General features: G+C 38.0%; 4 protein-coding genes across 7 annotated transcripts; 1 reads left to right on the top strand and 3 right to left on the bottom strand.

Annotated features, from left to right (window-relative positions):
• The first annotated feature begins 93,902 nt into the window (after nucleotides 1-93,902).
• On the top strand, nucleotides 93,903-106,043 carry IRAK1BP1 (interleukin 1 receptor associated kinase 1 binding protein 1). Of its 2 annotated transcripts, XM_056486912.1 has the most exons (4): nucleotides 93,903-94,238; nucleotides 100,755-100,820; nucleotides 104,647-104,777; nucleotides 105,709-106,043. In XM_056486912.1, the coding sequence occupies exons 1-4, from the start codon at nucleotides 93,978-93,980 to the stop codon at nucleotides 105,977-105,979; spliced, it is 729 nt and encodes a 242-aa protein (XP_056342887.1). In that variant the 5' UTR covers nucleotides 93,903-93,977; the 3' UTR covers nucleotides 105,980-106,043. The 2 variants fall into 2 exon arrangements, with proteins under 2 accessions (XP_056342887.1, XP_056342888.1); XM_056486913.1 differs by lacking the exon at nucleotides 100,755-100,820.
• Nucleotides 106,044-106,073: 30 nt separating this feature from the next.
• LOC130250819 (F-box only protein 21-like) lies at nucleotides 106,074-117,192 on the bottom strand. Of its 2 annotated transcripts, none has more exons than XM_056486915.1 (7): nucleotides 116,881-117,187; nucleotides 114,521-114,688; nucleotides 113,229-113,318; nucleotides 111,292-111,362; nucleotides 110,387-110,550; nucleotides 108,410-108,520; nucleotides 106,074-106,531 (listed from the first exon to the last, which is right to left on the bottom strand). In XM_056486915.1, the coding sequence occupies exons 2-7, from the start codon at nucleotides 114,643-114,645 to the stop codon at nucleotides 106,436-106,438; spliced, it is 657 nt and encodes a 218-aa protein (XP_056342890.1). In that variant the 5' UTR covers nucleotides 114,646-114,688; nucleotides 116,881-117,187; the 3' UTR covers nucleotides 106,074-106,435. The 2 variants fall into 2 exon arrangements, with proteins under 2 accessions (XP_056342890.1, XP_056342889.1); XM_056486914.1 differs by having other exon boundaries at nucleotides 106,435-106,531; nucleotides 114,487-114,688; nucleotides 116,881-117,192.
• Nucleotides 117,193-121,666: 4,474 nt separating this feature from the next.
• On the bottom strand, nucleotides 121,667-228,720 carry PHIP (pleckstrin homology domain interacting protein). Of its 2 annotated transcripts, none has more exons than XM_056486917.1 (40): nucleotides 228,036-228,720; nucleotides 227,868-227,926; nucleotides 227,661-227,690; nucleotides 227,447-227,506; nucleotides 217,234-217,384; nucleotides 217,022-217,120; nucleotides 206,405-206,565; nucleotides 201,126-201,347; nucleotides 200,447-200,547; nucleotides 194,279-194,349; nucleotides 193,406-193,506; nucleotides 193,249-193,289; nucleotides 192,077-192,175; nucleotides 190,005-190,158; nucleotides 188,910-189,044; nucleotides 173,672-173,800; nucleotides 168,473-168,698; nucleotides 165,407-165,544; nucleotides 164,201-164,384; nucleotides 163,424-163,547; nucleotides 155,486-155,626; nucleotides 154,605-154,681; nucleotides 153,706-153,937; nucleotides 150,937-151,056; nucleotides 147,291-147,398; nucleotides 146,733-146,857; nucleotides 146,439-146,521; nucleotides 143,344-143,455; nucleotides 143,068-143,129; nucleotides 141,334-141,489; nucleotides 139,215-139,335; nucleotides 137,403-137,528; nucleotides 135,372-135,444; nucleotides 134,932-134,982; nucleotides 134,499-134,648; nucleotides 132,953-133,105; nucleotides 130,732-130,895; nucleotides 129,975-130,255; nucleotides 129,476-129,637; nucleotides 121,667-127,804 (listed from the first exon to the last, which is right to left on the bottom strand). In XM_056486917.1, the coding sequence occupies exons 1-40, from the start codon at nucleotides 228,079-228,081 to the stop codon at nucleotides 127,161-127,163; spliced, it is 5,472 nt and encodes a 1,823-aa protein (XP_056342892.1). In that variant the 5' UTR covers nucleotides 228,082-228,720; the 3' UTR covers nucleotides 121,667-127,160. The 2 variants fall into 2 exon arrangements, with proteins under 2 accessions (XP_056342892.1, XP_056342891.1); XM_056486916.1 differs by having other exon boundaries at nucleotides 121,667-127,807.
• Nucleotides 228,721-244,519: 15,799 nt separating this feature from the next.
• Nucleotides 244,520-267,318, bottom strand: HMGN3 (high mobility group nucleosomal binding domain 3). Its single transcript, XM_056486918.1, has 6 exons — nucleotides 266,954-267,318; nucleotides 252,608-252,658; nucleotides 248,602-248,631; nucleotides 247,900-247,947; nucleotides 245,522-245,635; nucleotides 244,520-245,014 (listed from the first exon to the last, which is right to left on the bottom strand). The coding sequence occupies exons 1-6, from the start codon at nucleotides 267,275-267,277 to the stop codon at nucleotides 244,976-244,978; spliced, it is 606 nt and encodes a 201-aa protein (XP_056342893.1). The 5' UTR covers nucleotides 267,278-267,318; the 3' UTR covers nucleotides 244,520-244,975.
• Nucleotides 267,319-288,358: the final 21,040 nt, after the last annotated feature.

Below are 288,358 nucleotides of genomic sequence, written 5' to 3' on the forward strand. Positions count from 1 at the left end.
CACAGGAAGAAGAGGGAAAGAAATGCATACACCCAGTCCTAGTTGCACTAGGCAGAGGTGCCCAAGTCTGCCACACAATTGCACAGATCCCCTTCTCTGCCACACCACCAAGAGCATCTTGAACAATGTTTATGCTGCTGCCATAAGAGACCAAAGCCTGCCTTCCTGACAGTAATGTCACCAGCAACCACTTATGGTGAGCACTCCCGCTACTTTTATTTGTCCTGCACTTCAGAGCAACGTGAGTTAGGGATGCTGGGTTGGACCTCCCAGGTGTGGTAGTGATAGAAGTAATACCTTATATTTTATACTGATTTCAGATCAGCTGTATATGGCAACTCTTCTCTCTCCTTTGGAGAAATATCATAGAATCATGGAATGTGAAGTGGTTGGAAGGGACCTTAAAGATCATCTAGTCCCAGCCTCCCCTGCCCCTAGAGCACGTTGCTCAAGGTGTTAACCCAGCCTGGCTTTGAACACTGCCAGGGCTGGGGCATCCTCCACTTCTCTGGGAAACCTGTTCCAGTGTCTCACCACTCCAACAGCAAAAAATTACTTCTTAATATTTAACCTAAAGTTCTCCTTTTTCACTTGATATTGATTACTTACTCCTTGTCCTATCACTGCAGATCCTGACAAAGTCTCTTGTTTCCCTGCAGGCCCCCTCCACACACTGGGAAGTTCCTGTGACATCTCCACACAATCTCTTCTCCAGGGCAACAGTCCCTACTTTCACAGCCTTCCTAGGGAGGTGCTCTACTCATCTTATCTGCTTCATGGCCCTCCTCTGGACTGGCTCCAGCAGTTCTATGTCCTTTTTATGCTGGGGCACCAGAAATGGATACAGTAAAATCAGTTACATAGCAGCTAATTGTGTCCAGAGTTGCAAACAGCCTAATAGGCTCCTCAAATCTGTTTGACTAGCACTTGCTCACACTAATTGTCCAACAGAAGCAGGAAATTACAATTAATGTGCAATAAATATGATTTCTACATATACTTCATCACTGTAGAAAAAAAATGGGTTAGAAAAATCTGAAGAGTAGTTATAAGACAGTAAGACAACTACAGTGAAAAGAAATCCAGATATATCCTGATTGCATAAAAACTGTCAGATTTATCCCATGGCAAATCATGGGAAAAGAATTGCCAATCAAGAGCTACTTTCTTCTCCAGACAGCAGGGAAGAGGGGGATAAATGTGTAGAACTGATAAGAATTTTCACTGGTCAGGAAAAATACAGAAAGCAGAAAAGCCCATTTAATTCATATTCTTCAGGATAATGCAGGCCTCCTCTATACCTTTCTTTTGCTTATCTCTTTCTGGTCTCTCTTTTTTCCTTCTTTACACAGCTGTCAATTTGAGAGTGAAAGAGTCAAGATGCTCTTCAAAAAATTAGATCCCACAGAAGATATAGAAAACAGTCAAAAAGTCTTGGTTAAAGAAGCTCTGTTTCCCACTCCTCCTGTCCATATCTTCACTTTCCACTAGACAATGTGGAAAAGGTATGCTGTTGGAGGCAGAGGTATCTGCACCACTCAGGAAAACTCAAAGCCCAACTTAAAATACAGTCACAGATTTTTTCTTTGTTTTTAGTTAGCTCATAAAGCTGTGTTTTATAACATGCATTAAGTCAAACAGAAAACAAATCATGGGTTCTTGCAGGAAATAGAATATTATCATGGGCCTATAACAGAATTTCACTTTTAAAATATTTTTCTGTGACTGTAACAGAAATCTCTTTCCATCTCAGCTACAATTCATATATTCACATTGCTGGGAAAGCCATTCTCCTGGCTGTAGAATAGTCAGGAGCTGAGTGAAAAGTAACATTATGAGATTCATTAGCAGAGAGCAGAGACTGGGCAGAATACCAGCTAATATTGTTTGGCTTTTGGAGTGTGCATACACCATTGCATGTGTCCAGCCAAATTGTTCTTAGAAACAAGTAGATGTGACACAATAAATAACACCATTCTGTTCTGTCCAAAACTATCCACACCTAAATTGTCTGAGAAGCACAAACAGAAGGAACAGAGCTGACTAACTTCTGCCATTAAGGTAAACATGCCACCATCCTCAGCACCTCCATTTCAGCTTGGTTAACTGCAGTAGGGTTCCTAAGCTACACCACTGTGCAGGATTTTGCATTTCTATTAACATTCCTCTGGCAGGCAGAGATCTTGTTAAGGTTCGTTAATCTTTAATTATGTTTTTAAAACCCTGTAGCAGCAGTAAATACCAGTAGTTTATAGTCAGCTGTGAGAAGTAATATTAACTTGCAGTCTGCACACACCAGTCTGCTCCTGTGTGTTAAGCACCTAGCACTGTTCACCTTCTCTACCATTTTGCCTTGCACACAGTTTACATCAGCTGAGCACTGTAAATTGGTATTTATACATAGCACTCACAGCCTGCATACACACAAAATCAGGGCTAGAGGGTAATAGGGTAAGGAATAGTAAAGATTGGAATAAGAAATGGAGGCAAATGAAGAAGGAAGACAGACAACATGACATAGAGCAGCCCTGGGGAGCTAAGGGAGAAGAGATGATGCTTAAGTCGATTCCCTTCATATAACCCACACTCATTTATAACTTGAATGGATGAATAAGTGAGCATTTTTCCTTTCAGCTATCCTACTAGCTGTAAGTGTGAAAATATGGTAAATATCCTCTCCAAAATGCCTTCCTTGTTTTGTACAGAAACTAGTTACATTCATTTCAAAATACTTCTTGGTTGTGTTCTTTACCTTCCTCAGATATGGGAGCAGAGACTTAATCACTGTTTAACTTCCAAGATGGTTTTGTCACTTGTTTTAAACATAACTCTCAGAAAGCTTAGTCACTGTAAGATCCAAATTTATGAGACATCCTCACTGTTTTTGAGCCTTAATGCCCTCAGCTGCCTTTGTCTTCTGAAGTGGCTTAGGTTAAAGTCCTGAAAAGCAATCACCAAGAAGTCATGCCTAAATACTCTTTCAATTAGGGCTTGATCCCACAGGTAGTTATGTGCTGAAGTGCAGAAACCAAGAGCTGGCGCTGAATATTTAGTGTTTGTTTAGTGCCTGAGCAGTGTAGCTTGATAACAGAGTGAGCAAATGCAAAGAGAGGAGGGAAAAAAACATGGAATATAGCCAAATTTGTGCAGCCCCACGCTGAGTCCTGCAGAGGAGGAGCATGTGGGCATGCCCAGCATGAGCTGCTCAGACTGAGACAGTCATGACACTGAACTCAAGTGAGGAATTTCATGTGCTGCCTGTGTGACAGAACCAGCAAATCGCTCAAACGTGACCACATCCAGAGCAATGACACAGTAAAGAAATGAGGGGCCATTTTTTTGCTAATATTCAGCCACCTGCTGCCCCCATTCATGCACATGGCAGCTTTTATTCTTCTCCAGATCACAGCCTGTACTGGGCTGCAGCAACAAAGTCTCCCCAGCAGCCCTGCAAGCAACTCAATGCTGCTCTCCCACCAGTCAAGATCCTGTGTTGCTTCCTCATAGATTGACCTGGGAGGGTGAAACAAATACAAATACCATCAGAAAAAAATAGTTTTTATCCTCTTTGGCTATTTTCACTCTCATTTTACCTTCATTTTCTGTGTCTGTTTAGCCTGCACGTTTATGGAGGAGCATTTGCTGAAACAGCAAATTCTTGTGCAAGCTATAGACTAAGAACTTGTAGAAATTATTCAGTGCATAAGGAATAAATTAAAAGGAATCAGATAATTAGCAAACAGAAAACAGAACCAAATTACATTAGTCATCAGCTCTCCCTGGCAGTTCTGACCTTGGAATGGCTGGTGGCTGTTTCCCACACATTAACTCAATTTCCCACTTGTTCCAGAGACCTCACCACAGAAAATGTGATATCCCTTGGAGCTCTTTCACTGCCATCAGACCCCATTAGCTACTATGGACAGTCAGTGCCCCAGCTGCCCACAAGGAGCAGTAGTGACAGTGGGACCAGCAGGGTTTCACTGGCAAGCCCCAACCAATAAGGCCACCAGAACCTCCATAAGACCATCAGGCCCAAGCTGGGGTAGCAGCAAGGCTAGCCCAAACCCTATGGCCACCACATCAGTTAACAGACATGGGTTGAAAGTTCTCTGTTTTGCAGATTTCTCACAAACTCGTTGAGAAATACAGGTAAAATTCATTTGTGCTACTTAGCTCAGATGGAGATTTGGTCAGCATGATCTTCTTGCCAATCTCAGGCTGTGAGAGCTACTAATTGCCCTCCTTGTAGTCACATGAGAAAAGCTGTCTTTGGTCAGATTAGCCACAATATTGAATAAAGAAAGCTTGTCTGTGATCCTTGTCTGAAGGTCAGCCTACAGTTAACCTCTTTGGGCGTCCCTAATAAAGCTGACTTACTATACTCAACGTTTATACCAATTTATATCACTGGAAAGGGAGTTCAGTTTTCCTTCAAACTCCAGTACCTCCTCTAGGAGTTAATGACTAATATGTTCAACATCCTCTTTTTGAGCTACATAATTTCTCTTTTTTCCACACTAGATATCTCTTTTGCTTTCAGAGACAGCTTTTGTCTCTCAGAGCTGCCCTTGGTGGAACTCACCTATGCCTTCAGATGCCCTCTCTGTCACCTGCCAAACTGCCCTTCTCTGCCTCTGAAATTTTCTCCTGGGCATTTAATTTGCAAGACACAGCAAGAGGGGAAAGTAGCCACTGTGGTGCCAGCAGGAGAGATTTGATCTCTACAAGACTTTGGTACCTGAGGAAATCCAGGTACTCTGAGGATATCCATGGACTTGGCACATATCTTCAAACATCAGGTATAGAAAACAAAATATATGCAAATTTCAGCTTGGATTTTTTTCCCTTTAGGGGATTGTTCTAATCCATTCAAACCACTACTGGTGCCATCAAGGCTAGAGACCAGTAGGCATTTCCTGGTGGTCATCTTTATCCTGCATTCATCCTAGCACTTTCACCCTGTATGTACATTGTACCACATAAAAGCAACCATTGTCCTCCAAATGAGCTGACATCTTCACTCCAACTGCCCTGGGAATCTCTTTAGCCCACTGAAAATGGAATAGAAAATGAAAATGTCATCACCTGGCAGGATGAAGAACAGCAGTCCAAAAATACTTACTAGTCTGGTGGCTACCAGTGTCATCTAGAAGGTTCTAAGCCTGGCTTTCAGGGCAAACACCCAAAGCTTCTCATGAAAGGAAATTGGAGGAAGGACCATCAATTTTCAGAACACTCTCATTTGGGTGACCCATTCTGGCAAGTGTTTCAGGTTGCAAAACACAGTGAGATACAAATATTTCCCAACCACTGCACCCAGGGCTTTTTGTTGGCCAACCAAGGAGACTCAACTCAGCATGCTCACTGTTTTCACATACCTTGCTTTATCATGTGTTATGGCAAGGTGCCCAGGCATCCCAATGGATGTCAGCACATCTAAAAGTCAGGAATTGCCCTGCCCTACACAGCACACTCTGGGGAAATTACATACCACAGAACACCATGCCCAGTATATAAACTGGGGGAGTTTATACACTGTGAGGAGCCAATTGCTACTCAGGGACAAGCTGTGCATTAGTCAGCGGGTGGTGAGCAATTGTTTTGTGCACCACTTTCCTTTCTTGGGTTTTAGCTGCTCTGTATTTTAATCTCCTTTTTATTATTATTAATTAGTGTTGTATTTCACATTATTTCAGTTATTAAACCAAAATAATCTTATTTCAAACTAAATAAACTTATTTCAACCCATGGGTTTTACATTTTTTCCAATTCTCCTTCCCCTCCCACTTGGGGGGAGAGGCAGTGAGGAGTGTCTGTGTGGTACTTGTTTGCTGGCTGTTATTAAACCCTGACAGCAGTCAGCATGCCTGCTGTGCCCTGGCACACAGCCTCAACATGCCAGGGCTCAGGAGCTGCTATGGAGCTGAGGATCTGCCTTTGTTTGCCTGAGCAGCACACATACACTGGAGCTGCATTAGCCTGCACCTCGCTGTGTGCTGATAAATATCAGGATGAATTATCCAGTTCATCTTGGCTCTGTGTAGAGCTATCAAGACTCTCAATATGCAGATGGGTCTTGTTTATCATGTGATAGATACTGTGTAATGTAGCACCTAAATTACACTGAGTTTGCAATACCATCTGGTTTCATCTTTCATTATATTAGAGGATCACTGTGTTATATTTGACCTGAAAATTGGTGCAGGAATAAAGCCATGGATGCAGTTTGAAGTGGTGAGAAGCTCTGCTCGCTCACATGAGGCAAGCAAGTTTCAGACAAAATTCTCTATTTTCCTCTTCAGATCTGGAAAACAGCAATTACCAAGTAAGCCACAGCAAAAATCTAGTGGTCTGCACAGGTTTACCTGGAAGTAGAGTCAGATGACACTGCCAAAGAAGGAGCAGCCAGTCAAATTTTCTCATGTGACAGAAAAAGACTGACATGGTGGAAGGAAAGCCAGTGAACGTTCAGAGGATCAGTCCATAGATATTAAGCTACTTTTGGTTTGATAGGATCTTAAGACAGAGTGAAGAAAATATTTACATTAAGTTTTAGAAAACTCCAAGTCTTCCCATTGATGCCAAACTGATTTTTGCTTTTAAATATTCTTCATATATACTTGTAGCTCTCTAGATTATCGGTATAATATGCCAATATTATATGGTATAATTACATAGATTTGTAGCTAGCATTTTACCCACTCTGTTAGACAGAAAGACAAAGCAAATTCCTAAAGGCCCCTATCCCATCCTTCTTCCTCTGGAGGCTAAGGGCAAGCCACTCTCCCAAGACACTTTCTCATGAACAACTAGCAAAAGGGAGGCTTCAGAAAAGGGTTGAATGAAAAAGGGAAATTACCTCATCACCCGTGCTTCTAATTGGGGATTCTTGGCAATTATGCTCATTTGCTAAACTTATAAAACTGTGTTCAGCCAATATCACGTGAGCATTTTTCCATACTTGCCCCTGGAGGCCTCCAATTAAAGACAAGATTTTATATTACTGCCTCTATTAACAGTGTTAACAGAGGCAATCTTAAAAGTGTGTTGTTTTACATTTAGATCTTTAAGGTGTCATCATGACTTCAAGGAAATGGGATAATGTATTTTCTTTATTGGTAGTGAAAAGATGCTCAAGGAAGTTGACCATTGCTCCTTGTTGTCTACATTTGACTCAACCAGCCAAAGCACTTTCTTGAGTGCAAACTCTTCTTGCAGATCAGCTCTCTGCCTGTCTGATTAAACTACAGAATAATAATTTGTCATTGTCTGTCCATTCCCACTTTACTGTCTAATTAAAATTATTTTTATGCCCAAAGATAATTGCTTTCTTCTATTATTACTCTGAAATGTTAATATAATCTAGCTCACCAGTCTCTGTGTCTACCACTAGAGACAATAAATAAATTAGATACAGAAAAATGATGTTTAAATAATATTATGATTGAGTCATAAAACTATAATAGCACAGAAATTCCAGTTAAGGCCACAGAGTGTTGCCAAAGACATTTGCTGTACATATGGGTGGTTGTTTCTCAGAGTCCCAGAAAAGGCCATGCTATACACCCTGGCTGCTTCATTAGCACACATTACTGGCCTTACAGAGTCAAGAGAAAAATAAAATTGTTTTACAATGGTCATTATTTTTAGTGTCAGTACTTACTGACAGACCTTATTCTGCAGCATCTGAAATATGTGGATCAGAAGATGTTGACAAATGTTGGCTCTTCAGTGGAATCTTCTTGCCTTAATTATCTTGTTAGTTTATAAATTGTTTAAAAATGCTTTTTGTTGTGGTCTGTCTTTGTCTAATGGCCTTTTGATAAGGGTAGTTGCACCATATTAATGCCCTCAGAAGACAGAAGTAGCAATCAAAAATAAAATTGCCACAATTGAGCTATTTCTGTAAAGAGCAATCAAGTCAATATAAACATTGGATATTTTAATTTTAAATACCCATAATATTTTTTCTCTTCCATATTGGTTTTTAGATACTATCACCACCAGCCCATACTCAGTATGCCACTATTGCCTACCTTCAGCACTTTTCCTTCTTCTGTGGTATGTTTATTCTGGTCCCTAATCAGTCCCAGGCACATGTGTGAGTACGTACACACATGGGCACACACAGTGACTGTAAATTAATTTGGGGCTGGTCCCATGCATCCCATTCAGCCTTTAAAGCTACAGTGTGCAGGTCAGCAGGCCCAGCTGAACAGTATCCATGCAAAAGTATCCATGGACTTTCTCTCTTTTCCTAATCAGAAATTTTACCCTATGTTTTTTAATGATGATTGCATCAGCTGCCTGATTTCAGCAGGCCTTTTCAGAGAAAAGTGTAGAAAAGAAGGGCAATAAACACATTGGCATTACCAGCAACACATGCTGAAAATTTTCCATCCTTGCAGACTGAACTGCAGAACATTGTAATAATCAATATTACTATCACCTGAATCCCTCCCTCACCTCCTTCCAGCCCATGTTTTGGGGTTTGCTGTAAATTTCCATGACATCAAAAACCTTCAGACTTTGCTTTATATCTCATCCAAGCTGGTCCCACAAGCAGAGATTTTATTTTGTTAAGACCTCTCGAGATATCAGAATAAACCATGAGAAGTTTTAGGTCTATAATAATTTTGTCTCCTAAGAGACCTGGGTGTCCCATTCTTGTTTCTTGACTCCTTGTCCCTCAAATGGCCACAGCAAGTTGTAGGCTCAGCCAATTCAAAATCATTTGACACATTTCCCAGTAAAAGGTTCAGGGGGTCCTTAGCATCAAAAAAACAGTGAAAATGTAGGAAGCAGCAATTGTAATCTGTCTTTTATAACACAGACTTTTTTTCCCTAAGTAGGGCTATGTTTAGCTTGCATGAGGGGAAAGGAAGAGATCTCTTGGGGAATTTTGTACCATATTTCTGTTTCATCCCAGCATTACCAGCCTCTAAATCTAAAGGTTTTGGGAAAAGGTTTCTGACTTTTTAAAAAAAAGGGAAAGTCCCCTTAAGGGTTACCTGACCTTTTTCCTCTCACATGGTTGTATACATGTGCCTTCCAGGGACTCCAGTTCATTTCCCACTGCTGGAATCATCTGTCTGGACATTCCACTTAGCTCATCTGCTCCTGTGCTGCTTCATGAATGAACTATAATAATCTTTAATTAATATGGATTACAGCTAGGTATTCCTGGTATCCAGTATAGCCTAAAGTATATACACTATTTTAAGCTCCCTCTCAGAACTAAGAATCTGATGTGTTCATTGCTAAAAACCTTCACAGGCAAAAGCATCAGCAAAACAAAAAACATAAACAAAAGAACTGAGACAAAGAAATTGGTATGAGAATTCAGATTCAAGTTTTCAACTCCTTGCTCAAGACCTCCGGTAGTAATAACTGAAGACAAAAAAAAAAAAATATAGATCACATAAAAATTTATCTATCTGCCTCAGTAATTGGAGAGGAAATCAATGCCTTATTCTCAAAAAAAAAAAAAAAAAAAAAAAAAAAAAAAAAAAAAAAAAAAATTGGAAGAGCTGAAGAACTCTACAGCAGTTTGTAGTCCAAGGCTTGATTTTCATAGTAGACCAGCTATTAGCTAGGAGAAAGTTATGTGATTTCATCTATATAATAGTCATCATAGAACAGATGCTTACAATGTCTTTATTAAATCTTTACCATGATAGTATACGAGACAGGGAGTCATTCAAACAGTAATTAAGGCACAAAGAAAGAAAATCTTGCAAATTTACATGGAAAGTTTATCAGATTACAACCTTTAAACTACAACCCAAACCACAGTTCTTTCCCTTCCTCCCTGCTTTGCATGAATACCTGATTAAGACAACCTTTGGAACTGCCTTGAAAAATCATGGCAGACATGAAATCTAATGTTGAAATGGGATTTTAATTTTTAGTTTTTTCAATTCTAATCTGCAGTTTCTTTGTTTACAGTTTAAGCCTCTCTGTTGTATAGGGCAGGTTATCCTTAATAGCCACTGACTGTAGAAGAATGTCTAGATGGAATATACATGCATACACACGCCTAGGACAGGTGGGATTATATTTCTTCTTGAACATCTTTCCTCAAATCTAGGATGAAGCATTCTCCCATGATACCAGAGCAAAATCTGGAGCTTACACAAACAAACGCTGGACAGTTTGCAGAAAAGAAAATTCTGATACATTGCTCCAAGTCTGTGGAATTCCTTCTAGATTTAGCCTGTAAAATACTGCTACTTTGAGGTTATAGCACCTACTTTGTGTACTACTCAAAAAAAAATCTGTAAGATTCCATTATCAAAAGCAGGACCATAAATATGCAGGAAAGTAAACTTTAGGAAGTGCAGTGTATCCTTTGAACTCTAAAGGAGATGGGTGGTGAAAGCGGGAGAAAAACAATCAATTTAACTTGACTCATTGACTATTATTGCAACTGTTTTTTTATTCCCTCCTCTAAAAATATCAGTTTTCTCCTAAATTTGTCCTAAATTAGACATATTAAGACAAAATGTTCCAAGTCAAGCTTTCAGAATTTCCTAAGCATCCCTCTGTCTTTAATCAACATTGATCAAAATGGAGTGCAGAACTACCTTCTGCAGGGCATAGCCAAAATAGGTGATTTAGATTGCATTGGATTGGGTTGAGTTATAAGCTTCATTGACAGGTAAAAATGCTTTAGATTTTCTAAATATTTGTTTTCATTGTTTTTCTTTACTTTGAATTTTTATTCTTTTATTCAGAATCACAAAAATAGCATGTAACATCTTTTCAAACAGCAGCAACTAATATCAACATCTGAATATTGAATGAATTAGCTGAGAAAGACTAAATTAATTTGTTCTGGTCACGGTCTGAAATTTTTTCATTTGTCAAAAGCATTACCTTGGGGAACAGGAGAGAACTGCTTGACACATCTCCTTCATGCAGGATTGAGTAGAAGTTGCTATTTTGCTTGCAGGAGGAGATAGCAGTCCAAAACAAGGCTGCACAAGGCTGCTCAGAAATTGTGCTGCATGAGATGGGTTCTGTTAGAGAGCAATGTGTGCATCTGCAAAGAGACAGCAGCAGGAAAGCTTACAGAAAATAAAACAAAACACCAAATAACAAGAAAAGGAAATGGTGTCCTCAAAGAAAAGAAGCATTTTGATAGTGTTGCCTCTAGAGAAGCTTGAAATTGTGAATGGATAAATTATTTCTTAAATTATTCTTATTTTATTTCTTCCCTGTTCAGGTGAGATGTGGTGACTATTTTTTCTCAAGAAAGAGGGCTGAGCAATTCCTCTTTCCAGACAGAGCTGCCCACAAACCCTGGACACTAGCTACCTGCAGGAGTCACAGGGAGCACCTGCAACAGAACATGAAAAATGTTCTTATGCTCCTAGCAGGGCAATCCAAAGCACTACATTTCACAAGCAGCCAGCAAACAAGGATATAGATTGGCAGTTGTGAGCCCTCCTGCTGGAAGTGCTTGTATGGATCTCGAGAGAAGCAGAGAAAGTTCCATTCAGTTCACCAACAGGTCGTGAGTCAATAGCATGTCCCAGCTGCAGCCTCTCTGCCAGGCCTAGGCATAGATCCCAGGCAGATCAACTGAACTAAATTTACAGTGGAACTGTTTGGAATAGCAAATTAAGGGAAAGAAATCAGGATATGCTCAAAATTATGTTCCATGAACGAAAAGGGAGGTCATGTGTTGCATATGGTATTTTTTGCAGAAAGTCATTCTATCCCAGCTCTAAATTAATCATGTTTCATCAGAATGGTTTTGCATATCAATAAAGCTGGATTGCTTAGGAATTCAGGTATTTCATAAGATTTTCATAAGAAAGTGCAAATTTTTAGCATCTAGACTTCCACATCAGAATAAAATCTTCTTACTCTGTTTCATAAGGCAAGATTAAATTTATAATTGCAAGTTGCAATCACTGTGCTGAAAAGAATATCAAGCTTAAAGCCTACCTGCCCTGCAATATTGCAGGAAGGATTTCTTAGCCTGGAGCTGAAGTGCTGAAGTGATTGATCTGTTGTTTAAATGCCAGGGAGAGCTTTTAGGACTGGAGAGAGAACAATAATGCAGGGTGGTGTTCCTTTGAAATGGGGCTGCTCAACAGAGATAATTCAAAATGCTTATCCTTTTGCAACTTTACTTACATCTCACTCTAAACTTTTATTTTTCTGGTACAGTACATCCTGAGAGGAAAAATAAAAAACAGAAAGAATAAAGTTCCCATTTCATCCTTTTAAAGTGTTTTTAGGGAATGCTCATAACCTTTTTACTGCTTGGAGCTTGCTTTCCTGCATTAATGTAAACATGAAACTTTAGGGTCAAATTATAAACACCAGCCAGAACATGCTAGTCAGACCTAACAAAACACCCTGATACAAAGATAGATCACATAGAAAAAGTAGACCAATGACATGATCTTGTTGGATCAATTATCAAAAATATTGAGCTGCCCCAGCTCCCTTTCCAGAAGATACAGATGGAGCAGTCCTAAATAAGCAGTCTGCCACACCCCACTCTACTTTTCAAGTTTCATTCCTGGCAGGTTTTTGGAGCATAGTGAGCTCAGACCAGGCACTTTCATATATCAGTCTGCTTCACTTTTTATTGAGGAGATGGCTTTCCTCCCAAAAGAGAGTCATGTTGTAAAGTGAAGAAAATGTCAGGTGCCTTTGGCCTCCTAAAGCCTGTTAATGGTGTCCAAACAGCCCTAACTTTTGTAGCCCTGCTGACCTAAAGCAATGGGTCCCATTAGAGGAGCACATGGGTTATAAGCTGAGACATAGGAGGATGGTGGGAATGCTGGCTGTGTGTATCCTGCACAGCATATAAAGGATGGATATTCTTCTGTACTGGCAGGCAGCTGACTGGCAGGTCAAAGAACACGTGAATGTACTCCTTACAGTCACAAATTACAAAGAGCAAACTCGTCTCCAAAAGCAGCCAACAGCATTCAGCAAGGAACAGAGAAATGTCTCACACTCTAGTGAGAGCATGGAAAAGCCAGAGGAGGAAAATGCAGAGACCCTGGAAAAGGAAAATTCAAAGGACCACAGAGGGTAGGCTGGGGTATCATAGCATGAATGAGAAACAACAGAAAAAAATACAGCAATTTTACAGGAAGACATTACAAGAGGAAATGGATCAAGGAGGATCACTGGCATCAGTGATCTGGAGGTGTGATGGTGAAGGCTGCTTAAGACATGGCAGCATTGAAAGCATATTGGTGGAGGGAACAGGAACAGAGGGGGGGAAAACAGGGGTAAAAAAAACTGACTGGGCAGCACAGGGAACTGAAGGCAGAAGGAAAATAGGAGGAAGAGACATTGTGATCCATTTTCATTTGGAACTCAAGCTCCTCTTTGCTTAAATTACGATTTAATCAGTAAGATGTGAGCACTGATCTCAACTAAAAATGAGCAGTGCTGCCGGTTGCAGTGACATTCCTCACACTAACTATGGAGAGTGTTTCCAAACTAGCAAGCTCTGTCAAAAGAGAGGCTGTTTGTTTACGCCTGCAGCATCATCTGCTTTTGCAAAATAGCAAAAAGAAATGCCTAATTAATTATATTTGTTAGCTACTCCTTGGAAAAGGAAAAGAGTAGAGGAGAAATAGTGCTTACCTTGAATGACCACCTTCTGTTTAGCTCAGCAAGAGGAACTTATTTATGTTCAACCATTCCAATCTTTGGAAGTTGGAAAAATGAGTTATATGTGTATCTCAGCAGCTGTTTCTCTGTGGGCTAAACAAGGATCTCACCTTAGTCTCCAGGTACAAGGCTAAGCTCAATCCTCTATGGAGCAATGGCATGGGGAAAGAAGGTCTAGCCTTAAAACCAACTTGCAAATACATCTCTCACAAATAGGAAGAAGTCCACCCAAAATTGCACACAAAGTTAACTACATAAGAGACATAACACAAAGAATTCAGAAAATAAGCATTTAAAATTTAAAGAAAGCCTTGTTCCCAGTGCTATCTAATAATAAATTAATACATAAATGCCACTAGAAATTTAAAAATTAAAGATTAATCTGAAATCTTAGTTAAATCTGGCCAGAATTTTAATTTGGTGTCAAAACTATCCAAAAGCTGCTGAACAAACATTCTGTAATGTATGTTTGTTTAATCAGTCCAAAACTAAAACTAAGATTATGATTATTTTAGGTAGCACATTTTCCCCTAACAATTTCAAGTAAAAATTTGTGGCCACAATATTTACTGAAAAGCAATATAGATTGGTTTATTTAATGATCAGAGACAAGCTGAAGTCCCCAGTGAAGCAGGGATATCTAAATTAATGCTTCCCTGTGCAGCATCACTCCATAATAAACGTTTTCATTGAGGCTGGGACTGCAGAAACAAAAAGGCAGAGGTAGTTTAGCACTCATTACAGAAATGGTACTCAACAGCTGCAAGCCTATAAGGTTTAGTTAAAATATGGTAAAAGAGAGTGTAACATTGCACACAGATAAAAATGTTCAGATGTTTATTGACAGCCCATACAGATTTCTTTGATATGCATTCAGATTATAAAACCTCACGTGAAATACCCGTGTTTCCAATACAGTGTCCTAGCAATGCACAGTGAGTCGGGATTAGTTCTCCAGTGCCCTCTACTGGGAATAAAACCAGTATCCTCAATCGCATTTTACCCGTGGGCACTTTACTGAAATTTTGTAAAATGGGTCATTTTCTCGTGTAACAATTTAACAAAAACCTAAAGAGATTTGCTTTCCTGTCAATATATTCATAATCAAGACACGGCCTTGGAATCGATTAGGTTTTTCAGAGTGAAAATTGAAAATGTTTTCTTACTTTTTCTTTGCACTTTTTCTTCTTATTTTTCTTTCCTCTTCTTTTCCTTTCTTTTTTTTTTTTTTTTTTTTTTTTTTTTTTTTTTTTTTTTTGCTACTTCTCTTTTCTGTTTCATTGTTGTGCAAACAATACACAGTATTTCAACTTTAACAGAGAAGAAGATACTCAACAGATTGAGTCTGTTGAGTCTGCAATCATTCTTCTAATTGTTACAACCAAAGGAGAATATTTATTGGTTCTGCTGGAGATAGTGATAATAATAACAGTATTAACAATAATAATCATCATAAGAAAGAGAAGGCAGGTGGTTACTAACAGATCATTTAAACTGTCTCCTGACAAGACAAACAATTCACTTTTCAGTGTAAAACAACATAGGAGGGTAGGGTTTTGAAGGCAATTTCAACTTCATCCTTAGTCTCAAAGCACAAATAAAATAGAGGAGATTCACTATGAGTACTTGATCTTCTAAAATTTATTTTTAAATTTTATTTTTAAAGGCATATTACAAAGGTCAACATGTATTTTTTATTACTTAGCAGACTGAAGTCTTATATGATCTAGTCAATTTAGTATTGCCTAAATAGAATGAATGTGGAGCCTACACAGAGATGTCATGAAGGGAAATTCTACCTCACCCTCCTGGCAGTCTGGCCTGGCACAGTTTGGGTGGTTTTTTTATTCAAAATATTCTTCTTAGTCATGGCTTCAGATTTTAGATAGTATTTTTCATTTCTTGGCCAGCTTCCTGGCTACAGTGCTATTATTCCCAGGTACAAAGCAAAGTGGTGCTGTGATGACAATCAAAGCGTGAATTATTAAAGAAAATTAACTGGACACCAAAAACAAAATCAAAAAAATCACTAATGTAAATGCTATTAGGCACCAGTGGAACTAATATAATTACCATTCTAATGATTCAAGAGAAATTGAAGCTAGCTTTTGCTTTGCTTGTTTGAGAAAATTAGTATTACTAGTGAAAGTCCAGAAACATTTTGAGAAACATTTTCTACTGAACAATAGAATTTCACAACTGTGTAGAGATGGAAAACTAATTACAGAACAATCCTTGGCTGTCAAAAACATGGAGGTACTAAGAAGGTGTGACATGCCAGCTTACTCAGATTCAGCAAATCTGATATATTTTCAAGGTCTCAGTGGATAAAGCTGGAAAAACCTTTCCAAGCCAGCAACTGCCAACAACAAACCCACCCTTCTGGAGCTGAGAGTTTTGTTGCCTGTTGGCACTCTGCAAGACAAAGACAAAAATACTAATGATGAATATTTACATTTATTCTTTGTGTTCTGCCAGTTTTCTCTCTTTCCTTAAATGTTCCTGAAATAAACCCCCAACTACTCCCCAAAATAAAACACACAAAAAAAAATATAGATAAAAGAAAACTCTGAATAGAATTCAGTGAAACCCTTTCTGTTTACCTGTAGTCCCTACAGCTGTCACAGACAGCAGCTGTTTTCTGATCTCAGTGTGGCCTGACCCACTGGGATGTGATCCCAGTAACTTACACTTTTTTGTGTAAGTTACTGGAGGCCAGCACACCCAGCATGGAGTGTGCACAGATAGATACATCCATCCTGCTCTCTTTCTATTTACCTGCCCTCAGAGGCCACCTGCTGTAAATTTAATCCCTCAGCTCCTGCCCAAGGCCAGGGGACACCCTAGAGCCTGTGGGTTCTATGGCTGCTCTTTGGGGCACAAGCAGTGCTGAATCCCAAATGGAATGGCTTGTAATAACCCAAGTTTGTCCATCAGTGAGCATTTTGCAGTTCCTAATAATTCAGTTATCAGATAAGGAAAGTACTGGGCAAAACATGAGCTCCCCCTTCACTGCAAGAGAACTGGTGTAAACAGCTAATTTTGGGAGAGTGGCTGCCTTCACAAACTACAAGCAGAAGAGCATTGACTTGCAGTCCCCAGTGTCCACAGGAATGTGGAGTTAAAACACAGCCTGTCCTATTTCTCACAGGTGAGACAACCTGGGGCTTGTAGGGCTTATTCTATTAAAAAAAAAAAAAAAAAAAAGGTGCAAAATATTAATCCTCTGTTCTGAATTTCTAAAAAGAAGATACTGATGGTGGGATGATGAGGATCTCATAGCAGGTGTCTCAGAGTGGCAAACCATCAGCTTGTAGAGGTGTGACCTGGGAGGCTGTGAGCCTGGGGAAGGGGCTGCCATGCCTGTAGGGCACTGGCACAGCAGGACTTGCAGGGGATGTGCTCCCTCCTGGTGAGGCAGTAGGTAAAATACAGTGGGCATCTGTCAGCCTTGCTGAAATGGGATAAAAAAAATGGAGACAAGCATTGGCAATGCACACATCCAACCACAGCATCATCCCTGCAAGGATGTCCCATTTTCTTTGCAGGAAATGCCACACAAGAAACACCAGAAATGTAAGATCAAAGTTCTCTGAGTGGGAAAGGCAAAGGCAAGGCAAAACCTCACTTCTGCTCACCCCCAAGAGCAAACAAGTTCCTTTCCCCAGAGATTTCCCACCTTTCTTTAGAGCTTTGAGCATCCATCATTTGTAGAAACCAACATGACCTGCAAGTAACAGCTCCTTTCCTGAGCTAAGGCCAGGCAGAGTATTTATAAAGGTTTCCCACAACACAAAGAGCCACATCTAGAGGGAGAGTTATGTCCACAGCAGAGTATGAACTGTACAATGGTGAGAAAGAAGACACTGAATATAGAGATTGAAGCAGCTCTGGTTGCAGTTTTCCCAGCTTAGACTAGGCTCCTTAATATTTCAATGTGATTTTTTTAATGTATGAATAAATACTGCTTTAATAAAAGGAGTAATATGCCTGTAACCATAGATTTTTTGTTTGTTTGTACAGCTTCTCTCATGCAATATTCATAAACTTGTTCCTATTTATTTTCTGATAATTTCACTAGCACATTGAAAGAGTGCCTGGCAAATCATAAATGCAATTGCTGGTTTCACAGCATATTGTGCACTTGCTAAAGAAACTTTTAGCTTCAAATGAATGCTACTCATTGTTTTGTAACAAATTACAGTATGCTGGGAGCACACTGGGAAACCAAATGTCAGCCTCCAAAGTATGAGTCTTCTATTTAAAGGTCACATCTTATCTTAATGGGGTAACTGGAATGTCTGCTATGATTTCATATCCCTAAAATCAGTCGTCTTTGCTCCTGCGAGTGTTCCCTTCTGATAGTCCCTCTCCAGTAATACAAACATAGAAATGAATGGTTCTGCTGGGTAAGAAGAGAGCTTCATTGATTTCAGGAAATCAACTGCTTTTTTTCTGTTTGTTTTATTTTTTTTTCATTTTAGGAACAAAATAATACTACACTATAAGGAAGAATGCCTTACCAGTGATGGTTTGGGGCATAATATTGTATTAGTGTAGTGTGATGTGGTGCCTTGTAATGAACTGTGATGGCTAGAGTATAGGTATAAAATCTATAGTGGTATAATGTAAATAATTCAGATCATCTTCTGAAGGCTTTTAACAATTTTCAGTATTTTAAAAATACAGCAGAAACAATTCAGTTCAAAGTACTGCTGAGCCTTTGAAGTGTATGAATGAAAATTGTCATAATTTGGTTTTCTTCTGTTTGAAGACATGGAGTTTCTGTCATCCTGCCTATTTCTGTCCAATCAATATAGTCAATATGTTTTGAAATATCATCTCCTATTTGACTACTTATTGTTTGGGGAGTTTTTAATTCACAGTTGTGGTAGCATGCCATAATCTGGCTTTTCAACAGAATTGATAATGTTTTAATAAAAATTTCTCATTTACATATAACATTTGAAACAGGTATAATTTAATTTCAGTCCAATGCAACTAAATCACCAGTAATTTTATTACTAACTTAATGGCAGTAGAACACAGCCCCATATAATCTCTGCTTACTACAGACTTCATCCATTGCCTCTGTACATGGAATTTCTAAAAGCTTTATGAAGAGGGCCATAGAATAGTTCTGCCACAGAGCCTAGATCCAGCCTCAGAAGATTTTACTTCATAGAAGCACTGTCAAAAATAAAATCACGAGAAGAAGTATATATTTGGTGGCATTGGAGTCCTGCAAGCTGCTACAGTGCTGTAGTTTTACATGCCAAAGCCACCACTTGTTAATGTTCTGGTAGATTTTGGCTTCAGTTCTCCATTTCATTTATGGCCTTGGGCAAAAATATGGATGTTGGCTCTATTGTCCTCTGGCAAATCTAAAAATAAACACTTTCCAGTGGATAATTACATATTGACTGCAGAAGCTAGGCCAAGGAAAGAAAAGATGTACTGAAGATAGGTGGATCAACAGATGGAACAAGTTCAGCTCAGTCTCTATCAAAAACTGAGACATATCTTCATAACATTATGGAAATAAAAGAAGTTTGCCATTCTCTGTGTGTATGTGCACCACACAGGAGTTAGGTGCCAATATTTGATATAAAAATTCTTGCTAAACAAAGAATAACCAGTGCAGTCTGGACGATAATCAATCCCAAAAAATCCCACAGGTCATCTTCAGACGACTAAGTTCTAATGCTGACATGGAGATTCAGTTAAGAGCTGAATTGCTCTTCCTTAAATCAATATTTCCTGTACCTGGGTTTTAATTCTCCTTTTCAGAAGTAATGCAATTTAATTGCAATTTAAATATCTATTCCAAATTCAACAGAATACATAGGAAGCCTCTTATCTTCAAGGAACATTCACAGAACCTCCAGTGTCCCAAGGCTTCCTTGACTGTACATATCCTCACACTCAACATCCACCATGATAAATATTTTTGATAGCCCTCCCTCTAGTGCCATACCAAACAGAGGGACTCCAGTTCCCATACTGGAACCACTACTGCTCACAAAAACTTAACAGCTTCTAAGAGTGGACAGAACTTTTTTAGACTCCCACTTCTCTTCCTAATCTAGCAGAGCTCTAGATTAATTACTAACAACACCAGTCCAGTGCTGAGTGGGATGAAGAGCAGATCCATTAGTGCATTGCAGAAACAATTCCAAGTTTTCACTTTGTTACTGATAATGTGAGCTGGAAAAAAAAAAAGAAAAAAAAAAAAGAAAAAAAAAAATCAATCTCTGTGTGTTAACGTACAGATGAGTACAGCTAGCAATTTGTTTCTCTGTAGTGCTTTTGTAATAAGAGAGATTTGTAGGAGCAAGAGTTTTAAAGTGGACAAGAAATTAACAGATCATTCACCAAGGGGCAACTGGGTGAAAATAAATACCCTACCTCTGACCTGGTCATAAACATGCAAACCATACCATCTAAGAAGGTCTTAATACTTCTAAGCTTGCAGCTTTACATGCAGATGTTCTGGGTGAAGACCAGGATCAAACAATATCATTTGATTTTGTCTTTCAACTCTTCAGCCAGAGAAATTTCTCTCTTTCTTCTTGTAATGGCAGCCTAAGAAACCACTATTGGAAAACAAGTTAATCATGAAAGACAACACAGAACAACCCATAAAGTTTGCTTGATTTCAGCAGCTGAGAGTATTGATTTGTGTTCACTCTTTGAACTGGCTGCAGCATGAATGGCAATGGGGGAAGGGAGTGAAAACTCTCTTGCACGGGCTTGAAGAAGCTCCAGCTACTGGATTTATCCAAGTGGGTGGGTGGCCTGACTAAGCAGGGAAAGGCAAGGCAGGACGTGGGGAAAAACACAGTTCAGAGACAGCATCAGCCATACAGATGGGACTGTAACTCAGCCTGGGGAGATTGGTGAAGAAGCTTGAATGATGAATGCTTCTTTTTTAGGATCCTCTTGAAGATTCATTTCTTCTTTGCAAGTGATTAATTGTTTTCCTCCTTGATTCTCAAGTTGTCTTAATAAGTATATGAAATACCTTTATTCAGTAATAACAGGAAATAAGACTGGAAGCCTCATTTCATAAATCATATCTGATATTCAAAATATGCTGACATACCAGGCTTGTTTTTCAGCAGCTTTTGGAAGAAAGTGTGTCCTGTGGATCATGAAAACTCGGTTTACATGCTCTTGGAGCTCATCTCAACAAAATACTTGAGGCTCTGACAATGGAGTCTGGTGGCTCTCTCAGACCTTATGGCCTTTTCCATACCTTATCCACTTCCTTCTCTTCTGCTGCTCTATCCACATCCCTGCCTTGTGACAAAGGAAGTGAATTCATTCTTCTCTGTTACTTATTTGGCCACAAATGTCAGTATCACAAACCACAGATGGATTAAGCGTATTTGATCGACCCTCTATGCAAATAAATCCTGAATAATTTGAATTTAATTAAAACAATAATTCAAATTATATAGAATTTAAACTCCTTTTTAATTAAGCCTAGGCCAGAGCTGTAACATAGTTCCCTACAGGCAAATGGAAAGGGAGTTACTTTAATCTATGCACATTACAGCCCAGCATATCCTCTCCTTTTGCAGGACAGTCATTCAAAAATAACCACATAATCTGACAAAATAACATAAGTACAGCCTGGACCAAAGCCCACTTTTGTTGTCCAGATAAGCCCCAGAAAATCCCAGAGAAAAATAAAGCACCTCAGTAGCTGCTGTTTCCAATCCAGTCACACCACAACATCAGCAGTATTTCCAGACATTCCCTTGCTCTGGTGCAAGTTCCCATGGCAAAAAGAAAATTTTAAAGGACTATAAAGATAGTTATGATTCATCTGCATGAATATGACTTGCTTGCTAAGAATGAAATATCTACATTGAAGCTACTGTTTATACAAGGGCTGTGAGAACATTTCCAGCTGAGAAAGATCTCTCACAACCTCCACTTGCCCAAGACATTTCATACCTCAGAAAACCCATATGTTGTTATTTGCAATAATGTCTGTATGGCATAGTAGGCATTTGGGTTATTCCACCCACACCCCTCTCCTTCCCCATCCACTTTGGTACCTTGAGGCATTCCTGCATCAACTTCTGCTCATGACACTACACAGGCAGCATTTCTATCATCCATGGTTAGGCAAATGACCACAAAAAAAATGCTCAGTGGCAAGACAGGTAAGTGAGGGAGTTTGATAAGGCTGCAATTTCTGATGAATCCAATTACCCGGATGGAGCTGTCATAATAATTACCAAGGTCTGGAATTCTTATACAATTCCCTGCCAGTGGTTTGGGATGGGGGAGAGCTTAAACATGTTAGCAGATATTTATAAGGAGAAGTTGTTGCTAATGAAATGAAAAGTTGTCCTTCTTTAAATGAAAGCCCAGTTACTTGTAGAAAATATAATTTTGCTTTTTTTCCTTCAAGAGTCAGCATTTGATTGATAATCAAAAATTTTTTCTGTCAAGGCCAAAATAAAAAAAGCATCATTAGCATCTCAGTTATATGAAAAGGTCCAATTGCAGTGAGCTATGATTTAGGGAGTCCACTTCTGCTGTGATAACCCAACAGTGATGTTAAACTCATGGGCCAGCAAAGAGGAAAGTCTTGAGGTTGCAAGCACCAGGTCCAAAATCAGTCTAGCACAACTGGTCCTCTCAGAGAGAATGAGAAGGTTGAAAATATTAATGCATCTTTCACACAACAAAAAACAGTTCTTAGCATGTCCAGGCAAGCACACATCTTCTGCAGGACTGGGCTGCACACAGTCTTATGCACCTCCCATTTTGCCCTCTATACTACAGCCCAAGTCCAGTCATTTTTAACAGTTTAAAGTCTGCTAACTCCAGTTTTAAGCAGGTAAAATTAATCCAAGCTGGAACTTCACCAATTTTTTTTTCAAAGTGGATCTTTGCATTAAGTAATAAAAATTGTCTTTTAGATCCATTTCTTTGGTACTACAGTCCTACCAAGCTTATAAAAATATAACTATTATAAACACTACTACAACATCATCTTCCTCTTCTGCCACTGCACAGATGTTTCTGCCAATGGCCAAAATTTAGGAAATGTTTTCTTATTGGTAGTCAGAGACGCAAAAATAACACACAAAATATAGCTTCAGATCTCTTAAACAATCTAAAGTGTACAACTGTGAATATTTCTTCTGAGATTCCAACTGGATGTCTTTCTCAGATAAATATGCAGATGCCCTCGTCACTTTTTAGTACCTTTCTGAGAATATCCAGAGCCAGAGGAACCTTTATTTTAATAATCTTTTGAGATGAAGTTCCAGATAAACAGTGACCAAGAAGGGGAAAGGAGAAGGAGTTTTGTCAGTCAGGGGTCTCCAAAGGAATGATGGAGACTGGTTGTGCCAACTCAGCTCCATATTTGGGAAGTTACATCAAGTTCATCAGACAGTCAACTATAATTTTAAGGTCTATGCCCACCAAAGCCCACCAGAGAGACTCCCAGTACAAGAGAACACATGCACCAATGGGAGGGGAAATGGGCCAATTTTTCTGGGGAAATTGTTATCATACATAAGTTCCTTTTGGGGAAAAGCCAATGAATATATATATATGCAAAATATAGTGTGTATATATATAGGAATTTTTCTATATCCACATGCATTAAATTTTGGTGGAAATACCCCCTCAGGTATCCAGCATTGCAATAAAGAATGCCAGTTTTCTAATATGAGAATTATATTCTTTGACAGTTTACTTTCTTGCCATTTTCAGTAGGACTATGAGCATAGAATATCAAACACCAAGATTCCCTGTGATGCTGCTTACTCTTAAAAAAAGTAGAGGGTTGAAATTTACTTTTTTTAGAAGAATTGCATGGGGTTTTGTTTTTTAACAAATATCTGAAATTATTACCTTCCACAGGCCCTATAAATATTTTTCTTCATGGATTTGTGGTAGGAATTTAAAATGCATCCTGTATTGCAGGAGCCAGAAAAATGACTATGAAACCATAGACAAGAGTAACTCTTCAGCAGCAAAGCCAGCATCCACAATGATTTTGAGAATCCATGGGATTTGATATTCTTTCCATTAGGTCATACTTGCATCACATTAATGCTACCAATTAAAGTCAAGGAAGATATAGTCTTTCATAGCTTGTTGATACATTGTGGTGGTAAGCTGCATTTTAGTAGAAGTGCTCTCAGACATCTGAGTTGCAGACCACATCCTGAGAACAATGCCAGGCTCCTCTCACCAGACTCAGGATGAACAGGATTGAACTCTAAATGTTGAGGTATTTTAAGATTAAAAAAATTAGCAGGGAAGATAGTTGTATGAACTTGTGATTTCTTAAAACTGGCCCACCACTTCTCATGACAAAATTAATTGGGACACAGCAATAGAGTGGCAGAGGAGGGCCAGGTTGGAGGAGAGGGCTCAGAGCATTTTGGTGGTAAGAAAAGTCAAGGGCAGGGATCTCTCTCCTCTCATCAACTGGAAAGTCTCATCTAGAGTACAGATTCCTTTTTCCTAGCAGAGGTTTTTGCTCCTTAGCTCTCATACCTCTTTTCAAGAGCAAGCCTGGTTCTCCAAGGCACCAGCACTGGCAAAATCAGAGACAGGATCCTGGATTTCCCTTACAGACTGTTACCACAGATAGCTGCCTCTCTGCCCACACTTAAATTGGTCCCACTATTTTTGTTTATTGTGTATATTGGGACTAGCAAATATCAGAGTGGAAATGGGTGGCCAGGGAATAAGAGAAAAAACAATATACCTTATTGTTAGCATGAATCAGAGGTAAAAATAATTCAGCATGTAGTTATCTGTGTTTATAAAAAGAAAATCCAGACCCAAAGGTACAAACCTGTGTGGGTATAAGCCAGGTTTGGCATCTAGTCAGCTTTCTCATTAGAAATTAGTTTCTCTGAAGTAATCACAGTGAACTAAAAAGGATATAAGACAGTAGTGAGGGACTGGCACAGATTTTCCAAAGTACTTCTGGATGCTCCCTCCCTGGAAGGCTGAATGAGGCTCTGAGCAACCTGGTCTAGTAGAAGGAATCTGGCAGGGAGGTTGGAACAAGATTACCTTTAAGGTCCCTTCCAACCCGAATCATTCTGTGATTCTATGATCCTGAGTCAGCTGGACAAAATCCAGTCAGAACATCCACCAGAAAGACTGAGGCACAGAAGCAAGCAGTGTAAACAAGTCTCCACGCTGATGGTGCCCAAGTAACAGCTGGCAGATCTTATTCCCTTTTGGTGAAAGAAAAGTCAGAAACATGAAACAGCCAATGCATGAAAAGCTGCATAAAAAGCTAAATTAATCAGTCAGCCCCAATCAAAATCCCAGGACACAGAAACTGTTAGTACATAAAAACTGCAGAGCAAAACCATGAGCTCTGTCCACCTCTTGCTGAAACAAGCTCTGTGTGAAGCCCAAGAGTTTTCTGGCACTTTCAAATAGGTCAGATCTCCTGGCTGCTGCTTCTGGGATCAGTTTTAGGGGCATCTGAACTCTGAACAGCAGCTGGGCTGACACTGCTAGCCAGCCATTTGCTGTTGAGACAGCAGTGCCAAGGTAGTTGGCTCTATGGCTTGCATCTCAATCACTCAAGCACTCTGTTTTGCTGTTGTTTACCCCAGTTTTCAGACCAAAAGCCTCTCACATAGGTCATATTCAGTCACCTCCCATTCTCTTATGCCATGAGACTTGCCAGTAAACTCTGTTTGTTAAATAAAGCTGAGTGACATTTCTGAAAACCTTTCTTAATGGACCAGACTCATCATCATAACCTCAGCAGCTGCATGTACAAAGCTCTGAGGGATTTGGGAGCAGTGATCAGCCGCTCATTCTCTTCTGCAGAAATCCCTGCAGCTTTATCATTCCCAGAACGTCAGTATCCCTTCTGCTACTGCATTAAGCAACACAGTGTTTGATGTTAGCTCACTCTCACTTCAGACAAAAGGCAAAATTGTCTGCCTAGTGTAATAATTAGCTGTGCTTGTAGGGCAAATAATGGACCTGGATGAGGATGGAGGAAGGTGGCAAAAGAAAAGGACAAGCCCCCTCCACAACCATAATGCTAAAGGAGCTGTTTACAACTACCTTCTGTCTTTAATGTTCACACAACCTTTCAGATCAGCCTAAGTCCAAGCTTCAAAGAAGCATTTTTAAGATGAGACCTAAGATTTTAACCAAGATTCAATAAATGGAAGAAGTCACTGTGAAGATATAGGACCTCCCCACTATTCTTGTATTAAACCAGCATGTTTGTTATGTCACTTGAGTCTGCAGTCTGCAGGAATGGGAAAAAAAAAAAAAAAAAAAGCACATATTTTGGTCAATAAGAATGTTCTTCTGCTGTCAAGTTCAAATTTAGTTCCTCAAATGAGACAGATGCCAGTATCATTTTGACTGAGATTAGACAATAAGGATATATCTGAGACACTCTAGACTTACTGTAACTCTTCCAGTTCCACCCTAGTAAATAAATAAATAATGCATGTTTTTCTTACTTTGATAACTCTGTGCTATAGCCATTTATGTTCCTCTGGGACCTGAATCTACAGCCATAAGATGCACATCATCATGAGGCACTTGAGACTATTGTCAGCAAACTGAGAGCTATCCCACAGCCCTGACTGCTGAAATACCTGGGAGCTTCAGCATTGCATTTAATGGGAAGCATTTTAGATATTGCAACACAGAAAACTTGTACCAGAACCAATACACATGGGCCATTGGCAAACCACAATAAACAAAACACAAGTGAAGTCAATAAACAATCATTACAAGAAGGAAAAAAAAAACATAGCTCAGCCATTAAGAAAAAAAATAGATAAAATGATGAGTTTTTTGGTTTATATATTTTTAATTAACCAGTCATATGAAAGTCCAAGAAGTAAATAGTATGCTGGCTAAACTACTTCATCATTGATTTTTTTAATAGGCTCTGGTCACGGCCTTCTTCCTCTTTGAATCACGTATTGAAATAACTTATGTGCCAAGCATGAGGACTTATCAGTCCAAACTCAGAATTATGCCTGTCTTAGCATTTAAATCATATTTTTTTCTGGTTTTGAGATGCTTGATTTTACTCTGTGCTTCACTTTAGACAGATGATACTGAATTTGCTCAGAGTGGCACCAAAAGGAGTAAAAGATGACATTGCACAGATATCTCTTTATTACCATGCTTCTGAAATATATCAAAACATTAAGCACATGATTGAACAGAATACCACTGGGAAATGAACTATATAGCCCTGCTGACTTATGTTTGATTGCACTTAATACTTCAGGGCTGACTCTGCCAGAGAAAACCGTCTGCACAAAGCTGTGTTGGCTTCTGCCTCTACAGAACCGAGCCAGCCCCAGGTCAGGGCTGCAAAGCAGAAAGATCTCTTCCCCAATGTCTCTCCCCAAGGCATTTGGTCTTCCATTGTCCATCAAAGCCAACTGATGGCAATTTGGAGGCACTTTCTGGTGCCAAATGCTTACTTTATCCTAGCTGAGGAGAAAAGTAATTGAATGAGCAGAGTACCAGGGCAGAGGGAAGAATGAGAGTATTGATGTCAAAGAATAATCCTGCTTTCTTGTGAAAAGAGCTCCCAGCAAGCTCCCAGACAATTTGGAAGTTTTAAAGACTCCTCAGGAGTAAAAGGGAAGCTGAGCTGAAGTTTTGGGTGATTCTCACCAGGAAGTTTTGATGTACATATGTCATAGGTGTATAAAAAAAAAAATGTGGGATGATCAGACTTTAATGATGAGTTAAAAACTCCAAGAGAATGAACTGCAAGAGTTCAGTCCACAAGCTTCAAAGGATGGAAAAACCAACTAGAAAATTTTCAGTTAATTCTTTCTGATTCTCAGGTGTTTTATCCTCTCTTCTTTTACAGGATGAGAGGCTGTGGATGCTACATTATTTGTGATCTCTAGCCTTATGATTTAAACTCTGTGAGAAAGAGTTTGCTCATCCCATACAGATATAGCTGTCACCAGCTACCACCTGACTCAGTAGGTTTCCAGCTTAGTCAGCTTCTGATTTTAGCTAATGTTTTCAGTTAGAAGAATTAACACCAAAGAAGGTTTGCTTGCCACTATTTACTAAGTGCACAACTCACCTGCTTGTCTAGAATATTCACCACATTTCACTAAAGTTATGAAAAAGCTCCTGTTTTGTAAGGAATGTACAGGTCACAGCTGGGGTTCACAGACAGCATTACTCATTTCAGGACATTGCATAACCAGGCAGGGAGCTGCCATCTAAAAGAACCTGAAAGTACCTTTGAAATAAATGTATCAAATAATACTTCTGCACATTTACTGCAGCTATGTACATGCAAGAGGATTCAGCTATGTTTCCAGCAGTATCTTGTGCTCTATCTTTTGAACAAAAAACCTTCCTTTCCACCTATATTAGCACTTCTTTATTCCAAGGGGAAAAAAAAAAAATCTGAGTCAGGTTGTTTTGAACTATTCACCATGAATAAATCTGGCATATTTAGCCATTAACCTCTTGGCAAACAATCCTGACTTGTCAGTTTTTCTTGAGAACAAGAGGAGAAATTTAATGCATAAATAAATGCCTGTTTCAGGTAATCCATATATAGGCAGTTAATCTCTGTTTGGCATGTAACTGGCTGCATTTCACATATCACTTCTGCTGCCCCCCTGGCAAATCATTTTAGAGATTCAAGCACAACAACACTGGACAAATAACATCCATCTTAAACCAGCCAGCATTCTTCCTCTGCAGCTATGACTATTTTGACATGAATATAGGTATTTAGACATTTAAAAGGCACTGCTTGGCAAGCACCCCTTCACTGAAATGCTTGGTAAAAAAAACACTTTGCATGAGGAACCATTTGAAATTTTAAGGGATGTTCAGAGTATTTCTTCCCTCTGTTTCCAGTGCTATCATATTTGCTTATGCATTTTCATCTCTGCTTTTTTGTAATAACATAGGAAAGGGTGTCAGGTGTGTTTTCAGTCTAGCCCGTTAGATTAAAAGGCTGCAAGTGCTGTCAAATGAAAAGGGAGCAAGTACATGCAGTGTCTGAGGAGAATGCTGCACTCCCCAAATTCCTACACCCTTATCCTGATGAAGTAAATTAATCCCTATAGAAACATATACTTAGGATGCCCAAAACCCTTACATGTGGGGCTTGCTTTGCCAAGACCTCCCAGTGCATCCAGGTTTTTAAACACTACAGAAAATGCACCTTGACCTCAAGAATGAGAGATGACTTAGCTTTTCTAGCACATTATTTTCTAGGCTAGAACACAACCTCCTAAAAATTTGGGATGTTTAATTTAGGGTGCTATAAAAAACATGCTGAACTGAATACTATCAGCCACTTACCAGTCTGAGTAATGTCAAATGACCTTTATTATATTCTACTGCCCTCTATGTTCAAGCACCATGTTCTTTTATGGCCCTTCTATTACTCTATAAAGTAAAGGAAGACAATATTTTTGCATAACTTTTCCCAGAACACAAGACTCAGGTCCCTTTAGCACAGTCCTACATTTTTTTAAACAACTGATTTTAGAAAGTATATGCAATTCTCCACTTTTTAAGTGATTTGACATTTTCAATTTTACTTACAGGCACACGAACTTTGATAAGCATTATAATTTAATAACAGTTTCCCACATTTCAGCAGCACTTTCACTTGGGAATAAATGCAGACTAAAGTACCAATAATTACTCTGTACCTAAAAGGTAAGCAGCATTAATACCTGATATAGCATTTCTGCTGCCTGTTATTGGACAGCTACTTAACCACTGTTCTGTTTGACAACTACAGAGTGTAATTATGTCTTACTATTAAATGTTTATTTTGGAAAGTGCCACTACAAAAATAATTTTTAAAATTTTAGAAATACTAAAGCACAAAAAAAAAGCTTTGATGAGCTGAATGCTGCATTACAATCAAAAAGCAAATGTGCACACTAACTGAATGAACATACAGGGATTGAACCTGGAGAGGAGACAAAGTCTTCATCATTCTCCAGGTGGATGTGGTAGGATAAAGAAAAGAGGAAATGAAGAAAGCAGCATGCTCTGCAGGGCTGCACTCAGGGCTAGGGGCAGAAAAGAAGGTTCTAATCCAAACCTTCTCACCAAATCCTTTGGAGAAAGTGTAACCTCACTGATGCAACTTCACCAGTTCTGCAGTGGAAAGTTCTCTTTTGGGAGGGTTTTAGAAGGAAGATCTGGCTAATCCTGTGCCAACATCCACTTTTCCCAGTTTCAGTCTAAATGGCAATTTGGGAATCATTTGAGCCAGGACTGCCTGCAGGATCTACCCTTAGCTTTGAGAACCAGCTTATTCTCATGAGCTTTTGCCCAGGGCCAAGCTTGGCCTGCCTCCCTTCCCCATGAGGGAAGTGGAGACCAGCTGTGCCTCAAGGCACCGTGCTGTCCTCCCTCAGCCTGAGCACAGAGCCCTAGAGACAGAGCTCCTCTGCATTCAGCACTTGGTAATGGGGAACATGAGCAGAAACAGAGGAGACATTCCAGATGCAATGCAAACCCACTGGTAAAGGTCAGAAAAAGAGGTGAATATGGTTATTGAGAGTTTCCCTGATCTCTCAGCCTTTGCTGCAGGCTATTTGCAGTTTTTTCTTCACCATCTGGTACTAACTGCTGTGTCCACTGGCTTCCAGAATCTCAGGCTCTCACTGATTTGAAGCTTTTTCTGATGGTGACTGAGAATGTTGGACAAAGTACCCTGGTCTGATCCAGAAAGAATTCTTATGATCCATCCTATAATTAAAATGATAGCAATAGCTAAATTCTAAAGTGAAAACACTGAATTACCAACTTGCTTACAGACACATTTAAGCTAGAGCCCAAGAACTACACTACCTTGAACAAAGTTTGCCAGTCTCACATTTATTTGATTGGGAAGGCCCCTCCAAGAATTCAAGGCAATAAACTTCAGGTCTTGGAAATCAAATGATTATGTGACAGCACCCCTCTTATTGTATATCCTAACCAAATTTAACATCACATTGCATCTCTATAGAGAAAGACAATGATAAATTTTATTTTGCTGCAGAATTCTCAGAAATATCTTTGCTAGATCGCAACTAGATTACTCTCTTGACAGCAATGATAAATGGTTGTCATTTCCATGTGTAAAAGAACTTTTAAAGTAATAAACTAGTGATCCTGGTGCTCCAGTAAATAAGTGCACATATTGTTAGCCCCCTGTCAAAGCTAACAAAATGGCCACATTGTGATTGTCTTTACCAGAGGCAAAGCCAAGTGGGAAACACATCTGCATTGGTTGTCACTTTAGATTCATTGACAGGACACATCTATCCTAGGAAATTTAAAGTTACATGTTTTCTGGATGCTTAAACACTGAAGACAACTTGTATGGAATGGCTTGTTAACATGCTTTAAAACTCTTTTTCCCCTATAAACAAGGTACTATCACTTAAACTGCATTAGGGATGGCTTAGGCTAATTCCCAAGTGATGCCTGGGCACGGTTCAGGACACTGATACTAGTCCCAGGCCAAACATATTCAGAGGACCATTCCAATAATTTAAGAGCATGGACAATCACAAAAAACAGAAATATTGCTTGAAGATGGCTTAATTAAACTTCCTCTTTGAAACTGGACCATCACCCTCACTTGTTCAGGGCTGTCATTCCTTTGTTGAGACATCTTGAAAAGACCCAAGGTTGAGGTCTGAGAGCCCCTATGAGCTGCTTCACTAAGCTTCCAGTGTTGTCATTTTCCTTATAGTTTTACCTGCACCTCTGAATCCCAGTCTACAGCTATTAACACATGCTGGACTGTCTGGAATTACTGTGAACAGTTTTCTGGCAACTGAACACAATTTCACTCACCAATCTATTTGCTTTAAGAGATGAGCAGAAGCTCTGGGGCTGGGGTCCAGAAGATAGAGCCATGGCAGAAATAAATTGGGTGTGGTTTTGCAGCAGTTAGGCATGATATCAGGAAAACACCAGCCCTGCCAGGAACAATACCAGTGTCCACAGGAAGACAAGTCAGGATGTGCAGGATTGCCAGGTTTAGGGGACAGACAGCGATCACAGCTCTTCCATCAGCCACAGATTTTGGCATTAACCCTCCTAGCTTGGGGATTTTCAATTCACGTGAGCTAATGCAGCAAATTGACATGGTGAAGAGAAGAGAGGTCAGGCAGAGCATGCAGCTGTGGGTACCCAGCCCTGCACCATGTGCCAGCACTGCTGAGAGCAAGGAATAAACCCCAGTGCTGTCTGGCATGGAGCCTGCTGCTGTAGAAGCTGTGCTGAGCAGTGAGTACTAAGAACTTTGAGACATGGGCTTAGCTCCTGGTCATCACACTCCACATTTAGGCTTGAAGCCATTGCAGAGCGTGCATCTTCATGCTGAGGACTCTCACATGTGCATGCATCCCTGCCCCCATGCTGGCCAGGGAGTCCTCATGGCCTGCAGGGACCAGGTGTGCCACCACTTCTCACCTCTGCAGCTATGACAAGCAAACCCAATACATCTCAAACTGCACCATCTCCTCTGAGCCTGTTCAGGAACCAGGCACAATCTCCAAGATTTGGACACCTCTTTAAAAAAAAAAAAAACCTCTTCTATCTGCACTTTGACTGAAAGTTAGTTCTACACACCAGCCAGTTGGGCATCAGAAATAATGCCACATGATCTGCAGAATTAGACACAATAGTACATTTCATTTTGACAATACTTCCAAAGCACTCATCAAATATTTCAGATCTAGTGGACACACAGAAGTAATCTTTGACAAATACAGAGGAAAGGTTCACAGGGCTTTTTCCCAGCCCTTTGGGAGCATAAGGAAGAGACAGCCATTAGCTGTTAGCCTGAAATAATTTATCCCATTCTGCCTGGCCACATCAATTATCTGTATGATTTCAATACACTGCTAGTATGAATGATGTGAACCTCAGATCTTGGAATAATCATATTCACCCACAGAAAACTAAGCTCAGATGAAAAATACTCACAGCCATGCCTTCATCTAAAGCTATTCATTTGGTCTCCTCTTATTTCTGGGAAATCTGTCCATCAAATTTCAGCTGCTGCTCAGTTCCATCTTTACCAGGAGATGAGGAGCACAACATGGGAGCTGTCATTTGTCTTTCATTTCTAGACTGTTTTACAGATGTGTGATTACAGAACAAGTGGGTGAACTCCTGTTTCACTTCCCTGGAGGATGCAGATATCTTTACATAAGCTGTCCCAGCTCCTAAGAGCTCCTCCTGCTGCTGGCTTTCCTCCAATGCTGTAAATGGACCTCTCTTGTCCCTAGAATGAGGCTGCCCAGGGATATCCTGTGCCAGCACACATCTCCTGCAGCCACAAAGCACAGGGGGAAGACTTCCCATTTTGTTCCCTGATTCAGATTTTAGATATCTTGCACAGGGCTTCCAGCATTGCACAAATTTTGATTATGAGAGGGACTGTAAGCTTTTAAGCCTATTTTTAAAACATCTGTGAGCAACATAAATCTGAGCCAAGGGAAGACAAAAGCCAAACAAACAGAAAAACTCTTTCTCTCTTCATAACCTCTCATGGGGAGGAGCAGTTTCAGGTGCTCCTAAAGTTGTCCCATCATGAAGACAGAGAAAACCAAGTTTTGGAGAGTGGTCCAGCTCATCATCTGAATCCCAGATGCAGCTTGCCTGGCTCCTGGCCCTGCTCCTCAGCTCACTTTATTCTCCCAGTTGCACTGTGCAAGCCAATGACAACTTAAATCAGGATAGCTGCAGATAGACAGTGTGTCCCCCCAACACACCCATACATGGCTGTCACACAGACCAAAATGTCCCACAGCAAGGAGCAGCGCTGTGACCTTTTGGGACAGTTCTGTCATGAATGGGTCGTTTGGAAGGCTTAGAGAACCACCATCAAAAGCAGAATGGTGAAAAGCAGATTTTAATACAAATTTGTGAAAGTGCAACATAACAGAATTCAATGGCAAGGTTCACTCTATTATTTATCACATAGATGAAGCACACAAAAGGAAATAAATGCAAAATTATTTACACAGATCAGGAAGGGTGCAAATGATATGGATGAAACAAGATAAGGGTACAAAAGGGTTTAGCAAGGACTTAATCATGGACTACTTTGACACTCAAAGTGATTCAATAGGATTTGCTACAATTAAAACAGTGACTTAATTATAGATTCAAGATAACATTTGTGCCATAATCAATTCAGCCACATGCACACAGACAGAAGTGTACACATCTGTATCTATGGATGCAAAGGTACCTGCTGCTGTACCTGCTCTGAGCCCAGCCAGCCCTGGGAGCAGGTCACTGGAACCCTTTGGGTCCCTCCATCTGGGTATAAGTCAATGCACACTACTGACACCTGCCCAGTTTGAACTAACCAAGCACAATTACACGTGTGCAAAACCAGAATGAAATCATTTCCACAGGAGTTATTTGAATTTGGATCTGAAATGCAACACGACCTACCTACCAAACATGAAGATTTATGACAAATGACTCTTTCCTTTTTATACAGACATATAAACGTGCCTATTTAGTAGTTAATGTAGCACTGCAGAGGCAGTCTCAAGTAGAATGTAATTATTTTTAATTAATTCCTGGAGAATTTCCTTTCTGCAGACTATGAAGAAAACTGGGACCATGAAAAGACAAGGAAAGTGAACCCTCCATATTCCTTCACCAATAAGTTACAGGATAACACTGTCCATTCCCTTTAGTATCTGTCCATGGACCTGTAACTGCATTCCTTTTTGTCTAGTCCCTTTTTGAAGCTGCTGACACCTTCTGCCTCTATTCATCTCCAAGGCTATCAGTTCCAGGTTATGCCCACTATATAGACATAATTTATCTTACATTCTTTAAAATAGTTTCTCACTAGTTTCAGTGACATCCCCAAGTTTTTGTATTTAAGGAAAATAGCAGTTCTGCAGCCACCTTAACCACATCTCCATGATTTTGTAAGTCTTAGTCATACACTCCAAAGCCTTCCCAAATTGAAGTTCCAAGGTAATCTGCAGCTCTTTCATCCCCCTTACACATTTTAGTAATCTTCTCTGTGCTGCCCTGAATCAAACAGATGTCTGAAATTTGTAAATGAAGTCTGTCTTCTTGTCCCATGTTTTCGGTCCTTTAGGCTAATATGTTTGGCTTCGCAAATTAGCTGAACTAAGAGACATGGCTCAGCAGGCAAATGGTAGCTCAGCAGGCTTCCACAATAAGCCAGTCCAAATGGTTCTGGCTCCAAATCTGCCCAGAATTCAAAAGCCAGTCAGTGAGAGAGAAAAGAATTAGCCTCTTGCTACACTTTACACAGCATCCATTTCTCCCAGAAGCAATGACCTTCTATATTTTTGGCTTTAAAGTGTTCACCATCTTGTCAGCTAAATCCAAGATCAACTGAATAAGCATTTGTAGCTGATGCCTTCAGAATATTTGTTGCCAGGAAGAAAAATTCAAGAAGAAACTTAAGTGTCTCAAAAAGGATTTAGGGGTTTGCATGTATGTTGCAATTATGTCAAGATAGACATGGCTGATATCACCTCCAGCCCTTTAAACAGCATCCCCACCAGTCCTTTATTAAAAAACTCCACATTCCTTCTTTCACAGACCTCTCTCTGATGCAACTCTGACTCCTTCTCTTATAGCAGCTTCACACAGTACTGACTCCTTGTCTTACAGGCAGCTCCACACAGTTCTGACTCCTTCTTTCATTCCACATGACTGGTTAAACCCAAGTTGCCCCTTTTCCAACCACCCAACCCTGTCTGTCCCTCACACATCATCTCACCATATCTGTCCCTTACCTCCTCCCAGCACAGCCAGCAGCCTCCTTCTCTTCCTCCAGCAGAATCTCAGTCTCACGCTCCAACCCAAACTGCAGCCAGCTAACCCACTCCTTTATACCCCCAAACTGATTGGGCAGGCACAGGTGTTTCACTCCTTGGTAATAAGTACAGCTGCAAGTCATTGGAAAAGATTCCCTCCTGCATTATCCTGTCAGCCCAGCTGTACACACATGTGTGCAGAGATGCATGCATGTGCAAACTGAAGAGGGTGCAAAACTTTGAAAATTAAAGATGCAGTTTATCTTGGCAGCAGAGATATTTGTGTTTACTGGTCTTAAGGGATACACATTGCTGAAAGTCACTGTGGTAATAGGAAACCTAGGAGTAACAAAGGATAAGCCTTGAAGGAAAATAAAATTGTTTTCAAGCAAGGGAAACATTTAAGCTAACATTTCCTATACAAATATTTGAAGGTGTTGAGGTTTTTTTCCTAAAGATTTCACCATAATTGGCAAACTAGGCTCTAAGATCCACAATATACATTGCTATTTCTATCTGTTTTTTGGAGAAGTAAGTTAGTCATGACAGCTTTTCACTAGAGAGGGCTTCTGGAGTGCTACATTAATTATTAACTACACGTAGGCATTGATCATTCCTCCCCATCCTAATCAATATTGATATTGAATTTAGGTTCAAAAAAATTGTCAGTCTGTGACTTGTGTTTCATAAGCAAATGCACCAACACCTACTTCAGGATTCATGTTTTGTACTCTGTGGCAGAAGGCCAGGTATAAGTAAATTAATCAGGTTATTAATTTGGCCTGCACTACGAATTCCAATCCTGCACATGGAGAGCAGAACACCTGAAACTTGCCCTTCTGATCTGCACAACAGCTAGAGAACTGGCACAGGAACATTTTCCAAGAGCTTTGAAAGTCAGCCAGCACAGCAGCACAGAGCACATGCCTGAATCCAGTCAAGTAAAAACATTTTATCAGAAATCCATCAGTAAAAGCGTTTTGACATTCCTCCCTCTCACAAGAACTGTGTCCTATCACTGATCTCTCTAATCCATACAAAAAAGCACAACTGACCATGAATATTATCATGTCAATAATGGAAGTATCTTTTGATGAAAGTAAAATAAAGGGGGGACATCTGGGGCAATTATGCATTGTCAAAACATAATGAATATATTTGAAAAGCAGAGCTGAAAATAAGCTGCTTGAAAGAAACCTGCCAAAAGAGTCAAAGGCTCCACATTAATTAACATGGCATTCAGCACACTATATGGCACATTTGGCATTCCAGCAGCAAGGCCACTACATGGACTCACCCAGCCTGTTATTCTGGTCTTGGGAGTAACTCATGATTAACAGCCAGAAGAGGTTAGTCTGAGAGTGACTCCTCTACCATCGGGAGAGAAAATGCAACAAGTGTCTGAAAATTAGAGCAAAATGGTCATGATAAAACATCACCTATTTATCAGGTGGGGAATATATAAAATGGAGATCTGGGAAGTGCAGAGCATTTCATCTCTGCACTTTGTCACTGGCCAGCACTCAAGGGGACTTTGCTATAGGGTCTTCTGCATCCCCTCTCCTTCTTCCTTGCTGCAGGTGAGTGCTTGAGGAAGTCACTGCACAGCAGGTGCTCAGGGCACAGCTCACCACTTCCTTTGCCAGTGGACACGAAAGTTACAATTTGGTCAACACTGCGGAAGTCTTTATTTGCAAAGAGGAGCAAGAGCTAAAATTGGGGTCCAGCAGCAGCTCATGGATTCCAAAGGCACTGAAGTGAGAGGAAAGATAAAAGCTGTGACACATAATGGAGCTTAACAACAGAATATTTCTGCTTATTTTTGCTTTTCTTTCTCTGTGCAAGTTCAGAAATGCTTCACACTCTCTGCTAGTTGAAATCAAGAACCTTGAAACTCTGATTTACTGTGGGGCCAAAATACAAGTTCAGTTGTTTTAAATGACAACTTTTAATTAGTTTGAAACTGAAGTAGGTGAGACTCTAGCTTTAAATAGGCTGTCATATACAAGCAAATATATATGATTTATTGTGTATTGTTTTATGATATAGTGCAAGAGTCGCACATAGCATTATGATATATTAAATGAATGGTTTCTGCCTTATAATTTCATGCTGTAAAATGAAATATGTGTGTGTATATATATATATATATATATATATAAATAAATATATGTATGCATATACTTTTAAGCACATAGACTCCAGTGCTGACAGCACAGAAGCAATAACCTGGTTTCAAACCTCTCTAAAGCAGCTGTCAGCTTTTGCTGGTTTTAAAAAAATCAGGCAGGATGCTGAAAAAATGAGAAGCAAATTGGTAAAACATTGAAATCTACACTGGGGGAAAGCAAATATGTCAACTAAAAAACACAGTTTCTGAATTCTTTAAATGAGTTGTTAAATAAAACCACAGTCAATTAACAAGCCATTCTTCAGTTGCACAACAGAGAGTTCAGCACAGTCACAGCTCACCTTGGCCCTCACACTACAGCACAGGCTGTGTCCCAGGACATTGCTTGTGCAAACACGTGTCCCACCAGCTGCCTTCACTACATGACTGCAAACAGACAACCACTGTAAAGGCCAAGGGAATCATGAAAAATCATTAGCCTACCGTCTATATTTCCAGCCAAAGTGAAATACAGGAAATTTGTGCATTCCCTCTCAAAGATTGCCTACGATGGGAGAAATACACTCTGCCTTTTCTGATTCAGCATCAATTACCATGTGATTTGGTTTTGGTTGATTACCTCCTAGCCAGACTCTTATTGAGACACTGTGAGGAACACCCCAGTCCTGGCTCTTCCTGTATGGTCCTTTGCACCAGAAATGTCCATTAGCAGGTCTTGCAAACTCCCTGCCCAGCTGCTCCTCCAGCTCCATGAAATGGGCAGAAATACAATCACTATTTCATATGGGATGGGAAAAACTTCAGTAATCCATGTCCTTCTTCCAACACTACTTACCCTGACCACTCCTTCAGGGACAGCTCAGGATTACAACAACTTGCTCCAGGTTACAAAACCTCAAGATGTGACTGCTACTCCATCCTGGCATGTTCCAAGGAATTAGCTTCCCGAGCCCACTGCAAAGGCAGGGGAGAGTGGAACTTCTCTTGGAAGCCTTCCCAGAGTTTTCAGGTCAGGGGTAGGACCCTGTGCTGTTAACAACCTGACAAAAGAGATGAGAGATCAAAATAAGGCAGATTCCCTCTTGATCAACTTCCAGACTTTTCAACATCTCCAAGCTATGCAGCAGCTGGGCAGAAGTTTTCAGAAGGCTATTTAGGATGCAAAATCTAATGATGATGAGCAATTCTGAGCACTTCAGCTTTCCATCCTTAGCTCACTTTCTTACCTCAGAGAGGTACATGCAAATAAACAAATAAGCAAACTGATATCTAGTTGGAATGTCTCTTTTAAAACCACAAACTCACAAGAAAAGTACCTGGCATAAATAGTTTAGTACCAACAAAGGAAAAGAAAGAATAAAAATCAAAAGCTCTTATAAGGTTCTTCTCATCCTTCTCTTGTACAAATATAAACATCAAGAATCTTGAACCAAAATTATTTCCAGACCTGTTGAAGACTGGTATCTAAGATTTCCTTGGAAGGTGCTGTTTAGAGAGAAATATAGTTTTGAGGGAAATTTAGGTTCCTCAAAGGAAGATTTCATCTCTCAACTAGCCCACCATTAATTTTACTTCCATAATGAGATCATAGTACATGGACACCTTGGGAAGGAGTTTTGCATTGCAGAATGGAAAATAAATACAACTTCTGTGAGATGCCCTTATTATGAGTAAAAATAAATATACTGTTGAAGATCAGAGGAATTCTCTGTTCCTTGGATACCTAAGTACAGAAGGTTTTTATTAACCAGTAATCTTGCCCTATTCTACTCAGCTGCATAATGATTCCTGTGACTAGCAGTACAAATGGAGTATTCATACAAACAGCACAAGCAGCAGGCTCATAAGCCCACAGGACTGGTCATGACTTCTAGATCCCTATCATTATATAAAAAGATGCTGAAGTGACTCTGCACACTTGTCATAATTTCTTATTCAGCAACTATTGTGAAGTACATTAAATTATTTATTTCTAGTAACTCATTCCCCTCTGATTCCTGAGTTTTTCAAACCAGCATTTTCAACAGGTTTTTCTCAGCAGCAAATCTGAATTTAATCTTAGAAGATTAATTTAGGCCCAAATTGTGACTTTCAATGCCAAGAATCACTGCATTATCAGCAGATTTAGAAGACAGTCTACATATAGAGAGCCTTCTATGTTTGCATGAAAGGGACAAGGGAAATAGGCACAGCTCCTAACCTGCAGCTTCCCACTGAGGCTGAAGACCAGCCAAAGTAAGGTTTGGGCTAAGTCTCTTGTACAGGTTCTTCTGGCTGGTGATTCAGGGATCCAAATTAGGCTCCAGCTGTGAATTACCTTCAGAGGATCCCCATGTCACCACCAACCACAGCTGGAGGTCTGGGAGACTATCCTAAATCTCATACCTAGGCATGCCTCATACCTTTGGTAGTTTCAGACAGTGTCTACATGTGCTATTCTTAGGTCTGTGGCCAACTTACACACAGTAAGACATCTTACAGACATCTTGGGGGAGGAAACTACTCTTTGTCTCAGTGATTTGGACCTTTTTATTTCAACACTCTTCATCATCACTCCTGTGATCCAGGAAAACGTGGAATTCCAAAGAAAGTGAACTTCACTAATGAAACCAGAGGTATTTTTTCCCCAGAACTATTATTGGAGCACATGTAATAGAAATTTGCAAGTTATATGTCTTACATGTCAGGAGATCTTGCCAAATATTTTCAAAAATATTAATTTTATATGCCTGATTAAGTAACACAGTTTGAACATCCTTTTCCAAGCACATGCTGTGCCTTTTTAGATATGTTGTTTCAGCTGAAATAACAGCTTCTCTGTCACAAGCTCCATAGTTCTTCTAAGAAACTTCTCTGCATAAAATTATCTCATCTGTCTTCATTGGGCACATATACTTATTAGGCATATATTAATCAACCAATATGTCTACTTGACAAAATGCAGTGCTGCACAGAGAACCCCAAAGCAGTTCCAAAGAAATTAGAGCAATACCTGGAGCTCCATCAGCTTGTTCTTTCCACAGACTAAGGTATCCAGCCTTGCTCAAAGTCCTCACCACTCTGCACTAGGGCTGCTGCTCTGGCTCTGGTTCCCAAAGCAGGTCATTCATCAAACCATGCTTCACACATATGTTCTCCCACCTGATTTCAAAGCAAAGTTTTTTGTGTACAGAGATAGGTGGGAGTGACCATAATTCCCAATAAAACCAAAGCTACAAATAGTTTAGAGAATGTGGTGAGTAGGAGACAGAAAATCCTGTGGAAACAGTCTCTAGCCAAAACATGGCATCCAGTGTTTCTGTGCCCTAAGGTGGCAAAGGCTTCTTTCTCTTCCATCTCAGAGGCTTGGATGAGGCAGACAGTAGCAACATGATACTTGCAGCGTGCTGCAAGAAGGAAATGTGACAGTGAGGCATAAATTAATACTAAAGTGAATAATATCATATTATACTGAAAAACACTAACTGTAGCAGGCTGAAAGTTTAAGGCTGATTTTTAGTTTGAGTTAGGAAGCATCCTCTTTCATGGGAACAACTGGGTTCTTTAGAGACTAATGCTCATCCCAAGGTGAGTTTCTAAAGTAAATTAAATGAATCATTATTCCTTTATTTTTCCCTGGCAAGGACTGCCACCCCATTTTTCAGATCCTTAACACATGGATTTTCCTCTAAGACCAAGACATTAAAAAGTCTGCCTACAGGTTCCCTTCCACACCAGGAAGCATCACACACAAAGTCACTTATTCAAAAGCCTTTCACTGAAGCCTCCTTCAGTCTTCTCTCAAGATGTGAACTGAAGAAAGATTACCTTTTTTGTTTCCATTTGCTGATTTCTATTCATCTGTGATAAAATTCTATAACAATGTCATTAATCAAAACTACATTTAAATAAAAATCTTATTTCATTATCTTTTATTGTTGGTACTATTGCTCTCATAATGCTGAATAATGTTAATGATGTGCCTATGTGGCACCAAATGATAAATTTAAAAGCATCTCATGAGTGGGACTTCTTGTTTCACATTGAGCCCTGTAAAGATTTTGCTGGATTAGGTATGGTATGGTCTATTTTATTACAAAATACTTCAGATTTTCTTTTTTTTTTTTTTTTTTTTTGCTAAAGGGCTACTGAGAAACAATTACTTTATGCAGAACACCAAAGAGTTATAGCCATATACATATCTATATAACCCAGTTATTAATATAGTAATGAGGCAGGTAGAACACTTATGCACATCAATCCTTTTGAAGTATCTTATACATTTTGGACAACACTGTTGCATTTTTTGCAAAGCCTAATTCTAAGAACTGCCATCCTTTTGTATCATTGCAGGCCATCTTGCCAATCTTGCTCTTTTTTCCACTTTGCTTTTATCCACTTCTGCATGCCTTTTGTATTTCTGTTTGATCCTATTAGCACTGAGATCAATCACAACATTCCTGCTGGGAGCAGAATGGGATGCTATCTTTGTGATGTCTAAATCCAATATTTGACACCGTTTTTCTTTACACACCAGCTGCAAACTGGTATCTGCTCTTCTAACTCTTCACTTTAAGCCTTCCATTGTGAGCTCTTTTTACCATTTAAAACAAATAAGAATTTAAATAGGCAAAACTTTTTGAATAATGTTACCTTTTCTTAATATCCTAGAATTTTTGTACAGTTACTTTTCTAATCCCAGCTCATACATACTCAAGCACAGTACTGGTTTATTTACAGAAACTCTGCTGAATAGAAGGTCAATTTCTCAAGGTTTTTCACAAAACCTGAGCTTGTAATCTACATGTTCCCTGGATGTCTGTGGGTTTTCAGAGGAAATAAAGTACATCCACTTAGAAAAAGGTATCAATATGGATAGAAAAAATATCCAAAATCAGCCCCTCAGATGAGGAAAAAAACTTAAAGACTTGCAGATTGTAAATAGGTCTTTCTTGAAAATTACTTATTGACAAACAGCTCCTTTGCCACGATACTGTGAATTGTCTTGAGAAATGGAGTCATAGTCTTTACACAGGGCAGAAGAGAAAATGATACTTTTTCCCTTTAATACCAGCTCACTATAAAAATGAAAGTAATTAACAACTAAGCATAGTCTCATATCATTTTTCTGTCAAAGAGGGCATGGTGCACACACAGCTGCTCATCTCACTGAACATACCAGGAAAATCATTTTAATAATGAATACTTACACTGCATTGGTTTTAATCCAGTTAAGATTGATAGTCAGTGAAAGTGCAGCAAGGTAAATGCCACTTTAATAAAAACAACTGTTATAACTGATTTCTGCTATTTCACTACTGCAATCCCCTTCAGCAATACAGAATATGAAAGCTGTTTCTCTGGTACTGTCACAGTCACATTTCAAGACCATCACTTCTCTAAAACAAAACAGAAATATTGGCATTTGCTGTTTTCTGGAAAAGAGTAACTTTTGTTGTAAAAAAGATGTCACAAGAAATTTTAAGCTGTCTTTTCTCTTGGACTGGTATATAAGTACACAATTCCCTGAAGTCTTAAGTTCCTATGTTACCAAAGAAAGAAAGATACTTCTAACCATGGCATTTCATTTGTGTGCATACAAACACCTCATCTTTCAGGTGTGCCATCTCACTTTTCCAAGAATTAAACTCAGGATTTCTACAGATTCCATTAGGTTTACTTAGAACAAAGCTGTTGCATCCAAACACTTAGAAAACAAGCCATGAAGCCTATCTGGGGATATGAATATGATATAATTTGGATCACTTAAGGACTTTTCAGAAGATTGGAAAATCGCTAATTGTACACCATTATCCCAAGGAGCAACCAGAAATACAGAAATAAAATTATGCTCAGCAAAGTGACAGGGTCATTTAGGAAGGTATGAAGCAATCAAAAACCAGATGCAGAAGTAATGTCCATCAAGCTGGCTTTATGAAAAACAACTTGCTGTCAAAATCAGTTTTATATCTCTAATACATGATTTGTAGTTTAAAGTAATAACATCAACATAGTATGTAAAAATGTTATGATTGTCTTTGATTTAATATTATCTTCAGAGGGGAAAAACCCCAGATTCAGAGGGTTCCCTCAAAACTCTTTCACAAAGTCAAAAAAGAGAAAATAAAGAGAGAACTGGAAAATATATTAAGACATCACTTAGTCCATCTCTCCTGAAATGCTTCACTGTCCCAATGTCTTTCCTGCAAAGGGTTTGCCAGACTTGTTAAAATCTTTCATGATGGGGACTCCTTCAGATCTTCCATGTCATTTCTATCCAAGTTTTCTGAATTTTCCTGCACAAGAACATATCACTGCATTTAGCCTCAGGTATCTTCTCAGTCTATACATTTCTTTTTCTTGAATCTGGAGCTTCAGCACTATTAAATGAAACCACAGGGTTACCCAAGACACAGTGTGTTTCCCTAGGAGGGACAGACAGATGAGAGGGTTAAAAATGAAGATCACCCTCTACAAAGAGTATGTGGTCCTGCACAGCACTATCCTATCAACATCAGCCTATCAGGAAGACAAAACACCTTCATATATATATGTGTGTATATATATATATATGCACACATATATATATATAATTCTGTTAGAATTTGAAAAAAAAATAAATACTGCATATTTTTTACTTACATTCTAATTTGCCATTGGGGTTATCTGAGTCACGACTTTTGGGTTTTTCACTGCAACCACTACAAATAATAACTGATTGTGATTTGGATTTTCTTTCCAAAGTAAGTGAATAATCTCCTGTAATGACTTGTTTCCAGGAGCAAAGCCTTTGACTGACAAACAAACCATTGCATAATTTGAAAACTACTGTTCTTTACAAATGAGCTAGCAATTTTGAAATGCAGTGCAGCTTTCCAGAAATAAGTGGGAAGTACACAGACATTTTATCAGACAAGACAGAAGAAAACAAAAACCATCTCACACTTGTTAGCAGGCAGAGAGGAGAGCAGGCATCACTTGGCAGATGAGGGACTGAAGCAACTTCCTTCCAGCTGTCCAGCATCTGGAACTGCACCAAGTGTCACTGCTGGTCACCAGCAGGGCTGAGCATGTTCTAATATAACTTGACCATGAGAAATTTGGGAACAAAGATGTGTATAGAAAGAGTCAACATCCAGGAAACAAGACTTGCTCTGTGCCTGGGGATCATAGAAAGGGTTGGATTAAAAAGAAATGGGAAGGTGTCAGGAGCTCTATGGCACTGAATTTCATACAAAGTCACCCCCTGGGATGGTGGGGAAGCAGGTAGTTGCTGAGATATCACACTGTGTCTGTGCATGGTTTAATTCAGTTTGACTGCCACATCAAAAATGCAGCTTGTGTGAGATGCTAATGACAGCCTTCTGCAATGTAATGCTTTCAACAACAATTTATTAGCTTGGATAGGATCTAGAAGGGAATAAGGCACTATATTCCTGAGAATAATTGAAATAAAGGTTAAATACTGTCAAAATGCAACCATGCTGTTCTCACAACAAATCTGTGGGGGCTTCCATCTATTTAAAATTTTAATACATTTTTAGGGCTCTCAGCAATGCTTGTGACTAAAAAGTTGGAAAATGGCTCCTGGGAGGGTAAGGTAGACTGGTTTATATATTATTCCAGTGCTGTGGGCATTAAGCAGCCTCCTGAAGTAATCAGTTATGATAGGGAACTACTTCAGTGATTCCATGCTGTAAGACTTGGCAGAAAATCTTAAACATGTAAATGATTAACCAGGTCTCATCAGGCCCCCTTAGAGTGCCAGGCTTCTCACAAGTTTTCTGATGGAGCTCCACTCTCCAGTGTGCAAATACACACACACACCATGCTGTTAGTGTAATGTGGTTGTCACAGAATTTATTTTAAAAAGCAACATGCAACACAACCCATTAGAAAATACTAGGAGATGGTGGGTGATAAAATCAACCCTGGTTCAATTCCACTCATGTTAGTGAGTTCTTGATGCAACACATTTACTAAAACCATCCACAATCAATTACTGAGACAGAAATAGCAGCGTGGAAGCAGCTGCCTTTAAATAACAGACTGTTGATGCACTTAAAACAGTTTCTTTTTTTTTTTTCCATAGGACAGAACTTCCTATGGCTTTTCCTTTGAAGTCCTGGGAGCTTCTCTAAGAACAAGCATTGAACACCTTTCACACCATGGCAGAGTCCTAGTTAAATAAAAGGTGTAGGAAGGTTGCTATGGAACATGCTTAACATCTCCCCCCTTCAAGGAAAAGCTTGTGTAAACAAACTCAGACAATGCCAGGTTGCTCAGGCACTAACTCATGTTTGTTGCAGTTCTAGCCTCAGGTAAAAATCCTTAATATTTAGGACTGTAACTTAGATGCTTTGGAAATGCTGTGTTAGCCTTTCCTGTCAGTCTCACTTCTCACTATTTCCCCAATCTCACTTTCTGTAGCTAAAGCAGAAGAGGTGGTGGAAGAGCAGATCTACCCTGGCCATTCATGATGCTGCCTGCTTCCCCTGTCTGCCTCCGTGCAGGGCTGGCATCCGCCCCACCCCACATTTCAGCCCCTCCCAGAGCTTTGCCTTGGCACTACTGAGCACTGCACAAACCAGACTGACACATTTGCCTTCCCATCACACAGCTCCTGCCACGCATCTGGAAAAAAACTTATGGCTTAAATTTAAATCTGTAAACAATTACAGATTTAAAGAAGAAATCAAATTCACTATACAGGATGGATAACCTTAGAAATAATGATGCTTGTGTTCACTTCTTTGAATTACATATTGCTGTAATAAAATGGTAAACCAAAATATAAAATAGATACTGGCAAATTAACCGATTATTTAATACAAAATCGACTGAATATTAATATGATTACTGCTTGTTTTCAAGCACTACTTCTTTTTATAAGTGAGGTTTTAGAATTTTCAGAGTATATGATATTTCCAACCCTAAACAGTTCTCTTTCATCATTTAACAGAAAGGCAAAGTGCCTGGGAGCACAAGAGCAGCAAACCAGCACTACAGAATCCCCTCTCAGAAGGCATTTAAATTTTATGTAGTAAGCCAGGTCTATGACAAAAGTGTGTGTAATGTAATGTAATTGTATCATTTCTCAAAGTTTTACATAATGACTTTCTGTTTCTAAATAATACTTCATTATTGGGAGCAGGAGAATGTAATTGTTCTCTGGGTGCTGCTGTTAGTTCCTAAGGGCATGATCAATCCTGCCAAGACACATAATTCATGCACTGTTTGCTTCTGATACAGCCACATTTACGAAAGCAATGCAGTGATTAGATTCCTCCAGAATAAATGTGTCTATAAATCCCTGTGTTGTAAATATTATTAACAGCTACATTCAGTAAAGGACTTGAGCAACTGACATGAGGCTGAGCCAAAACTCACAGACCTGCAAAAAAACCATAATTTTAAAAATAAAATTTAAAAATCTCCTCTCTTCTGTGGCTTAACCCTGGACACATTTACAATCACAAGGCACCCTCCTATCCACTGTAGTCTCCTCAGTGCCTGAGGTGCTGCTCCAGCTTCTGCTCAGCAGGAGCTTCTCAAACCCTTTTCCCACGAGGGAAACCTGAGTCATGGCATTGAGCAGGCTTCTGCCTCCTTTTTTTTTTTTTTTTTTTTTTTTTCTTTTTTTGAAATACTGAATCTGATAGGTATTTAACACAGCAGGAGCAGAATAAGGTGCCTTCAGAAAAGCAACCAAGAACACTCATAAAAAACAGTGGCTATTTTATCAGCCAGTGGGTGCTCATGAAGGGAGATCACTCCCTGCAGCACCTCATGCCACAAGAGAATAGTGCCTTCAGCTGCCTCAGCTAGACATGATTGTAAGTAATGATCCAGGTACTCACAGAAATTGCACTGTCTGAACAAAGGGTAAAATACATGTCTACAAATTAAGACATCTGCAAGAGATCTAGCTGGAGGAAGATGATTGTTTTAGGGCATAGTTATCTCATTTAAGCAATGAACCTAAAACTCATGATGTGCATCATTCCTTGGGATTGTTTTTCCCCACACTGAGTATAAAGGGCACCCTAAAAAGCTAAATCAGATATAAATGTATGCAGTGCAGACTGCTAAATTTAGCTGAAATCAGTTTTGCACCAAGTGATTATTAATAATTTAACTAACAAGAAACATGGATGAAAGTGAGTCAGTGCATTGTTTTAATATTATTTATGTTACCATTGGACTGTGCAGAGAGCAGAAAAATGAAACAGGGACTGAATAAATATAAATCTTTCTTAATCATGGACAAAGTCATATTTATGTATGTCTTTGTATCCAGAAATACCATATTGATTTTCCATCGTTTCCACATATGCCATTAATATACAGAAATTAAATTCTGAAGGCAGTCATTTTTAAAAGAAAGAGAGAGAGAGAGAGAGAGAAAGAGAGAAAGACTTTAATAAACCTATAGGATTCCTGTAATAGCCCAAGGAGATTGTATTGTATTTATTATTCTAACTCATGTTATTGGGTTCCATGGACAGTGTCAGGGAATCTTCTCAGGACATCAATATAATCAGTTTGTTTCAGCACATTTCCTGATCTTGAGGAAGACTGGTAGTATTTACTTTACAGTCTAGACAGGCTGATTCTTAGATCTTTCTTCCCATTTACAACTAACATGCATTGTGCTTACAACTGCACCGAGTTTTTGTTCCACAATGACCTGTTTCCAACGCATACAATTTAGGAAAAGACCACCCATAGGAAGGCATATTTCCAGGGTTCATGTAGCATCTAGTAGCATGGAATCTCAATCCCATCTTTGCATAAAGGAAACTTAAATTTCCCACCAGATGGTGTAGGAATTATTATATTTTAAAAGTAAATGAGAACTATACATTTACTGCAAAAAAGTCCAATGTAATTGAATTATACATCCCCTCTTGTTGACACTAGTCTCTAATTTGGAATACATCCTCACCAATCCCATGAATCTCACTAGTATATATTTTGCTTTCTTTGACCCATAGCCTGGATTTAAGAAGAGCATCACTTACTGTCTTCTGAGTGGTCAATTCACTGGTACTTCAGACAGGCATGTACTGTAATTTTCCTGCAAATGGCCCATTTAAGGAGAGAAAAAGATCTTAAATATTTCAATGCCATAGAGAAAAAAAAAAAAAAAAAAAAAAAAAAAAGACAAGAAAAACAACTAAAATGAAGGGAAACTGTTGGTAAATCCCCAATCGGGGTTTGCAATCCTCATTAGAAAAAATACAGATAAGAAATAATCCTTAATTGAAAGAAGGCAGGGCTGAGAGTTCAGTGCTCATAGTTCATCTGTTTCACCTTTGCTTTCTCCCTGAGCAAAACCAGTTGTGGTATAAATAATGTTGACTGTGTTGCCTGTGTTCTTTTTTAATTACTCATGTTTTACTTTCCTCTTTTTGTTACCTATTTCCCGTATTAGTCACAGTTTGCTACCTTCCTGTCTTTTTTTTTTTTTTTTTTTTGCTTTCATCTGCTATCTGCTCTAAAATTTAATTTTTTTAGTGTTTTTTTTTTCTTGCTTCAGCACCACCTCATTCTCATGCAAGCCCTCAGTCCAAGTGGTGTCTCCAGGGGGAGCAGAATTCAGCCTCACAGCAGAGGCACACCAGAGTGCCTTTTACTGTGGTGGATGAACAGGATGTGTCAGCAACAGGAATGAGCCTGGGAAGCCAGGGAAGAGCTTTACTCTCCAAAAGCAGAAGTGGATGGCTGTCCATGCAGGAGATGGGAAGCAGGTAACAGAGGCACCTGGAAAGGCACAGACAGAGCAGGCATCTTGGCTATCAGCCATCTGACAAGATCTCTCTCTTTGCCTTTCCAGCCACCTGAGTGTGCACTGCCAGCTGAAATGCAGAGGGTTTAATATATTTGATTCCAGTTTGACAGGTTGGGGAGCTGGAAGCTCTGAGCAGTCTGCAGTAGGTATGTAGACAGTGCCCAACCAGGAGCATAAACATAAACACATGCACCTGCATGGTCCTCACTTATCAAATGGAGATGATAACAATTTATCTCACCTGTGGATAATCAACGTGAAATACTTTGGAGGAGTACATGTGACCCCCACCCAAGTCATATTCAGTGGTGTACCCCCAACTCTTTCAAATCACAGGCACAGAAAAGCTAATTATGCTGTGCTAGTCCAGACTCATTTGTTGCAACCCCAGGTAGCACTCTGAAGATTTAGCTTCTGAGCTCTCAGGCAGTAATTCCCCTGAAGGAAATGAACAGCTGTGCCAGCTCCTGCAAGCCTTCCACTATCAGCAGCACACAGCAGCTGATACCATGCCAGAAGCAGTCAGGGTCTTTAACACAAGAAGGAACCCTAAGGGAACACAAAACCTTACTGACCTTCCCTTTCCCTCTGTACTGTGGGATGGCAGCCTGAAGGAAGCTGAGAGGTAACATGCTTGAAGGACACAGGAGTCATCCCAAGGTCTCTTCAAGCCCTGTTCCCTTTGATTGCTGACTGGTCAAATTAGAGCATTCCTAAATGCAGGTCTCACTTCTCACCTCTGACCAATTTAAATAAATAAGGAAATTGTCTTAGCCCTTACAGCTAACTGAAGGATGTCTCCCACTTTGAAAAGATCTATTTCCTTGGCACTTAGATGACATTCCTAAGTCAAGTTCAGACACTGTATGGATTGTACTGTTTCCTTAAAAAAGTTTTCACTTTCCACTAAAAATTGATATTACTTTTCATTTTCACAGGGAATTTTTTTCTGATTCTCAAGGCCCTTGGCAAAGGTAAATAACTGCAAGATAAACCTTTTGAAGAGCACAGTCCTAGCATCTATGTGCTCTATGAGAAATTGGTTATGAATGTATAATTTAGGGCTTCAAGGAAAATTTTAAAGCCAGGTATAAATTAAGGACTGAATACTGTACTCACTGAAGTCTGTTAGAACATGACTGGACTCTAAATGACCACTGGAGGTTACTGTTTCCCCACAGAAATTCAATGAGTCGAGCATTATGCTAATTCTCTTCAATTATTAAATACAGGCATCCTTAATATCAGTGGCTGCAAATTGCTCCCACACATGGCAAGCTTTGTTAAGTATGTTCCAGGCTGGCAGAAATCAGGGGCAGGAGAAGGGTATTTGAGCCCACAAGCATTGAGATGCAGTCAAAGAAAGATTTCTCAGTGCTTCTTATCATTATTACTATTTGTTATTATTGTTTGTATTACTTCAGGACCTAGAAAACCAACATTTACCAGGTTTCTGTTGTGTGAAGAGCTCTAAAGGTTGGAACTGCTGTTCTGGCCACCCACAGCCTTAGCAAGAGACAACAGGCACTTCCAGGCAGATAGGAACCCATCAGACTATCCATTGGTGAGACATCATCCACACACCAGAGGCACATCCTCATCAAGCCCTGGCAGAAATTACAGACACAGAGGGCTATTTTAAGGCAAGATCCAAGGGGGGGACAATAAAGCTGTTTTGCACATATTTACAGAAGTTACTTTGCAGAGCATTGGGCAGCATGAGCTTTATTGGTGTACCCCTGAAAAGAGGTGAGCTAGTCATAGTGATTTTTGGGGACCAGGGGCAGCAACCAACATCTTAAGAATGAAAGAAAGCTGCCAAGCTGGTTCATATGGCTGATTAACTGTTTGCACTTGTTAGCCACTGTGGGTACCTTATTTTATTTCCTTAACACATAATTTCACCCTAAAGGTTGTAAGAAGGTGGGTTTCTAGGATAGATGTAATATCATTCTCCTTTGCCCATATTACTTCTATCTGGAGCTTATAGTACAATTTTTATTTTTTTTTCTGTGCAGCAGTGGAAAACTTTCTGCTGTAAATTAGGGATAGTAATTCCCTTTTTTATGTCTCACTCATTCGAAGGCAAGTTCTGGGAGACAGGGGCTGCCTTTAAATTTCCATTTGTGCAATTCCAGCACAATAGATCTGGACAAGGGCCCCTAGAAACTCCTTCAGCACAAGTAGTAAAAACAGTAACAAGGTAATCCTAACCTCCCAAAATATCTTCAAAGAGTCAACACAAACTTTAATGTTTTAAGTTCTGTCAGGAAGAGCTTAATGGCAGTTTACCCACAAGAACCTGATGTTTCTCACTATTGGCAGCCAGAGGCACCTAACAGCATGTTAGAGGAGCACAACAAGAGAAGATCAATGTGACACAAAAAGGAAAAAAAAAAAAAAAAAAAAAAAACAAACAGCCCAGTGGTGTGTGGAGAAAGCATTGTGAGGCTCAGGGGAAGCAGCTGCTTTGTCATCTGTAAGGCTCTATAAAATGCCACAATCTGAAAAGAATTTTAAAAATAGTACTGCATTTTCCCTCCTTTAAAGATTTGTCACCCCCATCATTTTCTCTTCTGCAAAGTTCTGCTGTCTCTCAAAGTCTTTTTAACTTTAATATTAAAGTGACATATCACTTTTTTCCTCTTTCCTTTTATTTAGGGGCGTGTGGGGATTTGAATATTTTCCTTCATTGTTGGATTTATTTTTTCCAGTCCAAACATGATTTTGAAATCCTAAGCAGGGTTAGAAACGTTGGTAAAAATTCAACAACATTCTGTTTATTTAAAAAAAAATAAAATCTGTGATTTAAATCTCTGTCACACTGTGAAAGGGCATTAACATACTATTTGCAACTGTTTTATTAAAAGTCTTTCAGCAGATAAAGCATGACTAGGCACAAGAGAAGCCTCATCTTCAAAGGTGTTGGGTCTGGTTGTCTCTCAGATACGTTCCCCCAGCACAGACTGCCATCCTCAGTTTGGTAGAAGGGTGCAGAGTCTTTCTCCTTCCAGCTGTCCCTTCTAGTCTGGGTGAGTCTGGCAGTTCAACACTAACCACCACCTCTTAAACAGGTTCTGGATAAACACTGAGCATCAGACTGTGGCTGATATGAGCCATTTTTAACCATTCCACCAGGACCTGTGTGGAAATGGTAATAGGTGGGTTCACATCTAAATTAAATCACTGCTAGAGCAGCAAAAGTCCTCACCCAGAAACCAGGGGAAATTATCCTGGTGCAATGAGCAGAGCAAAGGAGTTGGGGAGCAAACTGTCCCCACTGGCAAACAGGAAACAAATGGCCTACCAAGGAATACTTTTATTACAGGCAGGGAAACAAAATGCCTTTAACAGGCAGAGAAACAGGGCAACAATAAGTCACTCTCAAAGCACAAGTGTAATTTAGTTTTTTCTTCCAGAAAGAGAGCAGCCATGGCAGCTGGATGCCTCTCCCTTCCTCTGCCAGCCTTCACTGACCGTGCAAGGCTTTACAGCCTTTCAAGAACTGTCTCAGCTGAGCAGGCTGGCAATGGGTGGCCCTGGGCTCTGCTTCATCACCCACCATCTCCCACCAGTCCTCCTCCACAGCCATGCACCTGTGCTATCCACACAGCCCTGGGACAGCTCCAGCCCTCCTGGAGCCAGTTCTGCTGCTGCTTTCTGACCAGCCCATAGAAGAAAGCAGATGTCACCCACCTCTGAGAGCAAAGACAGATTGCAATTGCCCTGGAAGCATGGGGACATGCTGATAGCTTTCCCATTTCTCAAGAAAGTGACTTCTGGATGGGGGCAAGAAGGAAACAGGGAGGAGTCCCCTGACAGAAGTGCAGTCAGGTCCAGATGCTCAAGCACAGTCACGATGCTGAAATTTGAAAGGAAACAAGAAAACTGAATTAGTGCAATGCTGTTTCTTTTTTTGCAGATCTGGGTGCTCCCAGGGAGTAAAAATGTAGCCTACACAAAGCCTAAAAAACATTTTGCTCTATCAAGGGCAGAATGAAAAAAACTAATTTAAGGCTTCCTTGTTTCCAATGGGAAAATCATTCCTCTCTTGTACTGCCAGTACATCTTGACAAAAAATAATGCTACTGAAAAAAGCTCATGCAAAATTTTGAACAAATGATTCCCAAGATCCTTAAATATTTACTTTATAGGACTCAGTTAACATCTTTGATGCAGAGAAACATAAGGTTGATGGAGACAAGACGAGCAAGTTCAGAACCAGCTCTTGTAAAAGTAGAATTCTCTAGAGCAAATAGCATCATTATCTGTAAAAATGACATTTCCTTTATTGTAGGTTTTGTAAGAATGCCTACTCTGTTCATGGAAATCTGCTGTTGATTGGAGAAGCCACTTTTCAAAGGAGTGACAGAAATCACCTGTCCTTCTCTTTACTTTTCTCCCTTCATTTAGCTGCCTTGATAGCAACACTAATTTAACTAAACTACTGCAGTCTGCTCAGGAAGAGACAGTTATATCAATAAAGAAGTGTTATATATATATATGTGGTATCAAGTAATACATCAACATGGTGGTCATGCAGATTTAATATTTTTTTATTTCTCTCCCAATCACTGAGTAAATTCTTCAGAATAGCCATAATAAGCACGTACAATAGTTAATAAACTTTCCTATTAGTTTAATATGATTGATAAAATTGAGAGGAAAAAAATCCTCTGGGCTAATAACAGCCAGAAAAGTTTTTAAGGTATAAGATGTTATTTTACTGATGGATTTATTTCAACTCTAAAGCTAGACAGCTTTCAGACAATGCACACTGACAAAGTGACACATTCAGTGGTTCCGCTTTGACTGTGACCATTACAATATTGCTTGATCCTGTCACTCCTATTCCAGAGATAATTCCTTTTTCTTTTTCTGAGGAGAACAAAACAAAGTGTGAGCCTGACTTTTTGTTCCATCTGTGGGCAGCACTAGGACAGGGGAAGTTGGCTCATGATGATATGAAATAACCAATAAGTAGATGGATACATGACAGCAAAGCTGGCAAGTGTCAGTTGGCAATGAGTATGTAAGAAGGAAATATGCCTGGCTGTGCAGAGTCCTGAGTAATCCATGATTTTTATTGCCTCATCTCCAAATAGTTTAACTTGTATTCAATATCATACAAACTATGTTCATAACAGAGAGGCCATGAGTCAAAGCATTCTTCAAAAATTTGGTGTTGAAATTTTTATAATACCTTGATAAATTATGCAGTTAATTTAGTTGTTTTTTCTTAAAAGTGACAGCACTGGCTGTTTGAAGCTCTGAGCATGCAGTAGCCATTCTCACAAAGATGAAAGGTGGAGCAGAGAGCACAACTGCTTGTTTCAGAGAATGCTATTCACAAATGCAGTCAAAGCCATCTAAGACTTCTTTGTGGAGCAGGGGAGGAATTTTTCAATTAACAATTCTCACCTTGACTTGCTAAAATTTTTGTTTATTTGAGGAAAAATGTTTAAATTTCTGTGTTCAAAGTACTTTGTTTCAAAAATTAACTAATACCATCATATTCTTTTATCTGAGCTGTGTGCTCTAAAGATTTTTAATCCCAAAAATTTTTGAAATTTTAATTTTGCACTGTAACCAAAAGAAACATTTTAAGACTTGAATATAGTCCCACTTACTGCTCAGGGCTTTCTTTTCCTCTAAGAACTGAGTTTTGAATAGTTTGGTTCAATGGACATAAAATTCACAGGTGGAATCAACTTGTAATGTGATATTTCAACATGGTGCCATCTTTCTTCTCCAAAATGAGGTTTCTGCAAAATAAATAAAATTCAAAAATTCAGGGAAAAAATTCCATCTATTTTTTTCTTACCAACATTAACCATGTTATTCATCTCTTCATCCACTCACATATTCCCTGTTTCCTACCTTAATTTTGATCTCTTGAAGTTTGCTAAAAAAAGGTTGTCTACAAAAATACTACATGAGAGAAGTCAAACATCTGAGTAAAAGATAAACTCAGCTCATTAATAAGTTGTTGTGCAGAAGTCACCCTTCCCTTGCTGAATCATTGCCATGTGCCACAAACTTACTGTGAATATCTCGAGACAGAAGAAATTACCATGGCATTTTAAAGCCTCAAAACTTTATGATAATTTTAGATATTAAATGTTATTGGTCCTACTGAGTCTGACACCATGAAAGCTGAAAGTTTGTCCAGTGAGAACCAAAGAAATATGTCCCCATAACTCTGATACAGTAAAGCTTTACTGCCACCTTTTTCCAAAGCACAAGTTAGGGAGCCTATTAAAGGAAGCATGTAAATTCATAGCCATCTTTGTTGACTTATAAAGGCATAAAACAAGTCTTACTCTTTAACATTCTTCCATGTGGAAGGCACTGTCAGACAGTGGATTTTAATCTGACTTTTCCAGAAACACAATATCTACTAGATCTCTTTTGCTAGAGCTCTCAGTGGAAAGAGACACTATGTCAACAAAATCACTTATTTTTATCTTCAAATGATGTTTTGAAAAAGATGTGATGTTAAAGGTTTATTTCTTAGCTGAGAGAAAACATAAGAAAGAATGGGACTATTATTCCATAGTCAATTTGAGTCTATATAATTTTACCTTCCTCTCTGGGTTATGACTTTCATTTCTGCTGCCAATAAATTTCATGTTTATTGTGGTTAGTGTTGGGTACCTCAGCCCTGTTATGGCTGGTTATCTCATTCTCACAATCCATTTGATACAACCAAACCCATTAGCAGTCATTTTCCCTCTTAGAAGCACAGCCATTATTTCCTCTCTGATACATGAACAGACACAAAAATAGCAGGGAAAAATCAGGTGACCGACTCCACATTGTAGATGCCACAGTCAGAAGTTTTCTATGCAACAAGCAGCATCAAATCCTAATTTAATTGTCAGTGATAGCTAAATAAATAAATGCATATTCAAATGCATCAATGACACTCTGAGAGTAAAGAATAACAGTTCAATGTTTTTGTCAGGAAAGAGAAATTAAATCCTTTGGTCTATAAGCAGAAGAGATGATGAAATGTGGTGTCCTGCAGATCTCCATATCAAGTCTCTGCTCTCTCTCTGGACTCTCTGACATCTAAACAATGATTTCACATCAGCTTCTCCCCCGATGGGGCATGAACCCTCTGCCTCCTCTACCTGACTAGCTATTTTCACATTGAAGTTTATTATTTTTGTAGAGGGTTTATTATTTTTCTTATATTTACATTTCTGACAAATTTGGATAAAATCAGCTCATGTGTCAAAATGTTTGGGGCCAGTGTCTGCAGAACTGTGGACAACTGATCACGAGACAAATGCAGCATGTTTTCATATTCCATATTTGCTCAAAAAAAAAAAAAAAAAAAAAAGAAAAGAAAAGAAAAGAAAGCTAAAATAAAACGTGTCTTTGAACCAAAAGTTGGACACACCTGTTACTTTCAGGAATAAATGGGTGGGGGAAGGGGGGGCAGACAAACAGTCAAGGGGGATGACACATTATGGGATGAAATTATTCAGAAAGGATTCAAAGAGATAGACTTTTGATAGAAATTAGGAAACAAAGAGAGAAAAGCCCTATATCTAATGGGGGGAAAAAACTACTGACATGTTATTTGGAAATGACAGCAGGACTCTGCTTTCCAGCAGCCTGAACACAAAACTCTGTGGCCTCCACCCCACAAATGATCTGAAACACATTTGCTGAGAGTAAGAATAGGAATCACAGGCACAATAGATGCCTTATGCATAAGTTCTCTTGTCACTCATCTGTTAGCACAATTTTCATCTAAGTGATTCTCAGGAAACTTCTGAAGCTCACAAAGGAGGGGCAAAAAAAAAAAAGAGAGAGACAAAGACACTTGCCATTTAAATAACATCTGTCTTTCAGCTGTTCCATGAAAGAAGACAGAGAGCTGTTGCTTTTATTTACCAATAAACTAATATGAGTAAAGAAATTAAAAAGCTTCTATGAACATGCATTCAGCTGAAGTAATGGACTTCCTTATACAGGATATGCACCAACCCTAAAAGTGTTCAAGGCCAGACTGGATGGGGCTTTGAGCAGCCTGGTCTAGTGGAGGGTATCCCTGCCCATGGCAGGGGGGTTGGGACAAGGTGGGCTTTAAGGATCCTTACAAGCCAAACCATTCCACGATTCTATGATAAATGTGTGTTTGCTACCACTGCTCACAGTGTGAGTAGAATCATTGCCTCCCTGGCTATGGTGCTCCAGAGTTTCTCTGGCTACTGTATACTCAGCTTGACTGTGGTTCTTGAATAATAGCAAAGAGGAAGACTTTGAAGGACTGGGAAATGACTGACTCAAATCTAGTTTCTGTTAGTGCCTGTCTGTATGAAATTAATATATCTACATAACATTTTATTATCAGTTTAATAATTAAGATCAATCTCATCTAGCTAGGTCTTTGAATAACATGTAAATCAGAGTACCACCCTAGCTAGAAATGGGCCAAAGTAGTGCCAAAATCTGTATCACATTAAACTTTCAGCAGGCTCAATTTCAAGGCACAAATCTAGATGGTCTTGTTAATATTTTACAGCAGAGGAGCAATTCTCTTTCACAGTGAGTCTTGCTAGGCCAAGCCCAAATGTAGGAGCCCTATTTCCATTTGGAAATGTTGAACTCAGTCTCTCCTTCCATGGAGGTGGGGAGGATAAGAAAAGGGCTCTACTTTCACTGCATGATTACTGTGGTGACAAAAAAGGTGTCCAGAAATCCTTCCTTCAACAGCATGAGCAGAGGATAAGGTATCAAAAGCTAGATGTGAGCCCAAAGGATCTCCTGCCTTTGTCCACAGAAAGGAAAGGATGTGTTACTTATAATTCATGTCATCAGTGGTAGGTAGGCACCTGCCTTATACATCATAACTTGCAAGCTATGTAGATATTTACCCGTAAAACTCTGATCTCTAAAGCTGTAGAGATGAGATCCTGCACATGAGATTAAAAACACAAGCCCTATTTAAAAGGAACAAATGAATTTTAAAAGAAACTCCTACCTGTTCCAACCATCTCTAACTAAAATTTACTACCTTGACATAAAAGTCAAAGTTTGAACAGGGATTTGAAGCGAATTAAATCAACTTCTCTTCTTGAGATATAATCCTGTAAAAACAGTGTCATTGGGTTCTGCGTAGCATATATGTTCTCTGAAAGGGTTTTTACAGATCTAGGAAATCAGGCTTAGCAAAATGGTGTTTTCCTTCCTGAAGTACTGAAAAGCTTTGCCAGGGATCCAGACCTGGTGATTTACTGCAGGACTCGCACCAGTTCAGCTCTGCTTGTCAGCACTGGCAGCACCATGACTGCAGCCTGCCTCTTGTTATCCTGAAAAACACTCCAAGAACATGCTGAGCAGGGGAATTGCACTGCATGGCCATGACTCATTTATGCATAACAGCTCTCCAGAAAACATGAGGCAACTATTGGAAGAGTGAGCCCTTGTGGGGTTGTGTGCATGGCAAATCTCTCAAGCTTTACTTTCATCCCACTTTCAGTGCTGTGGGTCTCTGAACTTCATCAGAAAAAAATGCTTATTAAAGATTCAGTTCTGGGAACCCCAACTGATGTAAAGGAGAAAATGTACTCTTTGAAAAAGATCTGAAAAAAATCTTCTCTTTCAAATCTCTCCTCAAGATCTACCTCTGCTGCAACATCTATCAGCAGCTAATGATCCTCACACAGTTAGCAGCAGTCAGGGACAGCCCACACCTCTATTAAAGGTGTTTTGCAATGACTCCTAAACACCATGCTGAGCCTACAGATAATTTATATCATCCTGTGCTTTCATTCCCACCTTCTTTCCTCCCTTATTGTCTCCTTCCTCTTTAAACTTATTTGTTATATTCTTTACAAGGTCCTATCCTATATGTACATGTGTGTATGTGTATATATATAGATAGATAGATATAGATATAAATTATATAGATATAGATATACAGATATAGATATATATATAGATGATATAGATATACACATACACACACACTCACATACTTGCCTTGCACCTCCACACATATCCTCTCCATTCTCAGAAAAATTACCTGGACCTTCCTACAACAGAGCTTCCACACATAAAATTATTCCCACTTTATTTACATTTCTAAGCTTTAGAAATCAAAAGTAAACAAGGCTAAATTCTCTTAAGAAAATTTTTAGTATCTGCTGAGGAGAATATTTTGGTTTTTTGTGATTTAAATTAGTTCCCTTAAATATATGGAATTACATTATTTGAAAAAGTAAAATAGCAGGATCAAATAAGAGTTTTCATCTGTCAGAGAAACTCTCCTTAAGGAAAATGTTCAAAAACAAAACTCTTAATGCTACTTTCCCCCTTGGAAGTCACACGAAATAAAACTTAAAGTGATATGTCATCATTCTAAATGAATTTTAGGAGTTACAGAATCACTGCTTGTTTTAGTACCCCTATATACATTGTAGACTTGCTTATAATATGAAAGATATTTGATAATAAAGTGGTAGGTAAAGCATGACAAGTTAAAATAATAGACTAAAAATGGTTTTAGTCTATTAGTGCTAGAGATAGTTTATTGCTATGGATGGAAGCCAGCCCTCTTTGAAATCAGATGGAATTTTGCCACCATGACTTTGTCTAGGCCACTGTTCTGGGACACACACCAGGGTCTCAGGTCTCAGTTTCATTATCTGGCTTGATTACTTCAACCAGTAACACTGGAAAAAATTAACATAATAATGAAATATCAGCTCATTATCACATTTGGGACAGAAATCTTTCACACAAGTGGCCCCATGTGGGACTCCAAAAAAGTCTTTGAGAGAACTTCTATTGATGACACAGCAAGCTCCCAGTTCACTCATAGGTGCAATGCAGTATTCCACAGGCTGCTCCCTACATGGAGCCTACTGCAGCCAAGACTACAAACTTCTCCTTTTGGATGTCCAGCTTCCCATGCTTCCTTAGGAGGCTGTCAGTGGCTTTTCTACAGTGCATGAACACATCTCCTTTAGGACAGACCTAGCACAGCCTCATCCCCATTAAGACTTCAGCCTCCCCACCTGAAAGCTCTTTAAAAGTGCCACATCCAGCTGAATGCTACATCAGTGGCAGTTTTTTAATAAAAGCAGCAAAGTGAAGCTGAAATGTGCATAGTCTAGGGGTTACAGTAGAGATTTAGAAAGTTTGGAACAGCCTTCTCCACCCCCATACACATCAGAGCAGCCTCCCTTCCAAAGCCACCCTGGTATATCCAGGGACTTCACCCACCTGTGGGACTGAGGGCCACAAACCAGAGCCAGGAGGCAGGTAAAACTGAGGCAATGCTTCATCCTGTGCAGAGGTTCCCTGAACAAACCTGAATTCTATAATGCCTGAAAAAAAACCCACACAAGTTTCACACTGTCCAGACAGCAGGAAGCTCTGTCCTAGAGGAGACACCTCTGTTTCTGCCCTCAGATTCCCAAACAGCATATCCCTTATCAGACACAAGAAGTACTCTTGAGATTCACCATTATCACAGTCCAGATGAGAGAGTTTCAAGGTCAGAGACAGTCAATTTGTAAAGATAAATTATGCTAAAGAGAGCTCCATACTGTATGTTAGATTGTGCTAAAACCTTTGCTGCTGGAAGGCCTCTCAGCATGTCTCAGAACTGATCTGAAGGTGAGGATTACTTGTCACCTTCTGTAAAATCAGGCAAATGCCTGAGACATTGTCATTCTCAGCTCCTGTTTCAAGCCATTTGTGGTGTTCTGGAAACCATTATCAAAACTAGGTGGCAGAAATCATTGCAATATACTCAGAGAAAAATTTAAAAAGGAACAGCTGCACCAGGTTGATGATCTAAAATATACAAAAAACATACAAATCAGTTTATTCTAGCTGTCTACCTGCTTCTTGGGTCATATGATGTATTTGCAGCCAAATCTCCTGGCTAAGTTGTGGATCTTCTTTAAAATGTGTCCCCCTAACTAAAATCTGAGCTGGTACCTTGGACACCTGAGCCATAAGCCACCCAAAAGCCCCTTTCTGTCCCTAGTGACACACAAAATTTAAACCAGTAAACTATTTACTACTGTTGCTGAACTGCAGACCAGCTCTAAGCTTTCACACACACACTAAATAATTTTGCATAACAGAAGAGTTCAAATACTCTGTTATAATACAGGAGAAAAACTCCAGACCAGAATTTAAACAAGCTCATTAAACCATATTTGACATGCCTCCAGAACAAATCAAATCGAGGAATATTCCAAAATACGTCCCAAAAAATCACTACAAACAACAGAAATTACTTCAAAATAACATTATCTGTGCATAAATCTATCCATCAGAGTGAATTAGGTCCCCATTGAGTATAATGGCATAGACTCACCACCTTCATCCTTTCTTTGCTAGAGTCTGGGGGTTTTTTAATAATCTACAGAAAGAGACAGATGTTAGTGCCCTTCTAATTAGCAGGCTTCCCATATATCCTTATGCCCACAATTCACCTTCAGCACATCTTAAGTATTGCTTTCACTGCCAAAAAAAAAAAAAAAACAAACAAATAAACTGCCTCTGTTCTATGAACAAATTTACCTGAGTGTGTCAGCTTCCATTTCTTTATACTATCAGAAGGAGAAAGGCCACCAGACCATTTCAGAGGTGGTGAGTGGCTAGCCAGGGCTGAGTTCCCCAAAGCCCCTGACACTGGGACAGAGATGAACTCAAAGTGTCCCAAGCAAAACCCTGGCGTTTACCAGTCACTATTCTGGCTATACTTCGTGCAGCCTATTTCACAAGGTATTCATTTGAGGGGGGAAAATATCTGTCAGCTTGCAAAAACTGATTAAAGAAATCTAAAGGAAACTGAAGCATCCACCTAGAAGAAAAAGAAAAGCAATAAACTCCTACCACTTGGTGCAATGCAGTGTATTCCAAGGGCAAGAACTTTTGTTCTTTAGAATTATTTTTATAATGTCACCTCTGCCAGGGATGATTTAAGAGCTTCTAGATAAGGGAATGAATTTCATCAGAGACAGACACATCACCTCAAGTCTCCTTTTAGCTTCTTGATGAATAAAACACCCTCCCCAGCCCTTTCTAACACCTCACTGCTACATTCAGGAGTGGAACTTTAAAGCAAAAGGAAATTATTAGTGTCTCAGTGTAAAAGCCATCTTTAAATAATTAAGAGAGCAACACAAGTGCAATGAGTACAGATGAGTTGACTGAGTTTTAAGGAGCTTTAAAACTACCTTAAACCAGGTGAATCCAATCTACTCCTCTGAAGGACACTACTACATAGCAATGCTGTGCCTGCTGCAAGTGAGAACAAGTAGTAGCTCACATTTTCAGAAAGTGAAGGCTGATGTAGCATTTCAGGTGTCTTACATGTAGCAATTGCTATTTGCCATTGCCTAATTGCCATTATTATTTGCATGTGAGAATCCTCTCTCTTAGACTGATACTACTTCCAACAATAGATATACCAGGTATCATGAAAATATAAATAAAGCTTCAATACAAATTCCCCTCTCCGTTCAGGGGAGGTTTTTGATTAGTCTCACCCACCAGGTTCTTCCTTCTCCAACATCCACCAGGTTCTCCATAGTGAATGCAAATGACCAGATAAAGGAATACAGGAGCTGGGAAATCATTTGCAATTCATCCTTCTGCCAACAAAAGCTGCTAGAAGAGGATGTCAATCTTTCCCTCTTGTAATCCTTCTTCACAGCTACAGTAAGGAAAAAGAATCCTGCACATTCCCAGTCACGAGTCACCCAAAAACAGCACTGTGCTGGGTGGCCACAGTCTGGGCTTGCATAATTCCTTGGACAGGAACAAGGATGAACCTGAATTGACCTCTATAGGTTCCTTCAGTTCATCTCTGGATATTCTACATGTAGTTTATTTTGAATATTGAAGTATTCCTTCCCATCCTATGTCCACCAGGATCTTTTTGGCAATGCTTGATCTGGAAAGATATTTTGTACAAGTCTTCATAATCTCCAGAGGATTCATAGTCACCCTACTTCTTATGTACAGACACTGGAGGAGCAGCATTCCTGATAAGGAATGTCCCAGTTCACACAACACATACATTACCTAACAGCTAATGTTAAAGAGAGGAACTCAGACTGTCCCATGTTCAGCGAATAGTGGTTAGAACACTGGAAAAATCGGGATTCATCTTATGAAGGGACACTATTACAAAATTACTTATTCAGCTCAAAAAGGCAAAGGTGCCACATCCAGATAGAGGGTGCAAGTGTGCTACAAATGCTTCAAGGAGAAAACACAAGAGAAGACCTTTCCAAATTCATGGACAGTGTTGACATATGAAGAAAATGGTTACTAAGAAATGAGATTTCCAGCCATCTGGAGACTGAAGTTCTGGAACAGATTTCCAGAAAAACATACTAGGAACAAAACAAAAACCCCCAATCAGTTTTCAAGATGGAGCTGGATTTGTTTGCAAAAGAAGGTTATTTGGAATGGTTTCTCACACAGAAATTCCACCTCAGCACTCTGCCTGCTCTTTCCAAGCTAGGGATAACTTAGAGAAATTTCTAGGGAACACACAAAGGCTATTCCAGCAAATCTTTTTCCACATCACCTTTCTGTGAGGTGCAATAAAGCAGTATATGCAAACAGTGCAATAAATTTAGGAAAAATTATATCTGAAATCTTTAGGCATGAAGAAGCAGAAAAAATTAAAGCTTTAAATGCTCATTTAGAGAAAAGAGCTATCTACAGTGCACAGCATATTGAAGGGCAAGGAATGCAATTAGTGCTTGCTGCTGTATTTCAGGAGTGCTTGATCATTTCTTCTTAGCATGCAATTTACATATTAATACTGGAAATGTCATTTGTTTGTTCCTTGCATTATCACTCTTTGATAAGCACATGTCATTATTGAATACAAATAAGGAGCTTCCACCTGCCTGACAGAAAACACAGCCAGAAGTTATTTACAAAGGAGCCCTAGTCAGTCTGTTTCATGCCATAATGAATCACCTGCCTCATTAGTGGGCACCTTTCCTTCAACCACAGCAAGCAGGCAGAGAAAGATCCTGACAGCAGAGCTTGTACTGCTCACTGCATGCCAGGAAGAAACACAAGGTATTTTGCAACGAGAGCAGCACACAGATCTGCTGGAGTCATGCTCGTTTGCCTCCTCAAGGCACCACCTTGTATTTATATTCCTTACAAAGATCAAAACTTAAGACCCATCTTTGAAGAAAACCAAGGCTTGAGAGGGAAGAAGAAAGTCCAGCAGAGTGACAGAGGGGAAGCCTGAAAGCAGGGCTCAGCTCAGCAGAGCCACAACCTCCTGCTAGCAGAAGGTTTTGAGTGACAGCAGCCACCAGAGTCCTCTGACACAGGCCAGCCCTTGATCACTCAGTCAATAGTGAAGAACAGCATTAGCTCCATGTATCTGATGGAATGGCTATAAGCATAAATATTTTCAGACACTTTGGTGAAACTAAAGGTCCACTCACTCCTGTAGGCAGGCTCTGGCTGTGGCTATCAGCAGATGCTCCTGCCAGGAAACATGGCTCACAGAGAGCCCTGCTGACCATGGCTGATATTCCCAGCAAGCAGGTGTTTGAGCCTGCTCTTTGCCAGAGTTTGTTCTCAATGGCCTTGATTTTCCAGATCCATACAATTTGCATTTCTGCTTTTACATCTGACACATCATACAGCAATGAGCTCCTGAGCTCTATTACTGCTGTGTGGAAAAGTACTTTTTCTTGTTTGTTTTGAGCCAGATGTCTAATAGCACCAACACACTGTCCATACTGCACAGCCTGGGAGACAGGGAATGATCACCTACAGCTGAACTGCACATATACATCTCAGTAGTCTCTTTCTCAGGCTAAAAGCCATAACTCATTTAATCTCCCCATGTGCAGAAACCATTTCAAATTTCTGGTTAACCTTGTTATCCTTCTCCGTCTTTTCTTCTTCTACTGCATCATCTTGAGACTAAGGGATCAGAAATGAGCTCTCTATTCAACACTCCATATATGTAATAGTGACTAAGAGATATTTTATCTTCTATTCCTTTCCTTATAACTTCTAACATCCCATTTACTTTTCATTTATCAATAATCATTATAATGACCTTTTTTAGAAAATTATGTATAATAACTTCAAATTCACATAGCTAATAGGGAAATTAAAATTTCATACATATATTTGAGACTGGTTTTCCCAGGTGCATTATTTAAAATATCTGGGCCCTATACTTCATCTGCCATTTCTATTTTACAATCAGTTAATAGCAAGAAATCCTTCTAATGCTCTTTGCAGTTGATCTGACTTTTGGTTATTCTGAAATATTTTGTCTGATCAAGCAGCAGTTGTCACCACATCACTTATCCCCTTTCTCAGATCATTAATGAATACACTAAACAGAACAGAGGCTGGAGCTCTGCATACTCCTCTCTATTGTGAAATAGAAATCATTTACTCCTGTGGCTTCTTTCATTTAACCAATTATTAATCTGTGATATCTTAATATCATCAAGACTCTATGGTCAAAAATATCACTGGAAGTCTTTTTAAAAAAAAATTTATTAACTGCATCACCCTTACACACATATTCTTCACAGAACTAGAATAGTTTTGTAAAGGATGGCTTCAGTCTATGAAATCTGCTTTGACCCTTCTCTTCTATGCTGTATTTCACCTCTCTACTCTTTTCTGTCATTTGTTACAGCTTCTACCAATTTGTCCAACACAAAAGTCAGAGGTACTGTTCTGTAGTTCCTTGAATTCTCTCTGCAACTCTTTGATAAAACTGGTGTTACATTAGTCACTCCCAAACCATCCAAAAGAAAAATTTTTTAGACAATTAGGTGGAAGCTACAACTAATTATTCAACAAATTCAACCCCAAATTCAACAGGTATATGCTTGGCTCATACTGCCTGATATTATCAGTTTGATTCCTCCTTTTCCAGTGAACTTTCTAAAACTCTTCTGATGTCTTTTTATATTGAGACAGTTCCTCAGACTTCCTCCTATAAAGGAAGGTTTTATGGTTGGGCATATTCCCCAATGAATGCCAATGAAAAGAATTTATTTTAAGCTTAGTTCCCTGCTTTCTCTGAGCTCCCTGTAATTCTTTCCTGCTGAATTTGAGATGTCAGTATCTTCATTCAAAATCAGTTACTCTAGTTCATACCTCTTCATTTTAGACTTTTATTACTGGTAGAAAAGTATTCATATTCATATGAGTTTTTACAGTACCCATGAACTTGATTGAGTTTTCTGTCTCATGCTTTATGAGATTTTTATTTTTAATATTGAGCAGTGGAAAAGGGACCTTATTTGCCTACACATGATCAGTTACACAATCTCATGTTTTATAGCATCCTATACCTAAGTGTAGGAATATTGCATCCCAGAAGATTTAAGCACCTCAAAGATAACAGTACAAATTAAAAATTCAAGACAGTTAGCTCTTTTACTCTACTGTAAATTAATTGTTCCCTCTCCTTCTCCTCAAAAATAAAACCAAAAAAAAATCATCCCCTGTACTTAGAAGATGAGACCACATAATTTAGGTATAGTCTTAAACAAAGAAAGAAGGTTTATGTTTCTGCTCTGGGTTTATTATGGGTCTCTGAACAACCAGCAAATGTTCAATGTCATATTTATACTGCCACATGCTGTGATTTTTCCTGCCTGAGAGATTCCATGGCATATGCCCTCTGCTCATCTGCAGTTGTGAAAGTATTTTAGCTGCTATTTGTAAAGTGAACCAATAGAAAGGAATGAAAGCACTAAAAAATTATTTTAAAACTACACAAAATACCCTGGCTGAATGTACCATCACCATTTCATGACTTACAAAAAAAGAAATACAGCATTATCTCTCTCCAATGATACTTTTTGTTTCACCAGATATCAACATTGGATATTGCTTTGATAATGAAGCTGACAATATTTTTTTTCACAATTCAGCATCCTCAAATATTTTTATATAAATAGCAGCATTTGCAACAATTTACTTTCAAGTAGGTACTTTCTAGAAGCATTATGTCTAGACCTATCAACTCTAATGGCCATTTTACACAGGCTCTTAAAAATAAGACGGTGATAATTTCAGACATTTTTAAATATTGAGAAACTTCTGGCTTTAAACAGATCTACATCGATACTTTTATTTGATATGTTGTTGCATAATACAAAGTATTTTTTGCTGGGGTCTCCCCTCAAGAGTCCACATGAGGTTGTGCTCACCCTCTGCTGCCTGAGGCACAAAATCACCAAGATGTTTAATCCCCTGGGTCACCACTCAGGTATACATACAGCTCAAAATTACAGCTCTTACCTCTTACCCTGAGCACACCCAAGTATCTGCAAATAGCAGTGGAGGGAAAAAGCTCATATAGACACACAAATATATACATAATATATGGGGAAACCAAAAAACAAAGCTCAGCAATGAGTGCATGCACTGGCTCTAGTTCACCAGTCCAAACTGCCTGCACACTTTAGAAGCAGGACCACTGAGGAAGTGGGTGTATCACACCAGGGGAGCCCTGAAACAAAGCACTGAGTGGCATGAAGGTGTTGCAGTCATGCTGTTAAAATCAATGCACATATGATGGAGCAGCACAGCAGTTATGCTCTGTTGAAAACAATGCTGCTAAGGGGAACTAAACCAAAGGAATTATCCAAATCATAATCAAAAGCTGAATTTCATTAACTCAAAAATATATATTACTTTTCATGCCCTGCTTAAGCTAATGAGTAAAGTCACTCAAACTTCACCTAAACATGAAATCATAACTTTACATTTTCTCCTCCCACAACAAAAATAATATAAATATAGACTAAGTAGGGGGAAGGTTAGAGAAGGCTCCATTGTAATTCTGGGATCCATCAATGGGCTGAACCCATCCTGTCCCCATGGGGATGCCAGTTGGATAAGAACCTTATTTTATGTTCACCAAATTATTATCCTGAGCAAGTTTTCATTGGTGATTAGAGTTTGTCTGGATATTGCTTCAGATTCATTTTTGTAGTCAGTATACTACTGATGGCAATCTCTGAACCTTAACCTGTCACAGTCTTCTACTACCGGTGTGTTTGACAATAAACTGTGCTATTCCACAAACTGTGAGTTTGAGTTCTTCAAGGGTGATGGCAGCTGCTGGCAGTGGATGACATGCTTGACAAAACAGATAATAAAGCAACAGAGTCAGACACTATCAGTGTGTGACCCCTGGATTATGGGTCAAACCACCCTCTGGCACAGTGACTGTTCAGTGGGGTCCCCATAACAGAGCCCTGACAGACTAGTCATGCACAGGGGTCTCATCTTCCCTGGGGACACTTAGATTGCTCAAATATAAAGATATAAAGGGTTCAAGGAAACATCTCCCTTTCATTCGACAGTATGTCACTCTTACAACCCAACAACTGGCATGCTGCTTGCAGGCTTGGTTTGAGCTAAAACCTGGAAGAAGATTTTCACAATTAATACAGAGAAAAGCTATCTTGAAAGCAAGTAGAGTCTGGCTACCACTAATAACTAGTGCGTACCTGCTAGCTTCTCAGACAGCTCACAGGAAAACCACAAAAAACAATGTGAGTGCCAGTGAATTTATAGAGAAAGCACATACTTGGCATCACAGAGCACCAGCTTAAGTGCTCACTTTCCTTGAGGTGGGTCAGAGGCATACCCCAGGCTGCATGCACTGAGAGGGTAGCTCTGCTATTTGGGATCAGGAATCCCATTTCCCTAATGAAGAGCAATGGCTGAGATAAGCCTCCAGAGAAAGAGTCTCCATTCTCAGTATCTTATGCCTCAGCAGCATGAGCAGACAACAGCTGAGCTTGGGAAATTCTGGGAGTTCACAGAACTACCAGCACTGGGGGAGCAGCACTGAGATGTCTCACCTAAGTAAATGCTCCTGCAGATGTGGGCACCTTTTTGTGACCCACCTCAGCACAAAATCCCGTAGCTGCCAAAATATATGGTTCTATCTCACTACTAACCTAAATAGGGCTACTCACACAATTAAGGACTAATTGCACGAGAAGGGATTGCTTGATGAGGTTCTTAGACTTGTGTGTTTCTGACCTAGTCCTCAATGGATGCAAATTAACACAGCTTCAAAGAAATTAGTTAAGTGATTCTGAAGGTGTGGCTTCCATTATTTGTGTGTTTTAGAGGGAAGGCAACAGGGTCAAAGCAATTTTGCATGAGAAAGTTATGTCTCTACTAAAATACAAGTAATATATAAAGAAGGTTGGTACAGTATAATTTATTTGGATTGTCATTATGCTCTTTTTAAGACTTGTAGGCAAACTAATTAATCATAGGTTAAATGTCAAACTTCTGTAGTGGGATTTGAAACTGACTAAAATATACAAAGGTAGAGAATTTAAGCACATAAATGGTAAGAATTTAAATGTAGCTGCAGAGGGCCATTACTATTTAGTATATTTAAGTTATTAGTAATCAGGAGATGATTGTGTGTGAGTCTTTGGAGGGCACAAAAGTGTTGAGATGCATCAAGTCTGAAAGAGGTTTGAGGAATTAAAAAAGATGTAAGCATATAAGCAGATAGTTACCATCTCTAAGACAAAATGATACTTCCATAGGAAACCTCAGTTTGCCTGGTCATTGCCAAAGCACAAGCCAACAGTGGAGGATCTCTCCTATGAGGAAAGGCTAGCAAAACTGGAGTTGCTCAGTGTGGGCAAGAGAAGGCTCCAGAGAAACCTTTCAGTACTTAAGGGGCTTATAAAGAAAGACAGAGACTTTTCAGTAGAGCCTGTAGGGATAGGGCAGTGGAGAATGGGTTTAAACTGAAAGAGGGCAGGTTTAGATTGGATATTAGGAAGAAATTCTTTATGGTGAGGGTGGTGAGGCACTGGAACAGGTGGCCCAGATAAGATGTGGATGCCCCATCCCTGGAAGTGTTCAAGGCCAGGTTGGATTGGAGACTCTGAGAAACCTGGTCTAGTGAAAAGTTGTAACTCCATGGCAGGGGAGATGAAACAAGGTGTTTTTTAATGCCTCTTTCAAAATAAGCCATTCTATGATTCCCTTTCTACTTCCCTCTACTAAAAAACTCTGTGGGCTGAACCACAACCATTTTGCACCTGATCACAGAAATCCTTTGCAGCTGCAAGTGTCATTCTGGGAGAAGCAGCTGAACAGCATTCTGAGAAGCAGCAAACAGTAGTTATTTCAGCAAATTTTCTCATGGCCATTTCACACTTCAGGCACAAGAGCTTCAGAAGATGAAGGACTTTTGCAGACCAGCATTTATACAAAAACTTTTGTTCCCCACTGACCTTGAGTCTTGTATATCTGTAGGAGATGTATGGTGTATAATAACAGCAGTGCTGGGGGAAGCTCAGTCAGTCACAGCTTACACACACAGGTAAATGCATTTTATTAAGTGAAAGCTTTCATTTTCTCTTGTGGGGTCACATGAGCCCCTTATTTAAAAAAAAAAAAAAAAACAAACAGAAAGCATAAGGCTTATAATTAATTCAGCTCTCTAAAATGCCAAATACAGGTTCAAAAGCCAATTTAAAATCTTTAACATAAGATCAAAAAATACTACAAAAGGATGTAAGTATTTTTTAAACAGGAATATTCCCTTCAGAAGTCAAACCACTTCACAAGTTGGCAACTTTCTGTATGCATAACCAGCAGCTTTCTTTTGAAGCCACTTTCACATTGAGATCTGATGGAATAACTCAACATTACAAAACACGAAAGTACTATAAATTATGCTTATTATTTTGAGTGCTACAAAAATAAAGTCACAGATAAAAATCTCAAGACGTGCACAGCCTAAAAAAATTTACCAGTCCCTGCCTTACAGAGATCCTAGCTGATAAGTGGGCAAAAATATACAGGAAAGCAATGCAATAAATAAAATGAAATCCATTAATTAGCAGCCTGTTTTGTGGGGTCATGTATAAACAAATAGCAGGTCAAATAAGTATTTGTAACAGCTCCCCCTTAAACCAAATTATGGTTACATTTGGGCATATTTAAAATAAAACACATTCTATCAGCCCCTGCCAAATGCAACCATCATCATCTGAGAACAGCACAAGGTAGACAAGGAAGTAAAATTCTAAATTTAATCAATGTTGTCCATGAAAAAAAATTGTTAAGTCAAATGGCTGAACCATATGGGTATAAACATACATTCAGAAAGTGATGGATATCAGCAGAAGAAAATTCCCAGCATTTTAACATTCCTGTGATAAAGCATGCAGTAGTTAATTAATTTAGCTAAACTTAAAATTGCAAGCACACAGTAGACACAAAGTTCAAGTTCTCTGTAACATCAGACAAGAAATGGTATTTAGGCTTAGATACAAGTGAATTTGATATACAAAATTTGTATTATATCCATATATCCATTTCGCTTCCAAGTTTGTACCTACTGCAGAGAATACTGTAAATTATAGAGCTTTCCAAGCATAGTAAGCACTTTGCAACTAACTCACAAAATACATTCCTAAGTTTGTGCAGAATGTGTGCTGAAATTGTGGTGTTACTTCTTTGTCATTAGTTAATAACTCTCTGCAGCAAAACACAGTAATGGCTGCTTATGACACCTGTCATACCACTAAGCTCAGATCTGTGGAAAAGTCAAAAGACCCATAGCAGCTATTTAAGCATTAAACAAGAAAATTGTCATAGATGTTCATTAAAAATATAAAGACAAAGGTATAAAGTAATAAAAATTAAAACAACAGTTGTGAATTCTACTTTGTTTCTAGGACCTCTTTATTTTCATGTTGGACTTGCAAAATTTTTTTTTTAATAAAAGAGTACTGGTGTTTCAGAAAAAAATTAATTAACTGGGGCTATTTCCATGACTCCTAGAATTTGCCTTAGGAGATTAGCTGCCCAGAAATGACACTGGAAATATGGGTCCTGCAAGAGAGAACATACTTTTATCTAAGTCCAACAGCATGAAATATTTTCTGCTTGGAAGTAAGGATTTGTTCAGTGAGGCTATTGCATCTGATTATGTGACACTGCATGGTACCAGGAATAAACAGACATCAAAGACAGCACTGTGAATGGAAGAACAGGTAAAAGCTTTAGCAGAGACAAAAACAGGGAGAAAGGACATGGAAGAGACCCAAGCAGCATGTATCTCCAAGTAAGGTGTGCCACAAAAATGGAATCACTGTAAAAGAAGAGGTTTAAGTCTTACAACCTTTTAACTGTGAAGAAGTGGATATGTTTCAAAAGTTTTCACTTCATTTGGGCAGATGGAACTACAGTGTGAAAGAACATTGCCTTTCATGCAAAAGTGTGACTCCTGGCTGGCTGGCCCCAGGCTGGGCAAGCTGTTTTGCTCATTCCCTGGACCCTTACCTACAGAAATATCTTAATTTTAAGTCGCTTCCACTTTTAGGTAATGATTTAAAAAATGTAACTAGCAGCCCTTTTCCTTCTATTCTTCTCCCTTCTCTTTACTTTAATATCTGTCAGAGCATCTATACCTTGCTGGCTGGGACATTCACCTAGGTGATGGGAGACTACAGGAACTCTTTCAGGTGGAGAAGGGAACAGAATTGTATCCCATATAGAGTATTCTGCCCAGAATTATATTATACAGACTACATGTAAGGAAGTCATTGATACTTCCTCTGATTATGTCTTACAGATGACTACTGTTCCATTTCTAAAGATAATTTCTGGGACAATCTACTTACTTCAGTGTGTCTGGAAGGAAGAATCTTTCAGGAGGCACAGGTAGGATGACTCTGAGTCCAAGCAAGGATGAGGATTGAGATGTAAGCTTATCCACTTCAAAGTGAGGAGAAAACTTTCCCCTCCAAGTGCTGACTGTGAATTCCTCATGAGGCATACAGTCCTTTGAGGGGGCAGAAAGGACAGGCATTGTGAGGCTCTCGATTCCTGTATGGCAGTAGGAATCTTAAAGCTGGACTATGCACAGACACACACAGTTTTCCAGCACCCAAATCTGTTAGTGGACCCAGACCAATTCTCACTTCACTGTGTTGTGTCTCCTGGAGAGCCCGAGGTTGGCACTGACACACTATGAGTAGAATATACAGAAATCTACATTGCTGCTCATGTCACATGGGAATTAAAAGGATGTCACCACTGGGACCAGGAAGTTTAACATTCTTTGTAAGCTCTGTGGTTTTCTTTCCCTTAAAAAATACTAGGATACTGACATTTAATGCTGCCTGATTTGCAGACAACTAAGCTATACATTATGGTAATTTTTGCTTTGTTTTTTTACACATTATTTCTATTGTTGTCATAGTCTTTTGAGATTGGCCATTTATGCCCTTAACACTAAACAATGCACTAGGATGCCACTTACCTTAATCTCTTTTGGACATTTCTCATATACAACATTCCCTGCATAATGACAGGTTCAGTACTGTTAAAAAAACAGCAGGAGAAATACCCAATTAAACTTGCAATTTTCCACCAAGCAAGGCACATATGCAGTGTGCCCACCAGATGACTTGCTCTGTCCTTGCCTGTACAGGACATACCTACAGGAGGATTTTCCCCTGGGGGCACAGCATGTCTCATTTCCTAAAACTGCTACCTTTCTGCAGAAGATAAATATGAATAAAACATAACCATAATGGCTTTCTTCACCTCAAATACATATACTGAATTTACATGAAGGGCTAACATTTCAAAAGGCTCTCCAGACCTCTGAAAGCTGCCTGGGTTTTCGGTTGCAGCCTCGTTGTACACACCAGAATTGCTTCCCGTGTTGTTCAGGATATTTTGGTGAGCAACTCCTCCCATACATGGGCAATCATTTAATTTTCACATATGCAGGAGGAGGACTGGACAGTTTTATGTTCACAAAACTGGACTCCCCCTTTGACACCCCATCTGCTCTTTAAAATCAATCACATTAAGGCACCCTTGGTGTGATTCACAGCATACCCAAACCTTGATTTACAGTAAACCTAGGATGCAATTTGCCTCCCACCACTTCATCTGTCCTCAAGATAAATAATTTTAGCAAGCAAGTCTTCTCCATTTCCTCCATACTCAAAGGAGCATTTTTTGATATAGGTATCTTTCTGCTCAGTGATTCATCAGCACCTCCCATTTCAGGATGGGCTGAGTCATTAGTCTCTCTGTCCAACACTTAAGAGCCTAGATCACTTTCGTACTCAACAATTAACCTCAAAGCAATTAACATTGAAAGAGTTGAATCTTGCCTATAATTGAATGATTGTTCTTCAGTTGCTATTTTTATGTCAATAATGATGACACTGTGACATAAATCCCAGGGAACTTGGGTAAAGTAACACTCCTCTGAGAGTGTTCTGGTTTTGGCTGTGATAGAGTTCATTCTCTTGGTTGCTTAGTCAGTGCTGTGGTTTGGGATCTAGTATGAGAATAATATTGATAACACATTGATGTCTGCTTGTTGCTAAGTAGTTCTTACCCTAGGTCAAGGACATTTTGCAGAACAGATTTTCTGCATTTACAAACAGTCAAAATATTGCTGATGGCTATAAAGATGAAGAGACTCTTGCCTGTGAATGGAAATTTGGGAATCTTCAGGACAATGGATAGTTTCATCTTACTCACCAATGAAAGAAAAGCTGAATGTCTCAGACTTCTCAGATTTCTCCCCAGAACAGTTCCATCTGGAGCATTATGACTGCAGAGCAAACAGTAACACTCAGAATTCTGTGTAAATTCTGTCCAACAGAATGGACAATGGAAAAATCAGCTGCCTCAGCTGAAAGCTTTAAATGCATTTACAAAAGCAGCTGTGCCATCTGAATTAAAGAACAGAATCACTCAACTCTTGCCGTCCTTTATATCTGGAGGACTTCAAGCATCAAGCTTTGGGCTGCCAAGCTCTCCCATGAACAGCAATAGCAACAGTGCTACCAGTTTCTTTTTTACAATGATTGCCAGTGCATCAGCATCTGGAAACTCTGATGTTTTTGAGAGCATTTATGCTGGTTGTAATCCTCCTGCTTTTGAGGCTACATCCTTGCCTAGCAATTCTGCTGTGGACTCTTCAAGAACCACTGTGCTTACAGCCCTTGGAACATTTGATGCAGCAGTAGCAACTTCTGCCTCACAGTCCAGCAGTATTTTATTTGGATAGACTGCCAGTGTCTCTCAACATAACATCACATTAGCAGCTTCTGCACTCACAAACCAGAATACATGAAAAGTTATTTACACCAAAGAGTGGCTGAAGGATTGAAACAAAAAAATTTGCAATGGGAAGAATTCTTCTTAAACCACCACTACTGCAACTTTCAAATGTTTAGGACTTTATAAGTTTTTTTTTAAATAATACATTTTCTCTGATAGCCCAACTACACATTTTTATGGTTGAGTAATGAAACAAAATGTTTACATTTCAGTTTCATCTTTGAGTCTTCTGCAGTAACAAACTCACAGGTTTAAAAAAAAAAAAAAAATTATCAAAGCCGGGTTAAATGAGGCTTTGAGTAAGCTGGTCTAGTAGAACTCCCTGTCCATGGCAAGGGAGTTGGAACAAGATTATCTTTAAGGGTTTTCACCCTTTCACCCCAAACTATTCTATGGTTGTGTCTTTTCAGTTTCCCCATGATCTATCAGTGAGCAGGTGCACAAGAAGTCAGGAGACAGCAAGGCCAGGACAGCTGATCTTATCTGTCCACAGGGATATTTCACACCATAGAATGTCATACCTAGTACCTAAACTGGGGAGAATGGGCAAGGAGGGGAAGGTCACTGCTTGGGAATGGGTGGGCAGCAGTCAGTGGGTAGAGAGCAATTGTGTTGGGCATCACTTGTTTCTCTTGGGGTTTATTGATAACTCTTTTCCTTTTCAGTAAAATTCTGTTCTTATTCTTTTTATTACCCTGTTTTTTATTATTAGTAGTATTCTATCATACTGTATTTGAAGTCTTAAACTGTTCTTATCTCAACCCATGGGTTTCTCCTGTTTTTCAGGTTCTCCTCCCCACCACACCAGGAATGCATGGGGGAGTGAGCGAGCACTTGTGTGGTTGATGCTTGGAGTTAAACGAGAACAGAGTCAAGAGTCCTAGGTAATAATCTCTATTCAGATACTATTTATGCACATACAACCAGAAAGCAATTAGATGAAATGCATGAGTAGTGATAGAAATGACACCTTTCTGTCAAACTGTGGCTCTTAACCTTTACCCAGCAGCGTCACATCCCTTTTCCCCATGTCCCTGGAAGCTTACATATCCAGTGGTCTGTCTGCAATGGGGCAACTGCAGAGAGCATTTGCTTAGAGTGGTTCCTGGCCCAGCTGAAGGGTGCTTTCCATTTTGCCTGGCTAGGAGTTGAATTTTGATAAAAAGGAAATACACCTCTATTCCCACCCCAGTAAGAACATACATGTCACAGCTAAGGCAAGACAGATAGGGCTAGCAACACCATCAGCCCTTTCACTTCTATTTCTTACCAGTCTTAACTCTACACATTTTCATCTTTAGTCCTTATTCTCTGAACTCAACTCATTTTCTTCTACAGACCTTTTCCTTATACAAAACTGACTCTTTTTCTTAGAAGCCTCTCCATTAATTCTGTACAACTGTCTCCCTATCTTATAGACATCTTTGTTAGCTCTGACTCTATTCTCTTATTAGCAGCTTGTACTGATTCCTTTACCAATGAGCAATTTCACATAGCTCTGGCTCCTTCTTTCAATTTGCATGGCTGGCTGACCCCAAGCCATCCCTTTCCCAGCAGCCTGATGCTGGACTATCCCTCATACAACATATCCTTACCTTATCTGGCCCTTATGCCACCACATTTCCCTCAGCTCCTCACAGCAAAACCAGCAACCTTCTGATCTCTCCCCACCTCCAACCACAAGTGCCCCTGACTGTTAGGGAGCTGGCCTACTCCTTTATAGCCTGAAAAAATTGATTGGCCAGGCACAGATGTTTCCTCTTTGGTAATCAGTACAGCTGTGAGTTACTGGGGAAAATTCCCTCCTGCATTACCCTAGCTCTCCACACGTATGTTTGTTATCCAATGGTTCATCCACCACCTGAGCTCATGAAATAGTTCTAGGATGCAAATCCCACTCCAAGCACCAAGAGGATGGGGAGGTAGTGAGACAGTTCAGTTTCCACAATATTTCAATGTATTCCTGTGGGCTGTCTATTGCAAATACCAACCCTACATATGCAAGGGAAAATTAAGTACAGAAGGAAATTAAGTACAGAGCAGGGGCTTAAAAATTATATTTCCAGGACAGGTACTTAACGCTGGGTCCATTGTAAAACATGATACAGGATTTGGGTACTCAGCCTGTTCATGAACTGCTGACTATCACTTCCCTGGGAGTCTGGAGACACCTTGTGTGGAGATCCCAGATAGGTACTGAGTCTTGCAGACATTAAGTGCAAAATCTATGAAAGAAGCCATAACAACCACAATCTCAATGGATTAACTTTCATACTTAAGATAGAACATTTATTTAAATGCATTATTGTGTGAACAACTTACTGATGCTTGGATTTTTAAACAGGAATTTTCTTCAGCTGTTTTGAAAAGCAAAAGAATAAGCATACAAATTAAGATGGATACATTACCCAAATTATCAGCCTAGCTTGGTCACTGGGAACAGTGAGATCATTACCATACATTACCATAGCCTAGATATTCTGCTCCTCATCAAGAGCAGCTCCCACATCATCCCAGCTATTCTGCCCAAGGAACTGCAGCCCTTCACCTGGGCTATCTGGCATAAAAGGGCTTTGTTCCCTGTGCACTGATCCTAACTATTGTGGGAAGTGCAGTCATAAGGACAGGGAAAGCAATGCCATCCCAGACCAAGGTGCCACAAACTCAGAAAATAAGAGATCCTAAAAAATTATACACACCAGGAGAAATCTTCCTGGAGGTATCTCTTGGATGAGCAAGGACAGAATCAGCCAGGATCCCTTGATATAAAGGACACTCCCTTACCAAGTTCTCCTTGCTTGACCTTTCTCTTGCTCCTGGAAACTTGATATAACATTACTTTTATTAACCCAGGGCACAGAAAAGGAATAGCTGAAATTCAGCAGCTACATGGGCATCAAGAAATGCCCACAGAGGAGCACTCCTCAACTTACAGTCTAAAGGTAAAATATACATCACCAAAGACAAAGGGACACTTTTCCTATTATGCATTCAAAAGATGAAAATTGCATTTCAAAGGCCTGAATGTGCTCCTAGAAGGGAACACAGTTCCTTTCACCTTCAGGAAGTCAAGCAGTCATTTATGCCAAAACCTTCCAGCTGGGAAGCTACTGCTGGAATTAAATCAATCATTTGACTAAGGACACAAAAGTACATAAAGCCCCATTCAATATATGGGTGACAATGCTTGCTCATGCAAATTACATCCACCATACTCACTCCCAGCTTTTGTAAACATCAAAGAAAATTGTGGTTTGTGGAGTTTACAACTTCAATATTAAGACACCTTGTTCTGTGACTTTTACTCCTAATTGTTATCTCTTATGAACCAGGGTTGTTTGTATCAGTATGAAATCCAAAACCAAGCTAGCAAGCTATCCCCCTCACCAGAATATTGCACTGGCATTAAAATAATGGCTCAGCATGAGAGTCTAAAATTCTTAACAGATCAAAATTATATGTATAATGGGGGGGTTTTTACGTATTCCTGTTTAATAGCTTAGTTCATCTACTGAGACTAATGAACAGAACAATTTATCTAACGTTTGCTGAGTTACTGGAGTTTACAAAGCCATCTGGAATCAGTTTTACTTTCTGTGTTTGCATTATTAATAAACTATTCAATTGCATTTTTCTCTGTGCAGGAGATATGTGCCAGGTTTATGTTTGAATCAAATGTATTTGTTGTCCAAATCCATCAAGACAGAGACAACCACAGTCTGCAAACTCTAAATTTTCTCACTGAACATGGCATGGACTACATGCTCCAGCGTTACCAGAGGTAAAGTGTGGCAAATCAACACAGGAATGGCTATAACTGTTTTACATAAAAATATTTCCAGCTTTCAGTTCAAACCCAAGGAGGAAAATGTGTATGTAATTTTCAAAGTTAAATTAGTAAATTATGCTTTTCCTTGCTCTGTATTTCTCAGTTTCAGAAACTGCATGGATTATAGGGAAGAGTGTGTTCACCAGGGAGAATTGTTAGCACTTTTTCAAGACAGCCTCAAAACCAACTTCAGAGAGAAAGCAAAATATTGTTTCTTCTTGATAAAATATGAGAAAGGATTTTAATTTTCCTCTGGGTTTCTTGCTTTTGGCTGATTCATTGTTGTCGACAGATAGGTTTATAAGCAATGAAGAACAATGTTAAGTTTATTCAGAACTGAGTTTATTAGTCAAGCTAATCCTGAAGCTTTGGAGGAATTAATGTAGGGATTCAGAAAGGATATTAAAAGACTCTTTTGATGAGCACCAATCAAAATAATTCCGAAGACCAGAAATCTAGGCATTTTCTTAAGACAATGAAACAGATAAAGAAAAACTTACCTTCATATATTTTAGCACTGAAGCATTCCCAGAAGAGCTTAAAATTCTGGCTAACCCAAAAGAGAATTGCACTGAGAAGAAACTAACTTAATTTTATATTAGGCAAATGTTTTTACTAATAAGCATTTTAATTAATTATAATAATATTTTTAAATGTTTTAAAATACAGAGTGGATTGTTTTATAATTTTACATATTTTGCTTTCACATTTTGAAGACTGCTCATATTAATTTCAGGAAGAAGCATGTCTTCACAATCATACTAAATGTCTTATTCTATTTTTTTATGTATCCATAGGTTCAGAATCAAACAATAAACATATAACTAAAAATAAAAGTAATATTTCTATTTGTTCTAGAGTTGACCTTTTCTTAATAGATAGCATAGGTAAGATCTAACCCTCACTTGCTACAGAAACAGTTACTTTAATTTACATATCTGATTCTGGAGAAACTGGATCCATATAAATTTTAGCAATTGTCAAATTCAAACTACATATGGTCCCACCACAATGTTCACAGTATTTCGTTATCAGATCCATTTAATTTCAAGTAATTTCTTCTCTTGCCTTGCCATAACAAACACTTTGTTTTCTCTCTCTCGGTGATTAAAAAGAAATGGGAAAAAAGTAGAGAAACCAAAGTCTGTTTCTCAAGTGATAATCATTTCCAAAACAGCTCATGATTGTCTTATAAGAGATGTCTCTATTTGCACTAATAATTTCCTGAAAATATTTGTTTGCAATGAACCAAAATGTAACATTTTAATTAAGAATTATGGTCCTCTTAAAAAAAATAGTATTTCTAACCAAATACCTTTCAAAACAGAGTACAAAAACATTAATTGATTCAATATACAAACTTAAATTTTCAAAAGCATCTAAAATTTAACTCCCTTTAAAGCCTAAATAAATTTTAAATTAAATTTAGAAGTTTAAATATCATTTAAATCAATTACCAAAGATTTTGGTCCTTAAAAAGGCAGTATGAGTTTAAAAAAACCCACTGTGGAGCAACACATATATTTTGAAACTAAATACCTTTAAGAATCAAGCTACTTTTAAAACATCTCCTTTAAAATGTGAAAAAAAGTGAACTCAGCCCAACCCAGTAAACAAATGGTCTGAAGAAATTAGGTGTCAGTTTTTCTCCTCTATGGCATTAAACAGAGGTACATTCTGTTTTGAAGTGCTTTTCTTCTCTGTGAAGGACACAGCTATACTCTGTTCTATATAACAATATAAGGAAAGAAACATTATTTCTGCATGTATTCTCCTGAATAAATGTTGGGCCAGATTTGTAAAGACACACATGAAATAAAAAAAACAACTTATTGAGTCTTTGAGTTCAACAAGAATGTGTTACCTCTAGTGCAGTAGTTACAACACCAGCTGGGACATAGGAAAACCTTATTTAAATTCATGCTAATGTATTGTTAGAAGGGATGGAAGGAATACTAGGGGATATTTATACTATTTAGGAAGAGAACAGAGGTGCAGTTGAATTTTGAGCTCTATTCTCACTTTAAGTAATCTAAGAAATTTATTCAATTGTAATTGTTACTCTTGAACTGGAAAAATCCTGATTTTCAGAGAAAGGAAAACTTACTTCATGTCAAATGATGAGATTTCTGTTTCTTAGCTGAGATTTTTCTAGAGAAAAGCATAGTCTCCAGGCATACCAAAGGTTCAGGAGGGTGCCTTTTCAAGCCTGCAGACTTACCTGTAATACTGTCTTAAAGGCTAGGAGGAAGCAAAGAAGAGAGAGCAAAAGAGAGATACTTCCAGAGATTCCTTTGACAGGAATTTCCTAACTTTATCACCTAAAAGTCAGCTCCCTAAATGTCCCCTGGGCTCCTTTATAGTCGAAGGAGAGAAAGAGGCACCTCCAGAAGGCAGTTCATCTCAACCCAAAGTAGATATCTAAGACAGGTTCGATGAATCACTAGCTCAGTTCTTTCTTATCCTATGGCTATGAAGGAAATATGACAAGTAACTTTTTGATGTCTGACTTTGCCAGGATGAATTCTGACTTACTGTCATTTTCCACTCCACTCTGAAATGTAACTTGTGGATTTTCTTTGCCTTTGTGGCCTTCATGACCTGGTTCCCTTTCTTACCAAGCTTTGTGATGCCTGACCTACCCTCACTCACTGACATGAGCCAAAGCCCACTGGAAGATCCTCTCTCCTGTGAACCATCTTTGGATCAGACCTTAAAGGAAAATCAATATGAGGGCAAAGGTACTCATCAAGATTATGACAGAACAGCAAAACAGTTTAGTTCAGTCATTGCAGGGCCAATGTATTGCTTATCCCATTTCAGTCCAGAAGGTTTAGCAGTTTTTGACTTCATATCTTGTGCTGTCATGCATAACCTGATAAACTGCATCAGAATTGCTCCACATGGCTGTCATTCACTTCTGGCCAGTGGAAAGGCCAAAGAAATGTGCAATACTCTCTCAGAAACCTGTAATGCAAGAGTGCAATAGTCTGATGAAAAATTAATTTCAACCTGAATTCTAGAATTCCTTCTATTCTGGAATTCATCAGAAGTGAATAGTTTTGCGTAATACATAAAAAAGTTGTTAAAACGTGTTCATGCTCATCATTGAGGTGAAATTACATTACTAATTTAGTGATTTTTTGCCCTCTCCTGACAAGAGGACCAGTTTACCACAGTCAACTATTTCCAAAATTATACAATAAAATACACAGTACAGCAGTACACAAGAAAGCAATCATTGTGAGCCTGCATTCAGTGAAAATGTATGTAAACTCCCAAATTTTCCATTGTAAGAGCAATGGCAAGGATTTCTTACTGAAATCAGAAAAAGATCTTGACTTGAGAGTATCCATTCTTTCTTCACATATGATAAAAAGTTGTCACACAGATAACTTTCTGATTTCCATATATTAAAAGAGTTCTCACTGGAAGACAGTTCTTATTAGAATACAAACCTGGAATATGGAAACATCTTCATAAATGACTAAAGATGGGTAAACAATTAAATCCTAAAAAGCCATGGAAGTCTAAGCTTCGAACTCTGTGGACTCAAAAGGGTAAGAATAAGAATAAAAAGCAGCATTGCACTTGAATTTTCAAAAACCTACCACATTAACAAGAGCTGCAATTTTGGGGAAAAAAAACTATTCAGAATTCAAAATAATTTCTAAGTGGATTGAAGGAAAACAATTCACACTTTTAGTTCATGTTTACCAATGCAAATGCCTCCTCTATGAATCCATGTGAGTTAAACAAAAATGTGAACTTCAGTAACCCAAACTTTGATTTTCTTTACACAACTGAATCCAAATGGAGGGATCTTTACCACTATCTCATTAGAATTAACAGGATAAAGATGCAGAAACCATTACTGTAATTTTCATTACTGTAATTACCATTACTGTAATTTCATTATTATGAATTTACTATTGTAATGAAGGAGGATTTTAGCACCAAACAAAAATATTAAGAAAAAGAAAGAAAGAATTATATTACTTCTAAAGCTACTCTTTCTCACAAATTTGTAGTAAATGGATGATTTAAACCTCAAGTTGTACTTCATTTCTCCTACTAGAAATACCTAGCTCTCTTTTAATAAGCACATAGGTTTTAAATGATGCACCCAGTTCTACAGTGCAGAGAAGCTCCTATGCCACATCTGATCAAATGCTGTCCTGAAAAGTCATATGATAATGTCCACTTCATCTTCCCAGGAACGTCATTATTAAAAAAGAATGCTGAAGAGAATCAATTGAGTTCTTCTTTTTATCTCCTAAAATGTTTAAATCTTCATTGGAAGCAATCAGGTACACATGAACTACAGTGAAAGATGAAAATATTCATACCTGTAATCCATCTCCTGGCTTACAGACCAAGGCCTTCAGGGAGCACAACAAATCCACATCATCTTTCTAAATGTCAGTTTTGTGCTTTGACCTCTGGCTCAGGTATCAGATAGAAATCATGCATAACCACATAACTCCCCAGCAATTACATTACAACAGATGCTGAAAAAGAATAATTTTGTTGAGGGAAAGTCATAATGAACTTAGACAAACATAAAGGTCTCTTCCACATCTATCTTTCCCTACTAAATCAGAGCTTAGGCAATATCCTGCCAGTCACTGTAGAACACATTTATTGCTCACTGTTGCTTGATGTTAATTTTACTTTGTTTAATCATATAAAGCCCTTTCTGGTCAGAAGTATATATATTTATAAGTCACTTTCAGATCTAAGGACAAAAAGCACTAGCTAAAAATGCTATCATCATTACCACTGGAAAGGATTCAGAAAATGTGAATATTTTTGTTTGAGAGGAACTTAAAGTATACACTGGGGTTGCAGAACATAGCTTTATATACTAATGTAAAGCCATTACTAAGAATTTCAACACAGATCTAATGATGAAATCATTAGCACTGAGAAATTACACACCTATGTTTTGCAAATAATCCACACATTTTCTATCTTAGCAGTTCTTATATTGGGCAATTCTTTCAGGAATCACAGGTCTCACCAGCTCCACCCCCCTGGGGTTTGACTACAGCTGCAGCCTGTCCTCCTCACTGGAGTTTAGCAGTGGATGAACTCAACAGCCCCTTGTCCATACTGCTTCATTAGCAAGGCTGTGAAGCTGCATTTCTTACTTGCTGCATGGTTGCTTTGCCCTATTTTGTTTCTATCAGCACATGATACCATATTTAATATAATGCTAAATTCGGAGTGATTTTCATACAGCACATATTTTAAAAGTATGAGCAGTGAATTTCAAGCACTTCCACAAAGATGGCAATGCAGTGTGAAAAATGATTCTATTTTCCCACAGTAAGATAAAAGAGTATAAATGCCAAATAAACTGGAGATTTTCCTCTAAGGAGAAGAAAAATGCAGAAAGAAAGTTAGAAAACAATGTCCCGGAGGAGCCCAGAAATCCCCATTTATCACCTGTTATATAATCATCCTTATTGCAAGACAGCAGATGGATTCACTGGAATATGTCACACCAAGCCACTGTATTTTGCAATCTCTTACTGCCATCTTATGCCATTTTTTGTCACTACACAATCCATGGCATACTAAAAATTGGGAAGAAAATGCTTTTTCATTTATAGCATTGCCTTTCACAAGTGTTTGTGATTTTATCAACACATTAACATCTGGCCCTCCTCTCTGCACCCCCAGTTCTGCAAGAAGATATTGAGAAATTGTCTTTGAAGTTGAGAACTGAGAATCCCTAGTACTTTTCAGGATGGTGTCAGAAAGGTTAATAAAAAGCTCTCTCCTTCAGAACTATTTCTTCAGTAGCTCATTGCTTTTCAGATATATGGCTTGACACATTTGCACTGATTAACTCCATGGTTTCCATACTGCTCAGGGATTGCAAAATAAATGAAGAAAGAACTGTAGTTTCCTTTCTGTTATTTAAAAAAAAAAAAAAAAAAAAAAAAAGGTGCCTTATAAATGGTGAAACCAGATTCATAGTATATGCTATACATAATTTGCACAAAAATAATCTACTAAAATTGCTGATTTAAACAGAACTAACACCAAAATGATTAAGACACAAAGAAAAATAATGGTCTATAATAAGCAATCATATTTTATGTCACATAAATTCCATTTTCATAACATGCATTGACTTCAAGTGCTCCTACTTATTGCAATCCCATAGCACAATTTTGCAAGACAACTAACATTTGTATTTATTTTTCAGTATATTCTACAATAACTCCCTTTTAACACATTTCAGTGATCACTTTCAAGGACAACACAGTCAAATGAGACCTGCAAAATATTTAATATTTGGCTTTCCCTAAAATGTAACAATCACCATATCTCAGTAATTCATCCACAGGAGAGTTATTTAATGCAGTAGGATCCTACTATTTAAAAGTAAAATTGCCTTCTTCTGTGCTCAGTTTCCTGAGAGACTATTACCCAAAAAAAAGGACAAACTGATATGATATTCTCCAATCTGGATTACACATCCAGCTCTGCTGTCCCCAGCATAGGAAAGACACTGACCTGTTGGATAAAGTTCAGAGGAGGGCCATAGGGTTAATCAGAGGGACAGAACACCTCTCCTATGAAGAAAGGCTGAGAGAATTGGCACTGCTCAGCCTGGAAAAGACAAGGCTCCAGGAAAACCTTACAGCATCATTCCAGTATCTTAAGGGGGCCTGTTGGAAAGCTGGAGAGGAACTTTTTACAGGGTAGGACAAGAGATAATGGCTTTAAATCAAGATGAGGTTTGGATTGGACATTACGAAGAATATTTTTACTGTGAGGATGGTGAGGCATTGGAACAGAGAAGTTGAGAACATTCCATCTTAAGGCCAGGTTGGATGGGGCCTTGAGCAAGCTGGCCTAGTGAAAGGTGTCCTACCCTGGCAGGGGGATTGGACCACACAATCTCTAAGGTCCCTTCAAACCCAGGCCATTCTATGATTCCATGATTGGGGCTCTGTTATGATCCTCTGTTCTGGGGCATTGTACTGTGTGGGGAAATCAGAAATTACAGGTTTCTGCATTCTGCCTACTTGCAAGGAGAAAGAGTGAAGAATCTAACCTTAAAAATTCCCAAAACATGCCAGATTGGTATAAATGGAACCATATGGTTGATCTTGCAATTATTTGTTTTCCTTAGTATTTGTATACCTCTCTGTGGTCTGTCTTTTTAAAGTTCTAATTCATCATTTCAGGTGCAAAATAAGGTCTCTCCTGTAAAATAGTGATGTTACAGTCATACATACTCAAGGTCATTCAAAATATTGGAGCTTTTATGTTTTCTCCACAGATCTAAACTTAGTTAATTAAAGACCTTATTAATACAAAAAGATGAAAAGCAAATATAGAGAAAAATGGTATGGGTTAGCTTTTTGGAGGGAACAGGGTTAGGGATTCCAGGGAAACATTTTCTGAGGAAGGACATAAAGAAGAGGGTGGTAACACAACTAATTTAGTCCTTGAGGGAACTCCAGAAAGGTGGGTAAAATCTGTAAAAGGTAGAGAAGAAGATGAAAAACATGGCAGTTGAACTGAGTAGAATGAGCAGGGAAACTGAGGAAAGCAAAACCCAGATGACATAGAAAAAATTCAGGGTCTTCAAAAGTGAGAATGTGAACTCTCATCATGGATAATCTGAGGGGTAATCAATGAAAGCTTGCCCAAAACAGAGAAAGAACTTTTGTTGCCTTTTCCAATAACTTCTAATGTGTGGAGAAAAAAAGTGTTGTCACAAAAGTTAGGAAGACATTTCTAACACCCTTCCATTCACTCTTTTAAGGCTGTCACTGTGTTGCTACCTGTTCTCTTTCTAACTTTCATCTCCCTGAGTACATAAAAGCAAATGCAGCCTTTTGGTGTCAGCTGCTCTGGTCTGAGCCTCCCACCTCTTCCGCTTTGCATCTGAATTCCTGCACACCATATTTCAGCTAATTTCTGAACTGTCACACCTCCCAAAGCTATTCTCACATCTCTTTCTTTCATCATCTACAGCTTGATTTTTGGATGTGTATATTTGAAAGAAGTACCTGTCACATGCAACTTTACAGGCTTTTTGTTTATTAATTATTTCAGATCAATAGGCGTAATTAAAAGTAATCTTAAAGTCATTACGAAGATCCATAATGAAAACCAAAATAACACCTTATTGCAAATGTTTGAAAGATGCAATCCCATGTACTAATTTTTCTTTCTTTCAGCAAAGGTGAAGATCACCCAATGACTGGCCTAGATTTAAAGTGATTAATTCTTTACCTTTTCCACCACCAACTGTGCAACAGCAAGATCTCATCTGAATTGATAACTTGGAAAAGAAAGACTAAGGAAAGGAACTCTTCAGTCTGTTTGCAGTAAAAATATAGATTTCCTTGATTTAGGAGATACAAATTTTGGAGTCAAATCTAATAATGAGTGCCTGGTTTTTGTTTTTGTTTTTTTAAATGAAAGCTAACATTTGTTGCATCCCATATTCAATTAACCTTGTGCTTCAAGAAATGAAACTGTAACTTTCCCTGTGGAAAAAGAAGCTGTTTTTTCTCTGTGATACTGGAATAGGTTCAGTATAGTTAAATAAATAAACAATATATAAGGAAGGAATGATTTTTAAATAAATTTTAAAAAAATCCTAATTCAAGCTTGAATAAACAAATTTAAGCATTGATTTTTTTAAAGTTACCTATTTCTATCATGCCATTTGTATTACATTAAAAGACTTGTAAATGAGCAGACAAATTGCACAAATAGGACTGATAAAAGCTGACCTGGGAAAAAACAGCCCTGGGCCCAAACCCTTCAGAATTTAAGGCTTGTTGGCAAATCAGACTATACCTATCAGCAAAGAACAGGATCTTAGAACTGAGTCCCAGAAAGAAATCTGTTTGAGATAAAAACTCCTTTCCTTTGCATTTTGAAGCTTTCTGCAAGGTTGCAAGGTCTCTGCAACCAGCTGTGTAAGAGGGAAGTCACAGAAACGGTGCAGAGGGAATTTTGCTTGATATTAAGGACTTTTGCCTGTGGAAAGAGGGAGACTATGGACTACAGTGTCCCTTCCTTGATGCTGATTATAAATAAGTGCTGAATCAGTGCATTCCTTGTATCAAAAGAACATTTGCAAACCCGAGATGGTGAGGACAGAAAGAGACATGCAAAATATCCGTAATATCAGAGATTCTTTTTAGAAGTGGGTAGCCTAAAATCTGCCAAGGAAAGAATAGGTGTGTTAATTTCCAGACTCCTCTAGTCTGCATTTTCTGTTTATACAGGTGACATATAATTTCATCCTTTCTAATCAGAATAATGAATCAATAAAGATCTGCCCACGAACATCAAGAGGCACTCCATAATATGAAATCTTTCCATCAAGACAGCAGAGTCTTCAAAAAGAAGACTCAACTTCAAAAAGTTTGGTAAACTCACTTCTAAACTTTTGAAAGCTGTGTGGCCTTTTACAGAGGTCAGGACACAGGAATTACTTTTGCTCTTAAAATTCACCATTGCATAATTCTCCTCAATTGTAGAGCTGCCTCCACAAAGCTTCTTTAAAGTGTTCCTGCTGAACATGTAATTGCTGTAACTGTCAGGCTCTTGGTGGTGAAATTATCAAGATTTATTGCCTTGTGAAAAAGGAGTATTTGTGGAAAATTAACATCCAGATGTTCAGCAGAGCTTTTATATGAGAAACATACATGTCTGTTCCTTCACAGTTATCATGAGCTTCTAAGAAAATATAAAATTATAGACTGGAGAAAATATATATTATTTCCTTTAGAACTTACAAAAGCTCAGATAACATTTTAAATAAATTGTATTAAAATTACTAGGCATGTAAATTTTAATGAAGAGTTTACTATAAGCCAGTGTCTTAAAATTACACTTTTTTGTAGGACTACCTTCAAGTTACAATTTATTTATATTTTTATTTTTAAAATATTACATGCACATTTTTGGCAAAGATTTATTCCTTACAGAGAATAATTCCTTGCAATGCTGAAGACCTCTTCAAGGAGCCACCTAGCCTTTCTGCAATGTTCAAACCCTTGAACAAAGACTGTGACTTTTTACAATTTTAGCTGCTGAGCACAGAACATAAGACATTTCAGTGATGTCTACCAGAGAGAACAAATTTAAATATTAGTTCTACTTACACCTTAAACCTAACTTTCTCTTTGATAACATTATTAATATCAACATGTTCCATGATTTCAGTCTCTTAACTGATTTCACTAGCAACTGTGTTAAGTTCTTCACAGTTTTACAGAAATGGATAAGAATGATGTAATTACTTCTTTTTTGTCTTGTGGGCTTTCAATCAGTAGATTAAATCAACACCAACAGCTAACTACAATCATAGAACAAGATAATTGCTCACATTACATGGTAAAGTTCACTTTGTAAAGCAGAGTAAAGAAATCTCCACTTGTATTAATAGGACCAATTTAAAACTAGAAAAAGTCAGATTACATCTGCACTCAGCCTGAGACAGTAGCTTTGTGTGGAGTTAAGTCCAAAACAAATTATCTTGTCAAATGACTACTTAAGAGGAAGGCTGTTTAAAGTAAAGTAAAAATGTGATGAATCCATTCATATTTTCCAGCAATACTGGAAAATTTTCCAGGTACTTCCTCTACTCTGGTTGCAAAGTTTGGAGTGTGTCTTCCAGCAAGAGACATCCAGAGCAGAGACTCACTGACTGACATCCTGAGCTACAGAAATCACCAACAGCCCTTGGAAATTCTGGAGGCACAGCCAAAGTGAGAGGACTCGAGGCATTTCCCTTTCTCTGTAAACCTCTGTATGTTGTAAAGGAAAACTTTCTTACCAGCCTCAACTCCTGTGAGCATTAATACGTTCCTCTCAAGCCTTGGCAAGTCTGTTTTTCTCATTAGTCCATGAGGGGAAAAAAGCCCTCTGAGGACACACATTTCCTTAATATAGGAGATTTTACAGAAATTATCCAACTTCTACATTGGGTCCATCTTATCCAGAAAATGTTGATCTTGAAAATAAAACACCAATAGGAACAAAGCTAGTGTTGGCCTCTTTTTCTTCCATGTTTCTTCTTAAAAGAGAAAAGATACTCAAGTAAAAGTTTAGAGTTCCCTCGTGATTATTAAGAATTTAGTAATTTAGAATTCGGACAAAATAATTTTAAATGTTGAAGGATTATTTTCCATTTGTTTGGACCTAACCTTCCGAATTTTGAGTTTCCTATGGTTCTGAAAAGGTAACAAACTAGACTTAAAGGGAATATTTATTTGCCCTACAGAGCAATTGTCAGTGCTATGTAGGAAGTGAGTGACAGAAACATTGCAAGAAATAACCAAGTATACATAAGTATGGCAAAGGGCCTCTGCTTATTAAATGTTTTGCAGCTTGCTAAGTCAGGAGCTGAGATACATGACAACAGAAATACTTCAGTCAACATCGCTACTGCAAGTTGTCCTTTCACAAAAATGTCATTTGGCAGCAGCCATAACAGAGATTTCCTCATCACACACATTCCAAACCTTAAAAATCTTACCTCACTAAACAAATCCAGATCCATTGCTAAAAGTCATAAGCAATGTAGCACTTCACTGCTACCATACAGAAATAGATCCAAACATAAAACCATCTGTTTCCTAAGGAAAAAAACAAATCCCACACACCATTTAGCACCGTCTCTATTTCTTCATGGTCTGTAGTTAAGTTTCCAATTTCTTAATTCAACAATAAGTTAGCAGAATGGTATTCACAATTAAATTAGCTTTTCCAACTCTAAAACAACAGGTTAATCCATCATATTCAAAGATGCCTGCTACTCAAAATATAAGTCAGGAAAAGCTTATTATCTGTAGATCTGGCTCTATATTCAAATTCTGAGTGACAGACTCTCAATACACTTAAACTTCAGCTTTGCCATGTATCTTTAAAGAGTGCAAAGCAGAAATGCAGCTATAGTAATTAAATGTTCCCTGGTGTATGATGTTCTTTTAGTGCATACTATCCACTCAGTCACATTTGACCTTGTTTCACAGAAAGGTCTTTTTCCACAGATTAGCTTGCATTTCAGGTAATTTTATATCTGACCTTAGAAAGATCTCCTGGGATTCAGCAAATTAAGCCCTTATGTATGTTACCTTTATGTAATATTTCTACAAGACACGCTGTGTTCCCTAAAATTTAAAGATCACACAGCATTGGATTTTGAAGTAATACCTATGAGATTTCATTGCATATCTACATATTGAGTATAAATACTGCAACAGATTTTGTTTTGATATAGCCTCATAAAAAGGCAAATCACTCTTAATCAATGGTTAGATCAGAATTATCTTGAAGATGAAAAAAGTGGAGAATACACAATTTGCCTTCATCACATTATCCAAGAGTTCTTTAAAAGCTTTATTAATGATTTCTTGATAAGCACCATTCAATACTTAGTACCAATTGATACTATTACATATTTAAGTAATTCCTCTACAAACAACTTGGCTAAGTAAAACAAAAAAAAAAAACCAACAAAAAAGTAAGCACAGGTGTGACAGACTACTTACGAAAGCATTTAACTCTCTGTTTAATGAAAGAATTTATTTCTGAGGAATATACATTTATAATTTCATCTGTATTCATTTTGCTTTTTGTATTTTGTTTCTTAAAGTCAGCAGTGCCCAGAATTTATCCATGCAAGATCTTAAATTGATTTATTTTAAGTGACTAGGCACTGATATTTTTGGATTCTGTTACAAGCATCTTCCTTGTCTTGTCATATAACTTTGATCAAAGTCAGCTGCACTCAAAATTTTAGGAGTCTCTGCTTCTGGTTGTTCCTGCTGAGAAACATGGAGTGTCATCTCCAGATGTAATGAATACCTAAGAGGTTCAATCTGTTTCATTTGAAGCTTTAAGTGCTCAGCAAAGAGAGAAAACCAGATTCAAAGGCAGAAGACTCCAAAAGTCACAAAGCAGGCAGAAGTCACTGATACCTCTTAAGGCAGATGTGATATTAATGGTGAGAAAGGAAATTTGTACAGAAGCTGTCTAACGATAGGACATGAAGCACACACCACACCAAGAAGAGTAATGAAGGGGACAAAAGACAGGGCTTCAACTCCCACAATATTTCTGTTTCCTTCCGCCTCCAAGGAAATCTGAGTGTTAAAATCAGATCTTAATATCTTTGCATGTCATGTTTTTATCTAGGTGGAGAGTATAGCAATATTTATCCACGTTATGTAACACAGACTTTCCAATGTTTGGAATATGAATTCAGAAAGCTGTATAAACATACAATATCATTCCAGCCTCTGTGCTAGATTACAGATTTCAGGTAATCAAAACACAATGTACCACAAATGCAAACAGTGATGACATAACCAGTCTTTCCCAAAAATCCTCATACAAACAAGACCTGACATACAGAGCTTGCCACTGAGCTACTCATTTCATAGTCACTCTGACCAGCTGAAGAACTGGGTTGAGAAACATCTTATGAAATTCAGCAAGGGGAAACACCAAAACCTGCATCTGGGGAGGAACAATGCTGTGAACCAGTGCACATTGGGGCTTCACTGGCTGGAAAGCAGAAAAGGACAGCAGGCAGACCATGGACCCCCAGGGCAAAGCAGGCCAGCTGCATCCTGGGCTGGATTAGGGCAAACTTTGCCAGCAGCTCAAGGGAGATGATCCTGTCCCTTTGCTCAGCACTGGTGAGGCACACCTGGAGGGCTTTCCAGATTCCTTAATACAAGGAAGATATGAACATACTGAAGAAAGTGCAACAAAAGGCTGTGAACATGACGAAGGGACTGGAGCATCTCTCCTATGAGGAAGGGCTGACAGAGCTGGAACTACAGTCTGGAGAAAGATCAGGGAGATCTTACCAGTCTATATCTAGTTGCCTGATGGAAGGAAGACAAAGAAGCCAGGCTACCTTCAGCATTACCCTGTGACAAGACACAGGGAACACAGATTAAAACAAACACTACACTCCAGGTGAACATGAAAACCCTATATTTTTATGGTCCAACCCTGACTTGAATTGCTCAGAGAGGTTCTGGAGTCTCCATCCTTTGAAATATGAAAAATTCAACTGGACATGGACCTAGGCAGCTGCTCTGGCTGACCTTGCTTGGGCCAGGGTGTGAATCTTGTCCTCTTGTCCCGAGCTTAGTCACTTCCAGGGCTGGGTGCCACCTCGGACACTGCCACGGCAGCGTCCCCTTGGCCAGCGGTGGAGGGACTGCCCCAGTGACAGGATGGGAGGACAAAATCTTAAACTGCACCAGGGAGGTTTAGGTCGGACATTAGGAAGAATTTCCTCATAGAAAGTGTGATTATTCACCAGAAGGGAGTGTCCTGTGAGATGGGGGAGTCACCGTCCCGGGAGGTGTCTCAGGAAAGAAGCTCAGTGCCATGGTTTGGCTGCCGTGGTGGTGTCCGGCCACAGGCTGCACTCCATGGTCCCAGCGGTCCTTCCCACCCTCAAGGCGCCGTGGCGGTGCGGGAGCGGCGCGCCCTGGCCCGCGCGGCGGCGGCCGGGAGCGGGCGGGCGCTGTGACGTGGCGCCCCAGGGTTGCCATGATGCCGTGAGGGGCCGCCATCGCGGCGGCCATGGCGCCGCCCGCGCCGCCCCCCTCACGCGTCTTCGCCGAGCTCGACCCGGCCCAGGCGCCAGAGGGACGCGGCGGGCCCGCGGCGCTGCCCGGGCGGGAGGTGCATGTGAGCGGCAGCGCGGAGCTGAGCGCGCTCCCGGACCGGGCACGGGTGTCGCTGCGGGTCGGCAGCCGCAAGGAGGCGGCCGCGGAGGCGCGGAGCAGCGTGTCCCGCCGGCTGCAGTACATCGCCCACAGCGCCCGCCAGCGCGGCGTCCCGGTGAGCGCCGCCGGCCGGGGCCGCTCAGGCGCCGGGGCCTGCCCGGGGAAAGCGCGGGGGCAGCGGGCGGGGCAGTTCCCGGCTCCCGGGGCAGTTCCCGGTCCCGGTCCCGTTCCCGGTCCCGCTCGGCAGCCGGCGGGGTGCGGGGCCGTCCCGCCGCAGCGGCCCTGAGGAAAGGCGCCCGCGGAGGGTCCTGGTGCCGGCGGGAGACAGGGCTCGGAGCTCTGCCTCGGGAGCCGCGGGGGCACTGCTGGGACAGCCTGCCTGCCCTTGGGAGCCTGCAGCCATGCCAGCCCCAGAGGAAAAGGGGGAATGTCGCTACTCGGGCTTTCCAACAGGTTGCTTGTTTAGTATGTGAGAGCCGTCCTGCTTCGACTCCCAAGGCGGTGGAATCGCCGTCCCTGCAGGCGTTAAGGAAAGGCTGGACGTGGCTGTCAGTGCCATGGTCTAATTGACATGGTGGTGTTCGGTCAAATGTTGCACTCCGTGGTACCAGAGGTCTTTTCCAGCCTAATTCTGTGATTTGTTCGTGTAACAACATTCGCCCGTGCAGGCGGATGAAACTGATGAAGTTGTACACAGCAGCATAACTTGTACTTGTGTCAGAGTAACTCTGTTATTACCAGAGCTTAGCAGCAAATACATACACAGCTCTTTCCTCTCTCTCTTTCTTCTTGTGCTTAAGTAGAGGGGTTTTGAAAAACGTGGGTTATGATCGAGCTAGCTGAAGTGACAGAAGCTCCATGTGGACTCAAAAAGTTCTTTTACCACAATGAATTTTTTAGCCTCTGGAAGTAATTTCACAACAATGAAGAAGTATAGTCTTGCCTTAAAAGCTTTGTCCAAACAGTAAATGCTCCAAAAGGGTGGTATTTTACCTAACACTTGTGCTGATGATGTTTTTGGATTTCACAAACTGTTTTGGACAGTGTTTCACACATGGGGCCCTTAAAAACGGGGAAAAAAAAAAAAAAAAAAAAAAAAAAAAGCTGATCTTTTATGGAATTAATAGCTGTTTTGGAAAGTTACTTCTTTTCAAGTTCCCTAAGAAGTTTGTTCCTTTTGAGTGTATTCACAGATAAACTGGGGAAAAAGGGAGATGATAGTTTGCTATGAACACTAGATTATTCAATGGAGTAAAAAGAATTGCAGAAGGGTTTCCTGATACTGCATGATGTTACAGTGCAAGTCAGAGTTAGTAAATGTAGAGTAAGAGTGTAAGTTACTCAGCCTAAACTGATGTACCCACAGTGAAATGCATGCCCAAATTTCAGATGCTGCCTGCTTTTGAAGATAAGTACTGGCACCAACTTTTAATTTCCCAAACAACATAGAATTACCTGTTGCTTTTGTTTCTTTTTTAGCTGTTATGTGATTGCTGGAGTATCTATGGAAATTGTTCAGGAATAAAGAAGGCAATGAAGAAGACCACTTCACCCCTGAAAAAGCTCATATTACGGCTCTGGGACTAGATGGCAAGGGGACAGGGAGGCTGCTTTAGCTGGGGTATTGATCATGGCTGGCTGCATGTCTGTCACAGGCAGCATTTGTCATGGGTTCCATTGCCATCAGCATGACATATTCAGCCAAAACTGGTGCATCTTTATAAGGGATTACAGGTTAAATGCCTTCAATTTCTATTAAGTGAGTTAACAGGAGTTGAAAGTGGTGGATTTTAAGAGGAATAGAAGACAAAGCAATTCAGCATGCATTTGTTCATATTAGTAGAGAAAATGTTATGCTTTGTACCCACCACCATGGTGAGCTATCAGATAATGGGGCATTTTCGTCCTGATTGTAATTAAATAATTCTTCAGAGCATGGCTAGATTAGGAAAGATACTTGCAGATATTTACCCTACAGTGAATCTGAACAACTGATTTCCAGTTTTGAGTTGAGACTGATTGTATTGGGATAGCATGGATCATCCAGCACGTGGTGGCTGGCACACAACAGGAGTAGGCAGGGTATTCAATAGGTGAGTGCTTTAGAGGGGCTGTGTGCACACTCCAGGCTAGAAAAAAGGATTGCAAACTGAAGTACGGCTTGGACAAACAAATGGTTTTATTTGGGTTTATAAAAGTCAGGTTCAGAAACTGAATGTGAGCAGGGTGGAGAGTGGGCTGTTTTTACAATGTGAGAGCATTCAGTGTCTTATTATAGTTACAATAATTTCACAGTTATCTTTTTTCTCTTTCAGAGATGCTGTGTGTTGGAGAATGGAAATGTTTTTTCCACTTAGTTGAGAGACTGTGAAATGCTGCTTGAGTTGTGGGTTTCTCAGTGTTAGCAAAGTGTTAGCTCTAGGGAACTCTGAGAAAAACAACAAGAAGTTATTTTTTTTTTCAGAGTAGTTCCCCACGGTATAATTTTTAGTGCTTTGTTTCATCCAGTTTTAAATCACTCTACTGCTGGAGCTTTTATTTGCCTTGCAGCTTTTCCACTAACAACTCTCACTGCTGGCAATTTGTTCCTAACTGCGTTTGCTAACTTCACTTGCAGCTAATACCATTCTAGACAACTGTAAAATTAATCTCTTTTCACAATCTCCATATGGTTCTAGTTGTTGCAAGCTTATCTAAGGCCTCTTTAGAAATCATCTAACTAGGCTGTATATTTATTTTTAATTAATCCACAGAACAATTTCTTTAACCCTTGTTGTGGCTATAGTAGGAAGTCTGTGAGATCAGAAGTGCATAACCTTTGCAGCAGCAGGAGCTTGCATTAGCAGCTTGTCAGGATGCCTGGGGGCAGCACCTGATTTCCATATACATTTACCCAGGATTTTAATCAGAAATAGATGCACATAGTGGCATTTATTTATAGAGTGCTGTAAGTATATGCAGTACTTCAGAGCACAGAATGTGGTTTACCCATTGATTTTACTTTCCCTGCAGCCTTCAAAGCAATCTCCCTTAATCAGCCCAGCTGCTCAAAAGTAACATTTTCTTCTCTTTCTCTAGAAGCAAAAAGATTTTGTATTTGCCACCTATGATTTATTTGGGGAGAGGTGTGGAGATGACACTTGTTTTGTTTAATGCCTATATCTAACAATTGGCATTGGCACCTTGTTTAAAATAACTGTGATAATATTTGTTGTACTTGTCAGAGTGTTATTGAACGAGCAAACCATCTAGCAAACTATATCTGGTAGGCTCTGGGTTAGAGATTGCCTGAACTGGGATACCTCACTTGGATTTATGTGCAATATTTCCCATATTTCAACACTTACTCAGGAGTCACAGTTATGGATGCACATCCATACAGTCAGATAAAAAAGGTTTTAAAGTTTGCTCACTCAGCTGCTCACTCAGAAAATCTTCCAATGTCATTATATCCCTGAATGAAGGTAAAAAACCTGTGTAAGTCATCATTTTTTTTATATTACCACATATTTAAAAAAATATTTCCAGAGTACCCTGCATTTGCTGAGTACAAATCTGCTGTTTGTCTTTCTTGTAACAACTGTTACATATGCTTCCATTATTTCTTTGTTAAGCAGCAGAAGCTTTTTCACTGTAGATTTTTGGGTTATCATTCTGTCATCTCATGCCAAACAGACCAGACAGAGTGAGGGGGATGAGAGGCTGGAGTACAGCTACCCCATCCCAGAAGGTGCTCACCATCCTTAACTATCTGAAGAAACTGTGGATGACTGTCAGGAGACAGGAGCATACATCAGGGCTCTCATTAACCATTTCCATATTGGCAAGAACTAAAATGCCGTGATCAGGTGGAACTCTTTTGATTGTTCAAATATCTTTATTTTAATAATGCAGAGTTATACTGGATAGATCAGTTTAAATGTGCAAGTAGATTTTAAGAGACATTTTCAAGTGTCTCCAGATATTTTTTATTTACAGTTACACATACCAGCATACATTACCCAACGGGTGTTAGCATACATTCCAAACTATAAATGCTTTCCCTTGCTCAGGCTTGGCTTGTGTGTTGTAGAAAGGTCTCATAGTTTTGTTAAGTCATTAGCCAGGAGCAGAACACATAATGGATGCAGATGGGCTGTTCTTTTAGTGTGTTGTTATCTACTTCTCTCCTTGAAGTGTGCTTTTGCTAGCTTACCCGTTTATTTTTTTCCCTGTTCTCTTCTGAGGAAAAGAGCAGTCATTCCTGTAAACAGCCGGTGTCATGAGGGTGGGCACAATGATCCTGTGATTAAGTCATTGTTCAGAAGTACCAGATAGGAGGAAGGGCTAAATAAGGTTATGTTCAATTGAAAAGAGTGAAAATATAACGAAAAGCATATTTCTAGACTTGGTATGCTCAATGGGATCTAGACTATCTTTTTCATCTTTGTTTATTTTAGATTGCCTGCAGCAGTGATGTGATGCCACATAAAAAATAGATTTTATAAGCAGAATTCAAGTGTGATTCTGTTAAGAGTTGTCCAATGGCTTCTGGGGTGATTGAGATACCAATATTGTTATATTCCTTTAATTTTTGTCTGTGATTCTTGGCCCACGGATTTAGAAAATGGAGGAAGTTATTCCAGATGTCCAGAACACCTGAAGTGCAGCTTTCCCTGAGTCACAGTGAAAACTATTTCTTCTGTGGCTGTTGCAATGAAATGGATATTTCCTCAGCCAAAATATGAATAGTAGACATAAACAGTAGGGAAGAAAAATTTTTGCTTTTGAAGTAGTCTCAGTCTTGATTCCAGTTCAAGATTCTGTTGTCTCCTACCTGTCTTTTCCATATCTTTGTGTTAACACAGTCATAAACAGAAGCCAAGTATCTAACAGAAAATGTATCACAGAAGGCCACCTTGTTATGACTTCAGCAATTGTTTCATCCATTTATCTTCAGTAGCACATACAGCTACTGTCAAATTTGGTGGGATTAAAACTAGCTGTGGAGGAAATTTTGTAATACATGGTGCAAAATGATCTCTCACTCCTTAATATCGATCTTGCCATAGCGCTTGGTGCCACAGGATGGCAGTGTCCTTAAATACACAGGAACCTTGGGAGGGCACAGCCAGATTCCAAGGCTTGGATCTGCTCAGCAGGAAAGGGAACCTGTTTCTAAAAAGGATTAAGGAGAGAGGAAAGGGGAAAAATGCATTTTTTTCTATTTTTACACTTGTGTTACAGCACAGTTATTTCTGTAAGATATGAGTTGTAGAAGTTTGTGTTTTCTGTGTGGTAATTTCTATAGGACATGTGAAACCTCTGGGGAAAAAATCTTTCTTGGCAATTGTAATTGGATTCTATCATAAATAGTAAGATTTGCCCCATTTTGTAAATTAAATGAGCTGTTGGTGCTAGATTGTCTTGATCACTCTTTATCAAACCCCAGCCAGCTACATAAAAGAAAAAATACAGCTTTTGTGGACTATTGGCCCTTGCTAATCCTTGCCCTTACTAGAAGAGATTTTCTGAAAATATCTAAAAATAGGACTGTTGCTGAATTTGAGCACTACCAACCAATCATGACACAAATTTTGAAATTTCAATTTTTTGTAGACTGCTATGCAATGGTAATAAAACCATATAATATTTTAAAAGGAAAATGCTTCTCATAGTTAATGTCATTTGCATAAACTTATGCACGCATGCATGCGTGATAAACTTGAAGACTTGAGCATCTGTAGGAAATACTCAGACACAAAACATCTTTTGAAATGTGTCAACATTGAAGGCAAATATTTCCTATGCAAATAAATTTAGTAAATAAAACTTCTTAGTAGCTGCAAGGCTGGGTATCTGCTTTACTACAATTCATGGGTGTTACATGCAAAGCTGCAATTAAACTGCAGGCTGTGCTTTTTTTACTATGTTAGAGTAATTTCACAATAAATTGTTCCTTCAAAATTGTGTACGGCAGAGCAAACTGGGTGAAAGATATGTGACTGTTAGAAAGTAGCAAGTTGGTCAAATATTCACCTGTAACTGCAGTTATTCTGTATCTCCCTGAGTTCAGTACCTTATTTACATGTCCTAAAGGATTTGCTGGTGCCCTGTGCAGCCATTATATTGACCAGTATAGCTGCTGTTGATGCCGAGGTATCACTGGTGGAACAGCCTTTTTCAAGGGTTACCATTATGCCAGACTAAAGGCTGTTAAGTCTTTGTTCATATGACCTTGCTACAAGCTGCTAAAATACCTTAAAATAGGGACCTAAAAAGCACTTCACATGCTAACTTTCTAAAAGCAATTAAATCTTCTAGATTTCTTGTACCAGGTGAATTTACAGTTACACACTAATACACACAGCTTCTACCTAGCAGCCACTTTTATGACCTAATTGTTCTCTTCAAGGGAATAGCAGCAAAATCACATTATAGAGCTACCATATAATTGCCTTAGAATAGTGCAAGAAGTCTTTAATATCCAGCTAATTTTTAACTGAAGATATTTTGCATGGAAAATTCAAAATTTCTGTTGCAAAGGTATAAGTAATGTGCCAAAACAGTTCAGCTTTTATAGGACACCATGTACATAGTGCAGATGATTAATTTCTGTCTTTTAAGGTTATATTCTTCTACTTTGTTTTAGGAAGAAAATATTACTGTAACAGAAGATTTTAGTAGAGTAGAAAGTACTTACCAAATGGAAGCAGAGGTATGTATTCAACTTGACCAAAAATAAAATAAAATAAAGAATAAGAAGTGTGTCAAGGACCTATAAAAATTTGCAGATTATCTTTTCTCAGACCAAGGAGCATAATGACAGCATAGTTCAAAAAAGCTGTTTAAAGAATAAAGCTTATAGCAGAGTTCAGCTGCAGTCTTCTGTTGTGTGCAGGGCTTGTTTTCTTCTCAGATGAATGTGTGCTTTTTGAATATTACCTGATGCTACAGACCAGCATATTTAGTTCTGGGGCAGTGTGAGCAAACTAATGATTCTGAACTCTCCTTCACCCATAGCCCTTCCTGCCCTCTGCTTCTTGCAAGGAGTTGGTGAGTTCAGAAATCTGACCCAGTTAATAACCTTTTTTCCCCCAGCTCAGCTTTCTTTTTTTTTCATTATTTTAGCTCCTTGAACTGGAAGCAAATGCAAGATCTGCTTAGGCCACCTGGATTTTGGTCTGTTCTATACAACTCTGCTATCAGCTTGCTCTAAGTAAAGTAAAGCTAATTATTTCCTGGGTAATTGGCTCAGAATTTTGTAGGTAAAAAGTGCACTGTGAAATGCAGATATTATGGGAATAATCCCATTTACTTCAGTATCTGCTAAGGGAAGTATATATTTGCACATTCATGCCATAGTAGGAAATAAATGCTGTACTTGAAACAGTCACTGAGGGAAATTATGTGTGTTCAGCTAATGTATTTTTTTAGACCATAAAACTTCAATCACTACCCAGCAAGTTTGGAGGTTCTTACAAAGTAAACCTGGAAGCCTGTAATAAAATGATAGCTGTTTTATAGAGCTGTGGTTTACAGTCCTCTTAAACAGATTCAGCCTCCTTAGTTTGCTTGCTTTAAGGCATATTCTCATCTTAATAACACCAATAAATACAGAAATGATTGAGAATTTGGAGAACAAAATTTGTATTTCAAAATGAGTCTTAAGATACTTAAATGGTGTGTATCAGTGTCATGTTCTGAATGACTTCATCTTCCTCCTGGAGACACCTACTACCTTGAGAGCTTAAATCACCATGTTTTTTAGATGACCTGTACTTAAAAATTAATAAAACTCTATTATTAATTATTACATGAACTGTTTTTTAGGCTACAGACAAGCTTAGGCTTACAACTTCAGTCTTAAGAGGGAACTTTAACCAATTATCTGTCTTCTGCTAATAGTTTTTATACAACAAGGATTAAATGTGGAAAGCTAATTGCTTGGATTTAGTGTTGATTTGTAAGCAGCTTGGACCAGCTGTAATTGCTGTTGCAAAGTTGTGTGGTTGCCTGGGACCCCAGGGTTGAGATTGGAAGAATCCAGCCACAGTGCTGCTGTTTTGGCTGCCCTGCACTCTGAGGTAGCAGTGTGGCCACTCTTAATGCAGAGATTAGTCTCTCCTTGCTTCTCCCTTTATGTATATCCTTGTTTCATTAGTGCAGCTTCATAAACCAATGAAGTTCCATTGACCAGCATGTTTGCCTACTTTAACAATACAAATTAATTTAAAACTCACTTCCACTCACGTCTCTGTTAAAGAGTTTGCCATTACATCTGTTGTTATATGTAAAGTCTTGGAAATCCTGTGTTACTTCATTCTGTAAACTCTTTACCATTTGTCTCCTGTAAAGAATTTTTAGAAGACTGGAAAATTCCTGGCCAAATAGCTATTTAAAAGTATAATGAAGAATTCAAGATATTCTTTCAACTGTAAGGAGATAATTTTAATTCATGTTATAACAAAGGAAAATATGCAGAAGAATGAAGTTATGTATAAGATCACAAAGCTGTATAATATCTTTATCATAATAGTTCATTTATTGCATGGCATTCTCATGGGAGAAAGATTATGTTGGTTTTGTGCATTTCTTAATAGACTTGCCTCCTTATAAACCATATCTTCTTGTCATTTACAGCCTTATCCAAACATTGGGATGTCTCTAATAGTTTTGCATAGCCTCATGTTACTGTTTCACACTTTTTAACCTTAATAACCAATGAAGTTAAAACATTTCTTTGCATTTTAATGTTTGAGTATTCTCTGTAAGTGGAATTTATTAGATGCAGCTTTAAATGAAAACTGTGAATTTTTTAGGAGGGGGAACAGCAAAATCAGCTACTGCTCAGTTGTTTTTTGCCCATGAGGGTACCTGATCAAATGCTTCTTTTTTAACACTAAAGTTCCTGAGTGCCCAGAAGTGCCCCAGTCTGAGCAATTTATCTCTTGCTGAAGACCCATTGTTCTTTTGTTTCGTCATTCTTTGTTTCATCCCCTAGAAGGAACAAATCTTGTAAATGCTGATGGCAATCTGGAAAACACTATGACAGTCCTCATAGTGAGACTTTCCCCAAAATACAGCCATGACAGTTTTCTGGCAAAACATCACAGGGGGTATATCTATTGCAAGAACTCCCACTGAAGAAAAAGCTGAAAGTGTAGCCTCATCTTCAGTCTCTGTTCAATTGACACTGCACCTTTCAGAGCCACTGAACCAGTGCAAGGATCCAAGCCAGGATAAGGTTCAGGTACTACACCAAAAGGCTATCAAGGGTAATAACATGGGAGCATTAATTACTTTGCAATAATTGTCAATAACTACTTCTTACCTTACTCTGTATATGAAATAGCTCCCTCCTCACTCACTGAGAGACTCAGCTTCCTTGAATTATCTCATTCTTCACAAGGTAAATCTCTGGTATGCACACAGGAAGCTGCTGCAGTGCAGTTGACTTGCTGTAACTTGGATTTCTGTGTCGTATCCCTTCGCTGGGGTAGACTGATGCATAGACTGCAGCAGCCATGGAGGCAACTGTATGTCACAGGTGCTGGCAGTAGAATTTTCTTTATTGCAGGTTTTTTCTTCCACTCCTGTGGAAGCTGTATTTGTACTAGTATGCAAAAAGAAGCAAGTCAGGGATAAGAGAGAAGGTGAACCTGACTCATGGTGAGAGCGCTGTACTGGAAGTGAAGATGAGGTTTTAGTTTTTCTAAAAAAAGAGTTAGAGTACCAGGATTTATTTCTGATTCCAGAATGCTATATCAGCTCAGTGTCATTGCTTCAGTCCTGGCAGCTGTGCTTTCCCACAGAGAAAAGCTGGCTCCTGCCTGGAAAGTTGCTGCCTGGCTGGATTTTCCACCAGGAAAACTGTTGGGCTCTGGATTCCAGGCTGATAATGATTCCTGCTTCATAACGTTTGGGAAGGACCTGAATTCCTAATGCATCTTCATTTAATGCTTCTTAAAGCCAGAGACAGCTAGGTGTTTAAATTGTTTTCAATCCAAGTTTGGAAAGCCCAGTTCGCTCTTGGCACTGCAGTGAGTCTGTTCAGACAACAAAGGATTTGGAGCCCACTGCAAGCTGAACTGGGCTGGGCTTAGCTTAATCTCATAGCTGAGGTTTCTTTATGCTTGGAATTCAAATGTAGTTTTCCTTTGTGCACAATGTTTTCCACATCATTTTTCTTGAGCTTCTGCATAATTAACGTCTAGCAATCAAAGAAGGGACAAACCAGGATGTATCTAGTCATGTGCACCAAAGAGCACATTCATTCTTCAGATTGTCTGCATACCAAGAATACCATATTTCCTCAGAAAGGGATTTCTTAATCCTCAGTTTTAACCCATTTAATGAACTTCTTTCTCTTCCAAACCTCTAGGGCTATGTAGAAGTCTTATAAGTTCATAAATGTGGGAGTTGTATACAGGACTAGTATGTTTAGTTAGTTTGTAGATGTCTGGTCTCATTTATATAAAAGTGTTGAGTCATAGTGGAAAATGAAAATATTACTCATGTGATGTCTGTTCCCTCACTCCCAGGTCTGCATCATATTCAGTGATTTTGGACAAATGCAGAATATTTGCAATCTACTCACTGAAAAGTTAGGAACCTCTATTATCATCAATCCACCTCATTTCTACCATACACCAGAAGCCATAGACACCCTTCGGTAAGTTGTCTCACACGCCAAAAATCTTACAGCCTCAGTTAGCATGAATACATAATTCATGCTGTTTGCAATGGGAGCAAGTAGTTTCCTTCACACCTATTAATATTTATGTTAGAGATTTAAGTATAATTTACAAATTAATGCTGTTCATCCTAGCAGATAGAATTTGTTCTTGTCCCTGTGCAAAAGTGGAATGTAATAAAAATTATTTTCCCACTGATTTCCGCCAGAATATAATCTGCTGTGAATCAGAATCTGTCAACAGAATTTGGCTTTGATTACATCATCATGTGTAGATTTCACTTGTATTTATTCATGAGGGTGCAAGTGTGTTACCAGATGTTGATAATTTTAAGTACCCTTGCCAATTCCCATTACTGTTAGCTGCTGACATGATCTGGAAAGAACCAGGTGTGGCACTGACTATTCACTGTCCAGACTTTTCCCACTAAGTGGGAGGGGCAGAAGGAAGTTTAGTCTTGGTTGGGGTTTTGCCTCTTTTAAGAAAAGAAATGCTGGTCCAAGAAGCAAGCTTAATTACTGCTGTTAAAGGTTCCAGAGATGCCAGAAGTGAATGTCAGAGGTATCTACAGGAGATCAGGAAGTATGGCCAGTGAGGTTAAGCAGGTGCTAGTATACCTTGCAGCTGAGCCACTGAAATGCCTGGAGCAAGGGTTGAACTCTTGCTCTGCACAACTCATCATGGATGCCTGCAGCATACAGGTGCTAGAAATGCTTGATCTCATCAGAATTAGTGAGGATGCTGACATTTCCTCCACACGCTCTCCCCTCAATACCCAAGCTGTAGCCCAGAAGCTGGGGGAAGGTGATGTGCCTTAGCATCTCTGCAGTTACAAAAAAACAGCTTGGCAGGAACACGGGTACAGCAGCTGGACATGTTTGTTATTGTGCTGCTGCTTCTGCCTCTCAGCCGTCAAGTGTGTGTCACTGCCGTTGGAAACACGCGCCGGAAAGCCCAGGATGTATGTCGACTGTTTGGCCAGGCATTGGGAAAGCCTTTATTGATAAAAGAAGAAGAAACAAAAGAGTGGGGAGGCTACATAGACAGTCACCTGTCACAGTCTGCTGATTCACTGACTCTGCAGGAAAGAATCCAGAATGCTACTGCTTATGCTTCTTGTAGAGTGTTTGCTGTGTTTGAGATAAAGGGAAAAGAAAACAGGAGAAGCAAGTTGCTCTAGAAACCTTCAAATCCTACATATTTTCTTAATAAAATTTTTTATGCTTTCTTGTGCTTTTTGATTTTTTTTTACTTTGTTCTTATGTTAAGTGTATCCCCTAAAATTAGGTTACAGTTAATTCTGAAAGTACAGTTCACAATTGCTTATTTTAGTTCCCTGGCCCTGTAAAACAGCAAGATAGTTGATGAGCCACACATTTGGCACTTCTGGCTGAAACTGCACTACATTTACACCTTTTCTCCCAAAACTGGAAGGAAGTTAATCCCCATTGTTGAGTCACGGCAAACTGAACATGCAGTGTGTTCGCTTCTGACAAAATTGAGTGTTCAAGTGTTTAGGAATGTTTTATTCCATCATAGGAAAAAAAATACACATTTTATCCTGGTGTGCGTTTGCTCAGGTTTAAAAAGGACATCTGTTGTCTGGATGTACATTACATGTACAGACACTAAGTACTCAGTCATGAGGGTAGAGTTTTTTCAACCATGGCTGCATAATGTATTTTAATCCATCATATCCACTGAAGTAGGTTTCCATATCAGGATGATAAACCTGAGGAAAAAATATTTCAAGTTAAAGAAGCATTAGAATTGACAATAAATGCAAACTGATAATTAAACGAATTACTGAAGTTACTATGCTGTTTGAAAACTCCTGATGAGTTTTTAATGTACATAGACGTACTTTCAATGGCATTTTCTGTGTACCATAATCGAATTTCTGTCATCTGAATAGCAGCTCTCTCCAAGTACTTTATCAATGTTGAACAGATCTCATGAGATGCTACAAGCTAGATTTACACCAGCATCAGTGCTGAAAATCAGCACTGTTTCTTACTGAAGTAGCTCCCACCCGTGTCACTACTAGAGGTATTTGGTATTTCCTTTAGCTGTATCAGCTATGTAATCCAATGAGGCAGCAGGAGCAGTACAGAAGCTGGGGGAAAGGGTGATGACAGACCCAGGTGATTGCCTTAGGTCCACCATGAAGATGCAAACCCACCAAGGACAATCCAAGCCTTGTCTTGCAGGAGGCCCACAGGGAGCGGCTCAGAATGATCAGCTGGGAAAGGGTCATGACAAGTCTAAGCATTTTCTCGTCTCTCAACGCTTCAAGAAATTACTGTGCCTGTGAGGCTGTGCAAAAGGGTGAGTTAGGGCAATCCACAGACCTTTTGAACTTGAGGCATGACTCACCATCTGTTATTAACCTCATCTTGACAACTTTGAAATACCTGATTTTGTGAGCTTGTTACCAACAGTTTCTCTAATAATCTCAGTCAGAATTAACCTGCCACGCAGGTGAATAAAGCAATTTAATACCTTAAAAGCTAATTCCACAAGGTAAATATTTAAGATGAAGTATCTGTTTCTCCCCATGGAATATAAAGGAAACTGAAGGTAGCCAGCTAACTGGCATAGTGAAAGGTGCATTTTTTAGATAGTCTGGGCAGAATCAGAATCCAGTTTTAAATATTTATGACACTCATCTGGAACGGCATAGTTTCTGCTCCTAAATTCAGGCATGTTGGCATATTCTGTATTACAATTGGTGGCTAAAACAAAATGGACTGAACTAAGGCTTCTCCCAAATAAAAGAGGTGATTGTGTCACACTGTGGTTGAGAGGAGTCCTTTATGTGCAGCAGCACAGTTTTGAGAGCATGGAGAGTCTTTAGATCAGCCTGACTGACACAGTTTTTTGGGAGGTTTTCCCGAAAGGCAAAGGATACCAATTTGAATCTGCTCCATTTGATTAGACCCAGTGTCGCCGGTTAGATGAATGGTTCACCTACTTGGTGTTATTTTAAATACAGACCCTGCCACTATCCACAAAGAAGGCATCCACAACAGCATAGGGGTCCCTTGCAAAAAGCCACCTGTGGCATGCATGCCTGAAGGCTGTTTTCTGGATCAGAGTCTGAGACTAGTTTAAAAATCTGATGTGCCTTGCATAAGCTGGGAATCAAAAGCTACTTCAATCCTGTGACCAAAACACAATTTTTGTCTCTCAAAGAGTTTTGCAGTTAAGAAAGGAGACGTTCTTCAGTCTGGGTAGCAGCTGAACAGGAGGTGTTTGAAATGCAGATTTTTCAGAGTAGAATTGAGAAACCAACATACTTCGCTAGATTCCCAGAAATCACAAAACAAAAGTCTGTGTCTGCAACGGCCTATATACATAATGGAAATCAAGTTGCTCAAAAACTTACAAACCTCAGCAGTTGGATACTTTAAAGTGGGTAGTACCCGAGTTTGGTCATTTTTCAGCTTCCAAAACCCCATGCTTGAAAGTACAGCAGTAATTTATCTGCTTTCTCTATTAGTTTTCACTAACTTGGCATCCAAGCTAGTATCTATTAAGCCAAAGGTCAGCCAACTTTTAAACACACTGGATAACAATCAAGTTGCAACTGAATAAAAATTAATACTACCTCTAATCCTATAATAACTGTTATCTCTTCCTCAGGAACATAAGCTGTAGATTTTCCAAATCCATTTGCTTTGTTAATTAGAATTCGATAATGAGGAGTATCTTTTAGACCCTGTAAAAATAGAAAGAAAATAAATAGCCTCAGAGATAGGATGACTAAAGATTACGTATAATCAGTTAACTTTCAGTGGGCTTACAGAACCTAAATCCACTCGAGATACATGTACATATATATGTGTGTATATACATGTGTCTATATATGTGTGTATCTATACAGCTAGTTAATTTTTATGATTTTTGCCAATGTCAGAATTAAATATAAAGCAATCAGAACTGCAACACACAAAGTTCTTGGCATATCTGAAATGTTGTTAAGAGTTAAATTAACCTTTTTTTCCACAGAAAAACATGACTTGCAAAAAACGAGGCTTACAATATCCTTGCTTTTTGTACATGGGCCCCATGGCCATCTGCTACCACCCTTCTTCCTTTGCAAGTGACAACTGAACTCCAGAGAGGAAGAGACAAGTTCAGAACATAATGGCACCTCCAATAACCATGGTCCTGATCCTGGAGAGAGCTAAGGTAACTTCTATATGTATGTATATATATGAATCTTCCAACGAAGAAGTGCCTGTGAAAATAAATCTTAGGCCAGGGAATATGGGGCATTATATTCTCTGCCTATCCATAAACATTCCTGCCCAAAGTAACCCACAATCTAAACAAAAAAAAAAAAAGGTGAGGGATGAATACAGATGGAGTTTGTGATGCAATCAGTATCTATCAATGAACAATGAGCCAGTGATTTTGGAAAGATCTGGAAGTCGGAGGAAGGCAAGGAAAAGTTGTGCTGAAAACCTGGCTGAGTTTTGAGCCATTTACAAGGACCAAGCATAGTAAACTGCTGCCTAAAGGTCAGAAGGCATTTTTGCAATGGGCTTACGACATGATAGGCAAAGACAATTAAAACCTTGAAACCAACAAAAACCACTTAAACCCCTTGTCATTGCTCTTGAAATTAAAACAATAAAGATGAACACAAGGTTGCTGGGACAGCAGAACAATGTAAGGTACATAAAAAGAATCAGTGTCTGCTGGGAAATTCTTGGGGGTTCAGCTGGTGATAGCACTACTGAGAGGAGAAAAGAAAGCAAGGATGCAGGTGTTTTAGAAGCCAAAGATGAGTGACAGTTGGATAAAATTACATCAGGGAAGGAACCAAATGCACAAAATGGGACTGAATGTCAGTACCCAGCTGAACATGAATTTTCTGCTATAAGTGAAGATTTTCATGTTTTCCTCATTTTCAGTCCCCTGACTTAATGATTAGTGTTAACTTCCTGCCACTTAAGCAGCATGTCAGTGGCATGCAGAGTATACAGCATTGCATTACCAGATTAGCACTGTCAACAAAGATTTAGCATTTGATTTTCAAATTCAAGGACTTAAGCAAGGAATTCAGAGGCTTTAAGAATTCTAACAAAAATGTGTTTTAAAATAGATTCACACTCCAAGTAACTGGATCCTCGAAACATTGTTTTCTCACTGAAAGTGATTAAATACAGAGGGTTACTTGCATTTCTCAGGTGCAGTGAAGATGCCACCAATTATGGATAACCAGATAAAGGACTTAACAGCTTCTCAACTTTAGACACACAGCAGGAGAAATCCCTTTAGACATCATAGGTTGACACTGGTACTTTAAATACAACACTGTGTATAAAAAGTGAGTAGTTTTAATTTGAGATATGTCCACTACAGCCCTGACCAGTGAAAATTAGCCACTCAGTGGTGTAAAAGCCAAGCTGTACTGGGACCACAGTGCGGAAGCAGCAAAGGTATCACTCAGCTGCACAGGTGATACAGAATTCTGGAGTATTTCCCATTAGGATAGCAGGAAGTTGGTCTGTAACAGTGTTTCTGAGGATATTTTAACCTTATATTTTAATTAAGCAAGAGTTCTGCACATTCAAACCTGTTTCACTGGAAGATATCTGAGTTGCAGTTGTTCTTCTGGAGTGTTAGCTTTCACATCCCATCCGACAATGACTCCTGAGTAGCCAAATTTTCTGTGAATTATTACCTGGCCCACACGGAACTTAATATATTCAGGCTTTGGACTGTGAACATGAGTTGATTCTAATTTAACAAAGAAAGAGACTTAGCAAGGATAAAAGTTTGATCAGTTATATTAAACATTTTAACAGAAATTATTCTGACTTCTACATGAAAAGAACTGACAACAGGGGAAGAAAAGAAAGGTGCTTTGTTTTTCCCCCTAGAATATTAATTACTGTATTTTACAAGGGAACATCCACTAAGAAAGACACTTTTTTTTTTGTATACATTTGATATTACATAGGGATCTTAACAGTTTTAGGAAGCATTCACACAGGCATGCATTGACAATTACTTAAGCCTTACATACAGTATTTTGCAGTGCTTACATGTGGTAACTTATTGTGGCATTATTTTTTTGCCAGTTTAGATCGCAGAATTCTTCTATTCAGTCTGATTAGGGACTTCTTTCAGGAACAAAGTGGTCAATTATTTCTTTTTCCTTTTATGAAATTGATCTAAATCAGTTCATTTCAATCAAGTGAGAGCTGTACCACTGTTTTGTAGGTCAATACAAAATACATGCACTGGTGTATTCAGTAAAATACATACACATAGTTACATCATTTTGATACTATTACACAGCACGGGGAAGAGGCCTTTGGATTTATATCTCCTGTTTTATGTACTGAATATTGTCAATCATGTTTAGAGAGATAAAAAGAGGAAAACAGGCTGCCATTTGCAAATTAACTATAGAAATCCACTATAGAAGCCTTACATAATGAGTAAAATACAAAAGGATTGCAAAAACTTCAATACCTGCAAAATAAGAATGGGGGTTTGCTTCATTTTCACCACTTTTAGTTTTGCTCTCTCCGTAGTACCAATTCCTAAAATGTGAAATTAGTAACTCAATACATAAACAAGTTCTTTGGAAGCTGAGTTTTAGTAATAATCAGAAGGTTAATTATTCTAAGCAGGATACTGCAAAGCCTTTGATACAAACTTCTCTACAATTTGAAGCCCGCATAAGTTTTACATTATAAACGTTTCTAAGGAATACCCAAGAAAAAGGAATTTGTTCCAACAGGAAAAAAAGAATATTAATCTAATTTCCTTGAATACGTTATTCTACAGTTGCATTAGAATTTTTGTATCAGAGGAAACCCACTAATTTTATACAGGTGAGCAAATTCTGCACTCTAACAGCGTGATTCTTCAGTATCTTTTTGTATGATCTTTAAAAATGAGTTTATACTGGTATGGGCAAGGTGAGTCCCTTGTCCATACCAGTATAAACCAATTTTTACCATATGCCAGTCCCTGGTGATAAGTCCCTGCCTAAAGCTGCAGTAGGTTTAGGTTTTTCTTCTGCATTAGACTGAATTTAATCTGAATTTAAAAGGATGGGGAGTAGGGGACAGACATGTTTAGAAAGGAGAAGTGGCTAATGTTTTTCACTGCTATAGTGAAAAAAGAAAGTGTAAAGAAATAGAGAAAATGGAACATTTTCTTCTGCTGGCAATGAAAGAGCAGCAGCATTCTATGAACAGGTGTTTGGTTAATATTCTCCTTCCATACTAGCTAGCAAACCGTTGGTTCCAAAGAACTACAGGTTGTCCTAGTCTCCTTCCTCTTTGATGGTGTCTTTCAGTCTTACTCCCTTCACCCTGCCTGGAAGAAAGTGAGAGCAGGTTCCTGTGCAAACAATGCTTTTTATGAAAGTTCTGGTTTAGCTTTAGTGTGTAGAAAGGCTTAAGGCTGACAAATACCTCTTAACAGAAAGAGGAATGGGCAAAATCTTAACACGTCCAAGTATTTTGTTAAAAACAGCAGCTAATATGGAAGGTCTCAAATGGCATTATTTTTAGGATAACCAGTTCTTTATAAAATATTGACACAAACAGCTCCAACAATATACAAATAATCAATGGATCATGTGATCTTTGCAGGCTTTATCTTTATCTTTACATATGCGTGGAGTTGAAAAGCTGAAAAGCAATTTATGGTGAACCTAAGAAGAGCACAATTTCTGATTCCATTCATAGACAATTCCCCTAGGTTTTTCTGGGAGCAAAGTCAGGATCCTCCACAGTTCAGAGGACTTGACACCCTTGATTATTGTACATGGATCAAGAATAAAGGACCTGTGAAGGTTCATACAAAGTAAAACCTTTGGAGTATTTCTACTGTACAAGAATTAAATCTCACAAATAAGGCCTTCAACAAACCGAAAGAAGTCCATGAACTGTCTTCTTAAAATAAAATAGTGTGTATGTATAAATAGATATAAGTTCACTTTTTCTAAATCAATCATTACATGCCAATAGTCAAAATTTCACTTCTTCTTAGCCCACAGATTTTGTGTCTGTGATTTCTAATTCAGATTTTCTTGAATGACAATACAGAGCACAAGATATCCATCCAATGTTTTAGCATCTTGCCCTACAAACATATAGTTGCTTACAGTCATTAATGTGGCTAAGTGTTCTGCCTTCAGAGTCAGATAAATTTCAAGGATAACATGTACAGGATCACTGCTATGAGTTACATTTAGTTTCACAAGGAGTTCAGTTTTGATGTTTGTGTAGAAAATAAGCACAAGGTTTTCTTAAAGCTGGTAGAAAGTTCCAGATCAGTCTCAAGAAGCAAGTGAAAGATACTTCCTCTTTATCACTGATTTCTGCCACAACACACCTTCCTGCTCAGAACAGACCATGTCTGAAATCTCTGAAGCGCAGATGGTAACACTCTACCTTGTCTTTAAGAGCCACAGCTTTAAACGATCTGCCCATGCATCCAGACTCAAGTAAGATCTTGCTGAGATGCTCCAAGAGGCAATTATCCTTTAGGAATAAAAATGATCATCATACTGTTTTTAAAACCTTCTCTAGTATTCTTATACAGATTTTTCATACTGAAACTTTGAAATTCCACTTCTGTAGCAAAGAGGAAGAAAGGGTCAGCAACCATGAACAATTTCTCCTCAAGATTAATATCAACACTGCAAATGAATATTCTTTCAATCATCACTTGTATCAGTAAACTGTATGTAAATTTTGGAAAATACCATTTTTCATTACAAGATTGCTTTCTTCCTGTAGACCATAGGAATTTTTAAATTACATTCAGATTCTGCAGCTTCAACTGTTATTTGAGAATATTGAGCATGAGATATTTTTTAAATGGTGTACATAATCAAAAGACTATTAAAAAAAGCCTACAGATTTTTGCATAAATCTGAATAATAAGCAGTTGACTCATGCCATGAGTCCTGAAAATTATTTCACTCTATATTATTTCACTCTTTATGCATAAGCCAAGTTTAGTTCTCTTTTCATCAGACCAATCTTTGCTCTTCCTGCTTCATGTATTGGAATTCCACAGATTAACCACACAGCCAGTGCACTGCACAGGCCACATTTACAACTGAGTCTCTCTTTGCATGGTTCATTTTCAAGATGCCAATGTTTGCCAATGGACACCACTATCAAAAATTTGGATCTGATGTAATAGTCTCTACCTTTTATTTGGAGATATATGTGTGGGATTCTGTTAATAAACAGCTTCTTAATTCATAGACTTAACTCTTACCATTATCACTACCTTAAGTAATTTACTGCAAGAGAATTTTGTCGGTTCAGAGTCTGTACTGAGTCATACTATGCAAGAAAATCTTTTACAACAGTAAGTGTCAAAAGGTGATGGAAAATTAGAACTAGTGTTAATCAAATGTTAATTTTCATCTTTTGAAAGGGACATAACCCTTAGTAACGTATATTGGAATGTCCAAAAAAAATGGGATTAAGGCACTCATGCAGATTATTATGTGAAGAAAACAACAATTGCTACTTGAACTTTAAAAGAGATCCTTAAGCAACAAAATACAGTCATATTAAGCCACAAAAATGCCTGAAGTATGATTTAAATGTTTTTGTATAGGAATAGCCAATCCACCCCCACTCCAGCTTTCCAGGACAAAGTATCACTGGGGATGAGAACATGAACTCTTACAAATAAATGCAGCAGGGAAGGTGAGTCTTACAACCTTTCTGTTCTTTGGATGCGCTGGGCAGAGTCCGTTCCGTACCACTGAGATATGAAATACTGTGCAGGAAGAGCAAAGAGCAGCATGGAAATCTGCAGAGCTGCAGCTGCATTGATGTGAGGCATTCCAACAGGGAGTTGCGTCCAAGACACTTCACTGCTCCCTGCTCTGAAAAGAGGAAGAGAAAAATTTTAAAAATATTCAAAATATGTAGCTGTGAGCTTTGCTAGATGTGCAGTACTTAAAAATTTCCTTCAGGTTGCTTTTGCTGGTTCACAACATAATGTACAATCTGTACTCAGACATTTCAGTTATAGCTGGAGCATACTTAATTTAGGCCACTTTAAGTGCGTTAAATTTTATGGTACTTATAAAAACTAATAGAAGACTAAAATAGACTGCCTCACACGACAAAGCAAAAACCTGCTTTTAAGATTTAAACAGGCATCTTTTTTGTCTGTAAACAGAGAGAGAAAAAGAAAAATAATCTGGTTCAGTGCATTAAACATGCCTGGCATACCAGATTGATAGCCTTAAAAATAATCTGTTTAGATTCAGTGATAATTGCACATCTAGGCAGAATCTAGACAGAACTAAGGGGTTTTTCTTTCAGGTTGAAGGCACTTGTAGCATTGTACCAGGTTGATAATGTGCCACAGTCCCACCACTAGATCAGAAAAGGATTGGACATCACCTCTCATTCCCATAGGCACTTGAAACACCATACTAGGGTGTATTCACAACTCTTCTTCCCCAAATGACCAAGATATTCACCTTCACCTGAGGAGCACATTTACTGCCTTTACATCTGTGAGGCTTTTTCAAATCAGAACTAAAATGTGCTGAGATTTGAGACTTGTGTTTTTTACACAGGTGTTCTCAGAGTACCCAGGTTTACTGCAGCATTCCCCCAGTCTGTTCTCCAGGAGCAGCTGTTGCAGCTCCTACTCTCTCCTGGGCTGGAATACTCGGCCTGCAGGCAGAAGCAATTCACTAGAGTTGTGTCCAAGTTGCTTCTAGATCCTGCTATCCTAATTGTGTCATATGCAAAATAATTTGGGTTACTGTAATATATACAAAACATGTGCACATGGGAAGGTAGATTTATGAAAACTGCCCAAAAAAGTAGTCAAGATGACAAAACAATGCCAAAGGAGGCTCATAGATTATTGTAAGGAATATGGAAACATCTCACTGTGTGATGAAGCCTCACCACAAACTGTAGTTTCGACCTTTGCATCATCTGCTTGAACTACCAGCAGTAAAAAAAAAAAAAAAAAAAAAAAAAAAAGTCTCCTTTTAGATAATATCAGTACTTGTAGAGTACTTGTTTAGCCTTATGTGTTTTGGAGGGAAGGACAGTCACAGTACAACCAAATAGCCATGAGCACCCTGCGAGGCCGGAGGGCTGGACAGGACCCGGGGATCGCTCCCGCGCTGCCCGCAGCACGCACAGAGCACGGCAGTGCAACTTCTGCCGCTGCGCATCTCCTGTTTCTAAAATCGGCTTTTTGGGCAGCCGTGTCCCCCAGACAGAAAGGATGCGGCAACATATAGCGAATTACCGAATCAAAACATTTCTGTGCATATTCTGAAGCACCCCAGCAGCCGCAAGAAAGGCGCTGTGCCTGCACCCCCGAGCGGGGCCGAGCCGGCAGCGCCCGTGGGGAGCCGCGGTTCCCCTGCTCCTGCCCCCCCTGATCCCCGCTGGTCCCCCCGCTCTGCTCCTGCCCCCGCGGATCCTCGCTGGTCCTCCCGCTCCGTGCCCTGATCCTGCCCCGCTGATCCCGCTCGTTCCCCCGCTCCTGCCCCGCTGATCCCGCTGATCCCCCCGCTCCGTGCCCTGCTCCTGCCCGCTGATCCCCCCGCTCCGTGCCCTGCTCCTGCCCCGCTGATCCCGCTCGTTCCCCCGCTCCGTGCCCTGCTCCTGCCCCGCTGATCCCGCTGATCCCCCCGCTCCGTGCCCTGCTCCTGCCCCGCTGATCCCGCTGATCCCCCCGCTCCCGGCGGCGCTGCCCGGCCCGTCCCGGCCCGTCCCGGCAGGTGGGCCCGACGGGAGGGTTGCGCCCCCGCTGCACAACAGCGCCCGAAAGGAGCGCGGAGAGGCGAGCGCCGAGCCCGGCCCGGGCCAGGCTCTCAGCCGCGTTTGCAGGTTGTCCCCTGCTCTCGTCTTTCCCTCGCACCTAAAGCTCTGCTCTCAAGGCAGACGGGATCACGATTTCTTAATCTCAGAAAGCAACAAACGCCCGTGTGGACTTTACGCCCCGACATTTTTAAAGAGATTAAAATTTAAAAAATTAAAAGTTCTATTTTATTTCTGCAGGCTAACCTAAAGAAAATAACATTCTCAACTTCCTTACCTAGGTATTTTTTTCTGTGAGTGCGGATGGACAAGTGGCTTGAACCGGCTGTGGATAGTCTGGCGGTAGTTCTCTCGTGTGAAGTTTATGCAAAACGTGTCCTAACACAACCCTGCAGCCCAGCCTCATGTCGTGCCTCTCACCGCGCTGTTGGTGCTTCAGAGAGCAGCTGGTGCGGCCCCTGGGCCCGGCTTGTCACAGCTGGATGCCGGCACAGCTGAAGCAGGAGCGGCCGGGGTGGTTTCCATAGCGCAGGTGTCAGCGCCCAGCAGAAACTCCGGGGCTGCCCCTGCTGGGCTGCTGCAGGGGCCAAACCCGGCCATGAGCCTCGTCTGTGTCACGGATTGTAAATTCAACAGCAGCCAAGCTTGCTGATGGCACCCAAATCAGCGGGAGCAATCAGAGGAGGCAGACTCACACTGCAAATGATCCACAGAGATCAGAGCAATGGAAACATTACAGACAAGAAGAGAAATTCATCAGTAGTAAACATCGAGCTTTACCAAGAGAAAGGAAATGTTCTAGCCATCACTTCTGTCTGAGCACAGCTCTCCAAAGGACAAGACTGTGAAAAAAAACCCAAAATGTTATCAAGCTATACCTAGTGAACATGTGGGTACTAAGGAACCAGGCCTAGGATGGATTTGTGTTGATGGATTTCAACCTGCGTACCATGGCAGGAATACCCAATTGAAATCTCCTGTGAATTCTAGCCTAGACTAGAAATACAAATTCTACCTAAGGAAAATAGTTTTTAACCATAGACTCATAGGGTTTCAGTTGGAAGGGACCTTTTCAAGGGCACTTAATCCAACCTCCCCCCTGCAATAAGCAGAGACATCTTCAGCTAGATCAGGTTATTCAGAACAACCTTTTGCCTCACACAGCCCACCCCAAGGAGAACAGACTCTTTGGGGCCATTCTGGCTGTGTTTGCATCATACCAGCCCAGGCTGCAGTAAATACTGGGACCCACCAGCTCCCTTGAGCAAAACCTCAGGAGCCATGTAAACACCTGATCCTACCTCAGGGAAGCTGAAGGTTTTAAAGTGTGACTCAAGCAACTTATTACTACTCAAACATTAACTCATCTTCTTAATACAAAGTAAATCAAATTGCAAGATGGAGATGCTTCTTTACAAAACAGGTTACTCCCCCCATGTGCTTGAGCAGAGATTTTCAGTCTAAGAGCCAGAAAGAAACCAGCCCTGCGTGCTGTCATGACTCAGATGTGGGAAAAGAAGAGAGCAAAGACAGAGGAAAATTGCAACTTCATAAATTAGCATGCAAGAAAAAACAGACAATCCTGACCATAACACAATTTCAGATGATCTGCCCTTTCTTAAGACAATGCTTATGTGAATTTCCTAGTATTTTTTCCTAAATAACTTAACCACTGATTTCCGTTGTAAAGTTTATCAATCAGAAGACTTGAACACTAACACACATTTTGCAGCCTCAAACACTTTGCAAGCATTAAACAGCATAAAAGTTTCAAGTTTAGATATTTAATCTTTCCCCATGTACTTGTGCAGGCAGACTAATTGGAGTCAGTGAAGGACAACAACAGTACAGACTGCACATAGACCCAGCTCCTCATGCTGAGATCCTAGCTGGGTAAAAATAGGCAGTGTATTGAGAGGCAATCACTAATTAAGGACTTCTAAGTAGCTCTCTTTTTCGGTTTAAGTCTTTGATAGCCATATTCCATTTCTTAGCAACTCATGTTTACTCCATCTTCCTTAATAATTAAGAGAATTCAAGTTTTGAATAAGGTGCTCAAATTAAAAAAAAAAAAAAAAAATCCCACTATATTTCTCTGCTCCAGAATACAAGTACAGTAATTCTTTCTAATATTTTAATCATATTCTAACCAGGTTTGCATTTTAAGTTACTGCCTTTATTATTTTGAATATCCTTGTTCAAAGTCAGATTCAGAGATCTGAGACAAAACACAAATAAAGAGCTGAGGTTGCCTGGCACTTGAATGCTAACATTCTTTGAAGTCAGTACCTCCAGGAATAGGCCTCTGCAGAAATTTGATGCTGAATGAGTTGGTTACCTGCCTCTGTGCTTGCTTCCTCCTTGGCTTTTTTTTTTTGTGTTTTTTTTCTTTGTTTGTTTGGTTTTTTTGTGGGTTTTTTTTTTTTTTTTTTTGCTTTTGTTTTGTTTGTTTTTTGGTTTTTTTGCACTTATGTACACAGCTAAAGTAAAATGAAAGGCCAACAGACCAAGTTTAGATAAAATCTTCCCATTTCAGAGACAAGGAAACATGAAGGAAGTTTGTATGGCTTTAGCAGACTAGGAACATCATTCCCAAATTCTCTACCCTGTCCTCTCTTCAGTGCTCACACAGATTTTAAAGTATGAGAGAAGATTCATAAACTCTCACTGCAGTCCTGTCAAACAGTAAATTAAGCCTCTTGCAAAGATTTCTTAGCACAGTATTTCTCTGAGCTAGAAAAAGAACCAGACATTTTAGGTGTTTCCTGTTAACAGTAGTAAAAGCCACAAAGATTATATTTTGCATTATAATTTGTTGTACATTAACTCAATTTTATGCTTTTTAAATTCCAGACACATTGTTCATTGCTTGCTGGCACTTGCTTTATTTTCACATTTGCTTCAACTAGCAACACTGATTAATTTTTTAAGCCATTACACTTTGCTCATTTATCTTTGGGAAAAGTGACAAACCTTTTTTACAAAGCTCATATTGATTGCTAGAGCAGGAGAGAACACAGGCTTTGGCACAAAAGCTTTTCACTTTGAAAGCAAAATGGTCACCTTCAATGATTACACTATTTCCTTCATTTATGAGTGTTATGATCTGTCCAGGTTAGAGAGGGGGAGGAGTTTGGCAGTGTGGGTGTGGCCCAGTTGTTACTCTAGACCACACAGAGCACCACCTGGATGTGGACTCAGCAGGAAAAACCAGGCATCCTTACTGGAAGTTGGCCACTTGTGCCTCTCCTGCTCCAGCAAAGGACCTGCAGCCTCCATCCTGGGATACTTTAGTGGGACGTGGTGCTGAGGCGAGGCTGTGGCGTGGCTGCCATGCGTGGCACTGCAGGGACAGTGGTCAGGGGCAGCACGATGCCGGCATCCCAGTGGGACCATTCTCCCCTGCCCTGGTGTACAGGAGCGTTGGAAGCAGCAGCAAAGGCAGAGCTGCGGCAGACCCTTGTTCGGATAACCCAGCTTCCAGGGGGCTCCTCTGTCACTGTTCTCCCTTGTTTCGGGCTGGGAAATGTCAGCCATGGGACTGCCTTTGTTTGCTGACTACCATGGCCAGCGTGTGGGAACGATCATCCTATTGCCTTGGAAATGACCCACGGGGAGTGTCCACCACCTTAGTTCCTGTTCCTGGTGATGAATACCTTTCTGTGGGTAAAACACCTTCTCTTTTTGTATTGTACTCTGGGCGTCTTATTCCATCATTTTGTGTTTTCAGTAAGCTGTTATGTCTACCATAGTCTCTCCATTCTTAGTCTCTCCTCTTTGTCCTTCCTTTACTGGAATGGACAGGGACTGGGGTGTGGCTTGTTTGGTTTAATTTCCTGCTTGAGTTAAAACCAGCACATAGTCCAACAGCACAGTCAGGTACCAACATTTCACAGCATCTGTTAATCCTGAGCAGTCTTGATTTCTACACAAAATAAAAGAACTACAGTAGGTTTCAAAAAGATACCTGTCACAGAAATAGGAGCTGGGATGCAATTGCATTTTAAGGATTCTCTACACAGTTACACAGAAAAATACTTTTTTAGATCTTTCTGAAACAAAGAATAAGTTATTAACTGCTTAAGACAATTCTCAGCAGCAAAACTAAAACCCTGGACCTGGAGTGGTTTGTGGCTGGATGAGCACACCACTATTACAATTGTGCTGTAATACTGGAAATGTACATTGACCAGAACTACCACCTCCAGGAGATAACAGCAGCCCTGAAGGAGGGCATCATATTTTCAGTATTCTTAAATTATTTTCTCCAAGTAGATCATACCAATGAGCAAAACTCACATGCCTGGGACAGAGATTTTTCTTCTGTTGCTAAAACAAATCTTGTTTTAACTAGACTTCACGTGGAGTCTGGAAAGCCACAGGGAACTCAATTCATTCCACTGTGATGATCCACATCTCAGAAGAACACATACCTGCATCTGTGAGGTGAGCGAGGGTCTCCTCCATCACTTCCTTGTGTTTTTAAGTAAGGAACATAAGGAGGAAAAGATCATCTGATAAAGCAAATAACATGCAAAATTAAACAGAATCCACATTTCTTTTTTTCTTGCATCTGTTGAGCAGAAAAATGTAGATATAAACAAACCAACCCCGCAGGCAGGGGATTATCTCTGCTTAAGTGCTTTTAGCTTCTTCTAGAGCTGTTGGGAAGCAGAGATTTCCATAGATTGGATGCAGTTCTGGTACAAACAGTTGTCACCTGAACAAGGAAGGCTTCCTGGAGGGTTAGAGGCGGGTGCCCTGGTGCGCACGTGAAGTGAGCTAAGAGGATTCAACACGGTGTCTTCGCCTTTATACTGCCTCCTGAACTGCAGGGCTTAGTGAAAATCCTGACCAGACAGCACATTCTGATCTCTACCAGAGTGCTCCAGTTCCAATTTTGTCTGTTCCCTCTTACCCACTATACCATACTGCCAGATAACGCTATTCCATATCCCACAAGGAATCAAAAGGAGCTGAATTTAGGGAGTTCTGAAAAACACACAACCAATTGTCCCATAGCACAGTAAATTACCACATAGAAACACACACTGTTGGACAGCTTAGAAAAACATGTTTTCTATTTATTTAAAAATAAGTTTGTAGTTACTACATTGCAGTGACAGTAATTCTTACACATACATTCTAGTTTGTATAAAAGGATTCAAAGTATTATGCATCAAAACTAACATAGAAAGTGTCCACATAACAGTAAAGAAATTTCCAATCCATATGTACAAAATTAAAGGGCACTGTTATCCTGGTGAGATACTTCAGGTTATAACATGATAATCTAGATTTCTGGAAGGAAAAAAGCCTTGATAAAGCTAAAGAATTATAGTTTTCAAAACTGTTACTCATTACATACAACAGATTTGTGTTTTACATAATTCTGTACAAAATAAGTGTAATTTTTAATCTGAAAATCTGTCAGTTTTAAAATTAACCTTTCTAGGTAATTTACTTGAAGTTGAGCTCCATTCTATACATATGGAAACCTTATGACAGAATTTAATTCACCCATGATCATTATCCAGTTGTACACCACACTTCTGCAGTTTTAGTATGGTCCAAAAATGTAACTTCTGTATGGTCTCAATGCATTAACAAACCAACCCGGGCACTTGTAAGCACAAAACAGTACATGTACATCACACAGTACATGATAGGTACTTCTATTTCTTTCTACTCCTAATTTGTGTGACCTCATTCCTTGTTTTTTCAGTGTAGAAATTAACAGTATAGTACTACTTTCCCTCTCTAAAATGTATTGTTTGCATTATTTGAAGTGAATTTCCTGATGTATTTATCTGCATTAAAAAGGATCCAAATGACTACTTGTCTCACTACGTACCTCCTAAAAGCTAAATTTATTCACTCTTATTTTATTGCAGCATATAAGGTTTCTCTCTAGAGTGCCTTGAGGCTGTTAGAACCTTGGGAAAGGGGGGAGAGGTGAGGGGGAAGCAGCTAATCACCTTTTTCTGCAATTTAAGATGTCTTTTCATCTGGCTCCCTGGCATGCATCCTCCTCTAACACACTGTAAAAATGACATGGCGAATTCCTGCATTAAAACCAGCAGAAACACAAGAGCACCTGGAGGTTAGCTCTGGTTTAAAAGCTACCTGCTGTTTTCCCCCAGACATCATAGAAAGTGAGAAAGCTGTATTCACAATTCAAAAACAAGAAGCTATGTAAGCTGTCAATGCTAGATTTGTTATTTGAAACATATTGTCAAGCCTTGGCCAGTTTTATGAAATGTAATACACTTTCCTCTGCATACCAACAAACATGTATATACAGTAATTTACAGCAGAAAACTAACAGCCCTTTTATCAGTTGAATATCTAGGTCCCCTTGGAAACCAATCTGTTACAAGAACTTGAGGGATAAAAGAAAATATATACTCATTTTACACAGTTCATTTGTCTTCATTTAGGTCATAAACAGAAAATGAGCTTTTGCTGTTTCTAGGTGAGGTTTCAAAACCCTCTACCTTCACTATCACAGCACTGTAGCAGAGTTATAATTAAATCTTTTAAAACACTGTTTAAAAAAAAGGCAAAAAGAAAAATCTTTGACAATCAGCTGTGGACAAAATATACTATTTCAGAATAAGGTAAGGACTTGTGACAAAATATAAATATTGTGCTATGGCTATATTTTGATTGACCAGTGATGTTAAAATTACCTCAGCAAGATTCACATACTACAAATAAAATGTGAATGTTGAAGAAAGTGGGCTTAAAAACCTCTAACCTCCAATTTACTATATAAATACAGGGTGAAAGGGTCCCATCCAGTTAAGCCTATTGCTTTTATAGAACCAGTCAACTATTTAACGTGTCTAAATTCAAATTACAAGCTAAAGCATTTACTTGTAGTCCTCGATCCAACAAATGTGAGCAAAATATTTTGAAATACAGTGTAAAAACTGTAACAAGCTTGAAGTTACTGAATGGACAGTTGCATGTAGTCCATTTTTTGGTAAGACAAAAGCCTCTGGCACAGAATTGGTACTTAGAAATATTTGTACAGCAATACAGTGAATAAGCTGTCTCTATACTACAATTTATTTTTTAATAGATATTAATATCTATACGTGCTGCATCAGGGTCCTTTATCAATTAATAGTTTTACAAATATTAAGCCATAGTAATATTTAACTCAACCAACTCAACCTTACAAGTCTATCAATAAACTGATCACAGGTACAAACCAGACACTGTACAAATAAACATCTGTAAATCTTTATCACAGCAGTCGAATCACTGGAGGAAGACATTTCTCTGTAAAGTTTTATCACTGGTCATTGCTGAATGACAAAGAGCTCTAGTTCAATATTGACAATAATAATGAACATTACAGTGGCAAAATTTCAGTTCCGTTCCCAGAGAACACACAACAGAAACAAAGTGGCTAAAGAGTTGTTAAGTATGTAGGCACAGGTACAGTGATTCCTGTTAAACATTTAGAGCACGCTCATGACAGAAGCAGAAGTATTTCCTCATTGGTAGTTAAAGAACACACTGTTATTGAGATACCTCTCAGCAGCAAATACCAATTTTAACGTTTCCCAGTATAGCGCAGAAATACCAGAACAGTATCCTCATATCCATGTCAAATATAAATGAATTTAATGAATAAAACTGAGTTAATTGCTGCCAGATCATTTGCATGTATGTGACTATGAAGCTATGTTATTTACAATGCAAATGCAAAACAAGCACATGAAGTTTCAACACTCCATTTTCTGAACCAGTTGTTAAGTACTTAAGATGGCATTATAAAACATGCATATAGCTATAGTTCTTAAATTATTTCAGAACACTGACCAATAGTTTATTGCTCACATTTAAAAACCTAAGACTCTGTAATCAAAAGCTCTTTTTCTGTATTGATACAGTATCACACAACCACCTCAAAAAAGAAATCTTTCCCCAGCCAAAATAGTCTGATGGCGACTAAAGCTTCATAAATAAAGTTTGCAACCTAGTGGAATTAAATTATAAAAAATATTACTTTTAAATAAATCTGGTATTAATTTCTAATAAATTTCTAGCGTTGCTCGTATAAAAAAATTGACCCAAATTATCCACAGTTTATTTTTAAAGGAAAAACATTAATGTGTCTAATAAGAATCAAAAACTTACTGGCTAAAGTCACCGATATTACTGGGTGGGAAGCAGTACCCATGTTCTGCAGGTAAGGCCTTCTATTCTCATAAAATTAAGATGTACAATCCTCTGCCTACTGTTAAGGGAACGCAGATTATTTCAGTCTCCAAAACTTACACACAAGGTATTTTTGATATATAAATATATACATAAACATGCCATATAAAACATTATTACAAACTGAGTAAATACAGAAGATGAACTTTAGATATATTCTATTTCATATATTACAATGCAGATAACATCAGGAAATTACACATTTTCAAATGATTGCCTTCATCAGTGAAATCTGACAAAATTAACAAGTAGAATCAATCAGTTTTGAATTGTGAAGCTGTATTGCAACTGTACGAATGTAGCTGTTATCTTACCACGTTTAGTGACTCTATTTTAATTGGATGGTAAATCAAATGCAAACTAATTCCTGGCCCCAAAGTTCAAATCCATAACAATTCAAAGAGGATCTGGAAAATATCTCAGCCATTTTTTGTAGCAAAATGAACTATCTAAAACTAGGTATGGTGGATACTAATCTGCTATCCACAGTAGCATATTTCCATTACTCTTGGTGGCAAATACCAATATTCTTTGTTCAAACTTTTAGGGTTTTTTTTTGTAAGAAAATAAAGAGTGAAGAATCAGGCCTCAAATACATATACAGATAGTGTGCAAATTTAAGATCTTAATTCTGCATGTCTTCCCTTCCAGACATCGCAGATGATGTGTAAAAGCAAAAAAAAGAAAGTATAACCAGAAAATTTTGGTTACATTTTTGTACCATACCAGATCTCAGTAAATACCACTACTTATGTATTTTTTTCATTGAAACTGGACAATACTTTAAGTGATAGAAAATGGTATTAAGGTTTGTTTGTAAAGGTATAAAATAACTAAAGGTACCATAAACAAATAAATAACTGCTTTTCTTTTCCAGAGCAGTACATATAACAATACATTCCCCTAAGTCATATAGTTATCATTTACAATAGACAACTTAATTTTAGTAAGGATGCAAGAAATAATAGAATACAAGGCACAATCATTAAATGGAATTTTTCTTTAGGGTGTATATTGACATATGTCAGCGTGATATACCGTAAAAAGTGCAGAAAAACACAATGTGCAATGAGACCACTGTATAAAACATGATTGCATAAAAAGTGATTTGGCCTTTTAACCCTAATAATTGAAAATAACCAATCTTCCCCTTAAAATTAAACTATAAAGTATGACATTTTAAAATTCTCAATTCTAGTGCTATCTAAAAAATCCTGAAAAAAATTTATACCTGGGTAATATTTTAGACATATGTGTTTATGTATATATTAATATATACACATACACTATTCTTTATAGGTCATTTCAGCCTCTTAAGCATGTCTAAAGTTGTAGAAACAACAATCAATCTGGATCAGAAAGTAAACATCATAATTTCATACCTGTCCTGTAATTTCCTTGAATCCTTTAACCAATTATACATTTAGACTAAAACATCTCTGTCAAAGGACCCCACCAGTGCATTATTTTCTACCAGAAGTACCAAAAAAGGATACATTTCAGAACAATGTTAACAACTTACTATTTAAAACAAGACACAGCTTTTATCACTGCAAATGGTATGCTGTACTGACACTCAAAAAGAAAAAAAGGTTTTCCACTGCACTGATTCTCAGTCTTTGGCACAATAAACAGAGATTTAGTGATTGATACAAGAATCAAGGTCTGAAAAATTAGACGTTAGTCAAACTTTTTCCAATGTGGATATATATATATTTGTGATTACATTTTTGCTATGTTTGGCAGAACTTGGATAAACAATGGCCTATGCTAGGCTTCTTTTGCAGCTGAACATTCCGTCACAACTGAAATTAAACATTTTCAGATTAGCAAAGTTTGGTATTGTATTATTTAATAGAAATGCAAGTGAATTTACTGCCACTTTTTGCCAAAGTCTACCTTCATAGGCGACTTGACTTTACAATCAAAGTGTACCTTGCTTGGTCAAAAATAGATTTCTGTTTTCAAATTGTGGCAATTAAAAGTTCTATTACCTTTTTTCAATTGTGTAGAGATATTTCATACTACTTGAGCAGAGTAGCTCTGAACTCTGTACATCAGTCAGAAATTGCTTCAATTATTCTCAACTGCGAACAAAATGACTGTTGAAATGTATAACCTATTTGGAGGGCAATAAATAGCAAAAGTTTAAAATATATATTTCTTTCAAAGAATCTTCTTTCAGTTTATCATTTTGCTAAATTTTTCTCCCCAAATCAGAACATACTCTTCTAACCCATAATAGCAGCAGGGAAGCAGAAGTCTGTTCTGCTGTTCCTTAACTGTACCTGCTTCATAGCATTCTGAAGTAAAACCCTTAAATTACCAACCAATTAAATTAGCTTTTGCTTTTTCAGTCAATTTTCGGACTCTGCCTCTGCTTGAAGTTCCAAAAGTTAAGGAGGTGTCTTCAAACAATAGCTGCCTTTGCTCTTCCTCAGAGTCATCTTCATTGTAAAAGGCTGTCCTCCTACCCTGGTTTCTAGTTCTCATGTGAGGTTCAGAATCTTTAAGCTCTTCAGAACTCTCCTCCATAGGCTCATGTGTCTTTTTCCTCCTGCTTCTTGTTTGCATTTTAACATTTGCAGGAACTAAGAGGTCTGAGCCTGGCTGGCGGCTCTTGATCTTCCTTTTTGGCTTTCTACCCCCTCGGCCTTTTTTTTGTAACAAGTCTTCCTTCACATTATTTTCAGAAAGAGAATTGCATGCAGTAGAAACAGAGGCTTCCTCTGGTACATCCCTTGTGGTCTGGATTGTATTCTGCTCTGCAACCTTCTGCTGTTCAACAATTTGTAGCTTTTTTGGTTTCCTCCCTCTTTTCTTGTGCACCACCACTTCACAGCTACTGTTATTAGTCTCCACCTTGGGTTTCCGTCCAGGACCTCTTTTAACTGGAGGTTTCAAAGGCTGTCCTCCATGTCCATTTACCTGAATGCTTCCTGATGCCAAAGCATTATTCTTGCAATCTGCTGTAAAGAAAGGGTACAGAAATGTACACGTCACATATCAGATTTGCATTTACAATCATTTTCACACTGTCTTAATAAAAACTCTTACTAAAATATCTGAAAGGATTCACAGTGATTGCCAATCTGTCAAAATCTAAGAAACCCAAAGTTGAGCTCAGAGAGTTTCATTCTAGTATGGAAGGAGGACTAACTTCTAGTTGGATTTAGCACATTGTAGCTACAAGGAAAAAAAAACCCAAGAAACAAAAAAAAAACAGGCAAAATGTAGGCGGAGAAAAAGAAGGAGAAAAAAAAGGAACTGCTTAAGGGTTTTTCTCAGATGATACAACACCAGTGGGCAAAATTCCTATCTTGTATCTGAAGCAGCAAAATGTTGCTCAAGAAGCATTACTGCAAGCATTGGGAATGCTTCGCAGTAGTCATCTCTGGAGAAATAGAAATTTTCTTTTAACCTGAGGTGGCATCTTTTGTATCAAATTTGTACAGATTTCTCACACTAACAGACAACCAATTATATAGCAGAATGGACCTTTTAGGAAGACGTTCTGACACCACAACCCTTGCCTAAACTATGGCCAAGAGCAGGCTCACAGCCAGCATAATAGGTCCTGCAGCCCTTTGATGAAACACCCACACACAGCTTCTGCTGTGTTTGAAGGCACACCATCATGCACTAAAAGCAGTGGGTGTAAGGAGACAGGACCATGCCAACAACATTCAGAAGCCCCTGATCTGACCAAACATCCCATCCTATAGAAGCTGCATATTTAGCCATGCAGTGTAGGAACAGGTGGGGCCTTTATGAGAAAGTTTATAAGCAATGTACAGATGATTTAACTTATCAGACCACAAGCTACTTTTTCAGAAGCATGGATGAGTAAGAAAGAACTCCGTGGAGAGAGATTAATTAGATGGGACCCAATTTGCAGACTACTGTGTCCCCATTTTCAGAGAAAAGATGTTTAGTGGATCTACCTGCTTCAAGCATCTTCCTAACAGTTAAAACCTCCTTCATAAGCAGGAAAGCTTTGTGACTAGAAGATCTTATTTCAGCCTCCACAGAAGCTTTGAATTTTAAGGTATTCTGACATCAAAAGACCAAGCAGTCTCACTCAGGCGATTTCATGAACTAGGTCCAAGCAGGCCATTCAAATATACTAAATAGAACAGTAAACACTGCACAGGTTTTTTCACTGTGTCAAAAAATGAAAGAATGAATTTGCACCTGGGATCCTCTGATCCTTATGCTTCTTGCTGCACAGAATGCCATCACACTCAGTGCTACCGACCCCAACAGAAGTTTTATGTGATTAAACACACAGGATTTAAAGTGTGACCATGCAGAAGTAGTCTGCTTTGCAATTTAGGAACTTTTAACATGAAATTTGTAATAATTTAAAATGAAGGTACAGATACATTAACTCTCAAAATCACCTAGACAACAGTTATCACACTACGGAAATGGTGTTAAGAGAAGTCAAACCACACGGATTCATCAAGAAGGAAGCTAATGGTGACTGAGTTGTTCCATTAGATTTCCCTATTCTGCTAAATTATAATGCATTCTAATTTCCCTACCCCCCAAATTACCACAACTAAAGAACAACACTACAGTCACTACATCAATAACTCTGAGGGTGGGCAGAAAGTTCCAAAGAAATTTGGTACCTTGTGGATTAACAGTGGAAGATTTTACTTTGCGCTTGATTGGCTTCTCTTTCTCTGGATTTTCTCTTGTGGAGTTATTCCTAGTGTTATGACTGTAATCAGGTGGGGTAGGATTTGATACAATATTCTGGTTCTTGGAATGTTTGGTTGAATTCTCCAGTACTAGAAGAAAAAAAAGAAAAAGAAAATTATCAAGTCAAGTAGTTTATACTACATTGAGACTTGTTGGGCTAAAATGGAACTTATGCTCTACTACAAACAATTTGATCCATGATCTAAAAGGGAGAAAGCTTCCTAGATGAAACAACATAGCCTAACTTGTTCAATTCTCCTCTGAAGAGCCTCAAAGGCCCATCAGTTTGAAAACAGAACCAGTCTTAACTGAGAGAAATATATTAAATTTCCATAGGGCCAGTTTTATCTTTAAAAACATTCATGGCTTAATTAAAAAAAAAACCAAAACCAAAACAACAACAAAACCAAAACCACCCCAACTTGCCTGACTTTCCTGACCCTGCAGTAGTATTAGGTTTTGTAATTAAAGGCTTTATAGTTAAAGGCTTTGCTCCTGAAGAAGTAGAAGGTTGCTCTGTAACAGCCACATCTGTTGTCCCCCTATTGCTTCGAGTCCGCACAAGGGAGGAGGCCTCAACAGCTTTCCCATTCATCTGAGGTGAAGCGTGTCTCAGTGCTGTTGACCGTGCAGGTGCAGAAGATGATGAAGTGCCAGAGGTTTCTGCCTTCAGCTGAGGTTTTATTAATCTCCTCTTCCTTTCAGGGCTGCAAAAGGAGTAAGAATTTGTATCCTGGATGACCACTTTGTCATTTTACAGGAATAAATAAAATTAAATGCTAGTGTCTGAGATTGTGGGAGTAAAACAATCACCTCCGCATGAAGTATGTTAAAAATATGGCATTTACTGTGGAAATTCATGTAAGTTGTGAGCTTCTGGAAAGTGAATCTTTACAATAAATACTATAGTTATATGACAAAGCATGATGCCATCACTACCCTAACGATGCTGTTTTACTGTACACATTTAGCAGTTATTTGAATTTTAAGCACTTACACTAGGATAGCTCTAAGTAAAGTTTAAAACTCTTCCACATCATAGGGACTTGCATGTCAAAGCTACCATTCTGCAATATAGGGAATAGTAAAGGAAGTATTAAGAAAAAAAACACACTAAGTTTTATTCTTTAGGTATGTCAAAATTTCACAGCATTTCATGAATATTGTAAAGGAATTAATGTACCTGGATGCAACACTACTGGAAACTGAGCTGCTTCTACTTCTTTTTTTCCTTCGTTTCTTTATTGTATTTCTTTTATGAAAGCGTAGGGCAGATTTATAATCTGATAAAATAGAACTTATGTGTTCTTCAAAGAAAGCAGAAAGGCGCAAGCTCATGCTGTAGATCTAAAAAAGAAAAGCCGAAAAACAAGTTTTATACTTCTCCAAAGCATCTTTTCACTTATTTATCACCGAACAATAGGTAGAAAAGCAAAAAGTGATTAAAATAGAAATGTTTTAGGGAAATTTACAATCTGCCTCAACAAATATAGCTAACCTGTGTGTAGGTTTGCTTTATCTATTTTCATGATTTTGAAAAGTGTGTCACAACTGCAGATGACACAGAAAAGGAAAAATTGGAAAAGCCAATTTTGCAGCTGCCTTTATTGGATGCATCCCTTCCTAGTTTCAACAGAAATCACAAAGAGAGATCCTTAATGTAATTTTACTGTATCATACCTAGGGTCAAGAAATCTTATTTTCTGCTCTCATAAGTTGCATCCTTTTATCCTATATTTGAACATCAGTCTATTCCTTTTATATGTGAATTGATACTACAAGTAAGTTGGCTGCAACAGGTACAATAAATGTATTGGACTTCTGTAGTTGCACTTTATTTTTGCCATTTCTAGACTTGGATGATTTCCAGAGACTCCCAAATTCAGTAGCTCTTTTCTCACTACAGTTATAAAGGGACTCACTTGGGAGCCCTATCTCTGGAGAGTATTTTAGATCCTTTTGGCCCTCAGGCCTTGCCCCTCCACAGAGCACAGCAGGTTGCTATTAATTCTGGAAACGGGGTTTTTTAGGTACTTTGAGGAGACACAGCACCTTCTATGAAACACAGAGACTACATTGAATCAGTTCCTACTTAATGACACACCAAACCATCTGAGCACAAAACTTGATAGGTTTGAGAGATTCTGCACGTTACTGGAGATGGCTTGCAAAGGAATGTGTATCTGATATGCCAAGTTAAAAAAAAAGATGACTTTAGGTTTTACTGCTTAAGAAAGCATCGGTGACAAAGATGCTAAAAATCTAAGTGCATGACACACTAAAAACATCACATTCAACTAGATGAAACTGAAAGCACATCAGTTCTAGAATATTAAAACTCTTGACATAAGAAACTTCCACTTCTACTTCTGAGTAAACCAAAAAAAGACAAATTTATTACTAAACCAGTCTGTTTGGAAGAAACACGAAAGAAACGACAAAGGAATCTATGAAACCACACAAAGTTAATGTCAGATATGATGAGGTCAAGCAGAGAAGGAAAAACCACAAAAGAATCCAGACATGCCCTAAATGTCCTTCCATTTGCTGCAACTGAAAGAGTAATTTTTTTATGGGGTATGGCAGCCTAAACAGTGAATGGGCCTGTCCGCTACTGACTGGAGAGTAGTCACTGATCCTGCTTGTGGTCTACTAAAAATTTTGTGCCTAAGTATTAAAACAATGAAGTTCTAATGATTAACTTGCTATTCAGAACAGCCAAACATAAAAGCTGTTAATAATTCTGGTCTTAAAACCTAACCCATATTAGTAGAAGAAGAGCTACACAGAAGCCTTGAACCTGTGTAAATATGCATCTATAATTTAACTGCTATCAAATACTGCATCTACTAGTAGCAAGACATCTCAGTACAAATAGCTTTGTAAGTTGACACTTTATGCAAACTGTCCTGTGTCCCAGAAATCCTGAGCTTCATTATAATCCTACTCCATTGTGGTGAACAGCACAGAATTTCAACATCCTCTGCTGTCTATACCTGGATATTTCAGTGTGGGGGAACCTTCAAAGTGGAGGGGCTCCCTGTGTGTTTGTTTTGAAAATCTGGTTTCTTCCCCAAAAGATCAGTTAAATTTCACTATTATACTCTTAATCCTGCTTCTACTGAACTTTTCTTCCATGTGGTTTCCCCTTTAGATCCACTTCCTAATATTTACTTCTGAAACACACACGCAGAACATCAGAACTTTTAGTATTTAAAGAGCACCCATTCTTTTCCCTTCAAATACAAAGCTGTAAAAGTTTCTCAGAAATTTTCATATTTTAAGATTAGAAATAATTAAACTTGGGTTTTTTTAAACAATCAAATTACATTGTCTCTCTGCTTTTTCGGTCTTATAGTTTTCAGATATAAGTGTTATTTCAAAAACCAACAATAAAATCTTACCCTTGATCTTTTACTTGGTGTATAGGCCTTGGAATTACTGAAAATAAGTCTCACATCTTTACATAACTCCATTGGTGACTCGTAGTTGCCAGCTTCCAGTGTTTCTCTAACAGTAGCAAAGTCCATAGGAGTGTCAATAATGTCCCTATAATCCTGTTTAGAAGTAGCAAAGCAATTTATTACAATTTTTTCCCAAACCTTAATGTATCATTTCCATTTCCAAACCTCAATGTTTAACCAAAATGTCCTCTTTAAACAGGTATGGAAGACTGCTGGAGATATTTTGCCCCTTTGCACAAATATACAACATACCTCCTTGCAGATATACTCAGTAGGGTCAAGGTTAGAAGTTAACTGTTAGATTCTTTAATTCATTTTATAAACTGATTTACTGAAATGCAGAGCGCAGAATTTTGTGTCCAAAGAGTTGCATTACTGACACACTGACATGAAGATAACAGTGATATGAAAAAGTGTGACTACAAGCCTATGGGGTGGCTCAGCAGTTCAAAATTAGGACTGACCAATACTGTTCTTACATATTAGCTTTAAATATGAAGTTTGAATACTTGAACCTGATCAGAAGCTTATCACATCCTGTCTGAAACCTAAGCAGTTTCCCAAATGGCAACTACCTGACAATTTATGAATGTAATGAAGTATTAAAAATTCCACAGGCTTAGGTAGGACCCAATTCAAGCCAACAACAGAAAAATTCTTCCAGGCTATGGAAGAAACAGAGACACATCCATACAAGAAAAAACTTAAATACCAAATTTAACCAAAACGTTGAACTTAATCCATCAGAGCAAATACAACCTGCAGGAATGCCTCTTCATGTTGAACAGGCTTGTGACACCAGGGAGCAGTGTGTTTCATGCCTAACCCTAGTACAGTGCTCTCTATCAGCTCATTTGAGGACCTCAAACACATAGGATCATTTGTAGTTGGCCACAGCATAAACTCTAGATTACTTCAAAAATAATGGTACCCAGTGACTGCAGAAGTGTCAAGACCTACAAGTAACTTCCAAAAGAGAAGTATTTTCTCTAATTGAGACCGGTAATTTCACCCAACTTAATCACTCTGGAGTGATATTTTATAGAACTTAAGATATGCTAGAAGGAAAGCAAGCAAAATCTTTGCTTTATTACTTGAAGTTTTCATATAATCTTACTTTTAGTTTTTATACTGTGGAATGAAACCAATGATCCTTGACAACACATCACATGCAAAAACAAATATATGCATTTCATATATATGACCATTTTTCAGTCAGAAAAGGAAAGACATCTTAATTGCAAAAGCTGTAATTTACTTAATAACATAAGCACCCCTGAATATAAAATATTTTTCAACAAAAGTATCTGAGATAGCAGAGAAGTATTATTTATTTTGAAATTAGTTTAAAAAACAGTAAACATTACTTAACAAGTGACAATGAAGTGCTGAAAAAAATTCTGTCACTATAGCTGCCTGAAGTTTCAACTGAAAGAACTGAAAAAAGGTTCAAAGTTAACCAGTCATCTTGTTCTAAAATACTCACTGGATACTCAAGAAGATCCACTGGTTGTCGAAACGGTTCGGAGTCTTCACACTGAAAAATGAGATTCAGCAGCTCCTGGCATTGCTTCTTCCATGACTGAATATCATATGACTGAGCCCTATTACGCAGCCTCCGCTTCGGCTGATGATCCTGAAATGACAATATTGCCTGGGATATATTAAATAAACTAGCTGCTTTTACTAAATCTAATGGAGAAGTTGCCCACAGGATATAAATTAATTCACAACATGCAGCAGCACAGACAGAAATACTTTTACACAGAACACCTCAGAAGAACAACACTTTACTAAGTTCAAAACTCTCAAAAAGCTGACATAACACAATACTAGAAATATTACATTCCATTGTTTAGAAATACATTTTAGCAATTGTAGCACTAAAAATATAAATAAAAAAATTTAAAAACATTTACCTTTCTTTTTCTAGTGGAAGTCCCCGGTACATTTGTGTCTTTCTCTTCTTCCTTTGAGCAAGATAATGAGTCGCATAAAAAGGTTAAAAAATATAAACATATATGAGTAGGCGATTTTTTTTATACTTTAAACTTATAATTTGAGTCTTTACAGTCCTACCCCCATCCCTCTGAGAAGCATTTCATGTGACTGTCGATTTTGAGAACCTCTCAGAAGTCTAAGCAGCATACTCCAGCAAACTATTAAAGCTCTCTGCACTAAGGGAAGAGAGGAGGCTGGATTTTCACCCAGTTTTCCAGTTGACAAGAAGAAACACTGTCCTGACAGAAAAGTACACTCTGCTTCCCAGCAGTGACTGAAACCAGTACTTTGGTCTTCCAAAGACAGCAGTCTTCTTTCTCAGTGTTTCAATGCCAATGCCCAAGACACAGCCACTTACCTCATCAGAGTCAGACAACACTTTCTTCTTCATTGCATTGTATAATGGAATTATATCATAGCAGCTCTGGTCTCTGTAAAAAGAAACACAAGCTAACATTTATTTTCTATCATCAAGGAATGAACTATAATTTGCCTAGGAAAAGGAAAATATTTACCAAGCCATTTCCAAATAAAATGTGTTTAGTGCTAAATGAATACTAAGAGAACTGAAGTAATAAGTCAAGCTAACCATCTACTCAAAAAGTTGTAAAATACAGATCACTTAACAGTGTGAATGTTTTAAAATTAAAAATCATAATCCTTTGCCATGCATTTGTCAGCATCAGAAAAATCTAATCCTAAACCATATGAAAGGTTTGAGGCCCATCTAGCTTTGCAAGAAGCATTACAGTACATTTATTGTACAAAAGTGCAATTTAATAATTCAATTTAGCACCCACAGTGTATGACATTTGAAATGCAAGTGTGTAAGGACTAACACTGTTATTGTGTAAACCTGTGTAATTAAATCAGCAAAAGACACAGATTTTCAATTCTTGATTAACATACGAAACTTCTCTACAAAGGAAAGCTCAAAGGTGTTCTACTACGTAGCAATACAAACCACAGGGAAGAAAAGTGGTTTGTAACACTTTTACTACTTGTTACTGTAAACACTCAGCAGCTCCACACCGGATCAGAATCCATAATACAGGCTACTGCCATTACCATTAAAACAGCTGTGAGAGAAGGTAAAAAATATAAACTGACTGCAACACCTATCCCCCATTTTCAGCTCTTTAAGATACTTGGGCAGCTTCAGAAACTAAGACAAAGATTCTCAGAGGCATCTAGATATTTCATTCTCATTAGAACCATGGACTTTACTTTCTGTTGTGGCCTTCTATCTTACAGTTACAACCATAAAGTCTGGGCTTTACACGAATTGCTAGTTCACTTAGATTAGTATATTAATATACTCAAGCTATAGGCCATTATTAAATAAGAATATCCACTAATTTAGCTAAGCCAATTAAAAACATACACTTTGAAAAACTCTGAGCTACATACACTTTGAAAACCCCTGAGCTGCTTAATTAATCTGAAAAAAACCCATGTAGGACAAAGATGTCAAAGAACAAAATTAGTAACAAAGTTATTTAGATATATATCTGTTCCTAATGGTGTATATTTCATTAAATTTTTTAACATCTAAAGCAGTTAAGTGTTTTACATTCTCCAGCAAATATCAGAAATCACAGGCACTGAAGAAATTGAAGATTTATTTATGGAGTTAGTCCTAGATTTCCAAATACTAGACAGAGTTCTAATGTTTTTAAAAACACACAAAATAAAAAAAAAACCTAGATTCAATTTAACACTGACAAACTAAATCACTAAAAATGTCACAATTTTTGTTAAACTAATGAAGTATTTTGCTGTGTCTACTCGGTGGAAACAGCAGCGCTCATTGTGTACAAGCAAACCAAGGCAGCAGGCAGAGTAAGTTCTTACAAACTTCAGGTCTGTAGATGCGTCAACTGACTGAAAAATCTTAAATATTTGTCATTGAGTTTGTCTATAGATAATAATATATTATTTGAAAGACAGCTACAACTTCAGCTACTACAAAGCCTTTAATTTTTACTTTGCATACATACAAAACATCATTTTGAAACCTATCATAAATTGCAAACTAGATTTTAGAATTATGTTAACACAGTCAGTATTCAAACTCAAAATTAGAACTCCTAACTTACCAATTAATACATATGTAACTCCATGAAGATACTCAAACCCTTTTTTATCATTTAGGAGAAAGTCTCTCAAAATAAAATGCCATGCCAATCTATGCCACTCAATGTATTACAGAACTTGTTTTGCAATCTTATGAGTTCTTTGTCAACATAAACTCTATTCTATTCTGCCCCAACAGCAGACAACCGGTTTATTTAAAGTGCAGAGCTATCTTACTTGAAAATCCAGATCTGAAAAGGCTCTTACCTTGGTAAGAGATAGAAATTACAACAGACCTACGAAAGCAACTCACTTTATGAAGTGTAGCAGAAGATCTGTGACAAATTTGGCAGCTTTGACAATAGGACTTCCGGGTTCATTAAACGTGCGAGTATTGTGTTCGATGTACCGCACTTCCCACATTAACGAAGAAAGGCGCCTGCATCCAAACAGTTTGCAGAAAAATGAAATGAAATAAGGACAATTTCTAGCAGTGCATATGAACAGAGGGGAAAAAAGTTACATCCTTCTTCTCATTCACCGTTGTTTTCCATTACATCAGAAAATGCGCACATAGGATATGCTGCCCCAAGTGAGCAGCAGCAGCTTCCTCTGGCTTCCTGTTCTAATGTTATATTCTGTAGCAATCTATACAAATGGCTTCAAGAACATACAGCTGACACCCCTCAGGAAAACTCAGCAGTGACACTTAGGCTCTTATTTTTCCTTTATGATATATATATAACCCATCCTATATTGCCTTTGAACTCAGTTAAAGATTAACAAAATAATAATAAAAATGTTTTAGAGCATACCTTATTCTAACACATAGACAACAATCAGATTTCCCGTGATTTAATAACCTAAATATAGAATAGCCATATTATAAAAAATGATGCACAAAAGCAGAATAACTGGAAAAAATAGATCCAAATTTTAAAAAAAATGTAAAATAAAAAGATAATAAACACTCTGACAGCATGAAAGTTAGTTTTAAGGTAAAAAAAAGCCTCATGAAAAACTACCAAATATCAAAAGTGATCTGAACAATCCACTAAATGCAAAAAGAAAAAAGGAAATTAAAAAAAAAAAAAAATCCCTGAAAAGCACAACACAGTGTGGTTGCTTATTACCTAACTAGGTCTTGGCAATAAAAAAATAGCAATAAAGTCCAATTTATTGAAGGTGTGCTGATTATCAAAAATAACTGCTTACTCTTTTGACAAGAGAAACAAAATCCAGCAAAACGTTCTCTCCACCTTACAGCAAAGTAGCACATTATAGAAGAGAAAGTTGGATTATGTCATACAACACAATAAACGCAGAATTCAATGTTGCAATAGAATGGCAAAAACCAGAGGTGCTTTTTTGAAAATAAAAAGAAAAATCTAGTTTAGAATTCAATCATCATTTAGCATATATAAAGCACTGAAAATGAACTTTGAAATTTGGACCAAAACAAAATCCTATCCATATTTATTCAAAGGAAACTAAAGTGACACTGATTTTAAAACAAGAAACAGAACAAGAATTCAAGGAAGCTGAAGCAATTTAAAGAACTATACTCTTATATAGATATTTACAAAAAAAAAACCAAAATAAACCCACAGCAATGACAGTTTAGGAAAACATCAAAACAGTATCAAAAAGTATAAACTTATTTTTGTTACTGTACAACAGCTCAGAAGTTCAACACCAATAATTTAAGAAGTCAGATTCTGTGTAGCTGCTTAAGTGATGCAAGAATATTTTTTAAAGCCTATTAGGACAAAAAGAAACCACCTGAGATATTTTTAAGGTTTCTCTTATTAAAATTATTTTAAAAGTATTTTAAAAAAATACTTTGGATCAAAAGTCACTCTACTAACCCTGCAATTTGAATCTCACATGGAACAAGTCATTTGCATAATCAGGAATTTGAATGCCATGTAGTTCTACAATGCATTTTGGAGATGTTCAATCCTCTTTTGAGTTTTAGAAAATGGAAACCTAGATCAAGGATAGATGATGAAAGAAAGTAAAAGCGCACAACCACGCCCACCTCCTGGTTTGGTATGACAAGTCAAAGAGTTACCAAAACTACAGCTGTTGGTAGATCACAGCAGAACTGAGACTTGGGTCTAACCTGTAAAATCTGCTTTCCAGTCTTTGCTTAATGGTACTGAGGTCTGTGGGATATGCCACAACAGTGCAATACATTGGGTAAGCTTGAAGATCCACTGGTGCCACAAATGCAGAAGCAATATCTAGACAGAAAAAGTAACAGAACAAACCATAAAACCTCCAGCGTTATATACCACAAAGTTCCATAGCAGTTTTGAGATTCACCCCCCTGCAACATAAGCTATTTCCTCATGCTTGAAATGTACAGAAGTTTTCCAAAAGTAACAGGAACTACTCTAGATATTCCAAATTATTTTTGTTACTCTAAATAGAGTGCTTGCTGAGGTGTGTGCTGTACATCCCATTGCTGCAGTGACTGGGTCCCTATTCTGTTATGCATGAAGCACCACACTCCCCAAAGGCACAGCAAGCGCACATTTGAAATATATACACTTGAAAAGTATAAAAATTATACACAGATGAAGGCATGCAATTCAGTATCATTATTTACAGCATAGGCTGATTTCATTTCACTTTATATTGCCGCTCTCGTATCTTCAAACAAAGCCATACATTAAATTCCTGCCATAAAAGTTACAGTGCTATTTCAGCCTCTGTAAGATGTGGGTAAAATCCACGCTCAAAGTAAAACAGAACCACTCTCTCCTGTTCCTACCTAAAAGCAAAGAAGCCTTACAAAACCAATCCAATAAAGTGTTAGAGGTCTGCTGAGCAATTTATTTCTGTGCACCTAAACAGCCTTGCTTTTTCCCTCCTGTAATTAGAATCATCATGAGGGCTTAGACAAATCATTCTAACATCTTATATCTCAAGGAAAAATACTGCAGTACAAAACTAGAAAATCACCTTTAAAAGTGTCAAAAGTCTTTAAAAACAGAAAAAATGCTACTGCTAGAAAGATCACTCTTCTTCTAAAAGCTGTTAACTTATTATTTTGAATGTTCTAGCAACTGCTACTTTGTACCAGTACATACCACACCTGCTATACCCAAATCCCAAACTAAGTGGTCTGCTAAACACTAATGCAAAATGTAAAACTATTACTCTTAGATGGCACAGCAAAAACAGCTCAAATTTCATTTCCTCTGTTGTTCTTTTAACATAATTCTCTAATTTGTTCTACTGCACTGTACAGATAACTCCTTTGTTTAGGAAGCTTCTTATGCAGCATATCATCAAATAAACCATATGGCATAGATAAACAGGTAATCAGAATTATTTCAAGAGTTAAGAGATTTTTGGCTTTTTTGAAATATAAATCTTACCTTGCATTAAGTGCTTCAAAAATCAGTTTAAAAAAGTATCTGTAACTTTTATATTTAATACATGACCACTGTTACCCCAAAACCTAAGACTGCTGATGGAACACCTATTGATCCCCATAAAGACATACCAAAGACTTATAATTCAGCCTATATTTTCTGATGGATCGCCACCCAGACATCCATCTTTGATCAGGTAAATTTTGCAGCAATGCATTAAAAATTTTAACAATTACTTTTTCAGAAGCTGCCTGTGAAGAATAATTGCTCCACAACCAAAGAGCAAGTAGCTTTCCTAAGGTAATCAATTACTTTTCCCACAAGATTTTGCGTAATTAAGGAAATGTGGGGAAGAAATCAGGAATTAGAAAAGGCCAGTATGGGGAAAATCCACACATAGATATTCATTATCTAAGTAAATCTATGCTTTTTTCCTTCCCCCCTCAATCTGTCTGTAATTTAGTTAATACTCACTTAATCATAAAGGTTTTAATTTTAACCCCAACACGATATTCTGATATCTAAAGTTAAAAAATCAAGTAGTTGCTTTTAACATATAAAACTCATCCCCCACATATGTCAAATTACCCACCAAAAAGCAACAGTTACCTTGGGAAACAGGAAAAAATTTAGGCTTCATATGTACTCACTATAAAAAAAACTTTAAAACTGATATTCAATGAGAAAGTTTTGTTCCAATTAATCAAGAGGTTACATGTGTATTTTATTACATTCATTTTGTACATTCATTTTGGTAATTTCAGAAGTGCACATTCATTTTGGTAATTTTAGAAGTGCACATGATCATAGTCTGAAAAATACCAACCAAAAACATTTCCCATATTATTCAGAATTTACCTAGAGTCATTAGTTGGTTTATCCCTGCAATAATTCTGTCACACTCCTCCTCTCGGGTCCTGGAACCCCACTCTCCATCCAAAGGTTTGTAGAGCAGCGTTCTACGTTCATCATCAGTTAAAGGAACACTAGTTCCCAGTTCTTCTGGAAATACAGCTGGAATGTAATATGAAAATAAAATAAAACATTAATGTTTGTATCTTGTGCAACACATATACCTGTAAATCAAAGATACCGTGAAATCATTTTTACAAATGCATAGCTCTTGATTTGCTCAAAGACATTTTGGATATATCCAGTATCTTTTTTGGAAATTATTCTGTGTTACATTTAAATCCTTACAATGCAGTTTGGTGTAGATCTTGCTCCCTGAAGATTTATCCTCTTCCTAATAGCTAATTGTAAAATTTATTTTAGAATCAACTGATACACTCATTTATCAGAGTTAAAACTTGTGTTTTGGTTATGGAGTTATTCTGTGTTTAAAAGCAAATATTCTTGGTAATAAGTTACTTTGGTAAGGAATGGCAGAAGATTTCCAGATGAAGCTTAAGATAACTCTGATATTGCTGCTAAAACATTCTCCAGGTAGTGGATCTACATTGGCAATTTTGAGTTCAAATGCTAAAACCACACTTCCTGAGTATGCAAATTAATAGTGTTATCACCTTAGCATCTCTGAGAACCTACCAATTTTGACAATTTATACTATAACAGCAGATTTTCAAAGTATGATGTTAAGCAGTCCTCTGAACAATATTTAAGAAGGTACAACAAATATAAATATTTGTGAATATAGCAAAAAAAATCAGGTTCAGGTTTAGTTATCTTAATCTGTAGCTATTCTTTATCTGAAAATGGTTTCTCCTTTCCTAAGACAACAGGAATTCGTCTTTACTGAAAAGTAAACGGGGTGGTCTAATTTAATTATTTGTTTTAGTCATGTTATCATTCTAACACCTGTATTTTACTTATGACAAAGAGATACCTATTAAAAGAAGGACTGAATCAAAATAAAAAGTTGAAATTAACAGAATTACAACTTAAAATAATTAAGAATTATTTATGGTTACTTTTGAGAAACAATATTATTAAATATTTCATGGAAAACACAAGGGAAAAATGCTGATTCTATTTTGCTTTTAACAAGAGTTCTATGAATCTTAGAAAAACCCAGCCAACCAACCCAAAAACTATGGAAGAAGAAATACTACATTCTTGTCTGTGAACATGTGAACAGTGCCCATGCTAAGCTGCCCACTCTGCAGCATGTGTAACCTGCTATGTGTGCTGGGCCAGATGGGGAGAAAACTCCTGCTATTACCAAACTCACTCACAGGCACAGGCTGCATCTGCAATGCACTGAATGTCTGCAGAAATGCTGACATATCATAGAGCAGCCAGTTTCCTCAAGCTGACCTAGGGCAGGGGTTGACCTTCTTAATTGCACTAAGAGTTAAGTTTAACTGAAAATTATCTATAGCAATTTTTGTATTATTGCTATTTTCAACATCACTCAGTTTATCTAGCATGGCTGTTTTTTCACAGTACTTTTATCCTGATTCACTTTTAGTTTAGTAATTGATTTAAAGATATTCTTTAAATGCAACTGGTTTGTGGGCCTTCCTCCCACTCCCCCCAAATAACAGGATTGTTTATGTAAAACCATATAACTTTTTTTTCTTCTTCTTAAAATACACTTGTAAAACAAATTATATTATTAAGGTGACATACCATTACTTGGTATCAGCTCCATGTCCCAAGGGCTCATCTTCTCAGTATCACCATTGTCCCAGCTTAAAAATAACCACACTTAAATTATCTACCAATATTGCTTCAACAATGTAATTATTTAATGTTTGTAACAAAACTTTAATTTATACACCACAGAACATTATAATAAACTGGCACAGTGAGATGCATGACTGAATTTAATTAAATTAAGTTTCTCAGTCAGTACTTCAAATGACGTAACTAATTAACATAAAGATTGAAGATAAATTTGCTAACCAGACATTGTAGCACTGAAATAAGCTGTCAGGATAATCAGGCTGAAGAGGTTCCTGGCTTTCAATTGTTCCAAACCACCAAGCATCATCTATCACTGATCTGAAACGATCACCTAGGTAAGAACACAAAATAATTTCATTAATATAAGGCATGCTATCCTCCCACAAAAGCAGTTTTAGATATATCTGGATTGATCTTGAATACAGAAATCCTTTTGAAAATTTACAGCCTCAGCAGGCAAGCATGAGTCAATGCTCAGTATTAAAACAAAACTATCAAACTTTTTTTGAAGATTGTTTTTTAACCAAAATGAAAGCTAATATGACATTTTAGAAAAATAATTATTTGCAAATCTACCTACATATTCTTTACTTGTGAATTTATATCTTAATTTTATATAAAAGGTAAGACATTTCAATGCTTTAAGATTCCTTTAAGACTCAAATCTACTTGCATTAAATACTACATACTACCTTAAAATGACTGAGCACTATGACACTTCTGTATGGGGAATATTTTACAAGCTGCTGAGCTTGTCCTCCTTAGTTCCTGAAGTGCTTTTTCAGCAATGCAAATGTAACTCGAGAGGTTCATTCTCTTTACTATGCAGGCAATCTGACTGATAATAGCATAAAATTTATTAAAGCTTGCTCAAAAAGGTTAGCAAAGTAATTTACTATGACTTGCAATGGCTTCACTACCATAAAGCATCCACACAGCTGAGAAAAAAAGGTCAGAAGCGTTATTAAAAAAATTACACGAGAATGCATGTAGTACACACCATCATAAATGCTAACATTTTCTACAACATATGCCACAAAAATAAGAAACAATTTTAGCGTAGTATTCTGTTCAATACAAGAAAAAATGTAATTTAAGCCTAAGATTCCAAGAACTACACATTTTTATGTTCACGGGATTTGAATACATACACTCAACTGCTGCAGTATTTGTTCCATTTCAATACTCACCCTCTGTCTATATGCTTACTGAAGTTGTCTGAAATAAATGCTGAATTTGTCTGACATAACAGGAAGTAAATATATTCTCAAAAATGGTCTGCTTTCTTTACTGCATTTTTTTTTAAGTTTTAAATTTAGTGGATCGCAAGTAATTCAGGACAATTATAAAGCTTCTATTAATAGTCCTAATTGTGCTGAATAGAACCAGGTAAACCAGAAATATTTGAAATGCAAGATCAAAAATGTAAATAAGGCTTGATGCTTTATTTTAAAAAAATAACACGTTTTCTGAAGAGCTATAAAATTACAGTTTTCCAATATGGCCTTCCCTAGTTTTACAAAGAAACGTGCATAGGTAGAACTAGGAGTGACTTCCCTGCGTTGGACACTAAGCAGATCAAAAATAAAGGGGCATATACTAGCAACTGCTTCCAAGCTCTCAAGAGTCACAGCATTCCTACAGACAGCATGATAAAGCAGAAAACAACATGAGTGAAAGAACCATCTCCTGAATCACTAGTTTCCCCATGTTCTCTGTGCTGCCTCATCTATGCAGACAGCAGACCAAGATCTGTCTGAAGAAGGCAGCTCTAGCACGATTTTCCAGACTTGAGTATCCCTGCATTATGCTCACTTGAAGATAACAAAAAGCCTATGTGGAATTCACAGCCCAAGCATTAAACTTGAAGTTAAACTACAGTAAGATAAAAATATGCAATAAATAAAACCTGAATGCAAATAAGAAACTGTAATTTCAAATTTTTTATTTGTTCTTTCTAAAAGCATTCATACATTAATATCAATTTAATATTAAAAAATATTAAGCAAATATTCTTGCCTAAAAACAAACAAAGCCCAAATAACAATAAAAATTCACATTATTTGCATTGGAAGCTTGATATAAGGTCCTGGGACTTCAAATACTTTCAGTGTAGCTTCAATTTATCCCAGGCTGCAAATTTCTTGAAATACAGTACCAGCTCAGGAAGCCTGGCTAGGCTGTTCCCAAACTGGGGCAATCATTCTTCTCCTGCTGCCATGATTTTCTGCAAAAACATGGCATGGCAGAGGAGGGCAAGACCACAGATCCATAGCCATGAGGAAACAGCAAAGCTTAGTGACCTATTACTAGATCTTCATCAACCTTGTCACTTACGAGATCTTTAACCTGAAATGATCTTTGAAGAAGAAAACAAGGTTTACATTTCTTATTGGATCAGAAGTCTAGGGTCTTTACCAAATTCCCTATAGAACTGAAGATGAGCTGTCTTTTCAGCCAAAATAGTGTGAAGTGTCAGATGACATGGAACTTATTCTGGTGGCATCATGCAATTTATACATCTACTACTAAGGCACACAACCTAAGGATATCAAAGGGCAGGAGATTAATTCATTCCATTGCTGAAAGGTGATCTTTTATCATTGTATGGAAAAGATGACTAGGAAATAGATCTGACTGGAAGGCCTAACAGTCATGGGCATTGTTCCAGTATCCAGTACTCCAAAGCAACAGGGCACAGGCAAAATAAAAAGAATCCAAGTCATTCCCTCGTTACTTGGCAGTGAATTATAACTATATACGCTTCAATGAAGCTAAACCACAGGGTTTAGAACAGAATTCAAAAAGTATAAGGAGATGGAAAGAGCATCCTTGTTGTATAATTTAGACATCAGATTGCAATTTTTGAAACGGTATTTCCATGTTCTCAGCAGAAATTTCAGAAATTGGAAAAAAAAAATCCTAGTAGCAATGCAGCTGTAGGAAGGCCTTCAATTAAAAAAAAAAAAAAAAAAAAAAAAAAAGAGAGATATAAACAATATATAGGCTACAAGAAATTATCAGCAAGAAATAAACACCATATTCCTAAAACCTATCCCTAACTATCCTCTCTACAAATATACAACTGAATTTTTTTTGCACTTTCTTTTAAAGTTCACCTTCACTATTTTGCTTGTTTGCTGCCACTTTGGTAAAGAACTAAGTAGAACCACCAGCTAACTATGGGCAGAACTACTTCAGCACATATTAGGATTTCTTTATCATAACCTACTTTTAAGAAAGTTACCAGGAAAACAGGTAGACAGAAAAACAAACAAACAAAACCACAGCACACAACTTTCCTGACAACTCACCTATATTCCATCGTCTATGCTTTGCATCATCAAATTGTTGTCTCAAAACCAGGAAATCTATGACATCTGGCATATCATGGTACCTAATTACAACAGAACACATAACTATTAAGCAATAAAACAGCAAAAGTACCACATAAAGCACTTACATAAAAAAATTAACACTTCAAATTCAACACTTGAAAAGCACAAGGTCAATGTTAATGTCATCATTTAACTTTCAACCTCAACACCCTCCTGGCCCTCCCCCATCCAAGAAAACCCCCAATTTCCATACAATATTGCTTTCCTTACTTCATGGTGAAGGCTCCTCCAGTCAGTTTACCCGTATCAGGGTCAAGAAAAGCTAGTTTAAGACAGCAGAGAGTAGGCAATCCCACTTCATACTTAATCCCAACTATTTTCATCAGCTCTTGCTCCTAGAATAAACAAAATACGATGTACCACCACTGAAGTTAATTGAAATAGCTTTTGGAAACATGAAAACATGGGTATATTGAATGCACTATATTTCTGCCAGATCACGTCAAAATCTAGAACCTGAAATTTATTCTTCCACAATGAGCAATTATTTCACAATGCAATATGTTTGAAAAATATTTTGCTATGAAGTATAGCCATCTCATCTGCTCAAGCTATACAAAAAGTAGTACCGTTTAAGGTCTCATTTCATTTGAATATTAAGTTAAATTTTTCCCTGATCTTACAATATTAAGAGCACTAGATTTATTTGTATCAGGGACTTACTTCCATTCATTTCTTTTTTTTTTTTTTTTTCTTTTTTTTTTTTTTTTTTTTTTTTTTTTTTTTGTTAGCTATTAAGATATAAACAAAAAAGAAAAATAAACTTACCCGCAATTCCATTTTATGCCACGGCTGTTTCTTGGGATTAATATTATATATTTTGTTCTTCTTAGCCATTACAACGTATGCTTCATGACCTTGTCGGAAATAGTAAACCTAAAAGTGACATGTGACAGTTATCCTACAGAGACACTGAGGAGCTGAAATGCTAACAAGTCACTGCCATACAATGCATGTTCTATTTCACCAATTTTTCAGTCTGTTTTCCTGCCAAAGTCATGGATTCTCAAAAAATTAAGTGGAGGAAAATTTTAAAAGCTATGATAGAAACATTTACAGAAAAAAGCAGGAAAGATTTAGAACATTATTTTCTGCATGAACAAAATACCCTAAATTACACGTGAGTGAGACCAACAAATCAGTAACAAAACCATCCATTTATCATTGCACCATAGAGCAATTCAATGGGAGCAACAAGAATTCAACTAATTCACCTGGTTATACATCACTGAAGGACAGCCCTAAGTTAACAATCAAGTATCACTAAATTCACTGTCTAACTTACCTTTTTTGAACAAGAAATATATTATGGAAGGAAAAGGCTTATTGTTCTGGTAAGATTTTGGTATTTGTTTCCATATCACTGAAAAAATAGCCTTACAAAGGCCTGAACAGTCTAAGAGAGATATTTCCAGTGATTTCTTTTTTTTTTTTCTTTTAACCCTTCCAGTATAAATTTCCACGGTTCAGACATACAGAGTCTAACAGTTCTACTTTGATCTTGCTGTATATCATACCATATGGCTGAATGCTTTTATTATGTCATCACTGTAATGAGGTAGTAAGCTGAAACCCATAAATATGTATTCAAGGAATGTATTTGAAACATGAAACAGAGGTTCCACAAACTAGTTAAAACAAAGCTCTGACAAATGGCTGTATTCTTTGTACAATGCACGCCAAATAAGATCCTCTTTAAGTGTCCCAACACGGGATTTGCATTTAAAAGCATAAAGGAAAGATAGCTTTAATGTAAAGGTCCAATACACCAAAAAGAAAAAGCAGAGTAGAAATCCCTCTAAGTTTTATAATATACAAATAAACACACTAATATTTGTATTTCTACCTACTTTCCAAAACCTTTATATCATAAAACATAAAGAAGTCTTTGCCAGGTTTCTACATTAACAGATACTGAACTCAGTGTTCCGTGGCAATTTTTAACTTTTTTAAATGGAGAAGGACTCAGCACCACATTTTTTTTTAATCCTTGTTTTTAGAGTATTCAATATGCATAATATCCTCAAGGGGATAAAGCACACAGCACCTACAAAAGGCTAGAAAGCAGTGAGAATTTTCTAGGCATTGTCAGAATCTGTCAGGAAAAGGAACAGAGGCTACTGAGACACATCTGAAGGCAAATTTACATTACACTCAACACTGCAATGATTGTTTCCCATACATTCCAGTGAATCAAAACAAAAAAGTGCACAGGCTACAAACAGTCTCTGCTAACACTTGGTGTTTTTGGTAAACCACTACATAAATTCCACACACTGTTTACAGAAGTGAAATACTCTTTATTTTGCAAATGGCTCTAAGCACTGCATCTTCTATCAGAAGAACAAACTGGGAAGATATCTGTGAAAAAAAGAGAATTCATGTCTTTTTCCAGGAAATAATATTGTTATTCTTGATGAATTCCTGCCTTTGCATGTTTGTTGTAGTACCCAGACAAAACTATTTTTCATCGTGTTAAGGGCAGAACACTCCAAAAAACATGCCTTGTATTTAGATAGTCAGACACCAAAGTTGCAACCACATCTCTCTGGTGTTTCCAGCATTGCTCAAGACAGAGGGCAGAGATCTGTAAACAGCACTATTCAGAAAGGGAAATGGGATGGTATGTGCTATTCTTATACGCTAACTAAATATAGCATTACTGTTTCTCCTTACTTGTTTGTACAGCTTGAGAACATATTTGAAATATATCTCCCCCCAAATCTTACGAAACATTTTTACCATCTAACAAAATGTTGGAAGGCCACACAGTATTTCTTCTCACAACATTTCTCTAATTAAACCAACCCTTTATTTCTGTGAATCTCAAAGTAACTGTCTAGATGAATAATTTCTTTTCACATAATAAGTAAATCCAGGGAAGGCAAGTATCAGAGATGGAATTTCAGACAGAGCAGCTTGATTACAAACATATTGTCTATTGCTGCAATTATTCCTACTCTCTAGGCACAGGACACAAAACTTCCTGTTCTCCCATATAAAGCATTTTCAGCAAAAGGATGTACCCTACTTAGATATTCCTAGTACACACTGTACATGTTATTCAGCAGATGCCAAATCAAACACAACTGTTTATCTTACTAAACCAATACGATGTTAAAGTCTCCTGAGTAGTATGGTACTGATAAATCCTTGGCTGCTTCACTGTATCCAGATGGTATCAGGCACCAAAAATATTTATTTGGACTTGATCTTTTGAACAGAATCTCCAAAACATGCTTACTGAAGGGTATAAATCCATAAGCATTTTCTCTAGCTGCAACTCTCAACCTGAAATACTCCTTCCCTCCCTCATGATGTAATTTTTGCATAGCTGTGCTGTGAACTGGATCAGTGAAGTGATCCAGTAAAAACAAATTGCTTGCACATGCAACCTCTGCTCTTAATTCAGTTTCTAAGGTGGTGCCCACAAAAAGCTTTAGCTTGGGAACAAAGTTGATCAACTTTGCCACCATGTCAAATATTTCTTCAACAGCATTCTGAAGGTGTGAGCTACGCAACACCTTCAGAATTAGTAACTCAGAAAACATACTACTCCCAAAGAGACAACACACAGCCCATTACAGCATAAACCAGCTATTTCCTCTTATTTTAACCTGAAGGGGTTTTAAGAAACATGCACAGAATCTAGCTTTCAAGATTGCATTCTACCTAATACTACTTATTCATAGAATTCACTGTAATGTTCACCTGCTACATATTCCAAAGTAGAAACTGGTGGGTATCCTTTTGCAACCATATTTTGAGTCATCTAGGTCACGTTTACAAAGTCTAGTTTGCATAAAATACACATATACAAAACTTCTTTCATGGTTCTCTCTTGTAAGAGACTAGCAGGAATTTTTTAATAACAGAAACACAAATGATAAGGACAATATCAGAATTTTTCTTCAGAATAAATTATTTTTTTTAAAAATTACATCAAAATAATCACACCAAGCAAAGAAATCCCACAACCTTCCCCAGGAGATATAATTCCTGGCTTTTATTTCCAATCCCAAACTGAAGTATATTTTCCAGACTTAATTTCATATCTGATTTCTTACCTATTCTTCAGGATACCAGATGCTCTACAATTAAGGAATACTTTCTCAACATAAAGCACCTCACATAGCTTTTCTACAGATGTTGTAAGGAAATCAACACCCTGAATATCATACAAGAAGGAACACTAGTGCAACAGCATGGGATAATAAAGTCAAAGCAACACGATGAACAACAGTTTCTAAGTAGAAGGAAAAGAAAACAAATTTTAGCCAGATCAAAGAATGTTTTCAAGAAAATCCAAAATATTTTGGTTATAAGTCTCTGGGGAAAAACCACACAGATAAAAACACAAAAGGCAAAAAACAAGCTGAAAGAAGCAAGGATACAGAGGGGAAAACGACAATACCTCATCCCCCATCTGTGGGACAAATGGGCACCTCCGAGGAACAGTGTCTGTAATCCATGCTGAAGGCAGCCATTCTTCCAGTGTCAAACCATTTTCTGCCAGAACTCCCACAGCCAGCCTCTGAAGAAAACATACACAGATTAGTACGAAATTATTGCTAGTGTGAAGATTTATCTTAGCTGTCTCTTGAGGGTTTTTGGGGGGTGTGTGGGGATGAGCTCTAACAAAAACGGAATTTAATGACAGTCCAGTAACTACGTCTCATACCCAAAAAGATAAAATGGAAGCATGTCATTCTCTTGAAGCAAATTCACATGGTTGCCTTGGGCAAAAAGGCACTAAAATTATACAGCTGCCTCCAATTAAGGAACCTTGCACAAAACAAGGAGGAAGAGATTTATAAGGTAAATCATGTGAAAATTACATATTTTGGGTATATCCACATTGCCTACTGGCATACTTATTATAAAGTACTGTGGAACTGCACTTTCAGAATGTATTTCCACATACTTGTAAGCAATGACACTCAGGGCAGTTGCTGGTCCTAGGTGCACACTGCTTGTCTGTATCCAATGTCAGATAAAGCAGGGATTTGTACAACCATTCAAGCAAGGCTGCTTTGAAATTCCTAACAGGATCTTGTGTATGTGTACAGAAAGCAACCCTGGATGGCTGTACAGAAACCAACTTCGTACAGCCACTGCTGGAGGACTCTGCATCTCCAGACTGAAAACTGGATATGCCACATGTAATTCCATTACACCAACTCCCCAAATGTGGTTTTACATAACAAGAAGTATTGTGATGATTGCACCAGTGAATATCATGGAAAAAAGCACAGATATAGTAAAAAAACAAAAGCCCACTAAAGAAAATTCAAAACAGAACAAAATAGAACTTCTCCACTGTAATAAGTCAGTAACATAGAAGCACTTTGTAAATTCTGTGGTTCAAGCAGGTCTGTCTTGCAAAAAACTGATACACTGCATCAGAGCAAAATGTCTAACTGATGAATTATGGGAGGATAAAAAACAGGTCTTTAAACAGAGATCCTTTCCTTGTTATAACTTCACACATTAATGATAATTTTAAAATTTTCTGGAAGCCAAGCCTGATCTTAGTTACTCATCAGGAAGGGATTACTCTCAGTGGCTTTAATAAATAATTTCTGAAACTCTACTAAATCCTTTAGTAATTAGTTCCTCTACCTGACTACACACTCAGGTGGTTTTGGGGTGCGAGGGAGATGCTGAATGGGAAAATAGCCCATTTTTGAGCTTTATCTATGCGCCATCGGGTGCTACATCTCACTGTAACAAAACAAGGAAGGAAATCCTTCTGCATTTATTCCTTTCTAATCCATGATAGTTTTATATAACCTTTTTCATCATACCTCTTCCAAACTCTCTCCTTTCTAAGAGTCAGTCTCTGTGTCTGACCTAAAGAAAAAAAAAGTTCTGTACTTTTGATCTTCCTGGGTGATTCTTCCTTGTCCTTCTACACTGCAGTATCATTTTTTAGACTGATTTTTAATAGAGGGGGATTAGAAATGTAAGCACCACTCAAGATCATGAAACTCATACATTAACAGAGATGAATGTCAATTTTTCTCCTTTTTTAATTTTTAAGATTCTGTGTGTGGCTACAGAGACAGTCAAAACTTCTTTCCCCAATGAAAAGACTTAATTTTGAATCAGGATCAGAATGAGGAAGAACTTTCTACCAGAAAGGCCAGTAAGCTGTCTGCTCAGTAAAGAGGTCAAATGTCCACCACAAGAAACTTCAAAGATGAACATCTGTCAGGAATTACAGGTTTAATTAATGCTACCTAGGGATAGAGGAAAGAGAGGTGATTTTCTGCAGTTACTTCTTCCAGCCTTATATTTTCTTCTGACTCAAGAAAAAAGCAGGTCAGCTTTTAAAGTCTGAAATACCTAGGACTGGTATTCTTTGAACCAGATGTCCTATATCCCCATAACTGGGACTAAAATGGATGCAAAATTCCCAAAACACTCAGATTAGTTTTAAACTAAATGGGTATACTAGGCTCTCAACCAGCTTTTTATTTTATAATAAGACACTAAACTAGAAGTTTCAATCATTTTACAAGTCTTCCATTATCTATTTTTCTCATCTGCTTTCTTATTCTTTCTGATACCTTCTTTTGGTTTCAGATTGTGTAAATAGCAATACACTATAAGTATGGACAGTGCAACTATGTACAATACACAAAAAGTAGCCTAAAGAAAGAAAAAAGACCTGACATCCAGTATGCCATACCAGAGATTCACAGCTTATCTGACACTGTGCCAACCTCTGTGTTCAAACAGCTGTTTTGTCAATCTACCTTCTAATGAGGGCTAAAGCACTGAAATAATGATCTTAAAGAATGCTGATGACTCCTAATCTAATAAATAAACAAAATACAGGTCAGCACAGCTGTAAAAAATACTGGCACGTTATACCACTACTCAATTGTATTGGAAGTTGAATACTCTACATCCACAGAAAGGAAGATTCTGGTGTGAGCAAGGATAGTGATAAGGACATTAGAAGTGCTTCTTATGTCAAACATATATTCAGAAAGCAAATCATTTTAGCCATCTTTAATTTGATTTGAAAGAGTCTTTAGTTATCATTTCTTAAGAGTAAAAGTCAATGTGTTTTAAAATGAGACAAAATTAAGTTGTACATGTAATGGAATCATTCATCCAATTATTTCTAAGTCAGCAGGAATGAGTAACCTGTAATACACAAAGAACATCTAACCTTTTGTTTTCTCTCTTTGGGTTTCCTCTTCTTTGGTGATGTTGATGGACCATCTTTCTCCTCAATACCCTTTTTCCTTTCCTTTTTAATTTGCTTCCTTTGTTTTTCAGGTCCTTCTTCATCCTCTGAACTACTTTCTGCTTTCTTTGTTTTAATTTTAGGAATTTTCTTTGGTGGTTGCAAATTGATTCCTGCATCTGCCGTCCAGTCAGAATAATCACTAGAATAGTCACTATATATGATACAACAAAGAAAAAAGAAATTAAAACCCCAAAGTTTAAAAGTGCATTGAATTATATGATATAACCTAATAAAAGATTACAGTTAACAATCTAGCTAACTAGAATGTTTTAATAGTTAAAAACCTAATGCTTAAAACTCTATATTCTATCTACAATTGAAATGGTAGTAAACCAAAAGCCCTGACATCATCTGGTCTTGCAAGAAGCTTAACTTATAGCATCCCTTGTAAGTAAACTGTGTTTACTTCATCAATTCAAGATGATGAACACTGAAGTCTGGATATTGTTTTCAAGCCTTCTGGTTTTGAATAGCTTTGAATGAAAAAATAAAGGATGCTTTATTTGCTCTCTAATTTCATACCAAGGATCACAGCTCAGACCGAGAGCCATAGGAAACTGCTAGTACCTGACTCAAGTGTTTGTGTGCCTGAAAAAAATACTTTCCTTCCTGCAAAACAATTCTGCTTCCAGCAAACAAGGAAAAACTTTCTATAAATTTTAGTTAGCAATGTGACTGAAAAATAAATCTTGAAAGTTTGATGTTCTTGTTCACTTTTCTCCTAAATCTGCACAAGTCTTAGTTATTAACTGTTTACAGCAAAAATTATTAAAGATTTCTTGGCAAGAATTTTCTCTGTAGGTTTTATAGTCACTTACCTAGAACTGCCGTCACTATGCCATGCTCTTTCGTCATCTTCTGATGTTCCACCACTGGCAACAACTACTTCCCCTTCCTAATAAGGGGAGCAAAGGGCATTGGGAAGGGGCAGAGGGGGAGGAAGAGAAAAAGAAAACATTTTCTTTAGAGCTCAAGTTATAATATATGACAATACAATGAAAACTTTTTTAGCTTTTATATGTGTTATAAACATTTGGCATTCTAGAAGCTTTATGTTAAAAAGCTATTTTAGTTTGCAGACAGTTCCTTTATTTTAGTGGACTTATATAAAGAAGTATGAAGATATCTGTGCCTGGCTATACATAGTGTAGAGCAACATTTTTCATCACCATTTAATGAGGCTAACTTATCTTCTCAAAAATTATTTCAAATGTTTCTAATTTCACATTTCCACATCTTTTCAGTATCAAACAAAAACCAATAAGAATTTTTTGTACTCCTCACTCATTCTCTACCATAGTTACAGAAGTACAGAATAACTGAGGCTGGAAAAGACTTCTAGAGGTCATATTATCCAACCTCCCTGTCCAAGCAGGATCACCTAAAGTTGGTGATCACATTGCTAAGCCATGTGGCCAGTGCTGACTAGGCTTAAAAATTGCACATATACTTTGCAAAAAACTCTTACAAATGAGCTTTTTTTTTTTTTCCTTTATCAATTACTTTTTAAGTCAAAGCTAAACATATATAACAGCATGTGAAAACCTAATACAACATAATTTTTTTAAGAGGTGAAAGGAAACGCACAATTAAAAATGTAACTTGAGTTTCCGCTAGAAACAATGTTTTATTAGCTGAAGCAGGAGCTTAACGAGCAGAAATGGAATATGTAAGATTGCCTCATGAATAAGGATCTTACATCTGAAGAACTGTGTCCATTTTCCAACTCTTCAGCAGGCCTTGCAGTTTCTTCTGCAGCATATCTCGTACGGTAGTTGTGCTGATTAGCTGCTTGTTTCTTTGAGTCACTAGCATCTAGTAAATTATCATGAGAATGGTTCTGTGAAGATACAAAAGTCAAAATACATAATTTTTGAGTGTACATTTTTTTAATACATAGTATTTTCTTTACTAATAGTATTCCAGGAAGCAATTTTTGCATTGGCAAAAAGTTACAAGTCCAAAACTAAAGAGCTGATGAAGAAAACACTCCACATGAGTACTTGAATGAATATAAGTAACAGTTCCATGTATTCTGGAAAGAATTAAACTCCTTCCCAGACACAAAACAATTTTTAAATCTGTCATGATTAAAAATATTAATTGCCTGCAAAGTACATGTCAGTTAATAAGGATTAAAACAAGGGCTAAAACATAACTACTGATAGGCTGCTAAGGGCTTGTAAAAAGCTTATAAAAGGGTTACACTAAAAATGGGTAAGGAAAGGAAGTTACACAGAAGTTCTGAGTGTTATTTTGCAGTCAAGGGGTCAGATGTGTCAGAAAAGAAACCCATACAGGAATACATCCCTTAGTACAGAGAGGTGACTGTTAGCAAATACAGACCTTTAAATAGTACGATGATGCATTGAAGAGTTCAAATGAATGAGTCAGTTTGAAAGAATATGAGTTCTTATGAAGCTTAAAAGAATGAAATAAAGCTGTAATTTAGAAACATTTCATGCTCTAGCATTAAGAGATTTTATTCCTCCTTTAGAATATATATAATGCAAACACTGGCTCTCAATACTAAGTGTGCAATCTTGTATTAGTCCCCACTCACTGGGAAAAACCCCAAGAGTTATGATCTCAATTTCAAGAGTTTTGTGTGGTTTTTTTGTTTGTTTTTTTTTTTTTTTTTTTTTTTTGTTTGTTTTGTTTTTGTTTTTGTTTTGGTTTTGGTTTTTTTTGACATAGTTGAACTTCATCCTAGCTCAGATCCAACAAAATAATTTCTGGGCACATTCCTAGGTGCCACAAAAAGAGGTACACTTTCCCCAGTGTTATCTTGCAGCCACAAAAAACACCTCCGATATCTATTAGGTACTGATAATAGCTGAAAAGAAACAGTCCCAGAGAGGAAGAAAGCAGAATTGCAACAAAACAAAGGCACTAATATTTTGACAGTCTTCTAGTAGAGCTGATTGCTTGTACCTATTCCTCTTGATTTTTTTTTTTTTTCTTTTATAGGAAAGAGATCTTTTCTATTATGCATGATAAATGCCGGTCCATTAGGTTACATTTTCTTGAGGAAAATAACTCCACTTTTTACAGTAAAAGCTGAACTAAAACTTGGCTAATCAACAATAGCTAAGATGTAGTTTTTCTTAGCCACAACAATCATCATTAAAGTGCAGAAGTCCAGTAACTAGTTTTTCTTCCTCGTTCCTTGTTAGAAGATACACACACCTTCTGCAAGCATGACTGCAACAGTTCAGTAAAGTAAGCCAGCACACCACTCTGCCCAGTTGTGTTCCAGTTTTCATCAAAGCACAGAGGACCAACACAAACTGCTCTATGCTCTTTTCAGTGAGTATTGTGCTTCTGTTGCTCTGTCCTTCTGTCTAGTTGGGGAAGGTATCACTGACAGCACAACTACCAGAGACATTTCTAATGGGACTGTTCAGCTATCAGCATTTTAACATTGCCCAAGACTTTTGAAACCTGGGGCACTCATTCCTCCTTCTGGATTCAAATTGGCAGCACAAGCCAGATGTCCTCAAGGTGCTTTGACCTGACCCAGAACAGCTCCAAGGCAGCCTTAAGCCCAATTGCTGAGCCCATCACAGAGCCTTCTGTCCTTCAGCCTTCTGGGGCTGCTCACTTCTCATCAAGCTCTCAAGATTCATTACTGAAGCAAAGAGGTCACAAAAGCCAGCTTTATAGTAACTTGCTTCTGCTACTGGATTGTGACATTTTCACCATGAAACACAGTAGAGAAAGCAGGAACAACAAAATGGAATCACAACTCCAATGAAACAAATTAGTCAAGTATCCCTTACAGTAAGGGGGACATATTTTGCAGAAGCTACGTTACAGCTAGACTGCAATGTTCATGTCTTCTCTCTAGAAACAAAAGTCCTTACCTACCCGTTTCTCTTCAGAGGTGAGGCTTCTCAAACAGTTATCATAAATACAGCTTTTCCTACTCAAATAGAACTACAAATGCTTGGAAAATTGAAGCACTTTGCATTACTCTTTGGTTTTGAAAAGAGTTCTTTTCTTTTGGCAGTTCAAAGCTTGAGGGGAAAAAACAACACCCCAGCCCCTCCGCCTCAATCATTACTTCATGAAAAAAAGTAATACCACTGTACAAATATTGGGTCATAGTGATGCTGAAGGGTAACAAACTGCTTTGGGAAAGATATAATCCCAAAATAAGAACAGAAAAAAATCAGGAAAACAAAACCTCAAGTACTTATTCATGAGTAACAGAACAATAGAATGAAGTCGGGAAGGATCTCTAGATGTCACCTTGTCTAAACCCACTGCTCAAGCAGGGATGAGAAAAGGGGCCATAGGATATACAATTGTCTCACCTTGCCAAAAAAAATGTATTTTAACATCATTCCTATTCAACTTAGCTTTTCAAATTCTGAAGAAAAGCTGTAAGGCAGACTTTGATTTATTTGGGGGAGGGGTGGAGTTGAATGTGAAGTACTACAGGTTTTTGGGTTTTTTTTACGAAATCTAATTATCACCAGCACGTTCAACTATAACTGAGGTAACACAGCTGATGCCTTCTCTCCTTTAATATATAACCTAAAGAAACAGCTTGAAATTGTACTCTCAACTCTAATGGTAAGCTGGTAAATCATTTGAGGTTCAATCATCACTTTAAACACTTTGATGAGCAGTAATCTATGCTGGCAAGTACCTTGTCCAAGGCTTCCAGTCAGTATTAGAGCACATCTATTGATACACCAGAAATTACAACTCCTGTCAGGACACTTTTTCTGTGAAATAAAAATGATAGCATTTTCTGGATTTGAGAGGCATACTGGACACTGCTGGGGGTCTTGGTAACAATTTTGTGATAGTTACAGTAGAAACCCAGTGGTGTTCTGACAACTCAGACCACAAGGCATGCTATGGTCCTTATGACTCTGACAGCACTGGGAAGCACAGCTGTGCTGCAGTTTCATACAGGATTGAAGCAATTTTGCAAAGCTTTGGCTGTAGCAATTACATGGTGTTTCTTAACCACCAGTATTTATTTTTTATGCGAAAATGATTCCTCCTTCCTTAAGCCAACAAGAACCTCTACTAGAAAGTTCACTAGTGGCACAGGTATATGTCCAATATCAGAACCCCAATATTAAGTAGGTCACTTGCCCTGGCATTTTCTTTTTAGCTAAAGAGCACCTTTCACAGTCTCCTAAATCTGAATCAGTGTCTGCAATTACTTGATTTTTACTGTTACCATATCACATCTATGTAAAAATTTAGTAATAACTTGCAAAAGTAGTGAAGATAACAGACATTAAGCACTAACTGCTAGGCTCCGAAGTTTTAGATTATTTTCCTCTTAACATCTTGCTGATTTAACTGGAAATATTGTCAAAATAACATGTAAGTAGAAAAACTTATTTCTGTCGAACACAAATAAGCCACTTTCAGCAGAACAAGCACATGTTTCTCCTCCCTGGGTTCTGTTAGTTTTCAGTACAGTCATTTTCCCCCATCACAACAGAAGGCCTATGGCTACTTTTGTCTATCCATAACAATTTCCCACATTAATTCCTTGAAAATTTGGCATAACATTTCTACTTAATGATAACGAGCAATATTTCTATTTTTGTCACGTTTTACTAGGAGACACATCACATCAACTCTAGTGTACAGAAATTTCACACTCCTAATATTTATTAAGAAGCTGTAATCCCAGTAGTTTAATAAACTAATCCTCTAAGTTACTCAGACTGGGAATATTTACCTAAGCGTGTTACTTACCTCAACTTTCATCTGCTCCTGAAAACAAGTAATTTGGAATACAGTTTAATTTTGAAGATGCAAAAATTCCATTCTATCCCCTTTCATTAATGTATCAGGATTCAAGTTTTTGCTGTTTGCTTTTTTAAGTGTTCTTGTTTAATAACAGAGAAAACCCTATTCCTCAGCAATGACTTTGAAAGTCAAACCAAGTTTGTCATTCAGCCTGCAGGTCAGTGGTACTAAATACTATTCAGGTCAAAATACCCAAGTTTTTAGTTTCTCCCCCAAAACTGCTTAGTCCCTTAAGCAATCATATACAAACACTTTTCCACATGACCTGTGTCAAAGAAATATGAGCTTTCAATAGCAGAATACTTAAGTGACTTCCATTTAAATTGCAGATATTGTCAAAGAAGAAAGACTGAGCTATAATTCTCTGTTACTTTTAACCACCCTACAATGACCCTGGATTAAAAATTAGCAGTAGGACTTTAGAAACTCCTCAAAATGTAATCACAGCTGCTCTGTGTTCTTCCGTATTGACCTACACTTTAGCTTGCAATCCAAAATGCTAATAACATTAATTTCTGCCCATCTTTTCATTTTACTTCTGTATTTTTTTACTTCTTTCAGTTAGAAGGGAAGAAGGGAACAGAAGAAAATATTCTTTCATCATTATCATTACTGTATGAATAGACCTGATAAATGTCAAAAGTTGATATAAAAACCAGTATTTCCTAATGGTATGAATTACAACTAATAATCATATGAAGAAAATGTTTTAAATACAAGCCTTGTTTTACTCTGCTCTCAGAGAAGCTGACAGTTCTATAGAGTGAGATGTTTTCTAGAATTCTTGACGCTGTAGTTCTGGGGTCTAGAGATTACTGGAAGAAAACAGGTCCTGTATTTTGTTGGAGGTGTTCTCCATCTCCTTTAGATCATAAATTCTCTCATTAAACCTGTAATAATTCACTGTGCAATAAAAGTACTGTATTTTTGCAACAGTACTGTAATAAAACTTAAAAGGAATCAGTATCAAAACCTACTGGATGTTCTCAAGGAAAAGAAAGATTTACATTGTGCTTTCCAGTTTTATTTAGTCACATTGTCACTGTAAAAGAACAGCACTAGAAGAGCAACTATAATGAAGTCATTAATTTCTGTTTTAAACAAACCTAAAAATATTGCACAACAGTTTTTAGATTGCAGTCAATCTTGCTTCTCTTCCCAGGTGTTTATTTGAATTTATTGTGAACACTACAGAAGATGACAACTCCAATTCACTATTCCTGTTGCTCAGACACTCCTCCTGAGCAAAAGGGTTGCTCATGTTAACCGTAAGCAATAACAAAAATCATGAAAATCTGAGCAGTTAATTTAATTGTGAGACTCAATCACTCATGAGCAAACACCTTTTTCTTCTTGAAAAGTGCTTATTTAAAGCCCATGGGATATCTACTTATTTCTGAATCCCTCTGAGATTTTACTCTAGAGATCTGAATTAATACTTCTCAGCAGTCTGAGTCCTCCAAAAAGAGATCTATTTAATGAAGAATCAGCTATTGTAGAATACAACATTTTTATTCCAAGATGCCATAAAAAAGTATTCAGTAGGGTTTATGAAGGCTTTAAGTGTTCTGAAAGTATTACTAAGTATATCAGTAATTTTTATACAGAAAATTTACTGACAGACTCAAATGAAAAGACCATGATTGCCTGGGGTTTTTCATTATTTTCTCAGAACAGAGGTGGAAAGTGACTAAAGGATTTACCAAGCTCTCTCACTCACATTCTGAGAATCCAGAATACAGAACCCCCTCTAGGTGTAAATATATGAAACTGAAGGAAGTTATTCCTAAAGAGCAGCTGCTCTGAAGGATTTCACAGACATAAATATCAGTAATAAAAATACGGGGCTCAAAAGATGCAGTGCTGCCATTACAGTTTGGAGACTAAAATTTTATTTATTTTTTAAACAGGATTTTAAAAAACATTTGCTTTAAGTTTTTTTGTTTTAAAGACATCATAAAAATAATTGCAAAAATCAAAATGCTGGACCAGCTAGCCTATTCTGTTAAGCTTTTATGCCCTAGTGATTTTCCAATTTAAAATTTAATGGTAATTTGGTATGAATTAGCATTATCAGGAAGGATCTTTTGACTAGGCTGTAGCTAAAGATGGTGGGGGGGGGAACCCCACAAACAAAAACCCTTGAGCTGTGCAACAGTTTAATTAAACCAAAAGAAAATGTATAATGCAGCACCAAAATACATCCCCTCAAGACAAGAAAAAACTTTGTTAAAATCTAAATTCATCAAGCCCATTTTCTATATATATTTTTTCTTTTCTCCCAAAAGAAAACTAAGAGTTACAGAGACTTCTGATGTCCTGGTATTTAACTAATGAGTCCTGTCTTATGGCATAAAGCTTCCCCTCTCTATGTATAAAAACTGGACACAAAAGTGACTAAATTTCTTTCAGTGTATCTTGGGAAAACACATAATGTTGGTGCCTGCACAACTGAAAATAGTGCATAAAGTACCATTTTTAAAACAGCAATGCATTCAAATTTTAATACAAGAAAGAAATTGAAGGAAAAGGTAAGAAATAAGTTTAATAAAGAAATTTAACGTTATTAGGCAACTGTGGGTAGGGGAGTGTTCACATCACTTTTGAAATCTTTACTTTGGTTGGGGATGAAAAAGTAGCAAAACAATAGTCAAATTCAACACCAAATATAAACTTGCTCATCTCAAACTTACTCTACTACATAAATTTAATTCATCATTATTAAAAATTACAGAATCTCTACAAAGCATCAGAAATTTACTTACTTTCAGATTGCTTTCAATCTCAGTTCCTTCTTTCACAAGAAAGCAAGCAATTAACAGCACAGACATAGAGTATGGTACTCTAATAAAGTTAAGAGCTGCAGTCTTTTGCATACTTATTCTGTTTATTCCATTTATCCATTTTTCTCCCTTATACCCCAAAAGTGGTTTCTACTTTTCAGTGGCAATTGCCATAATTTGCATGTCTTCCTGAAAGCTGTATTTTACAAGCTTTGGATTGAGGGTGAAAAGAGTCTCCTCTATATTAAGAACACAAAACTCAAAGCATGGGTTCTCCTTTACCATTGCCAAAATTTAACTCCTTTATTATAAAAATTTAGTTGGTTATTTAGCTAGAAAAGCACAGATAAGCATGTGCAATTAACAGATAAAACTAATTTTAAAAAAAGAAGACAAAATTCTGGGAACATAAAATATATATCCTTCAATTTTTTTAACCAACAAGAATATGCAAAATCAAAATTTTTTGCAAGTTACATTTTAAAAAAAGGATGTAATTTATGACAATTTAATTCTCAATACAACTTATTTCCTTCTACTTAATCTATCCTGTTTTCATCTTTTCTGAAAATGTACTCCCATCTCTAGCAAAAAGCATGATTCAGATATACCCCATAACAGCCCACAATATGATTTTTAGGGTACCATGAAAGAAAATACCCAGTTCTCTATTTGGAGATGTATTTACTGTGTTAAGGTTAAGAACTGTGACTTGAGTTTTAATATAATCTTTCCACAGGACAGTGCGTCAAACAGCAGACAACAGCAGACAACAGCAGCAGGGTGTATTGATTAATAGTGACAGACTCCCTACAGCAAATCATGTCCCAAACACCAGATTTGCAGGGATTTCCCCCCTCTTCTGAAAGCAATCCATGTTGTTTATTATTAAGAACATATTGAAACATCAGTGCAAACAAGCTTCCTCATTCTGGGGAGGTAAACAAATTCCCATACCCTGGTTTGCAAATTTAAAACTGAGAACAGGAATGCAAATTTATGTGACTCAACTTATTGAATAAAATTTTATGCTTCATTCTGTGGTAAGATACAGGTGCACTGCTTACCTTAGAGAAAGTAGGTATTTTGTTTTCTCTTGGAATGTGACTAATTACATGCTTTCTTTTCTCTTCTGATCGATACACTCTTATTTCTTCTTCTCCCTTTGCTGTTCTCCATTCTTCCTGCCTACTGAAAAAATAAAATGGAGATGTTAACTTTAAAGGACATTAATACAATCGAGAGGACCTGTTCCAAACTAAGGAATGGCCATTCAACGTCTGTATCATTCTTTGAACAGCAGTTCTTCTCTTTACACTTAGCATATGGCTTTAAAATTAGCTATTTTCAAACAAAGTAAGATTTTAATCTTATTTCATTAAACTAGTTTATGCTTGACTACGGCAAATAGGTTTTTTCACTTACTGATTATTCATCACAAAAAGTAATTACTGAAAAAGTTAAAGTTCTGGTATGGAAATTAAAGTCATCTCAGGCACCTAATAGTTTAGGTCAGTATTCCAGCCATAAAATGTCATACTATGACAGGAATTAAAACATATAATCTTATGCTACAAGTCGGAAGATATTGAGGCAACTAAATTCCATTGCCTATACAAGTTCAATTACTGCATCATTCATTAAAAGGACAATTTTTACTCCAAATCCTTCTAGAATTAGAAGATTATTCAAGTGATACACAAACAAGTGATTTCAAACTAAAATTTATAAGAAATTTGAGATGACAAAATAGAAAATAAATGATGATGTGAATGGCAATAGGAATTCCAAAACTGATCCATTTAATTAAGTTCACCACAGAAAGATTCTTGATCTATGTTTACCTGGCCACACCAGAAGACAGTTCAGGCACTACAACCCTGCGACTCCAAGCCACAAGGTCCCGCTCAGTGGCTATTTCACTTCTTGGTGCATTGCTGTGCATCTGACGCACACCTTCAATTTGTCCACTGCGCCTTAACCCTATATTTGGTGGGGAATGTACTTCTGAGGTAGAGCTTACAGATCCTAAAAAGTCAAAAAGCAATAGTTCTTGATCTGAAATTCTTAGGGAAGCATTTGAAAATAAAAACTTGGAATGAAACGGAAAAAAAAAACTTTACTTGATCTATTCCTTCAAAAGAAATCATATGAACTGAGTATAAGTATTCAGGCAGTTTCTACAGTCACCACAACATAGCACAAACAGCTACTGGGTTGCAGTATTCTGTTTAAAAATTCACAATGAAAAGAAGCAGATGTTCCAACAATCTGAAGTGAAGCAAATGTTTGCTTCTTTAAAAATACCTTTGAAAATATTTATGCAAAACTGATTTTTGCTAATGCACTCTAGATCTGTGTTACAATACACTATCTCACTGAATCAGTGTACTCCTTCAACAGTCTTCTACCTTCAAAAAAAAGAAGCCTCAACACTGGAAATTAGGAATCAAGCCATAAAATTTACAAACAAAAAATTTAAATGGTCAAGGGTTAAAAAAATAACCAAACCAACCCAAAATATAACCACACACACATGCAAGAGCCTTCGAACACCTACACAGCAGCAAAACATCAACTTTTTTCCATATCCTTACACACACAGGCTAATCCTGCTTACTCTAGTGGACTGCTGACCATAATTTCTTAAGTGTTGGAAACTACTGTGTACTCTAGTGCAAAACACTGAAATGTGGAACAACTTCGCAGAGAAACAAGTAGTTTCTTCTACTTTTCTTCCTCTTGTGTTCTTATTTGAAAAAGTCAAATTTCAAACAACTAGATGGCCAGTTCCAGATTAAAAAGTAGAGTAGTTACTTCTAAGGGAATGCAGCTGCTGTGATTCCCTGAGCAAGGAGACAGTAACAAAGAAATCTGTACAGAACCCCAACATTCTGCAAAAGGCAAAAAAACCAATGGGAAAGCTGAACTATTTTCTACAGCTCCATACTCCTTTCTACTAGTTCAACAAAATGCACAGATCATGGACAATATAAAGGGGTTTATGTTTTCCAACTCCCATTCCCAACACCCATTGCCCAGTGATCTACCTCTGCTTATCCGGCTGGTACTACTGGTTCCTGCCTCCCCAGAACGTCTCTGGTCCTGCTCTTGCTGAAGTCTTTGAATCATGCTATCCAACGGACTAATTTCTTGATTTACTTGCTGACTAAGAACTTGATTCAATCCTGTGAAGTAAAATATACAGGAGAACAACACACAAATGTAAATTTTTAGGAAATTAATGTTACAGACAGTTCATCTAAGTTTTAGCTTTGAAACAAGCACAATAAATTCTCACATGTTTAACTATGGGTTAATGCTTATTTTTCTGACAGCCATTTCTTAAAACAGGACAACTTCTTTTCTTTATATATTTGAGAGCATTATATTTTCTAGAGCAAGGTCAAGATGACCACATTTCATTTCTAATAAAAGGTTAAATTTGATCAAGTGCCAGTAAGCCACAGCAGCTTAATACAACTGCTGTTTGTCAGCTCAAAGTAAACTGTTCAAATGCAAGATTAGCCTGCCTCAAATGCATTAAAAAACACTTTATAGGCTTCAATGAAAGAACTACATCAAGAAGGTCTAACTGAATTAGAAAATAATTATCTAGACTGTAGAACACCATGCAGTAAAAATGTTTAATTGAGCTCCACATGGACATAATGACCATACAGATCAAGTAATGGTAATTTTCTTTGGCATGTAAAACAGCCAAGAAACCTCCTTTTGGGTAGGTCTTGTGAATAGAAGATGGGAAATAGTTCCAAAGAAGTGATTACAAGCTGATATTACCATTTCTGAGCAGCAAGCATAATACACCGCACATAAGCATGAACAACACAAAACCTGTTTTCATACTTACAATGATCACAAAAAACAGAGAGGTATAGAGAAAAAGACAAGGGTTACACTACTGATTCAAAAAGAAGTCAGACATCTCCACAAAGAATAGTGAGATGATGGAGTGGAATGGTGGGAAGTCCTCGTTAAGAAAAGAACTTGCAAAACTTTGTAATGAGGAATAACAATGTTCAAAGAAACAAGATACAGAAATTATTTTTCCAGCATGATTCCAAAGAAATATCACAGTATTTACTGCATTTTTCAAGATCAAAGACTAGATATTACAATAATTGTGCTATGAAATGAAGAGTTTAGATTGTGTGGCTGCACAGAAGCTGCTATCTCTTAACAGTATGCAGAAAAAAACAAATATTTAAGATCATGCACTCAGGCTTTAAAGGTTATTGAAGTCAACTTCCCTAAAGTAGCAGAACCTTGGAATAATGGAATGAGATCAGGTAGAACCACAGTTGGATGTTTTCTAAGTCACATAAGTGAGACAGATCAATTTGTTAATCTCGTGAGCAGACAAACTGTCTACTGAGAACAATGGTAAATACTACTATTAACCCAAGAATGATCTTAAATAAGGAAACTGCTATCTAAACAAAATGAATGTTTTTATGTATCTAGCCTGTGAGACAATGTCTTAGCAAGAAACAGCAAGTGGTTTCTTTTTAAATGAAATAATAAAGACACTGGTGTATACTTGATTTTCTCAAAACATCTGGTTTAAAGGTACTTCATGTTCATCAAGGCAGTAGATGTATGTATGGTTATCTGAATTCCCCCTGCTCTTAGAAGTCCCTGCAGAAAACTTAACAAGAAATAAATGGTCATTGTCTGAGTGAGATGCATCAAATCCCACAACAAAGCTTCAGAAAGAAAATGAACTTCCTTAGTGGAAGGGAACATATAAAATATATAAACACTGTTTAGGTCTGCATACAACTGCATTGTTGCTATATTGTAAAAAGGCAGAAAATTGTCTTGTGTCTCTCCTTCACCTGTCAAGCTGGCAGATGGCTCCCTGCTATGAAACAAAATGCTGTGGACATCATCTTCCTATAAGCATTTATGTGTCATGCAGACAGACCACTAAATTTAATTTTGTTGGGTCTGTGTGCAGAGCCTGACTTGTTTCAAGGTATATTGAGGAATGTATCCAGGACATTTTCAAATCTGGAGAATTTCACAATGCAATGGATTTGTACTTTAACTGTAACAAATAAGTAAAGTCTGTCCTTCCCTAAAAATCAAATTTTGTTTCAAAGCCACTAGCTAAGAAATTAACATTCAACAGAAAAGATATTTTCCTTTGTACAGTTGTTTGTCAGGTAGCATTTCTGTAATTTTGGAAGAAATATAAATCCTCCCCTAAAAATATTTAAATATTCACTGCCCTATAATCCTGAGGTCAACAAATAAGGATAGAGAGACTTTTTGTTAAAAAACACTCTCAGTTATCCTTCCTGGAATGCCTAAAACACTACAGGCTTAAGTATCAAGAACATATAAACTACAATTGACAGGAACAGTCTTCACATCTTTTCAAGAACATCCAAATAGTTAACAATGCTTATTTTGAAAACATTTAAAGCTACTTTCACCAGTCACTGTTTGTGTATTCATACTAATATCAAACTAGCGACACATAATAAATAGGCATTGTTTTTCCATCCCTACCCATATGAAACATCTTTAGGCAATTTCCAACAGCCAGCCACTGGCCCAATATATGCATGTTCTTCTCATGTCCTGTGCATGAGAATAAAACTTTCAAGATTTCTAGATTTTGTATCTTTGTCAAGTCTTCAGGTCTTTAACCAAATCACCAAAGCTTAAAATTAATGACTGCCTTCAACTAAAAAGGAAGAGAATTTTGCTTCTTTCAGATGTCTTCTCATTTTTCTTGTAGGTGTTACCTTTTCTAACAGATCTGTGGAAGTCTGTTTCCTAGGTTTTGTAAAGCAGGAAATCTTATCCCAAAGAGATAACTGACAGCTCACACAGCATTATACACTGCTCCAGTAACAAAATTAACTCCCATCTAACTGCTGTTCTAGCATCAACTAGTGCCAACTTGATTGATGACAATACTGTAAATGAAATTGTCACAAGCAATCAGTGCTAAAGACACTGTAATTCTTCCACACTACATGAACTACTATGCCCATAAATGAGGAAAAAAGACAAAGTGAAAGTGTAGAGCAACTGAAGGTAACTAGATAGACTACCGTTCAGTGAAGTGAAATTTTCCATACCTGAAGATGTCACTCCCATCTGAGGAATAAGCTGTTCCTCCCTGCAGTTCTCACGACCAGGAACTAGTCTTTGATACCTTGCAGGATGAGGGTTGCCATCCACATCAACCAAAAATGGGGGAGGCATAAGGTGTGGAGCCTGCTGTGTCTGTTCGTCCAGGACAAAGTTGTTGGCATCACGGATAAGGGGCCGATAATCACTATGAAAGAACATCTGATCTGCTATCTGTAAACAAAGTCATTTTGTAATTTTTTTAAAGAACCTATTACAAAAGCATACAGAAGAGAACTGCCAAAAATATTTTTAACAGTGGTACTCATGGTCACTTTTGCAAAAAACAGGGCTATAAGTTGATGTATTTATTTCAGTTTAAAGGGAAAAATTGAATTATTCCATTATTATTTTGTTTCAAAGTACTTTTTCTATATTACACTGCAAAGAGAAAAATCCACATGTTTGAGGGTGGGAAGCATTTAAAGAATAGGAGAATGGGGTAATATTTGACTACTAGAAGATATCTGACCAAATACATCATTAATGTATGAGTTTATAAATTTTCTTCTATAGTCTGAATATATGACAAAATTTTCTGATAATAAAAAAATTGTGTCACAGACTTATGAGATGTGGTGCAGGCAGAAGACTAGGAAAAATATTTCTTACATCAGGGAATTGCCAAATATTTTAAAACCATCAAAATATATATATCCTTACTATAATGCTAGATATCAGAAAAGTTTCAGTCAATAAAATAAAGCCAAGATAAAAATTGAATTTTTCACTAAATTTTCTTTTTTATTTCTGTCTACCTGCTCCTAATTTATTATAGATGACTTTCCACAGACCCTCAAGACTGAAGAATTTTTTGTCCAAATAAATACAAAAAGACGTATGCTCCATCCCTCGCTGGCACATGCATCTCAGTATTGTTCAATAAGAAAGATATTGAAGTGCAAGGAGAAAAGTGAATAAAGAGAAGCTGATGCATATACTACACATCCCGAGACTATCTGCTGGCAAGCAAACCCTGTGGCAGCCCATGTATTCAGCTGAACTATGAACAAGTGTAAATCAAATAATAAAATCATCATTCACACAAATTAAGATTTCCAGTGCAGTATAAAAACAATTAAATGACTGACTCAATGCACAGAGTTCTCAAAAACATCTTGTCTTTGGAGCATCGAGAGAGGAATGCCGAAGTTGTCATAGAACATCCTCTGATTTCTGGAGAGTATGCTCTATTATGCAACTTGTTATGTAGAAATCACTAAGGCAAATTATAGCAGCTACTCAGAGGTCTGATCTCTCAATGACAAATATCTCCCATCCTGGAAGCAAGAAGACCAGGAAACAAAGATGACAATAGACATTTGTCAATTACAACATCAAAAAGTGCATTCATATGAAGTGAATTAAAAAAAAAGAATTGGGAAAAAAAAATCATAGGAATCATGGGTTCTAAACCTCACAAAAACAGGAAAATAACAACAGGAAGAAATTGGAAAGATAGAAAGAGATGCAATGGAAAAGAATTAACTCCAGAGATTCAAACTACTACTCCTACAAAATGCACAAGCTGCATAACCCACTGCAGTAAAAAGCCGGATGGCTTGAAATGGATGAAATCTCACTGCCAGAGCCTTTGTTAACACAGGCTGAATAAAAAAGATAAAAATACTTTCATGTGTCTGACTGACAGAATCAAGGCCTGATTAATACTTTTGTTTCTTCATCTCACAATAGCTCAATATGATAGAGACAGAGATCTCCTAGGAGGACTTCCAAGGTTTCTGAAAACCACAACAGAATATACGTTACTTACACCTAATATATCTTCCTATTAAGTACTTCCCACACTGAGAAGAAAGAGTTTCCAATAGCAAGGTCATACAATCTGAGTTTTAATATGTTGTGTCTTGGCTGCACAGTGTAATCTGCATCCCAGGTTTTGCAAGCAAATGGAAGACCTGGTACAAGATCACAAGGGACTTTGTTGCAATAACACTTTTGTGTACCCTATATTGCAATCATATAACAGAGAGAGTAAAAAACAATTTTCTACTCCATAAGATAACATGGCATTTCTTGGAGAACACAGGGATAGAACAATTCTCAGGTAGAATATCCCTACTGGAATCCAGGAAAATACCTTATCCTGAGAAAAATCAGAAGAATTAGACATTCCATCAGAAAACCAGCCAGAAGTACTAACAATGAGTCTTAGTTGTTTATATACTATTAGAGATCAAATTCATGACAATAAGATGATATCACATCACCATTTGCATATGAGACTTCTACTCACATGACTTCACAAACCCAGCTTGGGAATGAGCACAAAAGAAAGCTTTCTACAAAGTCTGAGCTCTACAGCTCTATAGAATGCTATTTCTCCAAGTGGGCACAATTACATAAAGAGTTTTTCCCCAGTCCTGCACCAATCCACCATACATGAGCTGTCAACTTGCAGCTGAGTACTGTGGTTTAGGCAGTCTGCCTTAGAAAGCTCAGAGATCAGGCTCCTCAGGAAAGTGATCATGGCACCAAGCCTGCCAGAGTTCTAAAAGCATTTGGACAATGCCCTCAGGTACACGATGTGCTTTTGTGCAGAGCTAGGAATTGGTCTAGATCCTAGTTGGTCCCTTCCAACTCAGAATATTCTATGATTTAAAATCAACATAATAGTACCCTACACTTTAGAACTGCTAGGCATTCCTGGACAAGTTTCCACCTAATCAAGAACTTGTGAAGTGCACATGCCCTGTTGACAGTGAACTTGGCTCAACTCTGATGATGACATGCTCAGATTGCAGCTGAATTTGGCTCAAGAAACCCCAAACAAATAGCACATTTTTATTTTTCCCCACAAAAGAATTAATTCACAAAAATATGTATCATCAAAAGAAAAAGAAAAAAAAAAAAAAAAAAAAGAAAAAAAAAGTACAAAAAGCCCATAAACTCCAAACAAAAAACAAACACCCCACTCCATTCACTTTCAATGTGGCCAAGTTCACACTGCAGGAGAAAGAAAGGCTAGGCATTGGTTCCAGTCAACTAGGAAATGTAGATATTATGTGAACATAGCATGAAAAACAAAGATGTAGAAAAACAAGATCTTGTTCTCTCAGTAGAATTAACAATCTCAGCTATAATCACTGTCAATTCAAAAATGCAAGAATACAGGACAGGTTACCACACCTCATTTCTTCTGCAAAAATTCATTTCCCCATAGATGGGAAAAACTTTAAAGGCCAAAAAAACACATATTCTACCAGATCATAGTCTGACAAGATGTCTAAAACCCTCCCTGGTATCTGAGGGGAGAAAATCAGAAAAAAACCCCACCACCTACAGCACCTACCTACCTGTGTTTACATTTTCCCATAAATCAGGTCAGACAAAAACGGAGATGATGAAACCACACATGGAAGACATCAGACACTTCCAAGCTGAGTTTTCTGTGAGTGGAAGACTGAGATTAAAGTGGTAACAAATATAAGTTGTATTTGCTCCCATTTCTTCTATGATCAAAAATGCCAAGAATAACATTGGCACAGCAAAACTGAATGATTATTTTAAATCATTCAATAAGTGAAAAATTTAAAACCATCTTTTCTCAGGAGCTGCAGCAAAAACCCCAAGAGAGCCAAAGGTCTGTTGAATTCAAGCTGGGAAAAGCAACTGTATTCATTCTACAAACAGGTTTAATCCCTCACAGGTAAATTCTGAAATGGCAGTATAAAGGAAAATCATGATCTATCACAGCAAAGGACAAACGACTCAGTTACAATTTAATTTCCAGCATTTCTCCAGCAGAGAACTACATATTTCCAAAACAACTGGAGAGAAAAAGAAACTTGAAACAAACCATGGACATGGTAAGAAAAATGTGCCTATTACAACAGGCTTTTAAGTTTAGAACAGCAAGAATCCTGAAACAAAGAAAATTATCTGATAATCCTGATTTTACTAGCTTGTGATGTCTCTACTTATTTATTTGTAATGAAAGGGGAAATGCACAGATAGTAATAACTGAGGGGTAGCAACAGCAGCTTAGTACTGAGGACGTCAAATCAAAGTTGAGAAACAAGGAGGAAAAAAAAATCCCCAAATGTAAATCCTTCTGTAAGACTACAGAAAGAAATCCAGTAACTTACAAGACAAAGATTAAAATTTCTTTTGCTCTCCCTGATTCAGGTCCCTCTGCGCTGCTGTTTGCCAAAATGCTTTCAAAACCAGCCTGAGTTCAAAGATCCAGAGCAGGAGGCAAGATCCAAAAAACAGCACTTCGCCAATAGTATTCAAGTGTCAGCTACCAGAAGCAGAGATGAAAATGGAGCAGATAGTCTACTTAAGTCTTAGGAAAAGGGAGAAGAGACACACCTCATTTCTTTCCTGGATGGTAAAAGAACTAAGATCTTGTGGACACTCCAAACCTATATGGCTCCCAAAGCATGTTCCTCCACAAAGGAAAAAAATAACACCACATATCTTTACAGTCATGAGGGTCTGTGGCAGGACACCCACATTCAGAATACACAATGTAGACTATGACATTAGAATAAAGATATAATATTTTAATCACACTAATGGTGGGATATTGCTGTGTAAGCACAAAGGCATCCATGATGGTACTACAATAACAGACATAAAATTGCATTACTAAAACATAGTACATTTTTTGTAAATAATTCTCCCACAGGCTGTGCAATATTTAAATACAGATAGCGGGAATTAGTTCTGTTACACACCCTTTTTTTGGGGTTAAGTTAGGAACCAGAAAAAATATTTCAAGCAAAATATGTAACTATTATCACTTCCACTGCAGCTTATTCCCATTATCTATGTGGATCCTTTGGTAGATATTTGTAACTTTGTCACTTAAGAGAGTAGATAGTGACTGGTTAATTTTGAATTAACTTTTAAAATTATTATTATTAGTATTAGTATTATTATTATTATTTTTATTATCATTTTGAACTTCCTATGTAAACAGTAGCTTAACAGAATGTTTACATAATTTAAAAAAAGACAGTGAAAGAAATCTCATTGTCAACAACAGGCATCCAAAACATCTCCTATTAATGGCTCAAAATTGTGTCAAGACATGCCTTCTTGAAATGAAGCTCTGAAGAAAAGTTTGCACAAATGCATTCAACATAGACAAACATTTTGATTTACATCTTGCACTGTACCTTGTCATATTTGCTACTGGAACCAAAGCCAAAAATCAGAAGGTGACCGTGAGAGTCAGTACATGCAAAATGCTGTCCATCAGGAGAGCACTTGCAGTCAAAAACTGCACCATGTCCTTGTCCTTCAATCTGAAATACATCAACATAGAAAATAATTAACAGAAATTAATAATTTTCAATTATGATTCTCAAAACTGTGGTGCTGACACTGAAATTTATTACAAAATCTGTATGACAGTATACTGCTAGATGGAAGTTACTTTAAAACAAAGCTTACGTTTTTAGCTATTCACTTTCCAGTGAATTTTGTAATAATGCTCATGAAACATTTCAAATTGATAGCAGTAGAAACTGACAGACTTTATCCACAAAGCAGGCACAGTACAGGAAGTGAAAATAAAAGCTTCCCCTTGAAGGTCCTGCTAATGAACCTAACCAGAGAGCTGGGCCCAGCTCAGGGCTTAGTCACTGCACCCTTTCCATCCTCTGCCTTCTTGCTAAGCTACCCCAGTAGCAGTGGCTGCTGCGGTGTTCCACAACACCTGCCCCCTGGAAAACGCACTAACATAGACAGCCCACATTACACAGCTTAGCAACTACCTGCTCCTACTCCTAATTTATTGGAGTGGGGAAGTAGTAAATTTGCGTAAAAACTCCACCTTTTATAGGAGAACTGCAAAGATTTTAAAAAAGGAATTTTTACCTGATACTCATTTTCTGTTTTCCAGTTCCATTAAGCCAGAACAAATGGGTTTTTGTTTTTCCCTGCAACCTGTCAATCAAGCAGAGGTGACCAATCACCACTCTGAATTTTCATGTCTTCAGCACCTCTTCAGAAAGCCCCTTTCTATTCTCCCCAGCAAAGCACTTTTGCATTTTCTTTAAAGAGACAGCAAACAAAATTCTTTCCCTAACTGTGGCAGGCCTATATATTGCCAGAAAAGGGGGAAAAAAACAAAACAAAACACAACGATATTCAGCCTTCAGACAGTAACGCTGTGCACATCTGCAGCACCTTCCAGAGGCCATCAGCATTATTTTTAAAAGTTAACACATCAAGCCTCAAAAATCCTGTGAGGTACTGTTTTCACTCTCTTACAGGCTGAGACAAAGGCAAGAATTCTAAATCTTTTCCCCACAGTCTTATAACAAATCCATACCCCTGCATATCCCCCCAGTGAGAGAGGCTGCTACATCTATTGCTTTCAGGTCTTTCTTACTACAGGTAATTTCCCTAAAGGTCAAATGAGTTTTTGGACTAGCGAAAGAGGAACATAAACCAATATAAGTTTTATGTTCTATTTTGCCCATTATTCCAGAAGAAGTATCTCACAGAAAGAGATGGAAAATAAAAAAACAAAACTTCAAGCAAGTGACACTGACACCACAACAGTAAGGAATGCAGAATTAATTTAGTCTAAGCGAGATCCAACTACCACAGCAAAGTTGCAACTTTGTGCTGCTTTTGCATATAGAAAGCTCACTGTATTAAAGGGAGACAGTTTGGGAAAGCAGGAGGAAAGCAGACAGAATTTCACCACAATAATCAGCTTTGCAGAAATACAGTTAAAAATTGGAAAAGAAATATTTTAGAGATATAACAGAATTCTGTTCCTTTATCCTTCCTCCAACAAAGGAAACATTACTGTCAAGCTTCCTAATGTTCAAGTCCTTCATAAACAGAATTTCAGGGTTCAGCCTAACTTTTTAATATCTTTTGTTTTACAAGTAAAACAACACACGTGGGAAGAACTATTTGCTAACCATGGGGAGGGAAAAATTGAGAAACAGGAGAAAAAATCCAAGTACTAAGATGATGGGTTTTTTTAATCCTTTCCATCAAGAAATGGTTCGGATAGACCATTTTCAAGAAACCCCTGGAAATTAGAGAGTTAATTGGAAAATGTTGCCTTCTTATGTAAAGGAAAAGAACAGTGTTCTACTATTTGGGGATAAGTACAATGCAAATAGTTTTAATCTAATCGTGCCCAGAATCTGGTTTCTAAAAGCGCTTCCAGAAAGGGCAACTTTAAGACCTTTCAGTACAACCCTTCAAGTTTGAAGTACAAATACTTGGAAAAAAAGATTCTTGTAAGAACAGAAACTACTGTTGAAGATAACCTTCCAAGTTATAATTACTATTCTAAATTAAAGAACAAAGTCAACTAGAGTGTACTACCCAGTAGAATTTGCTTTTCAATAAAACCATTTCAGGATTAATAAGTGACAACTTACAATAGAATTTTTTCCATAATAAAGCTAACACAGAGGAACTAGTAATTTGAAACAGAAACTAAACGTTAAGTTGCAAAAAGGGAAGCTGTAGTAAATCAGTGAAGCTGTTACTTCAGCAGGCTAGATAAAGAATTTCAGCAAGAAGGAAGCTGCCTTCCCCTCTCCATCCCTTTTGAATCAAAGATGCAAGAACTACATAAAGACTGTATCACAAGAAGATAAAAAGTGCTTATTCTGTCTGGAACCTTCCTCTGCTGCATATAAGGATATCAGTTGTGAAGGAAAGAGACCGGTGACAGGTACAAAAAAAAGCAGTGGTCAATTAAGAGCTGTCACAGAATCACAGAATTGTTTGGTATGGAAAAGACCCTTAAGATCACATAGCTCCGACCCCCTGCCATGGGCAAGGTTATCTTCTAGACCAGGTTGCTCAAAGCTCCATCCAACCCAGCCTTGAACATTTTCAGGGATGGAGAGCCCCCAGCTTCTCTTGGCATCCTGTTCCAGGGCTTCAGAGGCTGTGTCACAACAAAAGGCTATGAAAAGTGAATGTGTTAAGACACTCCTGGTAGCAAAGCAAGTCGCAAGGATTTTTCAGCTACAAACCGGGAAGAACCAGTGATGCAATACAATGAGGACTAAATAAAGATGATTTTTAGTCTCAGCTCCAAGAATTTAGAATCTAGTTTGCCTATATTTTCTCTAACAAGGAAACGTGTACATTGGTATATCCCGAAGGGAGGAATGCTGATGAAATAAGAGAATGAAAAAGGGATGATTCTTTTTCTCTCCATTGTGAGGAAAGCTTATTGTTTGCCCTGAAACGAAGGAGAATAGAGCTGTCAAGCTTGTACACAAAGCAATGTCTTCAATGCATAGAAAATTATTTGTTGTATGGAAACAGAATAATAACACCTGCATAGTAAGCTTAATAAGTCTTTTTGATCTGTTATCAATAGATAGTACGAAACAGCTAAACCCTACTTTTCAAGAAGAGTATAACACATGGGAGAAAAAGAAAGTAAATTCAAATAAGATGAAAATTAATAAAGAGTAGAGAGTAAGAGAGAAATTTAACAGACTTTCTTCAGAAAAATAACTAATTTTTTAATGCCAAGAAAATATTCATTCAACCTTGCCTGATTTCAAAATCATAATATGATATTTAAACTTGATTCAAATGACTGTGATTAACAGGAGAAATGCAGAGTACATAAATTTTATAAAGAAAGGGTAAGAGTTACTGATTTTGAAAAGACATACAGAGCTAAAAAGATGTTATCACTGAAGTTTCTCAAGTCAGGCTTTTCTGTTATTGACTAAAGAAAAAATAAGAGCCCTTTGATGAAATGAACATTAGGGAATCATCCACTGAGAACAGATTTGGGACAGCATAAATGATATCAACTGAAGCAATTAAAAGCCAACAGCACAAAATGCAACAGAGCATGAGCCTAATAAGATTATTAAAAATAACATACTAACACATTTACTGCGAGAAAAATAAAATGAAACTCAGTCTATATAAAATAACACTCCACATTTCTATAACATTCTAAGACAAGTCACCAGCACAGTTTAAAAAATAAAAATAAAAAAAAAACAGAAAAAAAATCAGTGAACTAAAGCCTCTACTAGCCTGAGGTAGAATCCATCCTTCACGTTAAGGAACTGAAGCAATTAGTTGGAAACATGGGGAAAAAGATCACTGTGCAATCTAAGTAATGTATCACATATAATGCAGCAACAAAAAGAAAACTGCCATTCTAAACCTGACTAGAAGTACATTCAGAAGACAAAGTGCATTATGGGCAAGACAAACAGACAATGCTAAGAACAAAATCTTCCAAAGTAGTGCACGTATTTGTTGCTTCAAATGTTCGAGATAAGTGAATTCTAAGAGAAACAGCTACAGAGCCACTCATCATAACACCAAACCAAAGAACTCAGCCTCTTTATGTGAACAGAAAGGAAAGAGGACTATTTTGTATGTCTATACTAAAAGACCTTGAGCAGGAAGAGAACTGCTATACTAAAAGACCTTAAAGGGGATGAGAACTACATGCATAGGAGTAAATGAATATTAGTTACAAGCAACATTCAAACTTGAAAACTGAAATTCATATTCTAATGATCACAACATGGTATGCCAGAACAAATTTCTAATGCTAGCAAAAAAACAGCACTAATTGTTATTAAAACCTCTTTTGTAAGTGATGAAACTATATCATAACTGTTCAAGTCAAATCAGCCTCCAAGCACCTGGAAGTTCCTTTGCAGGTTTGAGCTCTCCTTTACTTCAAGGAACAATCCTCAATCACAGCATGCTTCCAGCCAAAAAATATCTACAGAATTTTTCCAAAATTAAAGGAGGTTGCTACTCATTTGGAGGAGCAGAAAGCAGACTTACTTTTTAAGCCAGTTAATAAAGACAGAAATTTAAAAAAACAGCAGATCGTCTACACTGCTTCCAGAGCAGTAACAAGAGATTACATGGTAGAAAGATGACAAGAAGTAATTAAATTCAGAGTAACATATTTACTACAAATGTTTCTATCTTCCTACCAGCCAAATCAGTTTTTCATTTACGAATGCTGCATGGGTCTTGAAAGATAAATCTATCAGTTAAAGGGTCTAATAGGTCACCCACCCTGTGGATGCCTGAAGTTATATAAAGGCTATATATATAAATTATTTACAGGTTTTTTTGTTGTTGATGTTAACGATTTTTCTTAATATACATCCTGCAAACTCAGTACTGGCTTCTTCTATTTGAACTATTGGAGCATTATGCTGGTTTTGGTCTCCGGAATCTGTTTCTCAGGATGTGCTCTTATATGCTATTCAAAGATGGAACCTCTCAAAAATTTCATACCATTTCAGTAGGACTATAGACAAACCAATTCAAAAAAATGCATCCATAACCTTGTTTAGGTAATTCTATATTTCACACAACTACAAAACTGACCTAAAAATACAATCCCACATAATTCCACTGAATTTGAAAGACTTTATGAAGGCCACAACATCAGAAATACTGTTTCCACAACTGTAGTTCCTACTGAAATTACAATACATTGTTCATACAAGCAAGAGATGTGCCTTTCAAACATTAGTCAAAAAAAATCACCTTGTGGCAGAAAATCCACACACATTCTGCTGAGGTGTTCTAAATGGAACTTGATCTTTCACACTGTTCTTTTCCCAGGGACTTTCAATCTTTTGTTATGTCATTTAGCCTAAAACTAAAACTAATCAAGTAGTTGCTACCAAAGACCTAGGTAGGCCTGATAGGTTTACTGTTTAAAGGAAAGGAAAAAAAGATGTAAGTGATATGATAATGCTATTATGGCTTTAGAGTTTGCCAGTTTGCATTGAAAGTAGAAGTAGAATTAGAAAATACGAAACCACATCACACAGATCAGTGGAAGATCAGACTTCAGAAGACGGGGCAGGAAAAACATTAAGATACACAGACATAAGTAGCCATAGCATAGGAACTGCCTGCAATGAAGTGTCCACTTAAAGCTAAAAATAAAGGACAGTCAACAGCCAGCTCTCTGAAGGAACAAGAACACACAGAATAAACCAATTGCAACTCAGTAGTCTCTGCTTGATTGACAACTTGCAGGAAGAAACCCTTTTGACCTGAATCAGTTAATGCCATAACACTGACAGTAAATTCTAAACAAAACAAGGATTATACTGCACTAAAACATTTAAACAGTTATTAACAGGGAATGTGTGCCCAAATTCACAAAAACCAGACATCATTGCCATTATTATATATATCCCTACTACAACCTCCATGGGGCTTTCTAATATTTCTGTCTGATTTAGATAAAAACATAAAATGTGTAAAGAGGTCAGAGAGACTGGGCAAGGAGACAACCAACACATCACTGCATCCAGACAGTCTGATTCTTCAACTGTGCAGCAGACTCTCCATTAATAGGATCAAAATTATACCTTTGGCAATTTCCATTGTAGAAATCAGGAAAATTTTTGTAGGTTGCTTCAACTTGACCTTTTTAATGTCAAGTTCTGTACATGAGGACTTCTGTCACTGCTTAAGCTAACAGCTAAAAATCAACATACATCATATCCAAAGCTCTCAAAAACTAAAAAACTTTCTGTTAAAGTTTTTCAAAATATACATTGTTTAAAATTTGAGAAAATGTATAAGCTTAAAAAAGAACCATGCCATGCAACTATCATACATCCTAGAAAAGTAATTAAAAGACTTAGAAAGAAACTCATGGAACCAGGAATAGCACCAGACAACTCTGCATGAAACAATCAGTTAGCTACAGACTTGGGAACAAAGCACTAGGACATTATCTTCAGCAAACTTATTCCTTAATTTCTGTGTAGCCGTAACTTTCAACCTTAACATCATTGTGTGAGATGATTTTAGAGTTGAGGATTTTGTAGGTTTGTGTGTTTTGGTTGGTTATTTTTCGTTTGTTTTTTTGTTTTTTTTTTTAATATACAATATGTATTTAACATATAATATAAAAATTTATCTGCATTTACACATATTTACTTGTATCTGTCTTTGAAAAAGCATATATTCACCATGGTAACTTCACATATTGAATGTAAAACAAAATTAGCATGAATGTACTCACTTGCTTCAAAGCTTTCTCACTGGATGCATGGCAATAAGCATTTTCAGTTTCAAAAACAAGTTTAATGTTTTAAATACAATTGTTGCTTTGTTGAATTATGTATCACCCCATTTCCTGATTTTATGCCAGCATATCTAAGTATAATGTTTCACTACTACATCATTTGAAATAAAAGCAGCATTTAGAGACATACAACTATAATCATCACATAACCAGATGAGCATGACCTTACAAGGTTGGTTAGTATCTGCTTCCTGATTCTACTGTTCCAATTGTTTTCAAAGGCAATCAAATGAAATAAAGGAATTTCAGAGATCACCTTCAAAACAACCTTATCAAATCCACTTTTTGTTTCTTCAGCTCACGGCTTCTCAACAAAGAAGCAACCTGAAAAAGAAAACTAAGGAGCAATACAAATGAGGGTTTTTTCTTTACTATAGCACAGTCGTAAGAGCTTGAGTCTTAACTAAAAGATTGGCCAGGAAATCAAAATATCTAAAAATAAGCTTGAGAGAATATTATCCTGATCATATGAAAGCACTCTTCACTGCATAATAAATTAGAACACAGTCAAATGAAAGCTACTACAGCAGAGCTAAAAGTAAATAAGGTTTTAATGAGTTGTCCAGCACCATTCCAAGATCCTTTCAACACACCTTTTCCTCTATCTAACTTTTGCAGTGCTAACTGTTAGAAACATAGTAATGTTGTAACCCTTTAAGTGAGAAAGCAGATGCTGGAGTCTTAACCTCTCAACTAAACACACAGAAGTCTCCCAGCAAAGTAAATCTTCTGTTCTTCACAAACAGTACTTCAGAAATAACCAGTACAGTTTTTCAAAAACGTCTAGCAAAATCTATTTACACAACTGTCTCACTTCATGTACCTGTCATTGATGTATAGAGATTAGAAATTTAATTTACAATTAATTGATTTTTAAAGTACCAATATATAATCCTTTCTCTAAAAATTAAGTAACGCTGAGAGAGGCATTATGCGTGTTTGTTTGAAAACTACATAAACAAGCTGGGGTAAATTTTCCCCTCTGGAGTATTTCCTCTTGAATTTGTGGAAAAACAATTACATTAAGTCAGTCATGCTAAATACCTGGTCTTCATGTATTGCTAGGAAATCCTAACCAGCTTTCTCAAAGCTCAGTATTTTCATCCTTCTGATAACAAGCACTGAACCATCATATTTGAGACTACATTAGAGAAGCCAACTCAACCTATAAGTCAAGTTGCTAAGACAGGATAAGACATTCAAATTTTACAATTCTATAGCTGAAAGTAGAAGATGTTCATATTTTATAATTCTGTAGCTAAAACATTTGTAGAGTCATTAACACTTTTTTTTTTTTTTACTTTGGGATTTTTTTGTTGGCTTTGGGTCTTTTCCCCCTAAGGATTATTAACTTCTGCAATACTTTTCTAACTCCAGACAAGAACAAAAGCAAGAAAACCAGGCCTTCAAGTTTGTTATCTCTGATAAAGTAGTTTATACCTGTTGCACTGTATGTTCAGCAACAGTTCTTTAAGAGATTTTCAGTACCAATAACTTTAGAGTAGCTATTCCCTATTAATACAGTTGTCAAAAAGAATGACTACATTTAAGTTTTAATGTGGTAACATAATGCCAAGTCATGTAACTATATCTTTCTGAAAGGATCTATAACTATTTACATAAGGTTCAGTAACATGTTCTTTTATCCTTTCAGAAACAAATGTTTCCTCACCATTTCTCTTTTATCTGTCATGATTTTAATTTAGAAGGGAAAAAAAATTCAAAAAAAGAAACATATCTTTATTAATGCAGTTAAATCCAGATTTATCCTAAAATTTTAAGTAATTTGCCTCTGGGCTGACAATTTTAAATGAAGTTGAACAAAATAATGTGCTGCTAAATTTATATAAAAACTGCAACTGCAAAACTTCAGCTTATTGAAAACTGTCACTTTTCAATTCAGCTGCTTACATTGTACCTGTTTTAATTTGATTTTTGACACACATTGGAGAAATGATGCTCATCATACTAACCAAATCTTCAAATAAGCTATTAAATCTTTTTTTTATAGAAACACTAAAGCGTGTAAATTCTTACTTTCTTTAAAAATGTACATATTTAAGGTCTAGGTTTCATAACCTGTTGAAAATTAAAACATATTGTAAAGAACATATGTAAATCAAGTCACAAGCTTTCTAGTTCTGGATACAATGTCTATTTACATAAAATGTAACTAATGCATTTTAAATGAAAGTGTGGGATTATTCATCATGAGCTTCTAACAGAAGACTGCCTAGAAACAAAGGAAACAGCTAGGATTTTCATAGAGAAACTCAGAGCAAACTATGCCCCAGTTAAAAGAAAAAAAAAATTAAATCACTATTTTTTTTCCTAGGACCTGTAAGAAGCCTCATCCTACCCTACACCAACTACAGCTATCAAAAACATTGTTGTCCTTCTAGGTCTCAGGGAAAGAGTATAGCTTAGCTTAGAATCAGAGTCTCAAAAACAGCCATGAAATGGAACTCTGGCCTGTATCTTCTCCAGTAGCGATGCAATAGGCATGTCAGCCTGCCCCTCAGGTCTTACAATTTTAAAGGTTTATTTTGTTTTATTTGTTTTTCCTGACCATTTCCTCAAAAGGGACAGAGGGCATTAGAATGACAAATACCAATTTAAGCACTAAGAGTTACACTGCTATTTTTGAACTACCAATATGATTTCCAGGGCAAGCAGGATTTACTAAGTGGAGAGTAAGCATTTACACAGAGGAGAACAGTGGTATTTCTGGGGGAGATTAAAGCTCCTCTTTCACAAATATAACTCAGTTACTTGTCATTTCAAAGAAAGCTGAAGGTAGGAAAGGGGAAGAGCAGGTTCAGTTAGAATTTTTTCTTTTTCTTCCTCCTCCTCCAAAAGAATCAGAAGGTTGCTTCAAATGACTAGTTAAGAATCCAAATTGTAATGTATTTCTGAAACATACCCTTGGTATTTCTATATGCTCTCATGAAACATGCTTTGGCATTCAGAAAAAGACTCATCATATAATTCTCAACAGTTAGAGATATTACATATTGTGATGTATAAGTGGCTTAGCCTTCCAGATAAGTCAGATAGTCACAATGGCAGGAGGATTTTGATGTAGTCAGATCTGTGGATTTAATACCAAATTGGGAAAAAAAAAAAAAAAATTCTCTTCGTATCAGTATTTCAAAGCATTTCTCAAAATACAATGGAAGAACTAAGGCCATTTTAGCCCTCAGTTCCAAGGGAGTTCAGGAACTACCACCCAGAGTGTGTTAAGGACACCCTAACACACAGCAGTGCTCAGAAAGACTCTCTTAGCACTAAGGTAATGTCACAAGAATCAGTCCAGACGAACATCTCACAACTGGGAACACATTAAGATTACAAATAAGCAAAAGGCTGACTTTGACAGGCTGTCAAGCACACAGGAGGCACCCAAGGCACACAGATTATGTCAGACATAAGAAGGCTGACTGCTGGCTACAGCTGAGCCTGACTTCTCAAAGAAGCAACTCATAATGAGAGTCAATCAAGTAAGACAGAAGACCAACAGCTATTCATGAAAGATCTTTCGTTGTTGGTTCTCTCTGGGTATTTTTTTTAAATCTGTTGTCCAGTAGAATTTTTGTTTCTTTAAAGGCTTCAATATTTCTACTTGATTAATATCGATATTACACAAAGTTTTCTTAAGCATCATGAGGCATCCTGTTTCAATAATTGCAATGCCTACCTACAGAATCTTCCTAGTCAGGTATCAGATTCAGGCAAAGCAACGGCCTACCTACAGAATCTGCCTAGTCAAGTATCAGATTCAGGTAAAGCAATGGCATTCAAAGACAGAGTAAGAATTCAAAAATACTATAGTGATAAAAATTTTTAAAATGCCTGTTCTCCCCTAATCTTTCATTCTTGCTACTGCAGTACAGTCTTCATACTTTCAAAAACATACTTAAAAAGTAACAGGAGTCATCATGTACTCCTGCAACTGTTCATAAATCTATGCTATAAACCACATTATTAAAAAAAAAAATTTAAAAACAAAAAACAAAAAATAAAACCAACAAAAAAGAAAACACTCCCAAGCAAACAAAAAAAGAGAGGAAGAACAGACCTACAGACCTGTTTATATCCTAAAATCTTTTAGGAGACTTCTTTCAATATTCTTTTCCAGGGCAGCCCATTCACAGGACAAGAACTATCAGCTTTATCACCGGAAACACCTATACTCCAAGGCCCCAGACAAAATGCTTTTTGCAAGCAGTCTGAGTCAGCAGAGCCCATCCCCAAGAAGTACGGCTTAGATGAAAGTGTGCTAAAGTGAAACTGCCTAAATCCAAAAACTAACAATCAGGGTCAGCACCATAACATCACAAACTTATTTAGGGTCAGAACTTAAGGAATATCAACACTTAATGTCTAAATTATAATACCAACAAAGACCCAATCACCAAACCAAAGACCTATGCATCCACCTAACATTACCAGATATTTCCATTTAGATCTTGAAATATTATGTCCCTGTAGTTTTTTTGGCTTTATATGTTCTCAGCATTGAGAAACTTCTATCTAAAGCCTAGGGGCTAAGCTGCAGCACATACCATCCAATTGCCAACCCTGGCATTCATAACAAACTAACAGCATCAGATCTACCAGGAAGTAATTTAGTGAGAACACCTGAAAGAAAACAAATGCTATGACAAGAAGTGAGTAGTGTACACCTTCTATTTTATGACCCAATGGAATCCTGCAAATACAAAAGCTTGCCCAAAGGCAAAGAATTTCTACCATTTTCTAATTTACCTAGAACATGATTTGTATACCCAAGAAAACTACCAGTGTCTAATCCACAGGCTACAGATTCTCTTCTCTCCATAGTGGCACAACTTGGGAAAACTGGGAACAAGTCCTGTCTAGGGCATTTATAGCCAAGATGCTCTCCTGAGTAAGCAGCAGATGTTGAATTGAGTGCTTTACTACTGAGAATATAACAGAATCTAGGTCTTCCATTTCCTAATCCTAACAGCTAAGGTAATCCCAAAAAATGAGTACCACATGCTTCTATAGGCTCCTTTAGGAAAGCAAGGACCTCCCTCAGTTGTTGGAAACGTGCTTTACCACACTCAAGGGATCCAGATGCCTCATTGCAGTTTTGCGTAAGGGACTGCATTTCAAATATATCTTTATGTACATTATCATGCAGCTGCTTTCACCAGACTGCCCACCATTCAGTGTATTTTTTCCCCTGGATCATTCACCAAGACACCTACAGCTCATACACTCTGCAGCAAAATGAACTACAATTTAAACATTTACAAGAGTCTGTGCTACTCTTCTGTAGCAACAACACTCTTTTTGTGAAATACATAAATTCTGAAGCAGTTGGCTAAAGGAACCACTTAAAAATTATTACCCTGTTTCTTCAGAATGCTTCTTTTTACCTGGGAAATACAGCAGATGAAATTGCCCTAATACTGCACCAAGAACACATTCCTCATTAGCAGCTATCTTAAGTCAGGACTGGTGTGAATATGACATAGGTCACAAACCAAATACCTGTATTCACACATGCAATTTAAAAGCATCTCATCATCTTGTTGAATATACCAAAATTGCCTAAAATGCTTTAACCTCACACGCTTGATATTTCTATGGCAAATTTCACTCTCTGACATATTGAATATACTCCCTGAGTGTAGGTGACTCAAGTCACTGAATTAAACCAGTTCTGAATGTCCATGGAATCAAGTTATAACCAATCAATAACCAAGTTATGCAATATTTACACAACTATACCAAATGAAATGAAGACTGCACGTGAAAACATGAAATATAGAAAGCAGATATACTTACTGAGAGTACCCCATGTGACAGTCATTTATGGGACTGAGATTACTATTAATAAGGACCCAAAATCTGGCAAACAGACTAAATACACTTCAAACAGACGAAAGATGCTTCAAATTAACCACAATTTTGACAATTGATTTAATAGCAAATCTTCAGATTAAAAGCCTGGGAAAGGACATTCTGTAGGACCACCAGAGTCACCTAGTGGGACCAAATTGCAGCCATCAAGGAACAAATAAATGGAGGAATCAAAGTTTACGTTAAATACAAAATGAACAGTATATTTGGCTACTATGATTTTCTTTGAAATTTCATATTCACTGACTGGATAAAAGAATTAAGACTGACACTGCTTGCCTCCCTTGGTGTTTTGTTTTCTTTTTGGTTTTTCTGTTTTTTTTTGAGGGGGGGTGGTCGGTTTGTTTGTTGAGTTGTTGTAGGGTTTTTTTTTCACGTTGATAATGAAGGCATTTGGGGCAGGGTGTTTTAAAATATTTTAAAATATCCAAGTCTACTTTAGGGATTTGCCACAAGGTTTTAGATGTACAGAGCAATTCATCTAGGATAGAAATACCTGACTGGACTAACATTAAGCCAACAATCAGATATGACTTTGCTAATTCAACCAACTCCCCCATGTTCTGAAACATTTTTCAAGGAACTCTTCTTATGAGAAAATCACCAAGTGCTACTTCTGGTACCACAGACCAGGCAATGATAATGAGAGATTCTTGAATTGTGAAACAGAATTTGCCATTTGATTTGCCACATAGGAAACACAGAAGACTGGCAGCTCTGTTTGAATTCATGCCCTCCTGTAGTAAACCAGACACTTTGCAGCTCTGCAGAGGTGACTGCACAATGTCCTCTGCCTGCCACCCATCACCTAAGAAAACCTCTAATTGCCACTCATGTCTTTTGAAGCATCAAACACAGAAGACTGGCTGGTGAAATACTCAGTCCATAGAGAGATGCCTCTCTTGCATAGCTGTCTCATACAGTGTAATTCCTAGATTTGAGATGAACTGACTACCACATTTACAATTGCCCTCATCTCACACAGAAGGCAGACTTTCTCATATTAGTCTCAGATTACTAGCTGCTGAGATCTTCTCATTGTCTACAAATTTCTCTGACTCCAAAGATCTTAAAATGTATGTGACTACTACCTTTAAGGTGTTTATGTTGCATGGCACTCCTGAAATAAGTATTTCAGTCTTTTGGGGGCTGCCTAATATCACAGGCACCTGTAATTTAGATTCTGATATCTCTTAAATGGACTTGGTTTAAAAAGAGCAGGTAAGCTCAGACTCTTCTGATCTAAACTCCACGAAACCTATCATACATCCTAAGTAGAACTGGAAATTCAAGCTAACCATGCAATGAGAACATACACCTCAACTGGCAACACTGAACAGCACCAAGGAGTGAAGATGTGTGCTCACAGCTCCAATATGATTGTCTTGGATCCTTCATAAGCTCTCACTGCAGAGAGAACACTACTGAACCTAGGTCATTGCTGAAGGAATCTATGTTGCAATCTTTCTGATTAAGACTGGCTGAATTTTCTCAAAGACCTGTTGTACTGTGCATCTCAAAGCCTTTCTTTAGGTTCAGTGACCTTCCTGGCTTAAGTTCATTTCTAAATGTCCTTTATCTTTATGTAAGCATATCTGTGGTAGGTGTCTTCTTCAGATGATCCTCTTTATGCTGGTCTCCAAGACTGCCATTCCACTATAGCTGAAGCCCGTTTGCCTACTCTTAAGGATTCTAAACAATTGTGGGTATTCTACAAAGGCTTTTGTAATTTTGCCCAGAAGACAAAGTCTGAATTGCACAATACATCACTACCTTTTTGATGAAAAAGAATCAGACAAAGACCCACTTAATATCAGGAAACAGATGAAAATACCTATAGCATTCATCTTGCAGGAAAATTAGTTTAGCACAGAATAGACTAAATTTGAAACCTGCATGTGGAGGAGCTCTACACAGAAAGGCTGAGAGTATTCAATCCAATGGCCCAAGGCAGCATACAATAACCTTGTATGAGATCAGGAGACTCCAGAACAGCTTAAGCCAGATTAAAAAGTAGTAAAGCAAAAAAAAAAAAAACAAAACCCAAGTTCCACCTTTCCTGTTCCCCAGGCAGAAAAAAAGAGCACAAAAGGAGGGTCTTTGTCACTCCGTCTCTTACACATGATCTCTGACAATGTATGAATTCATACATGATCTCTGACAACATTCCAGTTTTGTGTGGATCAAGCATATAGAAACAAAACACTATGAAATACAGCCAAAGAAACAACTTCTAACATTTTCCAGATTTATTCTTTTCCCCACTGTACTGAAAAGGAATTTCTCATGATTTCACCAGATGAAGGATCTTGCTCTATACATAAATCATACTTCAAGATGGCCTACATAAGAATGTACTAAAAGCAGAAGGTTTAGAATGAATGCTTTAGCATATATGTATAAAGCACAATAATTACCATGTTGAAGTAAGACCGGATTTTGACCCCTCTTGCCAAATCCCAAACTATGACATTTCCATCATGTCCAGCAGAGAAGAGAACTCTTGGATCAAATGGATGAGGTTCAAGCACAAACACTTCATCTTCATGTCCCTGAAAATAAAGACACAGCAGAATGAAAAAGAGTATTGTCTCAAATACTTACCCAAGGACTCAACATGGTAATACTAGCAGCTGCCACATTAAACTATGAAAATGCCCAGCAAAAAAACTATTTTAACCACACTTTTTTATTTTTGGTAGCAGTGGGTTACAATCTTTTCTTTCCAGTTGCAATTTTACCTTACTAAGTAATATGTCAAGTATGTTATCTTCACAAGTACATCCCAATACTTCCACCAGGAGTTTAAAAAGATTAGTGTCTGCAACACTTGGTATGTATCTTGAGGTCTTAATATTCCACAGATTTCCATTATTTTCAGCAAAATATGAGTTAGAAGTTAAATTCAAACTCAAAGAATGAAATATATAACTTAAAGTTAGAAAATAACATCTTCAAAATCAGTGCAGTATTTTAGAGATTTGCATTAAGTATTTCCATCTCTAATCAGAGTATTAACTCTAGGTTAACTCTAATCAGTTACCAAGAGTTAACTATTTTTTCAATTACAAAAGAAGTGTCAAGCATTAGTAAAACTGTTGATGTATTTTAGTTAGAAGACTGATTTTTTTGTACTCATGGAATGTTTAGGTTGCAGAAGTGTCTCTTGTTAAAGAGGGCAAATTTACCCATTAATAGTATTTCAAAACATCACATTAAATAAAGATTAAAAAACTAATCGTTTCCTTCTCTCCTTCAAGATGGAGCTCCATTTTAAAAAAAAAAACCAAACACCAAACTAGTTTCAAAAATCTTAAACAGCAGTGGTTATTTGCAACTTGAAATTTTAAGTTTTTAATAAGCAGCTAATATAAGTCTCTATTACATTTCAACTGTCTGGAAACATTTGTCAAGGCAGTTTTCAGACAGGATAAAACATATAAGGAGGAATGTTGATGATATATAAATAAATTTTGCATTCGAGATTGATAAATCAAGACAATACACCTTACCATGAGAATGTGAATGAGCTGGCCAGTGAAAGAATTCCAGACTTTCAGAGTCATGTTATTAACTGCAGTTATAACAGAGTTGTCATGGCGGTCCCATGCCACCATGGTCACTTTCAGCTTTGTGATTTTATCTTCCACTCCTTGAAAACTTTGTCTAAAAAAAAAAATAAAAAATGTAAGTGTAATCCTACTTTGCCAAAATAGTTTAACACTACTAACAAGTGTAAATACTTCCGTGTTTTGCTGTATTTTTAAGAATTTTTATTTAAAAAGGCAGAGAAATTAAGGATGTTTTCTATAATGTAGCACATACAATCACAAAGAATTGCAGACACTCGAACAATGACTAAAGGATCTTCCAGAAAATGCCCTCTGATACATGACCTAACTTAGTTAAATTGATAGCCACAGTATTTTTAAAGAACAGTATTATTAAAGAACAAAAATCCAAAAATTAATCAACCAAGTAACAGTAAATTGTCCTAAAGAATATTTTTAATAAGTAGATCTCTGGAGAGAAGTATTCTATGCCTCTAAATTATATAAATTCTCAGGCAATATTTAGAACTACACCACTACCCTGGCATCACTTTAGTATTGGTAAAAATGGCATTTAATCTTGCATGAAACCTGAACAGCAGCAATCTATCAGAATACTCAAAAGTTACATTTTTGGCAGTGTGATTTAAAGACTAATCACCCTTGAATTCTCTAGCACATTTACCTCTATGAAAACATCAACCAAACACAATAATAGCATGCTACACTAAGTAGGCAGACAAAATAGAGAATCTTCCATATAGTAAGCACAACAACACATTGCACAATAGTATGTATTGTAAAACTCAATAATAGAAAATGTAGTTATAGTCAAATTCCCTTCTAAATTCAATGTAGAACCCAAAAGGCTTTATAAGCTGAATTCACTCTTTCCTTTCAGTGCAGCAATCTCTTTTTTTTTTTTTTTTTTAAAGATTCTGTTCTTGTGCAGAAAATATCAAATTTGAAACTGTACTTATTCCTCTCATCACAAGGATAAAACTGAATTTTGTTATAGGTGCTTTACTAAAACGAGCATTTTCAGTTCGTTAAAATTGAGAATTTTTACTGGGAGTAACTCAGTCTGTTAACAAAGTACCAGTGTTTTATACAGTTTTGTCCAACAATTTGATACCTATGTTTTGTTGCATCTGTCCATAATTGACAAGACAATGTCTGATCTAAACTAGATTAAACTAAACTAATCTAACTAGACTACAGCTTATTTAGCCTTCTCTTCCATCCCTCCCTTGGTCTTCCAGATATCTTTCCACAGCTACTCCTGAAACCATTATAGTTTGTTTTTTTTTCTACTAAATATCCTTCAAAGCATTCAGTATGAACAATATGAGGAAAAAAGTTTATCCCTTAAACCTGTTATAAATCTTTTTAATTTATATCAACTGGAAAATATCTTCATGCCAAAATAAAAAGGCACAAGCCACAATTCCTACTAAGTCATTCTCCATCTTCAAGACTCTTTTGTTGCTTGTTCTAGAGTACAGAAGTTTCCCATACCTACAAACCCTTGTAAACTCTCCAATTGTTTTAGCAAATGAGAAACCATTAAGGAGCCAGCAATTCTTTTGCTTTGGCATGTTGTATGAAAAAGACTCAATAGCTTTTCTGGGCATGCACATCCCACAATAACTGTAGATATTACTAAAATGCAAGAAATCTAAAGAAGGGATCTGCTCTGGTTTTCTTGCTCCAGAAATAAAAGTCTGTGTAAAAAAACACATAAATTTGACATTCAATGAGTTTTGATTACCTTTTATTCTTTTAATCTAATCAAAATACTATTGGCACTATTATCAGGACAAACTAATTTCTGCTGAATACATAGTCAAATATTTATTTTCGTTGGATTTCAAGAGCTAGATAAGCCTATGGTGCATTTAAGCAATAATAATTTAAGCCTTCCCTTTTTCTTATCTCTCACTGTCTTTTAAAAATTTTTTTTACTAAGTCAGCAAATTTTATCAAAGGCCCTCAAGAATCTACGTGATAGCAGAACATTTTACATCACTTACCCTGCTGGGCGAGTAGCCATATCTAACAAAATACTTTTCCATTCTCTTCGCTTAAATTGCCATATTCGTGCTGTTCCATCACGGCTTCCACTTACAAATCTAAGAAAAGGGGGGAAAAGTTAATCAGAGATCAAAGGCAGATCTGTACAGAAAAGACATGAAAATTAAAGTTCCAGAATTTAGAATTCAAAAAGAGAAGATATGAGTAAGAAGTCCAAACAGTGTCAGAATGCTGTATGGTTTGAGGTTAAAAACACTTCCCACATCAGTAAAAAAAATTTAAGGCCTCCAAAAAGTTAAACCTGCTTCCCTATCCTGAACCCCTTCCAAACTAAATGAAATATGACCTTTGGTGCACCTTGCTGAGTCGAGACACTGCACTAGCAGAGGGACACCACATACCAATGAACATCCCAATGGACTGACCCTACCACACTAGGTCAAGAGGAGAGCCCTGCCAGTAGAAGTACAGACATGATTTAAAACAAAACCTATTCCCAATAAGTTAGCATTGTTTACTAAGTATTATGATATTTTTATATGAAGTGTTTCCCAGCCTGAGTTTCTCTCCCACCCTTCTCCCTTTTAGAGGTTCAGGGGTAGGAGGAGGAGAAAGAAGTGGGTGAAGCTTGGTCTACAGCTATTTGTACAATGATAAAAGTGTATATTAGAACATCAAATAAGTGAAAGATGCTTCATAATAAACCAAACTGTTTTCTTTAGCATCCTTCAAACCCAATATCCAGAACTCAAAGTGAAACATTAAAAAAAGCATTAGGCTAGCTACACAAAATATTGGTAGATCTAGTTTGGTAATTTCTCTATATGCAGCAGTCACTTAACTTAAAAAATGTTTACACATTAAAATATATCTAAAAGGACATGTATTTGATATGTGAATATATATATACACACACATATATTTCTTAGGAAGACGTTTTGAGTATTTTTATACTCAATTTTAGCAAATTTGAAACACTTCAATCATTTCAATGAAAACAACTGTGAAACTAAGGAGTACTATTAAAAAGAAACAGTGAGACTCCAATAGTTATAGACTATTTTACTGGATGAAACTCAAAATAAAGCTTCTTTTTTAATAACTACTTCTGGAAACTGGTATTTTAAAATGTCTACAAGGTCAAAAAGCTAGCTCTGAATAGTGTGCTTACCTGCTACTACTATTGGAAAACTGAATGCTGTCAACTTTGTCCTACATAAAAAAAGAGCAGAAAAAGAAAAAAGAAATCAAACTTCTCCAAATTATCCCCTTTTATCCAAATTATTACTTTAATCAAGTACATATGTAATTTTAAAAAATGTATTTACAGTATGAAACTCCAACTCTGATATCTTCTCTGGCTGACCTGATCCAAAGAAATAAACCCTAATGATGTGATCTGTACTCCCAGTGGCCAAAAACATTCCACCTGAGAAAAACAAACAGATAAGTCTTAAAAAAAAGGGCAATCTACTGTTATTACAGTATTTTCAAAGGGATGTAACATCAAATACTTCAATTTATTCTCTGAAATTTATAGCTGCATCTCATTTCAACTATGCCTGTAATTGACCTTTAAGTCAAAACAAGATTTAGAAACTCCAGAGTTTAACTGGAGCTGAATAACCTCACATTTGCTGTCAGTAAACATGCATCAGCAGATATATCCAAAAGATTAACTAACCAGAGTAATTTGCTTGCAACTAATCCCTTAGAAGCCTCCCTCCTAAAAAAAAAAATTCAAACAGAACTAGAATTCAGTACATTTTGATATTTTATCCAATTATTTATGTAGCATTCTTCAGTTACCAGCTCTAGAATTGATGAAACTCAGGCCGTGAGAACTCTGTAATCAGCCCATTCTTGTACAAATCCCCATATGTTACACCTCAGATAAAGCTGACTCTCCTAATTAATCTGAGAAAAAAGTATATATCTATCCTGTTCTGAAAAGACTTGCATTCACAAGAGACTTACAATTTCATGTTTAACTGTTTCTAAGAATTTCTGCAGCAGCAAGTATTAATGCATAAATTCTGAGTTTCTATTTTAAATATTTGGGGGTTTTTAACAGACATTTCAACTCAAATCCATCTTATTAAAAAAAGAAATATACTACAGTAACCATATTGTACTTTATTTTACACTTCAAATTACTTCTTACACTAATACAAGGCGAGGAGGAATAAAAAGTATTTTACCAGCACTAAAAGAAGAACAGATCATTTGGACTCCAGGCCGAGGACGTTCTGTAAACTTCGTTGGCCTTGGACTACAAATTAAAAATAAAAAAATAAAAAAAGTTAAATAATTTCTTACTAGGATTTCAAAAAACAAGTCAATATCTTAGAAATAAAGGACAGAAGGATAAAATTAAATATGAAAGAACAGATGGCTGCCCATTTATAAACAATTTTGTGTGACTACGCTTCATGATCTGATCTTTAGGAAACTAAGACATCCAGATGGACTAAGTAATCCATGCATCAAGGAGAGTTATAACATAACTTAAATCCCATTCTCTTCCGATATTGCTATACAAAACACTCCTCTGATGTTATCAGCAAGGCAGAACAGAGCCAGTTTCCCATGATATTCAGTTTTAAACTGCTGGGTGTACTGGTTTTTTCCTGTGGTATATGCTTGCTTTTACAAGAGAGTAACAGAGCTGGGTGCTTTTTATAGGCAAGGATATCAAAGAAATTTAAATCAATTTTGAGGTTTTCACAGTATTAGAATATAAGACTTTCTTCAAATGACATATATTCCTGGTAGGCTTGTTTCAAACAGTACCCAAAATTTCAGGACAATGGTTAGAAGCTTGTAAGGGATTTTACTTTATGGCACTCACTTTTCTCTAGGCATTTCAGAATGTGATGTGCAAGCAAAACTAAAGCTTCAGTGGATCTGGCACTTTAAGGATGTGTAAAACCAAAACAAATCAGATCAAGTTCTTCAATCATTATTTCAATTCTGTTCATGCATTACAGGAACCTCAAACCAGTAGGTGGTCTTGCACAGTGTGCCATCTGCAATCTTCCATCAAAGAATTAACTTATGAGAGAACAGCAGCACTACACCCACAAGTGTCATCACTAAAGATTTGCTCTAACATAAAAGAATTAATATTCAGAACTTATCCAAAATGCTCTTTTGAAAGCAAAATGGCCTGTATAATTCATTTCACCTGAAGGCAGATGCCTAAGAGACCTTTCTCCACTAATCAGTTATTGCTATCTCAAAGAAATTAATAAGCACTAAACCTCAGTGATATTTATGCATAAAACAAAGTAATAAACAACAGCAATACCAGTAAATAAATCCATCTCCAAATTATCCATTTAGTATAGGCTATTTCTGTGACCTTTCCTGCAGGAGTTTTAAGGTAACTCCCTGCAGATTTGTGACAAGGAAACTTCACAAGATACACCAAACAAGACAAAGATCTCTTTTTACAAAACAGTTGAAATGCTCCTTAACTGAGATACAACAAGAACTATCAGACAATACAATATGCAGTTTACATAATTTGGAACAAATGTAAATAGATAAATAGGCTGTTGTTTTCTTCCACTGTTGTTTGTGAACTCTGCCTTTGGAGTTTGGACAGCTGCAAAATAGAGCAAGTATGCGCTTTCATTCTAGTTTGGATAACCAATTTACATTCTCAAACTTCTGTCTCTCCAATGTGTGCTATTTTAGACATTAGGAGACAAGAGATTCCGGCACTCTTCTACAAAAGAGCAGATTGCAAAATGAGTCGGGCAATCAGTATTTTTGTGAAGCGTGGAAAGTGGACAAAAGCTGGTTCTCTTCAGGACAGTGCTTCACTTTACATATATATTCAAAGTATTTATTAAATATTTCATCAGTTTATTAATCTAATCTGAAGACTAGCCTAACTCTGGTCATGTAGTAGTTAAAGCAGGACTTCTTCACAGAAAACAGATGTGTGATATAACCTCTCTAACTTAAGTCTTTGCTCATAAGTCAATGAAAAAGGCTCATATCTGAGCATATAACTGAGTTCTGATATATGACCAGCCCCTTTAACATCAAGTGCTTTCTGCATAAGAAAGCAAATGGGAAGTATGACATCACACTGACGATAATTGAGAAAACAGTGTCTTGTCCAAAACAGGAATGTCAAAATCAGCATGTGTTTTTCCAGAGGTTTTTTCCCTCTTTTTAAAATGATGGGAGAATAAATAGATAAGAAAAGCAGTACACCAAGCTCCTCTATTCCAATCTGAGAGACAGTTCTGCTGCCTTGCTCATATGGTCTGTCAGTAACAGGCTAATGCTGGAAACTTGTGATGCAAAGAGGTGCCGGAAGTAAAATAAAAACTCAGTGTCTTCCTCAGAAAATATATATAGGCAACCATTTCACGGTGCAACTAATTTAACTGTGATGCACTGACCAGTTGTAATAATTCTCCCTTAAACTTGAATGAAGCACATGATTCTTCAATTTCTGATAAGGCAGACTTTCTCACTCATTCCTACTGTAAACTGATGCAAGACCCAACTCCTGTGTTTACCATCACCACCCAGAATAGTAAAAGATGACTAAACCCAGGGTAAGACTCGATTGCCCAAATTTTCAATTGTTTTCCCATCTTGTTTGGGCTACATTCTGTGAATTCCTTGCCTGCAGCAACAACCAGTTTTCCTCTGTTTGGAAACTGAATTAATCTACCTGGAATGTTACCGCTTTTAGACATACCTGGTAGCTTCCTAGTCATAAATCTCTTCAAGGAAAGAAGAGGAGCACACAGATGCCCCCATAAAACTAAAAAACATGCATCCACACTAGTCACAGAACCATGTGAACAAGGTCGCTCACTTTCCTTTGAACAATCTGAGAATTTTGTGGTCAGTTGTGCCAATGTCTCTTTAATCTTATGACACTTAATCTATTGCAATGTGTTCTTTCGCAGTTCATAAAAACAGAGCTGTCACCAACATCCCCAGATTGGGCCATATGTCTGACCCAAACACAGAACATGCCTCAATTAACAAGGTTATCGAAAAATAGGAGACCAACATGGGAAGACCCTAATTTCAGACATATTATTAATTAATATTAACTGCAGTAGAGTTGTTGGCAAAGCTGAGTTACAAGATTTTTGCAATCTGAGAATGAAACAAACCAAACATTTGCAGAGATAAGAAAAAAAAAAAGCCACAAAAAATACAATTCAGTGTAGTTAAGAACAAAACTATTATTTTTAATTTGAGAACACACTGAACACAATACCAACTCTGCCATTCCTGTATTCCATGAAAAAGTTTGGCAAAGCACTAATGGCATAATCATCTTGAAATGACAATCAACCACATGATCACCACAAGGCTGCCCACAACCAGGTGATTCAAGTAGTGTTGAGTACAAAAAGTAGGGGTGGGACATATAGATTTTCTTCTTCTTTTAAGTAGCTAAAATTTCGAGACTTCTACGCCCATTCCCATTTGAAGCATTGGATAATTTAGTAACACACTTTCATCACTGATAGCAATTCCATTCTTGTAGAGCAGGCTGCCATTAAGCTCAGGAGCTTAATTTCACCTTCCTGGGTGGGAGTTGTACTAGAACCAAGACACAGGGCAGCAAGTTCAGAGGCTGAACAACCATGATAAGAGATCATATTGTCCCTGCCATCTTTCCTCCTCTTTAGGAATATTGAACAGAAGGAAGCCTGTATTTCTTACTACACAGATAAATGGAAGGATAAACTTCCCACCTCACCAGCAATACTCTCTTCCAGATGGCCTACACATCTTATTTTTTAAATATAACTTCAAAAGAGGCATTATGACAGAAATTAACAGGCATCCCTTTCCCTTGATGCTCTTATATTGCTAGTACTTGTTTTCTCCCAGCATATAACTCAATGTAGGTGTAGAGGGAATCTGCCATGCTTCTGCAACTCTGGAAGGAGAACCACATCTAAGCATATAAGAAGTGCAATCACCTCAATGAAAACTGTTATGACAATATACAAATATATATATGTTATACAAATATACAAATATTGCTGAGCTGCATTGGCCATGCAATGCAGCCTTCTTGTGGAAAATTACACTGGATTGTAAGTTTGCTAGTATACTTTATTTTGGCTTACCAGAATATTCATGATAGGCACAGTTAGAAAAGTTTATAGATTAGCACATTGAGTAAAACCTTCCCTAACTAAGAAGTTCCCTGAACTAGTATACTGTACAATTCAGGAAATTAAGATTTGTCTGTATGTCCAATTGTTTTGACATCACAAGGGGCATACAGTTATATTCCAGTCCCAAAAGGCATACCTGTTTCTTATTTAGATGTTTTTATCAAGTCTTAATTTGAATTTAAAAGCATCAATTACTCTAAATACATTACACCTCTACTAAGCTTAAAAAAAGGACCTAAAAGAAGCAAAAGCACACAGGGATGCCTTTTAATATCTTTATATTATGCATAATACCCCGTGGCAAGGAGTTTTGTAACTCAGTTGCATGTTTTGTAAACAACCACCTTCTTCCAATTTGAAAATTGATACTTTCATTTGATACGTTCTAGAACTACAAGGGTCCACAAGCAATTCCTCATTATATTCCTTCTTCAACACACTCATGACTGTACATGACTCATCTTCATGTATTAGTTTTTTCCAGACTGAAGAAATACTTAGGGGCTTCCTCTCTCTTCTGAAGCCCAACATAAAAAGTATTTCCAAAACAGAAGGTAAGAGCAGTAGAAAAATTCCCATCTTAAAATTTAATCTGCACTCTGTTGTTAAGCAACATGAGTCACTAGCGTGACTTAGTTTACCAAACCACTTCCTTGCTGTGCTGCACATGACAGCTAAACTAGATTTGTTTTCTCTATGCCCCTGTCTAATCACACCTCTTAAAATTACTCTTACATGAAAGCATTCCTCAAGTATCTTTTATTCTTTTAACATTTGTTGAGCACATCTCACTAAAAACTTTTATTCTAAAATTATGGGAAAGGAATTAGTTGAGAATCCCATACCACAACTGGCCCAAATTTTCTCCCTAAGTTTTATCTCAAGACAAATCCGATCCAACTTCATGATTCAAACTTTCATAATTTCTAAACATTCATCTCCCAGCTTATATATTATAACCTACCTAACTCTCAAGGATTCACTATTTTTTAATAGTGAATAATAATAGTGACAGAATTAGTTTCAAAAATCAATTCTACAGACAAAAACTTTACTTAGGAAAAGGAGAAGAAAAGAAACAAAAGAGAGAGATAAAAGAAAAAACATGTGGGTCAAAAGATTTACCCATTAGACAGACTAAGATTTCATCTTGTCACCAAGAGCTCAGACTTAGAAAGCCTTAAGAAAAATAATGTGGTGGCAACTCCTTTCCTTCACACAAAAATAAACATGTAAACAATTGCCTCCTGCCCCCAGTGAAAAGGGGAGTCCTGATTTGATTACAGCATGCACTAGTCAGCAGAGGAGTAACAACCTGACACACAGCTTCATTTACAGTACCAAAAGAGAGACAAAACATCCAGAGAACATCAAAATAGTTAAGGCTCAAACAACTAGAGAAGTACCTATGCAAGAGTGCCTGCAAGCTCTGCATAACTTCAGCACACTGGAAGAAAAAGATTCTAGCACCAATTACCAAAACTACAAGGAATTGAACTTACCTTCAAGGAGTATATATCTGCAAGAGCACATCCTATCATCGAAGCTACATCACTAATGATTACTGAAACAACCATTTCCAGTTTTAAGCTATAGGTTTTAGTGATAAAGGAAAATAAAGAGCAAAAGCATTTAAAAGCTGCTGAGCAAGTTGATTTTTAAAAACTATAGGTGAAAGTCCTGACAACATTTTTAGTATCTTTGAAGGCATAAACTTCAGGCATAACTTCAGCCATCAATACTTGGCTGTCCAAGAATACTGCGTTTTGCCATGTTACAGCCAAGAGCAACTATGAAAAGGTAATATAGGTAAGGAAAGAACAAACATCAAAAATATCCTATCCTGATTTGTACTAGCACATTACTGTCTCCTTTAATGGTGGATTTTGAAATCCAAAGTGCAATAATTTTATCAAAATAATTTTAATTTAATTTGAAATTGCAATGACATCTGAATAATGGAGTGCCAACTTTGACATTATATTAAACAAAAAACTCCAACAGTACACTCATTTTGTAAATTAACATATATACAAGAGATAAGCAAGCTATAGGTACATCAGAAATAGATCATACCCAACAATCACATACTGAAAGTCATCACAAGCTTGGTTTAGTCAAATTTTTCCCCGTATTTGTACATCATTCTTAATTACGTAAACAGAAGTAGCAACAAATAAAATAGCAACTAACTTTATTTTAAGGGTGCCAGCATCCCACAGCCAAAAGCATATAGTTCCATCTGCCCCGGTTGAAGATAAATATCTCTTTGAGCCACTGCATAGTGGAGAGAACTGGGAAAAGGGGGGAGAAAAAAAAGAGTTCTCCTGTTAATCTGTTCCAGATATGCTAAGAAGTTCCACAATTCATCTCACCAAGTAAAAAAAAAAAAAAAAAAAAAGGAAAAAAAATCAAGTATCAAACCATACTTAAGGGAAACAAATTGGAATGAACACCAAAACAAAAAAATACTGCTCCGTCACTCCCCCCAGAGCAACCCTTCTGGGTTACTTTCCAAAGCATTCCAGGTTCCTCCTCCCTCTCCCCACCACCCAAGTTGCACAATAGCATGCAGCTCTAAACAAAAACGAACAAAGTACTCCTAGTGACTGCAGTTTTCACTCAATGCACCTGTGTTCAAAATCACAGCCTGCAAAGCAATGGTACTTCAAAACTGAACTGCTCAAGCGTGTCATGTAATTTTTTTGAACAAGGATTATGTCTGGGATTCTTCAAAGCATTTTGACAATAAACGTGTTTTTTCACAATGCATACCATGAAAATTCCTTCTCACTTCAAGCTTAGTTGCCAGGCATGCATTTTTATTACACTGAACATTCTCATGACCAATTTTTGCAAAGCAAAAACCTACCTGCAATGACGTTATAGATGCACTGTGGCCCTGCAGGACTGCTAATGGTGCACAAGTTCGAAGGCACCAAACTCGGATCATTTTATCGCAGCTTCCAGCAGCTATCATGGTGTTTTCATAGTTTACTGCCATATCAGATATTTCAGCTGCATGCCCTCTCAGGGTGGCCAACAACCTTCCATCATCAGTTGCCCAGATTTTTACAAGGCAATCATCTGATCCCTAGAAGTAAGGTAGAAATAATTTCAACCATGCCATTGGCTGTTTTGATGATAGAGTTAGCAGTCAAGTGAAAAACAGAACTAGTGACATGAAGATATTCCCACCCATGCTTTTAACAGTTTTCTACACTGCATCCAAAACACAAGTTTACACTGATTCTCAACAGTATATACAAATCATGATGTATTTATAATAAAGAACACAAGTTGGTTTATGCCTCAGCAAGACACTTTTTCCAAAAATCCTGTACAAACTGAAGAAGCTGTTACAATACATTAAAATACTCACACTAAATGTGAAAATGAATTATGAACTGGTACAGTCTGTCATTTATGCCCATAAAAGTTCCTTATCTTCCTAGTTTCATCACCATACTTACCACAAGAAGTTAGATAAACAGCATGTATGAACAGCTATTCCATCATTAGATCAAACTATTACAAACCTGCTTAAATATTCACATTAACAAACACTGAAATGACTATCTTTTCTCAACAAGCTCAAGAGGTTTCATCTACATATTCACATTTGACTCGAGTTTTGCTGGTCGTTACACACAATTCTAACAGCCACTGGCCTGTATACAAAAAATTCCCAGCACCAAACAAAAAATTCATAGCTCATTCCTTCATTTTTTTCTGTGCCTTCCTGAAAGTCTAAGCATCTGCAACGCACCATGGCTCAATACCAAGACATTGAAAACTGCACACACACCAAGAGACAAGATTTATTGTAAACATTCAATTCAATTACTTAGGTTCAGAAGCAATACAAAGTTGGGTTTAAACATCCAGAGTACTGATCTGCTACCTGACACACACAGGTGCTACAAGTTACAACGTGACACCACCCTTATAAAATTTGACCAGCGTTTCCTGTTCCATCTACTTACACTGCCTTTGCACATCTGCCTCTGTAATCTAGCATTTACACTTTAAAGACAGCAGAAGGCACAGCAATACTATCATCTACCTTTTATAAAATAGGACCAGGTCTCCTAGACAAAGGAAATAGTTACAGAAGCTTGCTCATAATTATGTTTTTTGCCTCTTGGGTGAGAAGAGCAATGATACAGCCTCTATTATTTCTACCTATGCATAAAACTTCCATTCTGAGATTCTGTGGAACACATTTGGCTCATCTAACTGCTAGACTGCCACAGTGTCAGACCAGGGAACACAATCAGAGCCTGAGTTATATCAATGAGCAGAGGACAGAATCACAGAACTGCTGAGGTGAGAAAATACTTTGGTCTAGTCCAAATTCCCTGCTCAAGTAGGGTCAGTTAGAACATTATGCTGTATCCACCACTCAGATTTTATTATCTTCTAGGCACCTACTGAAGGCATTCTCTTGCTCCATCACCCAGGTCCTCAAATGAAGCATGAGAGAGTATGGTGCCAGTACCACACCCTGTGATACACCTCTAGTTACTGGCCTCCAGCTGGACCTTGTGCTGCTAATCACAGCCCTTCAAACCTGAAAATGCCCTAAGCTGACAGTCTCACAGTCCACACATTTAACCTGTACATCACCAGTTTGTCAGTAAGGGTGCTATAACTATCTGAAAGATAGTATCTGCTCATGTGGTTCTGTTATCATGATATGAGACTCTTGAGTATGAAGAAGCTTGTATATTCTTCTCAAAATGCAGTCATCACCAAAAAACCCAGGAAGCTGAGACAAAACGGTATGTGTGCTTGCTGGTGAGTAAAACTGCAAATAAGAGCCTCACTGCTCAAGATAGACCTGAAAGAAGGAGAAGGGAAGAGCAGACCCAAAACTACCAAACACTAGAAAAAGTAGAAATCAGTCACAGACAAAGATGTAAAATGGTCAGCAAGGAAAAAAATTTTAAATTGTTGTGGCACCTAATACCACCTGGAGGGTCTCCAGAGGTCTTTTTTAGTGACAGCAAACAAAGGAAAGATCAGCATAAAATGGGCCTGCTCCCTGCCAGCTGGCTATAGTGTCACTATAGAGGTGCATGTTGCACATCTCCACTGCAGAGAAAAAATACTGTCAGCCAAGTCTCAGCAACTAAAATGGGGGGGAAAAAAACGCAGGGAGAAAGGAAAACAAAAGAGAAAAAACCTAAAGTAAAATTGTAAATTCTGTAGCACCTTGGCATCAATACTAGAGTTCAAATAAATTAATGTGTTTCTATCTGATCTGAATGGGACAACCCACAACTCTTAATTTTGCAATTAATTTTAATTAAGAAAAATAGAACTGCTGCAATTCTACTAGCAAGGGCATGTAGATTACACCACAGCTCATGTTTCCAAGGTTATATACACAACTGCTACAAATTATGTACCTATTAAAAAGCATCTGTCAAAAGTGAATCCTAAAGCAACTTCAGCACCAAGAGAGAATTGATGACTACATTACCAAGGTATGGAGTAAAATTGGTTCATTTTCCTACCATTGCACACACTTGTGGGATGAAGCGAAACTGCCAAGCAACACACAAATTAATCTTGGGTTGGAAATCTTACACAGACTATTACACAATGCTGTTTATTATTCCCTAGAAAGAATAATCTCAGCAGAGACAGGAAAATAAAGGTGGGGAGAAAAGGAGGATTTTGCAGTCAGAAATTTAAGTAGTGCAGGAACTAGAGAAGACAGTATTTTTTTCTATTGCCCTGCATGGGTTCTGCAAGTCGTGCTTTTCAATAGAACCAGAATACAAAGTCTCTACAGGCTGCAGGGAGGGCAGCTGCCTCACCACAGTCTTCCCCACAGTTTGCAGGGGAATCTCTATTCCAGCACTTGAAACACCTCTTCCTCTTCACTCATAATGGAGTCTTCAGGACTGTTTCTCTCACGTATTTTCAGTCCTCTCTCCCAGCTGTAGCTGCCCTGGGATTTTTCTCCTCCTTCTTAAATACATCATCCCGGTGGCACTACCACCATCCCTGATGCGCTGAGCCTTGGCCAGCAGTGGGTCTATCTTGGAGCTGGCTAGCATTGGCTCTGGACATGGAGGAAGCTTCTCACAGAAATCCCACCAGTACCACAACCTTGCTATGTGAACACAGTAAAGATGAACTAAGCTAGCAGGAAAAATGTATACTGTCTTATTTCCACTGTCTTTAGGCAAAATAGAAGTAACATCTTTCTAGCAAGGACAACATCTCCCAGATGAGTGTGACTCAAAAATATGCTGAGAACACTTTTTCCTTTTATTTTGAAACAGAACATGAACAAAACTTGAATTTAGAGGCTTTCAATCCATCAGATGTCAGGCGGAATATTTATGATGCAGAAACTATTATGATGCAGCTTCTAGAACTAATTATAAATCTAAAACAACTTATCTAACTACCATCACACTGAAGGTTGTGGAGTTAAAATGTAAGACAAGAACAATCCCCTACCAATGCATACAAATTTACATACCACACTAGAAACTTAGAAGTTGTAGCGGTCTAGATTAAAAAGAATTGGCACCGTTTCATTATACAGATGCAATTACAACACAACAGCTCATGACTGTTTACCCACTAACTATATAAGGCCAGCTACAGCAACTTGGATTTTACTGAAATGGAATACAACCATTTGCCAACAACCACTTAAACATCTACATGAACACTGGATTTACCTAAAAGCGCAGAGATAAGAAGTTCAGTTCCAGGCTCTCCAAAATGAAAATTCAGCAACCACAATTAATACCTATGGCCACTTTATTTAACGCTTGAAGTAATCATGATCTAAACCAGGAACTTGCCTTCAAGCAATTAGACCAGGACACTAGTCAGCAAAGGATTGCCTGCAAAACCCTGGGATTGCAGAAGCATATTGCCCCATTCCACCTCCCATTTTATTTCAGGTTCTTCTACTTCTCTGTCTTAGAAAGAAACTGCTGCTACAGTCAAGAGAATTCTTTCATAAAATCTTTAATGCATTCTGCCATGTCACATACAAAATACACCCACAACACAGAGCCCATTTCCTGGTAAATAAATCATGTATAAACCACAGGATGAAAGATTTTAATGCCTGTGATTTAGCTTGCTGATGAAAACAAAATAAATATGAAAATAAGTTTCTTCTATGCATGAAGTAACAAGTGAACAAATAAATAGCCTGTTCAAAAAACTGCAAGGTGTCCCATTCCTTCAACTACACATCTCCCTATGCAACAAAGCAAGATGTATGTGGGCAAAAGAGAGAATTATATTTACAACTGCCTTGGAAGAATTTTAGAAGTTAGGACTCCAAGGCAAAATAGGAAATTTGAACTGTACTTCTATCAGCATTGTTCAAGCTATTTGACATGAGGTTAAAAGGACATAATCAAGCTCCTGAATCCACACAGGTATCAATTACATCCAGTGTTTGTAGGAAGGCAATAAATACAGTGAAAGCATCCTGGCATGAAGTGTGTTTATGAAATCTTTGTCTTTACTGAAACTGACTACTTACCCAGATATCTAAATATTAAACTGACATCTACGTGGTTTTATAAATCCCATCCCTTGGGAAACCTGCAATTTCAGTACTGATTTCAGACATCTGTCTAGTATTTATGACTTAATAACAACCAAAAAAAAGGAAATAGTTAAAAATACTAAAAACACTAGTACTTAAAAAAAAATCCTAGGATCTCACAAAGACAATTTGTTGTGAATCAACATTTGTTACAACACACCATGTGATTGTTCTCTCTCTGACTTCCTAATCTAATTGTGGCGGCAGTTCTTTGTTTTGCTTCTGTTTTTGCTAGAGAAAACAAAGCCAGAAGAAAGAACCTACACAGGGTAAATCCTTTTCACTGAAAATAAACTGTTTTCTCAATGAACTGCACAGATCAGCACCATCATCACATCTAGTGTTCAAATACATATGCCAAAACTATTCAGTGTGTAAATCAGCATTGCTATTAAAAAGCAAATACGAGATAAACAGTAGTAAAGGACTTAATTCAGCTTTTCATTCTTATTCAGTGTATCTATCCTATATTCAGGTTTTGGAAACAATAAAATGACATATTATGTGTACTTAAAAGTGAAAAAAATCTACAAAAATAAAGATTTTGTACTCACAGTAAATATTCGTCTGCCAGTCCGATCAAAAGTTACACAGTATACAGAAGACAAGTGTCCTAAAATTCGCTTGTGCATCTTCATATGTTGATAGACAGCAGTTGGAACAAGGCGTTCAAGTCTGTATTTTCCATTTAGTTTTCTTGAAAACAGGGTATCCACTACCAAATGGGTAAAGAAAAAAGAAGAAACATTTATATTGCATTCATAAACTAAAATACTTGACAAGGATGGAAAATATATTTCAACACTGGACTACCTGAGCAGATGAACAGGTTACTGCAGTAATTATCTCATTTTGACCTAGTTAAAGAACAATAGATAAAAAAGTAGCCTATGATGTATGAAAAAAGTATTGAACTGCAAGGTATAGTCAAAGATGCAATACAACTTCAACTTCAAGTGCCCAAATTCAGGAGTATTGAGGTAGCTTCCATGAAGGAGTAACCTACCTCAAATATAGAAAGCGTAAAACCTTCCACATAGCTATTAACTGAAGGTCAGCACACATTCAACTCTTCTCCAAGGCAACCTGCTTCTTGTGGTCTACTCAAACAGTTATCTACCATTTTTTAAGAATCCTGCTACTCACTACAGCTAAGCAAACACACACACAAAATCATCAAATGAAAATTTACAAATTAATTTACCAAAACTTACAGAAATTTCTGATTCTGACTAACAAAACTTTGTTTCAAAGAACTTGGTGAAATTTTCTCCTTTAAAAGCTAACAAGTTTCAGGAGAAAGAATTCACTTTAACAAAATGGAAATCTTTCATCAAGAATGTCAGTGAAGACAATAAAGCTCACTGTAATTAATCTTAAACTACTATTCAGCAATAATAAAGCAACAAAGTATAATACTTCTCTGCATGGATACATAGACATTAGTCACACTCCATATCCTCATCAGACCAAAGAATGGCAATGGTGATACATTTTATAACCTACAGAACTGTGACAAGGCAGGTAATGTAACATTGACACACAGAATAGTGTTGAAGATTTAAAGCAAATTTCTAAGGGATCACACTTAGTCATCCAATCTAACCTCCCTGCTGAAGCAGCATCGTCCTAGAGCATGTGGCACAGGACTCCATCTAGACAGTTCTTTAATGTCTCCAGTGAGGGAGACTCCATAACTTCTCTACGCAACCTGTTCCAGTGCATAGCAATTCATACAGGGAAGTTCTTCCTCATATTCAGGAACTTTCTATGCATCAGTTTCTGCCTTTATCTTCTTGTCTTATTGCTCAGCACCACTGAGAAGAGTCTAGCTTCTTTCTCTTGGCACCCTCCCTTCTGATACCAACAGACATTGATATGGCCACCTCTCAGTTGTTGCTTCTCAAGGATGAGCAGGTGCAGCTCTCTCAGCCTGTCCCATTTATCTCAGAGAGAGACACCCCAGTCCATTAATCATCCTCATAGCCCTCCACTGGACCCACTCCAACACCTCCATGTCTCTCTTGTGCTGAGGAGCCCAGAACTGGACACAGCACTCCAGACTGACCTCATCAGGGTTGAGTAGATCACTTCCCTTGACCTGATGGAAATGGTCTTCCTAAGGCAACTCAGGATACTACCGGCCTTTTCAGCCACATGGGCACTGCTGGCTCATGGACAACTTGCTCCCTAGCATCAACTGCAAAAGTGCAACAAACCCCTTGCATCACTCAGGTTTGGCCCAGAACAACATAACAGCAGTTCATAAGCCAGCACAGGCCAAACTACATCAGATATGTCAATTTTTAGAGTGGGATTGTATCAACTCTGTAAGAGCCACAAGCTTCTTGTGTTATAGCCAAGTCCATTAGCCTCAGGCCCTAATTCAAGGACGTTTTCCTAGTTCAAGAAGCTCCATGAAGAAGTGGAATTATTAGCTGTAGAGCAAAGAATTTTTAGTCGAGGAGCAATTGCTGTCCTAAGGCTCTATTGTATCTTCACCCTTCCCTCACACCAGAAGAAGACAAGATTGCATTTGCTTTATGACAAAGTTTTCCCTTGCCAGTAGCCTACTGCAGAACAGCAGGAAACCAAGATTAGCTCAGCCACAAGATAAATCTAGTTTTGGTATCTGACAAATCATCCTATGTTTAAAAAAAAAAAAAAACCTCAATAAAAAACACACACACAAAAAAAAAAAGAAACCTAACAAGTACACACACAAACCAAAATAAGGTCTTTGTCCCAACAAAGTGAGTTTACACAATAATCTCAACCTACATAGAAATTACCTTCTGTCTACTTTAAATGTAAGATGGATATGGTTAATAGATATCTCAATGCCTTCAAACGAAACAATAGCTCACAAAAACTGAAAAAAGCTTAACTAAAAGTTTAATTTCTAGAGATGTGTCAAGGAAACAAAACTGCAGGGAGACTCTTTAGGATAAAACAACAAATTACTTTACATAAGCATGCAATTTTTAGCATACACCTGATTTTATAAAAAATTTCTGACATACTTGAGATTAACTTCAAGCTTGGTAAGGGGTTTATGGAAGTAGGTTGTTTGGTTTTGGGGGGGGAGGTTTGGTAACACTGGAGAAGCTAAGTTTAGCAGAACACAAGCCAGTATTTCTAGGAATGGTCTCACTGATGCCAATCACCAATGTGCAACTTGTCACTAGTTCACAAATCCCTGGGAAACTCAACAGGTGAAACACACATTTTTCAGTATCAATCAACCTACCAGAGGAAATAAAAGGCAATACTGTGACACTGGAAACAAGAACACTGGAATCCATCACACTCTTTAGCCTTGATCAAAACTTGAAACATGTGAAAATACCAAAGCTGGTTAAAAATAAAACTAAGTGAATTAAAAAAAAATTTGACATTAAAAAAACCCTCCACAGTATTATGAACTTCAATTCCCTGGGCAGAATTTTTTTTTTTACCAAATTCATGCAATTAGCAGGGGAGAGGTGAAGAATCAATCTCCCACAGGTTTAAACACTATCCATAAGCACATAACTCTTAAAATTTCCCAAACTGGGGAGTATATTTTGGTTAGTTAAAATGGAATTCTCACATCCACCGCTGTTTTTCAATATCCCTTTCATTTAACTACCTTTATATTTACTCTTATTAACTTTGCCAAGTGCCAAGAATCTGTCCTGATTTCTCTGACCAATTCCCCCTATTTATTCCAAACACCTGCAAACTTTGCTAGCACATTAGGGTTTTTTTCCCCTCCAGAGTACAGGTAAAAATCAAAAACACATCTCTCAAAAACTCCTGCATTCAAACAATAAAATAGATTTTTCTTGTCCAAGCCAAGATCAGAAAGGTTCATAATAATGCCTTTGTACAAATTATAGGCCCTTGGTTTTATAACAATTGTTACATCAACACTTGTCAAGTCTCTAACCTGTCTAGCTTGATTTTAACTGCATTTGGAAAACAATGAATTTAGAACTCTCTCTGATAGAAAGTCTAATCTCTCTTGTTTTAGCTTTATTAGCACTTTTCTGTCTTTGCCTGGCCTCACAAATGAGTGAGTATGAAGAAAAGTTGTTAATCACAGGAAGAATGACAAGGTATAAGTCGTTAAACGGTAGCAGTGGGAGCCAAAAACTACATAAGGGAACGAAGGAAGATGATACTTTATCCCAGGATGTGTTAGAGAATGCTGGTTGGGCCTTACAGAAAGTCAACCAACATAAGGGAAAGGTCATAAAGAAGAAAACAACAGAATGGATTGCCCTTGCTGGAAGGGCACTGTGAAATGGACAACGTATTGAAAAAACTATCCAATACCTGGCTGGCCAAGGAAATGAGTATTACCTTAGTTTCACTTTCCCATCTACTACTTACACATAAGGTTCTGTTTTCAAAATAAATAAAATTGAAAACAGATAAAAAAAACAGATGTTACTAAGTGGTTGTTGCACAACACAGTATGATAAACCACCACTTACCCCCAAACGATATTCTGGTTTCAAAATGAGAATACTTCATATTTAACAATCAGTAAAAGCCAGTGTCTGAGAAAGCTGTATTTTGCTGGTATTTCAAAACTTTTTCACAAATTTTATCATTTTAAGTTGCTAACAACTGTTTACTAACTGGTTCCAAATAAAATTAGTGGCTTCTAGTTTTCAGTAACTGGGCTAATGTTCGTATAATATGACTAGCCTCCAAGACTAAAATGGTCTACTACCATCCAAGCACTGAATGACTGAGGTGGGAAGGAACCTATATAGAGGTTGTTTATTCCAAGCCCCCTGCTCAAGCAAGCTCAGCTAGAGCAGGTTGCTCAGTGCTGAGCAGTGCTGAGCATCCAGTCCGGTTTTGAATGACTCCAAGGATGGAGACTTCACAATCTGAACAACCTGCGCCAGAGCTCTTATCATCCTCCAAAGCTGTTTTCTTATGTTTAAATTGGAGTTCTTCTATTTCTATTTGGTTCATGACCTCTGTCATGTCAGGATGCACCAATGAGAAGAGTCTGACTCCATCTTCATCACATGCTCCAATTCAAGTATTTATAACCATCGATACTACCACCACCATCCTGCCCATGCCATACTTTCTCTTCTTAAGGCTAAACAAGCCCTGGGCTTTTGGATCCTCCTTGTATAACGGATACCTCAATTTCTTCATCACCTTTCTGGTCCTTTAAGAGACCCAATTAACAGCTATAGACCATATATATGTCTTTTCCTGAGGTGCTGGATCCAGCACTCCAGGTGTGATCTTATTTACACTGAGTAGAGGGGAAAGAACACCCTCAACCTAATTACAATTGCCTTCAGCAATTCAGGAGGTTTCATGTGCAAGGGCACATTGTGTCTGACACATTCAGCACCAGGACAGATAATTTTTTCCACAGCTGCATTCCAGTGGGTCAACCCCCAGTATCCACTGGTACATAAGGTTATTCCCTCCTAGGGACCTTTGTTCTTCTCTTTGTGAAACTTCATTAGATTCCTGTTGACCCATTTGTCCACCCTATTGAAGTCCTCCTCAATCATTCACTGCTCCTGGATTTCAGTTATTTGCCAAACTTTTTGTTTCATCATCCAAGTTATCAATGAAGATGTTGAACAATACTGGCTCTTGCACCAACCTCTGGAGTATATAGTTAGCAATTGGCTCTTGTGCCAGTTACTGGAATTCACTCCACTGATCACAACCCTTTGACCCCAGCAGTTCTGTCATATCTTTTCAGTTTGTCGTTAAGAATATTATCGGAGTCTTCAGAAAGCCATGCTAAACTCAGGATAAATAACGCTCACTACTGTCCTCTAATCTCCAAGCCCCTCAACTCCTTTAAAAGGCTATTGGGCTAGTCAGGCATGATTTCTCCTTCACAGATCAGTACCAGCAACTCTTAACCAATGTACCTGTCTTTTCCTACATTGACCACCAAAAGTATTTGCTTCATCACTTGCCCAGGGGCTGAGATGGAGGACCCACATTTACTTCTATGAAGTCTCCTTCTCATCCTACATCAGGTCCCCTGCCTCATTTAGCAGCAGGGCTACTGTTTCTCCTACTGATAGACCTGTAAAAATTCTTCATGTGCTGCTTCATATCCCTCACCAGATTTATTGCCAGAAGAACTCCAACTTCTGTTACTGCAGAATCACAGATGACCAAAGTTGGAAAGGACCTCTAAAAATCACCTAGTCTAACCCTCCTTTGAAAGAGGGGCCAAATATTGCTCAGAATCTTTAATCTCTAGAGTTTAAAAAAGCAAGCAGGGTAGAGATCTAAAGTCTCTAAATGTAAGAGTTTAAATTTCTCTTTTTCATAAAGGCCACTCAGGAACCTAAAAATGCAACTTTTTTTTTTTTTTAATATTGCCTCTGCCGTCACAATTCACTGCTGCCAACAACCTTAATCTCAAAACCACATATCTCAAAGAGTCAAAAACACCTTATTTGTTTGGTTTCCTGTGGAACAATGTAAAAATCAAACAAAGCCGATAGAAGTGAAGTGGTGGGAGTTTTCAGTGGAACTTAAAAAAGAGTATGGACTTTGTCCCACTCAAAAGGCATACAACAGGCACCAAATGAATGCCTTCAAAGTTTCAGAACTTCTCTAACTCATTCCCCACCCAAAATAGAACAAGCAGCTCAAAGAAAAACAGAAATCTGCTAAAAGGAAGATAAATTTGGGGGTCTGAAAGATATAGCAGTATTATTCCTCTTTTTTTTTCACTTGGCTTTCTTGCTACTTTCTGATTTTACCAAAGCAATCAATTCTATCTCCTTATTTACATGGTCTTATCCTTGAATATGGAATATGCTTTAAAGATGCGGGATAGTAATCTGCCTTATCCACTAGTCAGTGATAAATTCAATTTTGTACGACTTATAAATTATTTTTTTTTAAATTCATACACAATCTTTCATTTTCTTCCTTTCTGGAGTTGTATTTAATTAATGGAAGTTCTGTTCCGAAAACCAGAATCCAACTTCACTCCCCTTCCAGTCACACAAAAATAGAACCAGATTCAGAAGAGTCCTGAAAGTATACCCAAAGGATATAACTCACTTACAACTCTTACTCTTATTGAATCAAATTTCATTAACTTAAGAGGCCTCTAATGAATACCACGGAATTCAAATGTTAAAAATAGTAGTAGATTCTGCTAGACAATTCCTTTTACTCTCCAAGCTAGTAAGACTGAATGTATCAAGCATTCAGTTTGGTGCTGTTGAAGGCCTTTTCTTCAAAGATGTCCAAGACCAAAAAAACCCAGCTTGAACTGACTTCTAACTTCCTACCATTTCTCTCTACCAGCTTCTGAACTCTATACAGTATTCCTAGTCTCTTGACCTAGAGATGACTGTCAACCAAGCAAAATGATTAAGCTTGCTATGTTATCAAGCCAGAACTTCTCTCTGGTCATATCATGAAGGTAAAAGAATATAAACTCCTAACTGGAGTAGTTCTGAAAATACAAAAATTCTATACACACCTCAAACTTCACATACAATATTCATTTGCTTGATGAAAGCAACTACCAACTCTTCCTAATTCAGAGTGGTAAGAGGTGAGATATTTGAAGAGGCAGAAAGCAAAAACAAATGAAAAGCTACACAATCTCACATTTCCAAACTTCCCTGACTTCAGTAATACCCCACTTGCTTTCACTATATAGTTCCATTGGTAATTTACTCAAAGTTCCATGCCTTCTACAGGTCATTTATTCTTGCACACTAATAAGTCTTTTGCTTTAGTATAATTCGCTCTAGACTTGACTAAACAGGCATAACAAGATGTTACTTTTACACAGATCTTTTAATATAAATGCAGTCTTTCCCTTAATTTTCTTCCTATAGTTAACAGAATAATAGAGGTGCACAAAGTGCTCATGAGCTAGTTTTTAGGCCTAAGTATTTACTGTATTTCTAAAAAACCAGACATTGACACTGCTTTCAGAACCTGGCATTCTCTTTGCAGCAAAAACACCAGTACCACTTAATAAACACACTGAAAAAAGTGTAAAATGCCTCAGAATTTTTCTTGAGGTTGATTACTCTGCAAAACCTTGAAACACTGGTTCTGAAAGGCAGATATTTTTGCTGGTCAGGAATAAAAAAAAAAAATAAATCTTTGTCTGAGGCAAACAGCCAGTCTCATTCAGGTCCTCCCACTCAAGTGGTGAGCTTTCCCAAGAGTTCAGAGCTCAAAGCTGTCAAAGGTTTGTGCTTAGGTTTATTCCTTTTTCAGCAGTTACCAAAAATTACTGAAAAATAGCTCTTCTCTTTCTGCATCCACAAAAATGAGACCTTTAACAAAACAAATTATCATATGACCTAACTGCTTTAGTTTTTAATTGAGCACTTCAGCAACTTTTTTATAAGATATATTGCACAAATGAGAGCAACTTGACAAAGACTACTCCATGTTCAAGTTTTACTTTTCTTCATCATTTTCTATAGACTCTCTGTAGTTTTCAGGAGAAATATGTATTTGTTCAGATCTATTTTAATTGGTATAAACCAGCTACCTACAGACATGGTACAACATACACAAAAATAATTCTAAATAGTACCCTATCAGCATCATACCCGCATTGATTCATCAGGCTAGGAAATAAATCAACAACTTTGTACATTCACCAAAACGTAAGTTAAGCTTTCCTGCACAACACAGAATTTCAGTGTCTTTGTTTCTATTCCTCAAACATTAGTAGGTTATTTACCTGAAATATATACAGCCTGAAGAATAATAGGTTCTAACTTTATTTTTTTTCATAAAATTTAGTCTTCCCAGGTAAAAACTGGAAGTTATTTAAGGAGACATAAAAAAAAAAATCTAATTCAATTTATAGAAAAGAAGTGTTATTCAAGTTCTTTATTCCATTGAGAGATCAAAGTAGATAGAATAAGATAAATCTAAAGTAAATGCTTTAGCATACAGCTATGAACCAAATATCCCAAAAATTCAAATACACTTCACAGTTGAAAACATTCAGTTACTAGCACTTATAGGAATGTTTGGAAAAGGAAATTACTGGTCATTAAAAAAGTGGTATTTGGAATAACAGTAAGTTTGCAAACATTCAGTGCTCTGCAAAAGGTTCAATAAAAATAACATTTATTTAGAAAGCCTGACTTGTTCTTCTATAAAGAGTCTGAAAGTTATTTTTCTTAACATTTCATTTCACTACCACAGCAGCTCCACAGCTTTTTCTGAAATCTAGATACCATGGATCTCATATGCTGATCTTTTCCCCTTTAAAAAGTATACACTAGCTACCATACACTGTAAGCTACAGTACAACATAAAACAGTCCTCAACCATTCTGATTACTCCAATATGTTTTAAAATTTGTTAACGAGAAAAGCTAAGCAATCACTAAAGAAATCTTAGCTATTAAAAAGCTCAGTCTTACAGTCACCTTACAAAAATAGCCCAAGATTTTCCAAGATTATTATCATCAAGCTTTTGCACAACCACTTAAGGGAATTTTCTAACCAGCGACAAGCATTTTCTCCTACACACCTAGAGTACAAGACAGAAAATGCCCTCTAAGTGAATACAAAACTAGTGGCTCTAAACAAAACCACACGGAATGCTGCATTAGGGTTTAAGTGAACCACTTCTGATCAATACAGTACCAGGTGAGGATTTCTTAAAGCTCAGCTTAAAACAGTAAGCAAAACAATGTTCTCATCCTACAGTTCAAGCATCTACAGAAATACCATGGAAAGCATGTAACTTATGCTTTAAAATGGAAATGCTACTAGGACACTAAATACTCTGTCATCTACCAAGTCAAAACTGACTGTGTTGAACCTGAGAGTTTAGCTGTCCATATGATTCAGATTCAGCTGTTGGGAGAGAACTATAATTCTCTGGATTAAGTGTAATGGTGTGTATTTTGAGACTTGATTTTGAGTTCCTTCAACTGAACAAAAAATATAAATAGCTCAAATTAACCTCTCTCGATTTTATATTCTATATATGTTATGTGTTTCTATTTAAATTCATTAAAAACCTAGAAGCTACTAAAAGTCCCCAAAAAGGAGTTCAGAGATTGAAAAATTGCCATGGCAAGTTAGGTCTCTGTTCCTAATAGCACCTGCCTACATATTTATAACGTGATATTATATACAACGTATTTTCTTTTCACATACATGGTTATATATTAGCTGCCCAACATATTTGCAGTGTTTTGTTTTTTTTGTTTTTTGTTTTTTTTTGTCAAGACAGAAAGCTTTGTCATTGCAGCAGCAGCTGCACTTGATCTAGAGCCAATCAACTGGATATTCTTTGCCCACTCTCATCCAACACTGCACATTTATCTGCAGCTACCGTTTTGGTAAAAAACCCACTCCTTTTCTGGTGTAATTCACACAGACAATTTGGTCTTAATCATTCCCCCTTCAGTGGACATCAATAGAGAAAGATGAAAAGATGCCAGTGATTCTGCTCATTTTTCTATACACACAAAAAAAAAAAGAAAGAAAAAAGAAAAAGTGTGATCCCTAAAGAATCTTCTAAAATATCACATCTTGATCCTCCTAGCAACTAAGCAAATATGTATCTTTGCTCTTAAAACATGAAAGCTAACAAACATTTCAGTGACCATGTGAGAGCTTAAAAATAAAAACTGGAATACCTCTGACCTCCAGCTTTCAGTTTTTCAACAGTACAGACAGCACATGCATCCTTCATGATACAGCACAGCAGAGCAAGCTAAAGGACAGCTACAAAATTAGTGAATGAACCAGAGAGCAAAAAGAATAACTTCTACAAGACTCAAAATTTTTCCAAAGGAAACCATTACCAGCCTACATGACTAACTCTTCCTAACAATGGGTGTAGGCCTTGCTGCCCTATAATACTAATTATTTATCTACTGGCAGCCTTATTACATCTTTAAGAAAGAGTTTTGTTTGTATGAATTCATTGTTTAGATATATTTTATTCAATTTTATATTTCAAAGACAAAAATTAGCTTCAGAGAAAATTTTACAATAAATACAGAAACTTAGCATCTTAATAAAAACACTAAAGGAAAGGTATGTGACACTAAGAAGGATAAATACAAACAGAACTACTATTTATCTCTCACTATCATAATAATCAATCACCCTTATTATGCCAAGTATTACAATGGCAGTGCCAGAATAAAATTGACTTACCTATACTAGGTGGACTGCCATAATTTACAGGGGACTCTGGAGGCCTTCCACAATGTAGTGCAGCAAGAGCAGATCCCTTCCATACAACATGTTTGCAACCTGTTTGTTAAAAATCATACCAAAAAATGAAGTCAAATGAGCTTTTTCATGCAAAACCACAGGAAAGGTATGAAATATCAAGAAGGCTCAAAATTCTCATGAAATTTTCATACTTTTGTTTGTACGAAGCAAAGACTGTCTGCCAGCCCCTAATAATGTCTGCACTCCAGGGACACTTTGTGGAATTTCTTGCTCTAGAAGTGGTCCAAGTCGATGGCATATTTGAAGCAAGTGATCAGGTGCCAAGTGTCTGTAGTATTTCACCTATTATATCAAAGAGCAAACAAAACATTTGAGAGAGAATACAATATTTTTGATGCATTACTCGTTTAATCTTTTCCCCCCAGATTGTTACACAAATTCATAAGAAAATTATAGGATATTAAAGGATAAAAACAAATAATGACCTTTAAGTACAATAATTCATTCCAGCTGGTCCTAATTAATTCTTCTATTCAGCACATGCCTCTTTGTAGAGAGAACTGTTGGTATTTACTACTTTCTGACTTCAAGGCACAGTTGGTCATACACTAATAAGATCCCTTATAATCACAGTAAAAAAATGTAAAGTATATATTCAATATTACATTTAAGTAGTGAGTGGTCTGGTCAATTTAAATTACTGTAAGATAAAGATGAGAAAAAGATTGTAAAGACAGCAACATTTACTTGTTTCAAGAATTACAAATGCCAAATAAATAGCCTAAGCTTAATAAATAGCATAACTGAAAACGCAAAAACATTCTGCCTCAATTTACTTATGTTAAAACACCTTGAAACTTCACAAGTGGCTTGATTTATTTTTCATCTAAATCTTTTAAACATTGGCTTAAGTAATTCAACTTTTAAATTGGTATATATCTTCCCTATTGCACCTATAAACAAGACAAGTTTTTTGTAAAGGTCATAATTACACAGTACCAAAACAAGCTCCTATTATCAGTAACATAATTTCTCACCACTTGATAAAAAGCCACCTTTAATGACTGCCAGATAAAAATAGTTTATTCTTTTGAACTACTAAAATTCTAGATCAGAAAACTGTCTTAAATAACAAGTGTGTGGGGGGGAAGGCATTTGAAATGTATGCAACAGTAAAAATCCTACTAACATAAGGCTTTTGGATAAGAAATAGCATTTTTAAAATGCATAAGCTATAGTCAACTCAGACAGCAACAAAAAAAATTAAAATAATAAACTAAGAGGGAGAAGATACTCAATTTTCGTCAATTCTTGTATAGAATTTGGCATGTAGACACTTTGTCATTCATACAGCCTGAAATACATCTTCAAAGTTTTATTTCACAGAAGAGAAAAAAAAAACAGCAAAATACTGAAGAAAAGGCTTGTGATATTTTGTTATTCTGTACCTAGAGGACATCTTAACTAACACTTAGAATGATGCTTCTGTATTGCACCAAATTAACAGGATATACGTCATTCTTCATCAAATGTGCTCCTATCTTGCTGACACACCATAATCGTTTCATGCACTCCAGCAGTTTGTTAACATAAAGAGTGCTGATGTCTGAAACAGGTCGTGGAAAAACCTTGTTCACAACAGTAATTCCCACCACCACCACAATCTCAAAGGAAGGAAAGTTTTCTCTCTCCTGTCTTGGTCTAACACTGGCCAGCTGCTCAGTCTTCTGCAGCCACTTGCTCATTCTCACTGCAGTGGAATGGTGGAGAAAATCAGATGGGTAAAACAGAAAAAACTTGTGGGTTGAGATAAAAACAATTTAATAAGTAAAGCAAAATCTGCACAGCAAGCAAGGCAAAATAAGAATTCATTTACTACTTCCCATCAGCAGGCAAATGTTTTGCTGCTTCCTGGCAAGAGGGGTTTTCCTTCTGTGGATAATATTACATTTGCAGAAAGCCTTGCAAGCTGTCTGAATTAGGCTGCCTGAAAGTTAAATAACTTGCAAAATTCACACAAGTGAAAAAAGTTTTCTTTAAAAAATATTAAAAAATATATTTTACTTAAATAAAATTGCAGCTCGCCATAAAGATGAATTAATTTAAAACTGCTAAAGTCAATGTCATCAGATAGGCACACAGAAAGTGGCAAAAAATAACTCAGAATTATGATAAAAAATTAATCAGAATAGCAAATCAACACGCTTTTTCCTGTGCAAAGGAGGAATCACGGTCAAAACACACGCATGAAAGCTCTAAAATATCTAAATAGCCATAAGAAGTTATGAAGCTATATACCCTTCTTGCCATCAACAGCCCTGATCCATTTCCTTAGCTTTTGTTCTCCTCTGTTCCTACAAAAAGGAGCACAAAAGCTTAACAAACATTGCTCTTCACTTGATTCAATCTGAAACCAGAATTTACATCTGCAGAATCTGAATTCATCCCTCAAAGATTAATAACTACAGGGTTTTTTGTTTTAACCATGAATAATACAACTACATACACAATACAGTTGTCATTTTATTGTGCTCAAGATGCTACAGTTTTACACATCCTAAGAAATGCACAAAATCTAAAGCAAATTAAGTAAATCATGTTTGACACATTCCAAAACTACAGCAAGCTGACATCTTGAGTCATATTTCTCATGATTTGTCATCAGCCATGTGCTCACTTTTTATTTTAGCAGAAACTAGGTAGGCTCAATTCCTCTTGCAGTTTTTAAAGCAAATGTTTTGATAAGAGTTATCTGTCTGTTTTGTTCTTGATCATCTGCATTAAAGATCGCAATATATACCTTACACCCACACTACAGTCTCTTCTCATTTAAGTCCATTTGTGTGAAAAGAGCTATTTATGCTACATTATGCAGTAGTTGTGTGATGCTTCTTCACAGTATTCGTCTAAGCAATCATAGTTCACTACTAAGCAGCATTCGCAGCAGCTCATTAGCAAACTGATTCAACAATACTTAGCGAGCTGTAAGTTTTGCCAGAACAGAAGTGGCATTGCCCATTTAAACACTTGCCAGTTCCAGGAAGTTTATAGAGCTATTTCATGAACCATGCACAGTCAACATTTGGCTCCCATTTTCCTCCATAAAGCTAAAGTACACACAAGAAACTTAAATAAAAAGCTAAGTCTCATTTATCTGTAAAATCAGATAGGAAAAATTACTTAAATAAAAAGTTTTTATTTGGATTGATTTTTTTCCTTTTCTTCTTCTACAAACAAAAAAAAAAGTGGAACTTGAATAACTTAGTAAAAACAGGTTATTAATTTTCTCCAGGTGACATAATTTCTTCACCATCAAAAAAAAAAAAAAAATTCTTTATCTATTCCAACTGCCTGACGACTTCAGGACTGACCAAAAGTTAAAGTACAGCGTTAGGGGCATTGTCCAAATGTCACAGACAGCAACAGGCTTGGGGCTTTGACTGTCCCTCTAGGAAATCTGTTCCCAGTGCTAATTTGTATGTGTGACTATTATAGTGGAAATCACAAATTAAAAAGCTTTGTAACAGAAATTCACCTAATTCCTCCCTTTGGAAAAAGCAAAAATAAGAATTGCAGAAAAGATAACTACAACTTGGTAGCAACAAATGAAGACAGGACAAGGTAAGTTAATTTAATACATTAAATTAAAATTATTCAGATTGTTCCATGGTGCAGCCTAACAGGAAGCAATTCTTGCACCCACAAACTGCAAGAAGAACCTAGAATAAACAAAAATATACCTATAACTCAAAAAATCCATATCCAGAGAACTTTTAAGTCAGATTTTTGAGACAAAATAAAATAAACAAATTTTTGTTTTAATGGTAACTTTAGAAGCTTTGTCAGAAACAGACAAGCTCAAGACAACTCAGAATGAAATTTAAAATTACTAAGAATAGAAGGAAATTTGATTTGATATCAATTTCTGATTCCAAGAGCAGAAATGAAAGTAAAAGGGAGAAAATAACAGATGTACAAGTATTTAAAATTCATACAGCCTTAAATGAAAGTGAAAACTGGACTCTACAGACAGGAATTTTAAAATTATATGCCAAAACCATGATGTCAAACAGCATAAAAAAGCACAGGATTTTTTTCTCTGCCAGTCCCCACTAGCTGAAATTCTAGCTGTTTTTCTTCCTTGCCCTATCAGACTTTCTTCAATGTCTGTTCTGTTCTTCTAAAAGAAACGCATAGAAAACGTGCTTTTAAGGTAAAATAATAAACTCTTTTTGTTCTCACAATCTTCTCACATAAGTCAACATTTCTTAACTATTACTATAATATAAATTAGAACTCTGTTAGCAGATGAAAATTTTCAGCTCTTAAGCATAAATGCTATTTTTTAGAAAATCAGAAGCAGTACTACCCTCAAACTTCTGCCTTTACCAACTATCCCCAACTTCACCTATTCCAAACAAGCAGCATGGGAATACACAAAATGCAGCTACACAGTTATCTGGACTAACAAAGAAATCTTTATTACCTTTGAAATAGACCTAAGTGCTTATATTTTCATTCTGCATGACTCTGCAGCATAATTCAGCATCAAAACCACAATAAATGAAACAAAAAAAAATAACCTAGACTCTTTAGTTAAATTTGCAATACACAATGCAGTTATTCACCACCAGTGTTTTAGACATCAAGTAAAATATTACCTTATTCTAGTGCTCCAAATACTTCACAGACCAAAACATTCTCTCAAATTTTGTTAGTCTCCCCCCTCACCCTGCTAACAGTCAACATGCTTAACTACCAGGTTGGCTGTAAATATGTTTCAGAAAAACACATTTCCACACAAGGACATTTAACAACAAAGCCTACACCAATCAGCTATCTATATTCCAAGATGTGAGAGTTCAGTCTTACTAACACCAGCAGCTATCCCACTTTAACCCTCCTGCTATGTAACATATTACCCAAAACAAGACCCAAATTGAATTACATTAACTGTTGCACTATATCAGATCATCAATCTAATAGAGTACCATGCACCACAAGCCACTGCCTTATCAGTTTAAAATTAGGAATTGCAATGATATGCAAGTAGTTTCCTCTGAGGAATTCTCATTCCCTTTTTTCTTTATTTTAGGGGGGAGGTGGGGGGTTGTCTGGGGAGAAATGGCAAGGACAACCAACAACAGGGAGAGAGAACCATTTTTCCCAAAACATATTTATTTCTTGCATACCTTCTAATTCTGCTTGAGCTAAAACTATATGGCTATTTAATAACTATTTCCAATCAGAATGCCTACTATTTTACCGTGAGATTACTCTTTCTCTAATTAAATACATCTATATTAAACCAGCCATTTCAAGAGCACAATATTTTTTCAATTACTTAATGCTTTTAATAGGTGTGAGGCCAGAGCAGATAAACTCAAGCTTTGGTATAAACAGTGTGTGCTGCAAGCTTACCACATGAGAAGGTGTGAGCAGAGGTAGCATTTTTTGCCTTAGGGACTAAGATGTTCAGCTGTGCCTGTTACTGTTAAATTACCTGTAGCTGTTTGCCTTTCTTAAACTCACTAATAATGTTTTGTGTGTTTGGGCTTTTTTAAACTAAAGTTACTCTTTAGAAACTTGATATTCCTCTTCATTCCATCTCTCAAGAGTGTTTCTTAGTCCCAGTTTGAAAGAACTAGCACAAAACAGTTGGCTTGGCCAACCGTCTTGATTATATGAGGAACAAACAAACGTATGGTGCTACCCAGAACAAAAAAGTGTTTCCCCATATCAAAATATAATAGTTTGAACAGAGAGGTTTTAACATCACCCAAGTTCTTAAGTGTGGGAGGTCTGTAGAGCAGAAGCACTTGTCTTTTTGAACTCAGAGGAGATAATTTAAGTTGATATATGTCCAACAGAAGCACTGTTAATGAGACGAAAATCTGGCTAAGGAGAACAATCAGAATACTTAGGTTTTCCTAGCCACCGTGCCAAGTCTTTCAGAACACCTTCTAAAATATTGTATAGACTGTTCCCAAAATACTCTTAATAAAAACTAGGTGATAATTCAGCTCTCTGATTCAACTCAAGTTTTAATTTTGCTCCCTATTTCTTTGATTATCTTTACAGAACAAGCTATCCTAAAGAAACAAACCACTTATTATTTGGTTACTTATTAAGAAACAGAATTTCTAAATAGTAACCACAAGTCTGCCTAGATAGAAGACTTAACTACTGCATGAAGAAAGAAACACAGTATCAATGAACTTAGTGTCCAGGTTCCAGATGATCTTTGTAACTTCAGGTAGGTTCACACCAAAAAAAAAGAACAGTGGAATGGCCTGAAAGAAGTGGTTTGCAATTTTCATTTGAAATCACATGTAATAATTGTGGGCTGGAGAAGATAAAGGCACAAATATCAGCAAAAAAATCATCAACAATTCGTGAGACCAAGACATAGTGCCTATTAAACATATTGGGCCATCCTACTTGGTGTGAAGTCCCAGCCTTTTCCCTCCTCAACCACCACCATTGTGAATAAAATTGTAATTCAACAGAGAAAATGATAATTACATTAATATTCTGGATAAGAAAATTTACACAATAGTTGTGATCATCTACACTATGATGCTAGTACCACAGAAGAAAAAAAAAAAAAAAAACAAAACCAAAAAACAAAAAAACACCGAAAAACACCGAAAAACTAAAACACAAACAAACATAAAACCCCACAGCAGTCCCTATGACAGCTCTAATTGTCAAAGTGAATCTCAAGAGTTGGTTTCATTCAGATGAAGTCCGTGTTGCAGTTGCTTCTTTTGGGAGCAAAGTATTCTCCAACCCCTCCATACCCACTCCTATCATCTCCCTCATGGTGATGGTAAGACCCATGGTGTAGCACACAAAAAGAGCTGAGCCATCTTAAAATTACTGTTCATTTTTCAGACAGTTCAACTGCCTCACCAAACTAACCACACATTTGGATGAGCACTTGTGCCTACACAAAGGATGCAGCAGAAATGCACAGCTTTCATCCACAGCATACAATTAGAGCAGCTACACCCATAGGGAAACTGCAACACGAAAAAAAACAATTACCCTGGAGTCAAATGATGCACCAAAGCTTGCTTGTGTAACAAAGGCCCTAACAAGGGTATTGAAAAGCAAAAATATGCAGCACAACACTTAAACATCTTATCTTCAATGTATAAACGACTCACACAGCTGACTCGCTCTGCTACTAAGTAATCTGTTCATTCTTAAAATTCCTCAGTTTCAGTCCCCCATAGAGAGAAATCCTCAATTATCAAAAAGAGACAAAAGTAAGCTATCTTACAATTCGCAAGTTTCTACAACAAAAGCAAGACAACACAAAACATCCTGAGATCTGTTGCATCCTTAGTAGACCTAACTTGAAAGTAACCTACCAGGGACTCAATTCTTACAGGGTCTTAGGTTTTAGCACAAACAGAAATCTTAATACTGGCAATATTAGAATGAGATCAGCACTCTAAAATAAGAGCCTACACTATCAAACTCATATTCGAGGGATATACACCACACATGCTGACTCTAGAAAAATATAATATAGAAATACTGAAATTCAAGAAAAATCACTTAAGAATGCAATATAAGTGTAATAGCATTTCTAAACTCAAGTATTTACCTGTAGAAGCACAAGTGTGCATAGCATGGTATTAGCTTATTTAAGAAAATGAAACATTTACTTTCACTGGCCAAACAGGAAAATGAAAGTAAATTGCAAGATGAAAATTGCACCAGATTAACATTATTTGCACAAATTAAGTAACAGAAATAAAACATCTAGGGCTGTGAATTTCACTCTAATAACAAAAACTTAACTCTAATAAAAATTCTTAAGTAAATGTTTTCAGATGAGGACACAATCAGAAACTTCACCATTGCTTGGAATATATGCATAGATATATTAAAGGGATTATTTATTAAAAATATAGGTATAATAAAAGGCATGATTTTGCACACAAGAGAAGCTTGGGATCAAATTCCATCTCGGTTACACAGAGCCCTTATTCCCCCCCAAAGTAAGAAGGTAAGTCAGACATCCAACACTACATTACTGGTAATTTTATTTTTTAGCCTTTTATCCCTTCAGACCCTTCCACAAAGTTTAGTGAAAGCTTAGGGCATTCATGTCTGAGAAACGGTATCAAAACATTCCATCTTGAGAAGCAAGAGTCAGCATCTCAAAACTGGGAAAATTATAAATAAATACAATGATCGAGCTAACATTGTTTCTATGTCAAAAGCTAAGGATGCTTTGGTCTGAGACAAATAACTTTTTGTCAATTGAAACAGGGCACAGTTAAAAACTTTTCGTTTGTACAAAATGTAACTGTCATGGTGCAAATACACTTCAGTGACAGCCTTCCACATGCCTAAAATGTCAAGTAATACAAAGTTCATACAGCTTTGACAACTGTGGCAAGAACAAATACAGGATGGAGAAAAGCATCAAGAACAAAGTAACCAATTACACAAAAACACACCCAGTATCGAGGTCGGGACAAGGTGGGAAAGCACTTAGAAATGCGCATTAGGAAGTCTAAGGAAACTTTGTTAAGAACAGAAGACTAGGAAAAGCGAAAGGACCTAGCCAGCATCACCTCTCCAAATACAAGTATCCAGAGTCAAGTCCAAGTTTTGAAGAAGTACATCTTATGTCATTACATACCAATGTTGACTAAATTGTTATCTACCTGCATTCCACAAACAAAAGAAGTTTCTTGGAAAGAATCTGAATGAAGTTACTTCTCACCAACTCTTCCTACTTCAACCTCTAAAATGTCTTTTTCCTCACTTTTTTCCTTCTACACATCCTTTTATATACTGACTATATAGAAGAAACTCAATCCAAACTGTACCTCCAAGTCTTTATAATTTATAGGTTCAAAGAAAAAGGTTATTGATAAGCTTTACCAAGCAACTCCTACCATTGCTTGAAATGGGTAAAACGGCCTTACAGCCCTACAAATAAATAAGTAAATAAGAATAGCATAGTATATCAAGTACTTTGAAATTCTCTGTTGAGTTTCTTCATATTTGATTTCAAGAAAGTTCAAAAGTACTGGCATGTATTCTTATGCTTCCCACAAGGTAATTGCTATCAATTCTCACACACCATATGCATGAAAATTCCTTCGCCAATGCAACTCTTGCTACAACAGAATAAAAGCAATGCTGTAAGTAAACCTGTTCTAACTACAGAACCTATGCTTTGTACTGTAACATTTGTTTCAGAATTTTAAAAATGTATATGGCAATATGTTGTAACCCAATACCTAAAGGGGAGTTACAGGGTGTTACAGCAATAGTCTTTATTGGAGGCATTACAGATGGAAACTCTCCTCTTGTGTAAGTTCAAAAGTTCTCAACATATCTGTGTTTCAGAACTACTGAAGTTCAGAACCACTATAAGCAACCAGCAAGGAAAACCTCTCTTTGATGAGCATCACAAACAGGGCTTAAATCTCTCTCTCTTAAATCGTTTCCAGAAATTCAGAGACTAAATTATACAATATGTACCTGAAATGAAAACAGTAAGTTGTTTTCAACAACAAGTTGCTAACAGACACAATTCAGACACCTTAATCGCTGTTTTCCCAGCTGCTGCAGTACACAACATATTAGGGGGGGAAGAAAATCCAAGCCCCTCTCTGCTAGCCAGAGCTACATCGCTGCGAGAACGCTTTGCTTTATCACTGATCTAACCTGAGGGAAAAGGACACATTAGGAAATTTTTAAGAAAGAACAAACCAAAACTGCACCTAAGTCGAATGGGTGATGCGACCCTGGCAAGCCCTGTCACTGCCCCGCAGCAGGTGCACCGTATCCAGAGGCACCGGAGCAGCGCGGCCCGCCCGGGGCAGCCTGAGGGGGCTGGGCCGGCCGCGGGTGCGGGTCCGGGCCGGGAGCGCGGCCGGGCCGCGGCCATTGTGTGCGCGCGCGGGCGGGCGGGAGCAAGGGCGGCGCACAGCGCCCCCGCGCGGCCGCGCGCGCCCCGGCAGCCGCCGCCGCTGGCCCCGCCCCGCCCGGCGCCGCGCCGCGCGCGCGGCTGTGGCGCCCGCCCGCACCGCGGCCGTGACGTCGCGGAGCGAGCGCGGCCGGGCCCGGCGCGCGCGTTGTTATTGACCCGCTCGGGCGGGCGGGCACCGGCCGGACCCCGGCCCGAGCGCCGCGGGACACTGAGAGGGGGGCGCAGGGAGGGACGGAGGCAGTCATAAAATTTAAAAATAATAAAAAAAAATTTCAAAGTTTTGTTGCTTTTTTTCCCCTAAGTTGCTTTTTTTTTTTTTTTTTTCTTTTTTGCGGGAAATTCAATTTTTTTACCGGGCTGCTCAGAGAGAGTGAGGGAGGGGGAACAACAACTTTGCCCGCCGCAGCGCTCTCCTGTTTCCAGCCTGCTCCTCTTACCAGGTTCTCGTAGCTCCGGGGATGCTCCTTGCCCGTCCAGTCCGTGCGCTTGGGCAGCAGCTGAGGGAGGGAAGAGAGGGCGCCCCGTGAGCGGCCCCCCCTCCCCGAGGAGCCCCCGGCAGCGCCGGGATGGGGCGGGGGAAGCGGGAGAGCGAGGGAAGGGGGAGGGAGGCCGCAGGCGGGGCGAGTGCCGGGTGCACGGCGCCGCTCTTACCTCTTTCTCCGCCACTTCTCGGATCAGGACCTGCAGCAACAAAAGCGGGGCGTGAGAACATGTTTCAAAAAGAGAGAAAATGGGAGAAGGAGGACGAGGCGGCCAGCGCGCCGCCCGATCAGACGCCCTGCCCGGCCGCCCCCTCCCCGCCAGGCCCGGCGGCGCCATCCATCCATCCCTCCATCCATCCATCCCTCCATCCCCTACCTGAGCCGCTTGCTGGCACGGTCCGTCCTCCAAAAAGCGAGCGATGAGGAAGTAGAGCTCTGCGGGGAGAGGAGAGGCCGTCAGGGCTGGAGCTCGCCCCTTTCCCGCGGGCTTCCCTTTCTTCCCACTGCCCGCCGCCCCTCTTCGGCTCCCCCGGCCACCACTCACCCGCTCGCAGCTCCGCCGTGTGCCGGCTGCCGCCGTCCCCGGACATGGCGAGGCGAAAACCGGGGAGGGGAGGGGGGGAAAGGGGGAGAAGGGGGGTTGCCCGGGCCGCGCTCCCGCGGCAGCGTCGGGTCCCAGCGAAATGCGCCCGCCCGGTCGCTGTCACTGCTCGTTCAGCGGGGAGAGTCTCGGCTCCACCATTCAACCCACGGGCAGCAGCAGCAGCAGCAGGAGGAGGAGGAAACAACAACTCGCAGCCGCCTGCCGCCAACGCCGCCGCCGCCGCCGCCGCCAGCCAGCGCGAGCGAGCGCGATCCCTCCGCCCGGAGAAAGAGTCCCCTCCTCCTCCGCGCCCCCTCCTCAGCCCCGCGGCCCCGCGCGCCGCCCCTTCCCCCGCGCCCCCCCGGGCCCGGCGCTGCCTGGCGGGGGCGGCCAGGCGGGGAAGAACGGGGAGCCGGGCTCCCCTGCCGCCGGCTGCCGCCCTGCTGCCGCGGCGGCCCCCGGCGCTGTCCGGCGCTGGAGGGGAGAGAGGGGCGAGCGCTAGGCGTTTATTAGCGGCAAGGCGGGCGGGCTGTGGCAGAAGATGTCGGCGGGGTGGGCGGGAAGGCGGCTGAAAGGCGCTTTCTCTGCGCGGTGCCGGCGCGCGGAGGGATACGACGCACGGCGAGGAGGAGGGGCTGCGGCGGCGGTGGCGGCGGCGGCGGCGGGGCAGCGGCGGCGGCGCTGGAAGTTCCCGAGTCCCAGCGCCGCAAGAATGGGAAGCGAGCGAAGCCAAAATGCCCCCGGGGAGCGCGGCCCCGCTGGGGAAGCCCGGCGCTTCCACACCCCCCGCTCGCCGCGGCTCCCCCGTAGTCCAGCCCGCTCCCTCGGAGCCAGCCAGGGACCGCGGGGCGCTGCCAGGGCCTTTGGCATCTGCGCGTAAGTGCCACAGTGTCACGCGTTGTTGGTTTTTACTCTTGCAACATCGTGCCCGGGCTCCTGCCGTGGGTCTGGAGCGGGGAGAAACCACAGCAAGTCCTAAACAGCCAGAAAGGGCCTTTCGCCCTTGTTCGGCGGGGACACCCCGGCGGCTCCACCTGAGGGGTGAAGGGCTCGCAGGGCTCTCGCTTTGAGAACTTCCCTTTAAAAAAAAAAAATAAAAATAAATTTTTAAAAAAAATTAAAAAAAAAAAAAAAAAATTAAAAAAAAAAAAAAAAAAAAAACAAACAAAAACAACCAAACAAGCCCCGACAGCTGATAACGATTTTATTCATTGCTCTTGCTGCCAACCAGATCAGACGTGCGGGCTGAGGAATCTTGTCCCTTCCAGGAGCGATGGCAAGAGGAGGAGTGTTGTCACCGCGAGGACGAGCGATGGATGGTGATGCTTGCAGCCCATGGCTGAACTGGAGGTAATTCATAGAGGATCGATAACCTACCGAAGGTTCCTGAAAGGCTGCAACATTGTACGGAGCCCGGGTAGCGGTTAAATTGTTTCTTTATTTAATGTTTGCTGGCTTGAGGAGACCGAATAAAACGTTCTGGTTTGTGCTGTGACTGTCTTTGCTGCTTACACTCAAAAAGAAAATAAAAACAAAGTAGATGTCCGCTGATAATTGGCTTTTAAAAACAATCCATATCTGATGAGGGATTTAAAGGAGCATGATTGCTTGTCTTTATGTTTTGCAACGTGTATGTGCTTTTTCAGGTCGAGCTGGGGCCTTGCAGGAACGAATGTGTTTGTGGACAATAAGAATGAATTTAGCAGGCATCAATGTAAACAGGGGAAGCTGTCATTTTTTAAATATTCCTTTACCCTCAGTTATTAACTGATGCAACTTGTGCAGCAAAGATAAAATATATTTGAAATTCTATAGAAACTAGACAAAGAACTATTTTTTTCCTCTACATAAAACCCCCTGAAATTCTCAGCTATCTAACTTTCAACAAAATTGAATTTGAACAACATTTCGGTGCAGTTGAGGCTAACGTGAGTTGAGCATTTTTATACGTGTTTCCAAGGCCTGCAAGCTCAGTGTAGCAGCTCGAGCTTTGTGCTTGACATGATGAGAAAGATTTGCTGCAATCACCCTTCTGCTTTATTGAAGAAATGTTACCCTGAAAGGTTAAATAAAGGAGGCTAAAATATTACTTATTTCCATTGTCATATTATAAAAATTATATAGTGGATGTCTAGATGCATTTTTTTTATATACAATTATCCTACATGTCCTAAAAAATCATTCAAGTACTAATCCAGAATTTGTTGTCCTTAGGGTAAATTAATTTTGTAGGATAGATTTTTTTTTTTTAAAGCAAGACTGTATGTACGAGATTTGATAATTGTATCTGTATCTATGATCACTATATATTTAAAAGTGTACATGTATCTCCCTTCCTCAGATTTGTAACAATAACCACTCTGTTTCAGCTTCATTTTAAATGCACACTTCAAATAATTGAAAGGGAAATGAAATCATATTTAATGTCTAATAAAGATTTTAAAAATAAATTTACTTGAGTCTTTTCTTAGCGATGTAAAACATGCATTGTAATATCTTTCATAGGTGATTCTCACAACAAAGGGCTACATAAATAATGTGATTAACATTTTAATTAGCCTTGATGTTTACATAAAAGAAAATATACTTACATATGACATCACTGAAACTGTAAACCAAGCAACAGAGAAATTTTAACAGTTAAGGGGTCTGAAAGTAGAGGAAAAACTCTCCTAGATATATTTACTCTCCTTGTTCTTTTGGGAACTCATAACTTTTCCTGTTTGAGTTCAAAATACAGCCCACAGAATCAAAAAGTTATTGGTGTTTTGACAATAAAATAAGGATTGTGTATTTTATTTAATTTTTTTAGATCACCAAGCAAAATGAAATCAAAGCCCCAGACTTGAGTTTGAGCACTGCAGTACTACAAGTAATATTTAATAAACAGCTTTTAAAAACATATGTTTGACTTTCTTTTTACAGATGAAATCTGAGGGGTTTTTTTTGTTTATGTGTGGCAAAACATGAAAGTCACATACAAGAGAAAATGCCTCAATATTATTGTTTGGTAATACATGTTAGAATGAGTCCTAAGAATTCCTACAACAGTAACAAATATTCCATTATTTTTTTAAAGATATTTTTAAAGTTTTTTTTACTCTTTCAGTCAAAATTAAGATTTTTTTTTTTTGTAATGTACACAAGTGGAGAAAAATATAATCTCTGAATTTTTACTATATTGTTTTGCTTTCTAATGATCCCTTTTCTTTCATGTGATCTTGTAATCTTACGTTATTCTAAAATAAAATACATCAGTCCTGCCTTGTCAGAAGATTTAATGTTTTCAGGAGAAATTACTCTGAAAGATATATATTAAAACAAAAAAGAAAAACAGTAATAGAATTATTTTATTACTTTCAAATGCTAATATTCACACAGAATTGCTAAAATAATTTTACTAAAAACAAAAAAGGAATAATAAAGTTACATAGATTTTTCTGTTGCTGTAGATTTTACACATCAGCTATACTAAGCAATGGACTGATCCCAAGAGTTGCTGGTTTGGAATGTCTCTTTTTACCCTAACTTGGCCATTTTTTTTTCTTCCATCATCCTCTTCCCCCCCTAAAAAGTGCTATAAGCTCTATAAGTATGCAAATAGATATATTAGAATTCTCTTCAATTACTGGTTACCTTTGACAGATGAGAGTCTGAGTATCTTTGGTTTCTTCTTGAATTTTCTGGTTTCTTTCTGCACTTTTGGGATTCGCTGGTTGGGGGGTTTGGGGTTGGGGTTTTTTGTTTGTTTTTTCACTGACAGTGTTTTTCTGTGTCAGTATGATTTTATACCTCATGCCCAGAAAGTACATTATTTGGACCCCAGTAGTGGCAGTACTTGACATGAAAAGCTTTTCTGTTTCTTTTGAAATTTGCTCTTCTCCTTTTCTCTAGAGACAAAGAAAAGTATTTAGGGTTTGTAAATTGTCGAGTTGAACAATGTAGCTAAATATTTGAAGCATGATATTGGCAGGGGGTGGCTGAGAGCAACATAAAGCAGTGACTAAGCTTTCCTCGAGTTTGTATGGTTGGTTGATTGGTTGGTTACTTGAAAAGGGCTTTTTTTGGTGGTTTTTTTCCACCTCAAATAAGAATTATCACCACTAGTTGCTTGTTGATTCTTCCTCTCCAAACAAACCATAAACCTTACAAGGGTGAGAAGTGTGTGATGACTGCTTGTGAGGCTGGCAACTTTTTTTATAATTACCATTTGTGTTAACTTCATGCACAAAGAACCACACCTGCTAAAATACAGTACTACTATGAGCAAATTCCTTCTGTAGTTTCAAACAATAACCTGGAGCTTAACTAAGTAGCTTCACATCAAAATTCATTTAAATACTCATTTGTTCATGCTTCATGCCAAGAATAAATCCACTGATCTGCATCAGTACCCTACCTGAACTTGCTGCTCTGAAGTTTCTAATAGAGTGCTTAGCTTCTTTGTATTCTGCCCTTATCAGATATTAAATAGTGGACTGTATGCATCTATTTTTATGTGCATGTCTTCCCACTCCAGTATTTTTGAAAATATTTCCTGTTTCTCCTGCTTGCTTCTCACCAGTGGTGAAGAGGAACATAGAATTAGGCACTTGTATTACCCAAACCACCATCAGCACAGACAAATTAATATTTTTTTAAAAGCACACAAATAGATGAGCCTCTGACAAATGTTTTCTATCTGTTTTCCTCCTGTGCAGCTGGAAGAATAAAGCAAAACCAAGACACTTATGAAGACAACATTAACTTTTGTGTAAAAACAAATAATTAGCTGCAATCTACTATCGAGCTTTTGAAAGTAGATCTATATGTCGTTTATATTTCGAGCAGAAAATGAGCTTTGTTGGAGCTCATCCAATGAACCTAAAAACCTCTTTAATATGCTGTTACCGAAATAAATATGAATTGCACCAGCCATGACATTCTTTTGGTTTCACTATTATATCTTTAAGTACAAAACCTTCCCTTACAAAAAGAAACTAAGAATAAGGCCTATGTTATTCCTACTGAATAGATGAATTCTACTGGTTCATGCTGGGGATTTTGTTTGGGTTTGTTTTGTTTAAAAGGAAATTTATTTGTGCTCCTGTATTTTGTAAAAGACTTTCAATTAAATTTCCTGGATCAGTTTGACAGTTCAACTTTCTATGCTGAATACATTTCCTAATTATCCAGAGGATATTGAGAAAATTATTAAAGTGCTGTACTTAATTGTTTGCTATTGGGCTTTTCTTTACAGAGACTCTTGGATATTTGCCATATCTCTTTTCACATCTATTTGAAGTCTCTAAAGTTTTCTGAGACTTCTAAGGATTATGTAGAAGTTTTTAAAGGGAAGCTTTGTAAAAATTAATACATGTTACATTTAGAGGGCTCCATAATGAAAATAGGAGCTATGTTGCTTTGTATATTGACAGTTATTTGCTGGGATAATTACTTCTACAAAAATTTTGAAAATGTTTGCTGTTGCTTCACTTTGTAGTAAAGTGTTCCAATATGTTAAGGAAATTTTTGTTGAGCAGAAGATTCTCAAAATAAGGTGTAACATTCATTTGTTTCAATGGTTTCATATTAGTGTTCTGAGTCTAAGAAGACTTACTTGAAGTACTAAGTGACACATTTTATTTAATTTGTAAATTATAAAGTTTATTAAGGCACAATTTAATAGTGGCCTTCAGCTACTGTTTGTTTTTCCATTTCTCTAAAATGAAAATTTAGATTTCTGTTTAACCAAGTTTGAGGTCCATTTCCAGTTAGGGGTTTGGATTTGATTTTTTTCATTTACTGTAGTAGCCTGATAGAACTGCAGCTTTTAAAAATACAGATGAGAGGTTATTTGCCTGATTTTTCAAAATGGTGCTGGCTATCAGTAGCTTTGCTATAGACTTGGAATTTCTCTGAGTTAATACAAAAGACTGTTAAAGATTTACATCTATGTAATAACTTAAGGGATTCTGTCATATTGTTATCAGGCCATAAGAAATATCAGCAAGATCTACCCAAGGAAGAGATGAGCAGAACAATGTAGGTAAAATTTCATGATGTTACATTCAAAAATAATCTATTGAAGAAATTACATGAGTCATTCATGTTTCTTATGGGATCCAAACCAATATAAGGGGGAAAAAAAAACCCTCCATTTGATAGCCTGTAGTAAATCTTTTTAAAAAAACATTCATTCAACATTGAGAATATGGTAATTTTTGTTTTTTTTTTTTGTAGAACTCTAGTATGAAGCCAGTGAAACAAAACAATAACACATCTTCTGTTGTAATACTGCATTAAGTCTTTCACCTTATCTCAAAAATGTTAGAGTTCAGGAAGAAATTAGGATCAAGGAAAAATACTACAGGAATAGGATTAAAGACCAAGGAAAAGGAATAAAATACATGGAGGAAGTAATATTTAATCAGTGCATACAAAATTTCTCCATTTCAGAGAAGATAAAGCAAGACCCTCTATAAATTCTAGGTCATAGTACAAGAATTGAAACACTTGAAAGATTTCAGATTAAAAATTGTGTTTCTCCACATAACAAAATGGAGCCATTCTGGCTTCACTTTTGCATCAGAAATCTCAATGGGAATGATTTTAGCAGTCTTCAGAAGAACTGATATTTCTTTAAGTAAGAACAGCCAGTGATAGTACAGATAGACAATTGTAAAGATAGAGAGTCTGATCCAACATACCCTTACTCTGTTGCCAGCCTAAAGACAACCCTTAGTTTTTCCCAAGTGTTTCCTTCTAATGTTGTTTTAGTTTAGACCTACAAGTATTTTTATTTCTATGCAGCTGAAATATCTACTTTCCCCAAAATAGCAATGATGTAGAGTGAATAGTACCAATATTTGCACTTATAGTAAAAATCCAGGGCTGTTAGCATTGAGCCATTTGGCTGACAGTGCCTACTTTGTGTAGTATATGTGATTTGTCAGTCATCCATGAAATACACATCACTGAGATTCCAATCTCCATTTATTGTTCAGTCTTCTGAGAAAATACTGGTCTGCTGATCCAGATTTCTCAACATTTTGTATTCTTGTATAGCATCTACTTGGTGCCTTCAAAGGATTATTTTATATTTTCAGTTTGCTCAGCTGTGGTAAGCCACATGGCATGGTGCACTAATTGAGATACAAATTGTGTAAGATAACTGCTGATTTAAAATAATTGAACCAAGCTCTTGATTTTACAGGTTGTAGAGTACCAGAGACAAGAAGTGTGATCAGACCACAAATGATCCCTGCATATATGAGACACTGGTTGCACTTTTTGTTTGCTTCCTTGTTGTTAACCTAATACTAATGTAAGATGAAGACTGGCACACACGACTCCCTTTTCCCAGGTGAGGCCCTACCACAAGATTAAAAGATTGTGATCATTCTAGATGGCCTAATGGGTAGTTTCCTCATGCAGAGTGAAGCAGCTCTTTCTTAACAGAGATTAAGAAGAGCCCTATCTTGAGGATATTTTCCCAGGTGGCTAGCTCAGTCTGTTCTGAGGTACAAAATATTGATTTGTCTTCCCTGTAAGAATTTGAACTGAAGTGAGATCCTCCTGCATATCAGAGTAAATTAAAACAGCACAACCCCCTTTTTGGTTAGGACCTAGTCTGATAATCATGCTTAGAAAATGATCCATGAATAGGGTGCACAAGCAAGACAAGTAGATATTGTAGATCATGAGCTAGCTGGAACAGGCAGTGTTGGGCAAATTAATAAGTTTTTTAGACACTCAGACTTTTACTGTTTGAAAATTAAGTATCTATATTTTGAATGGTAAAATAATGGAAAGATTTTATAGTTAGTGTCATACACATTCTCACCTCATCACCGATGGGTGTTCCTGCACTAAGCTCTGGAGCACAAGCCTAATGCTAGTTTCTTCATGTGTGAATTTTTTTTTTTTAAATGCAACTTCCACGATTGAATAAAAAAGGAATTGAACTTGATATTTCAGCATCAAGTTTGACTACTACTAATTGCCTCCTTGGTAGGCCTTTATGAATAAAGCATCAAATAACACTGAAAGTCAATCAGCTAACACGAAGAAACACATCTTAGGAATGCTAGATTGAGCATTTGAAGAAATACATAGGTCTTTATTTTTAATACAGTTGTTATAATAAAGCTATGTCTATTTAGTCCATGTATCATTTATTTTGCATGTATGTTTGCAAGCGCTTTTCTCAGACCCTGCATAGCAGTTTCTGGCAGTTTTAACAAGTCTCAGTTCATCCCAGATTTCACCACATTAATTGTACCGCTGAATTGTGTTGTTCCCAAATACTCCCAACCCTGATTTTTCAGTTGAAATTTTTCAGCAGCCAGCCTCCTTATATTTTTCTCCTCCCTCAGGAGAGTGGTGTGTACCCCTTTCAGTTCATTCACTGATGGATAATTCTAATAGCACAGGACTCTGTAAAAGGACAGGTCATAGCATATTTGCAGATAACAACATTTCAAATTCCAGTACACAGAAGGTAAGGTGTTCTTGCTGCTGTATTCCTCAGTTTTGAATTTTACCCATACTAGTAATTTGAAGAGCTCTATTGCCCACTCAATTTCTGGCCAGTTGCTCATGCCTGTGGCCATATCTGTATTACTGGGCTTTTTCAACCTCCAAAACAGGACAGCTGCATCTGCATTGTCAGCTGGGCCTGAGCTACCCCCTGAGCCATGCCAAGGGTGGCTTGGGAGAATGCTGCTTGTCCTGGATCTAGTGCAGGGACTCTGCTGTCAACAATTTAGCAGTGTAAGCTGTGGGCTTCAAGTCTGCAGCTCTGTGCCCTGGCACCTTTTGGTTTGCTAGCATAGACACAGCTTCTGCTACAAACAAAACTGAAACTGCCATTGCACTTTACTTCTGAAACTATCTTTATAGTAAGTTATAGTATGTAAAACACAATACATTCCACAATGTCCTTTGCTAGGAACTTCTAGAGGCAGAGATAAATCCTAGCTAGTTTGTAACAAACCCTAAGACAGCACAGTTCACTTTTGCTCAGCTTCCAAATTACTTGAGTCTTTATTCTGTCCAATGAATAATGAGAAAATGCTGAAATGCCTAAAGTTATCATAAAAGCTTCTCAGGGCAACACTAAAGATCCTTGAAGGAAGAGTTGATGTGGAAAATAAACCAGAAAATACAAAGTCTTAAGCTTGTGAGAAGTTGAAAGAAAACCATGTAACGTTACAAGGAGGTAAACAAATTAACATCTGTCAGAGATTCACAGTATGTCTCAATTACTGCTGCATGTTTTGACCTTATAACTACCTACAGTTTGTGGTAGTCAAGTTCTGGCTGCAATTGCTCCCAATAAACCTATTTAAAGGTGCTTGAGAGATAAAGGACATCTTACATCTCAGAATATCTTGAGTTGGAAGGAACCCACAAGGATCATCAAAATTCAACTCCTGGCCCTGCATAGGTCAGCCTCAAATATGACATCATGTGTCCAAGAGCATTGTCCAAACATTCCTTGAACTCTGTGAGACTTGGTGCTGTGATCACTTCCCTGGGGAACCCATTGCAATGCCCAGCCACCCTCTGTGTGAAAAACATATTCCTAATATCCAACCTAAACCTCCCCTGACACAGCTTCAGGCCATTCCCTGGGTCCTGTCAGTGTCCCCCCAGAGATCAGTGCCTGCCCCTGCTCTTCCCCTCTCAGTGAAGCTGTAACTGCAGTGAGGTCTCCCCTCAGTCTCCTCCAGGCTGAACAGACCCAGTGCCCTCAGCTGCTCCTCACACCTTCCCCTCAAGGCCCTTCCCCATCCTTGTGCCCTCCTTTGGACACTCTAATGGTTTCATGTCTGTATTACATTGGGGCACCCAGAGCTGCCCCAGCACTGGAGGTGAGGCTGCCCCAGCTCAGAGCAGAGCAGGACAATCCCTCCCTTGCCCTGCTGGTGATGCTGTGCTGGTGCCCCCAGGACAGGGCTGGCTCTCCTGGCTGCCAGGGCACTGCTGGCTCATGTCCAACTTGCCATCAACCAGGACCCCCAGGTCCCTTTACGGAACTGCTTCCCAGCGTCTCATTCTCAGTCTGCCTGTACATTCGGGTTTGCCCCATCCCAGGTACAGATCCAGCACTTGCCTTTGTTAAACTTCATACAGTTGGGTGATTGCCCAGTCCTCTAATTTGCCTAAGACTATATCAGACCTTATTGGGAACAGGAAGACTAGTGCATGGAAAGCACTGAGAAGAATCCTATGTCTCGCCATAAAGCTTCTTGCCACTGGCTTGTTATCTGGTGAAAATATGATTATGGGGGGAAGGCAGAACACTCCTTCTTGAAAGAGGCAATGTATAACTGAGTTTCTTATTCACAGTCCAACAATAATATAATCTGCTAAAAATGCCAGACGCACTGTTGTTAAGGGATATATGATACCAAATGCTTTGTCTAATTGCTTCATGAATAAAGCAATTCAGCCAGTATTTTCCATGCTTGATATAAAACAAGTCTATTGTTATAAGTGATGAACTGATCATTGAATTTTGTAAAAATGCCATATTTGTGCTGCTGGCTTTTTTCTGTATGTTACCTAATGCCTTTTAGGATCCATAAACCTAGAACACCACCCCACCATAAAGGATGAATCCAATGCTAATGCTGAAGCATTCATCAGATGAGGAGCATTATTACTGTTTTCACATACAGGAAACAGCATTTAAAAAATAAGTTAGGACACCCCTATGATCATTCAAGTGTGAACAGGACAGTGGCTCAACAGAGCCAAAGTTAAGTGCTCTAACATCAGTTACTTACAACCTGTGTGGCAGTGATCCACCTTGCAGTTTCATCACTGAGTGACATCTATTTGGAAATACAATTTTATTTTTTTGTCTCCACAATTTTATTCAACTGCTACTATAATTGGCATTTGCAACTCAATATTTAAAACGAATTTCATACACTTCTCACAGTCCTAACAGAGCACTAGCCATCTCTTGTCATTAATTCCTGTTAACGCTATCCACATTCACTATTGTCAACCTTCTGATTCATCATAGTCATATAAAACAACCAGCTGCCAAAAATGTCATTACCAAATCTATTCTTATGCAACTATTTGGAAATGTGCCTTTTCTGAGCTACTTCACATCAGAATAACCTGCACCAGTCGCACTGTTCCCTTCAATGAACTACCACTGCACACACCTTATGTTTCCCCTCTGGCTGCTGAGGCCAAGCACTCCTCACCTTGCGTATGGCCACTATAAAGAAATCTCAAAACAGTAGCAGAGATGCTAGGCTCACCTGGCCTTCCCCTGGCTCTCTCTCTTCCATCTCACCTCAAAGCCTGGTATCTCTTGTCACTGAGGTAGACAGCAGACTCCCCAGCAGCCTCTCGATGCTCAGATTTACCATATATTTAAACCTTTACTTACCTAGTTCCCTTGGGGGTAAAGAAGGCAAAACTTCCTGAAAGACTCCAGAAGTTTATTAACACAACCAGTAGTTATCCTGCAGGTGGAGATTTGGCACCAATACACAAATGATATTTTAAGTGCAAAAATGCCTTCAAGGAAGTACGAAAAACAAATCCCTGCAATTACAAGCTTTACCAGGAATGTATCCCAGAAGGAACAAAACAAAAACACTGTGCCCTCAGTAAGTGGATTGTTGATAAAGGACCCGAGGGGAAAAAATAAATCTAGTGACATTCAAGGCTTGCTTGCACATGCAAAAAAATTTGCTGTTTCTCTCTTGCTCCTATCCCTAGAAAAACGTTTCTCCTATGTTGTGCAAGATATCTTCATCCACACCCACGCACCCACCCAGATTACAGGATCAGACTACTTTCCCCCTCCTGCCTTTCCCAGCTCTGCCCCCTGCCCCCACCCACACAGATTGTCTTCCAAAGCATCGCTGCTGTGCAATCACTGAGGAGTATTCACATGTTGCTCCTGCACTCAGTCACCAGGGAACTTTCTTCCCACCTCATTCTGGGATGGCCCCCAGCTGCTGCAGTAGCAACACTCCTCCCTCTTACGAATAACGTGCAGCCATCTATAAGATAACTGTGAACAGAACCACAAAAACTCTCCATTACTGCTACTCCTTTCTTACTCAGTTATTCTAGATGCACCTGACATACACTGCATGCTTCATCTCCAATAGTTATGAACCCCTTTGTGTTGAGTTCACATGTTCCAACTTCTTACAGAATATGCCTGACATATACATATATATATGTGACATCAGAAACCAGGAGGGTTTTGGTTTGGTTTTTAGAAATTACATTTATTATTATTATTATTACTATTCTACAGAAAGCTTGTAACAGCCTTCCAGCATTGTCTCACAATGGAGCAAAAGTTCCTGCTCTACAACCTTTATTTTGCAAGGAACTACAGTAATATTTTATAGCCATTTTAGAAAAAGACTGAGGACTTTGACAAGATCACTCTTTCCAGTGAGTGCATTGTCATCTTAAATTATATTGCTCTCCATTAAATTGTTCATTATTGGAAGATTCATATCAAACAGCTTAGCACCTGAAATTGTCCAGTATAAATTCAGTTTTTATGGGCTTCAAGTCTGAAATTTATTTCTGAATGAGAATGGAAATAGTGATAAAACAATTCCTACAAGTTATACTACCGTTCATAAATGTAGTACTAAAATTAAGCAAAATGGCCTCACAGAATCAGGTTTATTTTTTGAGCATGAATTTAAATTACCAGCTTTATCCTTATCTTAGCAGGTATGCAAATATGATTTTCCACTCATATTATGATTACTATCAATAGACAAAGTTAAAATCTAGTGTTAGTTAAATCAGTTTTCACCAGAACTCATTAATAGCCACTTTGAAGATGCTTGTGAGAGTATTTTACTGTATTAGTAAAACACCTGTTAGTCCCTGTCATCACAAAGGGCATAATGTATCAAAACAGTTTATTTCTTATACTGTCAATTTTCTATGGGAAAACCATTAACTATTTCATTCTGGTCTATTATAAATGCAGAATTGGACATTCTAGAAAGCAGTTACTGGTAATTTGACAAGACAATTTGGCTATAGTTAAGCAAGCAAGAGCTTTACGGTAAATTCAGTTTTAAAATAAAGCAAAAAGCATGCAAATTAGAGAGAACAGGAGTAGAAAATTCTTGTTTTACCAAAAGTAATGGCACTGAACATTCTAATGCCTCTCCTGACTATTACGTATGCAGGAATTTAACTAACAGTGAAAGTATTCTTCATGTTTTCATACAAATAAAAGAAAGTTAACAAACCTTGAGCCAGGAGAATGACAAGTCCCTGCTATACTGGAGTTGTTTAGAGACAGTCTCCTGTATTTTTAGTGCTTTAAATCATATGTAGAAGTTTACTGTCTTATTTAATATAAATAAATAATAAACAAATAAATAGGAATTGTGGGCTCAATTATTAATTTTTCCAATTCCACTAGAAATTTAACTTGCACGTTATTTACTCTAATATGTGATTTTTATTTTCTTGCTAGTCTTTTTCTCTTTCCTTTTCTTTTTGCAGTTATGAACAGGCCAAATAACTCAAATTTTTAAGGGCTGAGCAAGATGCACCAAAATAACTTAATTTTCACTGCTGTTTGGCACAAGGGTTAATTTTCCATTAGGATTTGCTGTTAATTGGTTGCATCTTATCTGCAGTTCAGAAAAAGCTGCCTTTGCCATTGAACAGACAAAATACCAAGTGTAACCCTGTGCTGACATATGCAATTAGCCCAAGGTCAGTCAATGATAGGGCAATAGTGGAAAGTGACAACCAAGGGGAATTACATAAGGCTAAGGGAAGGGAAATCTTTAACTACCCATGAGTAAATTTTTTTTTTGATCATTCATCATGTGTTGTTTCTGATGCATTTACCTCCTTTAAACTTTAATGGTCCTCCCCAGTTCAATGCCCCCAGAGACTCTCCCAAGCTAGATGCCACTTGCTCATTCTCCTCACTTCCATGCATCCTTCCCACAGCAGGGATGGCGTTGAAAATTGGAGGCACAAAAGGTGAAAATCACAGGTTGAGATAAGAACAGTTTACTGGAAACAGCAATGAGATAAGAAGATGAACAGTAACAGCAACAATACCAACGACAAAAGTGTACCCAGAGTGTGTGATTTACACAGAAAATGCTCACCAAGCCCGAGATAACCAAACAATGAGGGATGAACCCCAAGCCCACCACTGGAAAGGGACATGCTTCTCCTTGGGGGAGACAGAGTCCCTTCTCCCCAACCCTGGGACCCTGGCCATGAGCTAAGATGGCATTGAGAAACATTTGAGTCTTGAACATGCCCACACAGCTCCAGGCTCTTCCCCCTCACAGCTACTGCAAAACGTTAACCCTGTCCTTGGCTGAAACTTGGACACCTTCACTTTTTTTTACCATACCCTGAATTACCCATCTGTTACATCTCACAAAGGAGAAATACTGCTTTCAGGGATCCCTCCAAACCTTGTGTTCAAGTGTGAAGCAGTCAGTCATTAAATACCGATGATACAAGTTTCCTTATGGCAGAGAAGTGACACCTGGCACTTCCAACTGCCACATTAAAACTGAAATACTTACACACTTCCTGAAGGTGCTCTGCACATCAGCACCTGCCCACGAAGACTCTTGCTACATATGTGTGACCACTCTAATTTTAAAAACACATTCTAGAACTTGATACAGTGCCTTGAAGATTTCTCTGAGAATCTGACACTTAGAGAAAAAATATAGGTAAGCATGACATTTACAAAGCACTTTTGAAAAATCAGAAATGTTAAGTGAATCATCAGGGTAGTGTGTTTCACTGCTCTTTAGCCAAGTGGATCTTTTGTTAAATGGTTCCAATGGAATTCTGGCACTGAGCTGAATCTCCTAATCCGGTTGAGACAACAGAAGAATTTTTTGCCAAAATTACTAGGTCAAGATATTGTGCAATTAGTTTAAGGTTCCAACTTTTGCCCAACTTTTAGCCCAACTTATTAAAAGATCTCTCCTTAAATAAGTCTGTCCAAGGAAGTGTGTCTTCTGATGCTCATGCCTAAGTTACAAGGATAATTTCAAGAGCTTCAAGTGTCTAGATAGGATTAGGAACTAATCTCTTGATGAAAGTGATCAGAGTATATATACACAAACACAGAGGAGCAAGAAACTCATATATTGGAAAAATGCTTACAAATAGCACTTGGATGATTCTGAGAAAGAGTTCAGATGGTTCAACTTCCCACAACCATAGTTTCTAACAGAGTTTCAACAGGGTCCATCAGAAAGCAAATCAGAAGTAGTGTGCAGGATTACCAAATGTATCACTGGGTAACATTAAGGACTTTCCTCCCCATTGCCTACAGTTTCTGTTATAGGCCTCTGCCTTCCATCACCAAAAGCAGAGCATTACTTTGAATTTTCTTACAAAACTAAGTTCATGCTGGAGAGAACAGCCTCCTCTTCTGTGGGTGTAGCAAGCCTATCAAAAAAGTGTAAGTGACATTTATATCAATGTAGGTCTTTAACTCCTATTCTAGCTAGCAGAGAGAGTTTTGGCAATCAAGCTTCAATTTTCAAGTGTAGATATGCTTGGCTTCTTTCTGGTTTTAATTAAAAAAGGCAACTAGAGACTTCTTCCCAAAGAATAAACAGAATGCTAGGTCAGGCAACAGTCATTTATTTATTGACTTAAACAAGCAAAAGGTATCCTCAGACATAATGACTACCACTTGAGCAATACAAATCAATGCTAGTGAAGAACAGGGAACATCTTTTCTTTCACCCCTCCCATCCCAGAAGTAACAATAGAAACACCAGGACCCCTAGAGAAAAGAGAAGAGGAAAAATCATAAAAGGTACTTAGAATGAGCTGCAGAGTTGAAACATGGACACTAAAAAATCATTAGCTATTCTACCACATCACCACAATCACCTCAAAACCAACTTTCATTGTTCCACTTCCACCAGGTACCAAATATATAGCACTGTTTAACAGCGATTTCAATGTATTAACAACTGTCCTCAGCTGAAGCAGAACAGCAATTACTATTCATATTAAATTTGAGGCTACAGATAGAAAGAAAGGTTTCCATAGACTACAAATGCACATTAAAGAAAAGAGAGTGGGGAGAAACAAATCTACTTTTAAATTACTGTACATCTCCATCAATCAAGCAATTTGCTCTGTACTGATAGCTCAATGAAGACACAATACCCTGTCTGTCTACTCACCCTGTGACAGTGTAGCGTATCTGATGAATGTATCTATGAAGAATTTATCTGTAAGTCCCCTAAGTTGTACACCACTGAAAATCCCAGTTTGCTGCTCCTGTGTGGGTGGTTTTTAATCAGACATCAGCAAAAAAAAAGCAAAAACACCACATACAAGCCAACTGTTACTAAATCATTTAGTCTTCCTTGTAACAGTCAAAGATGTGAGTAAGGCATTACTCAGATTCAGAGAAAACATTAGGAGTCTTTAGTTTTGCAGGCAAGGAGACCTTTTATTTTAATCCATTAAAAGAACCCAAAATAGTCAGCAGGTGGCCACATCTATCCATGTTTCATTAAAATCACGTAAAACCTAAGTACAAAAGCACCACTGATTATTGCTCTAGAAAAACTGCATGAAAAATCCAAATACACACAGTAAAAACATCACCATATGCACAAGACGTAACTTCTTAAAGCAAGTGTATGGAATGCTGACCCAATTTTACACATACCTTGCAATATTAAGTTGATATTTATATTACTTGGCAACAATGGGAATTTCTAAAAGCACTGTTATGAGAAGGGAAATGTTCATATACAGTTTAATATGTCAACTATCATAGTCCTAAAAAAATTAGCATTTACAAAATACTTGATAAAAATATTTTTTAAAAGTTGTCCAAGAGGTACATAAAATCAACCCAAAATTTTCATGGTATTTCATTCATTCTTGTCACCTACAGATTCAGTTTTCTGAGCCTGTGGAGAAGAAAGAAAGAAATTAAATTACGATAGTGAAATGCTATTAGGTACCTAAATACCCAAGCTATTCTTAGTCCTTTGATTTCTTACTTGCAACAGCTCCAAACCTGTATCCATAGGACATCTATGCAACCGGAACAGGTACAGTCACACACTTTTCTCAACTCATCGGTCCCAGCTTGTCAAAAGCAATACAAGCCTTACCTGTCAGCTTCCATCGTTCACACTGAAAAGCACCACACTACCACCTGTTTCTATTCACTGCACACATGCTGAATGCTCTACCGCACCCTTAACTTTCACTGTTTCAATCTGCCCTTTTACTGACAGTGTGCTGGGTGGGGCACCTCTGGATGTTGAAACACTAACAGTTGAGCGAGATGCGAATCTGCAATAACATTATGGGCAATAAAAAGAAACATTATGAACATGCTAACAATGTCTGAAAGGCTGAATAATTAAAAAACACTGATTCAATCAGCAGGAGGTATGTGTGCAAAGTACCTCTTCAGCTTTATTTTCACCATTTTCAGATGGTGTAGTACCTTCCTTTGCAGCTTCTTGCTTTTCATCCTTCTTCCCTTTAGCACCTTTGCTGGCCTTTGTTCCAGGTTCCTTCTGACAGAAAATCAAAAACATGGCCATAGACATTGTATGAGTAGCCAGAACCCTGTATCTTTATCAAAACAACTTTCATGTGAACTAAACAGCAAGTCTTGGCAAGCTTTGTGTGCTAGACTGAAACGAAAAATCATCTAAAGCCTACCCGGAGACTGTAAACCCATATAAGTTACATAGAGATTCAACATTTCTAGAAAATGGTGGTCTTTGGTTTTTCTGATAATTTCTTCAGGGATACAAAACCACATTTAACTACTTTGGTAGAGCTGTCCTAAGAGGTATATACTGGATATGTGAATGAACAAATCCAATTACAGTATATTGAAAGCTTATTCAGTCAAGCACAAACACCATGCTGTTTGTGTAACTACAGCACTACACTTTCAAGTAACATAGAAAATTATATTTTAAAAACTAAGTTTTTTTGTTGGCTGTACTTGTGTTAATTTGATAATATCTGTAATGGCCATTCCAATGTCAATTAAAGAAACAGTCAACATGCTAGGGAGGCAAACTGATAAAAGTCCATCTGTAGCAACACAAAGCAAAGAATAGCTCCTTTTAATAAATTCTAATAGCCACAGTTTCACTTTAGAGATTTGCTCTAATTCCTATGTTGAAGTCTACTATTTTTTAAGTCCTTTCTCTATGTACTTATTTATGCTTGTGATCTAAAGGTTAGCAGAGACACAGGTTAAGTATTTAAAGTGCAATGGGATAAAAATTTAAATGGTATTGAATTTAAATTTACTATTTTACACTAACATTTAAAGTAGTTCTGATAAACACTGGATATCTTTCATGCAATTATTAGCTACAAATTCTCCATGAAAAATGGCAATAATAGCTGTGAACAGGGAAGGTTTGCCTTCCTTCATTTAGTGCCCTGATGACCATACAGGAGTGGGGCAGTGAGGAGAGAACACAAGTAATCCCAGTTCCAGGGATTACTGAATTACCCCTGAATTACACCTCAGCTTCAATGTTACACAGTAGTTCATAATTTGGAAGCTTGCAGGTGGTATGAGCACAGTTATAATTCTTCACCTATGAAAGAACAAACTAAGGAGTTGACTTAGTAAATTCATAACATGCAAGCTTTTAACAAAAATTATCTCGAATCTGTACCATCTTTCACTGCTTACTAGCAAGTTCAGAGTACACATCTGCTGTTCTCTGTTGAGAAGACCAAGATTAATATACTCCTTACAAATGTGATTCAGTTAGAATTTGGAATAAAAAGATCACTGTATTAAAAAGTTACTTACAATAATGTCATAAAGGATTACCCAAAATAAGCTTCAAATGTCTCTCATGCAATTTAGACTGGGTCCATGACACCAAGCTCATCCCACAGGTACATGAAGCCACAGAAGCTCCCACATTCCCTTCTTTATTTATACTCTTTTTAAGAGGGGAGCAGGATGGACTCAGCAAGACTACTGGTAATTTTATATGATAAATTACACAGTGTTTAAAGTCAGAGTTTTACTTTCACATGTGGACTTTGTATCCTGGCACTTGCCCAACTTAAATGACAATAAAAGGACTTGAAAAATGGAAGTGTGAGGAGTGCTAGACTTAAGTGTCCAGCATGGAGGCTTTTTTTTCTCATTAAAGCAATTGCTCTTATTCAACATTCCCTTTAGGCACAAATAAATCCACAATTTCTAAAGTACATGATTTATATGCAAAAATCCTGAAAAGGTATTTCAAATACTAATAAGATTTTAATTTGACTGTAACTGGCCCAGAAAACCCAAACCATTCAATTTAAATATATCTAATTTCACCTTTAATTATAATTGTGCATTCTCAGCAACAGCCAGGCTTCAAGAACAGATAAGAGTTTCTCAGTACAAAATGAAGTACTGCACCTCTAGACAAGGAAACAGAATGATACAGAGTAATCTCAAATGCTTTTGTAGAAATAGCTGGGTCTCAAGAGTTTACTCAACCAACTCTGTACTTTTCAGGAAAGGTGTAGTAAAGGTAAAAATTCTTCTTAAACTAGCAATTCACTACAAACTAACATGGTCTGCATATCAAACAGGCGAGACATTTTCTTTGGGCCAGTAATGAGGCCAGGAAGGGGTGGAACAGAAAGAAAAGAATGATCTAATTCGTGGGTTTTTTCCAGGGAGGGGGGGCAGGGAAGTCCATGCTTCAAAAAAATGCTGTGAATTGAACTGTTATAAAGAAGGAGTATACTTGCTCACTATTGGCTAAAACAATGGTAACTAAAAAGAAAGGGTATTTACCTTTGTTGTTTTCCTTGGTTTGGGTTCAGGTTTTGGTGGAGCAGGTTTCTATAAAACATTTTGAGTTGCACAACATGTTAGACACACTACCAAAAGCCAGCCTCCTCCACACCCTGCTTCCCCCACTCCACCCCACACCTTCCCTTATTTCCTGCTCAGTCATATGCATCTAGAAAAAGTCTGAAAAACATTACTGTACAAATGCCCCTCATCTCTGTACACATCTATTTGCATTAGTTCACTCATCTAGAAAGGAAAGTAATTTGGGGGTTGCTCTATGAGTAAAACACTGAGATTGGTGGTAACTATTTTAAAAACCCCATCAACTATATTCTAACAGAGAAGAGGAATTAAACCAAGTACTAGCAGTGGCACCAAATGAAGTCCTTGAAACACAGGTCCTTCTCCTTTCTAGAGAACTAGCTGCATTTCCACAACTAACATCAGCCTGCAAAATGAAACAAAGTCAATACTGCACCTAACAGGCAGTTTTGCACTGAAGTGGGGAAATGTATCTTTTGTCAGAACAACCTGAAAACCTGAAACCAAGAAAACAAAGATAACTTCATTGCTAGAGTTCTGAAATACCCCTTGGCAAGAATAAAAATTGAATCAAGCAAAATGTAAAAAAAAACCTTGTTTGGTCTGAGAAACCATATGTGCTTAGAAAAGAATACACCAGGAGGTACTATACATACTTACAGCTGACAGTCTTGCTGATCGTCTTGTGGGCTACAGGGGAAAACAAAAAAGGACATTTTTACAGGCTTACAGGAATAAGTATGCAAAGCAACATACTATCAGTCATTTCATAGGACAGCATAAAATACGCATATACCAAAATACGTGTCTATTGCCAAACACAATTCACATCTTCCTCACCTCGGACTCTTTAAATTTTAAAGGGACAGAATGATGTGAAAGTTAGAAATAAAAGTTTTTCAGGAATTATACCACCTAAACTGATGACTTCTTGGGACTACCTAAAATAGAGGTAAAACAAAATTAAGGGAGTAAAAAGTGGTTACATTTACTGAAGGTCTTCAGGTACATTTTGGGCAGACAAAGTTCCCCCAGGGGCTACACCCAAAATGGATGACAGGTCAGGGGTTTTCATACTTTTACAAGTTTGGTCAATTTGCATATTGGGGGTTAATCTTACAGCTTCAGCTAATGAAGCAATTTACTCCAAATTTGCTCCTCCCCTGCTCAGTTTTGTTTACATTTCTCAGGGCCTGAGACAGTAAGGTGTCCTTGGTTCCCAGGCCTTAGAGATGAATTGTTTTGTCTGACCAAAAAGGGAAAGTAGTAGCTAATACCCTATATGGAGTTTAGAGTTATGCATTAAAGAATTGCAGGATTACAAATATATCAAAAATATAAAAGCTAAGATCCTAAGGCATCAAAATCTCCACACAGTTAAATACCTGACACACATCTCCCTTTTGCAACTACCTCTGAGTCCCTTCCTGCTCTATGAAAGGTTCACAAATCCAGTAAGCTTGACTACCTGTGCAAAGGACTGAACCTTTTTCATACACACTTAGAATGATGTTTTTAGAATCTAGCAGATGTTACTTGTAACAGTGGGCACAAATACCATCTGATTAACAGCTGAATAAAGTTAACATCCTTCTCTAGAGGATATCAGTGCGCTAAAATATCAAAACATGAAACTAAGTCCTTCCACTTCCTCAGTTCTCCACACACTTGCTCTGAGGGTCCAGGTGCACAAAGACAGCTGCAGGATGAGAGAAAGAGATTATTTCTTCTATTTAAACACAAATCTCAAAAGGAAAGACTGGAGCCAGATATTCTGCCTCTCTCCAGCTTTCTTCATCACTTCAACATACTTTCCCTATTAAATTTTATTTCATCCTGCTCTTTGTCATAAATTTATTACTGTAATCTCAAACATACTTGTTAGTTTGTTCACAATATTTTTGCATTAACTAAAATGGACTCACTAGACTCACAACATGGTTAATAAAATTAACTAAAGTCTGGTCTATGTCATAAAACTAGAATTACATCTGTGGCCAAAATAAAGGGAGAATTAAATGGTAACAAATATCCAGTATAACTCAGCTTAAAAAGAGAATCAAAAATACTTCTAATTACATGTTAAGCATTTAAGTTGAGCTGAAAAAGCATGGCTTGGCACATCCTGCAACAGGAAAAAGCTCTTGTTAATATCTGAAGAATGCTGTAATTTGTGTTCATTGGAACCATTCAAGAATTCTTAGTGGAAAGCAGTAGTGAATAGTTCAAATCTGCATCTAGCAAAAAAATACCTAAAGATATTTGCAGATACAAAATATTTATGCACCATTAACAGTAAAAAGGTAAACCTCTCTTTGCTTGGAAATTGAGTATATCAACTGCTTAAGCAGCAGCCTAGCATTATTTTACAACAGGATAAACAAAGCATTTCAGTTGGCCAGGTAATCAAAGCACCTCTAACTCAAGGTATCATCTTTTACAAATCTGCTTTCTTAACCAATTATTTCTATCCCTTTAACGTTCAGGAACTGAAATGTTTTGCATGCATCTACATTTTATGTTAATTTAGGTAAGTTATAATTCTCTCTCCTACTTCCGGTTCCATGACTTGTTTGCCATAAGTAAGTCAGCATAAACTGTAAGTTCTTCAAAAATGTTTGACAGCTAAGTAATTTTAATTTTCACATGGACTTTGTATGTATTTCTGTGTTATCTGATTATAAGGAGGGAACTAGAGCCAAGTCAGCAAAGGTCACATTTTTATGTGCTTTGGGAACCTTTGTCCCCTCCAAACAGCTGTACTAACCCAGAAATTAGCAGCTCACCCAAGAGTCTGCTTGACACTGACCCACTAGCAAACATCTACGGAAAGTCTATGAAAAGAAGCAGACAGAACAACTCCGTGCACTCTCCTACTGCACCAGCTTCTGGCAATCTGAAGCTGCCAACTTTCCAACCTGGATATCATATACACACCACGTGTTTAAATAGTCCCCAAGGGTTATTTTCAAGACAAATCTGTTTAATAAAACAGTAATCATTTACACTTTCAGTTTCCATAACATCCTACGTCAGTGAGTTCGATAATGGGATTATTCACCATGAGGAAAATAAAAAGCAAAACCTTTCCCTTCTGCTGTCTCTTCTTTTAACTTCTTGCCTCTTACTTTCATTAGACTCCTCTTGTTTACAGCTTTCATGTAGAGTAACTCCCAACTACCTTTGTTTTAATAATTATTTTATCACAACTCCATCATATAAAAGATGACGAATCCTAGAAAAACTACATTGTTTGGGTTGTTTACTTTTTTTTTTAAAGCTGCTCTACATTCTCTATTTGTCCCACTGTACTTGGTATCCTTTTAATTCTATCATGGCCTCTATCAGGTGAGCTTCATTCCATATCTGAGAGCACAACAAATTAATCTTGTGATACACTGATGCTTACTCTGTCCTCTAACATTTTTCTTCTATGTTCTAGTTACTTTCTGTTTAGAACTACTGACATTTTCCAGTAACTATTCACTGTGATTTAACAATCTTTCCCCTGATTAACACCCTGACTGATGACCACCATTAGTTCTTCCCCTGCATATTAATTTGCATTTCTCCTCATTGAATTTCTTTTGATATTTTATCATTTGGTATTTATCAGAGACATAACAGCCTTCTCAGCCTCTCTCACTTCTGAGTGCCTTTGCAATTTTTGTAAACTTCAGCTAACTTTGTAATTTCTTCAGTACCATTTCTCCTAGAGATCATTAATAAATATATTCAGTAGCAAAAGCTCCTAAAAATCCAGTACTCCACGGATAATCTCCTCCTTTATGAAAATTAACTTTGATTCTTCCATTCTCTTCTCTTAAGTCTATAAGTTAGAAATTCTTAAACAGATCTTCAATACTAGTTAATTTTTTTAAGAATCTGCTTGGGGAACCTTATGAAAAAGTACTCTTTACATGCAAGTAAACTGTAGCGCATGCCAACTTGCTATTTTCTTGATCAAATATGCTCCAAGACTAACAAAGAGATCAATTATATACTCCTCCATTCTTCTCAAGGTCCTGGTTTAAATTTGTCTGCCACAGAAGAAGGCAACCTAAGAAAACAAATTCTCATAATTCTCTATCTGTTTTTTAAATTCACATTAAGGGCTGTGAAAAACAAACTAGCAAACTTTATTGTAGATACCAAAATATTACCAGCTGTCTTCTTGCCTTCTCTAACAGAGGGTACCACGTCCTTTAAACAAATCCATTCAAAGAAAACACACAAATGTGTCAGCTGCTCCAGTTTAGAGTCTGGTATCTTAATTCAAGACACCCTCCCATCAGTCATTTAAGCTAAGAATAGTTTTGAAGTAGACTGGCTGAGGTGTGTACATTAACCCTCTTCTGTCAACCCACGAGAGACAGAGCAACAGCTCCAGGCAGTAACATACTGCACTATCACCACAAGATCCACCAGAGTTTGTCCATGAAAGCCCTAAAACTTTCTCAAATTTATTTGGTGTATTAATAAGTTGTATAAATCCTCTACAAGAAGACGAAATCAAGCCAGATACGGTACAAATTTTGCTGTCTTTATTCTCACTGAAAACAGCTCACCAGAAGTGCCAAAGAAATGCATAATCTTCTGATATAGATGACTGCAAACCTCCAATTAAGTAATTACATGCCAAAACAAATTAAATATATATACTTGCCTCTTGTTTAGTTACTTTTGCTGCATCCTTGCCTTCAGCACCCTCTGGAGACTGAAAGAAAATATCAAATCAATGTTTTTATTATGGACTTAAAAGCATTCAGACAACAGAAAAACAAAGATTATGGAGAAGGCTAACTGCTCTTTCATTTGCAACAGCTTAAAGCAGCCTGACAAATCTGCATTAGTATGCATTAGTAGCATTGTACTCAAACCAGTCTCTTTACCAAAACCAAGCAAGAACCCGATGACTGAGCACCAGGTACATACATATCACATCACACACCACTCCTCAGAGTCCCTCTAGCCAATTAATTAAAGCATCCACAGGCTCCAGTGGAAGCTCCATCTAATCAGCTGTTGGTAGCCCAACAGTAGGAACTGGAAATCCGAGGTTTTGCACCATGACAGCTTTTCAAATCACCAAGAAATTTAACACTTTTTCCCAGACACGAACCTGACCTATTATGAAGTGCAGCGAGACAAACAAAAAAAACCACAGCATTACTGGAATGAATGATTTCTTTACTTCCTTTACTCCTCTTTCCTCTCAGCCTTACTCAGATGGAGGTTTTAAAAGTATCCTTGCACCACATTGCACCTCCTCCATCAGAAGAGCGTAAATCAGTAAAATATCCAGGCACTGACAGGAAAGCTTGGGATAAACATGTATCTTCTCAAGAACAAAGTATCAACTTGAACTTTGTAAAACTAACCCTGCCTAGGTACTAGAAAAAGATTTGTTTAGTTAAAGAAGGCAGGGCAGGTGAAATAAGGCTTCTCTTCTGTTTACAACTCAAGATGTGTTACACTTCACATTTTGCAAACATTTGTAGGAGCAGCAATTCCCGGATGAAGAGCGAGCAGCAACAGTTAGAGAAGAACTACAAGAGTGGCATATTTCAAAAAGACATTTTACAGGCAGCAGAGAAGGCAACTTGGTTGTTGTTTTGTTTTACAATCCGTAAGGAAGCAGGCTAGTTATCTTTACCCTTTTCTTTCCATTTCAATCTTAATTCAAACTTCCTCACAGATTTTGACACAAAATGTCTGGGAGTTAGAGAGCTATGGTTTGGAGCAGAGAAAATGACCGGCTAGTTTGCAGCAGTTGACCAGTGCCTTCTCCTGGCACTGGGCTCTAACATACTTCCAGAAAGACATCCCCCCACCAGGGAATAAAACGTGGCTTTGTTACTGTGCACTCTCCCGACAGAAAGGAAGCATGCCAGCTTTAAAAGCAGCTGCTTTAAAAAAAAAAGCCGAGGACTGATCGTGTAAGTAGCTTGAAAACAGCAGGAAGTTAAGCAGCATCACACAGCATAGAGCAACTCAGAATAGCAACAGGCAGGCATCCAAAATGGAGCCTGACTGCTCCCTATGCAACTGCAGCCTCACCAGTCACCTGCAGGATCATTTCAGGTTTGCATTTCTAAGTCTTTCAATTTAGTTACCAAGGAGTTACTACAGCTTGATGTTGTGATGCTGGGAGCATCAGAATTCAGAAAGAAAACAAAACCAAGCTATTCCATTATTCCTGTCAGCAACAAAGTCCTGTGTCCTACAGCTTTCCTCTTTGACTCACAATACAGGATATGCTCTGGATATAGCTTTTCTGTTGCCTGTGAGTTCTCTTTCTCCCATATGAATGTTCTCAATTCTAACAAACTTGTGCTATACCGTTTCCCTGAGAGGGAACGCAAAGAGCATCCTTTGGGTCCTGGGCAGGACCTATTTTTACAGAAGTTCTCTGAGATTTTATAATATTTTCCTTGCAGTGGTCAAGAGACTTTAGATTAACAGGGGTAGAGACAGAAAGATGGCATGATCCATTTCCTTTGAAAGCCAAGCTAAAATACTCATCATAAGCTAAACAAAGTTGACTGACACTCTACAATCAGGCTGTTTTATCCCGCTTCACTTTTGGGAATCACAGAGCTCTGAGAGAGGGCTAAATTATCCCAAGATGGCACTGCCACATGCCAACAGCCTTGTAGGAATTGCACAAGAGCTAACTCCCCACCTGAATACTGCACAGTTAACACACAGTAATTTACCACATTCTCTTTAGCACTTGTGAAAGAGAAGTCTCCCACATTTCTGATAGACATGGCAGTCTGATTTTAGATGCCAATACTACTACTAGACAACAGATTAAAAAAACTGCCTATGAGGCTAACCACAGGGGGAAGAAAATCATATTAAAATACTCTTAACGCAACCACAACCTCTGTATACTAACTACTGTGATATATTCCACAACATACTTCAATTAAGTTAGATAATTAATTAGTCCAGCATTCCCTCTCAAGTTAGAAAACCCAACAGCAATTTTGAAGGCCACATAACTTTTCTCCATGGAGGGACAAGGACAATAACAATAATTTCAGAGGTGTAAATAAGCAGCAAGGGTTTCTGACATGCTCTCATTTCCATTTCTGACCTGTTCCCTGCTCTCTGCAATCAGTGCAAGTCCAGGTGTTTGGTGGCTGGGCTCACCCTCCCAGCCTTGGCTTCCCAGTGTGCTGGCAGAGCTGCATGGGAGGCCATGTCATGAGTAGGCAATTGATCCAGCTGAAAAATAGCCTGCTGCTTAAACAAATGCATACATATTACAATATATAGACAAATTATAAATATATAGCCTTCCCTGCTCCAGCAAAATCATTTTACTGCACAGCTGCACAAACAATTCAGTCAGTACAACAGACAAGAATGCAGTGGCATGGGGCAGCTGCAGGCAGCCTGGAATGCCATCTACTCTGTCTATCTAGTGCAGATGATGGACACACCTATATATATATATATATATATATCAGATATGGCTACAATGTATTTGTTAAAAGAGGAACAGAAAATTATTTTCCCCTCTGTGAGTTCTGATGGGTCCCATCTGATGTGGTTCTTCATACCAGTTTTTGCAATATTTTCTCCTCTCCCTGAGGAAAAGGGAGATTTATACACAAACAGATTTGTGCCAAGCATAGTTCCCAAAGAACTTGGCATGCCACAAGCAGAGACTGTCTGCACTACTATCTGGAGTCACAGGACTTATATGCAGATACCACCAAAACCTTAAAGCCTTTGCCCTTAACTCTTCCACAGGAAGCCTTCCCCCATTTTTTGTCCTAGTGACAAACTACTGAAGAACCTCTGGTTTCAAAGCAACAAAATGGACTAAGTAACCCCTCCCCTTGGCACATTTTTCCTTATGACCTAATGCAATGGCTTGCCATATTTCAGATGACACCCTGGCCACATTAAAATGCACCCTGAATACTGTGCTGTACATCGGAAGCCAGTCAGGAGCAGGGATACCCACACTGCAAGTTCTGTGCTGCAAAATCAGAGACTAATACAAGCACTGAATCACTTGACAAGGGCAGCACTCCAGCCTCAGTAATTCTTCAGCTATACTCCATCATATGCCTGTATTTAATTTATAAAGTAGTCCCTATTGGCCTGCTGTTTGTGATACTGTATGGATGCCTGCAAGAGACAAAACATTTTAAAAAGAAAATAAGGACACACACAACAGTGATTTTTTTTTTTTCCTCACAGAGGTACACACAAGGAATGAAGATGACTGGCTATCTTGAAATATGTTTTTGACATTTGAACTACTAGCAAGTTTTATAGGTTGAGATGACCACACATTGTGTCACATCTCAATTACCACTAAATATTGGCAATAAGATTGCAACTTAAGCTGTAGCTAAGCTTTGCAAGATCTGTCACAGCTGCATAACTTTCAAACCATAAGACTGTCTATCAGTAACTGGCTTTTTTTTTTTCCACTAGCTTTTACCCCAGCTATTTTTAAAAGCAACCTAGAAAATTATATTGAGTGGACTGGAAAAAACAAAGGAATATTAATAGATGTTAGAGAATGTTAAAAAAACCTTGAAGAAATATTAACATTGAGCTAATTTGTATACACAGCTCTTTCACCAGCTGTGAAGTATACATAAGAACCAGTATTTCCACACACCAAAGCAATACTGCAGTATCTGCACTGCCAACATCATTACAGAACTGTTAGGTTGAAACAGAAAACTAGACAACTGTTTTAAATAAACATTTAATAGAAAATACAGGTCAATTTCCTGTTTTTACTGTTCTTAAGGCTGCTTGGTAGAGATGCACCACAAAAGAAACATAAAGTTTCATTTTTTTAAACCAAAACGTAGCAGTATATAATGAGTATATAATGAGAGTACAGTAACCCAAAGCAGTGAAGTCACTGATGGCTTTTGAGAGATCCAAAGATACACATTTGAACTTGCAATGTCTCTCTTCTGGATAAATATTTTGTTTGCACTATTATGAACAGATTTACTATAAAGAAGTACATTAAAAAGTCTGAAAAATGAGAATAGAAGTACATGAGAAGTTAATAGTCAGTAGAAGGTCAGTATAAAATTAAATAGATGGTTCATTCTCTGAAGGATTTTATTACAAGCCGAAACTCAACACCTTGGCTCTGATGGCAGAGAAATTAGTCCTTTCATACCCACATGAAAACAAAAAAGCCAAAAAAAAAGCAGATGCAAATTTCATTCTAACTACCACATTAAGAAGTTAGAAATGAGAAAGGGAGAAAGCCTTAACTACCCTAGCATATGAGCCTTCTGAATAGCATTTCCTCCCCTCTTTGCAAGCTGTTTGGTTCAGCCACATCTTCATACACTGCCTGCAAGGGGATTTGCCCGTAGATCTCCTGGCTCACTCTTGCAGCTGCAATTTCCATGATGTAATGCTTTTGGTCATTCCTCCTTTTTCACCAACCAAAATAAGGTAAAAGCATGCACAAAAAAAAGCACGTTGCAAGAGGAGCAGATGTATCAAGTCCAAAGTCTTTTTCAGGGTGTATTTCACTCTTTCCCTAAAATCTTTCTACCCCTCATTTCCTTTTGAGTAGAGCTATGCATTAGACTAAATTTAATGCCATGAATGGTTTCCCCACACATATTATATCTTCTAATTATTTATCCTACGAGCAGCTCTGAATTTTGAGCTAGTTCATAAATGTAATTAAAATGCTATTATTTCTTGGTTTAGATTAATGAAGACTACATGTTGACTAATTTAACACCAACCAACTCCTGCAATACCCTTCTAACTATTGTTTCCTCATTTAGCTCCTCCAGCATCTTATCATTAACCTTTGTTTACAACTAGTTCTTTGATCTGTTTTCAGTGGATAAAACAGTGCTCATTGCCAAGCCAATGTAAATTAGCTTTGCAAGTAAAATTAATTCCCTCTAATAAATGACTTTAAAAAATCAGGTATTCTTCCTACTACACAGCTTCATTTCTTTTTTCTACCAAGAGTCTGATCCTGGATGAGGAAAAAACTATGCACACTGCTACTCAAAAAAAAAAAAATTCTGCCAGAACCACATGGGAAGTACAGCATAAAACTGTTTAGTGGCAGGCTGGATTTTTTAAATACTTATCCAAAATTATCTCTGTCTTGGTCTCTTCCAGGAAATGAGGTTGGGTTTTTTTGTATATACATGTAAATAAGTCCTTCACAAAAAAAAAACCCTAAACAAACAAAATCAATTACATAAAACCCCATGCTGCTTAAGTATTTATTCTTTAAGTATGCAATATTTTAATATTTTTGTTAATAATTATTATAATATTTTAAAATGTCATTTTTAGAATTTAAATCCCTCCATCTTACATCTATTAAGAGCAGAATACCTAATTTTCTAATTCTTTGGGGGAGAATGTCAAGATCATAAAGCTCTGAAAAGATGAATGGTACTTAAAGGTTTAAATTTAAAGACAAGCATTAATATCTCTTGTATTAATATGCTAATCACATGCTGGGAAAAAAACAGGGAAAACCCTTCCTGATCAAGGTTTCCACTCTTGTTTAAAGATTCAAGCCAAGCAGAGTGACTTGTTGACATGTGATGCATTTTCAAAGAATATACGAGGAAATAAGAATACAAAAGGCCTGGCCATAAATAAAATCAGTAGGTGCAGAAAATGCATTTTATTAAATTCCTTAATTTTTAAGACAGATTTATGTAAGCTCTATGCTCTTCCAGACAAGATAGAAAATCAAATTAGAACTGGGGTATTTCCAGATAACCAAAACCAGACAGAATAAGTGCTTTTTCCAGAAGAGGAAATGCCTTCATTGTAGATTGAGATTTTGCTATTCCCACTGAAAAGAGGGTTAAACATTGACAAATATAATTAAAAATGCATTTATATTTGATAGGACATTTTAAAAAATATCACAACAGGTTTGGCTTTATTTTTCCTTCCAAGTTTATCTTCCCTGAAGTCAGTTTTTGAACATGACATCTACCTACAGCAAAGTGAAAAAGTAAGAGCAGTTTTTAGAGGCTCAGACTGAAAAAAAAAAAAAAAAAAAAAAAATTGTAATTTAAAATTAGACAGTTCCCTTTTCATACAGTGAAGTAATCAGCTGCATTCTGAAAAATACAGATCAGCCAGGGGAGCAGAGAGCACCGAGCATTTGAAATTGTTCAGCTTCCCCTGAACACCAGATGTGAAAATTCAGCGAGGTAGTGAGTAAATTCTCGTCTCTGTATTTGCTTAACCATTTTACTGCCACCATAAAATAAAAAGGCTGATTCAAAAAATATAATGGATGGAATCCAGTCCCTAATATTACTTCTCTAACTTTCTAAGCTGATGACAGTTCTGCAAGTAAGATGAAGCTGCTGAACTCATTCAAGTCCACATATAGAGGCAATTTTTAAAACCTTCAAGATTATGTTCCAAAATCTGTATTTAAATAGAACTGATCAGATTTGCAAAGTAAAACTAGAACATAGTACTTCTTGTAAAAAAAAAAAAAATTATCTAAAAATAGAAATTACATTTAGATAACTACTTTCAATAACAACTGATTCCCTAAAATATCCACCTCTGACAAACAAAAATCCTGTGAAGGACAGAAAAGAGGTGTTTAATTCCTCTTCTGCCTGAGAACATTACAGTGACAAAACCCACAATAAGCTAGGAAAAGGACCTTTTTTATTGTTGTTTCAACTAAATGGTACTACAGAACATCAAAGCTCTGAGATTCTGATAGCAGGTACCAAAACCACAACTGGTACAAAGCCTTAGATACACCCATCTCTCACATCCCTGTAATAACTACAGCTGTGGTGAAAAGCAGTATTGCTCTACTACAACAGCCAGAATGAAGAGCTTCACAGGCAACCAAAATGCAGTTTCAAGAGAAGAATAAATTGTCTCCAAGTGGGCACACTTGGTGGGATAAGGAAGAAATGATGCAGCAGAGGTAAAGGATGATTTCCTTCTACAAACAGACTACTGACACATCTCAACTCTGCTTGAGGGGAGCAAAACTCTGCAGAGGTAACAATGTCCTCAGATCTTCGTTTTCAATAATGGAAGCTACTACTAACTCAGGTAACATTAGGTCAATGGAGAAAGCTATGTGAGATGAGCAAACATACCAACAGTCCCTACGAACCTGGCAGTGATGGGAACACACACAATTCTTTTCTGCAGAATAGATCCCAATGCTCTTAGGGAACACAGCATTTTTTATTTGCAGCTTTCACCATTACCAAGAACATCCACTCTTTACTATGGGAAGACAGGAGCTGTACCTTCAAAAACTGGTAACTTCCAAAGACACCAAGGGGGTAAAAACCCACAAAATAAAACCCAAGCCTGATGCCTCTGCCTCTGGTGCTGCAAGGATACAATTCGAGCACTGAGTTTTTCTGATTATTCTAATGAATTAAAGAATACTTCTCTAGAAACTCTCAGTTAGGGACCATCAAATCAAAGATGAATGCCTGGCTGCTCCTAAGAAGCATTCTGCCCTTTCCCACCTAATCATTCCTGTCAATTCCAGCTGAACTCTTTGTGTCAAACTAGATCAGCAGTCAGGTCTGCCGAAGAACTGCCTCAAACAAATATGATATCCCACAGCTCAAATCAGAACATAAGGGCAGAAATGGGAATTTCTGATTCCAGACTGTACATGCAAGCTCAAATTATCTGTTGAACTGCTGTCCAAACTGTGAAGTCCCACACTGCCAATTCTGCTGACAATAAAATTGGTATAAGACCTTACTTACCACACATTCATCATGCCACTGTGCAGCATCTCTAACTTGGATCACTAAAATGACCCAGAATTAAAAAAAAATTCAAATCATGTTCAAACCTGCTCAGCAGACAAGGTTTAAGAGTCATGGCCTGAAAGATAATTCCAGCATATTGAAGCACCTTTTTGGCTACTGGACCATGGGATAAATCACAGTGCTAGCTTAGTGCAGGTAAAGAACAGGAAATAGATGGTGGCCACGATGATCATACCAAGTGCTAACTTCCAAGAAAAATCTCTAGATCTGGTTTATTTACACTCTAGGCAAAAGACAATGTTACAATCCTTTCAAGCAAAATTCAACTTCATACAACTTCTCTAAAGGACTGATACACCTTGAAACACACTATTCCTATACACAGCCACTGCTTGGGTATGAAACAGCAGCGAAAGTAAATTTTTCCAAGTAGCACAGAAGATAAGCAACCTTAAACTAAATAATACATAGGTATATTCTACTTACATATATAACTACACTCCATTCACACACATGGCTTTATCTTTAAACAATATAACTTTTTTATCTTACTTAACAATACTGATACTCTAGCACAAAACAGAACATTGCCCATATCTAAATGTTGAAAGATTACATGCACCTAGTCAATTCTGAAGTTAGAGTTGATGACTTACAAAGATTGTACTACTATGCTTTAATGTACCCAAGAAGCATGAAGAATAATTTTAATTGGCAATTCAGTGAAAACTGAATTGGAATTTTTAGGTTGCCCATTCTTAAAGTCCAATTGTATTTTACTGTAGTCTAAGAAAAAAATTTATATCCATTGCCATCAATTGCTAATAAATAAGTCAGATCTTTACAGACTGTTATGAAATTATCAGAAATGTTTAGATCATTAAATCCTTGGTCAATGACCTTTTAATCGCCTTAACTCAATGACAACAACAATAATCATAAGAGCTAAAATTATATAATTAGCTCTAAGTTAAAGAGTCTCTAACATAAAACATCAACAAATATTTGCTGCATGTATTTAATAGCCCTGAAAACTTCATTTACTGCAACGTGGCATAGCAACATTCCTCAAGTATGCTTTTTCTTCACTGCCACTGAACACTGCTACATTGCTTTATATCCAAGCATTTCATGTGCAGATAAAAGTTTTTGATCTTCTCTGCTTAATTTTTCTATGAAGGATATAGGTCCTTTGAACCAGTCTGGTCAACTGGCTTTGCTGGCCTTCTTGGAGTAGGCCAACTAGGCAGTTTTCAATTGCTGCTAAACACCTCAAGGTTTAAAATTCTGCAATAGCTACAAATCCAGTACAATTTCTAAAACTCTTAGTGGCAAAACATCCTTCTCCCTTCTACTAGAAGGCTCCTGGAATCCTTTAAGATGCTCTGGCACATCTGTTCTGTTTGTCTTGCTTGAATTTAAAGTGCATGTCTACATAGCAATCATTTTACCTGTTCCTACAGGGCATGCTGAAGGTGGAAGTCCACCTGAGGACTCTGCTGAGACTTAGACAGAAATTCGTCAAAGTCTGGAATATGTCAGATGCAAAGAAGGGCATCTGCTGCTTCTGCTCTGTCTGTTTGCCAGTAGTTACTGAATGGTCTAGGAGTAACCTACCAGAAAATGAGAAAAGAGAAACCACCTTTTTCAGAGCTCTGACTTTTGCTTTTAATTCTCATGGACTGGGAGAAAGAAGAAAGCAGTCAGCATGAAGGCAGAGTGAGTCCAAGTAAAAATCTGGAGAAAGAAGTGGACAGAGTAGGAGTGGGGAAGCAGCCAAGGCATCTGGATCTGGTACTGACTCCCATTTCCTTTCTATTCTGTAATCACCTACAGACTGTGAAATGAAATACAGAACCTTCCCCATTTCTATGTCTCACTGCTAACAGAGAGTCCCTTGTCTTTTAGGATAAACTAAAGAGTTCCTTTGCTGCAGAAAAAGAGCTTCCAAGCCCAGTGTTGAAACAATTTATTGGGAAGATGCGGGTCCCTAAAACATCACTGGAGCTGCTTTCTTGCCAAATAGCTTCAAAATGAAGAGAACCTTTGGAAAAAAAAACCAAAACAAAAAAAATCCCACTATGTTACATACAGTGTATCACATTGATGCAGACTGAACCACAGCTGAAGTATCAGGACACAGATGTGAATGTGAAACGGAGCTGAACAGAACTCGAGTATACTTCATACTGCTGCACCATGAATACAAACTCACCTGCTACTACACTTTGCACAAACCTAGACCTCATTCCACAGACCAAAGAGCAACAGCAAGACCATTCAGAGACACAGCAAAAAAAGAGCTGTCACCTTCAGGACCTCAGCTTCATTAGTTAATTGTCTGATCACTTACAAGTTCCTACAACAATTTTAGAGAACTGGTTACTATTGCAAGTTCCTCAGTTTCTATGTACCCCGCATAAAACAAGAAGACAAATTCGGCAAAGTAACAACAAATGTGCCACTCAAAAGTGCAGGAGGTGCTTATTAACGGGACTAAAATATCAGTACAGACATATTAACCTAAGAATTCAAGGCAAAGGGACCATTCCAACAACTAAGCAATTTACTTCTGTGCCTTAATTCCCCTATTGGTGGATGAATATGGTAGACATTCTATTTGAATATTCATAACACTTCAGAAATAAAAACTTAAACACACATAGGAATTTCACAAAGAGAACTCATTTTAAGTCCAGACAAAAAAAGCATAAGGAACATTTAGCAGCTCTAGGTTAGTACCTGTAAAAACATGTATTTAATCCCAAAGTTTAGAAAATACATTGATTAGATACCTGATTTGCAAAACAATCAATAAGGGTCTCACAAAAAAATCGTGTGATCATGCAGCTAAATGCACTATGATAGGACAACGTGGTCCCTTCAGACTTCTGCTAAAGAAGCAGCAATACAAGCAAAATACTCAGCTGGTTTGCTTTTCAGCAGTAAATATAACCAAGTATCTTTGACTTTAAAGAAACTGAATTTGCATAGCAGAGCAGGAACCTCTCCCAGATGGTCTCTAGCATATCCTTACAGCATCAACTGTACTGCAGAAACAACATTCCTGACTACAAGGAGCAGCAAATAACCAACTGAAATGGCTAACTTGACCACGATATTTTTTTTACTTGCTCTGAAACAGTAACAATACTCAAAGATTGCAATGTGTATAAATGATAAAAAAGGGATGGCTTAAGTTGCACTTAGTCCTCACCTCTGATTCAACTCCAAGTGTTTCCAAAACAAGTGAGATGCAGGTGGTATTGCACAGATTCATATATTCAGATTAAAGAACAAGCCGGGTCATTTTGGAGCGCAATCCCAACTAAATGACTGGCTCCTCATCTAATACTGGACAAGTCACCACTTGACCTATTAGTGTCCCTCAGACATGATATACATTCACTAGGCAAGTGGCATGCATCTTGATGCACGCTTATGCACTTCTATGTAAGCACACCACGATTCTCCTTGTCATCAGGTACAGAATGGTTCTTCATCCTTTTATGGATAACACTGAGATATTTCTATTGAGGCTGTTTCAAGGTCAAGGAGTTTGTCAGTACGACCCAAGAGCTAATTCCACAAACACAAGTGAAAAGCAAAACACCTCAACCCATTTTAAGGCATTATTTCTATCAATACCACAACAAGCATTCTGGTTTATCCCACACCGGCATGCCACTCTTCTTGAGAAAGGCCATGTTCACACCACAACATGTTATTACAACACATGAAGGGTACAGAAATCTGACAGGAGCAGTCCAGAGTTCAACCCTTTATTGCTTTAGCAGAGTATTTAACACCAGCTCAAGACAGAGTTAGTTCTTCCTTTTCCCTGTGACCCTCAAGCAATGAGTAACGATATCCCGATACCCTACACCACAGCCCTCGAGAGAAAGGGAGGCAGCTTACACTTTTTTGTTCATAATATTCATAATGAACATAGGGCCAGGGACTTAGCAAGTTTACACAGAGATGAGAAACATCAGAGATGAAAAGAAAAGCAAACAAAAAAGAACCAGCCAGCTTAGGTAACTACAGATACACAAAAATAGATACAGGTGGATTTAAGCCCTTTCTGCAATATTAGTTATTTCACTACCCTTGTAATAGTGAAAATTTCTCATTTTGACTTTTGATGTTTATTTGCTTACAAAATTTGCCCTGTTAGAAGCCTTTTTACAAGTTAGAAATTTTAAGAGAAGAATTGACTATTAGTTGCATGTGATGGTTTTGTCTCCATGTTGAAACTGGCTGGTGTAATTATTCAGTTACTACATCACCAACTTCTCACCTTGAGAATGTTATTCTGGAATAAAACCCATTATTGTAAAATACGACAATTACATTTTTCTTAAAAAGTAAAGCCATTAATCATACACTTTTCCTGGAACCACTGCTTCCCAAAACCCACATTTTGTATATTATCTTTAAATGTAAATCTTTACCTATACAATGCTCACCAAAATAAAATTGACTATGCTGTTAGAATTCATCTCCATTGCTCTCATCGCATACACAATGCTTTGATTACTTTTAAAAAATAATCTTCTAGAAATGAGACATGTTCTTACAGACTTACTACTGAAAGGTAGTTTCCCTCAATAAACATTTCACAACAGATCACAAAAACCTACAGCATTATCTTCTTTAATTCTACCCGCACTTAGAAAGGACAGTCTGAAACATCTGTAGCATAAGAATGCAGAAGAGCAAAGTAAACAGGATAGGAAGTTCACAAGGTTTCAAAAGTTGGGGGGGTCCTATGGATACAAGAGGATTTTCAAGTTTCTCCTGGTGACAAGCAAGAGTACTAAAAGCACAAAAGCACGTGAGGGTACAATGACAGAAGAGCAAGAGGAAAAAAAGCCCATCATTCACTGACTTGAAACCCAGTTATTCCGATCAACCCCACAGTTTTCAGAGCCGGAATCAGGCCCCTATCTACGCATTAAATAATTCAGTAGCACACTTGACAATTTGACATTTTGATACCTCCCATAAGGAATAAGCAAAGGACAAGTAAACACTGAGTTACCTGGAAGGCATCATCTGCCTGTAACTTTATTAAAACAGATTTCAGCCCCAGCCCAGAAATGGTGTATTAGGAGGTCACAGGTGACATTTGGGAGAAACACAAATTGCCTTGCCTTGCTTGACCTAGTTAAAATTAAAGGACTGCAGCTATGATTTTTTTGTCATTGCACGTATTAGTGTCAAGTCTCTCGTTACACTCTGTTAGCGCCTCGGAAGGCGGGCAGCAAGTTCTCGAGGAGGATCCCCGGCGGCAGGGCCTCGCTCCGTCCCTCGGCCGCCCACCGCCGGGGCCCTGAAGGGCGGGAGGGGGCCGGCTGCCGCCGTCCGGGCTCAGCCCGCCTCCTGCCATCCTGCCAGCGCCGGAGCGCTCCCGGCGGCCGCGCCGCCACGGCTCCGCTGCCAGCGGGCACAGAACCCCCCACAGCACCGAGCCCGGCCGCTCGAGGGCCGCCCAAGTTTGTGTCTCTGCGGGAAGGCGGTCTCACGGCCGCTCCCTCCCGAGGAGGCGGCTGCCCGGAGAGCCGGGCTCGGCCCCGGGCGGCGGTGGCCCCTCAGCCCCATACGGCTCCACGGGCGGCGGGGCCCCTCAGCCCCTCACGGCTCCCTCGGGAGGCGCCGCCCCCCGCCCCCGGGGGCCCTGCCGGAGTTGGTACATACGGGTCTGCCGCGGGAGGCGAGGAGAAGGGTGTAGTTTGTTTTTAACATGGCTTGCCTCTCCCCTCCTCCCTTTTACCTCGGAGCCATCGCTCCGGCGCGGAGGGAAGCGGCGGGATCCGGCCGCCCCGGGCGGGGGCTGCTCCTCCCCGCCGCGGCGCCGGAGTTTGCGAGCAGGAAACTCCTCCCGCGGGGGCCAGCGGCGAAGCCGCAGCTGCTGCAGGGCTTCTCCCCGGCGGCGGAGGGGGAGGAGAAGATGGGGGCTGGAGTTGTGATAGCGACTTCACCCCCCGGGGAGCGGCACCGCGAAAGTAAACAGGCGGCGGGGAGCGGCGGGGCGGGGTGCAGGGGGCTTGCAACAGGCAGCAAAATGCCCGGGCTCGGGAGCCATCCGCGAACCCCAGCACGGAGCGGCGGCGGGAGAGCAAAGGACACCCCCGGGCCCGGATGCGCACTTCACCCGCCGGCCGCCGCCCGGCCCCCCCCGACCCCACCCGGGGAGGGGAGGCAGGACCCGCCGCACACCCGGGGCGCCTCACCTTTCTCTTCGGCATAATGTCCCTGCTCCGGGCCGCCAAAGTGAAGCGACCGAAAGAAGCTCCGGCAGAAGCGCGGGATCCGCCCGGCGGTGGCGGCGGCAGCGGCGGCGACACCGGCGTGGCTGGTGCCCGCAGCTGTGCCCGCGCCCGGTGCCCGCCGCGCCGCCCCGCCGCCCCCGGCGCCCCGGCAGCCCCCGCCGCCAGCGCCCGCCTCGCCGACGGGGCGGGCGGAGCGGGGCGGCCGCGCCTCCCCATTGGCTCCGCCGGCGGCGCCGCGCCCCCGCCCCGGCCGCAGCGGCTAATCGCGGGCCCGGGATTCTCCATCAGCCGTCGGGAAGCCGAGCCAGGCGGAGGTCTGGGCGCGTCGGGCAAGTTGCGTGCGGTGAGCGGCGAACGGCGGGCAGCATCCGCTCGCAAATCTCTGCAGTGCTCCTTGTGCAGGTGCATTATTTCAGGCAGTTTAAATTTACCTTCGTTTTCTGCTCTCGCTAGGTTCTGGTTTCTCCTCCTCGACTGAAATCAGCCGCAGTCTTTCTCCATCGCTACTGTCCTGCCTTTTTCAACGCGGGCATTTGTCGTGCTGTGTAAATCCGTTCATCCTCCAGAAGCAAGCATGCTGTTGTATCAGGTCTCGTCATTACATTGTCCTGATAAATCACTAGCACAACAGACAAACCACTGCCGCTGAGAGAAACGCTCCATTACAAGGTGGGGTCATCAATTCTTCATTTGAAGTTCAAATGCCACTTACGATTTTTTTTTTCTGTTAGTTTTAATGAGAAAAATAAAAGTTATTGACTTGTTAACATCTTGAAACTAAGTGATCCCTCTGAAGTACCTGCAGAAGTGGAACAAAACCCAAAGGTTTTCCAAGGAGTTGGCCACCTGCCTTTTAGCCAAGAGCTGTGGTTAAGATGTACATGGAGCATCATACGGCTGCCACAGGCCTCATTTTCCCTCTTTACTTGGGGGCTTTTGAACTCATACCTCTTGTTCTCCCACAGCCTTATTTTGACAACAAACTATGGTATCTCTGGAGCAGGACAGGTTAGATTCTACTGTTGATATGATTTCAAAAGCTTTGTTGAGTTTAAACAATTTGTACTAATTAAATAATTTGTAGTAATAATTCACCAGGGCAGGAACTCAGCTGGGTTTGCTCCCAGATGCATGTGTAAACCACCAAATTAAGGAGTCACACCCACTTGTTTACATGCTATTCATGTATATTTAAATAATTTGTACAAAGTGGTATAATTCTATATGGAAAGACTGGAAATATGGCTTTTAGCAGGAGATGCCTGTGATAATCAGAAATTTAGGTCCACCTTACATAGTATATTGCCTGGGTACTAACATAGGAAAGAAACAGGTCAGAATTACTCTATAACCTAACTTTTCCCACCTGTTCTCCAGCATTTTTTCCAGGTGTCTTTAATCATTAATGGATGACTGGAGCAACCCACTAGAGCTTCACTGTGTACCATCCATTCAGAAGGAGAAAACAGAGCTAACCCTCCATTAATACAGATGAAATGCCATCCGCAGGAGAATTATGCACATGTGCAGGGATTTATTCCTATGCCCTCCAAAAAGGTTGGATTAGTCCCACATCTCATTCCAAACGAAAATAACTTGGGGGAGGGGGGGGATTAGAATTTTTGATTAGTTCTATTGCTGCCTTCCTCATTTGATTATATTCCTTTTCCGTTTTGTCTCCCTACTTTTAGACTTGCAGGATAAGTCAGGTTGAAAGGACTCTCAGGAGGTCATCAAATAAAACCCTCTCCTGCATTAGAGCAGGCAGCTGAAGACTTTGTCAAGTTCAGAATACCTCTGCTAACACAGATTCCATCATCTTCCCAAGCACCCTTTGCTGGTTCTTTCCCTGCATATGCATAAGCTCAGTTCTATAACTGTCCCCACCCTATTTCCACAGTCACTCCAGTTTCTTTAAATTTGCAGCTAGGAGACAGCAACAACAATTCCATGAGAGCAGTAGGAGCCTGGTAACAGGCAGAGAGAAAGTCCAGTCAACTTGAAGAGGTAATTTTCCCTGGATTTATGGGGAGAAGCAATCCTGTTGACACTTAATTTATAGTTATCTACAACTAATGAGCAGTACGAAGGAAAAGAAAAATTTTAGCAGTGAGACAGCGGGAGCAAGAACTGGTAGAGCCAATAACATATTTTCAGATGCCCCTTTTCATCAATTGAACCAAATTCAGGTTCGATGGAACATTGCACCTCAGGGTAAAATCATTTAGGAAAGTTGCTGATTAGTTGAAGAATCCAGTTGGTCTTTTTCTTCACTCCCTCAGTATTTTCTGTCATTACAGTTTTTTTTCTGTTCACTTTCTGTCGCTGCAAGTCCTATCAGATCTCCAGACAGTGGCAGGTTGTAGGTGAAATTCCTGGAGACCTGAGAATAGTAGCAAAGTTGTTTTTCTACAACCCATATACTTGTCGCTCTGTGTCTGTGTGACTCTTTCTCTGTAACAAATTTATGTTCAGGCTGGCAGGCCTGCTGCTACAGCTTTCAGTTAAAAAGCATAGGAATTATCTGGTAGCTTTATCCTTCTGCAGCTGTTGACTTTTTCCATCATACCTGACCTGCTGGTGTTGAAAGATGCCTCTCGTCTGAAAAGCTCTGATACTAACAGGAGAAACACTGATCTGTAGGATTTCAGAGGGAAAAGGCAAAAATATTCCTTTCCAATATATGGTAAAAACTTCCGTACCACAGATGTAGGCTGTGCTAGAAAAGACATGTTTTGACCATATTTTTGGTTGTCATAGAAATTAGTTTATAGCTTAACTTTACAACTGTTTCTATTTTTGAGTAATTGGGGGATGCAACTGTAACACGCTACCACTTTTCTATAATGACATTTAGGAAGGGCACAGATCAAAGTAATGTAGCCCTACAGCACATTTTGTGTCCAAGGTATGCTGGTTGGTCTGCAGAGCCACCCTGAAATATAGCCTTGGAACTGTCAAGAGTCATTATTGTCATCAGTTCCTTCTAAATGAGTATAGACTGTAGGCAAATGCTTCCAAATGATGATGATAAGGGGTTACAAATATACAAACTAAGTAGTCTCCACACACTTCTTGTTCCACTCTTTCAAACATAGGCACTCTGAAGTCTGGTAACTATTTTATTATCATTATCAATGTCTGGTGCTGTGTAGAAATTTCTGTTACTGCAGAATTGTTATTTGTAAGAAAAAATAATCTATGACAGTTACCTTTGAAAAGAAACCTGTCATGCAGTTCAATTGGTAGGAAGAAACTCACATAAACCATTTAAAATAAATTTCAGAACAGCTTTATGTTTTATCTTCAAATAAGAAAAATGTTCAAGCACTTCACACTACTATCATGCTTTTCATGCTATCAAGCTTTTTTTATATCATAGTGTACAGCAAAGCTGCTTCTACCACTGTTTCAGGGACATCTCTACCACCTCAAAGTACTACAATGACATTTTAAACCTCTTGAACTTTTATTCAATAGTCCTCTGCACAAATACTGCAGGGAGTAGCAGAAAACAGGTGTTTAGTAGCTAGTTACTACTAAACAGAAAACAAAGCCAACTTTTCTACTGTAATAATCAATAAAAGTGCAGTTTCACACATATATTAGAAAGACGGTTAAATTTAGAAATTTAATTTTTTTTTTTTTGCCTGATTTTTTTTTCTCCTGATTATTAGCAGTAACAGAGAATTAGGTATACACAGGTTCCATACAAGTTGAGAGGAATCAGATCAATGAAGTTTGGAGTAGAAGTGGCTAACATCATATACACCATAGAACTTGGACTACTTTGGACACTTTCATGCTATGATCAGCTGATCAGTTGTTAACATAAGATCACAGATTCACAGAACTTTTAAGGTCACTGAATGATTGAAGTGGGAAGGGACCTCTGCAGATTGTCTAGTCCAACCCTCTGTTGAAAGCAGGGTCAGATACTGGAAGTTGCCTAGAGCTGTGTCCGAGTGGATTTGGGATACCTTCAAAGATGGAGACTCCACAGTCTCCCTTTGCATCCTCTTCCAGTGTGTGACCACCCTCACGACAAGCGGGTTTTTACATTCAGTTGGAATTTGATCAGAGAATCTGAGTTCAGTGATTAACAATCTGTTAGGCTTTGATGCAGTACAGTAGGAACTCATCCTGGGGAGTCAATTGCATTGAAGTTAAGTGAGAATCACACTACATGGTTGTCCAGCCCATTGTCAAATAAGGCAACTGTCTGCCATCCAAGCTTTCTTACTCTATTACATTATTCCATGAAGCAACTTATCACCTATTATATACAAGCTCATTGTTTTGCATGATTTGATGAAGCCAGAGCAAAGGCCTTCATCTGTCTCATCTTCAGCAACACCACCAGCTGAGGCATTCTAAATACTAATATGAGCACTAAGCTGTGACAAATAACATTATCACAATGTTTTTTCTCTCCATTGTCTAGGATCTTACCTTCTGTTTTGCTTGTATACAAAACCTGGTCCAACAAAGATAAAGTATTATCTATTTTGAGATAAAGTAGTTTTAAAGGTGGTAAACCTCAAATTAATCTACATGGACAGGGAAAGAGTCTCATTTCAGTTACACAAAAATTCCAGAGAAGTGATTCTATCATCTTAAACCTTCTGTTGAGTAGTTCTACTTGCAGTAGTCCTGTCTTCAGCACTCTGTCTTTAGTTCTATGTCAGCTCTTTCTTAAAGTATGTGGTCATGTTTCCAGTGTGATGTTAGTATTTGGTTTGTGAATGCAGGAAACTTACCTGAAATACACTGCTTTCCACATTTATTTCTAGCATGTGTAGCATTTCTAGAATGAAGTAGCTAAAAAATTAGAAAAGCACCATGAAGTGATTTTTACGTGGGGGTTTGTTTCAAGCAGGCAGAAGATGACGTGACTACTCTTCAGAAGGCTTTAACCAAGGTCTCAGGTGTTGCTTCACCTACCACTAAACCAGGTGAAACTAGAGATCCCTATCAGGTCTACCAATATATCAATTTGTGTGGCCACACCCTAGTTCACTACTTACCAAAGTGGGTTAGGTTAGAAACACAAGTATTTGGAGGTATTTAATTAATCAAACCTCTTTAAAAAATGAGGCTAAGAGCAATCACAAATACAGTGTGGAGTTTGGGGAAATGCTGAGCTCCAGTTAATGAGGCAGGACAGTAGCTGGGGCTGTAGATCTCATTTAGCTTCTGCTGGAACTGGCTGCACTTGGAGTACATACAGCACTTGTCCTGTCTTCTCACTATCAGACAAGAAGGCACCTGCAGTGCTGTTCCATTTCAGTGGCCGCTTTGCTATGTCAAGGGACCCCTCCACCCCCTTGACCATAAAAACCCTCTGAGAAGTGCTGCCCTCAATTCTGCTGACCCAGTCTTTCAAAAAGTCACTCTCTATTTCAGTTTGAGCAAACCAAAATGGACCTGCAAAGACCTGTCACTGAAAGTGAGTGGGCCTGGCTCATTTCAACACAAGCTGGGGAGCAACCAGACAAGTTACACTGGCAGAACCTGGGAGGTGGAAATCTATGGTGGGGGTGGTAATGAGCAGCTAAGGGCTCCCTACATGTTCTTCTGGTAACCTAGCTACAGCCAGAGCTATGTGTGTGTACACAGAAAACCAGCATCCCTGAGCATCCTCTTTCATTCATGGAGAGAGTTGGGTGGCTATGAGACATGCTTCATCCTGCTGAGGTTCTGAATCACCCTTCCAAATTGTAAAGCCCACATAAATATAATGTCTAGATTAATGAATCTAGATTATTATTTTTCCAATAGTATAGAGAAGCATTTCCATCACAGTTCTCTGAAATACTACATCTGATTGACAAAAATAGGGAAAAGAGTATTTTTAAAATTAATCAATTTTAAGACAATTTTATTTTAATGGTAGGTCCTCTCAACATACAATGAGAAAATCAAACTAGTGAGTTGTTTCTGTCTCACAGTGTTAAACCTTGCTGTCAATAATCAGTAAGAATTTTAATGTAGGGATGATTACTAGAAAAAAGCCAAATTATATCAGCTAAAATGTAATAGTTGTAAAAAAAAATTCTAAATGGGGTATGTACACATTTATTTATGTCCCTAAGATGTAAGGGTTTTTTTTGGTATAGACACTGTATAAAGCTCATCTTAACTGAAAATGTAAAAAGTCCACCTTGACTAATGACAAAATGCTGCTACAGCACAGGAACAATTTTCTGAGCTTGTCATTTAATGACACTTTGAACAGCTCAAGTTGAAATTCTGGACCAGCTAAACACAACAAGTGGTTTTTCTGCACCCCCTATTACTAGCTTTCTTCGGTCTTTGCTTAGAGTTTCTCTGCGATAAGTTCATCTGCCTCAAACTAAAAAAGTGGAGAGAATGCAAAAGAACACAAACTATAGCTGCACTGGTCTGGTTCAGAGCTCCTGAGTTTGCAGCAATGAAATTTCCCTTTCCTTTACACTGAAGCTGTGTCTGCTCCTGGGTAAAATCTGCTGTTAGATCTTGAATATGAATCAGTCTTTTTTTAAGGCTGCACTGGGATGCAGAGGTTAGTTTACTGGCTATTTTGTACCAAGGAAGTAGTGCAAATATATAGTAAGTATTTCCATTTTCCTTGCCTAGGCTGTGCTTATCAGTTTTTTTGTTTATTTAATGAAAAATATATCAATAAATTATTGATATAGGAAGAAAAAGATAATGCAATGGGAAACATCATCAAATAAGACCTCTAAATAGACAGGTTAATTTAAAAGGGAAATCCTAAATCAACTGCTAGATAATGGAGCAAGTAAGCATATTAACCTATAAGTAAGCATATCAACCAGACACAAATTATGTCATAAATTATGTTTGTTGATATATCAAAGTCTAGTCATAGAACTTAAGGAACAGTTAAGGAAATATGGATAATTTTATGGAGTTTATAAATGGCAGCTTCTAAACACTTATTTAGAAGTAAATAAATTTCAAGAGTGCTGCTTTAGAATCATCATTGAAACCATTACTGCAGGAATGCATGGCTCTGTATAGTTAACAGTATACAGTCATTGTGCTGAGAAAGCACAATGTTGGTGAAATTTTATCACTATTAAAAAAACTCCAAACAAAAAACCCTGTATAAGTGTGCAGGCATGGTAAAGTCTAATCAGATATATTTATAACAATTTTGGCATTTTAGATATGGCTGTCTTTACATACTTTTTTTTCGTTACGACATGCTTGCATACATTCTTTAGTTTTTTAGTTATGTGCAGTTCTTTTATTTTTTTTCCCCTGAATTAGTCTTATAATTATCCCTTCTAGTAAAAGCATATATGAAAACATAATTAGTCCATCCTTTTTCTGCGGCATGTTGCTCCCAGCACCCTGAGATAAGTAAAACCAAACAAAACTGAAACAAGCATCACCACCCCCCAAACCCACAAAACTTTACATCACGGATTATCTTCAGACCCAGGAGACATCATTGGGGGGATTTCCCAAAGATTTGATGTCAACTATCTGCTGCCACTGAAAACATTGAAACCATTACCTTTGATAGAATCAAAGTGAGGCCAAAGCTGAGCTCTTAAATAAATATTTTCCCTGACAACTGCAAAGACATAAACCATTTGAAAATACTTGAATGATACTTAAAATGTTTACAAACCTGCTTGACTCATTCTCTAAAGGCCTTGAAACTAGCTAATGTAAACTAGAACAAAAAAGAACCCAGTCTTCCTGAAAATTCACATTGCTTCTTCTATTCCTCAAATGCTAAACTATTATCCATCACAGGCATTGTTATCCTAGGGGAACCTGTGCAGCTGGGTGAACAGTGAAAGTCAGCAAATACAGTAACAAGGGTTTCCAGTGATGAGCTGAAGGGATCCTGTACTTGCTAATTTAAACATTTGGAATTTAAACTCTGAAGAACTTTAATGAGAAGAGAGTTATCTGGAGTTGACTGATGATCTCTTTTTATTTGTTAATTTTCTGTTTAACAAACAGGTACCACAGCTGAGACAATGTACCTGGTATAGGCTTTACTGGTGTAGCAATGCTAAAGTCAGAGCTCTCTAACTGAAAATTACAGAGGCCTACAACATATATCAACATATAACATACTGCCACTTTATAGAATTGTTTGGGGTTTTTTTTCCAGTGTGGTGATGATGTAAAGCCTTAAGAGATGTTTCTGGCATGCTCTAGTAGGTGAAGCAATCACCCCCATGGGGATCAGCTTTGTATGTACAACTAGTGTGTCTCCTGGGTTTAATTTCCTTAAACCTAATTGCCAGCAGAAGTTGTGATGATTGATTTTGAATGTAGTTTCCAATAAAGATATTAAGGTATTAAAAGAAGTTGGTAAACTGAGCCTAGCTGTACTGATTAAGTGAATTTCTTCTTAACTCGGGTGAGACGAAGTCAAAGCTGCTGGAGTGCAGTATGCTGGTGGATTCTAAAAGCACATTGCACTTTGTGAAGTCAAACTGCCTCAGTGTTTTGCTGTAGCACCTCTGTATGCCAGAGACATGTATTTGAAGGGAAGGGGAGCTGAGATTGTTCAGCTATACTGAGTGCCATTTATCTTTGAAACTTTCCTTAAATTAGGATATCAACTTGATTCTATATTTAAACATACAATTATTTATAAATGCACTTCTCTACAAAATGTACAGCATGTAATAGAAAATGTAAAATAATATACATTACCTCACATATTGTAGTATGTTATTGTAATACATGCTGCATATGCCAATATTGTACTTTAGATACAGAATAAGATATATGCTAAAATGTTACATTGTTGATTTAAGGTTTATCTGGCTTCTTAAAATTTGTCTTAGGAAATTAATGGGGTCACAGCTTCAAGCCTCCTCTGCAGCTTTGTCTGCTTCTTTGTTTTCCTTTAAATACCTTATCTACAGCAATGTATGCAGCTAGATTATGAAAAAGAAATTTGGTATTATCACTGTTATCTTGTAATGCAGAGGTAATACCTCTGTTGCAGAATCAGTGTGCCTGAATAATGGTGTAACACAAAGTATATCCTCCGTGCTTCAGCAGGAAGCAACCAGCTTTCAGTCAGCTCTTCTTGTTAACCCAGTGTAGCACTCCTCATTATGTGGGGAACACATAGACATGCTCTCCATCATTGACTAAAAGCATTGCCATGTTTGACCATGTTATTTGGTGGCCCGTACGGGGAAGGAGAAAGTGGAAAAAACTTTAATAACATCTTAATAAAATCACAGCTATGTCTCCACCTACTAACAAGAAGGAGACACAAGCTTTCTTGGGTGCTATAGGCTTTTGGAGAATGCACATCCCCGTACTTTACTATATCTTTACTTTACTTTACTTTTACTTTACTTTAGTATCCTTACTAAAACTAAGGGGAAAAGACTCACCAAACCTCTCATCAAATTATTTAGGCTCAAATTTTCAAAGCACAAGATACAAAATCATTATCCTTTGGTCCTTGGAGAAGGTTGTTGCAGTGTAGAGTTCAGAGACATTCATAAGACATATCAAGACATGAAAAGACCTGTAGTGTTCGCCCTTGAAATTATACATATTCTCAGGACAAATGCAATACAATCACCATAGCTAAGAAATCAGTATCTTTCTTGAGAGCTTGCATCAATATCTATAAGTGAACATCGCAGCACTGAAAGCTGCAACCCCTTTATCTTGTGCAGGACTTATGAAATTGTTGGGTGGAGTCCTGTCAGGTTCCTGCACTATGTGTGGTCAGAGGAAGGTAGCAGTAGGAGTTACAGTCAGCATGCTCTAAGGTTTTGGCTTGCCTACACCTAACCAGTGCTGATGGTAATTCCAGCTCTGCTCTGACACTTAGGCACTCAACATTTTAAGAGGGATGTCTCCTCTCTTCAGGACATGGCAGAAATATTTTCTTAAGAACAGGAACTGGCTGACAAACTTGGAATCAATGGCCTTTTAGCTGTGTTTTCTGAATATCTGCACCTGTTGGAGTTGCAGCTGACAGTAATTTATCAGCACCAGAGAAATGAAAAAAGCGTTTGAGTTCCACTCAGTATAAAAGAAGATGTGATCCTAGGCTTCAGAGCCTTAGGTCCTTTACCCAGGAAGGGGAAGATCTAGGTTTTTAGTTTCTGCTCCAAGAATTTGCAGGAATAGACTTCACCCCTAACAGACCAAGCATGAACTTCAAGCCCTGGGAAACATTTATCTAGCTCAGGGTGAGCCTGAGAATTCCTCCCAGTCTTTGAAGCTATTATGTTAAACCGTCCAAGTTCTATTCCCCTGCTCCATGTATGGTGCTGTTTCTAGAGTGTTCTATCCCAAGAGTATATATCATTGCTTCTCCCTTATTTCTTGGAGTTTGTCCCTGTACTGTGTGCGGTTTCTGGGCACCGTCCCTGTTTTTATTTTGCCATTAAAAGTAGTTCTTTCTTGGGTCACTCCATCGTTCCTGCTCCTATTTAACTCATGCCACTTTCACCCTTAAGTCAGGAGACTGAAAAGTTTGTTGTGGCCATCCCCACTGTGACAAAAACTCTTCATGAATTTTCTTCACTGAATATTTCTTATAAAATGCAGAAATTGTGAAAGCAGAGCTCAGATTCCAGAAGTTTCTCTAAGGCCAGCTGGGCTTCCTGACTATGTTCCCTCTTTTATCTTGGAAAGATTGAGAAACATCATGGTTTTACTGATTTAGCTGGTGCAGACATGACATAAATACTGAGATTCACAGACACTTTCAGAAGAAAGCTGAAAGATTTGTTTCAGATTTTCATTTTAGTCTTGGACATATCCAAATTTGAGGCCTGAAATAATTGATTTTTTAAATTATTTTTAATGGGTATATCAGTATTTGATTTGAAGCACATCAGCTGGATTGAGCCATTGTCACACAATATGGATGAAATGTCAGAGAACAGAAAAATGAAACTAACACAATCTCATGGCTGAAAGCCAAAGTCAACGAAACTAGTTATTAATAAGGATTAGCTCACTTATGGAGCAGATAACTGAAGAGTGTGCTCCAGTTTCAAAACTAAGAAGAGAAGTTTTGCCAGAATGTATATGCTACTAAGTTACTGGATTGAAGGGCAAGATCTGCAAGAAGAATTCCCTTAGCTCAGTGCTAAGACTAATTTTAACTTTTATGGACAGTGCCCTACTGAAAGTCTAAGATCTTTATGCTTTTCTGAGGAGACACAACTTGCTTATTCTGCCTTTGCCTGGAATTGTTTTTCAGGTCTCTTATGGTTTTAACTGCACTGCTGTCAGCCTTTACTCTGGATGGGTATGAGTCACCTCCAAACCATAAACTGTGTAGCCATGGTTAGTAAGCCTAAGCTACTAAGCCTTTGCTGATAACGTGGGCACAACAAGTTGTGCCTGCTTGGAGCACAACCAAAACAAGCTTGCATCTGCTTAAAAAAAAAGAAAAAAAGTTAAGATACCCTCTCTTCTTCCTGCTTCCTCCCCCTGCCCTTCTCTTTCCCTCTCCCTTTTTCTTTCTCTCTGTCCCACCTGCACACATCCACAAGTATACTCACAGAAGCTCCTATCTGTGTATCTGTGTAAGCCCTCCACCCAGATAGTTCAAATTCCTGAGTGGGATCTCGCAGGGCACACGTTTGTTCAAAGTGGTAACACTGTTTTGGTACGAGGCCACTTGTGCAATTCCTTACTATGAATTTGAACAAATATTAGTTGTAATATTCATCCCTTTCAAGAGGGTTTTACTCAACCTGTGAAGTGTTCATTTGTGCCTCATACAGCTTACTGAACCCAGAAAAGGGTAATGTAAATCACCGAGGGGAAGCCACAAGGCTGAGCTCCATTGGGACTTTTCCCATTGGGAACTTTTTGGGGAGTTCCCACTCAGAGGGGACAGAGTCACCCTAAGTTTCATTTAGACCACGATGGCAGGATGTCAGTGTCCTCTGTCAGTGTCCTTTCACAGCACAGACTCTGGCTGCAGAAATATCAGTAGCAGCCCCGCTTGTTATTGACAGTAGCAGCCAATGATACATGAATTTTGAGTGACTCTATATGTGGCTACAAGACCCAGGTTCCATGGGTTTTTCTTATGCACAAAATAAGAAACAGGTTAATCTTTCCTTTAATTTTCTTTTAAACTCTCTTTTCTTTCACTACCTAGGCACTAATTGTGTTGTATATCATCTTCTGCCATTTTTCTGGCAAAAGCAACGTACTGGCACATGTCAGTGGAAATTCAACATTCATTAAGGTTTGACTGTGGTTTGACTGTGTTGCCTGTGCATCACCTCTCTCTCTCTCTCTCTCTCTCTCTCTCTCTCTCTCCTCTCTCTCTCTCTCTCTCTCTCTCTTTCTCTCTCTCTCTCTCTCTCTCTCTTTTTTTTTTTCCCCTAAGATGACTGCTTTCAAGAATGAGACTAAAAATCTTACAACAGGAAATCTTGCCCTGCATACCTGGGATTGAGTTTTACTGAGATTTGGGGATTTTTACCAGTGGGTTTTGAAAAGCATGAGCAATCTTTGTCACCTACATATTTACAGGAGGACTACATTCTCAAAGAAGCAGTACTTTTTGACAGAACAACTATGAAAAATGCTGAGAAATAAAAGGATCATCACAAAATACACACCTTTCTCCTTTTAAAATGTATAATCCTTACAGGGGATTACTGGTGGGTGAATATTAGAGCTGGTCTGCCTTCTACCTTGAAAGCTTGTTTCTCAGGCAAAGCTGTCTTCTGGCAAATTAAAGGAAAATGAGTTTCTTAGGATTCCATTTGCCTCTGCAGAGGAGAAACTGATATTAGAGAAAGCAAGCTCACTTATTTCACTGAATTCTTCCTCTAGATATGTGTGTGTATTTGTGTATAATATTTTTATCTCGATGGCAAAACCCAAACATCAGGTGCAGACTCCAGCAGTTTCTTTTCTCATATTAGCTATGTCTCAAGGAAACATCAGGAATGTAAAGATGACGCTTCCTCATTCAATTTTTCCTGCTACCTCCTGGATGCCACAGGTCCTGGAGGTTCATCCACATGCTCTGTACATTGTAAAATGTGAGAGAAATAGAAGTGTCACTGTTCTATTTGGAAGATACTTATATAGGTCCACTATTACAGCATAGTCATAGTTTTTAACAAATATATTGTCCATAAATTCATTTCAGTCAGGCAGTGATGTTCCCATTTAAGGAAATGGAACAGAAAGAAAGTGTAAATTACTTGCTCAACATTACATATATCCATGGTAATGGAAAATGACATTTGTTCCCTGGCAGAGCAAGGTTTGATTTCTTTCACGAGCTGAAATAGTGTATCAATTCATTTAATAAGCCCCAAACTGTCCCTTAGCCCTTGAATCTCTAGATCAGTACATTGTTAAGCTAGAATTAATTATCATATAGTACCTAAATCAAACATGGATTTCTTGTATCTGCCAAGTAGATTTAAAAATTTCACAGTATTTGGGCTAAAATGGGCAATCAGGATTAGCAGATGGAGTGCAGAATTCCACACTTTCAAAAAAAGTTTTGGGGCTTGGAAAAGTCAGTAAAAAAAAAATCACATCTCACATGATCTTACTGCTGGAGAATGTGAGAATTCCATTCCTATATCTCCTGTAAGTTAATTTTGTGTTCCTGCTTGACATCCTAAACCTTCACAGCCTGCACTTTAGGGCTATGCTATGCTGTGAGGAAGGAGAACCCAATTAATTATGTCCTACCTCGCATTCAGCTTTCAGCAACCAATTATTAGACAAAACCTGGTTGAAGCCCTTATTTGATTTAGGAGGCTTTAGGGTGTCTTGGCATTCATCAGGATTTACTGATGTTGATAAATTGCTCTTCTCTGTCGTGGCTCTAAATAGATATATCAGGTTTGTCCAAGGCTTCTTGCTGAGCCTTGATCTAAATGGTTTTTCATCTAAGAGTATGGAGCAGTTGCACTTTTATCTGGTACTGAGATATGGAGGTCAGAAGTAATGAAACTGGCATTTGTCTAATTATGAATTCCATTATTATTTTCTATCTTCAAGCAGCTAGGGGTAAATCCACATGAGTCTGCTTCAGTAAAACTCTCCTGAACTAGCATAGTGAGATAAATTAAAATAGTGTGAGCCAAGTGTGTCCTAGGTTATCTTTCTGTGCAATACCTAAGAGAGCCTAGGTTGCAATCTGAAGACATGCTGTGTTAGCTGGAGTGCAGCAGAACTGAAAGAGATGGGTCAGCAGTGTATTCTCTGTGCAGAGTTGGGGATGCTGCCTCCTGCCCCCCAGTCAGCAGCTGGTTTTGTTAGCTTCCCTTTGAAGAGTGTGGGAGGAACCATGTGCAGACAGATGCATAGAGCTACCTGGTAGTAAAGCATGAACTGATTGTATTGTTTGGTTTAGTTAAATTTCAAAGTAATTGACAAGATGTTCAAAGGCCTAGGGCACTACTACTATATTTTAAGACAGAAGAACACCAAAGAGGAGAAAAAAATAATAGAATACTTTAATTTTCCTTCCTCTCATCTTCTTGTGTTCTTATCCAGGAGCCTTGTAAAGTGCTTTCACTTATTTTTCAGATTAGTACTTGGGACTGCACCCACAATGGGCAGAATTCTGCTCTTTCTCACACATGTACTGGACTGGAATTACTTGGGATTTTTTTCTCCTAAATTTGCTCTAAGTTCTTGTGAGTCACTGTACTACTTGACAGCTGAATTTAATATATCTGACTGTTAAGTTCCCTAGCTGCTAATCTTCAAAGATCCCTTACTGAAAATACTATATATGTGTAATAGGGTTGCTGCACCTTTATGTTAAATAGCTCTGAGTTTTGTTTGTTAATGCCAGGTAATTCAGGCTAAACTTTTTCTTCATATAACCAAATATAAAACCTAATCTGTTTTGACTACTTTCATTCATTCCATGTAATGTTCAAGTTCATGTGAGTTTTATACCAAAAGCTACAGAAATGGACTTTGATGAACCTTCGAATTCCAATGAATTGCCTTGTACAATTGTGCTTGTAATCCAAATGTTTTTTTGAAGGAATGGGTTTGAAATGCTCATCACAATCATTAGAGTATTCCTCATGGATGTAGCTTTGTGTTTATAAAGACAGACTTTTTCCCAAATAGTACTTGGTATTCATTATTTCCCACCTACCTGTTTTAAAAGTTTTCTCTCTACTCAATAAATAGAAAGGCTGCGAAGACTTACCCATCACAAGTGAAAACCAGAGAATAGTGAGCTTATAATATTGTGGAAAAATGGAGACACAGTTTTGGTGAAAAAAAAATCAATCAATATTTTAAAATACTCACCCCTGCAAATTTTGCAACCTAAATGCTGTTGTGAGTATTGCTAAAATATTCACAAGTATAAGAAGAGCTTAAACTGATGAAAAATGATTGCCTGAAAAGTGTCATGACTATACAGCTCTACAGAAAGTAGTTTATGAACAACTTTCCTGCTGAAGAAATTCCTGAAATGGAAGTGGTCCTATTCCTTTCATCACTGCACATCACCTGCTGCGAAAATTCACCTCCACCTCCACCAGAATTTTGCCTCAGCTGAGCCTGTGGAAACCAGGTGATCTTTTGACACTGAATGTCTGTATATCACCTTAAGCTTTCTTATGTCAACATGTCAGTAGCACTTGGTACTTTTATACTGCTTAATATTGGTATTATTGTTCTTCTATATGTCAGCCTGAAGATATAGGAGAATCATAAAGTGTTTCAGATGTCAAGGTGTTTCATTACTCTCTAATAGTTCAGTGCAGTTTTCTCTGCTCTCCTTAGCCTTACAGTAAAAGTTGACATATTTCTTCAGAAATAATTTATCACTTTACTTATCTGATTAATGACAAATCAGGACATACATTAACAGAAAATATATATTGGACCTAACAATTAAATAACCAAACAAACCAATACCTAATTGCATTATTTCCTCTTAGAATACTGTATTTTTACTAATAAGTTTTGTATGGATGATCAGAGGAAAAGCTATTCCTGGCTTGAAGGAAGTGTTAAATTTCCAATTTATTATTGACTGTTTAGCTAAGAATATAAGAAAACAGGGTTAATCAGGATGACTCAGAGTGAAGAAAGCAATTGTGAGCTTTTCTTATGGCTATGCAAACTTAAGTGAACTGTAACATTCTTGAAAAATATGTGTATGTTTATTAGCATATCAACTTATCTTCAGTAGATAACCTATAAATATACACCACCTTATATGTATTGCCTTTTATAGAGGTCTTCAGAAACAACCACATTCTGTACAAAATCTAAAATATAATTTAAGGGCAGGTATTTAGACCAGCACTTCCTTTTTAACAAGCATTGTCTTTTGTACTTAATTTATAAAAGACTATTGAGGGATAATACTAATTATTATCTAGAAAGTGAAACTCACAACTATTAACTATCAGTGAACCAAAATCTAAGTGACATAATTATCTTGAAAAATGTCTGCAGTAAGAACAAGCCACACTGTATCATATCAAAGGCCTCAGTAACCAGTATCCTGTCTCCAGCAGTGCTAATAGGTGCCAGAGAGAATCCACAACCTCATTAGCACTAAAATGGGTGCAATAGTTTGTTTCAGAAGCAACTGGTTAAAGCAGGGCAGCATTTTGATTCATTTCCTTTAACAGCAGTTATGTGCTATGTAGAAGCTACTTCTGAGTAACTGTCTAGCTTCTCTATGCAAAATTAGTCTTTGGAAGGACTAGAAGAATTTATTTCTGGTTTGCATCCTTAAAATGTCTGTTTCTCTTCAGGAACTCGAAGAGCAACCTGCAGTGACTGTCTCAGACAGAGACATTTACATGACTCCCTCCACAGGACCTTTTATTTTAAAACAAATGTCTATACATGCAGGTAGGACAGGAAAGCCAGGGGCACTGCATTCATCTTCTCTGCAAACAAATGCAGGGGAGGTGCCTCAGGTAAAACAACTTCATTCAGACTCATTCATCTGGACATGTAAACCATAGCCAGAACTAACAAAGCTCATAGCTTTTATGCTTGGAGAATTCACCAAGTATCTCAGACTGCTGATGAAATGGAAGGATAAACAAAAGTGGTCTGTCCATGCAGTGAGGATTCTGAATGGGCAAAGTTTCATAAGCTGAGAAAATTATATAGTGAGGCAGGATGGACTGAAGTGCTTAAGAGAAGGGAATGCTTGAACTGGATTTTTCTGAAGTCAATGCTGCAAAAAATAGCATGATTTTTTTAACCAGAAACTGGTATGAAAACATTCAGAATCAAGGTGGACAATTAACCACATCAAAAGTAAATCAGAAGAAAAAATAGATACTCCTAACGAAACACAAGAACAGACCAAATAGTCTCCTGGAGACCAAAAAGTGTAGACTAAATTAAAAATTGCTGGATGTTCAGATTAATAAGATCTTGTAAAAGCAATTAAATATATATATATATATATATATATATAATATATATATATATATATATATATATATATATATATATATATATATATATATATATATATATATATATATAATATATATCCCTATAAACAAAAAGAGAAACAGAAAAGAAAGCAGCAAATCTTATGTAACAATGCTGATCTTACTTGCCTTTTTGCTAGTATGTCTGAGATAAATGGAATAAAATGTGGCTTGTGTTCACCAGAAGTAGATTATATGATGACAACACAATTTTTTGAGGACAAAAATATTTTCTCTGTGTTATCTTTCTATCTTGAAATGCAATAGCTTTAATCCACTTGGATGTTGTTTACTCATTTTCTATTCCACTCAGAGAATCATCAGTTTATGAAGAGGGTGCTATGTATAAGAAGTGAAAAGAGGATAGTCAGAACAGAGATCACAGGAGCATGTGCTGAAAACAGATATAATACTAGAGGGAATTATGTGGTAAATTTCCTCCAGGAGCAGTGTGGGTCCATATCAATCTCTGATTTAATATTTTCATGTAGTATGTATTGTTATGGGAAAATGTGCATATTCTAATGGAAGATGATGGTGATGGTGATGATGATGCAAAATTGAGAGGCAACATTAACATAGAAAAGGATTTGGATATTGACAGTATAAAACAGAATCTGAGGATATAAAAGAGAACTGGAGATTTTGAGGATGGAATGGCATGTAATAATATGACATGCAAAACAATAGGGAACAAAGAACAGGAATCTCTGTTATGCTGTTATGTAAGTGTTCATCAGATGACCACAGGACTATGTGGTACATAAATTATATGACCATGGAAGAGGCAAACATGATTCCAGGAAGTGTGAGTACTATACAGCAAAGCTGCTCCTGGATTATTTTGGATAGACTGCCATTCTTTTGGGTAATTCTGGTGATCATTTGTCCCAGAAGTTGTTCCCTGCAGACAGAGTTGCCAGGCTTCCCTTCCTTGAGCCTTCACATTCTTCCAACACTATCCCAGGAGGCCCAATACATCCCTAAACTCCACTGGGTTGCACCAAGCCCCAGAACAGGCAATAGGTACTTTCACAATCCTGTTATAAAATCAAAACTCTGGTAGGGTCTATTCAGCATAATTCTTCGACTTGGAGCTAAAACCTCATCCCACCACAGACACACACACAGAGGTGATGTTTTAGGCTCACAATGTCACTGTGCTGTCCCCATGGAGACCCAGCTCAAATACTGTGCAGCGTGTGCACAAGCAGCCTGTGCTTGAGGAGGTTTCACCAGGCAGCGTGGATGCTCTGCACTGCTAATCTGAAGGTTCTCTGGGAGGATGCCTGCAGACACAAGCTGCCTGTGGACATTCAAGACCAGCGTCTACTACCTCCTATGATCCAGACAACTTTTCTAGCTGTGACTGAAACGCACTAATTCCTTTCCTGCTCTTTGTAAGTGTGTGGGTTTTGCTTTAATTGATTTTTGGTGAGGAGGGAAAAAGGAGGGAAGAGATTGTCTGTGAGGAGCTGCTACAGGCCTCCTCTGTGGCTGTGATGCACAGTAATGCAAACTGTCAAAGCAGCCCTTGCAGCTGCTGTGGGGATACAGTCCTTTTCCCTTTGGCTATCCTAGGAAAGTTGGACAGTTGCTGAAATCCTAAGTAAACAATTTACTGCAACAGTTGCCCCATTACCAATCTAAAGGAATGTCTTGATAAATGAAAGAGGTGTGGGATCACTGATTTTAGCCAGTTACTTTGACATCATACTTAAGTCAAAAGAAAGAGATAAGCTATTAGTTCCAATTGTAAAGTAGATGTTACAATGGCAAGGATGTATAGAAAAAAAAAACAACTGTCTAATCTACTGATAACAAATCAACTTATAAGAAAAAAAATCTCTTGTCTGCAGTCTGCTTTGCAGACATAGTGGGCCTTGTAGACACACTTCTGCACTGGCAAACACACAGGGCCAGGGAGTGTGCTTTAACTCTAAACCCTGTAGCTGTCCTGTTAAAATTTTTAGGGAAACTAAGGGGAAGGTGCCTATGTGGATATGTAATTGTTTGTCAGCTTACCCCAGGCTCTGCGTTTGGCCACTCTATCTCATTCTCTGTAAGATAAAAACCAGACACAGTTTTGGGAGTAATTCACTCCAGAAATCAATCTAGCAGTCACTTAGGATGAGACTATCAGGTTTAACTCCCAGAAAGTCCACTAACAGGCTTTGTATCCTTTTGCTTCCTAGAGAACATAATACAGTTTCATACTCCAGTGACATGAAAGTGGCAGGCTGAGATATAGTCATATAGTCCTGAAGTTATTTCAGACACTTTGTGTTTAAAATTTTAAAAAGACAAAGGATAGTAATTATGTCATAGGAGCTTGTAAGAGGTATGTAAGATACAGAAGAGACTCAATGCCAAGCAGTCTCTAGTTTGTACACAATTGATATCTCTAGAGGAAACTGGACCTAAACACTGCTCTTTTGCTAATCCATAATATTTATCATCCCTTTTTTACCAGCATAGATGTACCCCTCTCTTCACTGACTCTTTCTCTTTGCTTTTCTCACATATTGTGTTCCACAGTAGGAACCACCACTAGTACACCATCCTAACTCCTACAGCCACTGTTTCTTTAAAAGTTTTCAGGGAATCCATTCAGATTCAGAAATTCTGACCAAAAACTGCTTAGTTATACAAGAGGTGATCTTTGTCCCGTTGATTTATTAATAGATTTACCTTTTCAAAGTTAGATCACACTGCCAGAGCAGGTGTCATCCATACTAGGCTAACTTTGACTTCACATGTAGTAAAACATCTTCCTTTGTCATGACTGTGTTGCATACATTTCAGTGTGAAGTGTCTCCATCTACTGAGCTTCTATTTTATATCAACCTGCAAGTAGGATAATGTACTTCTTACAAGCATTTATATGCATTTAATACACCCCATTCTTTACAAATTCTTGACTGACAAAGGAAAATAATATTATCTACCATTTTGATGGTAGATAATAATGAGTTTGAGGCTCTTTTTTTATGAGAGGGGACAAAAAATTTGGTTTGGGTAGCTTAGCAAAATAATAAGAAAAGTACCGTAATTCAGATTGGAATAGATCTCTGGTGGTCACTCATTTCAACCTCCTTCTCAAAGACAGACCTAAATTCAAAGTTAGATTAAATTGCTCAGGTTTTTGTCCACTTGAATTGAAAGTATCTCCAGGAAATGAGATTCCACAGCCACTTAGGGCAGCTTCATTTGTCATTTGACCATTGTCCTGTGACTTGTTTGGGGTTTTTCCTCCTTTTATTCAGTCAGATATTCTCTGTAGCTCTTTTTGCCTGTTGCCTCTCATCTTTATTTCTGACTATGTAGAAGAAAACTCTCTCTTCTCTATAAGCCCCTGGTCATCCCCTAAGTCCTCTTTCTGCTTAACAAGCCCATATATACCAGCCTGTTCTCTGTGTTGAAGATACAGGATGTCCCTTTCCCTCCTTGGTTTTGATTTTTGTAGAATCAGGTTTAGCATTTTTGGCTAAGAGAAGGTTTTCCAGTATTATCTTAATAAGTTTCTGTCTGCAGTGACCTCACCAGTATGGACAGGAGAGGTCTAAGGATTTAGGGATCATTTTTGAAGTCATTATTTGGAAAGAGAATCATAAAAAAAACATTGATGGCTTCTAGAATAGCTAGATGTAATCAGGTCTAGTAGAAACTGTACAAATATAAGAAATGTACATTACAAAATAAAAAAAAAAAAAAATTAAAAAAAAAAAAAAAAAAAAGAACTGTAGCATCTCAGTACTGTAGCATCTCAGTACTGTCCTAGAAGCTGATGCTTCACAGAAATTCTTCAGCCTTGGCAATGGGTATATATAAGCCTGAGAAGAGGATAAGAGATTGTTGAGTGCTTCCTTCTGTGCTCTTGCAAAAATGAAGTGCTTTATTCTGTTTACTCCTA

This window comes from Oenanthe melanoleuca, chromosome 3, assembly GCF_029582105.1.
Source record: "Oenanthe melanoleuca isolate GR-GAL-2019-014 chromosome 3, OMel1.0, whole genome shotgun sequence".
Classification (NCBI taxonomy): domain Eukaryota; kingdom Metazoa; phylum Chordata; class Aves; order Passeriformes; family Muscicapidae; genus Oenanthe; species Oenanthe melanoleuca.

Excerpts from the sequence above, each read along its gene's own strand:
- IRAK1BP1 (XM_056486912.1), top strand. The coding sequence starts at position 93,978 with ATGGCGCCGCCCGCGCCGCCCCCCTCACGCGTCTTCGCCGAGCTCGAC. Across the intron at positions 94,239-100,754 it reads CCCGCCAGCGCGGCGTCCCG|GAAGAAAATATTACTGTAAC; the intron begins GTGAGCGCCGCC and ends ACTTTGTTTTAG. Across the intron at positions 104,778-105,708 it reads GAAGCCATAGACACCCTTCG|CCGTCAAGTGTGTGTCACTG; the intron begins GTAAGTTGTCTC and ends TCTGCCTCTCAG.
- HMGN3 (XM_056486918.1), bottom strand. The coding sequence starts at position 267,277 with ATGGAGAATCCCGGGCCCGCGATTAGCCGCTGCGGCCGGGGCGGGGGC. Across the intron at positions 247,948-248,601 it reads GATCAGCAAGACTGTCAGCT|AAACCTGCTCCACCAAAACC; the intron begins GTAAGTATGTAT and ends AATGTTTTATAG. Across the intron at positions 245,015-245,521 it reads GTGAAAATAAAGCTGAAGAG|GCTCAGAAAACTGAATCTGT; the intron begins GTACTTTGCACA and ends TCTTCTCCACAG.
- PHIP (XM_056486916.1), bottom strand. The coding sequence starts at position 228,081 with ATGTCCGGGGACGGCGGCAGCCGGCACACGGCGGAGCTGCGAGCGG. Across the intron at positions 200,548-201,125 it reads CATCTATAACGTCATTGCAG|TTCTCTCCACTATGCAGTGG; the intron begins GTAGGTTTTTGC and ends CCCTTTTCCCAG. Across the intron at positions 154,682-155,485 it reads ATGGACACAGTTCTTCAGAT|GAAGGGGAAGTAGTTGTTGC; the intron begins GTAAGATCCTTA and ends TCCCCTTATTAG.
- LOC130250819 (XM_056486914.1), bottom strand. The coding sequence starts at position 114,632 with ATGCAGCTGCAGCTCTGCAGATTTCCATGCTGCTCTTTGCTCTTCCTG. Across the intron at positions 108,521-110,386 it reads GATATCTTCCAGTGAAACAG|GGTCTAAAAGATACTCCTCA; the intron begins GTTTGAATGTGC and ends CTATTTTTACAG. Across the intron at positions 106,532-108,409 it reads CAGTTATTATAGGATTAGAG|GTTTATCATCCTGATATGGA; the intron begins GTAGTATTAATT and ends TTTTTTCCTCAG.